The 243,793-nt window shown below is 41.5% G+C and overlaps 4 protein-coding genes across 5 annotated transcripts; 3 read left to right on the top strand and 1 right to left on the bottom strand.

Annotated features, from left to right (window-relative positions):
* The first annotated feature begins 451 nt into the window (after positions 1–451).
* On the top strand, positions 452–125,986 carry XPR1 (xenotropic and polytropic retrovirus receptor 1). Its single transcript, XM_054587694.1, has 15 exons — positions 452–712; positions 17,575–17,626; positions 75,740–75,841; positions 80,620–80,843; positions 83,168–83,317; positions 83,969–84,052; positions 85,302–85,383; positions 92,144–92,334; positions 92,542–92,721; positions 98,079–98,250; positions 99,421–99,615; positions 114,678–114,844; positions 117,421–117,560; positions 122,554–122,775; positions 125,359–125,986. Exons 1-15 carry the CDS (start codon positions 644–646, stop codon positions 125,417–125,419), a joined length of 2,091 nt encoding a protein of 696 aa, XP_054443669.1. The 5' UTR covers positions 452–643; the 3' UTR covers positions 125,420–125,986.
* Positions 125,987–146,388: 20,402 nt separating this feature from the next.
* KIAA1614 (KIAA1614 ortholog) lies at positions 146,389–173,439 on the top strand. Its single transcript, XM_054587544.1, has 11 exons — positions 146,389–146,438; positions 148,075–149,000; positions 149,721–149,784; positions 154,858–155,004; positions 160,557–162,088; positions 163,416–163,425; positions 163,875–164,021; positions 165,689–165,944; positions 169,108–169,235; positions 169,956–170,140; positions 173,097–173,439. Exons 1-11 carry the CDS (start codon positions 146,389–146,391, stop codon positions 173,288–173,290), a joined length of 3,639 nt encoding a protein of 1,212 aa, XP_054443519.1. The 3' UTR covers positions 173,291–173,439.
* Positions 173,440–182,021: 8,582 nt separating this feature from the next.
* STX6 (syntaxin 6) lies at positions 182,022–211,291 on the bottom strand. Of its 2 annotated transcripts, XM_054587692.1 has the most exons (8): positions 211,084–211,291; positions 202,001–202,170; positions 200,205–200,299; positions 197,088–197,150; positions 194,136–194,261; positions 192,833–192,939; positions 191,499–191,593; positions 182,022–187,623 (listed from the first exon to the last, which is right to left on the bottom strand). In XM_054587692.1, the coding sequence occupies exons 1-8, from the start codon at positions 211,116–211,118 to the stop codon at positions 187,547–187,549; spliced, it is 768 nt and encodes a 255-aa protein (XP_054443667.1). In that variant the 5' UTR covers positions 211,119–211,291; the 3' UTR covers positions 182,022–187,546. The 2 variants fall into 2 exon arrangements, with proteins under 2 accessions (XP_054443667.1, XP_054443668.1); XM_054587693.1 differs by lacking the exons at positions 197,088–197,150; positions 200,205–200,299 and adding an exon at positions 198,305–198,324 and having other exon boundaries at positions 194,136–194,180; positions 201,935–202,170.
* A 5,462-nt stretch (positions 211,292–216,753) lies between these two features.
* LOC129081885 (major histocompatibility complex class I-related gene protein) lies at positions 216,754–231,532 on the top strand. The gene is made up of 6 exons (XM_054587543.1): positions 216,754–216,928; positions 223,796–224,056; positions 224,719–224,994; positions 228,386–228,664; positions 229,263–229,370; positions 230,495–231,532. Exons 1-6 carry the CDS (start codon positions 216,874–216,876, stop codon positions 230,533–230,535), a joined length of 1,020 nt encoding a protein of 339 aa, XP_054443518.1. The 5' UTR covers positions 216,754–216,873; the 3' UTR covers positions 230,536–231,532.
* Positions 231,533–243,793: the final 12,261 nt, after the last annotated feature.

Genomic DNA, 243,793 nt, shown 5'->3' with positions numbered 1-243,793 from the left:
TTGAGCTCCTGAAACATGTAAAATCTGGTTCCTTTAAATGCATTTGGCTCTTAACTATTTAGTCCCCTTTACCCAAGTTACTCAATTTGTATTAATTCTGATCCATCCTTAAGGGTTTTATGAAGAATAAATATTAAAATGGAAAATATCTGCACAACTCTTTGCAAATATAAACGTCTTGTGTGGATGATTGTTGCTACAGTATTAATATTAATTCTAATAACAACACTGCAGCTTCCCAGGCAGGCGGTAGAGAGCAGTTTTAAGGCCGAAAGGAACCAGACGGAAGAGGTCCGGGGAGGTGCCTCCAGCAAGACCGGCCCAGAGAAGGCGGGGCCTTAAGGAATGTACCCAAATCCCGCCCCTTTTTCAACCCCTTTCGTTGGCGCGGCGTAGGCGGTTACCATGGCGATGACGTATGGTGGGCGGGGCGAGCGGGGAGGGCGGGGCCATGGAGAGGAGGAGGAAGATGGCGGGAGGGCGGCTCTGAGGAGTCCTCGGCGGCGGCGGAGGAGGAGAGAAACTGAGCACCGCGCCGCGCCGGGGCCCATGTGGGGAGGAGTCGGAATCGCTGTTGCCGCCGCCGCCGCTGCCGCCGCCTGTAACTGCTGGACCCGAGCGGGAGTGAGGGGGAAACGTCAGGATGAAGTTCGCTGAGCACCTCTCCGCGCACATCACTCCCGAGTGGAGGAAGCAATACATCCAGTATGAGGTACCGGCGGCGGCCGGGGTGTGGGAGGACTCGGAGGGGCCCCCGTCTCGCCAGCCCGACCTCTGCGGCCGCCTTCCGCTCTTGCTGCCTCCCCGCGCCGGGGCGGACTTTGACCCGTGCCGCGGGGAGCCACTGCGGCATCCCCGCCGCGCCGGCCCCCTCTGGGGCCCGCTGACCTTCCCCTCCCCCGCAGCCCCGATGCCGCCGGGGTAACGGATAGGAAGGCGGTGGGCCGGGAGGGAGGCTTTGCCCCGCTGGGGCTGGGGCGCGGTGGTGGGAGGGCGATCCGCAGGTGGGGGAGCCCGGGGTGTGAGGACAGCCCAGGTCGCGGCGCTTCCGCGCTACTCCCCTCACCCCGTCACCCCAATCTCTCGTCCCCACCCTGGAGTGAGCACCCCCTGGGCAAGGTTAGCCCTGGTGTCTCTCCCTCCCAGGAACGGTGCTCTTCCGCGATCAGCCCTTCCAGGGGTTGCCGTCATCCCACGGAGCCCCCCGGCTTTCCCCCACTTGCCCGCGGTTGACAAAGGCTTTGGAGCAGGGTTGAAACTTGACTTAAGTGTGTTGTCACAGAGGCAGTGGTTACAGAATGCAAACGTATTGTATAATCAACTATTCTTGTTTGATAATAAGACTGGTCTTTTCACTGATTGCATGAAGTACACAAAGTCATCCCATCTTTGGTTTTGGCTCTTCTGTTGTTTTGGAAGGGAGGGAAGAGGAAGGAGGACAGAGAGAATTATTAAAATTTTCAGGTTTCCCCCCCTAAAATTTTTGTGAACTAGGGAGGAAAGTACTATATTGTAAACAAATGTACTTGAAACCATACCTGTGTATTACTGAAATCGTGCCCCCCGCCCCACAATTTCTGTGCGAACAGTGCCTGGAGGGTATTTAATAGGTGGTGATAAGGAACCTTCCATTAATACAGGGGAAATTACAGGTAATGAATCCGTTTATAGACTCAGAAGGTGAGATACCTGAAGGGCTGTAAGCATCGCAATAGGTTTTCGGTGGCTGGCAAATTCACCTCCTGGATAGAGAAAGGCAGACTTATCTGTAAGCTCCAGGAATTCACATCTGTGGTATGTGCAAGAACAAAGAGTATAAAATCAATACGAACACAAATATGCTAGCTAGATTTTATGAAATAAAATATTTTAGTTCTCTAATTTCTATTTAAGTTCAGTGATGGGATGTTTAGGCAATAGCACATTTATTGATGTAGCAGTTGTACTAATTGAAGAAGACAGAAAGGGATGTAGGTAAGTTAAACAGAACCTTGGAAGATTATAAAATAAATTCAGCTTGTAATAACATGCAGTATTTGATTATTGCCAGAAATGAAAGGCCTAAAGTTATTAATGCTTTTCTTGTCACTTAATTTTCTTACAGTGTTTTGTGGCTCCATTTGTAAGAATGAAATAAGGGACTCGCTTTTCAGCCTGGAGAGTTTTTGATTTATTGTTCCTAATAACATTCGGTCAGTTTTAAAACCTTGGCTAAGGTCCAGACGATGGTTTTTATTGAGAGGAGGGTATTGGTCTTTCATGTTTCTAGTAATTTTCAGCACCACTGCCAGCTCTTCATAGAGGCATAGGACACAGCATGCCGAGGCAACATCTTGCACTTGCTGTATAGTGTGGCTTGCTTGATTGGGGCAGACGTAATAGTGGCTGTGTGCTGTTACTTATTTTCAGTATTACAGCACTTAACTATTTCATGGAATTTTATATTTCATAGAATTTCATGTTTCCTATTAATTTGGCATATCTCAGCTAGAAGTGGAAACATGATTTAGTTTGAAAATGCAATTACCTCTTGATTTGTAATGTCAGCTTTGTGGCTGAAATACCCCCAGTAATTCTGGGGCTCCTCATTTACATACTCCATTTGGATATTAGTCTTAAATGACTACTCCAGGTCAGTCCGGACGGACAAAATTCTTGAGCATGTGTGTGATTGCATTATTTTTCCTGGGCCAGTTATAAATAATTTCATTTACTGTGGATAATTGAAATTTTATTCTGCAGAAGTCCCTACAGTGTGACTCCTGTCCTGGATAAGCTCTTTGTTTGGCAGGCAAAATTAAAAGAAGGGGCACTTTTCTTTGTGAATTGGAGTCATTAAAGACATTAAAAAAAAAATAGGGCTAGGATCTATGTGTTGTATATTGTTTCTTTAGAGCTGGTGCTCTCCTTTCAAAATACTTAAAGGGGCATAAGTAAGAGTATTTAGAGTCCAGAAATGTTGGCATCTTAAAAACTTAGGGGGAAAAAAGAACATCATGAAAAACAGCCTTTGCTAGAGAAAAGAACTTTCTTTTAATGCAATAACGTGTAGTTTCCCATGGATGAAGACAGTGCTCTTGAAACACTCTTAGTAGGACAGACACCTGAATTTGTTATTCAGGCATGGGTGATGAAATTTTGGTGTATTACCCCTGAATTCTAGCCTCGGGCGGTTTCTAGTTCTCTGAACCACTATGCTTTATCTTAGGTTTTTGTGTTATTTCACTATATTAAATTTTACTTGAAATAAGCAGAGCATTACAGAGAAGCTGACAACTTTGTTTTATACCTATAATTATATGTATTATTGTGTGTGTACAGTCATACAATAAGTGCTAGGTCTTGTATATGTTAGCCATGAGACCCTGGGGACAGTCTTTTTGCCTTTCCAGGGCTCTTTCCTCCTCCATAAAGTAAGAATATAGGGCCAGAGCTTTTCAAGGTTCATTGTAGTTGATAGGTTTTGATTGAACTTCTGATTTTTCTTTCTTGGATTGTTAAAATTATTTTTGTTAGTGACCCATCAATATCCTGAAAATTTTTGGAGTTTCTAATTTAAAAATAAATTGCGGAGTTCCTAGACTTGGTCTTCATAGGCAGTATAATAAAGCATAAAAGGATAGGGCAATGTGGAAAACCACATAAAGAAAATCCATTTGACCTATTTCTAAATAGTTTTTATAAAGAATAAACACGAATGAGCATGGACTATTCCTGTTTTCAGTAATCTATTTTTCGTGTAAATCTTGGCATGTAAAACAGAACATTAATAAATCTTTGTAAGGATACTTTAAAAAAATTAGAATTCTTGATTGGATATTTAGAGTTCTGTAATTGATTAATCAAAATTAACTTAGACCAGTTTCAACCAAATAGACTAGTATGACCATGTTAATATTTTACAGAATATTAGCAAAAGAGGCAAATATATGTGGTGCCTTAGGCTGCTGACTTGTGTTTTCTTCCCTAGGGCCCTGTGCTCCTTTGGTTTCTCAGGAACCAGAAAATTTTTTTTTTTTAGTGTACGTATACTATAGTTTTTTAAGACACTAAATTAATGAGGTATCTAAATATTAGGATTTTAGAGTTTAAAGGAAATTCAGAGACTATATCCTTATTTTCTCAGGCAAGGAAACAGGTCCAGAGAGGTTAAGTCACTTGTCCAGGTTCATGTATAGATAGGTAGTCTCTTGAGCACAGATGTTTAAGTATTGGGAGTCAGGTCCCCCTATCCTAAGTGACCCTGATTAAATCACTTTTTCTCTGGGCTTTAGGTTCTTTATCTGCAAGGGGAGCCAACTGGATTTGATGGTTTCTAAGTCACAGCCCTATATTTTCTAAGGACCCATCTGGCTCTGTATTTCTGCATGTTTTTATGGTTTAATTATTTTTTATATATGAAGAGGAAAGAATTTAAAGGACTATTAATAACATCCTTTTAAATTAATAGTGTCCTTTTAAAATTTTTTGATCACACTTTAATCTGTAAATGGAAAGGTGGCCTAAAGAAACTCTTTTGTTTAACTTAAATAAATAAACAGTTACGGCAATGGATTAATATTTTTGTTTCAGGATTTGGGAGAGATTCTGCATAACTGCACATTTCTTATTTTCAAGTATAAGGCAACAGTGCCTTAACATGATTGTGATTTTCATTTATAGAACTCTCCCATGAGAACGCTTGTGTTGCAAGCTTCAATTTCCCAAAGGCACTGTGTTGATTAGTCAGGGTTAACTTGCCTTGCTGGAACTTGTTTGAAATTTCCAGTTTGGCCACCCGATGGGGCACAAACCACGCTTTTTCTTTTAGTCCTTCTGCAAATGAAAGTGAAGTATAGAATATTTAATATAATACTTGTAAATGATTGTGTCAGTAAGATGCCTAGCATTTACAAGTGTTTCTTAAATGAGAAAATGAATGTATAAGACAGGAGGGCATTACTATTCATTATTATCTTTGTATAATGAAATGTTTTAGGGTAAGTATCCTGGAAAGATTATACTTGTCCATCCGTCCTTGCAAGTTGGTTTTGAAACAGCCTTTGGGTGAAGGCCCAGATCATAAGAAGCTAAGAATCTTACCTGTCCTGGGGTGACCACGAAAAATTAGTCCTGGCTTCAGATCTAGTTCTAATCTGGAAAGTGTTTGAGAGAGTGATTAGTTGTGCTGGTTCAGGGGCTCCATAGATCCCCAAAGGAGAATATCCCAAATTCCCATGGAGTAAGAGAAGATAGAATTATTAGTTATAGTCATTTTTGTGCATAAGGCAAGGAAGAAATAAAATTTTACTAATTAATAAGTGGATGATGTGGTGATCTTGTTTAGGAGGCATTCTGAGGGAATTTTTCACTTTATAGTCATAATCAAGTTTCAAAATCAACTGAATCCTGAAGTTTGAACTAGAATGCTGTATCAAAAAAAGTTAAGATTTTTAAAAATAATGAAGCTTTTCAGTTATGTCGTTCTCCCATCCAAGTACTAACCAAGCCCGACCCTGCTTAGCTTCTGAGATCAGATGAGATCGGGTGTGTTCAGGGTGGTATGGATGTAGACCAGTTATGTTGTTCTGTTAAAAGTATGTTATTGATGATAATTTCTTAGATTAAAAATATTTTTGTAGTATTCATAAATGAAAAGTAAAATTATTTTATCATTGTCTCATCTTTTAATAACTTCTGTTTTAAAAATTCTGTGTTTTATAATGTACACAGTTTTAGAAGGATATAATTTATAAATAAATACATATAGGAGGTACAAAAAACATCTCTCTCCTTTTTTTTTTAATAGAGATTTGACATAAAAAAAACGTATGGAAGACTGCTCAAGTTGTATAGCTCAACGAAAGCTGGTTTGTGGGTTGCCTGGTATTTAACTAGCTCTCAGGATTGAAGGAGTATCAGAATTCACTACGGTTCTTGCCTTTTCAGGTCGTCTCCTTGCCTAGTAAATGCTAAAATAAGCCAAATAGACAAAGTTCATGAACATAAATACCTTAAAATTATTCACTAATTCAACCAATAGGAGGTCTGTTGTTTGCTACAGGCTAATAGATTTGTTATCAGATCTAGATCTTTAATTATCTTAAAATTAGAAAGAACAACAGTATTTTTTGTTTTCGTTTGTGTCTTTGGTTTTATATTTCAGTCAACATACTGTTTTCAAAATTAAAAATGGTGGAGAGAAGGGAGATTGCAGATTGAGGTCTTGGAACATTGTTATAAGTTTGGATCACTTGTATAAATGATATGGCAGATTTTTTTCCCCGTAGTTTTCAAACTCTTTATGTTATTTACCTTAAAATCTGATTTATTTATAGGAGGAAATAGTTACCTATTTCTTCTGATCACCAAGCAGGTGGGTATCTATAGGGACTGATCAAAAAATTCTTCAACAGTTGTTTATTTATTAGAGGTCAGAGGACAGTGTAATTAAGCTACTGCAAGCATAACTTAACATTTTTGTTATCTCTGTAAGACGGTTACTACATTGATTAAGAAAACATAGTCATCTCTTATTTATTGAGGATGACCTGCAGTATTTAGAAAGACTGTACAGCAGGAATAAGGAGTTAGAAGTCCATAGACCCAGTTCTGTCCCTGACTATTCATAAATAATTATTGAACAGTGATTTTTTAAAAAGACTATTTATTTACTTTTAGAGAGAGGGAAAGAGGGGGAGAAAAAAGGGGAGAGAAACATTGATGTGCAAGAGAAACGTCTGTTGGTTGCCTCTCGCACGCCCCCATCTGGGGACCTGGCCCGCAACCCAGGCATGTGCCCTGACTGGGAATCAAACTGGTGACCTTTTGGTTTATGAGAGTATGCCCAACCCACTGAAGCAGACCAGTCAGGGCAAACAAGTGAAATTTTTTTTAAGATTGAAGGACTGAAATGTAATCAGACAGGAAAGTGAGAAGTTTTAAGATTATTGTGTGAGTTTATTTAGGCTAAATTGGTAAAGTTGTAATTCACAGAGGACTCCATATGCTTTGTGTGCTTTTTCAACACCTCAGAGCAGTATTTATAAACTTTTTGGTCTTGGGACCACTTGAGACTCTTCATTATTGAAGACTCCAATGTCTACTGATATATGGTGTATTGGAAATTAAAACTGAGCAACGTGTCCTGGCTGGTGTGGCTCAGTGGACTGAGCGCCAGCCTGCAGACCAAAGGGTTGCCAGTTCAATTCTGAGTCAGGGCACATGCCTGGGTTGCAGGCCAAGTCCCCAGTACAGGGTGTGTGAGAGGCAACCACACGTTGATGATAGAGAAACAAAAGAAAATTTAAAAAAAATAAAATAAAACAGAGAAATCTTTAAAATACAAAGCATACAAGCATACCTACTAGCCATCAGAGATATGATATACACTTCATGTAGCCTTTGGAAAACTCCACTGTGTACTCCTGAAAGAATGAGAGTGAAAAAAACTAGTGAAGTTGTACTGTTATTATGAAAATACTAGTCTTGACCTTTTGGGTTCCCTGGAAAAGTTTCTGAGAGTTGCTGCCTTTAGAGTACAAGACTCCTATCAGAAAGTAAGGAGGTGGCCTGAGAAAAAGCTCTCTAGTCTTAGGAAGCATGTAAGAGAACAAGGGAACCCCGTGGGTGAGGATTCTCTGCTATCCCCCCCACCTGCCACTGCAACAGATAGTTGGTTCCCTGGGATTCCATTCTCTTTTCTTTGAATTTCATTAGTGGAAATGTGGCCAGTTTGGGATTAAGGAGAAAGGAGTTAACATTTATTGGACAGTTAACAACCAGGTGTCAGCTGCTTTACAACAGTTTTGCAAGATAAATGATTTATTATCTGCATTTTACTGATGAGCAAAACTAGACCTAGGGTATGACTGCACACCTAGTAAGTGGTAGGGCCAGAATTTGAAATCAAACCTGTCATACTTTGGAATTCTTGCTTTCTTAGGGAATTATAAATAACAACAGTGGTGGTATCAATAGCAGTAATAACAGCTGTTACCTTTTCAGTGCTTACTGTGTTGGGCACTATAGTAAGTCCTTTAAAAACATTTTCTCTTTATAGCAAGATGTTCAGCTGTTAGCTTTGATAGATTGGGAAAACTGAGTCTTAGAGTCATTAAATAATTATGTTGATACTGCTGATTGTGGGTAGCAGAGGTGAGATTGTAAGAGCCCTTGCTCTTAATTCCATACACTTAGGTGTGGTCTGATCTGTTCTCCAGCACCTGCTGAAGTAATGGCTGGATTGAGAAATTCTGGTAAGGTTTGAGGGGTTAGGTGGAGAGCAAGACTCAGGAAAGCTGAAAAGTTATTTAGCCATTCCTCTGTAACGTGATCTGTGTTTGAATGTTAACACAAGTTATGTGTTACCTGTATGTGAAGAGCGCACCCCTATCTCTTATGACACGTTATGAAGCCAGAGTTGGGGCATATACAGTATGACTGGGGAAGATCAGAGTATGTATTTAACTAATTTATTAAAGATTCTTCCTTTTTTATTTTTATGAAAAATAAAACAAGCCCTGGCTGGTGTGGCTCAGTGGATTGAGTGCTGGCCTGTGAACGGAAAGGTCGCCAGTTTGATTCTCGAATAGTCGGGGCACATGCCTGGGTTGCCAGCCAGTTCCCCAGTTTTGGGTGTGCAAGAGGCAGCTGGTCAGTGTATTTCTCACACATTGATGTTGCTCCTCCTGTCTTTCTCCGTCCCTTTCCATTTCTCTAAAATAAATAAATAAAATCTAAAAAATAAAATAATAATGATAGTAACAGCAGTTGATGTTAATTGTTTCTGACCTGCCAGGCAGTTTACATTTAATCCTTACCATTTAAGGTAGTTTTTGTAATTAGTCTTAGATTAAGTACGTTTCCTATGATCACATAGCTAGTGAGTGGTAAAACAGCACAAGTGCGTCTGATTTCAGAGCCCGGATTCTTCATGCAGTGTTACATTGTCAGGATCCTGCAAGGGGCTGGAGTTGTAAAGATAAGTAAGACCCTGCCCTAGGGAAGCTCAAAACTTGTGTGGCCTCCTAATCATAGTATTATGTTACAGAGGGATGGCCAATGGATTTTGCTCTGGAGATCAAAGGTATTATCTCAGACGGTATCACAGAGGTGGTATTTGAACTGAGCACTAAAGATTGAGTAGGGTTTGATCACGTGGTGAAGAGGGGAAAGGGCACTCGGGCTATCTAGGTAGATAGAGTAGCATTGCACAAAGGCATAGATAGGTGGAAGTGTCCAAGCATATTAAGGAAATCTGCTTTAGTGGCTAGATGTTGGAGAGCTGATAGGGTGAATTTGGAAAGGTGGACTGGAAGGGATAAAAAGGTGGAGTCCTCGAATACCTAGCTGCGGAGTTTAAGTGTTTCCTGGGTCTGAACCATCAAGGATTTTAAAGAGGAGAATAGGGGACAGGATCAATGCAAAGTGAGATGTGTGATTTAGATGTTGGAGGATGCATTGGCGAGAAAAGACCAAAGACAGAAAAGCCAAATAATTTAGCCAAAAATAATGAGGTCTTGAATTAATACCTTATTTAATTAATTTAATTTTGCTTTTTTTAAAAGGACTTTATTTATTTATTTTTAGAGAGGAGGGAAGGGAGGGAGAAAGAAAGGGAGAGAAACATCAATGTGTGCTGACGTACAACCCAGGCATGTGCCCTGACTGGGAATCGAACCGACAACCCTTTGGTTCACAGGGCAGCACTCAGTCCACTGAGCCACACCAGCCAGGACAAATTAATTTTAATATATACTTTGGTCACATTTTAACATCTGAAATCAATTTACATCTTAAAATTAGTACTGTCTCATGGGTTAATTGGCAGACTTTTCATTCTTAGAAGCACATAAAATAATGGAGTATATTATATTAGTGGCATCTTAAATATAATGAAATACAATAGTAATAATATATTTACTGAGTGTTTACTGTGTGTCAGACAGAGTAGTTGGTACGTGTCAACACTCAGAATCTGGCAGTGTCTCGCATATATTTAGCAACTCTTTTGTTTTTTTAAACTATGGAAAGTGACTGAAAGGCCATGTGTTCTCCTGAGATGTCATTAAGGGATGAAATAGAGATTCAGAAGAACATGTTTTAAGATAGTGAATGAAGAAAATTAGAAGTTCATATTTGTCCTCTACATAGTGCTAGACCTCTGGAAATGAATTGCTTTGGTGTCAATTTAGAGACGTTTATTATTGTTTCAGTTTTGTATATTTAGTGAATGTGGATTTAGTCCTTTTTTACTTAGTTTTATTTAACAAACTGAAATGTGGTCTGTGATAATGAGATTGAGATATTCTTTACCATTTTTCAAATATTTTTAATAGATAACAAAACTATTGGTAATTGGATTGAGTCACCATTTCTAATGGTAAGAGTTCATACCTGTTTTGATAAACTTTTCTTTTTGGGTAGAGTATGCTTTTGCAATATGAATATTTCATACTATGTTGCTATTAGGTATTTGCTAAAGAGGACTGCAAAATGTTTTCTGTAGAATTTGTTTGGGTAGCATCATAGATTTTTAAAAATTCAGTTCTTGATAGAAATATTAGAATAGAAATTGTAATGACTCCACTCTTGGACAGGGCATTTAGATTTTCTGTGCCACAATTTTCTCATCCTTAAGCTGGGGATAATAATAATGCCTACTTTAGAGGATCATGTGAAATGAAATGAAGTAATTTTTGGAAAGTACTTAGGACAGTAAGTATAACACGTACTAGTATAGATATAGGGTGTGAGTGAGGGAAGAATTCAACATAATGATTTAAAATCAGGGAAACTGGTAGAGAATAGCTCCTTTTGGGGGTGAAAAACTCTTGAAATAAGATCTTAAATATGCTGATTTCATGTGTGAAATGTCTGTAAGTAGAGATAAGTAGCTGGAGTTTTAAAAATTGTATTAAATGTAAGACTTATAATTGAGATAGTAATTAAAGAATTAATTCACTAAGGGAAAGTAGTGACATTGTAAACAGGTCAGTGAGAATGAGGATTAAGGATAGGACTTTGGATATAACAAAAGCAGCCCATTGGTGAATTTTGAACATAAATTGTCTTTTGCTAACTTTATTCTGGGTTTTAAGAAGTTAAAGTCATTGAGGCAACACATGGTGTACTTTTCATTTGAGAAATTTGGCTATTAATGGGAATAGGATAGAACCTTCAGGAATGAGTAGAATAAAGGAAGAGGTTCTTTGAGGATATGGGATCTGTTCAGATTTGAAGGCAGTAGAAAAAGTAGCTTTAATTTTATATAATTTTTTGCTTTAATTGCATTTCCCTCACTTACTGGCTGTGAGAATTTTAAGAAGTTATTTTATTTCTCTGAACTTTAGTCTTCTTGTGTGTAAAATGGAGAAAATATTTGCCTTTCAAGGATATTGTGAGAATTACATATAATAATATATGAAAGTGTTAGCGAGGTCATGACCTATAGAAGGTACTTTTCAATGAATTATAGCTATTATTTTTTTATTTTCATTAAAAGTAAGCCAGAGGAATAAGTCTTATTCATTTATTAAATAGACATTTATTTTAGTGTATTGGTACTCATTCTTTAACAAGACCCTCTTTCAATGTCAGGAAATTTCTTGGAAACCAAATGATGGGAGCTGGACTTTCAGAGTTCATTGCTTGAGAATTTACATTCTGATAAAATGAACTGTATTTTCTAGATTGAGATGCACATTCCCCTAATCCATGTTCCAACAGCTTTGAACCTGGGCTTCATCATACAGATATCATGGTTTAATTGGTAATGTTTTTCTTCCCTAATACACATAAAATAATGGTGTGTCTTACAATTAACCAAATCAAAGATGATAGTATTTTTTTAAGTACAAATATCTTTTCTATTTTGACAAGTAGTAGTATATTTGTGGGAAATGTTATTTAGCCTAGAGAGAATATCTTGTTTATTAAAGTTTTGCAGTATTGAAATTGGAATAGTGAAGTGGTCTGAGACCCATGGATTAGAAACATATTTTACAGGCGCATTGGAAACAGCATCGCAGAACATTTGGATTGCTTTTTGTTTTCTTTCAGATAAATTGACAAACTGCTACTAAGAGAAGTGAGAATTTATGTTGCAATAACTTTACGTTTGGGCAAAATCCAACATGTTTTACCAACCTGTGTAAACTATTATATGTTAAAGAGGGCTGGAAGCCAATAGCACTAATAACCTTTCTTGGGACCAGTAAATGAAAGAGGTTTAAATTTTGTTTAGAAAGAAAAGGTAATGAAAATTGGGAAAAATAAGAAAGGACTTTGCATTTTGATATTTCACGAAACTGTGAATGCTATCAAATAATTCAATAAAATGAATAGTTAACACTTAAACAATTTACTGATATGCTTATTTTGGACATTTAAGTTTTGTGTTACACAGTCTGTGGAATTTACAGAAACATTTTGAACTTGTACTGTGCTAGATGCTGTGGTCTATACAATTTGAAGTGGGATTGCTCTCTGCCTTCAGAGAATTTACAGCTGTTTCCATAATAAATATATGTAAGAATGAGATTTAATTAGGTAGAAGTGAGCATTTGTTATCAGCTTTATCGTATCATCAGAATCAGTTCCTTAGACAAGGAAGATGCTTATTTATTCTTCTGTCAGGCCCGCTTCAGTTCAGAAGTGTGGCTGTATGACTTCTCAAGGGCATTCAGGGTAAGTTAAATTACAGTGTTGGTGGCTTTGACATATGGGAATACAGTTTTGCTTATTATTGCTAGAATAAATTACTTGATACTGTCATAGTTTTCCTTTCCATAATTTTATATCTTTATAGGAATAAAAATTTTAGCTCCTTGATCAAAGTAAGCCAAAGATGTTGGTTATGATCTAGTAGCGTGCACATTCTGTGATATGAAAATGTCTCAATCTAGTCTTCATGTATTATCTATTGCCGTATACTGCATTGCCCCCACACTTAGTGGCTTAAACAATAATAAACTTTTATTTTCTTACACCATTTCTGCGTGTCAAGAGTTTGGAAGCAGCTTAAGTGGGTGGTTCTGGCTCAGGATATTTTGTGAGGTTGCAGTCAAGGGGACGGCCGGGGTTGTAGTCATCTCAGGGCTTGACTGGGGCTGGAGGGTTCAATTGTAGGATGGCTCACTCCAGCAGATTGCAGGTTTGTGCTGGCCTTTTTCAGGCCTCAGTTCCTCACCCCTTGGACCTCTCCATAGCACTGCTTCAGGTTTTTGATGACTGGCTTCCCTCAGAATGTGTTATCCCAAGACAGAGTAAGATGAAATGTTTTTATGACCTAGCCTTGTAAGTAGTACTCTGTTATTACTGCAATATTCCATAGGTTATACAGATCAGCCCTATGTACTTATGGGAAGGGAGTGCACAAGCACGTTGCTACCTGGTAGGCAAATTATAAAAGTTAGGGTTGTTGCCACCTTGCTTATACTTGTATGAAAGAGGTGAACCATAAACATTTCTGGATTATTTTAATATTACTATTAAGGAAATTATAAAGCGTTATTCATTCAATGAACATTATTGGATGTCTGTTCTATGCGCTCTACCAGGCTGTGAAGATATACAGTTGACCCTTAAACAACATGGGTTTGAACTGAGTAGGTCCACTTATACATGGGTTTTTCTTTTTTCTTTCAATCCTCACCCAAAGATATGCTTATTGATTTTAGAGAGGAAAGGAGGGAGAGAGAGACAGACAGACAGACAGATATTGATGTGAGAAACATCGATTGGTTCCTTCCCGTACACGTCCCAACTGGGATCAAACCTGCAAATCTATGTATGTGCCCTGACTGGGAATCAAACCCACAACCTTCTGGTGTACAGAATAACACTGAGCCACCGGCCTGGGCTGGATTTTTTTCAATAAATATTATAAATGTATTAACTCTTCCTTTTGACCATCTACTTTGTGAAGACTTATAAGGACTGAAACATAAATGGCCAGTAGAGGGCCAAATGATGCCACAGCCACTGTATGACATAAGTTTTGTGGTATTTCACATTGTATTAACTAACATTCTTTGAGTATCTTCTATGTTCTGAGCACTATTCTAAGTACTTTTTATGTATCCTCATATAATCATGAATCATAATTAATATAAGCATTTGTGTTTTAAGAGTTTCTAATTTTCACAGTAGACCTGTGAGGTATGTGCAGTCACCATTCCTGTTTTACAGATGAGGGCACCGAAGTACAGAGCAGTTAATCTTCCCAAGCTAATAAATGGTAGAGTTGGTTTTCATGCACATTGTCTGACTCTAGGTCTCAGTCCCTCTACTACGCTGCCTCATGTAGAGAGAGGTAGCAGGGGAATTACATCACATCTGACACAAAGTTGAATAGGTGTTCCAGATGCAGAAGAACAGGTATATTGGCAGTCAGAATTGTATTCATATTACTAGTTGAGATTTTGTCTCTGCAAACATCTCTTTTCCTGTCATGTTAATGTTGGTTGAATAGTACTGGTTTTGTGGTTGTATTTGGATTTAGTTTGTAAGATTTTACTGTTCTCTGAATTGTTACAAGCATGCAGAGTTTTTTTTACTAGTTTACATGTATTTCAATAACATTATAACAAAAATAACAGCACTCAGAGATGCTGATGAGCAGGATTGTTTAAAATCCTTCGGAAATCAAAGAAATCTTTTGTAACGGACAGGAATATGTATTGATTTTATTTATTATACAAATTCAGAGTTTTATTATGAGTATTAGAATTCCTTAAGATAAAACAACAAGAATCTAGGAAACTCTTTGAATTTGTTATTTTGTGTATTTGGATGTATTCCTCCCAACCTAGGCAAGTGATCCGGGTGGCTTGTAGACCGTCTTTAGGTACTGATAGAGACAACCCTTGTAGGCTTCCCACCCTCCTTGTTCCCACTAGGGGGTTATTCTTCCGTCACAGGCATAGAATGGTATCCTATTTATGGAGTTCTCTAGAATCTTTTACTAGAAAAAACATGGAAGGTCTCTTATTCAGGTGAAAACTCAAGTATTAAGAAGTAAAAAGAGTTATCTATGATTTCACTGATGGTGTCTTGATTTAAATGAAATTATGATTCAGTTTTAAAATTAAAATGAGACTCTCATTTTTCTCTTTACAGAGTTTTAATCATTTTTTAAAACTTTGGTAAACTTTCCTTTTGCAAATTTGATTCATTTTCATTACATGTCAGAGATTCTACTTCCTGTGCTTTTGCAATCATCTTTAAAGTAATGTTCTCCAAAGAAGAAACTTGAATTTAAGAATTATTTGTTGAGCTCTTACTGTGTACAAGTTACCCTACTGATCTCTGATGGTTTATTTGGTTCCTTATCACGTCATTTGGAAGCTCTCTGAGCCCTGAAGTTTTTTGCAGTTTTCACTACATGGTCATGATCGATTACATCTTTGGCCATTGGCGATTGAACTCAATGTTCAGCCACTCTCCCTTCTTTAGAGGTCTGGGGTGGGGTGAGAGTTTTAACCCTTTAATCAGGTTGTTCATTCTTCTTGGGACCAACCACCATCCTAAAGCTGTTTGGAGCCTTCCCCGCCACCCCTCCACCATGAGCCATCTCATCAGTATGCAAAGAGTAAATTTCAAGGGTTTTCAGAGCTTTGTGTCAGGACTCTGAAACAAGGAGCAAATATTTTTTGTTATAAAACACTTGTATTACTGTATTGCCTCAAATTCTACATAAATAGTGACTCTTGTTGAATATTTTTGGATTTAAGCATGTGTGAAATTAAAATTTTTATACATAATTTTCCTGCAAAAAATTTTTTAATCCTTACCCAAGGATATGTTTATTGATTTTAGAGAGGAAGGGAGGGAAAGAGAGAGAGAGAGATATCGATGCAAGAAAGAAACATTGATCAGTTGCCTCCCTTATGCTCCTCATCTAGGGATTGAACCTGCAACCTAGGTATGTGCCCTGACTGTGAATCGAACCCCAACCTTTTGGAGTACAGGGACGGCATTCCAACCAACTTAACCACTTGACCAGAGCTCCTACAAATTTTTTTTTTATAAAATATGGGTTAAAATGAACGGAAATGCATTAATTTTAAAATTTCCTTGTTCTTTGGAAATCTTTTTGATTGTATATGGTCAGGTTTGTTCAGTCATGGAACTAATAGGTTGGTCACTAATCTAAAGCAATGATAAATTCTCTTAGGAAGATATAGAATGAGTTACCGTAGAGGTGTATTTCTTGGAGGGGGGGAGGGTGTTGGTTTTTTTGTTTTGATAGGCTTGAATGACTATGGGCTAGTGGGCCTGGGGAAGGGTGATTTTGTTCCCAAGGGGATATTTGGCAGTGTCTGGGGACATTCTTCGTTGTCACAGCTTTGGTGGGGAGGTTGCTACTGATATCTCCTGAGTCTCTAGATGCCAGGGGTGCTGCTAAAAATCCTGTTATGCATAGAACAGCCCCTCACAAGACAGAATTATTTGGCCCCAAATGTCAGTTGTACCGAGGTTAAGGAAAGCTGGTGGCCAGTTTAGGAACCACCAGAAGGTAGAAGCACCAAATTTGAAGCTTTGAAGCTGTGAGACCCTATACAGTCACCTTAGCTGATGTCCAGCTCTTCAGCTGTGGAGACTTATCCACTTAATTAATGCTGCCATTTTGATAGATATGAGAAATGCGTTTCACTCCTGTCCCTAAATCGTTTAAAAAGACCAAAGTGCAACCATCCAAATTACCTTAGTATGGTTGTTAGTTGATTTCCTGGTATGGGGAAAAAAAAAAAACCCAGTAAAACCTTTACTGTTTTTATAGTCCTGGGCTGTTATTGAGGACTTTCTAGCCCTCCACTGAAAAGTGTATCTATCCAAGATGGAAAGAATTCTGGAGACTGTTACACAACAGTGTGAATGTACTTAACACTATAGAACGGCACACTTGAAAATGGTTAAGATGGTAAATTTTATGTTATTCATATAATACAATTTAAAAAATTTGTAACAAGTGTTTCATATTTCCTTATGTGGTGCTCCATTGTATTCCTCTAGCACCATTGTTCTCAGTTTTTATAACTGTTACCTTTTAGTCAGAGAATTTATAATCTCTCAGGTGATTTTTATTTTTTTCAAATGCCCTTTAATACTTAAAGTATACAAATTAGCCCTTGTCTTAAAGATTAGACAATACTGGATTGCTATGAAAATGCAGTATTTTTGTTTTGGCATTTGAAGTATTTCACTAAATTCTTTTTTTAAAATGATATTTGTAGCTAGTTTTTTGTTTGTTTTTTAATTTTATTTATTTATCTTTAGAGAAGGGAAGGAAGGGGAAAATAGAGGGAGAGAAACATCCATGTGTGGTTGCATCTCTTGTGCTCCCTACTGGGGTCCTGGCCTGCAACCCAGGTATGTGTCTTATACTGGGAATTGAACTGGCCACCCTTTGGTTCGCAGGCCAGCATTCAGTCCACTGAGCCACGCCAGCCAGTTCTCACTAAATTCTTAATTTAGGAAATCAGATGTAGTTATTGTGTGGATATTGTAAAAGAAGTAATTGTTTAGCTTCAAATGCTTTTAGTGTAAAGATTACTCAATTCACATAATTCTTTTATTTCTTCCTCATAGGCTTTCAAGGATATGTTATATTCAGCTCAGGACCAGGCACCTTCTGTGGAAGGTAAGATGCATTAACTTCTACATGCAGTCACATAAAACCTCTTTTTAAGGATATTTTAAACTGTACAGTATAAAACCTGTCCAATTATGCAGATTTTTTCATTTTTTAAAATTATATTTTATTGATTATGCTGGTGCAGTTGTCCTGACTTTTCCCCCTGTGCCCCGCTCCTTCCAGCACCCCCCACTCCCTCAGGCTGTCCCCCCACCATAGTTCATGTCCATGGATCATGCATATAAGTTCTTTGGCTACTTCATTTCCTATATTGTACTTTATATCCTCATGGCTATTCTGTATTACATATTTGTGTTTCTCAATCCCTCACCTCTTTTGTTTTCTTTATATACATATATTTTATTGACTTTGCTATTACAGTTGACCCATTTTTTTTCTCCCCTTTATTCCCCTCCACCCTGTACCCCCACTCCCACCAGCATTCCTTCGCCCCCCATCCCCCTGCTCTTAGTTCGTGTCCATGGGTCGTACATATAAGTTCTTTGGCTTTTCTATTTCCTGTACTATTTTTAATGTCCCCCTGCCTATTTTGTACCTACAATTTATGCTTATTCTGTGTACCTTTTCCCCCATCCTCCTCCCTTCCCCTCCCCACTGATAACCCTCCATGTGGTCTCCATTTCTGTGATTCTGTTCGTGTTCTAGTTGTTTGCTTATTTTGTTTTTGGTTGTTTTTTTTTTTAGGTTCACTTGTTGATAGTTGTGAGTTTGTTGTCATTTTACTGTTCATAGTTTTTGATCTTCTTTTTCTTAGATAAGTCCCTTTAACATTTCATTTAATAAGAGCTTGGTGACGATGAACTCCTTTAACTTGACCTTATCTGGGAAGCACTTCATCTGCCTTTCCATTCTAAATGATAGCTTTGCTGGATAGAGTAATCTTGGATGTAGGTCCTTGCCTTTCATGACTTTGAATCCTTCCTTCCAACCCCTTCTTGCCTGCAAGTTTTCTTTTGAGAAATCAACTGATAGTCTTATGGGAACTCCTTTATAGGTAACTTTCTCCTTTTCTTTTGCTGCTTTTAAGATTCTCTCCTTATCTTTAATCTTGGGTAATGTAATTAGGATGTGCCTTGGTGTGTGCTTCCTTGGGTCCAACTTCTTTGGGACTCTCTGAGCTTCCTGGATCCCCAGGAAGACTATTTCCTTCGCCAGATTGGGGAAGTTCTCCTTCAGTATTTTTTTCAAATAAGTTTTCAACTTCTTTCTCTTCCTCTTCTCCTCCTGGCACCCCTGTGATTTGGATGTTGGAACATTTAAAGTTGTCCCAGAGGTTCCTAAGCCTCTCCTCATTTTTTTGAATTGTTGATTCTTCAGTCTGTTCTGGTTTAATGTTTATTTCTTCCTTTTGCTGCAAATTGTTGATTTGAGTCCCGGTTTCCTTCTCTTTACTGTTGGTTCCCTGTATATTTTTCTTCATTTCACTTTGCGTAATGTTCACTTCTTCCTTTACTTTGCAACCATACTCAACCATTTCTGTGAGCATCCTTATTACCATTGTTTTGAACTGTTCATCTGATAGGTTGGCTATCTTTTTGTCACTCAGTTCTATTTTTGGAGCTTTGATCTGTTCTTTCATTGGGGCCATATTTTTTTTTGTCTCAATGCACCTGTTACATTGTAAGGGACAGAGCCTTAGGTACTTGCCAGGGCAGGGCAACCCTCTTGGCCTGTGTTGCGATGCTGTATGAGAGGGAGGGGCCCAATAGGGGCTACTTGCTGCGCTCTCTGCTGGCTTTTAGTCACTTCCCCTACTACCCACAAGCTAATTGGGCCCTTGTGGTTCTGATTGCCGGATAAGTGGGTTTGTATACATTCTAGGACCCTGTGGGTCTCTTCAGCAAACTCTCCTGTGAGGCTGGGAGTTTCTCCTGCTGTCGCAACCCCGACAGGTTTTTATATCCAGAGGTTCTGGGGCTTTACTTCCCCACACTGGAAACCAGGTTGCATGGTCTGTCTCGCTTCCCAGTTGTTTCTCCTGGTTTATCCACAAGCAGATATGGGGCCACCCGATCTGCCAAGCACCGCCTTGCCCCCCTGGTCCTCAGCCACTGCCTAGCCCGCTGGTTCCTCCAGCTGCTGCATTGCTACTTGTTCTCTCTGCCCCGGCTGCCTGTCTCCGCCCCTCCTGTGGGTCTGAACGAATGTTTTTTTAACTCCTTGGTTGTTGGACTTCCGTACAATTTGATTTTCTGGCAGATCACATTATTTTTTTCACTCCCCTCCTCTTAATCCATTACCCTATTTCCCAATTTTGTTTAGCTCTTTATCTGGAATTTTGTTCTCTTCTTTCATTTGGGCCATGTTTATTTGTCTCCTTGTTTTGGCAGCCTCCCTGTGTTTGTTTCTATTTATTAGGTAGAACTGCTGATATAGTAGGTGTCCTGTAGAGTCCAGTGGCACAGCCTTCCCTATCACCCAAGCAGAGTACTCGAGATGTGCCCTTCATGTGGGCTGAGTGCACCCTGCTCTTGTAGTTGAGCCTTGGTTGCTGATCAATGGAGGGATTTAACCCAGCCAGTTAGTTGCAAGGATTGGCTGTGACCACTTACAACCTAAACTCCACCCACCATGAAGGATCAGCTGTGCAGAGGCAGGGTGTTGGTGCTCCAACGTGGTCTGTAGCTGTCCACTGCATGCAGTGGCCCTGGGGTTTCTTGGGTGGTACAGGCCAAAGTCAGCTCCCACCTGTGTTTCGGCCCAGGCCACCCTGCCTGAGCTATAATGCAGTCGGAGATGGTTGCTTCCTGCGCTGGTCTTGGAGATTCCCAGGAGAAGCCAAGCTGTGAATCTAGTCTGGCTACTGCTAGTGCCAGGCCTGGGGCTCACTGAAGCCAGCTGTTGTTTGTTTGAGAGGATTTAGGATGTTGTGCTGTACAGCCAAGACCAGCCATTCATATGGAAAAGCAGCTTGGGTGGGCCTGTAATTGAGTGGGGCGGAGGCTCAGGGCATATCCATGTTAGATCAAACAGTGTTAGCCAGGTTGATGGAGTCTCAGATTTGGCACCAACTTGCCTGTTCTGTGGCTCTGTAGGAGAGGGGTTGGCTCAGAAAAGGGACAATGGCCTTTGCTCGCCCTGATGCCAGATGATTTAGCCTCTCCCAGTATTCCACTGACACCTTTCAAGCTGCCACCCCATTGCTGGAGCTCAGAGGGAATGAGTCTGAGTAGGTGAGTCTATGTATGGGTTAAGAGGAACTGCTTGGGCTCCAGAAGTTTCTTCCACTGACACAATTTCCACTGCTTTTTGCAGCCAGAGGTTGTGGGGACTTATCTTCCTTGCACTGGAACTCTGGGCTTGGGGGTCTGGTGTGGGGCTGGGACTCCTCACTCCAGAGGTATCTCTCCAGAATTTTTATCCACTACAAGTGGGTATGGGACCAGCCCATTCTATGTCTGCACCCCTCCTGCCAGTCTGGATGGATGTGGTTCTTTAATTCTGTATTTTTCAGACTTCCGTTCAACTCGATTTATGACAGTTGTGAGTGATGGTTGTTCTATATTTTAGTTGTAATTTTGATGTATTTGTGTAAAGAGGTGAGCCATGTCTGCCTACACTGCCATCTTCATCAGAAGTCCCTGTTTTCACTTTTATAACATGTATTATGATTACATTATGTTTTGATCAGATTTTTGTTTGTTTAGTTCACATTTCCCTATGATGGGTGTCTGATATGTCCTTAAATCACCTTAGCATTGTGAATGACATTTTGACCCTCTCCGACCACCAAAAATGTATTTTCATGTCTGTCTTTACCCATCAACCATCAGGGAATCCTTAGTCCATAATGAGTCCAGCAACACATCTTTTTCATTCTATTCATGCCATGTCTTTAGACTGAGACTAGTCAACAGAGCATATTTACTGTTGTGTGTGTGCTATAAGTAGTTACATGTATGCAAGCGCACAGTTTGGCAGTCATAAAACGATTGACCTAAGGACAGTGATTCTCTCTCTCTAATTATCTTTATTGATCCTTCTTTTTCTGTTACCTCAGCTTCTGCTCACCAGCTCATTCTTTATAGGTTTAACCTTTGGTAGGCTTGGATACTTGTAAGTTAAAGTAGTAGGGGTTCTTGTGTCAGTAGTAGGAGCTAACTCAACAACTGTTTCTGGAGGGAGTGTTCTCTCCGAGGATAGGTATTCTTTTAAATTTTCACATCACATTTTTTTTTCAGGACAGAAAAATGTCAAAAAGTATATGCCAAGAATATTCTAGATTAATACAGATTAATAATATCTTTATTAAATGCCCAACTGGAATTCTATGAAGTCATTCTAATAAGCTTTTTCAGGCTTATTTTTATGACATAGATACCAAAGTTATTTAGTAAAACTATAGATCTATAATTTAAAATTTTGTTGTCTTTAATGACATAGAAATGTACATCTTTCATTTTTAACCATTTTGAATTGAAAATGTGCTTTTTTTATTGAGATATTGAAACCTCAAAATCCTTACCAGGATATTGACAATTAGATATTAGTTTTATAATGTTACTCAATCTTGGTTTACAATATATTTAATTCTCTAATACTTAACTGAAGATATTTAAGATATATCAAAACATTTATTTCTTTTTTGCATTACATTCTCTTATTTGATGTGTCCTAAAGAGTACCTTCTCAAAATATTTTTAAAATGTAAGAAAAATGAAATTACATGAAAGGTAAACTGATTTCCTCACTCTGTGTAACTTGCTTTCATAGTGATTCTTTTAATTTTATTCTCAAGGTTGGGCTATTTATCTTTCATTTTTTTTTTTTCTTTTTCAGTTTTACAATCTGGTTTGTAACAAAGATATGCTGAGATATGTTGAAAATTATGATGATCTTTCTTCAGCCCTCCATGCTGGATCATGTTGTAATGTTCTTTTTAGCTATGATAGAAAAATGGAATTCTGTGAAAGTGTGCTAAATTGAAAATTATTTAGAGTTACGAACTCATTCTTTATCTCACTGCCCAGAGATGTTAATTTCTTTGGACCCTGTTGTAAAGGGAATGTTGTAGACTGATCATTCAGATGTATGTGCTGCTTTTATAACGAAAATATCTGTACTTGTTTCTTCTTTCTGCTCTCAGATAAACAGTCCAAAACCATGTAGTTTTTAATCTTCTTAAAATGAAATTTTCTCTTTTGAGACACTGGAGAATTGAAGGTATTGGAAAGTGGTTTAAACAAACATTTATTCTATGTAGTATTGAGGTTAGGAAAAGTTATTAAAGGAACTATAATTTGTATCTCATTTGCACTGTGATAGTATATTAATTGACTATCTTTTATATAGTTACACTTAAATAATAATCATTTTTGTTATTCTTTTATTCTCACTATTGAGTTCATAAATCTAGGCTTTTATTTAACAGTTATCTAAAAAAAAATAATGCAACATGAGCGGATTTACCAGCAAGGTCCAAGATAGGACTTTAAACTTAACATTTTTAAAGGAAAAGTAGTTTGACAGGCCTCGATTATTTTTTTTGATTATTGTCTGTCATTCTTTCATCATTGACCTTTTTTTTGTACCTTAAAGTTTAGTAGACTTAAAACCTTTGGTGCTAGTGAGGAATTTTTTTTTTTTTTATCTTAAAACTAAAGTATACCATAAAATTGGTGGTCCTCAAATCTGCTGCACATTTAACTCAATTTACCTATGGGTTTTGTTGTAGTTGGTTGTTTGTTTGACAGCGATTGACACTGATAGTCTCAGACCAGTTGAAATAGGATGTTGGGGTGGAACCAGGCCCTGGGAGTTTTACAGTCTCCCCAGTCGAGGGCCCCTCCCATAAATCTTAAATAATTTTCTTTGGACACTAATTAGGCGGTAGGTTTATAGCCTAAAGTTCTTTGATAATTTAATTATTCTCTTAGTATAGAAGGAGTTTTTTTTATTTGTTTATATAGCATCAGAAGACATTTATTTTTAAAATGTTTATTATATTGGGTTAAATCTAAGTAATAGCTGTACAAATTATTTACCTATGTTCAATGGTTATAACTTAACATCATTATTAGAATTAAAAATATTTTGCTGATTTGTTACTTAAGATGATAATAAAATAAGTAGCTTCCTCATTTTTCACACTACTTTTGTTTAGAGGGAGTGGACTTGTAATTATAGTGAAATAAAGGTGACTTGAAATGGATTCTTGAGGAGTGAGATTGATAAAAGGCATTGTGTATGGAAGTTCTTGTTGGTAAGAAGTTGACTACTCACCCAACTTTTTACGCTAGTGATTTATTATTTTCTTTTAACTTATTAGGACATTTCAAGGGAGTGCCTTTACTCTTTACTGATGAAGTGGGCTTTAAGATTAAATCGACCAAACAAAATAATTTTAATGTATTAAGAAATTAAGGATTATTTACTTAATGTTGCATTTATTACTCAATCATTCATGGTTATTTTGCTTCATTCATTTCTTTGAGAGTGAACTTTATGAATTATTTATCCATTGATTCATGAAGAATAAAGGGTCTTTATTTTTATTTGAAATAAATGTCTTATGATTATAACTAGGGAATGCCTATATTTTGAAATTATATATATATATATATATGAATGTTTAAAGACTTATTCTCCAGCTTTCTTAATCAATTTATATCTAATTTCCTTTGATATATATCACTACCTACTCTGTATAATCTCTCATTTTGGTAACCTTTTACATTTAGAAATATATGACTGAGAAAGTAACGTAAAATTCTACATTAAAGTTATATACTATATTAATTTTTAAATGACATAAATCATTAAACATTTTACTGTTTATTTTGTTATCTTTTTAATGGAAAGACCTGTAAAGCAGCATCCATGACAGCAGAATAAAGGTATCATAAATGACTAGAATTATGGGACGTTTTTGTTTTTAATGTGGGGGCAGACACACTTAGTGGCCTTAGAGTTAATCTTCTTGGAGTAATGTTTTGAGGAATTTTTGGCAAGTGATATTAAAAACCTTTTGACTACATTATTTTTTCACAATTCCTTCTATTAATGAGGTATTTAACAGTTGAGTATTTGGGGCAGATTGAAATTAAAAGCTGTAAATTTTAGGTTTTCCACAGTGAATCGCACCTTAATAATCAGGATTGTTTCAAGGAAAGACAATTTATTTTAGATATGAAAACAAAACTAATAATAGTTTTGCTATTAGTCAAATTTTCAATGATAGAGAACAATGGAAAATATAAGTTGATATACTTTCTACCTTTTTTCCTCATGACATTTTTTTCCGGTTTGATGTCTTGGTTATTTTATGGAATTAATCTACTTAGTTAAATAGTCATACCTTTTTGGGGGGAACTTTCTCCTTCCCAAGATAGTTTTGATACATATTATTTATATACACACAAATTTATATACTGTCTATGTAATGTACACACTTAATGTACACACTATATTGATTGTCCTCTTTTAGCTTTTACTCTGAACTAATTTCAGGTAAAGACTCAAACTTTATTTTGCCATCCTCTTTTTAAAATATATATTTTGTTTAAAAATATTAATGTTTTTCACTCTTGTGATTGAAAAATCTGAGAATATGACAGTTAGCCTAAGTCACAGAATTCAGAGATCATCTGCATTCCTAATTGAAAGGGACTTTAAAAGATCACTTGGACTCTCTCTCATTTTAGATTTGTGTATGCTGAGACCAAGCTAAGTTTTTATGGCTCCCAAGAACACTCAGGATTACTAATGCTGAATGTGACAATAAAAGGAGAATTCCAGAGATAAATCTAGTTTTGAAACATTAAAAAAACTTTTATATTGACTTTACATTTTAATCTAAATGATATCTTTCAGTATAATTTTCAATTGAACATTTCTTTGCATCCCTGTGTTTTTAAAAGATTTATGAAATGTTACTTTGAATAATACTGCACTGTTTGATTTGTTGGGGGAAAGCTAATTGTATCTTTCAATAAATCTTTCTATACTAATTTTTTTATTACTCCAAGTAGTTCCCAGAAGTATTGGGAAAGGTTTATAGAATTAGATAAAATATATTGGGTAACAGTAGTTATAGAGGTAGACTAGAGAGAAAATGAAGATAGAATAGTGAGTTAAAGCTCCAGTAAATTTAATATAGAATATCAATACTTTAAAGATCCTGGAACAAGAAAACAAAATCATGTAAAAATTAAGGAAATCTGAGTAAGTTATGGACTTTCCTCAACAATAATGTGTCAGTGAGTATCAGTTCATTAATTGTGACAAATGCACTCTACTAACATGAGATTTTAATGATAGGGAAAAGTCGGTCAGAGAGTATATGGAAACTCTGAGGCCTGCCTTTGCAACTTTTCTGTAAATCTGAAAACAATTCTCAAATAAAAAGTTTATTAAGAAAATAGATGCCATAAGGTTTTATATAGTTGTCAGATACTAATTATAGTGTGTCATTTAAGGCTGCCATCTACTTGTTGATTTTCTGTCTGGATGACCTATCCATTGATGCCAGTGAGGTGTTAAAATCCCCTAGTATGACTGTATTTCTGTCAGTCTCTTCCTTTAGGTCTATCAAGGTTTGCTTTACATATTTAGCTGCTCCTGTGTTGGATGCATAAATGTTTACTAGGGTTATATCCTCTTGCTGGATTGTTCCCTTTATCATTATATACTGTCCTTCTTCGTCTCTTACTATAACCTTGGCTTTAAAGTCTATTTAGTCATATGTAAGTATTGCTACTCCTGCTTTTTTTCCTGTCCATTTGTAGGAAATATCTTTTTCCATCCCTTTACTTTTAGTTTGTGTGTATCTTTTGTTTTGAGATGGGTTTCTTAAAGACAGAATATATAGGGGTCTTGTTTTCTTATCCATTCAGCTACCCTCTGTCTTTTGATTGGAGCATTTAAGCCATTTACATTTAAAATGATTATTGATAGATATTTATTGACATTTTATTTTTTAACTATATTCCTCTATTTTTTAATTTTTCTTCACCTTTTCCCTTTCTGCTTGCTTTTTCTTTCTTCTTCAAGCAAGCCCTTTAACATTTGTTGTAATACTGGTTTGGTGTTAACAAACTTCTTTAGCTTTTTCTTGTCTGGAAAGTTCTTTACTTCTTCAATTTTAAATGAGAACCTGCTGGTTAAAGTGGCTTTGGCTCTAGGTCCTTGCTTTTCATCACTTTGAATATTTCATGCCAATCCCATCTGGTCTGAAATGTTTCTGTTGAGAAATCAGATGACAGTCTTATGAGAGTTCCCTTTACTAACTGCCTTTCTCTTACCGCTTTTAAGATTCTCTCTTCATCTTTTAGCTTTGCCATTTTAATTATGGTGTGTCTCAGTGTGAGCCTTTTTGGGTCCATCTTGTTTGGGACTCTTTTGTGCTTCCTGGACTTGTGTGTCTTTGCCAGATGCTAATTATAAATTCATCTCTGAATTTTCTTGAGTTCAGAGGATAGAGGAAAGCATGATTAATTTCAATTCATATAAGGTAAATTTATGTCAGCTTCTCAGAAAAAGACCAGTTTTTACTGAACATGAGATTTGAGAAATTCTTTCTTTGGACCTTCATGAAGAATAGTATTTTGTTTGGTGTGGTGAATAGTATTCCCAACAACAATTTTACAGAAAGCTTGATGGTATGTTTCATAAGGCTGTTCGTTACAATCCAAGGGTGTAATGTAAAAATTTATTACCCTGACCTACAAAAGCCCTAAATGATCTGGTCCTATGTCTGTGACTATATCATCTGCCATTTTCTCTTCTTGGTCACTAGGCTGAAGACACATTGCCTTTCTTTCTGTCCCTAAATCAGGTCAAGCTTGCTCTTACAATAGGTCTTTAGCTCTTGCTTGCTGTTGAGAATCATTGGATCTTCTGAATACCCAATCTGTGTAGCTATTTAGTCACTTTATATTACATCACTTTATTTCTTGCATAGCATTTGTCACTTTCTGATTTACTCGGTTAAGACCAATGTAAGTGCTTTATAACCAGAGATTTGTGTTCTTTCTACTGTTTTGTGCAAAATGTCTAAAATAGCTACATACCTTACATATTTATTGAGCACAACAGTGGGTTGGAATAAAAATAAATCCTTTCCTTTGAAATCAAAGTACTGTTTATGAAAATAATGAATACATTAGCCTAGCTTGCTTCTTTGTTTTTATTTTTGGTTTTTAATTTTTAACTTTTCTTAATCTGTAGATGCAACATTTTGCTTGCTTGGTAGATGGCTAAGTATATTGTTTGTTGTTGTTGTCATTAGTTGAGTCTGAGGTGATCATGTAGCATTTCTTTAAAACCAGTGCAGAGGCAGATGCTATAAAATCCTAGTTTAAAGATTTTGTATTTTTGTGCAGTTGTGTTGTCTTTGCAGAAAAATCATGTTTTATAAGCTACTAGGTGAGTGTATATTTTTTGTAAGATACTAAATCACTTTTCATGTTTTTGCATATGTGGTATGCTTCCTTTAAAATATAAATGAAATAGGCAGATTTGAAAAATCATATATAAATTGTTGGAGAATTTTTTCATAATGTCTATATAATGTAATACATTTTTTAGATTATTTGAATTCAGATGGAAAGACCCACTGTTTTCCTTTCACATTTTGCCTCGTGTTATAAAGTATTCCTTTTGATGGAGAGTGTACATAGCTAATGTTAGCCTCATGCAGCTCTCTGATTCTGTTAGCTCAATACAACTCTACCTTTCGGAAATGGAATGAAGACATATAATTAGGGACACAAGTCACTGACCACTGCTACACTAGTCTCTGCTTTTCTGCCATTTCTCCTTTAGTACCCCCACCATCTCCCCAATCTTGTGAACATGTTTTGTTGGATCTTTTTTGCTTAGGTTCCCTCTGCTTATTCAACTTGGCTAGCAGATGTGTTACAGTCTCCCTAAGCTCCTTAGAATTCAGCTCTTAGCAGCATTGAAGATGAAAGTATGCTTGTAAATTATTCATTCTGATGATATGCTTGACTGGACAGAGTCCACTTTAGGCATCTTCCACCTCACCTCTGTCCCAGGTCTGTGCTGTTACAACAGATGTGAGCTCGCTTTTTAGTTTTAGAGGATGAAAGACTAAATTACATTTCTAAAATTCATGAATTACTTTTTGCATGTATAGGGTTACTGTCAAATCCATGCATTTATACATTATATTTCTCATGTTATTTATAATCTTGCTTCTTCTCTCCCTCCAGTTTTCCATTTTGTTACCCTGTATCAGTATTTTTAAAAAATTATTTACATGGCTTTTCTGACCTAGAAATAAAACCATTTGATATTTATAATAGGGAGAACTATTTGCTACATTCTTTGCTAATTTTCTACATTTTTAGCTGAGCAATGGGAGGAGATTATCTTTACCGATTTCCACTTTTCTATTAGTGTTATTTTGTTTAGTCATTTATTGTTGATTTTCAAAAGTCCTTCTGCTTGTAGTGGGTTAATATTGCATGAAAGGACTGTATACCAGGACTAATAGAGTTTAACCCCAAAATTGAGGTGCTGGACTCATTTGTAGCCCCTGCAACCTTGTTTGAGAACGATAAAAAAAATATAGGTGACTAAGAGTGGAAGTTGAGACAGCAGTCAAGCCAACAAGATAATTGTCATTTCTTTAAGAATGATAGAGTTTTTTTAATCCTCTGTTAAGTTGTTTTAGAAAGGTTGAAAAGGCATGATTGATATTCCAAGCCGTGTAATGAAGTTATTTCTGAAGGGTGTGCTTATCTCATGCTTACATTAGAGAAGGATTGCATAGTCATTTGTATGTATAAATTTCAGTTTCTAGATAGCAAATATGATCACCTTCAAAAATAAACTTGTATATTCTTTATGGATGTCACTAATCTCAAACTAGTTTACTAATAGGAAAGATGTGCTTCTGAGTAGTAAATAGCATTACTATTCAAGTTGGCAAATAATGCTCATCCCTAGAACATACGATGGCAATAGAAATAGGTAGTAAAATTATGTGATTAAAAATAACTATCAGCTTTGAGTAGCATATAAGTAAGAAGCTAGAAGAAATGAAATGTTTCAAACACAGGCTTCTAATCCTTTCTTTGTGACACAGTAAATGTTTAAAATATTCTCAGTGTTTAAAATTTTCCTTTGCTTATAAAAATCAATGACATATGAAGGCACTGTATTGATTGTCCCACAGTGCTAGTTTCTTTTTTTCTTGGTAAGTTTGAGGAAAGGTCATGAAATAAAGAAGGGATGATTGTAAAACATTACATCACGAAGCAAAAAAGCTCTGGGAATTGTTGGTATCTTTTCCTGTAGAGTAAAAGATAACATGTGAGATGAATGAATCTAGCATTTTCAGAAAGAATTCCCTAAACTAGCTTTTAGAAAACTTAATGATTGTTAAATCTTAAAGTTGGCAAATTTTAAAGTGAAGGAAGTTCTTTGTGCTCTTTTTGTGTTCTTTAGGCAAGGCCACCTTGGGTATTTAGTGAAAGGAGAACCATAAAAAGTGTGGGTCCGAGAGTCGTTTTCCAGCCTTCTGTACACGTCATTGAATGAAAGAAACACAAATTCTTGCCCTCAGAATAAAAAGATACTCCGGAAATCATTGAGATATTCAAGAACTGCTAATATTGAGACAATGAAGAGGGAATAGGTAGTCAATCCCTTCTTAGTTTCTGTTGCTGCTGTTAACAACTAAGCACAGATTTAGTGACTAGAATATGAGAAATTTATTCCCTCAACAGTTCTGGAGGCTACAGTCTGAAATCAAGGTGTTGGCAGGGACACAAGCCTGGAATTTTGAGAAGATAATGTGCTGTTCCAGCCTTTAGTAGTTGCTCCTTCCTTGGCTTATGGCCACTTTACTCCAATCTCCGCCTTTTTACTTTGCTTTCTCCTCCATCTGTCTGTCCTCCTGTGTGTATCTAAGGACATTTGTCACTGGATTTAAGGCCTTCTAGATCATTCAAGATAATTTCATCTTAGGATCCTTAATTACATTGCATGACCTTTTTCCTAAATAAGATAACATTACAGGTTCCAGGAATTTGACATGGATATCTTTTGGGAGAGTCTATTTTTGGCCTACCATATCGCTAAATGTGAATTGAAAACAAATACATTGTAATGTTCTATCTTCAAATTGTGAACTGGAGCTAGAAGTCTAAGTGAGGTATTGCTTTCACTTTCTACTCTACCCACTTTGAAGGGAGCAGTCTAATGGTGTCAAAGAAAAGTTCAGGTATGATACGCAGAAAGTACAAAACTGGCCAATAGATGGCCATGCTTGAGTATATAGTACAATATATAGGAAAGGACAGTTGATCTGTCTTTAACCAGAGTTCCCTGCAAATTGTTCCAAACCAACCCTCTTAAGAATTTCTTTTATGTTTCCAGTATTCTTCCTGGGGGATAGAAAAAAGCAGGCCCCTTCTTTGCACACAGGTTAAGTGTCCCCTCCCAGAACCCCCCTTGCAGTTTTTAATATGGAAAATGTTAAAGACCTACAAAAATAGCGAGGCTATGTTCACAATCCCACTTACCCGTCACCCAGCTTTACCCTTTATCAGTACAATGCCTAATCTTGATTCTTCCCCCCGGATTATTTTGAAGCAGATTTCAGAAGTTACATCATTTTATCTGTAAGTATTTCTAAAGGAGAGTCTGCTCCATCACACGTAAAAATACTAATAGTAATTTCTCAATATTATTAAATATCTGACAGCCTTCACATTTCCCTACTTATTTTACTATTTCATACTTTTAAAAAAAGATTAGTTTGAATAGGGACCCAAATAACATTCATTATATGATATATTGTGATTGATTAAAAGCCTTTTAGTTGTCCATTGATCTCTACCGGCACCATCCATTATGATAGCCACTAGCCACATGTAGTTATTTAAATTTAAATTAATTGAAATGAAATATTCTGATACTCGGTCACACTGTCTATATATCAAGTGCTTAGTGGCTCCATGAGGTTAGGGGCTACTGTATTGAATAACACAGAACATTTCTTTCATTGAAGACAGTTCTTTTGGTCAGAGCTGATTGATAGATTTCCCTTCCAACTCTCTTTTTCTTGTATTTTTTATTTTCCTTTAAAAATTCTTATTATTTGGTAGAAGAAATTGGCTGGTTTGCTTCTTTTGGTCTTCCAGATTGTGGATTTTACTGACTTGCATGTGTGTGGTTTTCTATAGCTTTACATGGTTTCCATTTTCTATAGTTTCCATATATTTTTAGTGAAAACTAGAGACTTGCTATAATTCAGATTAAATATGATGTACATGCATATTTTTCCAAAGAACGCATTATATGTGCTGATATGTCATTCTTTTAGGAGGGAGAGATGATAGCGGATTGTTCCTCTCTTTGTAATGTTACCAGCTGTTGATGATGATTGCCTAGCTCTAGATTCATGAATTCAATAAGGTTTACAAAATAGTGATATTCTAATGCTCCTGTGTTTTAAAGCCAGAATTCTGTAGAGAGAAAATTCCTTTCATTAAATGTTTGGTTACTCATAGCTATGTAGACTGGTAGGAAAGGTAGGGTAATTCTCCAATTCTTTCCCTTTATTTTCTAGTTTTCAAAGTAATATTGATTCTCTAAAATTTTCCAAAGATGACCAGGAAACTTTTTAAAAGTGTTTTAATTAATTAATATATTTAAATATACTTGGTATGTTTTGGTCCAGTGTAGTTTTTATCCTTACTAAAGATCAGATTTTCATCTTTGCCTTAGTGGTAGCCTCTTCATTTGATTTCTTCATTCCTTTTGATATGACACTTGTACTCTTTGATAGCTCCTTTTTTGCCTGATGTGATAAAATTTCCCAGACTCATCTTAAGTATTTCCAGCCTGGGACCTGGGATCAGCCATTCTGCCAAGGAATCTTGGTTCTTTTAGTGATAACCAATGAGTTTTAATTCCTTTAGAAGTCATATACTGGACATTTCTTTCAAAGTGTCATTATTACTGAGTTACTCATTGTTTTAGGCTTCCTTTTTAAGTGGAAAGAAATACATATATTCACACATGCATGCACATGTACACACTTATAAATATATATGTATGTATATTTTTAGGAGATAAAATACCTCATTCTTTAAAACTTAAGATTGTTCATATACTTTGTATTTGAAAGTTATCCTCTATCTGGAAAGATCAACTGTTTTTTTAGAATTGAATAATACTCTTAGGCATGGTAACCACAGTATAGCTCTTTGATATTAGAGTGTTGAGGGTAGTGAATTCACCAATACTGATTAAAATTTCATTTTCATTGAAGGTTGAGAGGTGAGATATAGTTTATCACCTATGAGACTGAGTGTCGATTTATGGTTCCAGATGAGAAATTGATCAGCTATGTGCTTGTTACAAGAGGTGTTGTCAGTGAGATTGGAAAAGGAAATTGAATTTTTTTGATATGTTACCACATGCAACTAATTGTGTATATATACTTAAAGCACATCTTACTTAAGGTTGAAATAGCTATAATTTGAATCAGGGCATTGCAAATCTAGTGTAATTAAATATATTAAGATTTTCAATTGTTCTACAATTGCTGTATAAGTCCAAATAGTATGTTCTTATTAGGCTATTCACAAAGGAATCTTTTAGGCATATAATGAGAAAATGAAGTAGCTAAATTTGTGCATTCCTTTTACAAAGGATAGAACTGAATAAGGTAATTTATATGTAGGATTTATTATTTTTATAGTTATTTTTACTGTATGGGATCTCTGTCATAGTAAAATAGTGGGAGTTATCTTTTTAAAAGACTACAACCAGTCCTTTACTCTGTTCACTCATAACATGGTAAATAAATTAGGATATTTACAGCAGAGATGAATTTTTAGCAATACAAGACTAACATAACAATACAGTAGGTAGATATCCTCAGAGCAGTTTATCCACAATGATTGTAAAAGAATCCTTATGAATGAAGTTGTAAGAGAATGATTTCTTGAGGAGTTAGATTTGAATTGGGCCTTCAAGGATAACTATATCTGTGGGGGAGGGCCTTCTAAACAGAGAAGCAACAGGACCAAACCAATGGGTTGCAAGTACATAAGACATTTGGGTGATGCAATAGAACATTTTAAATGAAGCAGAGCGTTATTAATGGAGAGTAGTTGACTGTAAAGGTGAGGCCAAATATTTAATGGGCTTTATTTTTTTTTAAAAGTTGGAGGTTATTTGGTAGACCAGGATACCCCAACATTCTCAACAGAGGAGTGCAGGGTTAGGTAGGGTACCAGCTAAGCCTCCAGTTTTGCTATTTTTACGATTCTTATAGTTGAGTCCTCTTCCAATGTTGGGGATCCTCCAGCTGTCTGCCAGCAGCAGTTAGGGTCACATTCTCTCTTCAAGAATATTGGAAAAAGCAGATTCATAATTTTTAATTAGCTCCTGACCAAGAAAATGCACAGAAGCATTTTTTAGATGAAATTGACATAATGTAAAATGAGCCATTTTAAAGTAAACTGAAATTCAGTGGCATTTAGTACATTCACTCTGTTGTGTGACCATCACCTTTATCAAGACACAGCATTCTTAAATGGAATTTACTTAAACTGAAAACAAGGATTACTATAAAGTAATTTCGGCATATGTTTTTGTGCGCTAATTTTTCAGTCAGTCTATATCACTTACAGATATATATTCCTATTTTAATCCTTCCTTTCACTCACATTTAAGATTTATAATTTTGGGAAATCAAAAAAATAACTTTCAGAATAGAATTTTTCTTACTTGTTGTTTTTTGTTTAGTAGTCAGAAAAATAAGCAACAAGGTCAGAAAACCTGAATAAATATATAGATATTTTTGCTCACTTTTCAAAAGAATGAAGTAGTTTCATTCATTTAATTGTAGACTTGTTTAAAAAATTGTAACTGTCCATGGAGGCACTTGGATCTGGGAGACTATAACTTTTTACAGTGCCGGCACAACACTGCCTGAATAGATAGGACTGTGGGATCTGGAGGGCCTTGTTCTCCTCTGCGCTTACTTAGGACTGTGTGTTGTGGACTTGGAAGGGTGAAGCCTGTGCTTCCTGACTTCAGTTTTTCTTTTCTTGTTTTTACCCCTATTCTCAAAAAAACAAAAACTATACCAATTTTTTAAAAGATTATCCCAGTATAAGCAAAGTGTTGATTGTTGTAAACATAAATTTTGGACATTTGTGCAACATATTTCAGAAAGATTTTAACTTTTATTTCTTAGCAGGAAGAGCCTTTTGGGGTCCTGATTTTGCTTGTGGAGATCTTCAGTCTATATAGTAATGTTTTTCTCATGGTTCTTTGTTCTCTCTGTGGAGGTGGTGGCGTGTGTTGATGCTACTAACTTAGCATGACATGGAGGATGGCAGTGGTGTTTCCAGTTAGCTTTTTGTATGTTTTAGAACCCCTAGTGAGAAATTGGAATAAAGCAATTAGGTCAAGTTCATTTAGAAAAGTTAAGGAGACTATTTAAGGCATTATTTTTTAGTTAATATGATACTGTTTTTAGATTAAGAAAAATGCAGTTTAATTCTGAACAATTTCAGAATTATCAGATGAATTTAATCACTAAGCAATAGTTTTGCTGACTTTTTACACATAGTAGCATCTGACTTTCACATCATCGGTGATTTGCAAGCCTGATTCTGAAGACATAGCTTTAATTTCCTGATTTTTGTTTCATTTAACAAACAGTGATCATCTACTATGTGTATTTGAGGTAAGGAAAAGATTTGGAAATAGTGTCGATGATTGCACAACATTGTGAATGTACTTAATACCACTAAACTGTATGCTTAAAAATTGTTAAAATGATACATTTTATGTCATGTAATTTTACCACAATAAAAAACAAGAAACATCTTATTAGTAAACATATTTTTGAATGTTAAACCCAGCCATTTATTCCTGGGATAAATACCACTTGGTCATGACTTTTTAAAATATACACATTGCGGAATGAGATTTACTAAAATTTAGCAGAGTTTTGTGACTGTGTTCATGAGGCTTATTGGTCTGTAGTTGTCTGTTTTTGCAGTACCTTTAATTTTGTAATTTGGTGATTAGCAGTAAAATAATTGATTTAAAGTCCAATATGTTTAAATCAAAATGCATTTAAAAATTATGAAACACTAAAGAAAATTGTGAATACATTTAGAGTTTCATTTATTATAGTTAAAATGTCACAGTGGTATTGGCAAAATGTTAATAATTGATTCCGGGGCTTATACTATTCTCTCTACTTTCTGTTTTATTAATTTTGAAACTTCAATAAATGGCTTATAAAAAAACACCCCAAACTAATGCTAGGCATAATTCATTGAAAGGGAATGTATAGCTGGTGTGTCCTGAAAAACATAATGCATTAGAATTTATTATATTTTTTCCCTCTTTTAAAATTGGTTTCTATGTAATTTTATGTGGTTATAGTCTTTCAAGGAAACACAAATAATTGGTACATTTTGTTGGGTGCTTGGAGCAAAGACCCTTTGAAACTTACAGTGCTCTATGAAATTCTGTCAGCAAGAATGTTAATATCTGAAGTAGGAACGTGTAGATTATATTTGCTAATAATATGCAGAGAGAGAGAAAGAGTTTCCCCTGTGGCCAGAAAAACGCCTGGTGTGCAGAGCACAGTGTTGTTAATAATGGTTGTGTTCATTCCTGGTACTTTTTCATGCACTGGTGGACTGCGAGGATCATGCCTTTAAGTAATGAATTGATGAATACAACCTCTGGTCCCCTGGGTAGAAGTGGTGTGAGGGGAAGCTTCTGTTTTCTTCCCCTTTCACCTTCCTGAGTTCCCTTCTTTCTTTCCTTCTTTTTTTTCCCTCCTGCCTGCTTTTTTTTCCCTCCTGCTCTCCTCCCATCAGTATCTCCCCATCCTTGATTGCTGGTCAGTTTCTCTCCCCTCTGCCTTTAGCCTCTCTTTCTCTGTCTGTCCACTTGTCTACCTGCTATCATTCTGTCTCTCTCTGTTTGTCTTTCTGTCTTTGTGCCTGTGCCTCCCTGACCATCTGTCTCTGTCTCTTCCTGTCTTTGTCTTTTTCTCTTTATTGTTCTCTGTTGATCTTTCTTGCTCTTTCATACCTCCTGTCTGTCCTTCACTACCGTTCTCTCCCTTGCTCATCCTGTTACTTCGTCAGTCTTTGTTAGTAACCTTTCACTCATTCTTTCACAGAATAGAGTCAATTGCTGATGCCTACTGTACTTGAGGTGCCCGGGCTGCACAGAGGTGCCCTGGGGCGCCACAGCAGTACCAGTGGGATAGTTTAGATTTTTCAGGGAAATACAGCATTACTTGGCATCTGTTGGAAACTGCTCAAGCTACTAGTGCAAGGTAGTCCACAAATTCAATGTTAGGTTTCATTACCTTCCTTTTGATGTTAAATATTTGTAAAGATGGATTTTCAGTGTTTTTGAGGTAAAATCCAAGTACTGTGTGAAAATCACTGAAATGAAGGAATAAGGATAGTTATGTCCAATGTGGTTTTGATGTTTGAGAATTTATGCAGTGTTCCACAGGACAGAAATACTTAACTTTGAACTTAACTTTGAACTTAACTACTTAGTGAAACTATTTAGGTATTTCTTTTGGTCTGGAGTCGACATTAAAAATTACTGGAACAAATTGTGGTATGGTTCAGGTAGATTCTGAAGCTGTGTCCCAAAAGTGGGTACAAACTGAGCTAGATTATGTGGCCCTTGATTATAATGGGGGGCTTGATAAAAACATGGGGGGTATTTCAAGTTAGAGGTGAGTATAATTCCTGAATATAGTTCCTGAGTAAGAAAAGCTTACTTCTCTTGTGTGACTCTCCTTTACTACTCACATATTGATAGAACATTTTACTTCTGACACTTCATGTCACCAAATGTGTAGGGTTTTTCCCTCACCAAGCAATTCACCAGCTGGGTGTCCTATAATTCTATTCAGTCCTGACAGTATCTGCTTGGGGTTAGTGTCAGATCCCACAAATTAAGGGTTCAGTACCACAAGGGCCCCCTCTACACTTCAGATACCAGTTGTAAGCCCTAGGTTGTCACCTGTACTTCTTATTGACTGGCTCTAAATCAGGGTTTCCATGACCTCCCCCTTGGGATTGATTATTTAAGTTTCTCACAGAACTCAGGGAAACACTTAATGTTTAACTGTTTATTATAGAAGGACATAATAAAGGATACAGATGAACATCCAAATGGAAGGGATACATAGGCCAAGGTATGTGGGAAGGGGCCCAGAGCTTACGTGCCTTCTCTGGGCGTGTCACTCTCCCAGCAGCCTGGAAGTTCCCTGAACCTTGTACCTTTGGGGTTTTTATGGAGGCTTCATCACATAAGCATAATCGATCATTAACTCAATTCCTAGACCCTCTCTCCTTCCTGGAGGATAGGAGATGGGGCCGAAAGTTTTGAGCTTCTAATCATGGCTTTATTTTTCTTAGATGAGGATCAGCCCTCATCCAGGAACCTACCAAATATTGCTTCATTAGAATAAAAGATCTTCCAATCACCCCAGAAATTCCAAGGGGATGAAATTAGCTAAAACCATCTTTTACTGATAATTTTTTAGCTTTATTTTTATTGTTGACACTATTACTGATGTCCCCATTCTCCTCCCACCCCCGCTTTGTACACCTCCACCCAGCCCACATTCACCTTTCCCTCTGTCCATCACCACGCTATTGTCTGTGTCTATGGGTTATGCATAATGATTTTTGGCTAATCCCTTCAACTTGTAGCTGAACAAATTAGCTAAAATCTTGATTGCTAAAACCACTATCTATTCAGCTTCCCCATCCCCCACCTCCAAGGAGGAAATGGCTTAATATGACCATAATAAAAGTTTAATAAAAAGGAAATTTAAAAATATCCCTCTTGAAAAGTATTTTTGTGTTTTCCAGAAGGTATAGTCTTCTCCTGTCCAACTTACAAATACTCGTTTGATGCTCTTCTCTCTCATTTAAAGTGTACTGATAATTATCAGTACAGTGACAGGCCCCCTACCCCATGTACATAGTTATATGTAACTTTTTACACACAAGGACAGTTGACAGGCAGGCTATGGCTATTTGCATGTGGATATTTTGACAGATGTTTTCTCAAAAATGAAGGAAGTATCACTTCAAGTAAAACAAGTGACGTGTTTTTTTTACCAATAAAAAATAGAGAGCTTTTAAGAAAAAATTAGAATTTTGAAAAGTTACCTACATTTCAAAAATATGTTGAACAGTGCTATTCTTCTCACTAACTTTATTTTTATTTGGAAAGTATAGTTATTTTTCATAAAATATGTTACTTAGATCTGCGTGTTAATGGGTTTTTTGTTTTTAAAGATTTTATTTCTTCTGGGGGGGGGGGAAGGAGGGAGAAAGAGGGAGAGAAACATCAGTGTATGAGAGATACATTAATCGATTGCCTCTCACACACCCCCAACTGGGGACCTGGCCAGCAACCCAGCCATGTGGCCTAACTGGAAATCAAACTGGCATTGTTTCGGTGTGCAGGCCGGCACTCAATCCACACCAGCTAGGGCTCAAGTCTTATTTAAGAAATTCATTTCATAAGGCTATAGCTGCCATAGCTAGTGATTCCTGTGATGGATCTGGGCAAAGTATATAGAAAACCTTCTGGAAAGGGTTCACCGTTCTAGATCCCATTAAGAACATTCATGATTCTTGGGAAGGGGTGAAAATATCAACATGAGCAGGGATTTGGGAGAAGGTTGATTCCAGCCCTCATGGGTGATATTGAGGGCTTTAGGACTTCAGTGGGGGAAGTCACTGCAGACACGGTGGAAATAACAAGAGAACTGGAATTAGAAGTGGAGCCTGAAGAGGTGACTGAATCGCTGCAGTCTCGCAATCAAACTTGAATGGATGAGGAGTTGCTTCTTATTGATGGGCAGAGAAAGTGGTTCTTTGACATGGAACACACTCCTGGTGAAGATGCTGTGAAGATTATTGAAATGACAACAAAGGATTTGGAATATTTCATAAACTTAGTTAATAAACAGTGGCAGGATTTGGGAAGATAGACCACATTTGAAAAATTCTACAGTGGGTAAAATGCTACAAGCTAAATTGTATGATACAGAAAAGTCATTCATGGAAGGAAGAGTCAACTGATGCAGGAAATTGTTGTCTTATTTTAAGGAACTGGAACAGCCACCCCAACCTTCAGCAACCACCATCCTAATTAGTCAGCAGCCATCAACATTGAGGCAAAACCCTCTAACCTCAAAAAGATTACAAATCACTAAAAGCGCAAGTGATGGTTAGCACTTTTTAGCATTAAATTATTTTTTAATTAAGGTATGTTAATTTTTTTAGATGTAGTGCTATTGCACATTTAATAGACTACAATATAGTGTAAACATAACTTTTATATGCACTGATAAACCAAAAAATTTGTGTGACTTGCTTTATTGCAATATATACTTTATTGTGGTATCCTGGAACCAAACCTGCAATACCTCTGAGGCATGCCAGTATATGTTTGTAGATCAAAAATGATTGGAATGAATTGAGTGCTCTCAGGGAAATCTGAATTAATACCTCGTTCAAACTAATTTTTATGGTGATATTAATTGAAAGAGGGGAGCAAAGAACTTTATTTACAGTTGAGGAGAAGGAAATCTAGTGGGAAGTTTGCAGATAGACCTGCAGAGAAATAGGGATTGTGTGAGGGAATCTGAAAGGTAAGGTTGGAGAGGTATGCCAGGGTTTTGGCAGGTGGGTCAAAATGTTTGGATTAGATTTTTAATAAATATTGGTGCATTTTAGAATCTTTCTAACATTTTATTTCTTAGAGAACAATAGAGCCAAAGTATGGTTTATGAAAAGGTAAGTGGTTCTGACAGAAGAAAAGAGAGAATGCTAAGAGACAGGAGAGGAACTGCTTTTTAATATGGTAACAAAGTTTATTAGATTATCTAAACCAAACTAAAGCATATTGTCTTAGCGAATAAACCTGATTAATAAGGAATGGCAAATATAACTTATAGGGACATAGGATATAATTTCCTATGAGCAGGGATTTGGGAGTTTCCATTGTCTTAAAGCAAGAGGGATTCTGACAGCCTCTTATTCTTTTGGAAGCTTTTTTTTTTTTCCTGGTAGAAGTATATTAGAAAAGATTTGCCGAAATAGGCCATGGTAATTATCTGCTGCACAATAAAAGGAAATTGAAAATTGGTGGCATAAAGTAACATTTATAAATTGATAAATTAGAGCAGTCTGAGGTATTATTTTGTATGTAGGACATGAAAATGTGTATTACAATTTAACATTATTAGATCAGTGATTTCCAGAGTATGGTTTCTGGACTAATGCCATCAGTACTACCTAGGCATTTGTTAGAAATGTAAATTTTTGGACTCAACTCAGTCATACCAAATCAGGGAATGGGACTTGGGCCATATGTGTTGTAACAAGCTCTTCAGGGGGTTCTGATGCATGCTAAAGTATAAAAACAGACTTAGAATATTACTGTCCTTTCTTGTACCAGCCAGTGTATAAAATTTTATATATGTTACTCTGTTCAAGAGTTATGTCCTTATAGAGTGCCTTAGTCAGTTAAACTATCCATGTTAGAAATAAAGGTAGTTTAAAAGGTAGAGTTGATAACAGATTAAAATCAGAGCATGTGGTGGTTAAATGTCATTAAAATTTAAAAGGATAGTTCTCCATTCTGTGCTGACACTGGAGAAATCCAGGTTGTAAGAGTGTAGTGTTTTAGATATATTTATCTTTCTGTTTTGTTTTTTTCTTTTTGGTACCATTTGTTAACATTTAGCCAATGAGTCTGGAAGTGTTGAGTTAACAAACTAAGGATAGACTTAGGTAATTGTTAGTAATTGGTCTGGAATGTCACTTGGAATAGTATCAAAATGGGTCTCTGATAGAGGTGAGGAAAGAATTTATGGCTCTCTTAGTTTTGAGCAGGAATTGAATCCATTTTTCCACTGGTTATGGGGGTCATAGTTTGAAAGTCATTGTCCTAATATAGGTAAAATGTGTTTTGCTCAGACACAATATTAGGGTTTAGATTTTGTTACACACATTTAACATTTAAACACACATGTTTAAAGGAGAGAGTTAAATCTTAAACTAGAAGCATTTAAAATGCTACTTTAATTTATATATTCAATTATATATTTTAATTTTATTTAGAACTCTCATCTTAAGAAAATACTAAATGAAACTACAGAAATTAGTTGGGAAATTGGCCTATGGTGTAAAATGATCTGATGCATAATGTAACTTAATTGTGCAAAAATGTCATTTTATTTTGTTTTTAAATGGTAAGTTAATTTATATTTATTAAGCTGAGGTTTGCCTGATCTTTTGAAAAATCCTGCCTAAGAAAGCTAAATGCTTGACCATCAGAACACAGGTCCCAAAATAGAGTTCAGACTGTTTTTCAACCTGACACAGTTGTCTCTCTTGCTTTGCTTTGCTCCTGATATGATGTTTCCATTTTTGGGATGGGAAGAGCTATGATTATTTATAGTCTAGTGTGTTTTGGACAGGTGGTGTGTTTACACAGATGAGTGGAATTCTCAATGTTTCATAAGACCTTTAATTTGAATACATTAATTTCATCATCACTCTTCGTATTTAAAAGACAAATAATTAAGTTGGATGAATGGAAAACATTTCCTTTCTAACACAGAATGTGTCCTTTACATATTATGAATTTTCCATAATTTTAGAATGGTAGTTACTGGTAAACCATATAGTTTTGTCATTGAAAAATTTTAAAGACTCTTTTGGTATCTTCTTAAAGAGCATAGAAATTATAAACATATCTTTCCATTTCCAGTTTCTGCTTTTTATTTAATAGAAGTTTTCTAGAGAGTTGGACCCTGTATAAACCTAAAGTGTAACTGAGCAATAAAAGGAGGTTTGGCTGCCTGTCACCACAAAAGCGAAATTCTTGAGGCAGATGCTGGTACAAGAAGGAAAGAGGTTTTTATTCAGGTGCTCTGTGATCTGGGAGAATGGCAGAATTTTGTCTCAAAGACCATCACCTCTTTCTGCCATGGAAAAAGTCCAGTCATCCTCACTAAGAGCAAGACAAAAGCCAGTGTCCAGAGTTCCTGCTCCATTTTAAACTATAGTCCTTTAGAGCCCACAGGTAGCTGCTAAGCAATCACAGTCCTCATCCAGGTAGCTTAGTTTGTTTCTAGCTGTTGTTCATTTCAGGCTCCCGTCTGGAGCCTGCTCTGCTATGGGCCATGCACCTGCTATGGCTGCGAGGTCATGTACTCCCAGGAGAGGAGGCATGAATGCACTGGCAAGCACATCACCAGGTGGGTGAGAGAGAGATAAGCTTCCTCCCAGAGGCTGTGGGCCACATGGCTGCCCTTCTCAGTGGCCCAAGTAGTGCACTGTTTGAGTGCAGGTCATGAGCCAGAGAAAAAAAGAAATTATTTGTTACCCTGGGACTATATTAGCTTGGGTGTGAGACAGAGCAGGTACTCTCTCAAAATGACCAATTAACTTCACAAAGTTTCACACACTTTGGGTGGGTCCACCTCCGAACCAATCACTTCTTTCTCCAGGCTAGACTGACAGGCCTCTTTGATCCAGAACCTCCTCCTGTACCATTTTTTACTTTCGTGACACATATGCATGCCTTCTCCTGGTCCTACCCCCAACGTGGTATCAGAAGGCGGAGGGGAGGCTTTTTCCTCTCCAGTTATCTTGTTACCTTTTTGCGTGCTCAGTCTCAATCCATTACACATGCTCAGTGTAAGAACTTCCTCCTGCTGCCATCTTGGCCAACTGGGGAGACTCCTCAGCATTCCAGACAGTCTACTGGTAACAAAAGTATTCATAAATTATTGAAGCTTTCCATTTTATATAATTTTTAAATTATGGTAAAGTCAGAAAGTAACTGTTGGCAATATTACATAAGAAAAAGTTGACAACTTAAATGAAATTGTGAGGTTTAGCATATGCACATATTTTCCAGCTCTAAAATTATTGTTATATTAATTATGTAACTCACCTTTTTTTTTTTTTTTTTTACAGTAGGGCCATTTTGCCACAAAAGGCATCAAATGAAATTCTTTCTGTCAACATAAAGGATAGCTGTCTTCTCTAGGGAAGAGGGGTTCACATAAGGACCTGCTCTTACTTCTTCCTTGTAGCCAGCAGGAATTACTTTAATTTTATTCCTTTTTGAGAGCCCTTGCCTCTTGAGTATTTACTCATATCTGCTTAAAGACTGGATGATATAATACAGTACCATTCAGAAAGATATTGAGAGTAAAATAGTCTCTTCCTTTTTTTCTTCCCCTTACCTGTCTTCATCTCTTTCAGTAACCTCCTCTTCTATATCTATTAAGCACTGGTCATCCAAAGCAATCTTCAGGTTTCTCTGTTCTTTATTATATTGAATTGACAACTCATTGTAGAATCATCTAGGTACTTTACCTACTAGGAGAAGTAGTTAGCTTGCCCTCTTGAGACATTTGGCTATTGCATGACCATGATTAGAAACCTCTTTAAACCTGGATATTGTGTGTAACAATAGTGCTCATCAGTCTTTCCTGTTCTTGCAGTTCCTATTTTACCCATCCTTCGACAAACAAAGATGGGGAAAAGAAGAGGGGGTTCTCCTGAATATGTTAACACTTAGTTTAATAAAAAACCAGAATCATATACTATATCCTAGAGGTGAGAATGGGTGGTCCAAAAAAAAAAATGAGTAAGTTATGGTCCAAAAAAAGAAAAAAACTGATATAAATACTATAAGAGAAAAAAGAACCAAGTGTTGTGAGAGTAAGAAGGTGACATTCTACCTGAGGCAAGTTTGGGAAGAGATTGAGGAATACCTGGGAGAGCTGACTTGAGCAGGTTCTTGAAACAGGACTAACCTATCCCTTAGGTACTATAAGCACAGTTCCTAGGGCATGCGTTTCTCTTAGGAGCCCACAAAATCTGCTTCAATTTTGTTTTGTTTTTTAATCAGAAGAGAAATGAATATAAAGTAATAAATATATAATTAACCTGGCTGGATTATAGTCATCTTTCTATTAATGCAATTGTAAAATATAATTTTTAATATTTAAAAAAATGGAGGTAGTAGCTTCCAAGGCAAAAGTGTGTGGGACTCATGAAAGTTATAACATTACTTGCCTTGTTGAACAGTAAGAAAGGGTTTGTGGGGGCTGGGGACTGAGATTGGCAAAATCTAGAGTAAGAAATCGATCATTAAACCACAGATTCACTTTAAGGAACTTAAATAAATATGATTTTTCTTACACAGGCTGCTACAGTTGAAGCTGTGATGACTAGAGAAATAAAGAGTACTTATCTAGAATAAACACCACTTGATATTCTAAACCCCAAATAAATATTCCATTATTGGTCAATGAATTAGTCATTAAGTTGAGAGGTAAGATCTATTTTAACATTTCTCCAGTCATCATCAATTTAATATCAAGCTTTTCAGAAAAAATATAAAATGTACACATCATTGATAACAGAAATGTGGTTAAAATATGATGGTGTGGAAAATACATCTTTGATTCTAAGAAGTGCTGTAGGTTTTTTTTGATCCACAAGTCCATTGCCATTAAACTCACATTTCAACATAAAATAAATCTTCATGGTGAAACAGGGATTTGCCATTTCAGACCTTAATTTTAGTCACTATTATAAACTATAACCTGTAGGTATAGGATAGTTAAAATTATGATTCCTATTTTACAGATGAGAGAAACAGTCAGAAAGGTTGGAGTATCTTTTCCAGGGTCAGATTTAATAAGAAAGAGGCAGGGTCAGGATTTCAACACAAGTAGTCTTGATTCCAGAGTCTTTGTTCCTAACCACTACACTTCCAAGTTGCTAAACTCAGTTTTGGATGTGTTGAGTCTAAGGTGTTTTGGGACAACCTCTGACAAATGTTCAATATGCTTTGTGAGTCTGGAGTTCAGAAAGTAGTGATATGGGTGGCTAGAGATAAAAATTTTGGTCTTCCTCATATAGACAGTAGACTTTATTAGGAAGAACATACCATTAAAGATTAGTATCTTGGAAACCAAGGTGGATGGGTAAGGTGAACTGTAAGTTCACCTCATGAATTGAGCCAGTATTGGAGGAGAGATCTCAAAAGATAAGGACTAAAAATAATTTTAAGTCAAATCACTTTTTAGAATATTCTCTGTTAGGTAATATTTAACCTGAGTTTTCTCCTTGTTGCCTTAGCAGCAACAAGGATGCCATTTGTGTCAATGGGAAAAGATTAACCTCAGAATGTGACCTTGTTTGGAAAGAGGGTCTTTGCAGATATAATTAGTTAAGGATTCTGAGATCCTTGTCTATAATGAGTCAGTGAGGAATAACAGAGGTGCAATTTAGTTCCCTTGAGGGAGAATTGATCTTTAATATGTTTTTATTGTGGCTTTGTTGAATAATGCCTGTTAAAAAGCAAAAACACATTTAAATTCCGAAATACATATTGTCAAACAGAGTGTGTCTGTTCAGTATTTAATAGTCCAAGTCTATTTGAAGACTGTCTGATCAAATAATGTCTTTTTAGATGTTTTTAAACAGATTTGGGTATTACATAATGGCTCTCTCTAGACATTTAACTTGTTTAGGCTTAAGAAAAATTGCTTTCCAACACCAGATTTCATAAGAAAGAAAATATTAGCTAAATAATTAATTCCATGAAATGACATGTATTTCAAACAAAAACAGGCAACATCTGTTAATTCAATTGGGAGGACAAGATTGAGCTTGATCGTTTAATTTTTAAATTAGGTATTGTTCAGAATTTTTATTTGAAGCATCTTTTAAGTACATTTAGTGGCTAATACCATGTCGCATTAGAAGTTGAAGTACTTGATTTGTATATAGTCATTAAATACATTATTGATTGATCAGATGGTGAGAGCTGGTCAGCTGACATTCTTTTAATTTGAACTCCCTGTTAATGATTGCCTCTATCTACAACATAATAATAATATTATACTATCTTAACTCTTAATAACTCTGAGGCACTATAGTTTTTTAAATTGAGCTGTAAATAAGATAGTAAAGAATGAATTATATTCAGAAGTTTTATATGTTCCATTGTATTCTAATTATTTGATATTTTGTAATTCATATTATAATGAGATATTTTGGAGGATTTTGAAGTTCCTCTAGTTTCAGCTCCCAGCCTTTGCATGAAACCCTTTTATATTATTACTGAGATGGACACACAGCCTTATTTTTACACCTCCAGGGACAAGGCGAGCATTGCCTCTCAATGCATACAGCAACCAGTCATGTGTATCTACCGTATTTTAGACACAAGGGATATGATAGGCAATGCACAAAATGGACACTTGTCCTGTCTTCGTGGAGTCTATAACCTAGCAGTGATTTTGAATAAGTAATTAGAAATATGTAGTAAATGTGAGGAAGAAATAGAGTGCTATAGAAGAATATGACAAGGAAATTTAACATAATCTGGGAGGATCGGTCGGAGAATGTTGCCTTAAGTTATTAATGTTTTAGGTGGCACTTGGTGGATGAATTAGTTAGGAAAAAGGATGGGGAAGTTTTTTAAGTTGAAGAATCAACATGAACCAAGGTCTAGAGTTGAAATTATGGCACATTTAAGGAACCTGAAATAATTACAAGAGGGTGTCCTCCTCATCTCTGCAGGAACCTAGCTTGCCCCTTATATATTGAGGACTAAAGGAACCTTTTAAGGATTAAAGCTTTGAAACATCAGCATTAGCAGTAGTAAAGCACTTCCCTTATGTGACTTTATAAGAATCAGACATCAAGAAAATAGGGGCAGGGTGTGAAAAACATAAGAACACTTGTGAGACCCCTGTGGCCTTCTGTAGGAAACTGGGATTGGGGTTGGGGTGGGGAGTGGAGACCAAAAGGATATGAGACATTATGCAAATAAGCACAGCAAACAGTAACATTGGACTTATCAGTGATGCACCTGGAGGCTGGTAAGGCTAGAGAAAATTCAGGTTATTTATTACCTAATACAGAATTTTCTTTGAAAAATGATTTGACTTAAACTGTTTTCTTCCTCTTTCCTTCATTTTCCTCTTTGCTGGGAAATGGCCTCTTGCAGCAGTGATAATATAAACTGATAGTTATTTGATTGCTTGACATTTTAAATTGTACTTTTCACGGTGGCATATGGCAAGGGTGACTTGTTTTGGTGGTTTAGTTCTATGAATATTAACACATGTGTAAATCCATGTAATCACCACCACAATCAAAAGCAGTCCCATCTCCCCAAGAGTCCCCTTGAACTATCCTTTTAGTTTCACTCTCCTCCTACACAGAACCCCGTCAACCACTAATCCATCACAATAGTTTTGTCCTTTTGAGAATGTCATATAAATAGAATAATACTGTATATAACTTTTCTAAAAAGATTTTATTTATTTAGAGAGAGGGGAAGATAGGGAGAAAAAGAAGGAAAGAAAGAGCTCTGTGAGAGAAAAGCATCGATTCAGTTTCCTTTCTCATGCACTCCAACTGGGAATGAGGCCCACAACCCAGGCATGTGCCCTGACTGGGAGTCAAACCAGTGACCATTTGCTTTGCAGCACAAAGCCCAACCAACTGAGCAATGGCCGGCCATGGCTACAGTATATAATGTCTTGATACTGGCTCCTTTCATCAGCATAATTCCTTTGAATTCATACAAGTTGTTGCTTGCTTGGATCAATAATTTATTCCTTCTTATTGCAGAGTACTATTCCATTGTAATGGATACAGTGCAGTTTGTTTGCATTTCCCTGCTAGAGGACTAGAGGAATCTTCGGTTGTTTACAGTTTTTGGTGATAGTGAAAAAGCCTGCTTTAAACATCGTGTACAGGTTTTTGTGTAAATGTAAGTTCTGATTGTCTAGATACTCAGGAGTGGGATTGCTAGGTTACTTGGTAAGTCTGTTTCACTCTATGAGAAACTGCCAAACTGTTTTTCCAGAGCGGCTACACCATTTTGCTTTCCCACCAGCAATGTGAGTTTCAGTTGTTCTGCATCCTCACCAACACTTGATATTGTTAGTATTTTTTTATTTTAGCTACCCTAATACGTTTGTGTAAATGGTATCTTGTTGTAGTTTTATTTTTTAGCATTTTTATTATAATTTACATAACAAAAAATTACTCATTTGAGATACACAATTCAGTGGTTTTTAGTATGTTCAGAGTTGTTCAGCCATCACTACAATCTTAAGTATAGAACATTTTTATCACTGTGGTTTTAAGTTCCACTTTTCTTTAGCAGCTAATGGTATTGAGCATCTTTTCATGTGCTTATTTGTCATCTCTGTTTTGTAGTCTTTTGCCCATTTTGATTTTGGGTTGCCTGTATTCTTACTGTTTTGAAAGTTCCTTATATATTCTGGATATAGGTCCTTTGTTGATTATATTAGTTGATCTATATTCTATGAGTTGAAATATTTTCTCCCACTCTGTAGGTCACCTTTTCATTCACTTAACAGTGTCCTTTGGTGAACTGACTGCTGGTGTGCTGGTACTTCACATTCTGATCTTTTTCCTCAATCTGTATGCTCCTGTTTACTTTTACTTTTTTTTCTAATAAGAGAAAGTTTATTTAGAAAATCACAGAGGTATAAGAAGTAAAAAATGGGCTTAGTAAACAAGTTACAGGAGCAAAAGAAGGGTCCTTGGAACTTTGGAAAGAGGAAAGGAAAGGCGCAAGCGTACTCCCAGGAAGGAGAGCACACTCCTGTTTACTTTTGAGAGGCCACAAATAACCGCTGCATGCGTTCTGTTTATTTTTCACAGATGAATGCAATGGGAGAGACAGATGGTGTGTGCTCACTACATCTTAATCAAAACCAAAACCTTGGTTGCTTGACTTTTTAACAAGACATTTTCAAAACTGTCTCCTTTTCTAAATAAACAAAAAGACCTTCCTAGAACTGAGCTTTTCTTTAATACATTTCCTTGAGTAATCTTTATAAACCCCCCAAAAAGGATCTTTTGGGCGAGGGACATGAGTACAGGAATTATTAAAAGTTTGTTGTTCTGTATATAAACTACCTATCTGTGTAACTGGCTTTAAAATATATCTGTTTTATGCAGCATGGTTGAAATCAGTTTTATGATTTTTTATGGTTCATATTTTAAACTAAAGTAGTAATTGTATTGTTTTTATGACAAGTAGTCTTTTATTCTTAATCGTTAGTAATTAATACATGCTTATTTAATATTTGCAACAACTTCTTCACAACCGACTTAGTATTTCTTATCAAGAGATCTAAATGTTATGTAATTTCATTGTCCACATCCAAAACTTAAAAATCGATATACCAGTTTAAAAAAAGAATGCTAGTAATCTTAGCAATTTAGCCTTATGGTGTTATTGTAGTTGCCTATAAACAGCTTTTATCTCAGTTTTTATCTTTACTGGCTATTAGAATATGCTCTGGCTTTCAGAAGATGTTAAGATTGTGGGGGGAAAAATAGAAATTGATTTTAAGACACTGATGTTGAAAGCTCTTACCCTTTCGTTTGATAATGAATTATTTATTTGTACTTTGCAGCCCATAAAAAGTTCACAGATGAATGCATTATTTCATTTGTAATTTGCTTTGTTAGATTTTAAGGTTCTCAAATATAGGCATTGTTTCTTTAATATTTACTATTTCCCATTCGAGAGATATTCAGTGAGCCCCACACTGTGTGGCTCAGTTGGTTGGAGTGTCCCACGTCCCCTAGACTGAAAGGTCACAGGTCTGATTCTTGGTAAAGGCCAATGCCTGGGCTTTGAGTTGGGGCCCCAGTCAGGGTGCGTGTCAGAGACAACCAATCGGTGTTTCTCTCTCGCATTGACATTGCTCTCCCTCTCTCTCTCCCTTCCTTCCCCTCTCTCTAAAATCAGTAAGTGTATCTTCAGGTGAGGATAAAAAAAGGAAAAGAGACAGTGAGTAAGTTACCAGGACTTTGGACTAGTGAAGTTTTTAAAAATAAGTCAATAAAGAAGACTTTGTTACTAATTAAATGTGAGGTGATACAGAAATACTCTGATTTGTAACTGAACTCTACAAGGCAGGAAGAAAAAATGAGATAATGCAAATGCCTGTAGAGAATAAACAGAGCACATGTACATAGAAAACTAGTTTCTCAGTTGTCATGGCTTTTGAATTCCTGTGGGGCACACCTCCACCAAGATTTATGTGTGTTCCTAACTTTTCAACCAAACTCTTACGTCTCTGTGGCAAAACTTCTCTTATTTAAAGTGATTAGAGTACTTGTTCTTTGAATTTGAAAGAATATAACAAAAACAGGTTTCCACTTAAACATTTGCAAAGAAAAAATCCTTATATTAATTTTAATATTAATGTTTTATGTAAGTTATATCCTTCATAACTTGATATGATAGAGCACAAATTTAGTCAGTCATACCTCAGATTGAATCTCAGTGTTACCATTTACCACCCATATGATCTTGAAAAATCACTGCTGAGTTTTAATTCCATTGTTTGTGAAACATTTTTATGCTACCCAGCCAATAGTGTACTGCTAGAGATGGTTTGTACCAGCTCACAAGAGCTGATTGTTAAGTTTTAAAGCCAAAGTGGGGAAGGATTGAGGGTGGGAGATGGGGGTGGGTAGGGCAGGGAAAAGTGGTGGCAGGAAAATGTATTTGAAGAATAAAAAAAAAAAAAGAAATGTTGTGAGCTGATTATTAGACACAGCCACCATTAAAAATTAAATTACCTTAATTTATAATTAAATAAGTCACATTTAAAGCGAAGACAGGTGCTCAAAAACTCATCACTTCTTAATTATTTTGCTACATTGTGCTAGTATTTATGTCTATTATGTCTGTATGGTGAAATGATGTGCTATTGCATATCTCTTACCAAGTCTGTGTTCAGTGCTGTCTCATTCATTGGTAGCTCGTAATCTATTGTGGTAGTATTTATACACGGAAATTGGTAAATACTACAAACAAGAGCTTGATTTATTGTGTGTTGATTGTATTGGTTTAAGAAAGTGCCAGTAAAGTAGATTAATCTTGAAAGTTCTGTCTTTTGCCTGTTATTGTGAGTAGAACAAAAACATGTAGGAAATATTCTAAACTATTATTTAATTCAGCAAAGAAGTTGCTCGTGTCAGTAATGAATAGATGAGGTTGTAACATACACCTTTGTTGTTTAACTTTTCTCTTTTTTTACATTTTTTAATGTAAGTGAAAATATCAAACAAATATCAAGGTTGGAACTACACCCATTTATCAGTTGCAACCCAAGGTTGACTTCTTGTGACTCTGGCAAAAACAACAAGAACATTATGTGAGAATCAGCTTGGTCTATGAAATTTACAATAAAGAGCATTGTATATTTTATTGTGCTTTTAATATTGATGCCCTGACTGGTGTGGCCCAGTTGCTTGGGTATCGTCCCACAAAGTGAAGGGTCACTGGTTTGATTCTCAGTCAAGGAGCACATGCTTGAATTGTGGGTTCGGTCCCTGACTGTATGTTATGAGGCAGTCGATTGATGTTTCTCTTACACATTGATGTTTCTCTTCCTCTTTCCCTCCCTTCCCCTCTCTTTAAATAAATAAATAAATAAATAAATAAATAAATAAGTTTTTAAAAAATTGTGTCCTATACATTCTTTATATTAGCAAAATTTATAGTAAACACATATATATTTCATCCACACATACATACTGAGAGCTGTTGTTAAACATTTATTAACACATCGCTGTGTCTAGTGCAGAGCAGGTATTCATTAAATACTGCTTTCCCCTATCCTTTTCTCCCCTTTGGCCTTTTCAACAGAATCAAAATATCTGTCATATGTAATGTTATCACAGTTGGTGAAAGAAACTTTTAACACTGGCTTTAACTTCAAGGCTATTATGTCCTCTAGTACTATTACTTTCACCAGTATTAAAAGCTATCTTAAAAAGACAAATGAAGGGATGAGGGAGTATGGTTTTCTTTTGAACTTAATATGCTGGGAGTTTTCAGGCCTAAAAATACCAATACTTGATTATATTTCAAAAAAGGACATTAGATGCTTAAATAATATATTTATTGAATATTGAAAAGCAACTATGAATCATAGCGATTATCAACGTTTTCTTTGACAATAATTTTTCTAGAAATGGGAGCAATTTAAATTTTGGTTTTAATTTTCATTCTTTTTGGTCCATTATCCACCTTCCAGTGTAAATAAGGAAATGATTGTATAAAAAGTATTTCAATATTGGGTCCAGTCATGGGCTGATTTTCTTTTTCAGTCACTACAAAGATATATTATGGATTCTTTGACAACATTATATTTTTCCATTATTAATTATGGTTTTACTTTCCATTTTTAATATGAAATAAAACATTTTCTAAAGCTTCTATTTGACTTTTACACATTCAGGAGATATATTGGGGTCATATAGTCACTGTTCTCATTTCTAATTTACCTTCATCTAGTTTAAATAAAAGAAAAGCAGCTGTGTTTCTGTAGTGCATAGCTGATTGCTTTCCGTCTCCCATAGGAGAGGAATTAATTGCTGAACATGGAGAAGATGAAACACTGAGATACCCTTCTGTGTGGATTTAATGTTACTAATCAGGGAAGAGTAAGCCTTTACACATTTTAATCCCTTTATTTCCAAAAGAATAACATGGACTAATAGTGCTTCCTCTTCACAAACGTTTGAAAATATATAAAGGAATGATTGGATTATTTTGGCATCTTTGTAGAAACTAATTGACCATACATATGCGGGTCTGTTTCCGGGCTTTCTATTGTACAATGTAACTCTTATCTTCATTACCAACCAGTGTGCTTCAAGAATTTTTAAAAAGTGCAACACCCGACTATGTTGTTGGGCACTGGCCTCTTTTCCCTTAGATTGTCAAATTAAAAAAACTGACAACAGTCAACACAACAATAGCTGTCTGTTGTAAATGAATCAAAATTATACTTATTTTTTTCTGTCAGATTAGCAAAAAATACATTTTTTTGGTGTGCTGCGAAATTTTAGTAATTATTTTATGTGTGCCATGAGATGAAAAACGTTGAAAATCACTGCTATAGCTTCATAGTAAATCTTGAAATTGGACAGTAAAGATGTTCATTTTCAAAATTACTTGGCCATTCTAGGTTTTTTGCATTTCTAAGTAAATCCTAAAACCTACTTCTCAAGTTTGGCCAAAAAAATAAAATAAAATAAAGTCTGCTGAGATTTTGATTGGGGTTACATTGAATCTATAGTTTATTTTGGTGAGAATTGACATATTTACAATGTTAAATATTGTAACTCATGCACATGATATATTTCTCCACTTATATAGGTCTTGTTTACTTTGTCTTTGCAACATTTTTCCATGTAGTTTTCCATATTTTTAGGTGCAGATCTTGTACATTTTTTATGTGTGCCATGAGATGAAAAACGTTGAAAATCACTGCTATAGCTTCATAGTAAATCTTGAAATTGGACAGTGTAGATGTTCATTTTCAAAATTATTTGGCCATTCTAGGTTTATTTAGATATTAAATTAAGTATTTATTAATACTTAGAATAAATTTATCCCTAAGTATTTTATATTTTTGATGACAATCATAGATGGTAATCATTTTCAATTTCATTTTCTAATTACTTATTGCTAGTATATAGAAATACAATTGAATTTTGTATACTGTCCTTATCAGAAATCTAGTTAGATTCACTTAATAGCTCTAGCGGTGCTTGTGTAGATTTCTGAGGATATGGTATATACACATTATATTGTCTGTGAATTAAAAGCTTTTTAAATTATTGATCCATATGCTTTATTTTTTATAATTGTTAACCCGCAAGTTATAAGGCATTTCTTATTTATGTATCTTTTGTCTAGTCATTAGTAATTTTCTTAATTGGAGAGCATATGATCAATTTTCTTGCTATTAGTAAATAGAGGAATTCCTTAGTATAGTTTTTCTCAGAAGACCAGCTATTCAAAGTATGAGCTTCACATCAGTACCTAATAAATAATACTTTGAATGAATTTATTAGAAAATAGAAGTTTCTAATTTTTATAGAAAACTGAAGCCATCTCTTTTAAGCTTCTTCTAAGTTGGATCTTTTACCTGCTACTGCTTAAAAGTTTAGGACAGTAATTTTATATTAAGGGATTTACTTTGTGAGGATTAACATTAGTTTTATAAGTTATATAGCAATAAAAGGGAAGTCAAACCTACTGATAGCATTTTAAAATTTTCCATGTTTTCTTCTATAATATTGTTGTCATAGTGCATTACTGTTTTATACAATTCCTGGAAAATTAAATAGAGGTCACTTTCAGAGGTAGAATCATTTCAGTGAACCAATAGTTCAGTTTGCAGTGGCACACCCTCTGTCCTGTGAAATAGAAAGTGCATATGGCAATAATCATTAAAATAAATCTCACCAGCATGTCTATAATTTTAAATGTGTAAGGGATAGTGAACTCATCTTTCATATAGACTATTGAAAATTGTTTCCATCAAGGAGGAAGGAGAAAGGAAGAGTTAATGTCTAAGGGGAATAAATATGTCGCCCATAAGTCTAGGAATATGAGCTTGGATCCTTATAAATACAGAAAGCAATGTAATGATAGCATCATCTATGACACTTAGTAATGGAAAAAGAGAAAGGAGATAGTATGAGTATAAGTGAAAATAAGATTGAAGCTAATTAACATTACTCGCAGACTTATATGCTAACCATGGCTGGCAGAAGATGCAATGGAGTGTGGGAAGGGAAGTTGGTTATAAAAATAGCAGAAGAAATGCAGCAAAATAAAAAAATAGTAGTTAGCAGAGATAACTAAATTTTAAAAAGGAGTATTTATTCTTTTCTTTTTTTGAGAATTGTATGGTTAAATTTGTTGGCTCTCTTTGGCATTTTATTTTAGATATTGAATAATTAAAATTATTTGGATATGAATGTTTACCATAATACAATAGACATTATTGGTTTCTCTCTATTCTTATCTTTATATTTTTGGAGAGCTTTACCAGTAACATCTTACCAAAGTCTTATATGCTTGATGGAATCTAATTTTCAGAGGAAAATCTGAAACTTGTCTGATTTTCATCTTCTTTCTATAGCTAGTCCTATCATTTTTTCTTTGGAGATTTTTAGGAATTTCCCCATTGCTCAACTGTGCACCATGGTTAAAAAACTTGATTGTGAAGAGGTTTGATTGACTTTAATTTTAACTGAGGATTAACTTATTTTGATTTAATACATCGCAGAAGAATAATGCTCTTCCATAGGCTGTACCTATAAAATGTCTTGATTGTGCCCTGGCTGGTGTGGCTCAGTGGATTGAGTGCTGGCCTGCAAACCACAGAGTCACTGGTTCAATTCCCAGTCAGGGCACATGCCTGGGTTGCTGGTCCAGTTAGGGGCATGTAAGAGGCAACCTCACATTGGTCTTTCTCTCCCTCCCTTTCTCTCTCATTTACTGTCTCTCTTAAAAAAAAAAGTAATTAAAAAAAATTTTTTAGATGTCTTGATTGTACAGTACAATAAATCATTTAGTTTTTTTTTAAAAGAAATACAACACAGACCTGGCTTGTTACTTGATCATCATACACACTATTAATGTACTTTTAAGGAGTATTGAGAATATAAAGGTAAGGTTACTGACAATGGTTTTAGATAGGCACAACAAATTCATTGAATTAAAACTTAATTCTCCAATTTGATATTGAAACATTAAGCCTTAGACGTTGATAGAAGTATTTCCATATGGTAAAGAAGTATCAGGTATCTGAAAATTGCTTTTGTTTAAAAAACAAAAGCAGAATATAGATTAGGAGTACATTATATAGAAAGAACATTGTCTTAGCAGCAGTGGAATCCTGCCATTTACTTAGTTGACTTTTGGCAAATTATGTTGAGCCTAACTTTGTTCTATATGAAATGATAAGTGAGTTGTGATAAATCAGGATTGCTGTGTGCAGGACCTAGCATATTGTAGATACTCAACAAATCATAGTTGAATCTCTTCTGAAAAAAAGTAGAGCAATTAGAAAGTAGCTGTTAATGTAATCATCTTTAAAGAGGCAGTGCTGAAAATGTTAGAACTGTCACTTCAACTGAATTACTAAGAAATAAACTGAGAGGAAGACATTTTTTGTAGTAATACATTCATTTCATCACCTAATTATATATCATCTTGTAACATTATCAATTTGAGATATATATATATGTGCAACATACTGCGTTTTTGTGGTGAGAAAGAAGTGTCTTCTATTTTTAGTATAGTCTTAATACAGTGCTAAACATATATTCATATATGTGGTTAACAATGGTTGGAGGTATATTTTAACTTGCACTTTTATTTCCTCCGCTTTTACTACTAGTGTTCCTACAGTCGTCTTAACGGTACTGTTTCCCACCACTGAAACCTGTCTGTCCTGAAACATGAGCCTTTGTATTTTCTACTTCCTTTGTCCTCCCATCTTTGCAAGGCTAGCTTTCTCTTGTCATTCAGGTCTCAACTCAAGTCACGTCTTCAGAGAGGTGTTCTTTGACCACCCGTTCTAAAGTCATTCTCTATGCCCTTGTTACACTACTGTATGACCCAGGTTCACTATCTTCATAGCCATTACAGCAATCTGAAAGTATCTTAATTCATTTATTCTTCTTATAGAATAAGAGTTCCTAAGAGCAGAGACCTGGTGTTTCTTACACTATATAAATGACCCGTATGGAAAAGATAATATTTATTTTGACTATTTGTTTCCTTGCTTATATCCAATTTCTTTGTTGTATTCCTGCTAATTAATAGGTATATATATATATATATTCATTATACTGTCCTCTCTTGTTTTGTATATATTTGAATTTTTTCACAATATAAAGTTTTTTTAAAGGATAAACTGATTTATATTACAGAAAAGTATTTAACAATAACTTTGTAAGAGTGGGTTTTTCTCCTCCCTCAAAAATTTTCAGGTCTCCTTTAAAGTCTTTTGCTTTCTCTTACTCTCCCTTCCACCTCCCCATACCAACGCCCCCGGCCCCCAATAATTTATGCCAAAAGCCCAGTGCATGGTATTGGAGCCTGAACGGGATGAATAGGACACTGGCATGGGTGGGAGTGGTCACTGCAGACGAGTAAATATGTTGAAGGTAATAGGAACCAGGTTTCCAATTTTTAGAGAAGGAAATTGCTGCTATGGAGAAGGATAAGGCTAGAATGAACCCTGCGGTGCTGGGTTGGCATTGTACAAATTACGATGAGCTCATGGTTTTTAACATGTAGAGCTAGACATGGTATGTGGGAGTGCATACATACATGCCTTAGCTCTGTCAGCTGAGAGGGCCTGGGAATGAATGAGCACACAGAGCGTCCAGATGTTAGTTTCTAAATATAATTAGTTCTGCTGCAACACTTGTTTTGAAAACATGAGTTTGTTCCCAGGCAATTAATATATTAGGGAACAGGTGGAACACAATGTGAATTTTGCATTTATTTATATATGGTTTTGCCCTTGAGAAACACTAGATGAACTGAGAATACTACACACACCTGAACCAAGCTGTGTAGAAATGCACAAAATGCGCACATGTTCACACCTCAGACATTTAAACAGCTACCTCATTTTACCCCTTGTGTTATGTGCCATACCCATCCATATCTGGTATACATTTTCTCTGATTTTATGTGTTTCTTGGCCATTTAACAAATATGATACTATTTCTATTAGGTTCCTTTTTTTAATATACCCTCATGAAGGTTTTGTGCTCCTAATTCCCCTCTACACATAGAGCTCTGTAGTTTTTATTGAACAACTTTGCCTAGTACAGTGATTTTTGGGGAACATGTGTGTCTGCCTATAGAACTAACTGAACTTTTCTTCACTAACACACACCAGAATTCCGTGAAGTGCCTGATTCCAGGGCTGGCAGAGGGAGTGGATCTATCATTTAAAAGATGGATCTAAGAGGGAGGAGGGGGGGGGCAGGGAAAGGGAAGGGAAGGGGAAAGTCAAGGAACATATAGCAAGGACTCATGGACAAAACCAAAGGGGAAGAGCTGAGGGAGGGAAGGAGAAAGGGGGCAAGGGAAAGTGGTTGAGGGGAGGCAGCGACAAATGTATTTGAAAAAATAAATTAAAATAAAATTTAAAAAATAAATAAATAAATAAATAAATAAATAAAAGATGGATCTATTTGGTCAAAAAGATGGATCTATTTGATAGTGTAAAAATTTAAAAATTTAGGAAACTGGTGATTCTTAGTACATTTCTCTTTTTTCAGGATTCCTTTAGAATATTAACTCAGTAAAAGTTGCCTGTGTTTTCTCATTGTATATATTCAAAAAAATAATATTTGGTGATCTCTTAAATATAATTTTCAAGTAGTCATAGGAGATAGTGAATTAGAAAAATTGGTATGTATCTGACATAGTTATATCCCCCACCTTTTTTTTTTTTCAGAAAATATAGTCTTGTATATGTTAAAATTTTATTTGGGTTAATTCCTTACATTTTTTTAGTGCTTTTACATTCAACACATTGCAAATCCTGAGCAACTGGTTATTGTAGCAGTTAACAGTTTGAGCTCAAGGCCTAGGCCCTCGTCCTAGTTCTGCCTCTTAGTAGCCTTGTGTCTATGGACAAATTTCCTAACTTCTTAGACTTGTTTCCTCATTTTAAAACTGGGGATAAAAATATTCCCGCTCAGTGGTTGTAAATGTTAAGGGAGGTAATCCATACAATTTGCCTTAGAAAACAGTAAGTATGTAATAATTGCTAGGTATAATTTGATTCTTCCACCTTCTCATAAAGTTGTCAGAGCAGATACTATTTACGTTCATTTAATAAATGGATACTGAAGTCCAGAGAAATTGAAGTGGCTTCTTCAAGCTCTTCATCTATTAAGTGTTTAGAGGTTGGGACTCAGTCACTGTTTTTATTACTTCAAATGCAATATGCTGATTTTATTTAAGAATATTTAAACCAGTAAGAGGTTAGACAAGGAAATTTAAAGATAAATCCTTCAAAAACTTTCTGTGACTAAGGTACCAATTTGGACAATCTGTTAATGCCTTTTAGAAATAATTTCTATCACTTAATTGCTATCATGTTTATAACGCTCCCTTATACAACTGTAAATTTTCTCATACTCTTTGATTTTATCTTAATAATTAGTTATGGACAAAAAATGCAAAGGTGAAAACGTGTATTCTAGCATGGCTTAAAGTAGCAAAATTTTGAAAAAAATAATGTAAATTCCAAACAATATGAAAATTAAATAATCTCAAGAACATCCACATGAGAGACCATTATGAAGCCATGAAAATCATGATGTTAAAGGATATCTAATACTATGGGAAGTACTCCTGACATAATATTATGTAAAAGAACATAAACTACATGCACAGAGATAATGATCCCAATTATATACAGCACATACACATCCATATATGTTCATAGAAAATAAATATGCCAAAACAGTGCTGAGATTGTCCTGATGGGCAAGAGTGCTGATATTTTTTTTATAATGAAGGGTTATTACTCTCATAACAAGAACCTTTTTAAAATTTTTTCATTTAAACTTAGTGATTAGAGGTTTGTCGTAAAACTGAGATTTACTATGAAGTTTCATTTAGTTGGTACTTAGTAAACACTAGAAACTATATATTATGTCCTATTCATAGCTTTCTCAGGGGCTCTGCTTGCTTCATAGAAATTTTGTAGGTCTGTTCCTACAAAAATAAATGGTGAGAATTGATGCTTCTGTATGAAACCCTTACACCCCATAATTCTGTTATAATCTCCTTTTGGCACATGCCACCTGAGTTTAGATTGGAGACATGACTGAGATTACATTTATTTTTTATTTATTTTTTATAGTTTTTTAAATCTATAAATCATGTTTATTTTATTACAGTTGTCTCTATTTTTCACCCTTTACCCCGCCTCCACCCATCCCACCCCCCACTCCCTGCTCCCACAGTCAATTCCCACTCTGTTGTCCGTGTCCATGGGTCATTCATACATGTTCTCTGTCTAGTCCCTTCCCCTTCTTTCCACCATTGTCCTCTTTCTCCATCCCCTCTGGTCACTTACAGTGTGCTCCATGTTTCCATGCCTATGGTTTATTTTGTTCATTAGTTTATTTTGTTGAATAGAGTCCACTTACAGGTGAGATCATATGGTATTTGTCTTTCATCACATGGCTTATTTCTCTTATCTTAATATTCTCCAATTCCATCAATGTTGTCGCAGAAGGCAGGAGTTCCAGCTCTCTCTCTCTTTCTTTTTCTTTCTTTCTTAAATGCAGATTGATTTTATCTATTTTTTAAATGCCAAAGTTAATTATAAAATATTTAAAACCATTATAAAGTCTCAGCAATTAAACCAACATGACACCAGCACAGAAATAATCAAGTAGATCAGTGAAATATAATGAGCATTCTAGAGACAAACATATATATCTGTCTAACAATGTAATATATGATAAAGTTGATATTTCAAATCAATGGGTAAAATAAGGCTTATTCAACAAATAAGGTGCATGGACCACTATTACTTGAAATAAAACAAATATAGAGCCCTGTTTCACACATTATACAAGAAGTATTCAGGTGAGTTAAAAATCAATATGTAGAATCTGAGGAGTTTTAGGAGAAAATACAAACTAATATTTTTCTTACCCTGAAGTAAAATATTCAAACCCAGAAGCTATAAAGTAAAATATTGACAATATGACTATATAAACATTTAAGACTCTACAGTAATATACATATAAAAAAGTTAAAGGACAAGTAATAGAATAGGAAAGTATTTGCAACACATCTATAAAAGGGTTAATGGTTTGTGGTTTTGTTTTTTTTTTAGGGAAAAAATTCTACAAACATTTTATCAAAAAATAGATAAAGAATACCAAAAAGTCATTTAAAGCTTTTTAAAAACAATAGATATAGGCAAGAAATATACAAAAACAGGTTTAGTTTCAACAAATAATAAAGGAACAATTAAAATAACATATCATTGTCACAATCATATTAATATGTATTAAAAATATTGGTAATATCAAGTATTGGCAACTGTGAAAGGAACTGGGTATTCATAGACTCTTTTTCTTCATCTTCTTAAAGCTGTCCCTTTAGCATATCTTGCAAAGCTGGTTTGGTGAAGGTGTATTCTTTTAGCCTTCTTTCGTCGGGAAACTTATTTCGCTTTCCATTTTAATTGAGAGCCTTGCTGGGTAGCGTAGCCTTGGTTGCAGGCCTTTACTTTTCATGACTTGGAATATTTCTTGCCAGTCCCTTCTGGCTTGCAGTGTTTCTGTTGAGAAGCCAGCTGTTATCCGTATTGGGGCTCCCTTATGTGTTACTACCTCTTTCTCCCTTGCTTCCTTTGGGATTCTCTGTCTTTCATATTTGCCATTTTAATGATGATGTATCTTGGGCTTCTTTGGGTTCTTCTTGAATGGAACCCTCTGTGCTTCCTGGACTTGTGTGGCTTTTTCTCTCCTCCAATTAGGGAAGTTTTCTATCATTACCTTTTCAAACAGGTTCTCTATCCCTTCTTCATCCTCTTCTTCTTCTGGTATCCCTAGTATATGGATATTACTTCATTTCAGGTTGTCCTGTATTTCCCTAAATGCCTCTTCATTCTTTTTGAGATTTTCTTTTTCATTTTCTTGCTCTTTCTGGGAGCTTTTTCCTACCTTGTCCTCCAGCTCACTGATTCGGTCCTCAGTTTCATTTAGCCTGCTTTTGTTTCCTTCTACTGTGTTCTTCAATTCGGAAATTGTATTCTTCATTTCCTCTTGTCTCTTATTGATAGTTTCTATGTCCTTTTTCATGCTGATACAGTTTGCAGTAAGTACCTAGTAGTTTCCCTGTAGATTCTGATAATTCTTTCTGAGCTCACTGAGCTCATTGAGCTTCCTTAGAACCATTGTTTTGGACTCAATATCTGGTAGTTTACTTGCCTCTATTTCCTTTAGTTCTCTTTCTGGGGATTCCTCCTTTCCCTTCGAGTGGGTGGTATTTCTTTGTCTTTCCATTATTTATGAGGCTCTTCTTTTTTGCTTCTGCTTCTTAAGTTGATCTGCCTTGATTTCCTGACTTTGTGGTGTGGACTTCTATGGTAGGAGCCTGACCACTGTTTTCACTTTCTGGATCTGCTTCTGATGATGTCAGATGTTGTCTTTGTCTGACCTTAGGCAGTCTGTTCGAGATTTCCAGGAGTCTCCTGTTTGTGGCTGTCTCCTTCAGCTGTTAATCTAGTCACTCTGCACTCAGCAGGCTGCCTTAGACAGCTCGGGGCAGGGCCCAGTCCCTCCTGGGAGCGGGGTTATTGGTCCTCTCACGCTGCAGCCGTATTGGGGAGGAGTCAGCACTGGGGCCCGCCAGCTATTCTCTCCATTCTCTCCCAAAAGCCTCCGTCTCCAGTCTCTCCTCAAGTGTCTCCAGACCCCTCTGCGCCCCCTTTAGCCAGGGAACTACTATCTGTGGCTGCCACTCTGCACTCAGTAGGTGGCTTAGACAGCACAGGGTGGGGTGGAATCCCACTTGGGGGCGGGGCTATGGGTCCTCTGACGTTTGTGCTGCTCAGGAGGAGTGGTCTCTCCCTGAGCAACATGGTTGCTGTCGCGTGGGGGATGAGTCAGCACCAAGATCCCCCTGGCTACTCTCTCAATTCTCCCCGCAAAGCCTCATTTCCCAGTCTCTCCTCAGGTGTATCTAGCTCACTCTGCCTCCGCCTTTGCCGGAGACCAGGGTAGGTGGCTGCAAATAAAAATTTTGCGTTGGCCCTTTTGAAGGCTCTTTGCGTCTCCAGCTGCCTGTCTCTGGCAGAGAGCAATCCTGCCACTTTTCTCAGCTGGCTGTTTTCTGTGTACTTTTTGGGCTCTGGTACTGTAGGCTAGAGATCCCTGCTTTTGGTTTAGGCCCTGCTCTTCTCAGGGGGATCCTACTGGCTGTTTCAGTATCCTTGGGGTGCTTCCGCCCCTGGGCACCCTGCCCACCTTCTCGAGTCTGTACTGCGCTCCTTACCAGTTAGGTTGCGCAAAAGCTCATTCTTCTGTTTCTCAGATTATAAGGCTCCTCTCTCGCTATTTGTTCAGTTGTTTGTTCCAGGTGATTTTTCCACAATTTAGTTGTTTTTCCAGGTTGTTCCTGGGAGGAGGTCAGTGTGACTTCTACTCACCCCTCCGCCATCTTGATTCTCTCCTGAGCTTACATTTATGCAATTCTTTTGTGACTCTCAGAATAAGAACGAACGGAGGAGATTTTGTGTAATGAAATCATAATCAGGTATTTCACTCTGCAGAATTTATGCACACTACCCTTTAATAAACTTAACTAGAAAATATTAAATGTGAGTCTGAAGAGCACAGAAACTTTGCTATAAGAATCAAAGGCTTCTTATTCCACTGAATATATTCTAGCCTCTTAGACATTTCAGATTCCTTCCTTTAGTAACTAGAGCCATTTCTCAGTGTCCTTAAGACTTGAAACTATTGTTGTCTATTATGAGTCTCAGAATCTTGCCCAGATAAAATAACTTTACTTCCTTTATGTGAGTAAAAATTCTATGACTAAGGATTTAAGTAAGTTCAGGGGGAAAAAAATGCTTTTCACTGGCTAACATTAAATAAGTTCAGTCAGGTGCAGTCTGCTTGGACTAATTTGTTCTAGGCACTCTGGAGAAGGGAAGGATTGTTGTTGTGTCCTGTTCTCGTGATGAGAGACTTTAGCATTCTGAAACAGTTGGTCTTAAGTTACTTTAAGTACTTTAAAAAAAAAATAGGTATTCTGGGATCTATAACATTTTACTTTTAGTTTCAGAAGGAACTCTGTATAGTTAGTGAACTTCTGGTTCAGAATGCCAGTGTTAGGGGTGTCTTTGATTTTTTGTGTCTTTATTTTTGTCTTGGGTACTCATTTTGAACAGTGTTTGTCCTTTTCTAAAGGAGAATTCCCACCCTTGGTTCCCATGTGTCTCCCATGCTAGGAGTAGTATATTACTTTATATTTTAATACCTGCTTTCATTAATTTGATGCTTTTTTTTAATGTTAAAAAAGTAGCTTTTTAGCTCCTTTTGAAAGTGTCATTCAGGTACTAATGCATATTTAGAGTTGAACACAGAGGATGTGGAACTGCAGCCCTGTACACACAGCAGATCCTCGCATTGTGAAAAGGAGCAAATTATTGAGGTTGACAAAGCAAAGGTAGAATTAAATACCTCTTATCCTCAAATTAAGCATAATCTTTATCAATAATTATGATCTCTCCTAGCACCTATTGAGTAATAAGGACATGCTAACACCAGGCCTCTGTGAGAAATATGGGAGCCAAGGCTGTACAAAGTGTGGTGACTTTGGCATAAGACACAAGAGAGCTAAAAGATCTTTAGACAAATTGAGTTTATAATAACTAAGTCTCCTGAAGAGAACTGCATTTATACTAAGGAGTTCAGTCATTTGTTTTAAGATCTAAATTTTATAATAAAGTTACTTAAAAGGATAAGGTAATCTTACACTGTTTTAACTCCCCTAAACAGGCACTATAATGATTCACCTGGTGAAAGATAGCCTAAATATAGGTAGAAATTATTCACCCCTGGTATGTAAGTATAGAAAGGATTATCAGTTAGGTTCTTTATTGCAGGCAATTAAAACTTAATGACTAAGTAAAATGAGGATTTATTGAATGATGCTATGGTAATACATAGAACAGAAAGAACAGAATAGCTGGATCAACTGGAAAGCAGAAAACCAGGTCAACTTTGGTGCTCCAAGCAGTAGGGCCCGTGGACTGACTTTCAGAGTATGTCTATCAGATAATCTGTGGTGAAGGACAACTTTATCTGTTGGTTTTTAAATTCAGTATTTTTTCTTTTAAATAATCATTTCGGTTTTGAGCTTATGTTTGTGTTTATATGTAAATACTATTTAATTTTGATAGTTTATTATTTCATTAGCTAGCATATCTCTGCAGATGTCCTTGGGATAGGTAGCCTTTTGCTTCAGTGCTTTGCTTTTCCTGGGATTTGTGTTTGCTCTTAGGTTTTTAGCCTCTGAAAATATCTCTTACTTTCTTTCAGCTGTGCATTTAAAAGGATGGTTTTTAAATTTTATGCAGTATTTTTAGGTGTTCCGTACTGTAAGTTTCCTCAGTGGGTCTAGTCTGCTTTGTTTCCAGAACTGAAAGTCTCAGTCTCTTCACCCTCATCACAAAATAGTGTTTTAAAAGGTACATAAGAACATATTAATTCCTTGCTAATACTTTTACAAGTATTACCATCCCGTTCATCTAATCCCTGCCTCTCTATTCCACCTCAGTTTTAGATTACTTTCACTTGGTATGGTTCAGCAGTATGGAGTATTTTTCTCAAGTCAGCCATGTTCTCAACTCTGGTGTTTTGTTGCTTCTTCCTACCCCACATCCCTCAGTTTCTTCTTTATATCTCAGCTGAAAAGTCGTTTCCTCAGGAAGACTTGCTGACCACTTTAAACTCCATTAGTGCTATTGTCATGCTTCCCCAGCTTCCTGTGCTTTCCTTTTATTAACATATATTGCTCTTCTATTTACTTGTTTAGTATCTGATTTCTCTCAGAGGGCAGAGACCCGTGTTAGCCTTCTTGATCACTGTGCTTCTGTAGTCAGTAACAGAGAACAGAGTGTCTGGCACATAGTAGACATTTAAAAAATATTTGCTGTTGAATATATAACATTTATATTAAGACTTATTATTAGACCTCTCATATGCTCAGCAGCATGGGGAATGGTATATAACAATTAAATCATTCTCTCTATTGGGTTTGCATTATTTTAATTTGTTTGCCTTCAAACCCTGGACATCTTGAATTAGTCTTTTTTATCTTGAAATAATTTTAGGCTTTCAGAAAATTTGCAAGAATAGTATAGAGAGTTCATGTATATTCTTCATCCAGTTTCCCCTAATGTTCCTAGCTTACTTAACTATAGTGCCTCTATCAAAACCAGGGAATTAACATGCTGATACAGTGCTGTTGACTAAACTACAGTCCATGTTAGAATTTTATCAGATTTTCTCCTCATGTCCTTTTCAATACAGGGATCCAATTCGGGATCCAACATTGCATTTAGTTGTTTGTTTAGCCTACTTCAGGCTATGAGAGTTCCTTAGTCATGACTTTGACACTTTGATGAGTTATTTTGTACATTATCTGTTAAGTTTATTTTTGTGACTTTAAAAAAGATTAATAGATTCAGGTTATGCTCTTTTGTCAACACTACCACAGAAGTGTAATGTTCTTCACAGTGCATCATTTTAGGGGGCCCATGATGTTGATAGGTCTTGCTTTATTGGTAATGTTAGTCTTGATTACTTGCTTAAAGTGGTGTCCACCCAGTTTCTGCACTGCAAAGTTATTATTTTTCCCTTTGTACTGATAAATATCTTCCTACTCTTTAAACTTTTGCCCACTGCTTTTAGCATCTTTGCTTAGATCTTGCCTACAATACTGTAATACTGTGGCACCTAATGGTGATTTTTGTTTTTCTCTCATTACTTCTACATTTATTAATTAGACTTCTTCTGTAAGGGAGAACTGTTCTTTCTCCTACATTTATTATTCAATTATTTATCCATATCAACATAGACCTGTGGGTATTTGTTTTATTCTGTGAATTATAACACATTACTATCATTTATTTTATTGCTTTGGCCATTGGAAGCTTCTGCAGGCTGGTTCATTTTGACATGCCCCATTCTTTTGTGAGAACTTCTTTTCTGATATCACAAGATACTCCAGGCTTCTCTTGTATTTTCCCTGCTCCAGCTCTGGAATCAATCTCTTTTCCTAAGAGTCCTGACTCCTTTTATTGGAGAATGATATTTAGAAATTAAGATCTGAGTGCTAGGAGTGCTTATTGTTATTATAGTATCATTGCTCCTGCACTCTGATAACAGGGCCACTAAGAGTGAGTGTGTGTGTGTGTATTAACCTTGCATATACACATAGGTATATTTCTATGTATGTTCACATATATATGTGTATATGTGTATATTAACAACCAATAGTTCATACTAATGATATCTCAGATTCCACTGCAACACTACAAGTTGATTGTAGCCTTTCTCCTTTTCTAGCTCCCCAGGGCCATTTCCTAGTACCATTTCTCCTAGTCTGTGCCTGAAATTACCTGATATTCCTTGTCCCAAGAGATACAGATTATTAACTATTAACTATTTAAGTGTATTAACTATTTATAGTTAATAATTTAATGTGTTAATATAGTGTGTATACTCAGGGTTGGTTGTTCTGGTCCGTAATGTCTCTGAAAAGGGTTATTTAAGAGGGTGTCAGGGAACAAGGAAGGTAATGTGAATATGAATGTTGGAGCTGGAGGAAGACATGGTTTGAGGATACTTGGGGAGAAAAATGTTCAGAACAGCTTATGTTAAGTAAGAAATAAGAAAGTAAGAAAAGGATGGCTGGTTCAGGGAATTGAATATAGTTCAGGGTAGCTATAGAGGTTGAAGCAAAGTTTGTAGTTTTATACAGTTGTGGTTGGAAAAGATGCTTGATATGAGTTCAGCCTTCTTAAATTTATTAAAACTTGTTTTGTGACCTGTATGATCTGTCCTGATGAATGTTCTGTGTGTGACTGAGAAGAATATATATTCTGTCTGTTGCTGTTGGATGGGGTGTTCTGTAAATGTCTGTTAGGTCCATCATGTCTAACTTATAGTTTAAGTCCAGTATTTCCCTGTGTACAATATATTTTGTCTGGATGATCTGTGCATTGTTGAAACTGGATTATTGAAGCCCCCTACGATTATTGTATTGCTTTCTATTTCTTCCTTAGAGGTGGGGTCCAACCCCTTCTCTCCTGGGAGAAGTTGGGAGTTCCCTCTGAGTTGTCTGATGGTTTGCTGGGAATGATGTTTATAGTGAGAGTGTGTTTTCAGCCTTTCCTAACCATTTCATTGTAGGTGATGTGGCATTTTCTCACATAGCCAATGTGAAAGAGTCACTCAGCTAGTTTCTGGGTTTCTTTCAGAGGAAATAGTTCCCTGAGTAGCTCTAGACTCAGTGTGTGTGGGAGGGGGAGCCTCCTATGCCACTGTCTTGGACTGGAACCCACAATTCATGTTTTGTTTTAAGAAAGATACAGCTATAAAATATGCTTTAGTTACTCAGATGGTAAATTTGCCTATGTGTAATTAAGAGCCCAACTTTGATTTTTGGATCAGAAAGTAGTTAATTTTTTAATTGAATTGAGTATGTTCTTTTTTCCTCAAAGAAGTTGAAACTACCACCTGTCGAAATCTTCTATTTAAATATATATAAAATCACTAAGCTTTTGTAAAATTTGCATTTTAGTAGCTGGTTGTTTATGTCTTTAGTTTTGTTTTTTCATATACTTTTCCATTATTCTGTCATCTTACTGTAGGATTCTGGGACATATTTTGATTTTCAGTCAGTCATTGGGAGAGTCTCTTTATCGGTGGGTGCTTTTCTGGTCTAGCTTGAAGAATGGTCCCACAATATATAAAGGAGTAGGGAGGCATACAAAACCCTGGCTTTGAGGGAATTTAAGCTAAGAAATTTTTTTTTTAGTTGATGTGTTGCAATGAAACTAGAATAAAATTTGGGAATATTGTGGAAAATTCTCAACAAAGAGGTAGTTTCTGGATCTTTAAGAATTAATATAAAGTGGAACATACTTTGGTTTATATCTGACTAGAATATTGATGTTATGTTTATTATAAATTCATTCTGTCTTTAGTTACATGCCTGACACTTGAGAGAGAAATGGTTACATTAGCTGTAGTTGTTCGAAAGCTTTATTCCTAAGATTAATAACCAGAGTCCTTATAATACTTATGGTTCATTCTTATACTCATCTTGAAGGAAGGGAGGTAGGGAGGGCGGGCTAAAAATTCAGTTCATTTTGGGTAATCATCAAACATTTTGTATTTGTTTAGTTGATGGTAACTCTAGTCTTAATAATATATATAATGTGTTGCTCTGCAGAAGTGAGAAAGAACTATGACTAGTAATAATTTAGCTAAAGGTAGGTTTAACAAGACAAAGTGGCTTTAAATAATGGATGGTACTTTCCAGTTATATGACATAATTAAATTAAGCTAGTAGAATTAGCATATAGAAGACCTTCAATAAAGGTCATTTAATTTGAAAATATAGTTGTCTGTATACAAATTAGTATTTTGTCATGTTGGCTAAATGAAGAACAGTGCTGAAAAAAAGTCCCTTTTAATGGTTCTTTCAGGGAATTCAGTTCCAGATTTTTCATATATACTAATTCCTGAAGTTGATTTGCCTGAGTAATTGCCAGCAGTCAAGGAATCCCCTTTCAAATGGCCTTTCCCTGATTTTATAAAATAAAATCTTGTCTCTTACTAAGTCTGAATTTTGTTCTGAAGCATACATCTTGGGCCCTCCATCAAAGGAATATAGACAGTCCCCAACTTATGGATCGACTTTACGATAGTGCAAAGTGATACTCACTTAGTGGAAGCCATACTTTGAATTTTGATCTTTCCCCAAGCAAGCAATACGTGGTACGGTGCTCTCTTGTGATGCCGGCAGTGGCAGTGAGAGAGAGGACTTTGCCTAACTGTAAGCTGCTGGATGTGTTCTGAGCATGTTTAAGGCAGGCTAGGCTAAGCTATGATGTTTGATAGGTTAGGTGTATTAAATGTATTAAGAGTATTTTCAACTTAGATATTTTCAACTTATAAAGGTTTATTGGGACCTAACCCCATCATAAGCCAAGGAGCATCTGTTGAGAAAGTAAGTGATTAACAGGGTAACATCCTTTGCAGTCAAATTATTGTATTTTCGTTTGTTTTCAATGAAATTGAAGGAAGACCTAATTGTTAATTTACATATTATTAAAACTAAGTTTTAACAATAGATCCCTACACAATTTTTGGAAAACACTTGGAGAAGTGACATTGCTACAACAAACTTTCATTCTGATCTGCTTTTTCATTTATGCGAACAAGTTTTCTTAGCACTTACATCTGTAAGATGAAAAATGGGAATAGCAGTGCTTGTTAATGGTCTCAGTCTACAATATTCATGATATTCTAGCAAATTATGTAATATTTATCATTTGAGCAATAATATAATATTTATTTTAGTAATAATGTAATATTAGTGGATGTATGAAGTAATTGGGAGAAAAACTATCCATTTAAATACATTTATTTTCAAATTCCCAATAAAATTTTACTTGTTATGTGTAATACTTATCAAAGTTTGTTACATATTTATGTTGTGCTGATGTAGTGTGTTCTGATAATTGTAATGATAGTTCAATGTAAAAGAAACTTTAATATTTAGAGCTTTATATTTAGGAAAGTTTGTGTATTTAAATTTTAATTTATATACATTTAATGGCTAGAAAGGGTAATAGGATCATCAATTAAAATCTTTCAAACCTAAAAATATGTTAGAGTAAATTCTGTAATGTTAGTGGAATGGAAATACAAGTTGAAGTAGAAAATGAAATAATAAAATTTACTTTTTGTACTTGAGAGTGAATGATGGTGGTTATCAAATTACTATGACATTTAAATTCCTGTTAGCTATACTTAAAACAATGTCACTTGATTTTATGTTTATTGATTTTAGAGAGAGAGGGGAAGAGAGAAAGAGACAGAAACATTGATGTGAGAGAGAAACATCAATTGGTTGCCTTCCATACACTCCCTGACCAGGAGTTGAACCAGTGACCTTTGTTACTTGGCGTACTGGGACAGCACTCCAACCAACCGAGCCAGCCTTTCAGGGCAATGTCACTTTAGTTTAAGGTGCAGATAATTACAATGCACCAGAAATTACAATATTTACAACTGTTCAAATCTTTTGTCATAACTTGAAAATATGAAAGATAGTCCTGGGGAAAAAAAATAGGATTTCAAATTATTTATTCCTAATTTGTAAATCACACTTTTCAAAAAGAACCATTTTTTATTTTTGGTAAAACCATAAATAATGCTAAATACTCTTTCTGTATTTGATGACACCTAGTCACATGTTAACTTCTATCAGCTCTCTCTTATGAATAGTTTTTGAGAAGCTAAGAAGTCATGGAAACCATATGTGAAACAATAAAAATGGAAAGAGGTGGCGATGATATTGAAGTTTGCCTCTCAAACTAGTTCCACAGAGTGATGTTCGGGGAAATTTTAATAGAGAGTCTTTATCTCCTCGAAGGACCTAACTCTAAATAAAGTTACACTGGGGATTAGAGATTGAACATATAAATGTGGGGGGGGGGTACACAATTCAGTCCATACACATGTAACACATAGTAGTCACTTTGATATTATTTATTTTATATTAAAAATACAGTGAGTCTCTGTAAAACTTACATTCTTACTGGATGGGGAAAAAACCTCATGTTATTTAGGTTCTCTACACCTGTACTTTCTCACCTATAAAACTAGGGAATTGGGTTGGTTTGTTTCTCTGAACACTGAAATTCTCTGTTCATTCAGTTTAGAATGACTTCTAATATTATTCAGTAGGTAGGATATAGGAGGTCTCTTGTAATAGAAATTGATGTTGTGTTAATCAGCATTCTACCAACTTCTCATAACTGAGGTAAAATACCTAATTATTCCATATACCTCTAAATTCCGATATGGATACTTTTTTCAACTGGCTATGCTAGTTAGGTTTTATTATATATAACTTAAAGATTTTGGTATGCCATGTTTCTCTTTTTGTTTCAGTAAATAATACCCTTTATTTATACAATATAATTTATCCTTCATGAGCAAATTTCATTGTAATGGATTCAAACAATACAATAACATGTAGAGCAAAATACAAGAATCTTTTTCATACCCACTCTATCAAAGGAGATGACCGCAATTGACAGTTTGGAATGCATCATTGCAATCTTATTTCTGTTAATGAACATAAGAGTATTCATATATGCATTTTTTAATAAATTAGATCATGCTGTATATATTCCGTTATTTAAAATTTTTTCCTCAACAGTGTCTTTTGGGATTTTCATACATACTAGGATGTATGTGTAGTATTTTTTTAAGTGGTTACATAGTGTTATACAGTATTACTGTAATTTATTTAACTATTTTCCTCTTGTTGGACATCACTTTGTTTTCTTTACCACTGTTAAAAATAATGGTGTGTGAACATCCTTACATGTACATCCATTTGTGCAGAGGCTCCTTTAGAACAATCCCACGTGAGACTGAACACACTGAACATTTTGATTGCTAATGATTGTCTTCTCAAAGGCTTCACAAATTTACATTTCCACCAACAAGAGTGAGAGTTCATTTACCTTAACCAGTGCCAAAATAATATCAGTATTTTAAAATTGCTTTCAATATGATGGTTGAAAAATTGTATTTCATTAAAGTTGAATTTATCTGATATCTGGGATGTTGAGCATCCTTTCATTTGCTCATTGGCCATTTGTATCTCTGAATTAATTGCTCCAATTTACCCATTTGTCTTAAGAAATATATTTTTCTTACTGATTTGTAAGAATTTTTAAAAATCTATTTTGCATGTGAATCCTTTATTTTAAATGTTGCAGAAAATGTTTTTCCTGTCTGTTCTTCCCTTTTTACTTAGCTTATGGTATCTTGTGGAATGGGGATATTGCATTTTGTGAGAATGCCAGTCATTCCCTTTATGATCTCTGTTTTGTGTGGTGTTTAGGAAGACTTTCCCCATGTTGAGTTATTTAATTTTTTTCTGGTATTTTATAATATTGTTTCTTTACCTCGATTTGGAGTTTATTAAATGTATGGTCAATGGACCCAACTATTTGTTATTTAGTACATTCTTTTCTTCCTGATTTGAGGCAATCTTTATCTTAATCTAAATCTCTGTATATATACAGATTTATTTCTGGACACTCTCTTCTGTTCTTTTAAATGTGTATTTATAATTTCTTTACCAATAGTGTACTTCTAATTACAGTTAGTTACTATGTCTTTTGAAATCTGAGAAGACAAGAACATTTTCATTGATTTAATTTATTTTGTATAGCTATTCTTGCTGTTTTTAATCTGTAGTTTTTTTCCCCTTTTTTCCTCTGTTTGCTATTACTTCTCAGAGTTATAGAAACCTTACTCAGCTTTCTTCTGATGTGTGGCTATTAAGTTATATGTGAACTAGAAAACTAGATATTAGACTGTGGTATTTTAGGCAAAACAGTCTTTATTTTGAGAAAATGAAGACTTCACATGAGATTGATTTATGGGTAGAATGTTCATATTTTAGTACATAACACTTATTTCATATGTTTTAGTTTCTTAGAGGCTTAGATGTTTTCATTTCTAGGTTCTTAGTAATGTTTTAAATAGTTGAAGTTGCTGAATGTGTAATCTGTATAAATATTAATATTGTTAAAGAAGCTATACTTAATTTACTTTGCTGAACAACTTTCATGTTTCTGTCAGTGAACAAATAGATTAGGTTAATGAAAGTTGTCTGTTAACAGGGAAACAAAGTAAATATGACCAAGCCCATTTAGGGTTTTCTTTCCTAACAACGTAATAGAGAATAGAAGAAAAAAAGAAAAAAATAGTAGGTAATTAAGTAGAAGGTATTGTTTTAAATCAGCTATAGCTGGATGCTGTTACAGTAACAGCATCATTATCATGGAGCACCTTTAACTCAAGGTCAGCTTTTTGAAAAGGCTTGACCTGCTTTGTGCTTTGGGGGGCAGGGAAAATCCCAGCAGCCTTGGTTGGGCAGCTATAGCCTTTATTGTACCTAAATTGCTGAATGTACTTGAGTAACTTAAAGTGGCATCCTATCTTTACTGCAAAATCAATAGAATCCTGTATTATCTGTTCAGTTCTAACATAAGAAATAGAGAAATAGATGTCTATAAATAAAAATTAACATTTTACATAGTACTAATTTGTTTACATTTTTATCATCTGAATTAAGAGAATAGAGTCCACTTGCTTTTTAGATCTTCATTTTAAGCTTTTGTGTTTTGTTTTGTTTTTAAATCTCTCTGGTACTATGAATTAGCGTGTGTGCGCACGCGCACTGTGTATTACTCAAGGAAATATTATTTCTCATTCCTGGATAGGTGAATTATTTAAGGGTTTCTGAGATTGCCTTAAGATTTGGGGGATTTGGGGGACATAAAAGCACATATACTTTTTCTAGACATTTCAAGCATAGAATGCCCCAGACACCTAGAAATAGAATGGTTCTGCATTGTGATTAGTACCTGGACTCTAGTCAGACCTCACTTGGGCAAGAAACATATCCTTTTACGTTTGGGGCTTCCTGAAGCTGCATATATTTGTACTTATGGGAGTCAGTAAATTAATGTGCTGTCTCAGAACTCACACAATGAATCTAGGCTGCAGAGACTTACACTGATTGGTACATACAGTCTTTTAAAAATATCTATATATATGGCTTCTCCTGAAAATTTGGAAGATCTGATAACCTGGGCCCCATGTTAGTACATGGCAGCAATTACTAGATGGACATGTGCTCTTCAATTTACCAGAATCTCTGCCACTCCTTACCCTAAAGGTGGCTGTTGCCATTTATCACCACGTTTACATGATCACCCACTTACTCAATTCATTTATGTTTCTACCTGGCATCTGAAGGTTTGTGATACCTAATTTATAACAGTCTTCATCTTTTTTTTCTGTACCTTGTGCAGTTGAAATACAAATGAGTAGATAGCAATTTAATATTGTTAGAACAGTCAACTCATTTCCAGAAACATATTCATGCCTTCATTTTCTCTTGCATCTTCTTTTTTCCTGAAATATTTTATCTGTTCTGCAGCAGAATCCTACTCATTTCAACTGCCAACACCTTGAATCTCCCCTTAATCACCTCTGTCCACGGTAGTGTGTTCTTCTAAAGTCTTAGGACACTTACTTTCTCTGCCACTATAAATTTATTATAGCAGAGGTTTAGAGTCTTGTTCAACTAAAAAAATCATTGTGTTCTATGAAGAAGCCTTTGATTAGTCTTTTCTTAATATGGTTCACAGTTCACTTTTTTCAAAGAAATCCATATATTCTTGTCATTTTGAAGACTAAGAAGAGTAACTTTAAATTTTGTTTTCCTAAATGGCTTTCAGACATTAAATTTAAATATTATTTTTCTTGCTTTCAGTTACAGATGAGGACACAGTAAAGAGGTATTTTGCCAAGTTTGAAGAAAAATTTTTTCAAACCTGTGAAAAAGAACTTGCCAAAATCAACACATTTTATTCAGGTGAGTGGTTTTTTTGGTACAGCATACCAGAGACAATTTCTGCTGCTAAAGGAGGAGAAACTCTAACCTTTGTCATTGTTTAAACATCTGGTCATCGTTTTAAAACTGGGGCTTCTTGTCCTTGTTCTGCGGTACCTAAGGGGTATTTTCTTTAGCTGAACAGTGTTTAAGACGTATATGGGAGTTGCCTGTGTATTCTTGCAATTGCAAGGATTTGGGACCTCATTGTCAAGCGGTACCTTGATAGAGCTTCACTGTAGCCCAGTCCAAAACTTTAAGAGTCAGAAACTTATTTCTCTCAGAGCTGAATTACACAGTTTCAGCTTTTTAATTATGGCAGTTTTATGCCCTTCCACTACCTTGTGAAACTCTCGTATCTATCTCTCTAGAGCACAGTTTGCAGAATGGCATCTACAAGATGCTATTGAAGTTGAGAAGAAAATATTAGAACTTTTATATATTTATGTCTTACTCTTTTAACTTTGTATTATATGTTCACCTTCCTACTTTTTTAACATTTGTTTTTTTAGTCTCACAGAGCTCAGGTTCCTTGACTCCCTTGTTGTATTCCAGTTGATCAGATACCTCCCAGAACTCTTTACCACTTTTAACCACTTTTGTCCCTTGTACTTTTAATCCCTAGCAAGAAACTCCAGCTGTGGACTGATCCAGCCATTTACTTTCTTCATACACTGAGCTGCTTAGGACAGCTGGGAAAAAAATCATAGAGCAGGAAAATTTGAACCACTGTAAATTCGTTGTTGCTTCTTAACTGTGTCCTCAAAGCTGCCTGTTGGTCCTGATCAATGCCCTTTTCCGTGCTCCAAAGTGCCCTTGTAAACCCTACACCATTCTCTTGAGTTCTTTGACCCTACTGTCTTCCTCATCGTGCTCATTAACCTCCTACTTTACAAATAAATTAAAGGCCTTCAACTCCTGTTGGTGTATAATGCTTAGGCAGATCTATGCGTTCCTCTCCACAAATACTTATGGACATTCTTACCCTTATTAATTTTACTCCAGTCTTTGTGGCAAAGATGTCCCTCATGAGCCCGTGGCAGATCTCTACAACTACTGGTTGAATTTCAGTTACTTGAGCCCTTACTCCTGAAATTGTCTCCTCTAAGAATTATGGAGTAAATGCATTGTTAACTTCCCTTTTTACTGGTTTAGTCTCCTTAGCAAGTCACTCCCTTCAAACTAAAAATAAATCAACAAAAAGGGAAGCAAATATCTTAACTCTGTGTCGTCCTCCTCCTCATCTTTCATTGATGGCTGGACTTCTTTGTAGGCAGAGGGAACAGTCTTTGCAAAGGCACAAGGCCATTAAAGGACATGGCATATACACATGTCCTCTTTACTACATTACAAGCACCTAGAAGACAGAGACAACATAGAAATATTTGAAACCATGCAAATGGATAAATTTTTAGTGGGGGGAAAATGTACAGAAGGAATGGCAATTTTCAAGGACAAAGGTAATTTCCATAATTAGGGAGTAGGAGGATAAATAGGAACCAGCAGTGTAGACAGCCATGTACTGTGGACTGAGGAAGAGGGACTAAAAGAGGAAGGCATTCGCATTGGAAAGAGCCATTGGATGTGATCTAAGGCTGTAAATGAAAAACAAATGAGATCAAGTTTATTAGCATTTTCTTTTATTATAATTTTTTGGGAAGGGGTTTCTGAGTCCAACTCTGAAATTTAGATCACAAAGAATAGATAATGCTTCTTAGTTCATAAAAAGAAGTATCTACTCTTAACAATAGATACATAATTTTTATATTTTGAGTTATACACATATATGTAGGTTTTGTGTATGTTTGTATGCATCTATGTATGTATATGTAATATAAATAATTTTTCATAAAACAGTACTTATCCTTACTACTTGTAATTTTTTCTGTTTTTCATATTTAATTATTTCTGTTTGATTTTTAAAATCCTGATTTATGATCTACTAAATTGCTTCCATGATACCATATTGGATTATATATAACCCTCAATTTGAAAAATGGTATCTTAGACTTGGTTACTTTTCAGAAACAATTTTAGACTTTCTACTATTAAAAACTTGGGACCTGTGATATAATGACACCCTTTTTGTATGTGTATTGGCAGGGCTATTAGGACATACATCTTGATGTCACCACAGAGTAGGTACAAATTCATAGTCTTCAGACTGGCTTTTTGCCAGGTCAGGAAGTAACGGGTAATATGAAGACATGATTGACAGAAATAAAATTTGTCGTTTGTCCTAGACAGTATCAGTCTTCTCCATATTTAACTGTTTTTTTATGGCAGATTGTCTTGTAAACGGCAGTCCTCAGACACTGAGGCACATGAGAAACTAAATAATACCAGGGTGAGTTCAGCTTATACACCTACTCGACCCACTTGTATCTCACAAAAATATTTAATATTCAACTAAAATGGTCATTTTTAAATGATATAGTCTTGACTGAAACCGTTTAGTACCTGAAAAAAATGCTATAAAAAACAAACAAAACATAGAATGAATATCACTAATGTGTGGGTATTTACTTTGACACCAATTCTGTTACCTACCAATTACATGTTGGATTTTTGGACCTTATTATTTTTGTGGAAGTTTACCATTTAACCTTCCTAGGCCTGCATATACACTTGCTTGTAAAATGAGCAAATTGATTCCCAGCCTTCTAGGTTTCCACATGTGAAGAGTCAGAAGCTATTTTCACTAGTTCAGAAAACCAGATGTAAGTTATTTTATCGCTCTTTATTTTTTATTTCATATCTTTAGTTAATAAGATATGGGCATTTATTTAGATTTATAGATAGAACCTTTGAATATTTGAAGACCCTGGGACAAGAGGGTAATTTTTAAAAGGAGGCATTCTTTATAGTGATAACGTTGCTAATCCCTGACCTAGAATCGTGAAGGCTGTAGTGTTAGAAACTTTGTTGTGACGTTATGTCCTCCTCCAAGTAATACTAAACACTTCATGTTACCTTTTTCTCTTCTCTTGGACCAGTTTGCTCTCTCTTTTCATTCAAAATACTTAGCTTTTCAGCGGTATCTTTATGTGCCTACATTTTAAAAAACCTTAGAATAAAGATCTGTTGCTTTTAATGTTCCATAATTAAAACCAGCAATCTTTTTTTTTATTGGTTGGAATGTTTTAAATAGATAGCTAAGAGCTTTTTCCTTTGTTTATAAACAACTTCAGGGTTTTGGGTTTTTTGGTCTGTCCTAAATTTTTTGGCTTCAGTTATTACACAAGGAACTCATAGCAGTGCTGGGTGCTTTCCCATTCTTTACCAAAAATGAGGGATGAAAGGAGGGAAGAAAGGAAATTGCAGTAGTGTTATTATTTTTAAGTCAGAAAATTATAGCAGTAGAAACAGATTTATTCCTTGGCTGCTAAATATTTTCGGGCTTCATATAAATGAAAGAGCAATTGGATAATAGTTACTCAGAACTATTCCTATTATAGTTATTCCTATAATCCCATTACACAGTGTCTTGCTATACTTTTTTATTCTTATTGAATTTGAGACACTGTATATTGTTTTGCCACTGAACATGTGTAGTGAAATATAAGAATCTCACTGAAATACTAAATGTTCGCTTTACAAGTCATTATATGGATCTAATACCCACATATTTAAGTTAGGATTTAGTGGTTAGTTTTGTTCTTTGCTTTTATGTGTGTTAAAATGTGGATTAAATATATATTTTATTAATTAGAGTAAAATCCCCATTGTGTTAGAATTTTTTCCTACATGATGAATCTCTTGAATCTTGAGTTTATTACAGCACAGTCAGCTACTTAAGAGCTATTAAAAGATGGGGGGTAGAGGGAAGTGAATTAAAGCAGTCAGCCTGGCTTGCTTTCTGATTAACACATTTGATGAAAATTAAAATTATTTACATATTATCCACAATATATTTTGCTTCCTTCATTTTGTTAAAAAGTGGTTAATAAATTTCAATTAAAATCAAGCCATGTGAAACCAACTTCACTTTCTTTCTCTCCTTCCTTCTTTCTTCCCTTCTTTTCTTTGTCTTGTTTCCCCTTCACCCCCCAGACCCTGGCAACCACTAATCTACTCTCTGTCTCCATGGATTTACCTGTTCTGACATTTCTTATAAATGGAATCATGTACTGTGTGGCATTTTGTGCCTGGCTTGTTTCATTTACCATGATGTCTTCAAGATTCATCCATGTTGTAGCCTAAATCAGTACTTCATTCCTTTTTATGGCTAAATAATATTCCATTGTATATATATACCATATTTTACGTATCCATTCATCAGTTAATGGACATATGGGTTATTTCCATGTTTTAACTGTTACGAATACTAGCTTGTGTATGTGCACAAATTTTTCTGTGAACATATGTTTTCACTTCTCTTGGGTATATACATAGGAGTAGACTCAGTGGATCTTAAGGTAACTGTTTAGCCTTTTAAGAACTGACAAACTGTTTTCTAGATTATAATGTGGCTGTACTGGTTTGTGTTATTACTCTTAGTGGCTTTTCAAATTCTGTGTCTTCATTTGTAAAAAGAAAGGGTACAGCAGAGGTTTTGTAGAAAGGGAAGTGTGGGATAGAATGAAAGGAAGGTATAAAAACATTTTTTCCTGTCCAGTTCTAAGTATTACATGTAACTTTTCCCTAGAAATTTTAGGGAAACAAATGAGAATAATTAGTAAAAATTCAGACAAGTCAGTGAGTACTTTCACCACCATTTTTATCTTGATGACTTGACAATTCTGTTTTATTTCTTACAGAAAAGCTCGCAGAGGCTCAGCGCAGGTTTGCCACCCTTCAGAATGAGCTTCAGTCATCACTGGATGCGCAGAAAGAAAGCACTGGTGTCACTACGCTGCGACAGCGCAGAAAGCCAGTCTTCCACCTGTCTCATGAGGAACGTGTTCAACACAGGAACATTAAAGACCTTAAACTGGCCTTCAGCGAGTTCTACCTCAGTCTTATCCTGCTGCAGAACTATCAGGTATTTAGATTCTTACCCTGGAGACTGGAACCTTTCCATAATTGAGATACTATAATAAGTGGAATTACCTTGAGCTGTACTAATGGGCCAATCCAGAAAGGGAAATCCTTACAATGCCATTATTCTTTAGGTTCTTACTGGGATTTCTGATGTTCTTACTGGCTAAAACCATGTTATCAAAAATGGTCAAATAGTGTAATAAGACTTCTGTTTTTGAGAATCAGCTTTGTAAAACCTTTTTGTACAATACTCAGGAGCAGCCCTTGACACAAGGACCAGTAGTTTGCTTGCTATGTTTAGAGGCATCTCTGGCCATGATGAGTAGAAATCAGAACTAATATGTCTATCCAACCATTGCTGGCTATGTAAGAGCTTCTATATCCTACAAACCTATAGTGAGATTTCCATAAATGCAGTTAGACACTTAACTTTCCTGCAGCTAACACTAATAGTATAAAAGATACTATTTAACTTGCCACTAAGAATCCTTTCAGTTTTGTTAATCACAGGCTGCAACATAACTAGCTGTTCTAATCTTGCAATAAAACCAATTAAATCACAGCAAATGTTTATACAGACTGAACATCTAAGCTATTATATCACTTAGCATTTTAAAAATCCAATCTGAAAAATTGAACTACCATGTCTGCAATAGTTTGGAATTGCAGGACATTTATTCATTAGTAATTCTTTATAGATGTGTTCATATAGTTAAATCTATAAAGAATTTATTGAAAAATATGATTTGTTCAATAATAACCATTTAAATTAAGCAAAAACATGCTTCTAATCTTTAGAGAGACATTATGCACTATTCTTTTTCCATTTTGTTCTTGTGATTATTACTGCTAATCAGTGGTTAGAATCATCACAGGGTTATATAGTGTATAAAAACTAAAGATTATATAACAAAAGTATTATCGGGGTAAATACTGGACTTTTAAAATAAGAAGTCAATATAGTCTCATATCTGCAGTGATCTAAGTTGTTAATCCATGTACTTATTTCTGTCTTTTATAATTCTGCTTTCTTCTTTGGTGGGTTAATACTTTATAATGGAAAGAACCACCCAGTTGGAAAGTAATGTTTGAAGACTAAAAAAATAATTACATAAAATATATATGAAAAGAAATTCCTTTCTTTTGAAATTTATCCATAAGCTTTATAATTTATTTTTGAAAAGAAAAAATAGATCTCTTTCTTATAAAACATTAACATTTTATATTTTATTAATTATGCTTGTGTATTACAGGGAAATACCTTTGTTAATTTTTTTAACTTTTCCAGAAGCTTTTCTTTTGGGTCATTATAAAAAGTTGCTTGGGAAAACAAAAATAATTGTTATAAAAGTTTTGATCTGTCCTCTATTCTTTGAAGCTGTTTATTCCATAAGAATACATTCATTTTGAGAATGAGGAGAAAGGGAAGTTAATGGAAAACAGTCTATAAGTCATGGGGTATGCACCCAAAGGAGAATTTAAGGTGATCCATTAAAGTATGAGCAAAAATTATAAGCAAGAAAGCAAAGCCTATTTTGGAGTGAGCTCTCATTTTTTTACTAATGGGGATATGTGCTCAACAAATTTGGGAGACCTCTGGTTTAAAGAGCCTTGTAAGTCAATGGTTTCCTGCTTTTTTGCATGTTGATCAAACAACAGAATTTGAGAATGTAAAAAAGTAGGATTTTGATATTATAGAAATGAAGGGAAAATATTAGCTTCTCTCCATTATCAGGAAAACTATGTAAGTATGATCACTTCTTTTCTACGACTCTTCTTTGCAATCCCACCCCCAAACTGAGAATGGATGGAGGCAAAATGAAAGTTAAAAGAAATAGATGATCTTTTTTTCATGCTGGTTTTTAGATGCTTGTATAACAGTGGGAGCAAATGCATACCTATACCAGTCCTTCAAAAAGCAGAGAACTTATAAATGTATTCAGTATGTGATCAGTCTGAAATATTTTTTGAAAATATTCTTCTGATCAAAGAATAAACATAAATTAGCTAATTTGAGAGTAATTGTTCATAGGAAAATGGAAACAAATGTTTTGAGTTTAGGACTTCTATTAATTTACTTGAAATAGAAATAATAGGGTTTATATTTAGGGTTTCTTTCTATTACTGGTAGAATACTACCTTGAAATGAATAAATAAAATAAGAAGAGTCTTATCCTTTCAGTAAGTGCTTTTATAAAGCATTGTCGTTTCCTTTGGTACTCAATCTTCAAGTAAGCTCTGTGTGCACATAGTGCTGGTTATTTTTCATCTTCTTTTATGGTGGTGGAAATTATAGTAGTATTTCTCATTTTTTTTTTCCTGTAGAATCTGAATTTTACAGGGTTTCGAAAAATCCTTAAAAAACATGACAAGATCTTGGAAACATCTCGTGGAGCAGATTGGCGAGTAGCTCATGTAGAAGTGGCCCCATTTTATACATGCAAGAAAATCAACCAGCTCATCTCTGAAACTGAGGTATAGTAATCTGACTCATATGCCACATACTTTCAATTCCTTGCATATCTTATTTTTAATGAAATAATTCCCCATTTCTGTTCTCCTTTATAATGGACTCTAACTTTGAATATATACATATACATGGTCTGGCCGAAGTAAGGCCTGCTTCAGTGTGGTTGGTAGGGTTAATAATATGGATGTAATAATTTATAGTTTTAATTTAAACCTTTTACCTAAAATGTCATATGGTATGCCTGAGTATGATATTGTTATGTTACAGGATTACATGCTTATGATTTTGTAATAAAACTTTTTATAATAAAAGGGGGCATTATTTGTTCCAGACCCTGTATTCTTACTCATGATTTTATTCTTTTACTTAATCAGTACTCATTCACCAAGAGGTTATCAAAGTACTATATATATATATATATATGTATATATATATATAGTACTTTGATGCTTATGATTTTGTAATAAAATATAAAAAAGGGGGCATTATTTGTTCCAGACCCTGTATTCTTACTCATGATTTTATTCTTTTACTTAATCAGTACTCATTCACCAAGAGGTTATCAAAGTACTATATATATATATATGGTTCAGAATTGTTTATGCATTACTCGAGTTTACTATAACCTGTGTCAAAATTTAGTAATGTCTTTCTAGGCCGTAGTGACCAATGAACTTGAAGATGGTGACAGACAAAAAGCTATGAAACGTTTACGTGTTCCCCCTTTGGGAGCTGCTCAGGTTAGTATTTGTTTCTAGTTATTTGGTTGGATTTCCCAATTTAATGATCAGTAATCAGTTTAGCTGATAAAATATACTGATTTTATTACTTTAAAAAATGTTTGAAAGTTTTTAAGTAGTTAATACTGTTGTTATTTTGTATTAAAAAATTAGATGCCAGATCTTACTTCATAATGAATTATAATGTCTTCCCAATCCAATACTGCCTCTTCTTATCCTATACTTTTTTATTTTTATTGATACGCTAACTTGATGGTCTCACCAAGTGATTAAGATGAGATGTGTATTTAATGATGGGGGTATCAGATGTGCTGGGCTATCATATAGCTTATACAGAATACAATAGTTAAACCTAAAAGAAGCATTTTTAAATAATATTTGTTATACCAGAAAACATTTAAGTGATCTTCTGTGTCATAAAACAAGTCTCAATAAACTAAAAAGGATTTAAATCATAGAAAGTATGTTCTCTGACCACAGTTGAATGGAAATCAATAACAGAAAGAGCTTTTTTTAATCTCATCCTAATAAAAGGCATTTACAAGAAATCTATAACTAATATCATATTGTACTTAATGATGAAACACTGAATGCTTTCTCCCTAAGAATAAAGAAAGATATTAACTTCTCTTCAGCATTGTACTGGAGATTATAGCCAGTGCAGTCATATAATAAAAAGAAATAAGAGGCATTCAGATTAGAAAGAAAGAAGTAAAATGGGTGGGGGGTTTTTTGCCAATGACATGATGACCTAGGAAATCCAATGAATTAAGAGACTAGGTAGTAGAACTAGCAAGCTTAGCAAAATTGCTGAATACAAGATCAGCATGTAAAAATCAGTTATATTTCTATATACCATCATGAACAATTGGAAGTAAAAATTTTAAAAAGTAATGCAATTTATGATTAAAGCATGAAATATTTAGGGATAAGTATAATAAAAGATGTTCAAGACCTCTAAATAATACTCAAATCTCTCCTATAAGAAAATCAGTGTATATATAATTTGAAGCCTAAAATTATAATCTTGTTTATTTAGTGACTCAGATTTCTGTAAAAGAATTCAAATAACTGGCAACACTATTCTAGTATTATAGAATAATGCTTTGGATTTATATAAATACATACCATAAAATATTTTTGTTTTCATGGTAGAACTTTGAGGCTTATGCTACTGATTTATGACAGCATATTCTAAATGTACTTAACATTTTACCCTGTACCCAAAATTCTGTTTTTCTGTCCATAGCCTGCACCAGCATGGACTACTTTTAGAGTTGGCCTATTTTGTGGAATATTCATTGTATTGAATGTTACCCTTGTGCTTGCCGGTAAGTAAGTAGGTTAAATTTTGAATTAAATTATTTTTACAAATATGCCTATGTCATATTCTGTCCTTCTGTTAAACTTACTACCAAACTACCAAAGCTATTGAAAGAGAAATCTGTTAGGGCTGAGTTTTTGTTCTTATAAATAAGTGAGGGTGGGAGAAGTCATTTGTTTTGGTTTGTTTTTCTCCCCCCCCCCTTTATTTATTTATTTATTTATTTATTTATTTATTTATTTATTTAACTTTTTTTTTCCCCCAAAATACATTTGTCTCTGCCTACCCCCCACCACTTTCCCTTGGTTTGTTTTTCCCTTAGAGTATATTATCCTTTAAAACTGCTAGTTGATGTCTTCTAGTTCTCCATCATTTTCCAGTGTTTATGTACAATTTCTTCACACTTCTTCAGTGCTCAGTTTTCAAGAACCTTAGCTCCTTTGATCACAGATGAGATTAAATAAGATACTACAAATCATGTACTAATTTATTTACTTTACATTTTGGAGACTCTTTCACATCTTTTCCAGATTCTACTTACAATTACTTTGCATGTAGTTTTAAGAAGCTTGGTTATATAATTTCCTATTCTATAGAAGTTAAAAATTAAAAGAGGTAGTAGGAATTGCTAGAAGCAAGTACACTTACAATATCACAAAATGATATAACAGCAAGAGAGGCACAATCTTTCTAAACCTGCCAACAGAAACATGGAGCATTGTCGATCACTCCTCCTCAAAGTTTTTCTTCAATTAGTTTTGCTGGAAGACCACACTCTACTGGTTTTTCTATTATACTTCACTGGAAATTCTTTCCCGGTCTCCAGTGCTAGCTGGGTTTGTTGTTGTTGTTGTTGTTGTTGTTGTTGTTTTGTTTTCTTTGCGACATCTAAATGTTGAGGAACAGTACTGGGCTCAGTCCTCAAATCTCTTTCTCTGTCTACATGTATTTACTACCTAGGCAATCTTATTCAGACCCATGACTATAAATACCATCTATATAATCATGACTCCCAAGTATACATACATACTCTTTCTTCTATTTAATTGGCTACTTGGATGACTAGTAGGCATCTCAAACTTAACATGGACAGTTTTTTTTGTAACCCTCAAGTACCCTTATTCTTTCATATGACATCACCTTTCATCAGTTTCTCAGGCCAGAAACCTTTAGCCACTCTTTTCCCCTATACCTCCTCTCTAGTCCATCAGCAAATCCTGTTGCTCTGTCTTCAAAATATATTCTGAATCTGACCACTTCCACCAGTGCCAGCCTTAACATAGTCCAACAGCCTTCTGAACTTGTCTCCCTGCAACCTCTTGTGGCTCCTTATAGCCACCACTGTCTTTCTTTAAAAATAAGTTACGTTACATCAATTTCCACTTCAAAATCCAGTAATGGCTTCTCTTACGATATTATTGAAACTTCTTACTACAGCGTATAGGACCCTACAGGAGCTCGCCCCATGGGCCTTTCTGGCTTTACATCCTGTCATCCCCCCCACACTCAGTTCTGCTCTGTGTTTAACCATTCTTGTGTTGTTATTACTTGAACACTCCAGGTTCATTCCCATCTACAAGCCCTTGCAATTACCTAAAGGGCTCTTCCCCAATATGTTTACTCTTCCTCCCTCACTTCATTCATATAATCTCAATTGAAATGCCACCTCCTCAGTAAGGCCTTTGTGATGATCCTACCCTAAAATAGCTTGTTCTGTCCCTTTAGCCTACATTAGTTTTCTTCAGAGCACTTGTAATTACATGGCATAGTATTTCATATTTATGTTTCTCAATATCTGTTTTCCCAGTGGAATGTAAGTTCCTTGATGCCTGCCAATTTCTCTCCTGTTCACCATTGTATTTCCAGCATGTAGAACACTGCCTGGGACATAGTAGGAGTTCAAAAAATATTGGTGGAAGTTCGAATGGATGGCAGAGAAAAGACCAAGACACCTCTCTCTCTCTCTCTCTCTCTCTCTCTCTCTCTCTCTCTCTCTCTCTCACACACACACACACACACACACACACACACACAGAAAAGACACATCTCAAAGGTTCTTGCATTTAAAGACTTTTACTTTAAGGGCAAACTATCCTGGTGTACCTTGAGAGCCTTTGTTCTTACCCTTATAATGATAACTGTGATTCATGAATAAAGGATTAAATTCTACTCAGTGAAGCCTGCAAACATACATGACTTAAAACTAGATGTTATTGTATAAATCTTCATTATACTCTGTTTTGGACTTTTAGTACTCATAATAATGCAAACACTGTGTATTTTTCATTTTTGTATTTCAAGTTCCTAATACAGTGTCAGACACATAGAAGGTGTTTAAGAAATAATTTTACTGAACACATTATTCCTCAAAAACATTAAGATTGTCAATTGCACATTATCAAATTTTAACCCAAGTTGTAATGGCTTTTAGAGAGTATATGAACTTTATTAATATGTTTTTATTCGTGTTCTTAGAGCTCTCTTTCAATTACTAAAAATTAACTAATAATGTCTACATAAGCTCAGGATTTAATATTGATATAATTTATAATCATATTTTAATCTAGTTTTATTTCTTCAGATAAATGCAATCCTTGTATAGAATGTATGGAACTATTACAATAAAAATCTAGCCCTAGATGATCAAGCTAGCTGTGGGGAAAGAACACTTACTGGTCATCAAAAGCCTTACCTGTGCTTTAGCACCAACTCTACTGTTTGTTAACTATTTTGGCTTTAAGGATATCACTTAACTGCTCTGTTTCAGAGCAGTTAAGTTCTTCATTTGTTAAGTGAGCTTAATAACTTCAATGTACAGGGTTGTTTCAAAATTCATTCATTCAGCAAGGAAATTTTATATATCTCACAATTATGCTTGACACCCATGAGTCTTACAATAGATAAAGAATCCCTTTCTTATGAAGCTTTTCATTGTGCCAGAGAGAGTAAGACATATATTAAAACAATAATACACAACAAGATAGAAAGTGTTAAATGTTCTAAGCAGGTCAAAGGAACAACAATTACTTTAAAATGATAGCATCAGAAAGCCTTTATGGAAGAAATGACATTTATACTAGACATTGATTGAATGAAAGACATTTCAAGAGAAGGAGACACATGAGCAGAGATTTTAATTTTAGTTGGCCAGGACAGGGGATGGGGCATAGGAAGGAGGGAGTGGGTTATGAAAGAGAGGAGTGGTTTATTTATCTAGGGCAAAGGAGAGTATTACTAGATGAGAAGAATGAAAAGATACAGTAGCTAGAGATCAGTTGATAGATTTTAGCTAAGAAGTGAAAGTAAAGCATGTTTTTGGTTGGGAAGCACTATATCAGTATATAAGGTGTGTCCAAAAGGTATCCAGCTATGCACTATGAAAAATAGAGACATTTATTGAAGAAGATACAAGATACAAGAAACATTGTACACAGGGCAGTCATGCCTCAGTCCCCTTCAAAGTAAGCACTTTGGGGCCTCACACAATTTTCCCAGTTGCCATCAGCTGCCCTGTTCTATTTCCCTGAATCTCATCAATGGTCTGAAATCTCTTTCCTTTCAAAGGTGAGTTCAGTTTTGGGAAAAGCCAGAAACTGCAGGATGCCAAATCTGGTCTGTAGAGGAGCTGAGTCACCTGGGTGATTTGATGTTTTGCCAAAAAACTCTAGGAGATGGGATGCATGAGCAGGCACATTGTCGTGATAAAGCTGTCAATCACCGGTTGCCCATAACTGCGGCCTTCTGAATCATCCAGATAGTTTCTGTAGAGGAATGTTCAAGTTTAAAGCGAAATTTGTTGCAGATTCATTGCTCTACTGGCTCAGTCGTTTTGAATGCAAAAGCCACACAGTACACATGCTTTTAGTCAAGGGCACCTACTGCCATCCAATGACTAGTACAATGAAGTTGTCATTGTTCACACATGCACATTTCAGTCCACTCTCCTTGGCTACCAGGCTACATTGATGTTGCACAAACTGTTCTTCTTACATTAACAATGGCTGGACTTTTTCCGAACAGTCCTTGAATATGGGTGTATGTATTGGGAGTTGTTCTTTCCGTAGGGAAAACCTTAGTCATTCGTATGTGGAATTTTTCTTTTTATTTCCAAGATGAACATAGTACTATTATTATTAAATAAGACATAAGAATAAATAAACTTCATTCTTTTTATGTGAATGAATTGAAAAGAAGTTTTTTAAAATTCAGGGACAAGTTGAGGTTTTATTTTCTTTCATAAATACAGATTAAGTTTTTGTGAGACACTCGGAGTTGTTTTTTAGAGTGTGGTATATGCATTTAGTGTTGTGCATTATGTTTCTCACCTCAGAGCCCTTCTTTGTTTGATCTGTGTGTTTGCATGGGAGAGGCAGGGTAAATATAGTTAAAACCAGCTGTCTATTCTTATTTATCTCCCAGCAGGTGCTTAAAAGATAACAGTGTTGAGAGAGAAACACAGCAGTAGTAATGCATGCACAAGCATGATTCTTTTTTCAAACATTCACATCAAAAAATAGTGTGCAAAAAATAGTTTCTCAAAGGGACATGACCTGATATTTAATAATTTGTCTCAAATTTAAGTACATATTTCATATATTTGCTTTTATGAAAATGAAAAATTACCTGTTTAGGTTTTTTTAATCTTGTTTTAAAGATTCCTAACAACCTTAATTTAACACAGTAATGATATACTTGTTCCTTTGCAGTCTATCTTCACATAACCAGTAGAGTAGCCCTTTGAAATTACTAATCTCGTTATGTCACTTTTGTGCAAAATCTTTAATTGGCTTTATACATAAGAATAAAAGCTTAGGACATCTTGACAAAGATGTCCTACCTGACCTGCCCCTGGCTATATTTTTTACCACTTTATCTCTCATTTATTCCCGACATAGTGACCTTGGCCTTCTTCCTGTTCTGGGAGGATACCACGCTCATATCTATATTAGGGCCCTTTTACTTTCCCTTTATTTGGAGCTCTACCCTTCAGATATTCACATGATTCATTCTCTGTTTTTTAAGGGAATGCAAATGGTCTACAAATACCATATCCTGATAGGTCTTCTTGACCATCCTACTTAAAATAGCACATAACATCATTCTTTATCTTCTTACTCTATATTTTTTTTCTTCAAAAATTTTATCACCATCTGACATTGTACAGAACAGAAGTTTCCTGAGACAGGTATTTTGTCTGTTTTTTATTAGAGTCCCCAGGTCTTAGATTTGTGTCACATATAATAAGCACCTAATAAATGTCAAAGTAATGAAAAAATGAAATTTTGTCAAGTAAAAGGGAAAAACATGATATATACTGAATACCCATAATGGACCAAACACTGTTTTAGTCATTTAATATATGTTGTTCACATTTCATCTTCTTAACAGAATTTTAAGAATAGTTGTTATCCCCACTGACCAACAAGGAAACTGAGACTTTGAAAAATTAAATAATTTGCCCTAGTATCACTGGGATTTGAAATCTGGTTTATTATATTTGACTCCAAAGCAAAGGCTTTCTCTACCCTGTATTTTTAAATTATTAAATGTGCTATACATTATAGAGAATACAAAGTTAAATAATAAATTATTGTTTATATGAAATAAGTGTATAGGGTAGTACAGTATATAATTAAATATCAAATGAATGGTACTCTCGATATATTTTATAGTTATTTGGAAAAATTGAGAAATTGGTAGCCAAATTGAAATGTTTGGCACATAGTAGGCTCTCAATGAAACATATTGGTTCAGTGAATTTATGAACAGATAAGGACCTGTCTCTTAAATAATCAGTAGAATTTGAATTGTTGGAAAGAAAGGGCAAGGCCCTTTTATGCACAGAAGACAACATAAGCAAATGTGAAATGAGCATTTGGTAAAGTGGTAATAAAGCTCATCAGGAGAGAAGAATTAAAATGTTCAGAGGGACTGTGAGATAAGTTTGGGAAAATTGAGTTGGAGATCAGATAGTGGAGAACTTGAATTGGGAGGCTAAAGTGTTTGAATGTAGAGATACTGAACATCTGTATGGGCATATGGGCAACAGAATGTAGTGGCGAAGAGTATGGGCTTTGAAGCAAAACTGAGTTAAAATCCTGGCTCTCCCATGTACTAACTTATTAACCCTGATCAAATTACTTAACCTGTCTGTGCTGTAGTTCCCTCATCAATCAAATGACAATAGTAGTTTTTAACTCACAGAGCCATTGTGAGGATTAGATGAATTACTGAATTGTATCTAAAGATACTAAGAACAACCCTTAGTACATGGTAAGCATTCTGTGAGTATTAACTGTTTTTTATATCACTTTTTAATTTTCACATTGTCATTGTGTGAATTATTTTCTTTAATTTTCACAGCAACTCTGCAAAGTAGGTATTACTATATCCAGTTTAATGATGAACAAAACAAAGCCAAAGAAGTTGTGTCATGCCTGAAAATCCCCAGCCAACAGAACTGATGTTACGATTCTAAACTATTTTACCTTGATTCTCTCTGTAATCTAGAAACTAATGGAAAAATGAACTAACATTCTAATAGTCAAATTTTAGAAAAGTTTTTCTCATGGGATTTTGCAGAGGGAAATGAAAATGGGAAAGAACCTAGAAGCAGGTTTATAGGCTCTTGAGGTAATCTAGATTTAGGTTTTATTTATTTAAAAGCAATTCCTGTGATAGGGCTGTATCTTTGAGAATTGAGAGAAAAGACAATAAAGGAGATATTATGAATATTCTAACTAACCAATTAATTGATATTCTTTCAGCTATATTTAAACTTGAAACAGATAGAAGTATATGGCCCTTGATAAGAATCTATCGGGGTGGCTTTCTTCTGATTGAATTCCTTTTCCTACTGGGCATCAACACGTATGGTTGGAGACAAGCTGGAGTAAATCATGTGCTCATCTTTGAACTTAATCCAAGAAGCAATTTGTCTCATCAGCATCTCTTTGAGGTAATTGAAGCGAGACAGAAAGTCCCACAAATAGAGTTTGCATTAGCTGTACAGCTGGTTTAGTGGGTGCTGAAATCCATCTTCTGCTGTAAGAGGACTGTTGACTTAATAACTAAACACTTCCTTACCTTCCTTTTAATAAAGAGATTCTGAGTAATGGTAAAAATAAAAATGACAATTTTTTTCTCTTTTTCCATCCTTTATCAGATTGCTGGATTCCTTGGAATATTGTGGTGCCTGAGCCTTCTGGCGTGTTTCTTTGCTCCAATTAGTGTCATCCCCACATACGTGTACCCACTTGTTCTTTATGGATTTATGGTTTTCTTTCTTATCAACCCCACCAAAACTTTCTATTATAAATCCCGGTTTTGGCTGCTTAAACTGCTGGTAAGTCCAGAAATTTGTGTTTCATTTTTAGAGTGATGTGTTGGTCATTGGCTTCCTTCAGGGTGAAACCCCGGCTGCTATGCTGTGCAGCTGCGGGTGGCGTGCTTCCCCTTGTAATCCACGTGAGTGGGGCCTAGCTTTACAGACAGAGAACATGATAGACCTGATGTTATAGCCCAGTGTCTTTGCAAAAGCACACATGCGTTTTTTTCCTTTGAAAATGGAGTATGAAGTGTCCAGGTACTGAAATGATTTTGCAAATTAATAATTCATGATTAATTTAGTTACTTCATTATACAGATTATTTAATCAGCTCTGTTAACATGTCAAACTCTGTAAGTTTCCTTTTCTTAACAAATAGCAAAATTTTATTTTTCTTTTAATATAAATAGAATACCATTTTTATTTTATGAAAAGTTGGTTCTCTAAAAGTATTAGGAATATCTTGGCAGATCAAGTTTAATTTGAGAAACTAACTTGGATTCTTTGTTTATAATAAATTTTATTTCTTCTTCCACTTCTTAATGATCTCAGTGCAGTCTCAATATTAACATGTAGAATATAGTATTAGGATATGTAAAAATGGTAGCTGTATTTTTTTTGTGTATGATAGTATAAAGTTAACTCTGGGAAAAGATTTCTGCTTACTCTTAAATTAAACCAGCTCTGTATTGAAAATCAATTTGGAATGCTTTCATATAATTATTTCTTAGATTATAAATTACAGCTAACAGAAGAATGAAGATTAGTGATTAAGTCAGTCAATCTCTATTCAAACTTTCAAAATTCCCACAATTATTGCCTATTTCTTTTTTCTTTAGGGTTAGCAGATTTTTATTGTTGTTCTTAACAATAAACTCCCTATATATAGCATTAACTAAATTTTTAAAAATCTGAAGACATAAAATACGGCCTTCCTATTAAAGAAAACATAATTAGTACTCAACAAATAAAAAGCAACCTATGTGTGAATATAGGTGAGTATTTATAGCATTGAGGAAAAGAAAATGGCCCAAATCTTGATTTCTTTTCCCCCAAAGTTGATTGTTTTTTATTTGTATTTTTTATTTCTTATTTTTTCCACTAGAACTTTTTAAATTACACATTGAAAACCTTCTTTTCCTCCAATTTCATTAAATACAAATAAATAAAAAATAATTTCCTTTAAGAATAGCACCACTAGGCCTAACTTTGGGGTTGAATTCCAAGTATGGAACTTAAATGTACAAGAATATTTTGATAAGTCATAAGTATACCATTGCATTTAATAGGTTTATTCATTATTTTGAAAACATAACTTTTTGAGGATTTTTTAAGATGAATATTTGAGCCATTTATGTGTCTCTTGAAATCTATACTGAAGTCATTTCCAGTTAGTACATTATTATATTAACTTTTTTATTTAAGATTATTTGTCAATTTATTGCTAGATTTTGTGGAGTTTTAAAACTTATTATTTGGTTACAAGGAAATAACTAAGATTATAAACACCTATTGTTTTCGGCCTCAGAGTGAAATCTCTATATAGTTATTTTGAAATAAGGTTTGAAAGACTCAGAAAACTCAGGTGTTAATATGATTTTATCATTGCAATAACAAAGTAACACAGTTGTGTACATTGTATGCTAAGTGAGCATTTCCCCAGTGCATCCTTCTTTGTTTAAATAGTAAGTTGTGATTCTTGCATGACCAGTTAAGCTTTTAGCAAAATGATTCCCTGTTGAGTAGACGTTTATCTATGCATCTGCTGTGTGCTAATAAATGAGCACTTTTTGATGGAATAGGTTGGCAGTGATAATATAAGAAGAAATAATAGAATAATAAAATGTGCCATCAGAAGCAGTAAAATACAGAAGGAAGCACTGTGATTTGTTACCTGTAATAATAATTGTAAACAGGAAAATGTTGTTTATAGATCATTTTAATGATAATTGACCTGTCAACTTACATAAATTCAAATCTCACTGAGAAAACTTATCCTTAAACTTATTTCTAGTAAATTTACAGGAATATTTCCACCCTAGTTATGTTTTTCTTATGTTCTCTTTTTAAAACCTCATCCTGAAGTTAAACTATATTTCCTTTCTTCTTCTTTAATTTTTAGTGGGAAAAGAATGTCACTTGGCCATAATGGTAGACGTTGGGCATCATTTATACCCATAATTAAATTTGAATCAAATTAATACATGCTACTTTCCTCCCCGAAAAAAGCTTAAAACTTTTTTTTAGGAAATGGACCTGTTTTGAAATTGTTTTATGTCAAATCAGTAGTTTTTGGTTTTGTTTTCTTTTTACATTTGTTAAGTCATACATACATCTTCTCTCCAGATGTGTATTTGCCCAAATTGGAAATCCAATTAGGAAGCATAAGGAGTGACTGAGATTTTCTAAAACAAAAATATCTTACTCTTATAGAAGGCTACTTGAAGTTATTAGAGTACTTTGCTACATAATTTGGGAGTCATTTTTTTCAATATTTTCTTTAGTGTATAGTAAAATTTTTACCCATCTCTACTATAAGAATAGATTAGAGATGTGTTCTTATATAATAATACACTATTCTGGACATCCTTTTAATAAACCATGAAGTTGTAGCTGCTGTTAATCCACATCTCATAAATGAAGAAACCTAGATTCAAAGAAGTTAAATGAGGTCACACAATAACATAGAGATGGGGTGTGAGCCCAGGCCATCTGGTTTCATAATCTGTGCTGTTGAACGCTACTGTTTAACAGCTAGACCTGGTAGTTACTTTATTGAAGATGTTTAATTTTGACCGAGTGTATCAAACTAATGAAATATAAAAATCAAATTTGGAAAGAATGTGCTTACTCACAAGCCTCTAAAACGTAGAAATTAAAACTTCATTTCCTTAACCATTTATCTGCATTAACTTAGAAGATGTTAGCATATGTCCTTTGTATTAACTTACTAGTGGCTTTCTTTGTATATATGGATAAAACACCGAATATCCAGAACTGTCTCTAGCTTTCTTAATACTATTACTCACTGGATTGTTATAATTTTAATCAAAATCAGAAAGTAGAAATTGGAGGACCTTAGCCTGAATAAGAAAGAAAGAAGGAAAATTCTCACTCAAAAGGCGGAATTCAGATAAATCTAAGATGAATTTGACTCTGTGTAAATGTTAGGGAATAAAGTAGCATCTATTTATTTTCTACCACCACCTCATCCTTATCTTTGACTGAGCTACTTGCTCCCCCCTTTTTTTTTTTATTTCCACGGTATTTTGTATGTTTATCTATAATAACACTTACTACGCAGTACTCTTCATTATCTCTCTAGGTGTTTATTTGCCCAACCAGACTATGATTTGCCCAATCATCACTTTTAGGTCTTTGAGAGTAGAGACTATATTTTTAATTTATGTCTATATCTCTACAATGCCTGACGTATAGTAAATAGTTAATAAGCCTTTGTTAAATGCATGAATGACTATAATTATATTTTTCCTTCATTAGTTGTATTATACCAACATTTATTACCCCCTTCTTTCTTCTTTTCTTCATCTTCTCTCTTCTGTCCCTTCCTTCCAGTTTCTATTTTCATGCCACTCCCTTCTTTTTTCAGTCCCATCCCTCTCTCTCTCAGTTTCTGATTTAATGCATTTTCCTCTTCTGCTCTTATGGAGGTTTTCTGTGTTACCCAGGTTTTGAGGCTGGGTTTGGCAGATCGTGAGAGTGATAGTAGTATGTCTCATGTTAGTGAGAAATCAAAAGTTTGTCCTAGGCAACCAATTTCACAAAATGACTAAAAGTTTAGTTAGACTTTCTGATCCTTTGGTGTTGTAGTCTAAATTATCCTCTTGTTTTTCTGTCTCTTTGAATCTTTTAAGTCTGTTCTATACCCTTGACTCCCTTAAAATACCATATAAACAGGTACCAGAACCTTTTCATGCATAAATAGCTAACATCTCAAACCCCAACTGCCCCCACCCCCAAAAAAAGTTTGCTGTACCTGGAGCTTATGGTTGCAGACAATATAGCTTGTCGCTCTGGCTTAATGCACAACTTTCTGAAAGAGCAAATGAGTGATCAGGAAACCAAGCTGCGGACTCAAAATATATCAGCACCAGAACATAATGTCTCAAAGTCTGAATTATGTCCTGCAGACACCTGTTCTTACTTCCAAAGTTCCAAGGCAATACCTGTCACAGGTATTTGACACACAGGATTGATTCATAATAAAGCCATTTATCTCCCTGAAATAATAAAGGGAAATATTTAGAGAAAGAATAGGAAAAAAATCCAGCCAAGTCTAAGAGGAAAGAGCCATGGTCTTGGGCTGAACATGTCTACTAAATGAATATAGGTAGATGGCAGGAGAGCTACCGATTTATTTTCTCAAAACTGCTACTTAGAATGTCTTGTTTTAGGAGTCCATTTTCACCTGTACTAGGTAAAAAGGGTCTGACAGGGTGAAGATTAAAGCTGCCTTTATCCTATCTTCACTCAAATCCTCTCAAGGCATTCTGCACAATTTAAGGTTATTTCTAGTGATTACATTAGTATCTAATCATGCCTCTCTCTGCAGTGCCTGGATCTCTTTGCAGTAGTTAACAGGCTTCCACTGAAGAGGTCAGGATGGGTTTGTTGTAGGTCTTTTGTAAAATGGAGATATGAGTAATACCTATCTCATAGAATTGTTATAGTTAGTGGATTATGAGAAATGCATTATGAGAAAAACACACAGCATGGATTAGTGCTCAGTACATTTAACCTGAATTCATTGTTTTAGTAACAGTAGGATAAGGGCTGGTTTTTCTGGCATAATTTCAAGACAAATACAGTTATCACCGTGGCATTAATGAAATGAAAGTGATTTTGGTTAGAGAAGGCATGCTTCAAACAATGAGATGAACCATCCCTTCCCTTACTGTCAATACTGCGTAGGCAAAAGAGAGCCTTGTATTTTGTTCATTTAGCAAAGCTTCCATCCAGCTAAGATGGGAGAACATTTCAGAAATTATCATAACACATGGGTCTCCAGCAAAATTTACCTTAGAGCTTAACGTTAGACATCCTATCAGTACTTCTGCCTTCTGCCACTCTCTGCTTTTGACTTCAGCTCTTCACACTCTCTGCTTTCTATTTTCTAACTGTAGCTATTTCTGCCTTTCCCAACCCTTTCCTTTCTTAGTTATACATTCAACTCATTCCCTTTACTGCTAATTCTCCACCTAGACACTGTTGTCAGGTCCCTGTGTTTGTGATTGATTCATTGGTTTCCATTTTATCAGCTAAAGTAATCATGCTGCATGGTCAGACATGAATTAGAGAAATTTAATATAAATTTTCTTGTTTCTCTGTGTTCCAATTTTTTTTCTTTCTCCCAGTTTCGAGTATTTACAGCCCCCTTCCATAAGGTAGGCTTTGCTGATTTCTGGCTGGCCGATCAGCTGAACAGCCTGTCAGTGATACTGATGGACCTGGAATATATGATCTGCTTCTACAGTTTTGAGCTCAAATGGGATGAAAGTGGGGGCCTGTTGCCAAATAATTCAGCAGGTAGGGTATGAATGTGCATCCACGCTGCTAAACTGCCAATGTACACCAAGAAATATTGGGAATGATAACTGAGCCATTTAAGATCATGGTGAAAACTCATCCAATAATATTACAAACTTAATTAAATGTACTTGGCACTCTTAGAAATCTCATTATCTGATGTAATTTGCCTCTTAAATTACATGTTATGATTTTAGTCATTCATTTGCCAAGAGATTTACAACTTACACTTAAAAGAATTCTAAAACTAAAAAATTCTGGTACATTGGTGGTTATATCAGAAATGCTTTAGTGACAACAATTGCCATCCCAGTATTGCTTCTTAATGATCAAAAATACTGATTATTTAGAGTTAGATCAAGTGCTTTGAGAAAGCTGTTCATCTATTTTTTATCTTACTTGGGAACCTTGTTTTTCTTCTGGTTCTTCTTACCCCACTCCTAGTTTGTTCCAAGAGTTCAAGTTATAAAGAACATTTAAACTTATAAAGAACATTTTGCCTTAATGACAAAGACCAAAGTTAGACAGCTATGTAACATCTGGACTAACAAAAGTTAATGAAACCATTGCCAGTACATTTTCATTGATTGCCAGCAGATAACAATGGTATTGTAGGCTGGTCACACTGTAATACATTACCAGATTTTGAAGAAAGAATTATTTATCAACCCCATTCTTCTCATTTAAAAATACAAACTGCTCTTCATTTAAAAAAGGGGGGAGGTAGTATAGATGCATGAACAGCCTGTAGTAGATATATTATAGTGGTTTGGAGTTCATGAAATTGACTGGAGTCACCAGTGATGTTAATGTGTAGGTTTTCCAGGTGTTTCAAATACAGAGCTAATTTTTTTTCTCTTTAACTAATATACTCATCTTCTAATTTTATTATGGTTTTACCACACTCCAGGGAAATGATTCCAGAAGAGATAGTAAGAAACCTGAGATGGCAGATTTTCTCATTAGGTTCCCCCTATGTATTTTACCTTTTCTCTTGGGCTTATTTACCACTAAAAAGTTTGAGAATAAAATAGTTGCAAAGAAGAAAGTGATTCTGATACCCAGGCGTCTTGATTTTATGGACTTGCTGGTAATTACAATATATGACTAAATAATGTGAACAAGTTATTTTTTTAAATTGTAAATTTTTCCTCTTTGAAATCTTCACAGAGCCAGAAATTTGCCACAAATATTCATATGGTGTGCGGGCCATTGTTCAGTGCATTCCTGCTTGGCTTCGCTTCATCCAGTGCCTGCGTCGATACCGAGACACAAAAAGGGCCTTTCCTCATTTAGTTAATGCTGGGAAATACTCTACAACTTTCTTCATGGTGACGTTTGCGGCCCTTTACAGCACTCACAAAGGTATTCTATGATTGATTCGGAAGAGATTGTTCAGAACCCGGATTTTCACTCCTTATGTCGGTTTCTTACTCTGCATACTTTTCTAGTGAAATTCCAGTCTCCTCAGCCATACTAGTTTGTTCCTGAACATGATTTTAGTCTTATTCCAATATTTACTAACAGGTACCATTAAAAAGAATAAAAGTCTTCTGGCATAGGAGGATTTGTGATAACATTTGAAATCCTGAATTATGTTTAATGGGTTCAGTCTTTGGACACTTCAGGTTTTCATTTGGTTTTTTAGATTTGTTCATTAATGAGGTTGGGAAATGCTAGGTGAAAAAAAGTCCCTGTGGCAATCATGTATATTTTTAATCGCTTTCCTTCACCAAGTTGTAAGGAGTGTTTCCAGCCCATTTAACTGCAAATTGAGTTCTCTGATCTCTCTAGTTTCTTATCTCCATGGCAACCAGTTATTACTTGAGATTGCTCTTATGTTGGGAGGAGAAAAAAGCTTTTAGTTCTGAGCCACATGCAGTCATGGCTTTTGAATTTTTAACCTTTTTCGAAGAACTGTCTATCAAAGATCTTGCTTCCTTTTACTAAAGTGCATTCCTTCTTTGTCTGTGTAAGTCAGTGTCAGCCCACACCTTAGAGCCTGCACTGTATCATCAGTGGGCAGCAAAGAAATGCTACTAAATGAAATTATTACCATTCTTTTTAAATACTTTGGTAAATTTTGGGGGTAATTTTTTTTGGAGACTTTGTATTTTGAGAGCCTTTGTGTTCTAGAACTGCTGCTTATCTATATTACGTCTAATGTAATGGTCATGAAAGATTAGGGAGGTGGATTTTTTTGTAAGGCTTGCGATTTGGTCACCAGAATACTTTATAACATATTTCCATTTTTTGCAGTAGATTCTGTGATTACAGTAATATTGGTAATGCAGTCAATAATCTTACCACTGTGTAGGCACTTTTGTTAGATGATCATTTAACTAAGTACCTCTGTGAAGGAAACACATCATCAAAGCTCTCATAATTTTAATTCTTGATGAGGAATGCTGTTACTTAGTTCAGGCATGCATCATGATTTGGTTATTATTAGAGGGTATTACTAGAGAATTTATAAATCAGGCAGCTGATTTGATACATGGTACCATATGACTCAAGATCCTTTTACTTTTCTCCCATTCTGGATAAAAATAAGTACTGTTTTTTGGTTGGATTTTTAGGGCATATCTTCAACTATACTGATACCTTTTAGTAAGAAGCTAAAAATCTGAATTCTTCGAATCTACAAACACTCCAAATTAAAAAAACCTAAGGGTTGAGCAGTGGTTTGGATAGTATCGTAGTCTTCAGACTTTTTTTGCTCATATACCCCTTGAAAGGATTTTTTAAACTATAATTTTATTATTTTAAACGGTTGTTATTTAAACCGTATTACTTCTTTGACATTTTTAAGTTTACATCTGAAATTTCTCACTTAAGTTTAAATAATAAAAATGTATTTTCCAGTATATTTTAAATGTTCACATTTTAAAACAAAACTGCTAAATGTTTTACTAAATGTTTCCAAGTAATCTAAATATAAAAGTATGATACTGACCATGATTTATTTTTTTAATGAATCAATTCTTTAATAGTTACAAAATTTTACATCTATTTCCCACTGAACTGTACTTTAAATTATTAATTTCCTATTACTAGAAAGTGCTACGAGATTAAATTTTTCTTTCTCTCTTGTAATTATCGTTATGCTGGTTATTATCTGTAGTTGATCAAAATAACAAATATATTACAAATTTTAATAATTATTACACATAAACATCTCTTAATGAGATAAATTTATATAACTTGTTAATATTGTATTTTCCGGTTTTTATATAAGTTAACTCTGAGAAACTTAGTTAACATTGCTATATAAACGAGAGTGGAAATTTTGTTGTTGTAATGTCACTCTGTTTTTTTATTGTATTTTCCGGTTTTTATATAAGTTAACTCTGAGAAACTTAGTTAACATTGCTATATAAATGAGAGTGGAAATTTTGTTGTTGTAATGTCACTCTGTTTTTTGGGACAAATCCTGAATTTTGTGACCAGAAAAATTTCATAGTAGTCTATCATCAGTAATTATTTTTAGTGAATTATCAGGATTTTTTGTTGAAAATAACTGAATAAAGTAAGGAATTGAACATAAACTGAGTGGAAAAGGATGTGTTAACTAGTCACTAGAGTCATTCATTTTCTGTTTCCGGACAGTATACCAAAAAGCTTGAGTAGGATCAATATATTTGATTTTAGAGGCTCCTTGTTTAAACAGACATACTTGAGAAATAATTAGGAAAATCAAAATACTGTTAAGTTCAGTAATGTTTGCCAATTGCAGTGTTTCTTTTTTTTTTTTTGATGAAATGCTTTTATCATATCACATTCTTTAAATGTATTTTTTCTCGGGCAGGGGGAGTCTTGGAACTGCAGTTATACTCATTCAGTTTATAGAGAATATCTGCCATACATCCTAGTTAGAAAACAAGTTGGCCATATCAGAAAAAGTTTTGACTTAAAATAACATATTTAGATACACTCCTGTAAAATACCTCTCACTTCTTAATTCTGATTAAGGAGGATAGGCAAGTGGTTAGGTGGGTACTGAGAGAGAGAGAGAGAGGAGAGAGCACACACAAGCAAGCATCATTCAGTACATATTATTGAGAATATTCTATGAATCAGGCTGTGCTAGGCACTAAAAATAGAGCAAAAAATAAAACATGATTCTTGCCCTTAAGAATTTATACTCTACTAGGGGAAATAGTCAAGTTAAAAAGGATAGCTGCTTACACAACAACGTGACTGTACTTAAAACTTCTGAACTGTATACCCAGAAATGGTTAAGATGGTAAATTTTATGCTTATGTGTTTTTTACCATGATACTAATAATTTCAGAAAAGATATTGAAATAAAGGGTAAAGAGATAAGTGAGGTACCGGAACAGCCTGCATAGAGCAGGAGTCCCTGGAAACAGCAGCCTCCAGGCCTCAGGATGGGGAGGACAGAGGAGGCGTTCCAGAGGTTAAGCTGTCTGTGTAGAATTAAGGAAGATTCCACTTACCCCGTTAGGTGTTTTGCCCAGGGCCATGTAATTTGTGAGTGGTGGAAGTGTTGCTGTTTCCTAGTTCTGTTTATCTTTGGCCTAGGACTGTTTTGTTTTCTCTTCCAAAACCACACACTTTACACTTTAAAGTATAAATAATAATATCCTGTTTACTTCACAATTTGTAAGGATTAAATAAGGTAATATACATGAAATCACCTTATGTACTCGAACTTACTACAAAATTGGAATTTATCATTAAATTAAATATAATTATCTTTGCTATATAGAGTTGGTATATGTGTGTCTTTGTGGAAATTCTTTGGAAGAGAAACCCTTTTGATCACCTTGGGTGGGGCCCTTGTATGGGGCAAGTATCAATTACTAATGTGTTTGGCTTTTTATTCAAGAAACACGTTTACTCACTGAACTTGATTCACATGCCCACGGTAAGTTTTTTTAAAAAGCAAGCATTTTTTAGACAGACCATGGGTTATATAACTGAATCATATCACTAAATTTAAAGAAAAACACTCTTTGTAGTTGCTGCATATTAAATATTTATATCACTAATTTTTTTTTTTTACCAAAATGCCTAGAACAGAGGGGAAAAGATTGAAAAGATAGCTCAGAGTGATGACAGAAAATTTGATATTGAGCGATTATCAAAAATGTTATTTGATTTCTGTTGCTTTCTTGGGCAGTATTCCAAGAGAAAAGACTTCAGAAAACATCAACTTTGAAAATAATCATTGGGTCAAAAGAATAGAATCTGTATGGCTAACGAGGCAGATCTTTTTCTGTTGAGTGTGTATGTGTGTGTGCTATTATTGCAAAGGGTAAGTTTTATTTGGGGTTGGGGAGGGGAGAAGAAGGTGAAATAACTTTGTTCGAACTCAGGGATCTGAGGCTTCAGAGAACTAGCCTACAAGAATTACCATAGTAACAGCATTAATAGAGGGGCATTTTCAAGATTTTTTTTCAAAGGTATATCTTAAGTTATCTGCATAATTTGTAAAAATGGTGACACAAGAGTTAACTGTACTTAGAATCATTTTCTTAAAAGTTAGGGAGATTTAGGCCCATTTTAGAGAGACACTGTATGATAATATTGCAGATAGCCCTCACTTGTTGCAATAAGAAGGAAACATATTTTAAACATTTCAGTATATTTTCTTTTCCATCATTGATTTTAGAAACAAAGGAATGTAGCTAACAGCCAATCTCTGTATTTTAAGAATTCACATCATTACAAGCTTAAGTTTGATGCCAGCTCCTACAGGTTTTTTGTTGGAATTGGGATTAGAAGAGACAGGAAAGTGCTTTAAATGGTTTTTGTGTGTCCTCGTGGTTCCTTAGCTTTGGCAAGGGAAAGCCTGTGGGAGGTGCAATAATAGAAAAAGCCATTGTGTTGTCATTTCTACCACATTGATGGGAAGAAAGCACCTCATTAGATTTTCTGTTTTTCATTTTCAGTTTCTAACATTCTAAAATATTCCTAAATTCTTAGTGTATTTTGCTCTGTGCTGTTCTCTGAATATATAGGAAAAAAACTTCTTTTAAAAATACTTAATATTTTACTTTAAACTTTATTGTTAGTATTTGCTATTAGACTTTTAAAGATTCTTGAGGGGGAAAAAAAAGATTCTCAGCTGACTTAAAAGCTGAATTCGTTTATATTTGCTTGTTGTTTTCCACCCAGATCCTGTCTAGATCTCTTATTTAACATTCTGGAAGGGGCGCTGTACCCCTAATGAGGATTCCTCAGCAGTAGTTCAGTGCCTTCAGTGCAAATAGTCGTCTCATTGTTCTGAGTGAGCACACACAGTCCTGAAGTTCTTCCTCTCGGGGGGTGGCCAGTTTGTTACCCTCTTTTTACCCTGAATAATAGGTTGCTATGCCTGAATTTCCAAATTTTAGTCTTGTTGTACTATAATAGAAACAGTAATTTTTTTTAAAAAAACTCTCCAGGGAAATTTTTGTTCTTTCTTTTTAAAGATGTACACAAAAATTTTTGTTAAGTCATTTGGATAAATGTTTTTATTTTTGGCTTGCTATTAAAAGTAGCTCAAATTTTAACCCTTTTGAAATTTGATACTCTAATTTGTTTATCTTAATGCAGAGAGGAAATAGATTATTGTATCACACAAGAAATGGCTTATTTTAGAATTTATCACTTGTCAATATTAGCTTAAATCTTCTGATGCCATAAAATCAAATGTTTGATATTATTTGCTTCTGATTATTAATTTGACTTTAACAAGTGTTTTTTGAGTAGCTTTTATCTACTTTGCATCGTGCTAATTTAAAATACTGCACTAACAATTCCATTATATTTTACCTTAAATTGCTTTAAAAATATAGCTTCGAATAACATAAATTTTCTTTGAATCTTCCCTCGTGCCCCCTCTATCCCTTACCCCTGGTAACCACTAATATGTTCTCCATTTAATAATTTTGTCATTTCAGTAGTGTTATATAGGTGGTATCATGTCCTATAACTGAGATCTGTTGTGTTTTTTAACTCGGCATAATTCTCTGGAGACTCATCTAGGTTTTTGCATCAATCAGTAGTTCCTTTTTATCGCTGAGTAGTATTTCATGGTACGGTTGCATCATAGCTTAGCCATTCACCGACTGAATGACAGTGGTGCTGTTCCCAGTTTCAAGCTGTTTTGAATATAGCTGCTGTGTACATTCATGTGCAAGGTTTTGGTGAACATAAATTGTCACTTCTCTGTGATAGATGCCCAAGAGTGCAATTGCTGGATAGTATTATTAGCTGCATGTTTAATTTTTTAAGAACTGCCAAACTATTTTCAGAATGGCTGTACCATTTTATATTCTCATCAGCAATGTATGAGTGATCTAGTTTCTTGCCAGCATTTTATGATGTCACTATTTTTTTTAAATCCTCACCCAAGGATAGGTTTATTGATTTGAGAGAGAGGGAAAGTGGGGGGCGGGGGGGACAGAGACAGAGACATTGATGTGAGAGAAACATGGATCAATTGTGTCCTGTACATGCCCTGACTGGGGATGAGACCTGCAACCTAGATATGTGCCCTGACCTAGGATCCAATGAATCTGCACCCTTTTAGTGTATGGGGTGGTGGTCCAACCAGTTGAGCCACCCAGCCAGAGTGATGTCATTATGTTTTATTTAAACCATCATGATGGGTGTGTAGTGATAGTTCATTGTGTTCTTAATTTTGTTGAATCTCTTTTCAAATGTTTACTTGCCATGTCTGTGTCCTCTTCAGTGAAATATATATTTGTGTCTTTTGCCCATTTTCTAATTAGATTATTTGGTTTTTTTATTATTGGGTTTTTAGAGTTCTTTATATATTTTAGTTACTAGTTCTTTGTTGAATAATACTTACAAATATTTTCTCCCAGTCTTTTATTTAAAAAATGATTAATAGCCTTGATTTTTTTTAGTAGTTTTAGATTTACAGAATGATTAAGCAGCTAGTACCTACAGTTTCATGTACCTGCCCCACCCTACTCCTATCTCACCCCATTTTAGCACACAGTTTCCTCTATTATTAACATCTTTCATTAGTCTGGCACATTTGTTACATTTAATAACCAATATTGATAAAATATTAATAGCTTTAGACCATAGTTGACATTAAGATCTACTCTTTGTGTTGTCCAGTTCTATGGGTTTTAACAAATGCATAATGACATGTATCCAGCATTACAGTTTCATACAGAATAGTTTTATTATCCTAGGAATCTCCTGTGCTTTACCTATTTAGTCCTCTCTTTCCTCCCCCCAAGCAACCACTGATCTTTTTACTATCTCTATAGATTTGCCTTTTCCAAAATGTCATGTGGTTGGAACCATAGGGGATGGAACCTTTTCAAACTGCCTTCTTTCACTTAAGAATAGACATTTAAGGTTCTTCCAGTGTTTTTTTGTACATAATAGCTCATTACTTTTTATTGCTGAATTATATTCCATTGTATGGATATACCAGTTTGTTCATCCATTCACCTACTGAAAGATATCTTGGTTGCTTCCAATTTTTGATGATTGTGAATAAATATGCTGTAAATGTCTATGTTCTGATTTTTGTGTGGTCAACTCAATCTAGGGTTGCTATTGTTAGATCTTATGGTAAGACTATGTCTAACTTTTTAAGGTACTACCAGACTATTTATTAGCTACCAGCAATGAATGAGAGTTCCTGTTGCTCCATTTTTTGTATTGTCAATTTTTTGAATTTTAGCCACTTTAATTGGTGCGTACTGGTATCTCATTGCTGTTCTAACTTGCAATTCCTTAATGACATGTGACATTGAGCATCTTTTCATACGGTTATTTGCTCTCTGTTGTACACCTTTGGTAAGTTGTCTGTTCAAATCTCTTGGCAATTTTTATTTCAGTTATTTGTTTTATTATTGTTTTAAGAGTCCTTTGTGTATGTTGGATACAAGTCATTGGATAATATTTGTGACTGTTTTCTCCCAGCCTGCAGCTTTTCTTTTCATCCTCTTAACATGGTCTTTCACAGAGCAAAATTTTTTAATTTTGGTGAAGTCAAGCTTATCAATTTCTCCTTTTAAGGGTCATGCCTTTGGTTTCAAATCTAAGAATGCTTTGCCCAGCCCTAGATCCTGTAGGTTTTGTTGGGGTTTTTTTCCCTAAGAGTTTTATAGTTTTAAATTTGTAATCCGTTTTGAGTTAATTTTTGTGTATGGTATAAGATTGAGGTTCATATTTTTGCCTGTGGATGTCCAGTTGCTCCAGTATCTTTTTTGAAAGGACTGTCTTTCCTCTATTAAAATGCTTTTGTGCCTTTGTCAAAAATCGTATTTGTGTGGGTCTATTTCTGGACTCTTCTGTTCCATAAATCTGTATATCTATACCTCATCAGTTTCACACGATGTTGAGTACTGTAGCTGTATAATAAGTCTTGAAATTGGGTAGATTCATTCCTCTGACTTCATTACTCTTTTTCAAAATCGTTTTGACTATTCTGGTTCTTTTTTCCTTTATATATACATTTAGAATAATATTGTCTATATCTACAAAATGTCTTCCCACAATTTGGTAAGAATTGTGTTAAACCTATATACCAGTCTGGGGAGAATTGACATTTTTACTGTGAGTTTTCCAATCCATGAATGTGTCATCTCTCTACATTTATGATGGGAGACCCCTCCAAAAAAACAGAATTATCTTCTGGAATGCGGGCACCTTGTAGTGTAGTACAGGTTTCTCCCACTAGATAAGTGTTCTAGGAACTCATCTGTATCAGTGTACCAGCTGGCATTGTTGTTAGAGGCTATGTTTGGCTTCAGCCAATTTTTCTTTATTTTCAAGACTCAACACATTTGCCCATTTCATGATGGGTGATTGACAAGTGCACCAGGCCACACCGCACTGAATGTTCAGCAGCTTTTCACCAAAAATGACATGACCCGCATGCCCCACCCTCCTTATTCACCTGACTTCACCCAAGTGACTTTCTTTTGTTTCCCCAAGTGAAAAAAATCCTCAAAGGGGAAATGTTTTGCCAATGTGGAAGAGGTGATGAGGTCAGAACCTGTGTTTGAGCCATGGAAAAATGTTTCAATAGGTGTATTGCATCAGATGGAGAGTACTTTGAAGATGACTAAAGTTTAAACATGTAAGAATGAATATGCAATTTTCTTATAAATAAATTCCGGGGTATTTTGCTCCCCTGCCCCCCATATTTAGATCTCATTATTTTTCATTAACATTTTGTTTTTCAGTGTATAAGTATTGTACATATTTTTGAGTGATTGTATAGTATTGTATTTTAAATGTTGGTATCCATGTGTTCATTGCTAGTATATAGAAATACAATTGATTTTAGCACGTTTATCTTATCTCTTGACCATGCTGAACTCATTCATTCTAGGGGTTTTTATGTTTTGTTTTGTTTTGTTTTGAGGATTATCTACATAGACAATCATGCCATCTACAAATAGGGACAGTTTTATTTCCTTCTTTCCAATCTCTGTGCCTTTTATTTTCTTTCTTTATTGTGCTGGTTCAGACTTACAGTACTGTATTTGAGAACAGGTTCCTGAAAATAAGGAACCTTGCCTTATTTTCAATCTTAGCAGAAAGCATTCAGTTTTTCATTATTAAGGGTAATAAACAAAATTTCTTCAGCTAATGCTGTAGGTTTTTTTGTTAAGGAGGCTTTATCAAGTTGGAGAAGTGATTTCATGAATGAGTGTTAAATTTTCTTCAAATGCTTTTTCTAGATATTTTTGATATGATCCTGTGGCTTTTTCCCTAAGCTTTAGCCCCTTAATATGGTGAGTTATACTATTGATTTTTGAATATTGAGCTAGCCTGGCAGCTCTGAAATAAGCCCCACTTTGTCATGATGTATAATTATTTTTATATATTGCTGAATTCTGTTTGCTTATATCTTGTTAAGGATTTTTGTGTCTGTATTCATGAGGGGCATTGATCTGAAAGGGCTTGTATTATTTTGGTGGTTTCAAAATGGTTTCAACCACTCTCTACATATATATGACTCCCAAATATGTGTCTCAAGCTTATTTTAATTTTCAGTTATTTTCTGGGCATTTTCTACCTTGATGTCTCATGCGTACCTCAAAGTCAACATGTTCAAAACCAAACTCATTTTTTTTTCCCCTCAGCTTTTTTCAGGCTCCATGTTTTACATCTGTTTATGACACTGTTCCACCCAGTTACCCACAGTAAAAATGAGGAGTTACCCTTGACTGTACTCTTCATCTCAATTCCTGCCCATTTTAGTTTCTAAATAGTTCTTAAATTTTACCTGACGTCTCTATACCTTATACTTCCATTCAGTTCTAGTCCTCATTATTTCTCATTGGGCTACTAAAAGAGCCTTCTCGTTAGTACACTACTTCCAGTGTTTACTTCTCAAACTCAGTCTCCCCTATAACATCTAGCACTGCATTATTCAGTAATGTAGCTACTGACCACATGCAGCTACAGAGCATTCGAATGTGCCTAGTCTAAACTGAGGTGTGCTGTAAGTGTGAAGTACAAACTGGATTTTGAATACTTAGTATACAAAAAGGGTAAAAATCTTATTAATAATTTTATATTGAATAAATATTAAAACAGCATTTTAGGTATATTAAATAAAATATACTACTAAAATTAATTTTACCTGTTTTTAATATTTAAAATATGTTTACTAGGAAATGTAATATTACATATGTAACTCTTCCTCCAGCTGTTCTTGCGGCTTGCTCCTTCTTATTACTCAGCTATCAACTCAAGAGACCTTTTCTGCGTGACCATTATCTAAAGTAATTTTTCCAGTTTCCGTCATATCACCATATTCTGTTTTCTTCATAGTATGTTTCACTGTCAGAAATCATCTTATTTGTATATCTATCCCCACTACGTAGAAAATTTCATTAGGGCAGAAAATACCTGCTTTATAGTAGGTGTTCATTTACTGAATGAATGAATGATTGAATGATTTCTACTCTGATGTGGCGCTCTCAGCCTCAGAAACCTGTTTAACTAAAGATTTAGCTTTCAAGATGCAGTTCAAGCAGCACCTCCTGCAGGAAGCCTCTCTGGTTGTGCCCTGGAAGCCTGGTTTATTGACTCCTCCTCTAAGCACAACTCTACAAATGTACTTACACATTGTTTTTATTGTTCTCTCTTCTTTTACACTTAGTCCTTAATGTTCTTCAGTACACCCCTATTCTCTAAAATATACCTGGTTACCCAGTGGACATTCGGCTTTTATTTGTTTAATCAAGAGATGAACAAAATTTTTTTGGAGTTAATCTTAAGTATTTTAACTATATAATATATACAGCTTACAGGAGGCACTCAGTAAATATTTATTGAATGACTATATGAATTCCTGTGTATTAGTTTTTATTATAAAACAATATAGCAATATTAAGGCTTGTTTAAATCATTTATTAAATATCACCACTTAAATAGCAACTATTTTTCCTAGCCCGTTTTCTTTCTTTTCTTTTTAATTATACAAGCAAAACATAAACATGTATATACTACTGTAAAAATAAATTTCAAATGATATAGAAATACATCAAGTTAAAAGTAAGTCCCTTTAATAGTCTTATTTCTCTCAAGAGGGATAACCACTTGTGATTTTTCTACAAAAGTGATTTTATATACAGTGTGAAATAATATGTACAGTTTTAAGTTATATTTGTATATGCCTTAGAAATGTTTCTGATGTTTTTACTTTGTAGTTTGGTGGACTTTTTTGGGGGGCTTTGAAAATGGTGTTCAGTCTACATCATTTGTTTTCTTACTTAATTTCAAAATACAACTAGTAAATTATTATCAGAGTAGAAAGGTTTGGGTTGAAAAATAACTGTTCAGTTTTTCTTCACACATTGCCACTTTTTTCATTTTTAAAATGTCCTCCCTGAAATATGGCTCAGAATAATTTCCATGTATAATTTTTCTGTTTTTTTCTTTGCACTTTTCCTGGCATATTATTTTACTTTATCCTTCCTATGATGGCTCTGGGTACAAAACTCTAAGAACCTTATTTTTATTTGTTTTAGATTCAGTAGATGCCATCATCATAAATATGTCCAGTATGAATTACGTTCCTAACATGGCAGGTGTGTAATAGAAGCTTACGGGTAGAATAAAAATGATTTGATTTTCTGTGATTCTGAACATCATTAAAGTAGGCTACCAGAGTTAGCCAAGAGAGAATTAAATATAATTGCTTGCCTAAAGTGATAATATTTTTCCAGTACATCTACTGAATACCAATGAAGGCAGATGATTTCAGGGGGAAGCACTCCTCATGTGGGAGATGGAAAAGATCAAATAAGGGTAATAATTAAAAAGAGACCAAAAGGTAGCATATGTAGATCAGTTATATGCTGATCATTGTTTGAAGAAGTCCATAAGCTAAAACATTACTTATTCCAAAATATTCTGTTAAAATACTTGTTTTTTTAATAAGTCAGTAAGTCTTTGTGTATGTGCCATGGAAATTTTATATAAGTAATATGACCTTAGAAAGGAGGGAGTCACTTGACCCATTGTACCATTTTAAGAATTATACTTTAAGGATGGGACTTGTATTTAAAATCTAAGAGAAATAAAAGAAAATTAGCACAATTGCTTTTAGTTTTATTTTTAATTCTTTTTCTACTCCCCTCCCCCATCTCTTTTTATACAATAATTTGAACTCAATAATTTCATTAATTAGGAAAGAAAAGTTAGTTTGCAGGAATAAGACTTGATATTACCTGTACTTATATGAGAAAAACTCATTTTGTTACCTCCTGCTGAATGTATCTTTTATTGTATTCTCATTACTTTTCCAGCAAACAATAATGGCTTATTCTTGTGTAAACTTAAGCATTAAATTTATAAAGAGTTGCAAATATAATTTACAGCTAAGTCACTTGTCTTAATCTCTTTGTGTTGATCTTGTTTTGGAAATATGCGAAGAGAGTAAATTTTGTTAAGTTGCTAATTTGCTTTATTCTTTGCAAACCATAGTAGATGAGTTATAGGATATTTTTAATATTTATGATGCTAATAATTGAACTATACTACTACACTAAACTCTGTGTCTGTCTATAGAATGAAATAAAGATATTTCAGAACACATCCAACTAAACCTAGATAATAAGAAATGCTTTGTTAGGCCTTTTAGGTTGATGAGTCATATGGCACGATGTTGTAGCATAAATAGTCAATCCAATTTGCTTTTTTTTTTATCCTCACCTGAGGATATGTTTATTGATTTACGAGAGAAAAAGAGAAAGAGAGATATATTGATGTGAGAGAAAAACGTGGATTGGTTGCTCCCCACCCCTGTTTGTGCCCTGACTGGCAATTGAATGTGCAACCGTTTGGTGTACAGGATGACATTCCAACCAACTGAGGTACCTGGCCAGGGCCAACCCAGTTTGCTTTTGGTGAAAAAGTTTTTGTGGAAGTAATCAAAACTTGAAAATGTATTTATATTTAGGCTTTGCTGCTCATTAGAATCACTTGTGGACTGTTTTTAAAATACTTGTTTCTGTTCCCTACCACTGACTTTCCAGAAGAAGCTGAACAGTGGTGTTCTGGTATATGTTTAACAAACCAGCTCTTAAGTGGGAGTGTGGAGAGGGAGCACTGATTTGTGGTGCCTGCAGATTTCTGTGGTGTAGATACTTCCGCCATAGCCAGTTTTAAGCTATTAAGATGATAACAATTGAATATTAGGAAAAAATGTATAGCATTGTTTAGTGTTTCCATCATACAGATACAATAAACATATATAACCTAAAAGAATAATAATAGCATAATTTAGTCAAATAATTAGGAAGTGATGAATTTTGAGTTTTTATTATCTTTTAATAACTGATTGTAAGTTTATATAATTTAATTTTTAATGACTGTGTAACAACCATCTCACAAAGTTTTTGGAAATTTAACAGTTGGCTTTCATGAGCTAGCACAAAGTGACTTACACAGTACTGGGACTCTAAGATACCTGTTTTTTTTAACCAGCTAATTCTGATGCAAGCAACCTGTCAACCAGTTATTTTTCTAAAATACAGATCTGATCCTAAGGCCCAAGAAGGTGTTCCACAGTCAAACACGAAATGCCTTTTCTACCTCATTTCAACTCACATCCATTCCCTTTGCACCCTCTATATTTCACCCACGCTAGATTTAGATTATTTGCAGCTTTTCAAAAACATCTTGCACTTTCCCACCCTCATGCCTTTTCATTATCTTCCTTCAACCTTGACTGGCTTTGCCTCATCTGCCTGACTTTTGCAGCTCTATTTATTTATCCTTCTAGAAATAACTCAAATGCTACTTCCTCTTATTCCTTACTGTTAGAAGCATTCCAGTTCTTCATGAGCTCATAATACTTTGTTTATAATTCATTTTAAGTTCAAATTTATCAATAACAAATGGTTGTTTCACTTACTAGATTATAAATGATCAAAGGGTACCTTTGAATAATACTATACTTAACACTTTAATACCGGAAAATGATTAATAAACAGTTGTTTATTTTAATATAAAGAATTGTGGCTAATGCATAATATGTCATTTACTTTCTGTACCTTTGGGAAACTAGCCAAAATTTAAACATTTTTTGAATTAGATGTTTCATATCTTTTTTTCCCCTGCTGATTCAGGACCATATTATTAGTTATATGCCTATATCTTGCACCTAGAGAACATGAATAACATCATGATGACTCTCTAGGAGAATTGCATTAGAGAACATATGAAACACTTAAGGTGGGGGAAAAAAGACTAAATTGTCTAAGTATATTTGCAAATTATTTTAATTATTCTGATAAAGCACACGTTATATTCTTAGTAAAAAGCCAAAAGCTACTTTATAGTGTTCCCAACATAAAGTCACATTGGGCTTTTGTATCAATAACCTCTGTAAGAAGCAAAATATCATGATTTCCTTTGTGGTTTGAGAGTAATTTGCTTTTATACATGTTCTTAAGGATAAATTTCTGGTTTTTATCTAGAAAATTATCTGATTGCCATCATAGTAAGTATTGACAAAATCTAAGTGTATGAAGGAATTGTTTTTCTAAAGTAAAAACAGTCCAAGAATTTTTTGAAGCAAATGTAGTACATTCCTTATTAGTTTTATAAATTTTTTTTCATCTTTGACCCTAAGCTGCCACCTGATGGCAAAAACTAAAATGACATCTTTTGTAATACTAAAAACCTGCACTGCAATTATTTGGATTTTTGTGTATTCGGCAAGAGCCTTCAGAACTCCCAAGTGTACATTGGTACAAATGTTATGAATTTGATGATTGGTTTGGACTTTGTTATTTAACCTTTGTAAAACAATGATCCTACTAGCAAGATTTGTTTAAAATCTTACTTCTTCTTTTCCTTTATGGAGCTATATAAGGAATCTGTTCTTTAATTAGTTTTATTTAATGAAAAGTTTTACCTGAATCTAGTAATTTTCCCTTTCCCTTTTCTTTTTTCAGAACGAGATCACTCAGACACCATGGTATTTTTTTACCTGTGGGTTGTCTTTTGTATCATCAGTTCCTGTTACACCCTCATCTGGGATCTGAAGATGGACTGGGGTCTCTTTGATAAGAATGCAGGAGAAAACACCTTCCTCCGGGAAGAGATTGTATACCCCCAAAAAGTATGTACAGTGTTTGTGTTTGTTTAAAAAAAAAAAACAAGAAAACAAACAACACCTCAGGTGCATCACCAGCTAAATCCTGTTACAATATATACCCAATCCTAACCCGATATAATTAGAAAAAATAACTGTTTACTAAAAAAATACTGATTCATTCCATCAGAAAAAACACGTCAGGTGTTTACTACATGCTGGGCATTGTAGAAAATGAAAACAAAATAAAATTCTGGTTCTTGAAGGGTTCTTATATTATAAACAGATAAGTAAACAGATTGCAGAACAGTGTAACAAAGACTAAAATAGAGGAACAAATAGCTGACTATAATTTATGATTTATCTTTAAACTTGCAATTCCTTCCACTCAAATGCCATCTCTCCCCTTTGACTTGCAAACTCTTGTTCCTCCCTTTTTAAAATCAGTTTTAGTGTTACTTTAAGAAGCTTTTCTTTATTTCTCTAAGCATGCTTAGTTATTCATCCTAATCCCATTTTACCCTGTGCAAATTTTATTGTAGCAGTTATCACATTGTATTACAATTATCTGTTTAGGTGTCCATATCCCTGACTGCCCTGCATAGTTCCTGACTTGGTATTTGTGGAGTGAGCATATAAATACTCGACTGACTGATCGGTGCTGTGAAAGCACAGGAGAGGGAGTGCCTGATTGCGTGGTGCATCAGGAAAGCTGGTGCTTTCATTTATTTCAACCAGCTTTTGTTAAAGTGCCACTTCAGTCTGAAAGTACATGGATAATTCCTTAGGAATTATTTTAGGATTTATCTATATATGAATAACACCATGAGAGAATGAATTAAAAAGTCAAAAAACCAAGAGTATCTTTACTCATATATTGAAAGAAATTAAACAATGAACTGGGAATCTTGATAAGTGAATTGTAATTCGAGCTCGCTAACTAACTGTATAATTCTATGTAACCAGACTACAGTGTATTCTCTTCTGTAAGGCAGCCTGTTATACTAGGTTATCTCTTAATCCTTTCCCAGTTCCAAAATTATGTGATTGGGAGAGGTGTATAGATTGAGTCACTGACATTTTATACTGTCAGAATGTCACCAGTACCTCAAAATGGTACTTTTGTGAATGTGTAATATGCAGTTTCTGAGTAGGGAAGGCTGTTTTTAAGTGTGAGGATTGAAGATAAATGACAGAGTGGCTACAAAAGATGGTATGTAGGGTAACTTCAGATAAGCAAATGAAGGCAGAAAAGGGGATATTTGTTGACAGTGATCTTTTTTATGCAAGCTGCAGCAGTAATTTCAATATGCAAATTTAGAATATATGACCATGTTAGACATAACTCCATAAATCTCATTTGAAAAGAAATTCAGTAATGGTAAACACAAATCAGAGAGCAGACATGAACTCAGGCAAAAGTGGTCCTTTGGTGCCCACCAAATATATGTGCCCAATTATTGCTCCTATGGTTCTTGACTTACTGAGAAATAGAATACATTTATATGTTGTTATGCATATTGCTTAGATGAACTGTTTGTATCTTTATGTAAATGTTTAATCCATTCCTCCTTCTAAATAATTATAACTTACTGGGTTCTATGTAATAAAATTAGTGAATAGGATATTTTAATCAGTGTTTTATTATTACATATCTTCATGACCCTAAAAAATAAAATATATGCTTTTCTACATCATAGTTTGCAAATGTTCTAGATAGCCACAACCCTTTCAATTTTGAAAAGGTAAATAGTGGAATAAAAATCATCCCACTTGAAAAGGGAATAAAATTTGTAGAATCCAATGGAGCTTCATGTAAAAATTAAAAACAATGCTCTATGAACCTTAAAATCAGTTCCTAGGGATTAACAGGGCATCATATTGAGCACCACACCCAGTCCCAGGAAGAATTTTTGTTACTTAAAGAGCTAATTATTCAGAAATTAATAATGAGCAAATCCATGAATTATAGTTCTGGTCTATTGGCAGTTTATGTACAGCTTGTATAGCTAACACTGGACTCCTAAATACTGGGTACCAGTACCTGGAAGAATTGGTTAGCTGAGTGCTCTTTTCCCCATGTAAAAATAGAATGTTCCTTAAATTCAACCATGTTTGTGAAACCCAAACTAATTTCATCTACTGATATCAAAAAGCAAGGCAAAACATCCTTCAAATACAGGGTAAAGCAGTTAGCAAATAACACAGTTAATAAATCTGTTGATCTCTTCTAATATTAGCTATTAAGTCATTAGCATATCACATACATATTAGAATGTCATCTCAATCAGATTGAGGATTTCATCTGGCTTTTATTTCTGTGGTCTAGAAGAGAGCCTGCTATACAATATGGGAATGAACTAGGTTTGTTAAATGATTATTGAAATTCAGTTAAAGTTCATAGTGAATAAGTATTATACCCTTTAAAAAAGCAAAACTAAATTTTTGAAATCTTTTTTAAAATACAAAGTAGAATAAAACACTTTTTCTTCTTGAACCTATGCTTATTGGTAAGGTGTATGTAAGCCTTGTTGCTGTGATATATGTGCTTATTTGTGAGAAACATAATGGTAGGTGTCCTCAATTTGCTTATTATTCCCCAGGCCTATTACTACTGTGCCATCATAGAGGATGTGATACTGCGCTTTGCTTGGACTATCCAAATCTCAGTTACCTCCACGACTTTGTTGCCTCATTCAGGGGACATCATTGCTACTGTCTTTGCTCCCCTTGAAGTTTTCCGGTAAGTAAACTACTGAAAAGTTTATCAAAGATGCTTTTTCCCTAAAAGATGTCCAAATTAACATTTATTAAAGCTTACACTTGAAAAGCTTAAATTCTACAACTTTTCTCAATGTCATCAGCCTCAGATCTGGAAGATCCTACAAGACTAAGAGGCTAAGCCTTACAAAGATAAATAATTAATGATGATGACAAGTAAGCTTTTTTAGAATCGGGATTCATCAGAAAGGTCATGAGTAGAATTGGGGAAGTAAAAAGTCTTAGGACAGAAATTAAAATCTTTTGAGAACTGTTTTTTTGTAATTTGTCAGTCTTGATTAGTCTGCCCAACTTTCTCACTAGAAACAAACAAAAAAAAGTGTTGGATAATGTTTTAAATCTTCCTAAAAACATCAGTAATCTGACAAGATAGCCCAAAATCTTGGTGAAAGCCAGTACCCCAAAATACGCAGAGCATAAAAGCCAATTTTTGCGCTAAAGCCAGTTTTGCCATTTGACTTGAGATTCAGTTGTGCTAGCCAGTTCAAATTTGTATGCACCTAATAACGTAGCTTAAAAATATGACATTGCTAAAAAATAGAAATAGATAAATTTACAATTTTAGAGGAAGATTTTAACATACTTTTCTCAGTAATAAATGAGTGGTCAATCAACATGACCTAATTGACATATGCACAGCACTGCATACAACAACTATTAAATACACATTCTTTTGAATGCAGGTAGAACATTTATTAACCATATGCTGGGCCATAAAGGATATTTTATTAAAGGATTGAAAATCACAAAAATATAACTGAAAATTCCCAAATGTTTAGAAATTGAAGAGTACATGTCTAAATAACCCATTGGTCAAAGTTGAAATTGCAGTGGAAATTAAAAAATATTTCGAACAGAATGAAATTGAAAATGAGACAAAAGAAAATATGGATTGTACCTAAAACCATGCTTAGAAGGAAATGTATAGCCTTAGATGTATATATTGGACAAATATATAGGTCAAGAAATTAGAAAAATTTAAAAATAGAAAATCATACCCAAAAGATTAAGGAAGGAAATACAAAGAACAGAAACTAATGGAATAAAAACAAACATGCACTAGAGAAAAATTAACAAAGCCAAAGTTCTTTAAAAAGACTAATAAAATTGATAAAATATCTAAACAGGACAGATCAAGCCAAAAAGGAAAGTAGGCACAAATTACAAATGTAAAAAAAATACTAAAGATTTTTTAAAGAGTAAGATACTACTCTTGTAAAATTGAGTAATTTTATGCCAATGAGTTGAAAAATATAGATGAAATAGACAAATTCCTCAAAAAGCACAGTTTACCAAAGCCAATAAAGAAGAAACAGAAAATCAGATAGCCTTATACCTATTAAGAAAATTAGATCCATGCTAAAATCTTTCCCACAAAGAAAACTATAGGCCCAGGGAGTTCTTCCAAATATATGAGGAGGAAATATTATCAGTTTTATAGGAAACTTCCACAGAAAAGTGACAATAAAAGGAGCTTCCAAGTTCATTTTATTAAGCCAGCATGACTTCGATAGCTAAACCTACAGAGACATTTCAAGAAAGACCAATCTGTCTCATGTACAGAGATGCAGAAATCCTGAATATTAGCTAATGAATCCAGCAATCTATAAAAAGGATAATACATCACAAATGAGATAGGTTTGTTCTAGGAATGTAAGATTAATATTTAAAATCACTTAACATCTAAAAATCAGTCTGTGTAACTCATCACATTAATAGAATAAAGGGGAAAAACCCTCAATATATGTAAAAAATGCTTTTGAAATAAGCCAGTACCTATTTATGGAGAAAATAGGTTTATCTACAAAAAACAAACAAGATCATACTTAATGGTAAAAACCTTGTAAGCTCTCCCTTGAGATCAGAAATGACATCAGTATGGCTGCTGTCAGCATTTAGCATCATACAAGTAAGTATAGGTAGTGCAGTGAGGCGCGGAAGTATAAGGGTTAAAAAGGAAAAAATTAAACTATAATTATTTACCAATGACATGATTGCATATGTAGAAAATTGAAAAGAATATACAAATACACTATTAAAATGACTGTAGCTGTGTCCCTGAATACAGGGTTGATATAAATGTGAATTAGTGTTCTAAAAAAAGTCACAAAACCATACCATTTTGAGTAATATCAGAATATATCAAATACCTAGGAATAAATTTAATGAAAGATATATGTGTGTGGAAATTGACAAGCCAGTTCTGTAATTTATATGGAAATAGTAAGGATCAAAAAAGCCAAGACCATCTTGAAAAAAACAAAGTTAAAGGACTTATACTCTCAAACATCAAGATTTATTACATAGTTACAGTAACTAAGACAATGTCTGGTGTTGGTGAAAGAATAGACAGTGTCCACTGGAACAGAATAGGAAGTCCAGAACATCCACACCTATATTGACACCACTTAATTTATGACCATGGTAGCTAAATAACAGTGGCGAAAAAAAGGCCTTTCAATAATGATATTGAGTCAACTACATCCATATGAGGGGTGGGGGGAAAGAATCTCAACTCCTGCAGCAGACTGTATGCAGAATTAGTTTCACGTGCATTGCAGGGCTAACTATGAAAGGTAGATGAATGAATTTCCTAGAAGATAACAGGGGGTTATAAATTTAGGCTGCTTTGGTGTAAGGTAATGTTATATTTCTTCTGAGTGGTAATTACTCAATGTGATCACTTTATAATAGTCAACAAGCTACATACTTACTTGTGCATGCTTTTATATATGTATGTTATACTTGAACTTAAATGCTTATTTAAAAACAAAGCCTCTCAAAAGAAAAGATTATTTTCAAAAAAATGGCGGTTCAATTGACAGCTGACTTCTCGACAGAAATGATGAAAGTCAGGAGTCATTAAAATGATATTATTGGTATGCTGAAAGAAAATACTGCCTATCTGTAACTCTTTACCCAGTGAAAATATGTTTCACAAATGAAGGTGAAATAAAGATATTTTCAGACCAGGTATATAACATTCCTCTGAATCAGGATGGGTACATTTAGGATGGCCTGATAAAATACGGTAGAACCTAGAATCAAAAATAAACCTGAAAGATAAAGATTGAATCTAGAAACGGTGTATTTGTTGTTGTCAGTGCTCTCTCTTAACCATTTGTCAACCCTTCCTCCTCTCCCCAAGTTCTCCATCACTACCAGGACCTCCCCCACCCACTTGTTTCTCTTTCACGTATGCTGTTTTTAACTCAAAAAAATTAAATTTTTGAGTTAAAAAAATAGCTCAGTTACTCTTACATTCTTGATTATTTTATTTCTTTTTAAATGTCTTTTATTTAATACAGTCAGATTGTCTATCACCCATTTAAAACAAAGGCAAAAAAATTCCTTTGAATCTACTTTCCTCCTCCAACTAGTGCCCATTTTTTTAATCTATAATATCAAACACTTACGTATTGCCTACTGTGAACCTGGACAGATCCACGCCCTTTACATGTGTGAACTTATCAAATCCTCACAACAATCTTATTAATAAGTAGGTACTGTTACTGTCCCATTTTACTGGCGACACTGAAGCATAAGTTAAGTAACTCATCCAAGGTTATTATACCTAGCAAGTGGTGGAGCCATGATTCAAATCCAGACAGTCTCCCAGAATCTGTGCTCCCGGGTCATAAGGCCTCTCGACTTTGCTAAATTAAGTTCTCTACTTATTTTACCTCTTAGCAAAGCACTTTCTCCACTTGGTGTCTCAAAAAATATACTCTTGGGTTGTGTCTCAGTAACTGTTCCCTCACCCCCTTCACTGGTTCTTCTTCCCCTTCCTATATTGTAAATGCTACAGTGCTCTGGGGTTTAATCCTTTGCTCTTATCTCTCCTCCATTTGTATTATTCCTAAACCCAGGGCTTGAAATCTGGTCTCCTGTCTATATTGTCTCCAGCCCTGACTCTCCCTTGAACTGCAGACTCCTGTCCGCCTAGCTACTGAATTCCCCCCCTGCATATCTCATGGCTGTAGCCTCAGAGGAATAACCCAGATCTCTAGTAAATGGTATCACCATTCCCTGAGGCCAAAACCGAGACCATTCACGTCCCAGTAAGTCCTGTCAGCTCCATCTTCATAAACGAATCTCTAGTCTGCCTGCCTCTCATCACCACCTTAGTCTAAGTTGCCATCTCTTTCTGGCACTACTGCAACAGCTTCTAACTGGTCTTCCTTCAGCTCTTCTTGCCTCCCTCTGATCTATTCACAGTGCAGCAAATAGAATTTTTAACACAAATCACATCATTCTTCTGCTCAGAACCCTCCTTGTTTTCCATCACACTTAAAATCTAAACTCTTTACTGTGGCATTAAGGCCCTCTGTGGGTCACGCCCTTTTCTACTTCGCCATCTTCACCTCCTGCCATTTTAACCTCCGTATTGAACTTGAGCCCTGCTGACCACCTTGTGTTGTTCAGCACGCCAAAGGCCTTTCCAACCTGGGGCCTCACGCTTGCTGTTACTTCTGCCTGGGACACTCCCTTCAGGATTACATGACTTGCTTCCTTGCATCACCCAGGCTTCTGCTAGATGCCATCTCTTCAGAGAAGCATGCTGTAACCCCTTGCCCTGCTTTATTTTCTTCATCCTACTTACCATTAGCTGATTATTTATTTTGTCTCTGCCATTAGAAATCATACCCCATCAGGACAGAGGCTTGGTCTGTCTCATTCAGTGCCTTTTCCTGTCATATTGCAGAACCTCAATAAGCTGAAAAAATGAGTACTATGAAACTGCATTCCATGAATACCTTCCCGTTGCCTCCCCCGTTCTTGTTCCTCTACCATCTTGCCATGCCATCTTTTCATAATTTATTTTAATATTCTATCCCTTGGTTCCCTGTTTTTTGCTTCCGTGCTTGGAAATTTGATCTACAGGGAGGTTTACAGGTTATGTAGTATATTCACATTTTATAAGTAAGTTGCCTACTCTATTCCATTTTGCTAAGGCGATTTGTGTGGAACTTCTTCCGCTTGGAGAATGAACATCTCAATAACTGTGGTGAGTTCCGCGCCGTGCGGGACATCTCTGTGGCCCCTCTGAACGCTGATGATCAGACGCTTCTGGAGCAGATGATGGACCAAGATGACGGAGTACGGAACCGCCAGAAGAATCGACCGTGGAAGAACAGCCAGAGCATATCCCTGCGCCGGCCTCACCTTGCTTCTCAGTATGTATGGCTTCCACTTCTGTGAGACGAATTTCCTTCCAGTTTTAATGCCCTGGAGCTAAGAAGCGATCAGGGTGCACCAAATGAAATTGCTGGCAATCATTTTTCACCTGCAGAAAACCACAGTAACAGTAATTTCATATGATCCAACCTGTAGAGTGTCTTAATGAGCACAGAGTAAAATGACATTAATACATTAATTAATACATTGATTAATGCCCATTAATTTCGTGTTAAAAGTAACACTGTGGAAAATTCGTTGGAGAATAATCTATTTGACTCTTCAGTATGTTTTGTATACAAATATTTTTCAAACTATAGGAATCCTAGCTCTGCCATTTGCCATCTATGTAACCTCTGCCAAGGTACTTAATTTCTCCATATTATCCCTCAGCTGTTAATTGGGATTGATATGGTCCCTGCTCATAGGGTGGTTAAGTGGATTAAATTTGTTGTGACATGAGATTTAGACCAGTTTCCTCACAGGAAGAGCTCAGTAAGTACATATAAGCTGTTTTTATTTTTTTACTAAATACCTGTAATAGTATTTTTTATCAGTCATTGACTTTGTATGTTCCTATAAATAACAGTAAAATAGGATATATTGTGGCTACACTTGAAATTTAGAGATAATAGTACATATCACAGTGGATTGGAATGAAAGAGGAGACTTTAAGTCAAGCATGAGCAGCTTTCTAAAGGAAAAGGGAATGTTTGAACAGGCCAGAGGCACGGTAAAGACAGAACGGTGGACGTGAAGGGCAGAAAGAAAAGCCGTGTGACTACAACGATAGTAAGAGAATTTAGCTGAATAGATGAAGTATGGTCCTAAAAGGCTGAAAAGTGGAAGCTTGATCATGTAGGCGATCAAGAGTTTTTCATAGAAGAAGGAAAGTGGAGAGTAGTATTTTTGTAAGATTTAATGGTGCTGCATATATACTTTTCAGTATGTTTAAGTATGGGACAATAAGGACTTGGATTAGAATGCTTACAATAGGACTAAAAGGAATATAAGGAAGTAAAAAATAAGAGGTGATAGTGATAACCTCTTAAATTTCCCAAGTTTCAGATAGAATTTGGAAATTCTCTGAAGAGAAGAAGGTGGAAAAAAGAAAGCAAGGAACTGAGCCTTAGGGAACAAACAGAGGCAAGAGAGGGAAAAAAAATAAATGAAAGGGGCAGGAAAGATATGGTCAGGAGTCAGTAGGAAGAACTTAAAAAACACAAAGCGTGATACTTTTACAGCAAGGAAGCAGAGTTTTGAAAGAAGCAGAAGGAGAGTGTGTGGGAGCTGGTGGGGTCAGCAAGATAAATGCCACAAAGGGCTGAAGACAGTGCTGTAGGCGGTTGTCTCATTGAGCTCCTCAATTTGAAAATCTCATCCGTATCAGTTGCCAGCAGGGGGCAATCTAAACATGCACATGCACTTTTTCTGTTTCCAAAACAAGGAAGCTCTTTGGCAGTAGATAACGTTCAATTTTAGATGTTCTTGGAAAAACACTGGAATACTAAATTGCAACCATAGGGAGATGTTTAGAAGAGTGGAGCAGATTCTGTGCAAGGAGAGAACAGGGAATCTAAAATGAGATCTGGATTTGAGTACTTCGTGACGCATGTGAACTTTAACACATCCTTAACCTTTTTGCTCCTCAACATCCTGCTCTGTCAAGCAGGAATAACACCTACCTCACCAGATACCACTTTCACCACATGGATGGGGCTCATAGGGTGCAGAATATTTAATAATATTATCTAATCCCATTTTTCATTCAGTGAAGGAATCTTTTCCATAGCATCCTGAAGAGATGGTCATCTTATGCTGATGATTGATAATCATCAGTAGTAATTTAAGTTTATAATTACATGAGGCACACGATTTTATTGTTGGATAGTTACCATGGTAGTAGATGGCTTATGTGGGGCTGAGATATGTTTCACTATAACTTCTACCAGTTGATCCTAGTGGGACTCTCTGAGATAACTTAGTCTCTTCCCTCTCTTACATCATACTTTGTCAACTGTTTGAAGATAACTGTCATGCCTCTCCTTAGGTCTTGTCTTTTGCAGGCTAACTAACTCTCCTGGCTTTTCATGTGTACCTCAAATGACATTTCTGCCATCCTCATCATAATTCATTATATTTGTTGAATGCTTTAGTGATGCTTTTTACATCCATTTTCTTACTTGATAGTCATACTATCTCCATGAGGTGAGAGTAGTATTGTGTGTATTATGTATTGTTATTACTGCTTTACAGAGATGAAAATTAGCACTCAAAGAGCTTAAAGAGATACATCATAAAATCAAAGTCAGTACTTAAACTCAGACTCAGATCTTCTTGTTCCAAACACTACTCTCTCTGTTGCATATGACTTGCCATTGTTCTTATTACCTTCCTCTGGATGCAATCTAGTTTCTTAGTGTTTTTCCAGTAACACCTTAAAGTGAATATGAAACTCCAGGAATAGTCCATCTTGTGCCTGTCTGGTAAGATTGGAAATGGACCTGGAACTGTGGATGTGTTTGTATTTGAATAATGGACTAAGTGCTCTTTTTTGCTCTTTTTCCCCTTATTATCACTAGATCCAAGGCTCGTGACACTAAGGTATTGATAGAAGACACAGATGATGAAGCTAACACTTGAATTCTCTGAAGTCTAGATTAACACCCTTGGTTTTCCTACTCTACAATTCTTTCCTCGACCAACGCAACCTCTAGTACCTTTCCAGCCGAAAACAGGAGAAGACACATGACACATTTTCCGAGCTCTTCCAGATCGGATCCTATGGACTCCAAACAAGCTCACTGTGTTTCTTTTCTTTTGGTTTAATTTTCATTTTCTATTTTTAAAACAAATACTTCATTTTGCCAATCAGAGGACATTTTAAGGAACAAAAACAGTATCTTATGGATTGTTTACAATCACAAGGACACAGATACCTATCAGGATGAAGAACAGGCATTGCAAGGACCCTCTGATGGGACGGTACTGAGATACCTTGGCTTCTGCTTGGCCCGGTTTTGACTGGTTGAAACCGGACATGGTTTTTAAATTTTTTGTCAGTTTATGTGGATAATTTTTTCCTTTCCTTCATACCCAGCGCAAAAGCACTGGCTGCACTTGCAGGGAAAGTGCAACTTAGAGCAGTACCTTCATTCATGAAGCTACTTTTTAATTTGATGTAACTTTTCTTATTTGGGGGAGGGTTGCTGGGTGGGTGGGAAATACGATGTATTTGTTACATATAGTTTTCTCATTATTTATGAAACTTAACCATAAAAGAATGATATAACTCCTGTGCAATGAAGGTGATAACAGTGAAAGAAGATGGGGAAACTAATGTTGGACAGCATTTATGAGAGTTTAGTCTACAATACCTCTTTCATGAGACAACTTGCACCCATTTGACCTTTTATTTTCTTTCTTTTTAATTTTAAGCCAAAGTTTTATTACTGATTTTTTAAGTTGCTGCTGCTTTAGAGTTCTGAGCATGTGTCTAATAGCAAAGCACCACACTTTCACACAGCCGGATGACATTTATTTAAGAGGTCTAATACCTTTTTTTTCTTTAAGGGGCAGATGTGGAATACATTTGCCCATATTCCAACCATAACAACTGAAGTTATGCCTAGTTAAGCTTCAGCATGTAGAGCAATTGAAATATAACCTTTACTAATTCTGAATTAGAAGACAAAGCTATTTCAGAGACTCTACACCCTCATCGGATAGCTTTTCTTCTGGGTTTACTTCCCTTAGCCAGAATTTGATCAAATTAAGTCTGTCTTGGGGAAACCATGTTTTTAAGAGCATAGAACAAATTAGCTTTCCTCTTTCACATTACACTGATAAAACAGACGTTGGCAGCCATTTCTCCCTGCAGTTTTAAAGGATAAAAATTAGATTTCATGCCCTCCTATGATAGAAAACCTTCCTTTAAAATGTTCGGGGTCTAAGCTTGGTCATACACAAAAAGGTATATTTCTTAGATATTTCAGACTATCATGGTCTATACACAATGCCCATTTTCACATCTTTGTCTAATTTCTTTCCTGTGTTCCTAACCCTAACTCAAATAAGCCCAAAAGCCATACAGGATTTTACTTTCTTGAATGTGGTTGGCATTAAATTTAGCATTTCATTATCTAACAAAATTAATATAAATACCAAGAAAAGTAAAATATGTTTTAATCTTCCCTTCCCCCCTAGATCTAGATAAAGATTCCAAAGTCAACATCAGTGAATTTGTGAAATTACTTCTGTTGTTTTCAGCTTAATTTTAAAAATTTTTTAAATTTAGTTATTCTTAGAGGGGAAAGGAGGGAGAAATAGAGGAAGAGAAAGATCAGTGCATGGTTGCCTCTTGAATGCTCCCCACTGGGGACCTGACCTGAAACCCAGGCATGTGCCCTAACTGGGAATCGAACCAGCGACCCTCTGGTTCCCAGGCTGGCACTCAATCCATTGAGCCACACCAGCCAGGACTCAGTTTAATTTTAGACAAAAGAACAAAAGAGTGGAAGGGCAGCTGTTACCACTTACTTAGTCTTAAAAACATATGGTTACTGCCCCTTAATACGCCCCTTTCACGTTTAGCTCTTCTCCCGTGCATCACAAGTTTTTACTCTTCCCTGTCATAATTTCAGTAGGTTATATTAAAATTACTCTTTACTACCAAAATTCTGTCAATTAACTGACAAATAGTTCCTATTGAAGGAATTTCTTCCGTCTTTATTCTGAAAAGCTTCCAAAATGTTCCATTTCTGAATTTTTTTTTTTTCTGAAAAATCATACAACTTTCTGGCTTTTAGTGCTTTGCTTTTTGTGTGTGTGTTTTGCCAAGCATGTCCCTTGTCCCAAAACTGAAGAGGAAAAATTTAATTACTGAGGGTTTTTTTTTCCAATTTAAATAAATCAAATCATTTATAATAATCAGTGATAACGTGTTATTGCCCCTTGATAGATTAAAGGTTTGCATTATTTATACTTGAGATTTTTTTCCTTAACAATTGTTTTTGTACTTTAAAACTATGGGGGAAATGTCACTGGTCTGTCAAGAAATAGCAGTTAATTATTACTGAGTTATATAGATAAGTCGGGTGGACCAGTCATTTCTTGTACAAATAAAATTGATGGTACTAATGTGTATCCAGAACAATTTGAATTATCAACTTCATTCTTTATTAGTAAGCCTATATAGTGACACATAAAATCTTATAGTTGACTTCTGGCATATGAACTCAGTGTGTCTTATGGCCAATTTGGTCTTTCTTCAACTGTTAATGATTCTGGGCCCTAATCAGTATTATTTACTCATAGATAATATAATGTTACAATGTACTTATTTTCTGGTGTATTTGTCCTATTAGCATAGTCTATTCAAAAATGATAAGATTTATGTAACTTTCAGCTTACCATGACAGATGCTTAAGTATGTATTTAAACACACACACAGCTTGATATTCCTCCTAAAGCTGTAAAGAGAAAAGAGAGCTTTTCCTCATGAAGAGGAAACAGTTTGGGAGACAGAATATACATTTAAATTTTTTCCTCCAAACAAAAGCAGTGTGCATTTTTCTCTCCTAAATTTTATATGTCCTAGCAGTTGTGAATTCTCTGTCCTACCTAAAATTTTACTGGAGATTCCTGTGCACTGAAACGCTCAATAGGACTCTTAGGAAATGAATATCACAGTCATTTGAAAGGAACAGCAGTCTAACCAAAGGTAAAATTTCATCTGATTTTAGGTTTAGAAATTCTAATTGCATTTTATTTGAGAATTACACAATTTATGATAGTTAAACCTCTCCCCAAAGGAATGTAAAGGAAGGATAAGCAAAAGAATAAAGTTCATTTTTCATTTTATGGTAGGTAGTATAGAAAACATTGATGTGTGTAGAGAAACTAGAAGACAAACAAAATGGTTTATTTTCTGTGCACAAATGTGCACCTGTATTTAAGGCTGCCTATACCATTAAAATAGAATAATTGATGATTTCATATCATATAGAGAGACAATAAAATAAAGATTAATTAGGCTATTAGGTTATTTTTAAAATTGGAAAGAAGTTGAAAGTCCATGTGCAACTTTCTTTTCCAGCATCTACCCTTTTTCTCCTTGAGAAAGTGCTTAACTTCAGATTCAGAAGCAATGATGTGAGAGGAGAATGCCAGTCACCTCAGCAGTAAGAAGGAAAATGGGACTCAGCCCCTAGGATCCATGGCCTCCCAATATTCTCAACATGAGAGTTCTAAGAAACTAACTGAGATTTTACTGGAAGTAAAATCCACCATGATTTGACCGAAGTACATTGATGATAACTAGAGAAAGCAGTTCACCCTTTCTTATCAGGTAAACTAATGCAAATTACGAATCGAAGAAAGTAGTCTGTTACTGAGCATTACAGGCATTAGTTGAAGAGAAATCATATAATTGTGGCGATAGCGGAGAAGAGCAAGAGGATGCTGGACCTTGGAAGCAGATGCAGGGCAGTTAGGAAGGCCTGCGAGCTCCATGGCATAGAGGTGATGCCTTGCTGTCTCCCTTCAGTGGTTATGTTGCTGGTAGAGACCTGCCGTTGTTTCCGTCATCTTTCTCCATTACTTTGCATTATTCAGGAAATAGTTCTTTATGCCAAATGTAATTTTCTAAGAAATTACTAGAAAAAATTTCTTAGTCTAAGGAAAATAATTTAGAAAATAACCCTATCCATGGCATTATCTTATTCCAAAACTTAGAATTCTCTAAAGTTATTGCACTTTATTTGGTAAACATTTCAAATTATTGTTTTCTTTAATAGTACATAAAATTTGTCTTTCTTAAAAAATTAGTACTTCTTACTATATAACATTTAAATTATCTAAATTAAGATAGCTTCTCAGATTTAAAAAATAATCGCATTGAATGTATGGCTTTCTCAACTACAAAATCACCATGCTCTTCCCAAATGTAGTTAAAAAGCCAGTATCATTACATATAAGATCTATAGGCACTAGGTTAAGACAATAAATGTTCTGGTAGAACTTCAGAAAAAGTCAGGTAAAGAGTAAATCAGATTTATCAGTTTAGTTCATTTTCTGTTTATGATGCATCTAGACTTTATTTTTGGCTTGTGATGATTAACTGAAGCAAAGGGAACTAAGATGAGATTTTATAAATTACTTGAACATTTCTGCATATGAGGTATCAGTCTTGATAGTAAATCTTAAAAGCTAACTTTCTGCATTGGATTTCAGTCTATACAATGTCGGAGCACAGTGGTAATGTGGGATAGAGTTGATTATATTAGAGCATAAAAAATTTGTGGTGGTCAGTGCTACAAAACTAATAATTTAGCTAGCATTAAACCACGTTCCACCCACCAAATATGAAAAAGTAAAAGCATCTTATTAGATTTGGGAGAGCTTAATTGAAGCGCGGTAAGTTTGCCTGAGAATGGAGAGGAGCCTGCTGATTGGAATGGCTCATAATGCCTTCCTTGTATAAATAGGCAAAACTCTGATATTGAGTTGCCCCTTACAATAGCCTTCCAGAATGTATTGGCTTGCTTACCATGAAAGAGGAAGGGAGAGGGACGAGATGAGCGTTTCCCCTGAAGAGGGATTATAGTAATTCTCATCTAATAGATGTTTCCTTGTAGCAGACCTTTGGTTTATTTTATTAAATCAAAGCCAACCTTCAGTTTCTTTTATGGTGCCATCTACCTAAGAAGGACAATCAAATAACCAATTGTTTGCCTTGGACTCAGTGTGTCTGCTAATTACAGTCTCATCTATATACCTTCAAACCAGTTACTTGACTGAACTTCCACCGTTATTACCTTAGTTCTTCCTATGCCCTTCCTCCGTACCACCACCAATCAGAAAGAAGACTTACTACTAGATAGACGTGGACTTCTAAGAAAGAGCAAGTTTTCCATCTCACTACCCCTTTATCATCGTCTCTGCAGTCTGTATCCACACTTCTCTGATTGTCCTGTAGCAACACCAGCGTGGTGGGAATAATTGAAAAGATTGTGGGGAATCTCAAAAGAGTGATCGTGACATTGTTATTGTTTTGAACTATAAAGTAAAATTATGAGCCACTCACTTTTTCAAAAAGAGCAGAACTCTTAAGCTTTATTACATTGCGAAGATGAATTTCTTGCTATTTTCCAGATTAGCACAGAAGCTTGTGTCAATGAAGAGTATTTAGGAAGGGAGTAGGGTGTAAAATGTATCTCTTTTTTATCAAACCCTCTCCCTCTACTCATGTTTCCTTTCACCCCCTACCACATTGTGTTGGTCAAATGATACTATTCTATGAAACCCTGAGCTATAGTTGTCCAAAGTAACTATGGAATGTGATTAGTCTTCTGTGGTGCTGCTTTCCCTCTTTTTTTCTCCCTTGCTTTCTTTCTTAATCTCTCCACTCTGGTAGATGGAAAAGGTGACGTCAAAGAATTGATGCTTGCTTGGACTCATGTTGTATCTGTGACTATGCTATTAGCTGTCTCCTTTTTCCTTCTTATATGGGTAGAATTCTTACGAAGTGTGGAGTTCCCTTCTTGATAAGTAGGTTAAATGCACAATGTGGTACTGTTTTATAGTTTCTAGATGGTTGTATAAAGCAAAAAGTTAATGTGGTTATGTGTTTTTAAAAGAAAATAAGTGATTGGTTACAAAACTCTGTCCTTTTTTTCATTATTACAAGCTCTCTCTGTTTTCCAACAGTTTACTGACTCGTCACTGGCAAATGGTTTGTGTGATTGTATTTTTCTCTCTGGGTTTCTTGGATTCCTGGACATGCTTCCTCTTAGGACTAACTTGTAAAAGGGTTTAGGTCAAGTAGACGTCAAGAGTGGAAAAAGTTTTTAACTCTTTTACTAAGTGAAAAAATAATCTTGTGACCTTTTTTCTTAAGGTAATATATGAAGTGTGACTTTAATGGGATTGATTTGACAGGTCGTTCTTTGGTTTTTTTTTTTCACTCACACAAAGAATCTCAAGTATTAGGCGAAATGATATGTTCAGTTGTATTTGGGGGAGCTGGACACCTTTTATCACTACATCCCTATGCCCTGTGTGGGAACATAGAACTGTCTACAGAATTCCTGGCTTCATTATCACTCCTTATGTATATCTATCGAGGAAAAAAAACTAACCCTAAGATGAATATATTCAAAATGCAAAAAGAAAAACATTTTATGGACTAAAGCACAAAAGCCTGTTTATTTTAATACCACAAGGTCTGCTCTTACTGTATATATCTATGTAAGATAAACCAGAATGTGATAATGTGGAGTTTCCATTTTAAATTTAGGATAAGTTGTGAATGTATATGAATCACTAGATACTTAACACCCCTTCCTATAATCTGATAGTAATACATGCTCAGCATGTGTGTGCATGGAGTATTTTACATTTTTTCAAACAAGCATCTCAGACACATGGGTTAACAGTTGTCCCAGTTTATAGGTAAGAAGACAGACCTAGACCAGCTGAGGGTACAATCCCAGATGACTTGCCGGAGGCCATTCTCTGTTCATTTGTCTTAGATGTGTCCAGAATCTTTGGACAGTGTTTAGTGACCTGTATCTTCATATGGACAATTTTGATTAGATCTTTTTTCTAAGTTTATGAGAATAACAATGACCAGTTTTATACATTCTATTTCTTCTAGTTTCCCACCTCTTCCTAAGAAAATAAGTTTTCAAATTTTTAAAAATTAATTTAGTCTGTGCTTATTGAGTTCCTATCATTATAGGTTTATGAATCAGGCAGGGAAATGCAATAAAATTATTTCTAAACAATTTATCTAAAATCACTGCCAAAAAAAGCCAGACTGTCTTGTTATTAGGTATCCACTCCAAGGTAAGCTGAATTTTCTATCTCAAGTTAGAGAGTCCTCTTCACACCTTCTCAGCCAGATAACATTTTAGGATTTTAATTCATCCTTTTAAAAATGAAAGCATTAGATCTATGAAGGTTTATTTCTTCAGAACTTTATACTGCCAAAAAACTGTTCCCATAATTCATCTAATGTTCACTTATTAGGAATGTCTTATCTGAATGGGTGTACTTCTTTTTTAACCACTGGGGACAACTTCCCCCCAGGAAACATTTAAATGATATAATTAAGTAACACATTAGCCTCAAAGTTCAACAAGTGTTTACCTTCATAAAAGGAAGTTTTCCCCCAAGTGTTAATACATTTTTAGATTGACTGCATCGCTGAATGAGAATGAGGATGATAGAGCATTGTCCCTTGTTCCAACTTGTGCAGCCCTGTGGCTCCTTTTCTGCCTAAGTGAATAGCATAACTAATGTCAATATATGATTTTGGCAATAGGTTTACTATGCTATTTTACTTTGTTATAAAGTAGAGTATACCCTGACTGGTGTGGTTCAGTTGGTTGGAACATCATCCCACAAAGCGAAGGATCAAAGGTTCGATTCCTGGTCAGGGCACATGCCTGGGTTGCGGGTTTGGTCCCCAGTCAGGGCACATACGAGAAGCAACCTATTAGCGTTTCTCCTTCTCTCTTTCTCCCTCCCTTCCCCCCTCTCTAAAAATAAATAAATCATTTAAAATAAAGTACAATGTAAGTTTATAGGGTAAGGAAAAAACAAGTAACTCCAGGAAAACAGGCAGGTAACAAAATCCAGGAGAAACATACTAATTTTGATACCCCAATCCTTTGCCACTTTACTAAGTTTAAAAGGTAGTATATATTGTGTGAAGGAAACAGAAATTTGCTTATTTGTGGCTTAAACACTGCCTTCTGACCAAGTGAGTCAGTAAAGTTAAAAATTTCAGTCAATCAGGGCTTTTGTATCCTTTCTGTGAGGAAGTATTAAAGATAGGTCAGAAATATATCAGTTGGCCAAAGATTATTCCTGTCAACTATTGGATTTAGACATTTTTCTGCACTTCCATAGATTCTTTAGAAAACTGTAAGCCCCTCTCTGGCAGCCCTAGTCAAAAGCCTCCCCGGGCAGGGCGTGTGCCCTGCTGCCAGTGACTGTGCCAGTGAAGACATACCCTGGTTTCCTCCCGGAGCAATGCCCCAGTTTGGCTGGTCTGGAACGCTAGTAGTAATACAGTTCAGCGAAGAAGACAGTGTTTTTCCAAATGTGCTTTGTTGTCACCAGGAAGTTTTTGAGCATTTAGCAGTAGGGGCTTAATAAATATTTGTTAAATTGAAAGGTAACTTCTAGATCCCATCAGAAGATGAGCTGCCGAGTAAAGTTAGGAGGTAATTGGCCCTTCTCATTGACTGCTCAGAGGCTGTGCCTCTTAAGAATACTTGATTACTGGCCGGCTGGTCATTCTCCTCATTTTGATCCTGTGTGAAAACATGATTCTGATGCTGCTTTGTCCTGTGGACTTTCTATTCTGACCCACAGGAACAGCCCAGGTTCCTGCAGGGCAGAGCAGTCGCTGCTCACCCCTGTGCCTGCCGCAGGCGAGGCCCATCAGTGTGCGTGGTGAAGTGTTAACTCCACTTACCATGAAGAAAACCGAAGTGTTAAGTGGCTGGCCTTAGATGCTGCAGGAATTACTGAACCAAGGATTAGCCCCTAGTGCTGAATGACTCTATAGCCCACATTCCCTCTCCTTAAAAAGGGGGCAGGGGGTATCTGCTTTGCTGTCAAAACTAGAAAGTAGCTTGTGGATTACTGCTGCTTTCAAAAGCTATGCAGAATGTAATAACTATTTTAAAGAAAATCAGAAAATACCCTCCACCTTCCCATAACACACACAAACGTGCGCGTGCGCGCACTCCCCCACCCCACCCGCTGCCACCACCATTACCCCCACCCCCACCCATAGTTTCTTTATCAAGCTGGGTCCCTCTCATTTCTGCTTTCTGGGAACTTGTCTTCTGCCCCACCAGGGAAGACAGCTCTCAGGGTTTTTTTTAAAACTACATAATGACAACAAATTAGCTCCCTGCTTTTCACAGGAGTCCTCTCTCTTGAGCCCACTACCTCCCTTCCCTTCCTTTCAATTGTTAAAATCGTCACTGGTGGTGACTGGGATGGTATACTAGAGGAAGACATGTACTTGCGATGTATTAAGCATTTGAGATTTAAAGAGGAGATAGTCGCTATAGAGCAGTGAGATTGGGCTTTTGCTCAGTGCCATTGATGCCAATAGAAGGATAATGAACGGCTGAGGATAAGTACTAGGCATTTGAAAGCCGCATGTGGAACTAGAGGGCCTCTGAAGTTGTCTGTTACAAAAAAGTTCTCATCTTCTACAGTGGGAAGGAAGAGAAAATGAGGACCAAGTCCAGGCATTAGTAGATTAGCAGAATTGCAAAGACAGTTAAACACCCAATCAAGGCAGGTCTGTTAGGCAAGGTCAGAGCCCTGACTAGGAAAACCTGACTCATCACATGCAACATCTGGTTGGACCGCGAGCCTACACAAAGATTTTGGCTCCCTAGCCCATTCCATCCATGATGGGAGACATTGAAGAGGCCTGTCTTGTGCAAGAAAACGTGCATCACTCAGGATCCTCCATGACTCCTCTGGGGACATGCTGGGCCTGTTAAGGGAGAACAGGAACTGCACACTAAAGAAGCTGCAAGATAGCAGTCAGTATGTACTGAAAGGAGCTGGAGGAGATCCTGAGGGTGCTTGACAGGGCCAGAACATAAGGTTGAATAGAGCAGAAGTTTTGACTTGAAAGTGCTCCTCAGGACACAGAATTTAACTCCCTACTAAGGACTCCAGGAGCGGGAACAAAGTTGCTACTACTAGCCATGGCACCTAGAAACATGGAAACAATGATGGCGGTGACCCAAGTCATACTTCTCAGCTTGTGCTACTAGAAAAAAAAAGTGGGCAACCAAGAGTCTGAGGGCAGTTGCCTCAATAAAGAGTCACAAACCCTTGCCCAATTTCGAAACCTGAGCCAGTTTTCAGACCCAGAACTATTAAGAAAGATTGCTCAAGTCTGTCGGAGGAAAAGCACAGCAGCATCAGGACAAGTATACACAGTAATGATTCCCCTAGACCTTCCCCAGAGGCACTAAGGTTATTTCCTCAGGTCACCTGGAAAAAGGGAATACACAGATATTTTTGGGACCGTGGACATAGGGCTTGAGTTGTGGTCGATGCCCAAAGACCTGAATCATCTTGGCTTCCATGTCAGATTTGGGTCTTATGGGAGCCACGTAATAAATGTTGTCTCGATCAATGTCCAGTTTACAGAGGTCCACAGTATCCATGGACCCGCCCAATGGTCGGTCATTTGCCCAGTCCTCAAACACAGAACTGGGATGATCTGTTTAGCAGTTGGCCAAACCCCACATTGCATCCTTAGTTTGCAAAATAAGAGCTACATTGGGAAAGGCCAAGTGAAAGTCTCTGAGATTAACCCTGCCCCTAGACCTAAATGGGGAGAGATGGGAATAGAGGTTATTGCCACATTTTCTCTTTCTCCTCCTCCTCTCCATCCCTGTTTGTTTGACTAATCTGGCCCCGGGAGAAACTGCATGGATTAGGAAGAGTCACTGCAGACCATTGCAAGCTGAGTCAAGGAGAACTGCAGTCCCTGGCACAGAGCCCACTGTGGTATCTGCTAGACCAGATCAATACCACCTCAAGTATACAGGATTTAGCCATTGATTTGGGGTAGGCATTCTTTTCCAGTCAAAACAGAAGATCAGAAACAATTCACATTTCCATGGAAATGACAATATATATTAGTAGTTTTGCTCGAAGACTATATTAGGTCCAAAGAGATCTGAATATCCAGAGAACATCACATTGATCATTACATCAATCACATTATATTGATTGAGTCAGATGAGCATGAGGCAGCAAGCACGCTGGAGACCTTTATAAGACACATTCCAGAGGTTTGGAACCTCTCTTTGGCTCAGTTGGCTGCCTTCTCTCTGTCTTCAACATGACCCTTTCTCTGTGGACACATCAAAAGATGATTTTTAAAAGAAGGCATAATAATGCCTCTCATTTAGCCACAAAATGAACACGTGTCAGAAGTTTTATTTGTCATATAATTGAGACAATCAGTAAAATGTTACACGCTGTTCAAAGAGAATCCAAAACATATATAAGGCATCTAAAAGCTAAGAAAAATTTACAAATAAATGCAAAATCAGCAAAACCGATCAGTACTCATGGGGCAATTCCAACAAATACAATTGGCAATTCATTTGAAAAACTCACAGTTAATTTTACAACTTACAGAATTGTGAAGTACTCAGATAATCTGTCCGACCTGCAGCTCGCAAGCCAGGTGTGGCTCAGGATGGCTGTGAATGCGGCCCAACACAAAACTGTGAATTTACCTAAAACATTATGAGATCTTTTTGTGTTTATGTGTCGCAGTGTGGTTAATGTGTGGCCCAAGACAACTCCTCTTCCAGTGTGGCCCAGAGATGCCAAAAGCCTGGACACCCCTGCTGAGATAGCACACCCACTAATCTTTTTGGTCCATATTTAAGTCTTCTGTGTTTTCCCTGCATTTTAATTAATTAACATTTTAATTTAATTAATTAACTCCTCCACATACGCATTTATTTATCAGGTCACATAATTTAAAAACACAATGAAATGCTTTTGTTCTCAACACCCTAGAGAAAAATCCTTTTCAGCTTTAGCCACTTAGCTGACGCCAGCAGCCTGGTTTAGGCCCTTGGGCAGATAGAATCCACCCCAGTTCTCTCTCTGCTTCTAAATGTCCCAACTCTTAGCAAGAGATGTTATTAGCAGTATCAATGTTAGCAAGAGAAAGATCTTTTTATCTTAGATGCTTCATATTAAAGAATTAGGGAGAAAAAAACCCTTTCTGGTGACCTGTAGGGATCTACACACCATGATTTTCACCACTGTTCTCCTCAGGCCAGAGACAAGTCTCCTGGGCTCAGCTCCCAAGGCTACGGCAAAATAGGGCTGGACTTGGGAGAGAGTCAAAGGGGAGAAAAGGGAGTAGGAAACTAGAGAGGCGCTTCTGGGTGAGCAGCGTCTCGGAGGATGATCTTAGCCATGAACCACACAGGATTTTCCAGCTGTGGCTGAGCTCAAGTGCTTGAAAACCCTCAGACACTGGTGTTCCCAGAAGGTTTTCTAAGAAGTTGTATAGAATCCACTTCGGCCTGGGGACTCTGAGATCACTGCTCTCAGCTCAGTAAAGGTGGCGCTTTAGACCCTGTCTCAGCCAGCTGAGACCTCTCCCCAGTCTGCTCTGAAAGGGCCAGTGTGTCACAGCCACTTCACCATTAAACACACCTCTGCACACAACCCTGGACACACCCTAGAGGCTACGTGGAGCAGCATCTCCCCGTGGAACGCCCTAACTCCCCTGGGTCCCATCCACCCCTTCGCTCTCCACCATCATACTTTTAAGCTGGTTTTGGACCCAACCTCTTGAGTCAGTAGCTCCGAACCCTTTCATTATTGGCTGATCCTTTTATTACTTCCATGTACCCTAAGTCTGTAGAGATTTTGTCCAACAAACCAACTGTATTTATTGCATGATAGTCCTTGTCCCCATGACAACTGATGTCAAACTAAGTTGATATAATACCAATCAAAACCCAAAACACTTCTCCTGGTACATGTACAATGCCCATCAGACTTCTTTAAATATTGGAAATAGCTTATGCTCCCCTCCTCATTAGGCATCTGGGGACCCGAGGTTGGGAAACTTGTGTTCTGAGGGCTATCATTGAGGGAGTGCCAGCCAAGTCTTTCTAGTTCTCCCTTTTTACAGATGGGCAAATAGGCTGTTTGAGGGTGATTGGCATAATCAAATTGACGACAAATTGGGGTGGAAACATTTTCTTTTTTTTTTAGGAGTCTCCCCCTCTTGGTCTCAGAGCACTAGACTTTCTAAAATAAAATAAAGCTGGGATGGGCTGCCACTTGCCTCCGAGGGAGCTTTGCTTGCAGCCTGGCCCTTTCTGAGGGGCTTTGGCCTTTGCACTAGAGCAGCTGCCTGCTCCTCCCTGCTGGGGTGAGAAACAGGAAATCCCAGCAGGAATGAACCTGAGAGGCCATCAGGACCAGGTTGTCCTGAAGCATGTTCCAACATGTGCCCCAAAGGATGTTCATTGCTATTCTGAGGGAAATGGCTTCTGCAGTCAACTTTTGAGAAAGGCAGGGTTAAACAAAGGTAAACTGGGTTAGTTTTCTTTTCAGGACCTCCTTGAGCCTTTGAAATGCCTTTGAGCCTAAAGACCTGCCAGGAGGATGAGATGACCTTCATTATCTGCCCACACTTACTGGACCTGAATTCTCTTTCTCATCGGAGACCTACGAATCCCTCATGGGACCCTGAGGCTCTGAGGGATTCAGTGTGGGACCTGTTAGTACAGTCAACCGTTTCCAGGTGAGGAAACTGAGCTCCGCAGAGTGACCAGCACTTGGTCCCACAAGTAGATGGATCCTACCCAGAGCTGAATCCAGGCTGCCAGAGCTTCATCCTGCACTTTTCAAATTTGGGCCTTTCCCTCCGTACCTCACCAGCATGGACCTTAATTTAACCCAGGGGAAAAACTCTCCAATGGATCGCAGGAGTGGAGGGAATTCAGAGAGAGTCCTCTTCTGATGTTCATTTGTGTCCTCAGCAAAACCCCCAGGCTGGTAGGGGGCAGTTGGGAACGGAGAGGCAGGAACACCACAGAACTGAGCATTGCACGGCCTGGGGCTTAGCGAGGCTTCTCTCCGGAAGGGTCTCTGCAGAGCAGCTCATCTGCAGGAGGAGAGGCCTGAGGACAGCTTCCATACAGGCAAAAGCAGGCGCACCTCGGCCCTGAAGCCTGGCCCCCTTGCCTTGGCCTGAGCCAGGCGGAGACATCTAGCCTGTGGCTGCTGGTGAGGGCTCCCAGGTGTGTGTCCCCACTGTGGCTGGGGACAGTGCCTCCAGGAGAAAGAGGTCGAGTCTGCTCTTCACACCGTGTTGAGCAGCATCTCCAGCCAGAAGTGAGGGGTCTGCTGGGCCCCATGCTGATGCCCCCAGCCCCGCCCCACCCTGCTTGCTGGCTGTGTGTTCAAAAGGCTGCAACAGTGAGATAAGCAGGCACTGGACCCACTTTCCAGAGCACTCAGGCACTCACTCCAGAGAACAGGCACAAAAAGGATAGAAAAGATGAAGCTCAGGGCTTTCCAGGGCAAACAGTGCATTCCTAGTAGCCAAGATGTGCTGTTTTTCCCCTCTGCCCAAAGCGGCTTCCAAGACTCTGGGGAGACGCTCCCTGACCCACCACTGAGCCACTCTGCTTGGCCAGGTTAGACCCCCACTGACACTGCCAGGCCTTCTTCCCTCCCTGCCTGACACTGAAAGTGTGGGAGGGGTGCAGCAGGCAGCTGTCCTCCATGCCTGAGGTGGCACTCCCCACCCCCGCCACCCCAGCACCAGCCTTGTTTTCCTTTGAGCGTTTGGGGGGTTGGGGAGGCTCTGACAGGAAGGGAACATTCTTGAGGGGGGCCCATCTGAAAGCCATGGTCTGGCGGGGCCATATGTGGAAAGCTAGCCCCTGCTATAGCTCAGCCAGAAATGTGCCTGCCAGGCCTGAAGCAGGGCTAGGGGCTCGGCCGCTCCCCAGCCTTGTAACTGTGGGCAGATTCCTAGGCCCCCTGGAGTCTTAGCGCCTTCCTCTGCAAAATCTGGCTGGGAGGGTTGCTGGGGGGTATTCAAGGACGAGAGCTGCTGCTCCAATACACACTGGAGTCTGCCTTTCACGAAAAGGACAGTGTGAGGCAGATGGCAGTGTGAACTGCTGTCCCTGGGATGTGGGAGGGGAGCGCTCTGGGAGAGAATGTTCACAACCCAGGGTCCCCGCGCATCAGTCCTGGGTGAAAACCTCTGTAGAGAGTTTCAACAAGTAAAATCCATTTCCACTGTCCTCCTTACCAGTGTCTCACTTCATCGAGCTTATACCCAGACCAGAACTTGACCGTTGACCAAATTAAACGCTTGGGTTTTTCATAGTAAACAATCACATCTACAAAGTATAATGACTTTATATCCCTTTAAAATAATCATACATTATAATTATCCTCCTTTTTAATAATTATACATTTCAGAACTTATAGACCATTGTTAAATGAAAATGGTTGTGCAAAACATACTTGTTCAGTCCCTAATTTTGATAAGACCACCATGGGGTTTCACTATTTGGTAATATGTTGGCTGTTAGATATTGGATTTGAAAGGATATTTTTATTGTGTAATTTTTAATTGAATAATTGGTGTGAGGACTGTTCTAATATGGTTTTTCATAGTCTTTCACATGTCATAAGCAAATAATTAATATAGTCCTAAGCACTTTCTGTTTTTTCTCAAGATCAAAAATTGTCACAAACATGACTTTAGGTCTCAGTCATCCTCCAATACCATTCTCCCTGAATCTGTTCTCATTTTGTAGATGAGAAAATTGACTTAGCCAGGATGACAGTAATTATTGATAGGCAGGTCAAAGTCAGGGGTCCTGGTGATGACGGCCCCCCAGAGCAGCATGGTGGAGTAGGAGTGACAGTATTAAAATAGTCCCCTAATCTCAGGCGTTTCGCAATGACTAGGAATTGGAAAGCTGCAGCTCAGACTAAGGCATGGGAACAGACACCCAGCAGAGCCGAGGTGGATAGAGAGTGAGTGGGCATCAAAGGCAGTGAAGTCTCGAGCCCATATCTCCAGGGAAGGGCCCTTTCCCTGCCAGTGGGCTCCCTGCCTGCCAGCCTGGGGCAGCGGTACAGGCTGACTCTGGCCAGGTAAGAACCCCACTTCTGTTCTCCTTGGGACGTGGTCATTGCAGGCAGGTGTGCCATAGGAGAGTATGGCATACACGTGTTCATATGTGTGCATGTTGGAGTACACAGAGAGGCATAACAGGGAAATACGGCGGCTGCTTCCTGGAGGTGCCCTGTTGTCATGTTGCCTGACTCTGGTGTCCTCTCCCAGCCTGTTTTTGCATGCTACTTTCTCATTATCTTTTCCTCTCCCTGTCCCTTCCATTCCTTCTTCTGATGGCTATTTTATCTCCAAATGTCCAGGCTCACTCAGAATTGAAGGGAAGGCCCATCCTGCCTGCTATTTGTGATCAATGACTAAATGGGGAAGAAGCAAGAGAGGCCAGAGCAAGGAGGCCTGTGCATCAGGTGTAAACAGGAGTCAGTCAGGAAGCCTGGGTGCTCTCCTGGCCCTGCAAGTGACTGACTAATCACAGGTCCTGGGGCAGGACTGGCCATATACTGGCCATACTGAGTGAATGAACCAGATCCTTTGGAAATGGCCTTGATTCTATTAGCAAGCAGTGCCCCCCTCTTCTCCTATTAGACATCCTAACCTACTAGGGATATTTTTGCCCTTCCATTTAACTGCCTGTCATTTAGTCAATAGATTTTATGTGGCTGGACACATGTTAGGGGCTAGGGACAGAGATACAGATCAGGAAGCACTCCGCGAAGTGTCAGATGTTGACAGCTCAGTGCTCTAAGCACTCTGGCAGCAGCGAGCCCAGGACGCGCTAACCCAGGTCAGGAAGACTGTGGAGGGTGATGGAGAAGGCTTCCCTGAGGAGGAGATGTTGCTGTGTGTGTGTGTGTGTGTGTGTGTGTGTGTGCGCGCGCGCGCGCTGAAGCAGGGCATTTCAGGCTGAAGGAAAGCCTTGGCAAAGGCAAGGAGATATGAATCAGGGTTTCTGTCGTGGGAACTGGAAGCAATTCGATATGGCGGGCACGCAGGAGAGGCTGTCAGGGTGTGAGAGCTGAGGCAGGAGGGACCATGTACCATACAAAGGGGTTCAAGTTTTAACCCCAGGACTTGCGCTTCTCGAAACTGGCTGCGCCTCAGAACCACCTGGGCCGTTTATGAGAAAGCAGATTCCTGGACCTTACTCCAGCCTAAGGAATTAGAGTCTCCACAGACGAGACCTCAAAATCAGCCAGCCTTTCACCAGCGTCCCAGGAAAGCCTACACGGGCACGGGACCGACCGCTGCCGTTGGGCCTATGCTAGAAAAAAAATCAGGAGGCCCGAGCGAAGGCCCCGGGGCAGAGAGCAGCGTCCCTACCGAGGGCTCCACAGACCACGTGCCCCATGACCAAGACAGGAGCCACCAGAAAATTCAGGTGTTCAGGTGCACAAGCTCTTCCAGGCAGTCCAGCAGAGGGACGGCAGAGGTGTCCCTCCCATCCCCTTCCCCCACACACCTGGCTCTCACAGCATGGCCTTGAAGGACTCTTTCTCACCTATACCTTCATCCGAAGTGAAACCCAATTTCCACATCCCACGTGGCTCCTTATTCAGGCTGAGTGTTCAAAGCATGTTGAGGAGAGAGAAGAAAGCTTGTGTTTTTATCCAGGCTGAATGGAAGGAGGCTTCTTGGGTTGATGGGTTTCCTTAGTTGTTCAAATGTAGGAAAAGGGCGATGTGATTGCTCCTTACCACGTATTTGTGTTCTTCCTAGATTTCTCTCCAGGAGGAGGTCATGAAATCAAAGAGCCCAATGCATAAGGACATAAGGTAGTTCCCCAGTCCAGCACTTACCACGCTAAAGGCCTGAGGCCCCACTTAGACTACCTCCCAGGGATTCCCACTCCACAGGGTGGAGTGTAAATTCCTCACCTGGCCCCAGAGGTCCTCAGCCAGGCCACACATCCTTGCTCTGCAGACTCGGCCCTCCCGGCCTTTAACTTTTACACTTAGTAACACTGAAACCAGGCAGTTTTACACCTCCATGCCTGTGTTTATGGTAATCTCTCCATCTGAAATGTCTTTTCCCCTCCCCCCACCCTCTGTCTGGCTAATTCCTGCTGACTCTACAAGACGCAGCTCCCTCTGATAGCCCCTCCCACCAAGCAGGAGCCTCAGTCTGTTTCTTTGAACGACCAGCACCACCACCCTGTGCGGCCCTCAGTGGGTGCCTGTATACAGAAAGTTTATGTCCCTGCCCCTCCCCTGCCCAGCTTGACCAGCAGTTTCTCAAGGACAGGCTCTGTGTGATTACATCTTGTCTCCCCAGTGCCTGGCGCACAGTAGGAGCTCAACAGATATTTGCTGAACCAAAGAGAATCCAGAACCAAAGAGAATCCAGACGAACAAAAAGTGCCCTCAAACATGTGACTGTCTTGGTAATTTAGTAGCCTTCTGAGTATTTGCTTATTGATGCTTTTAAACATGTGGTAGTTTAAAGCCTCTATAGCTGTGACACTCTGTTCCCCTATATTAAGTGTGAAATAAATTTAATGAGTAAACTAAAGGTGATTATTTTCATCTCAAAAGGTGGTGATGGGGGGCAGGTTTCTTTTAAACATTAAGCCTTTGCTGGAACTTTCAGAAACTTGCCTTACAGATCATTAACTGCTGGGGGAAGGGCGGGCACAGGAGTCCTGAAGCTACCTCTGAGCGTCTGGGCCCTGAGGTGCCTCTGGGAGGAGGAAGCAAGGCTGAAGACCTTGGAGCAGGGCAGGGTTGGTCCAGATTCTACTCCACTAGCTGTGTGGCCCCAGGGAAACCCCTTAGTCTCTCTGTACCTTAGTTTCCTTATTCCTGAAGTGGGGAGTCCCTATACCCATTTTGGAGGGTTGTTGCAAAGGTCTAACAGACCCATGTGGAGGATCTGAGCTCACAGGAGTTCCCTGATAGTAATAATGGCGTTGTTTTTGTTAGGTTTGACGTGGCACGAGGAGGAGAGGGATGATCTGACCTTGAGCGGCAGGGATAGGAAAGCAGAGAGGACACAGAAGGGAAGGGCCAGACCATCATGGCTGGGCTGTGTATTTTGACTATTACAGCACTTCAGAATTTGCTTTTTTTAAAAAACTAAAGCATTCCATGGTGAATGTGGTTGATGTGAGGGGTCTTGGACTCCAGAAGTCCTGCTGCTGACGACCTCTGTGACCTCAGGTAACTCAGTTTCCCCATCTGTAGAAAGGAGACAATAAACGGCACCCACCTCTTAAGGGCGCCGCCTGAGATGAGGAATGCAACGCGCTTAGCCCAATGCGCCGCGCGGGGCGCCCTCGTGAACGGCTCGTTACTCTGTTGTGACATGGTCAGTGCTAACGAACAGTGTGCCCTGTTGGAGAAACCACTTGTTCTGGGGATATGTGGGGGTGGGGCAGGTGGGGGGCGGGGATTCACCGCAGGAGCCCCGGCCCAGACTCTGGAGACCACCTGTCACGAGGGCTGTGGGCCCTGGGGCCTGTTCTGTAACACCAGGGTGAGCCCTGGGTCATCTCTCAGGTTCCTCCATGAGCCCAAGTCTGTTCTACCAGAGCTCCCCAAACGTCTGCTCTCAGGCCTGGGTGCTTCGGCCCTGTCCAGACCCGCGCTTCTGCAGGCGCCGTCCTCACTCAGGAGGCCGGCCTCACCTGCAAACCCCTGGGCCTCGGCCGGCCCTGCATTTCTCTGGCTGCGCGGTCCTCTCTGGGGCTCTCCCTGGCGTCTAAATGGTGCCAGCAGTGCAGGAGTGCACATAGGAAAGCGGCCCTGCTCGGGAGGGAAGCCTGCTGGCCGCCCAGAAGAGGAGAGAGCCCTTTCCCTTCGCAGAGATTTCCGGAATCTCCTGGGTTTTAACTCTCTTGTGTCCCATCCTTTGTGGAAAAATGGGTTTGGAAATAGGGGAGGCCACACCTCTCCGAGCGGACAGAGAAAGCAAGCCCCAGTTGGTCTGGGCCACCGTTGCAGGTGAAGCCCTTTGCTGCTACTTCCTCCCAGGTCTGGAGAAAGCGAGAGGTGTCTCCAGGAGTCCCCAGAACCCGGAGAACCGGTCCCTACGCCAGGCGGCTGGCAAAGCAGGCACCAGGCTCTCCTCTTGGCAGGTCAGGATGAGGGAACGGACCGCTACTCTGGCTACCCTCTTGCCCCTGCAAGGCAGGAACGAATGACTTTGACCTCGGAGGAAACGGTGCCCCAAGCTGACAGGGACGCCCGTCTGGAAAAACTGTCTAAACAAAGGGCATTCCTTAGCTTCCACCCGGTTAGTCGAGCTTCACCCCCGGACCGGGGTGTAGGGTTACACGCATTCCCGCGACGCTCGGGAAGAACGTGCTGTTTCCTTAGCTCTGGCTCCCCTTGAGCCGCATCCCACTGCTGCGCTGCCCGCCGCTGCCCGGGGTCGGCCGCCGGCCTCGAGGGGTCCGGGCGGCCGAGCGCCCTGCGTCCACGCGCCCCCGCGCAGGGCCCAAGCGTCGTTCCCGAACTCAGCCCGGGCCTCGCCTGTCCACCGCCGCTCTGACGCGTGCGAGGCGCTCGCCCCCTGGCCGCCGCCGCCGCTGGAGAAGCCGCTCCCTGGGCTCGGGTGTCCGGCCGCGAGCGGCCACGGCAGCAGCGGGCGCCGAGGGGGCGAGGCCGGGCGGGGCGGGCCCCGCTGCTCCAGCCCCTTCCGCTCGGCTTCTGTCTGTGCTCCGCGCGCGCTCTCCCGGTCCCGGCCCCGGGAAGCACCCGGCTTGGCTTCTGTCCTCTTCGTGGCACAGCCATGAACTAGCAGCCGATGCCACTGCCTCCTCCGCCAGACCCACTTCCCTCCTCCGACCCGGAGCGAGGCCGCGGCCGGACCCCACCCGGGCCTGGGGCTGCCCGCCGAACCAGGAGCGGAGCCCGGTCCCCGGGCCTGGGGAGGAGAGGGGGCCAGCGGAGGGCTTGCCGGGCCGGGGATGGAGGGGATGGAGGAGGCAGCGGCCGATCCTGCTGGCGGCGGCCCTCAGTGAGTACGGACGAGGCGAGGAGCAAGGCTAGCGGCGGGCCGGTTGGGTGGCGGGGCCGCGGGGCTGGAAGGGTCGGGGGAGGCCCGTGCTCAGTGTCCATCTTCATTTCAGCCTTTCCGAGCTTATGCAAATACAGCCCTTGGGCCATAGAATCAGGCGGCTCCAAGTAGCACCATCCATCTCTCCAGGCGCCCGCAGTGCCCCACTGGAAGGTTCTCGCGCGAAGTTCTCCCTGGCTGGGTTAGCTCTGGAATCGAGGTTCTGAGTTTACCCAGCAGAAAGTTCTTTTAACTTAACTGAAACCGCTCCCATTACATCATTCCCTGTTCTCTGGAGTGAACCTTCGAAGAGAGGAATCAGCGACTGGGCTGCAAAGAGAAAGTTAATACATTCTACATTTACTGGTAGGGTGACCGATCTCGGCCTCCTAAAGTGTTGAAACTTCACTGGCTGAAAGCTGATGGGGCACTTTGCCCTACATGTGTATTTTACTTTACAAACTATGCACATGCCTGAAACATTGTGTCAATTGAATTGTAATAAACAACTATAGAGGGACTTGCCCTTTAAGAGAATTCTATGGTGAATCTTTAGTCAACACATGAACTGAATAATTAACTCCTTCCTAATTTGTAATCTATGTAAATGTGGATTTTCCACACGCGGTTTTCTTCAAGTGGGTCATATCTAAATGTGGTATTGAGGGAGCATTCTCTCAGAGAGCAGGGTAAATATTAAGACACTGGGGCCTGCATGTGTGCACAGAACAACTCGGTGACTGAAATCCCATGCGCACGTTCATTCCCTGTGAGAACACTGACATCAGCCATGCCCCCAGGGAGCCGTCATTGTGGCCAGTCACCGACCCTCTCCAGACAGGATTGTTCCCATCTGCGGAGTAAGGGGGGTGGGGCGAAGTGACCGCGGAGTGCTTTGGGAGAGCCCTGGTTTTGAAACCAGAAGCTTTGCCTTCCAAACTGGCCTCCCCTTAGCGCCTCCGTGACATAATCTTGCTGTACCTCAGTTTCACCTTCTGTAATAATGAGGGAGCAGTGCTGTTCTGGCTGAATCGGGTGAGGATTATTTGGCAGAGTGTACGTTTGAAAGCACTTGCTGGCCTGCCTGGCACAGAGCAGATGCTGGTCGGAGTTAGTGACTGACACGGCCACCCTTGGACACAGCGCCATGCTGCGGTCCTGTGGTTTGGAGGATGGGAGTGTGGGGGGGGGGGGGCATGCGTGGGGCACCTTTCACCTGAGGGTCAGACCCTGAGACCCTGTGTGATATCACATCTTCACTGAGATTGCCTGTCAGGAGAGCAAGAGGCCGGGTATGAGGAAATCTGACCCAGCCTTTCATTCTGGCCCACGTTTGGCATAAGATTAGTTGTTTGACGCTTATGCCCCATGTGTAAAATGGGGGTAGAAAACCACTACTGAGACTTGGAAGAAAAAATTTAATAATCCCTTATTTGTATCATCCAATGATTTGTACTTTTCAAAGTGTGTTCACATTACCTAGCGTGTATCTCCTGCTCTGTCCCCAGGTTACTCTCTTCTGTACAGGGCTCAATAGGTGGGCACTTTGGGGACCCAGGTGCCGGGTCTAAGGAGCACCATCTGTTTTCTCTTCCAGAGAGCCCAAAATAGGGAACAGAACAACCAGCTCCACAGAGGCGACCTCAGCTATGGAGAAAAGTGGCATTGAGCCACCGCCCAACAACAACCTGCCAAGAGCCTGGCCCTGCCCTCAGGGCGACAGAGCACCCGGCCTGATGACTCCCCAGCCTCTCCGGGCATGGGGGATGCGGCTCCAACAACCCTCTGTGCTAGAGTCCAAGGTCAGGGCCTTGAAGGAAAATATGACAGCAGCCAGGCAGGGGACAAGTCCCTGCCTCACTGCCCATGAGCGGCCATCCCCCAAGAAACCCAAATGCCGACGAGTCAAGGTGGGTGGAGCCAGGACTCTGTTGCCAGATGCCGTGGTCCTCCCTGCTCAGAGCCCTACTGAAGGACAGCTGGACAACAGTGTCAGCGAGGAGCAGCCTGCCAGGAATGGGGGCCCTGGACCCCCCAGGCCACCCGCCCCTGGGCTCCGGTGCTGTAATGGGGGGAGCCCATGGGCTCCAGGATCAGTATGGACGCTGCCTGACCATGAGAGGGGTCCACTGCCGGGGCCTGGCTCTTTGCAAGAGAGCCCCACCCACAGAGCCATTCCAGCCCAACCGAGGGGCCCTAGACCTTGTAACAGAATCGCTCACACGCCCAGCCTGAAGACAGAGAGGTCGTACCCCCTTCAGGATGACCTAGCCACAGGGGGAGACCCGGATAGCTTGTCTCTGACCTCCGAGGAGGACTTTGTCCCCAGGCCAGTCCTGCTTGGGGGTCTCTGGAGAGCTGGAGACCTGGGGGCTCTGGGCGCTGGGGGCAGTGCCTTGTCCCTGTCGGAACGGGTAGAGAGGAACCGCCTTCTTCTGCAGGAGATGCTAAATGTTGGGGGGCAGGCCCCCCCTAAGCTGAGAATCCCAGCCCGGACTCCATCCTGGGACAGAGCTGTTCCAGGTGAGACTGACTGTGACGGTCTGGGTGGTGGGGGTAGCAGCTGGGAGTCCGGACGGAAAAGGGGAGACAGGTAGCGTGGAGTGGGTGGCATGGGAAAGGCAGGGGAGCACAGCTTCCTGTCACCAAAATCACCAGGATGCCCTCTTGGCTTTGACATGGCTTCCTTACCACGTCACAGCCAGTCCCATCTGCTGAGCATCCCCCATGGCTTCCCAGGCCAACAGGAGGCCACCTTCTGTGCTTGAGGGTGGTGGCTACCAGACCTTCTTTCCCGTGGCACACAGCCTTTTCCAGACGGGCTCTTTGTGTCCCCTTTCAACGATATGCCCTCGCCCCCCCTGCCCCACCCCCCGTGGACTCCCTTCCCACAAGGTGGTCGAGCATCTCGTCAGGCGGGCTGAACTCAGGCGGTAGCACCACTGGGATGTGCAGATGTTCGGGCCTGAGAAGACATCTGCCCCCTCTTCCTTCCCATACCAAGAGCTCACCCCTCACCCACTCCCAAGAGAACCTGCACGGGCCCCTTAGCCCGTGGCAAGGCCCAGCAGCCACCGTGACAGGCTGCGCCTCTACCTCTCAGGCCAAGGCACAGGCAGGGGGACAGATTATCTGGGAAGTAAGTGGCTTCCAGGGAAAAGTTTCTCCTTGACATTCATTCAGTGGCAGCAGAGAGCCCAGTTGCTGACTCTGCCCTGATCTCTGCTTCTGTTTTGGCCCTAGAGCCACCGTCAGGGGACATGGACTGGGACTCGGGCATCTCCCTGCAGGACTCAGACCAGAACAGGTAAGAGCTCAGAGCACACTGTTTTTCTCCCTCCCTCCTCGCTGTTGTCCTTCCATTTACCAGCATCAGGTAAATGACCTCAAGAAAGCGTGAGGACAGGCAAACCCTGTGTGGCAGACCTGGGGACAGTGTGCCACTGTGATTGTCAACCCTGAGACAGAGTAGGGGCTGCCGGTCACCCCACGCCCCAGGCTGGAGCCCGCCTGCTACTGGAACACAACTACTCACTGGGCACAAGGCACCGTGCAAAGGACAAAGGACCTGCTCTTGTATAGGGGGAGCTGGCTCCCCTGCCTGGCCTCTGACCCTTCATCTTTCAAGTGGGACAAACAGTGTCTGTGGTTGACTTCACAGGACTGTGTGAGTTTAAATGAGATAATGGTGTAGAAACCCTTAGGGAAAGTGCACAAATGCAAAGCATGTACTGCAGCTCTTCCTAAGGCGTGTGCTGGGGCTGGGTAAAGGATGTCACCCCTCCACGCTCACCGTGCTATCCCACCGAGTTGCTCTAGCCCCTCCACCCATGTCGTGGGGAAGCGAGGCACACCAGGTGACCGGGAAATACTCAGGTGTACAGGCGCAAAAGGAAAACTAGAGGAAAGCCCTCTTATTACTCCCAAACCCACCAAGACCAAGACTAGAAAGAAAAAGAAATTTAACTACTCACCAGTGTTAAATCTTACTGTGCTCCCGAAGCACCTCGTGTTCTGAACCCTAGATGCAGAAGGAAGGATGCTAATCCAGAGGCCCTGCCACCCAGCTAGTGCCCTTGGAACTCTCATCCCCTGTGGTTATCACATTCACGCCTCACACATGCAAATCTCATTAGGGGCACAAACTTGATGAATAAAGAGGCACAAGAAAGGCCAGTCATCTGTGGGGAGTAAGGCTGAAATTCAGGAAGAGGAAGCCTTGCTCCCTGGCCGCCAGAGCTGAGCAGGCCACTGTCCCCCTAGTCTGGGGTGTCTTGGGCACCTGCCTGCACATACCGGAGGGCCAGCTCAGGGGGGAGTTTGCTAGCCTTCTCCCAGAAGGCAAGGACAGAGACAATTGGCTGTGCGCTAGTTGGAAGTTGATGCCTTAGGGGAAGCTCAGCATTGGCTCCACTGAGGTCCTTTGAGAAGTGTAAAACAAGACATTTGCAAAGCAGCCATGCTAAGGACGCCCTCTCTTCCTTCTTTGTTGGGAGAAGCTCCTCTTTATTGTCTGGACAGCCGATTCCCTCTCCTACCCAGTGACTGCCTCTCGTGCCCCATTCTGTAGAAATTGATTTTCTGTGAAGCCCTGTCAGAGGTTTTTGAAAATCTAAAGCAAAACTGCCAAGCCCTCTCTAGCTTCAAGATGGTTTGTCACTTCCAAACACGACTTCCCTTACGGACTACTGCAAAGCCGTCTCTTCGGCAGGCGATTTCAGTTTATCCTTGGCTCAGTAAGAAGTGAGAGTAACTTAACAAAATAATGGTGCTAATAATATCAATAAGAGCAATAATCATAATAAATGTTAACATTGACTGAATTTTACCAAGTGCCCAGCGTTGGGCTAACCTGTTTTGAGGGACTCAATCTCACTTAACAACTGAGTCCTCAGCAGGTGGGACAACTGAGGCCGAACCCCTAAGTAACCTGTCAGGGTGGCACAGCAAGGAAGTGGCAGTCCACAGGGAGGACCTAGGCAGGCTGCCCCAGAGCCACCACTCTTGGCTCTGTCCTATCAGCATCCTGCATCCTGGGAGGAAGGCGCCCAAGATAAGGTCCCTGACCTCGTGAAGCGCACGGTCCGGAACAAGGAGCTCCAGGCCTTCCTTTCCTCTTTCCCTCGCTCGGGAAACTGCACACAGTGTGATAACGGGAGAGTTCTACCCTTGCTCATCAAAAGGCTCGATCGTATACAAAAATGGAACGAATGCAAGGCAAAAAAGTTTATACATGTCCTGTACACTATGTATTTCCCCTCTATCTGCGGCATCCTGCAAACTAGGAAATGTCAGGTAGCTTTACATTCCCAATTATTTCCCTAAGTCTTGTTCCTGGGATAAAAGGGTTAAATCCAGACTTGCTGGAGCTTATTGTTTTAATCCAGGATTATGATGGTGGCAAAAAGAGGCCCCTCTGTCCCGTTGATGTCCCTGGACCAAGAAACTGGTTTAGATGGGCAGACCAGAGGGACCAGAGGGGAGGGGGCCACCGGCTGCACTTTATCCTTGGGAAGCAGCTTAGGACACTGGTGGTTGGAGGGGCGAAGGGAAGGGCCAGAAGGCTCACTGTGGATTTCCACTTGTCCCTAACAATCAGGTCCTTGAGAGCCAAACATCTGTGATGTGAACGCTGCAGGGAGAGAACATCAAAGTGCCCCCACCCTACCTTGGGGAACCCCAGACCCCCTGGCCAAAGACTCAGATCCATAGGGTAGCGAGTCCTCTCCCCTACTCAACTCCTGCTGTTTACAGATGGGGAAACTGAGGCCCAGGGAGGAAAAGCCTCAGCCACTTGACCCCTGTGCCCTACCCACTGAGCGAATGAGCCCCAGATGTGCAGGCTTTCCAGCAAGGGGCAAAAGCTGTCTCTTCTTAGGCAGAATTGCCTTTACCTAGCCATGCACCAACTGCCCAAACCCTTCCAGGCAGCTTCCGAGCACTTGCGAGAGTGGGATTGTGGGTTGCAGTCCATGGCGGGAAGGGTCTGGCCCCAGGGCTGTGTGCCCTTGGCAGAGGCCGGGGTCAGGTTAGACAGGAAAGGCTCCCTCAGGCGGAAGAGCCGGAACCTCCTGTGTGCCGGGGCGGGGGGGTGGGGCACCGGGGGTTGGTGGCCCTGGGGCAGGCCCCTCCAGCGTGGCATTAGGAGGTGGACAGTGAGGCTGGGACGGGCTTGCCACCCCACACTTCCGCAACCGCCTGCCCCGGCCTAGGGAGGGCGACCTCCTTCCCTCCCCAGGGCCGGTCAGCACCGGCACCCCGCTGAGGGCAGCCGGACTAGGGGCTGCCTGTCCTGCTGACCTTGGCTGTCATCTGTGAAGGTGACTGCCACTCTCCCCCTTGCTCAGTTTGTTACTGCATGGATGCCTCCGGGCACTGCCAAAGCCCTGCTTTTCTAATCAGTGGAGAAACCAGCTTTGTGTGCCAGGAACCAAAGCAGGGCAGCTGATGAAAAAAAAAAAAAAAATCAACAGCTCCAATTTGAGAGAGAGAAAGGAAATAGCAAAGCTGGAAAATGGCTTGGAAACCTGGGGCAAGGCCGATCTTGGCAGCATCTGGCCAGCTGCCTGGGGCCCTCTGCCTGCCCACCAGGCCTTGTGACAAATGCCCTCCGACAGCCAGGGAAGCACAGCTGTCACCGGAAGGCTCCAAGTGCGCAGGCCAGCAGCCAGAGGCCCGCAGCTGCAGGGGCGGCTCTCCGGGCTGGTAACCTCATTATCGCCGCTGTCGGAGCAGGGGCCCCGGGGAGCAGGGCGGCTCCCGGCAGTGCGTCCGTCCGAGGAGCCGCCTGCGTGGGGAGCTGGGCAAAGGGGAGGCCTGTCCTGCCAAAGGAGTCTCCCTGGGGCAGCAAGCCTGGAGACTTGCTCACATGTCTCTTCAGTCAGCCCTCCTGTCTCCGAGCTGTGCCTTGGCCCTGCCAGGGATCATGGGCACAGATGGTGCCTTTATTCTAGCAGTTCTTTTTTTTTCCCCCCTGGGCCCCAAAGCAGGGCTAGGTACAAATAATAAGAGGAAGGAAGCGAGGGAAGGAGGGAGGGAGGAAGAAGGAATCCCAGACAGCTCAGAGTTTATCTAAGGATGTCCCAAGGAGGCCTCAGAGTTGTGCCACTCACATATTTGTCACCTTCGCCCTATCAGCACGAGGCCCCTTTCTCCAGGTTACATGTAGGGTGGGAAGGAATGGGATAGGCTGAGACCTAGGCCCTGCTGAGCGTCTCACTGCCTGAGCTTGCTTCCTGTGGACCCTCCCTGGTGAGGAGAAGGGCAGCCTCAGGTGATGCTGAAGTCACATCCAAGAGAGTGTCTGACTCTAGCCACAAACAGCCTCAGCCTGCCCTGGAACCCAGGAAGGAAAGGGGACAGAGGATGTGGGAAGGAGGCTGGAGGCAGCAGGCTGGCTGTCATCTGTTCTGCCCTCAACTGATGTTCGACCTTGAGCACTGTGCCAAGCGTGCCTCGCTGCTCCGGAGCACCCTCATCTGTCAAACGGAGAGAACACCTGCCCTCGGCCAGCCTGGCTGGGAGCAGGAGCTCCGTGGAGATAAGCGTCTTATCGGCGGCGGGAGGCTGTGGGATTGCTGTTACTGCTGTGACCCAATGCTGGCTGTATGTCACTGTCTGGGAGAGAGACCGCGCTGAAAAAGGGCTGCTGTCATTTTCTGCAGCTCTGGGCTGGCTGGGGAGGCAGCGCATGTGTAGGTGGGGAGGGCTGGCGAGGGCCATTATTATTATGAAAATCGAGCCATTTGTTGGTTTGGTGTGGATCCAGCTTCATTTCTCTCAGCCCTCAACGGATGCCTGACGGGTCTGGATTGGGACTGAGGCAGGGAAACACCAGGATTTATAAAAATGTCATTCCCCCAAGGAGCAGAAGCTGCGACGGGCAGAGCCCTGAGTCCTTGTGTCTGTGGGGGGAGCTTAAGGAGGTGGCGGGTAGCTTGAGAGGGTACGTGTGGGTGCACAGAGACAGAAGGAGAGAGGGAGGTGATGCGCGTAAAGACCATCTGGCTGGGCACAGGCCCAGCCCAACAGCCCAGGCCCTTCCCTCTCCCTCCCCCTAGATAACTCCGGCTGTCTGCCCAGGAAGGAACAATAGAATAATCTGGAGACTCCGTTACCCTTTTCTAGGTCCTCCTGGGGTCTCTGCCTCTGGTCCCTGAGCAGATGTCCAATGTGGGCCAGCTCTGCAGCCCTGTCCAGAGTAGCTCGGGCCATTCCCCAGGCCCCAGGCCGGGTGTCCTCTGTGGGGCGGGACAAGGAAGGCCACGCATGCCGGATTTTTCTGGCATATCCATGCTAGACACTGTTAAAGCCCTCCTAATCCACGTTGTTTTCTTCTAATCCCTCCCCCGCCCACTCTGGCCTGTGTGCCACCCTGCAGGACCTTTGGACCCAAGCCGGAGCCCGTGCTGAGGAACCCCAGGCATGAGGAAGCCAAGCACCTGCTGCAGCGTGCCCGCATGAAGGCCAGGACCCGGCCCCTCCGTGCCAGCCATGATATCATGCCCACCATTGACCGGGGCCGCCGGTGAGCGGGGCCTGGGCCAGGCAGGCCAGAGGGAGGACAGGAAACCTAGCCAAAATGCCTCTGCTCGCTCTTCCCTTCTGTGTGTGTCTGTGTTCCTCACATCAGGCGCTTGCTTTAATTCATTTGGTTGGTCAACATACCATTACTGAGGGCCTACTGAGTGTCACGTATTGAGGATTTAAAGGTGAATGGAACATAACCCAAGCTCCCTGGGGGGACAGTGGTCACTGTCTCCATGGAGAAAGGCTGACAAACAGATCAGGACAACTCTCTGGACTGTGTAGTGTAGAAGAAGAAAGACGTGCAGGGTAGGAAACCTGTAGCCCTAAGTGGGAAGGACAGAGAAGGCTCGAGAGGAGGTGGCTTCTAAATCAGGGCTTGAAGGAGACGTAGATATTCGCTGGAGGGATGAGAGAGGCAGGGACGAGCATCCCAGGGCAGAAACCATAAGCAGGAGCCAGGCTGGAGCGTGAGGGCATGCTGGGCGCGTGGTGTGAAGGCCGGGGAGCTCCGTGCAGGCTTGTTGTGGGGGCCAGTCACCGAGGCCTCCAGGCCGGCTGAGCAGTTTGCATGTCTCTCCCAACGGCTGGGCGCCACGAGGGTTTTTGAAGCAGGTGAGTGGCATGATCCCATTTGCGTTTCAGTAAAGCCAATATGGCTGCGAGGATGTGTTGGACCTGGGGTTCTGGGGGCAGTGAGGAGGCTGCGGTGGTCCTGGTGCGATGTGAGTGGGGGTAGGGTTTGGAGACAAGGGAACGCTGAGAGCAAGAAATAAGCAGGTTTAGTGAGGCAGCAGAGAAGTGGTTAAGAGACTCTGGAACCAGACCACTGGGTTGAATTCTGGCTCTGCCACTTATTAGCTGTGTGCCTTTGGGCCTCAGTTTCTTCATCTGCAAAGTGGGAATTATATTAGTGTCTGTCTTACAGAGTTGTTGTGAGGGCCATATACATTAATAAATATATGTAAAGTGTTTAGAATAATTCCTGGCACATAGTGAGTACTCTATGTGTGGTACTTCTTAAAATTATTTAGAATAGTCCCTCCTTGTCCACAGGGGACATGTTCCAAGATCCTCAGTGGGTGCCTGAAACCACAGATAGTACTGAAGCCTGGAACCACACATAGTACTGAAGCCTATATATACACTATATTTATCCTATACATACACACCTTTTCACTTAAAGGAAGCACCTTGCGGCCTCTCTTTGTCATATCCGAATTGTCAATATCACTACTCTAGTGCTTTATTACATAAATTAAGGGTCACTTGAACACAAGCACCGAGATTCCACACAGGCAGTCTGATAACCAGGACGGCTACTAAGCAGCTAATTGGCAGAGAGCACATGAAGTATGGAGACACTAGACGAAGGGATGGTTCACGTTCCCGCTGGGGCAGAGTGGGACGGTGCGAGATTTCATCGCGTAATTCAGAATGGCGTGCAATTTAAAACTTATGAATTCCTTATTTCTGGGATTTTCCATTTAATATTTTCAGACCACTTTGATCGCAGGTAACTGAAACCACAGAAAATGAATCCACAGATAAGGGGGACAAGTGTAATGAACTAGATATGGGAAGTTGGAGAGGAGAGGCATGCAGGACAGAGCCCAGGGTCCTGACTTGGTGTCTGCAGGTTTGGCGGGGCCTCAGCCAAGGGGTGAAGGCCAGCTGCAGGGTCAGGCTTTGAAGGAGGTTTGTCCACAGAACACCCCCTGGAGGCACTTCTCAGTTATGGGATCTATATCGGGCATGACCCAGTTTTCATGATGCTGGAGCTGTGGGTGAGCGTGAGTGCATCAGGGATGGGGAGACAGGAAAAGAACAAGTTCAAGGACACTTAGACCAGCACTTCACCTACGTGACTGCCCCCCGAGTGACAGCCCATCACCATGACTGCAGCTGTTCCACATGTATGATGCACTGCAAGGAACCACTTACATGAGTTCACACACCAGAGCTGGTGGGACCGGGGCCTGAGATGAGACTGCCTGCCCATGCCAGCCGGCACCAGGCCCGAGCAGGACCCTCTGTGTGGCTGACGAGGCCTGGGGCTCCCTCGGCATGGTGGGCCTGCTGGGCCTGCTGGTTTTCATCACCATGTGGCATTCGAGGGAGCGAGGATTCTCAGTGGAACTGGACCACATGCTCTTTGATGCAGGATGCTGAGCCCACCCACGAGAGGCTGAGGGCCTTTGCAGCACCACCAAGGTGACTCCAGCATAGCAGAGGGCTGTGGCCTGCCTCTTTGTTCAGTGTCAGTGTGACCCTTAGGCGAGGGGCTCAGGAGACCCCGTACCCTGGCAGAAGGTGCCAAATAGGCCACCCTTTTATTTCCACATTATGTGCCTAGTCTTCCTCTGGCTGGAGAGCACTAGTTACGAATGGGCATGTCTTCTCTGAGGCAACCTAACTATTTTTCTCTGCTCCTATATGGGGCCCAGAGCCTTAGACTTCCACGAAACCCTCCTGTTCCACTTTCTGTAGGCACATAGGTTGGGTGAGTTGAGTAGCCCCAAAATAGGCAAGTCTATCCGCAAAACAAGCTTGACTGTGGAAGTGTACTCTTGGACACTTCCTCTTCCTTGAATTATGTCACAACAACCCCAATCACTAACCTTAAAGTAGGCTCCCCTTTGCCAGGCTGTTCCCTGACTGCTGAAATGCTATAGAAATGCAAGGTGACCCACTTTAGCAGCTGCTGTGTCCAGAAAAGAATTACTTTGACTTGGCAGCGCTTGGTGAATCCTCAGAGAGTCAAGCTGAAAATCAGCGCCAGATGGCTTCCTACAGATGCTTCTAAAGGTTACGCTTGTCAGATCACCCTGGAGAGCCATGCTGAGTTAACACGGAGATGCCACGCAGGCCCTGGGCCTCCGTTAGACACGAGAGACTCCCCACCCCCACCCCTGCCCCCAGCCCAGAGCCATCATCCTTCCAAAAAGCAGTTTGGTGAACAGCGATAGAAGAGTGGGGGCGGGCAGAGCCGTTGCCAGAAGGCCTTCTTGATCCCAGCTCTGGTGGAGGCGGCTGGGGCAAGCCCAGACATACAGACAGGCTTTTCCAGGTGGTGAAAAGGTAGCAGTAGCTGCATTTTTCTGGAACCTAATCATCGTAGATATCGAGCAGCTCCTGGAAGCACACACTCTTGCCATTTTGGGGATAGGTGCCTCTAGATTGTTGGTCCTGGAATCGGAAAAGCCGGCATTCAGGTTGCCTGTCACTACCAGACCCAACAGACAGAGACAGGGATTGAATCTTTATGGGCGCTTTATTCAGATGTCGGCAATCTGAGAAGATGGCGGGTTTGTACCCTAACAGACTGTCTTACATTTCCTTCTAAGCCAGCCTTTTTATAAGAGGGAGGAAGTGTAGGTAAGGGATTTGGAATTCAGGGGGAAAACAAATGTAGGCAGGGGATTTGGAATTCAGGAAAGAGGCTGACCGGATAAAAGCTGCAGTCCGGCAGTTTCCCTTGCACCCTTGCATCTGTTGACTGGTGACTCTATATCTGTGTCCTGGGCGATTTTTTATCTGTGTCCTGTGTCCTGGACAGTGGGATGCCTTTTTCTGGAACACAATGGCTCAGATACCATCTCAGCTGCTTGCAGTCCTCCTGGGGCACAAAGGTGGAACTGTTTGCGGTCTCTTGGAGTAAGGGCGGATTATACCTTCAGCTCCTAGAACAATTAACTTTTATATGCATCCATTTCTGAGCTTATTATTACTTAAAACTAAAATTTTCTGACTCTTGAGTTCCCCCATCAGCCTAATCCCAGGAAGGCAGAACATGTCAGCGAGATGCGGGGCCTGGGAGGTGACACCGTAAGTGCTCTTGTCCCGTGTGAGAGAGAGGCTATGTTAAGACTGTAGAGCTTGTTTGGGCGGCAATGACTGTGTGGCTAGGACAGCACTGTTGTAGAAAGTGGGCACTAGAAAGGGACCTTCCCATCCTTCCCAGGGGGCCATTCAACCCAGGTTCTGACCCCGACAGAGTCCTCTGCAGGACAGATGAGCATTGTGGCATCTGCTGGCTGTGTCTCGTCCTGAGAAGCTTGCCAGGCTGGCGTTTGCTTGCTGCCGAAGTGCCCCGTTTGCTCTGCACCTGTCTCCCGAATCCTTACCGCGCCTTTATGCACTGTCTCCCGCTCCGCAGGTGGAGGCCTCTGGGTTTCAAGGTTTGAAGGTACCTAATGTGGTTAAGCTCTCCTTCAGCTCTCCATTTGGAACAAAAAAAAAATGTCATTTCTACCTTGGCATGAATTCCGGGATGGCTCAGTTTACCATCCTGCACGTAAAAGTTAAGGTCCATGATGGGACTGGTGTAGGCAGGCTCGCTTCTCAGATGAGGAATGTACTGTCTTTAAAGCCAGGCTTTTTCTCTCCTCCCCAGAAAGCGCAGCCCACATCCCGTCGGCAGAGCGGGGCACGGCCCTCCGGGGCCTGCAGAGGGGTCGTTGCGTCCGAGCCGGCCCGCCTCTCCCAGCGGCCCTCGGGCCTGGCAGCCCTGGCGTCCTGCCTGTGCAGCGGGGCAGAGCTCTGCTCTGTGGGCTCCTCTTCTTTCTCAGGGGACGAGGGGATGCTCTCTCTCTGTCTAAAGCCTTCCTTTCCCCAGGAACCTCATGTGGACAGCCCCACCATGTGTGATTGTCCCACAGGCCCTTCCTCAGGTCCTGACAGGCCAAAGCAACCCAGGTGCAGGTGGAATCCTAAGGGAGGGCGAAGTATGGTTCTCACTCAGGCGGCCTCCAACAGGAAATGTGCTGTGAGCCTGGGTCCATTTGCCTAGTGGCCTGAAAACTAGGCAGTCTGGCTCCCGGGAGCCTGGTTGAGATTTGTGTGGTGTTTTCTTGAGCTGAGCAGGATATGACCACCAGGCCCAGGGTCTCCCAGAGCAAAGGCAGATGACGGAATGTGGAGGCTTCTCCTAGCACAGTAATCCTTACCCCAGCTTTTCTGGATGAGTGTGCGTGAGGGGCTGGGGGCAGGCAGGTACAAGGCAGGGGTGTGGGGACAGACAAGATGGCGCATCAGAGCCTCAGTGTCACACTGTCTAAATTTGGTCTACGCAAGATGATCAGGAACCCCAAGCAAGAGCAGGAAACCCCAGCTTCAGACCCCACACAGTGTCTGTGGAAACTTAAAACACACTCTTCCCATTAAACCTTCAGAGCAAATAGCGTCACCACAGTTCGTCACTATCAGATGCCATGATGGCAGGCTCACATCCTTTTCTGCACATGCACATGCACATGCACATGCACACGCACACGCACGAGGACTTTGGTCTCATCTCTCTGTACAAACCTGAGTTTAATAGCGTTGCGTCTGAGCTCAGCCTGAGCAGGCAACAGAGGGAAAGGCACACTAAAGAAGGTCCTGTTGATTTTGTTCAGCGCGGTATCCCAGGATCAGGATGGACTAGAACCTACTCTGGTTTGCCTGCCTCCCGAGGGACCCGGTTTGGGGTAACTTTGGGTTTGTAGTCACCGTGGAATACCCCAGGGTACCCTCCTTCTCACTTCTGTCTCTGTCCTGTCTCCCCATCAGGGATGGCGTGCGAAGCCCGGCCCTGGACCAGAGCGTGCCCTTTGCCTGCAGAGACAACCTCCAGAACGGGAGCACGAGCGACTCCTCCAGCGGGGAGTCCAGCAACGGGCAGTGGCCGAAGCGGGGCCCCTCCCCGTCCCACGTCCGCTTTGAGGATGAGTCCGCCCGCGACGCCGAGTCCCGCTACCTGGACCGGCTGCAGCAGCGCCAGTGCCCGGGGCTGAGCCCCACGCTGCAGATGGCAGACCAGGGCCCCCTGCTCTCCAAGCCCGAACTCGCCGACTACGTCGCCGCCGGGGGCTGCCGGCGCAGGGGTGCCGGGGAGGAGGCTCTGCACACGCTTGTGCGCCACCCGGACCGGAGGCCCTTCCCGGCGCCGCCGCCCCCACGGGGCAGTGAGAGGACGTGCGGAGCCTGGGGCAGCTGCATCGAGGACCAACGTCCGGACCCGGGGAAGGCAGCCCCGGACCCCAGGGTCCTCCAGGAACACGAGGTTGCCTCTGGGCTGGAGGGGGCGATGGCCGAGCCCCTGGGCTCTAGGGGCCTGAGCGCCCCCCTCAGGCTCCTCCCCGCGCAGCAGGGCCTCTGCGCAGAACGGATCCGCGAGACTCACAGCAGAGATCCTGCACGCCCCGAGGAGGGGGACTCCGCCCTGGACAGCACGGACACCTCGGACAGCTGCAGGACCGACAGCGAGGATGCGGGGGCCTCGCAGCCCGGCAGGGCCCGCGGCTCCAGGGCTCGCGGAGGCCACCGGTGGTTCCGGAAGGCTGAGACGGAGGGGGCGCACGGGAGCCTTCGGGCCCCGCACTCCCTGCCTGCGGCGGATCTCCTGGAGGTTTCAGATGAGGTGAAAGAAGTCCCAGGACACACGCCTGAGGCGACTCTGTTCCCCAGAGAAGACCCTATCTCCAAGCCTCCTGTGCAAGGACCAGAGATGGCTTCCCTGGGGCTCCCGGGGCAGCCGCGACCAGAACTGGGAAATGTCTGGGCTCGCCCTGTGGATTCCGGGGCTCTGTGCCCACCATCCTGCGCCGCGGCCTCGTTCACGAAGCAGGCATCCTCGGGGCCAGACAGGCAAGAGCCGGTGACAGAAAGCCACGAGTCTCTGAAAACTGCCTCCCTGCAGCAGAGCCATGAGGAGCCCTCTGCCCCACGCCAGGCCCAGCAACAGCCCGCTTCCCTTTCCCCAGAAGGCTGGGTGCCTACCCCTCCTCCCTCCAGGAGAACCACCTCACCTGGGTCCCACAGGAAAGCACCCCGCAGGCCCGGGGACCAGGGAAAGCCTGTGGACCCCCCAGCGCCCCCTTTGGGAAGTGTAGTTCTCAGGACCTGTGAGCTCCCCACCCCACAGGCCCAGCCCTGCCACCCCCAAGCCAGGCCCCCACTGCTGGCCCTCTCCACCAACAACTGCAAAAGCAGCGAACCTGGGGGGCTGCAGGAGCCCTGGGGGCGCTCCACCCTCAACGGCAGGGCGGAGAAGGGCGCCAGCCGCCAGGAGCCCGGGGCACCCCTGGAGAACAGCGGAGATGGTGAGAGACTGCCCTGGGCCTAGGGCAGCCCTAGAGCCGAGACCCCAGGCCAAGTCTGTGGCCTCACACGCCCTCCTCTTACCATTCATCTCTGTACATTGCAGAGCCATGCACTGTTCCTGGCAGCCCCTTGGGGCCCCCAGATCAATGGCAGGCATCAGGAAGCTGGCAGGGGCTGTGGGCTGGGTACAGGGTTCAACATCAGCCTGGAGGTGGGTTAGCCAACTCCTCCCCAGAGGCAGAGTCAGGAGGTGGCGCTGATGCCTCTGACTTCTGGGAACCCTGAGGGGCATATAGAAGCTCCAAGCTGCATGGTTGCTGGAGGCCTGGGCTGCCAAGGAGTTTTACCTTCCACAAAACAGGGAGAGGCCGAAGCTCCAGGATGTACTGTTCAATTAGAGTAGTAAATGCCCAAGTGCCCCTCCAACATCTTTATTTCACTATTCATTCCATTCTTTCATTCACTCAGTACTGACTGAGCGCCTGTTATATGCTAGGCACCACACGAGACACTGTGGGGAATGAATGCATCAGTGAATTAATTCAGCAGGAATCCTGCCCTTGAGACCTTCTTATAAGAGCGTCGCCTGTTGGTCACTACCTCCACAGACATGCTGTCCGGAGGACACAGTGACCAGCACGCAAAGCTCTCACCAGGGGTGCTGGGGTTGCTCTTTGGCGCACGAGCCCTCCCGGACTCCTGGCCCTGCTGGGCGGGCTGGTGTGTTTCCGCAGGCAAAGGACGTAGGATCTCACCCCTGCGCTTGGGCTGGGTCCTCATATTGCGGGCCAGTCCTGGGCTTCAGCAGCCTGAGTGCTGATCCTCGCTGTTGCAAATTGGGCGAGCAACTCAGCCGCTCACTTTTAGGCAGAGGAAGCAGGCCCACCCCACACGACCTGCTTTAATGAGCCCACAGCTCTGGCAGCCCTGGGGCTGGGCAGGCTCAGGGGGGACCCAGGGCTTGGAGACCGTGGGTAGGAGAGGGCAGACCGACCACAGGCCACGCCGAGCTCGCTGAGGATGTGGGCGCCAGGACTCTGCCAGCCCCGGTGTGCAGCCACCCCCTCCGCTGCACACAGACACGTTTTCCCTCGCTCTCCCTTGCTCACGTGAAGCTTCAGGAAGCAGGCCCCACTCTGAGCTCCCTCTGCTGTGTGAAGGTGTGGTTTCCTTCCCTGGTGGGCTCTAGGCTGGCCGCTGGCTGCCCCTAACCACTTCCTGGGGGGCTTCTATTCTGGGAGCTGCTGACTTTCTGGGCAGCCTGACCATCACCTCTTTGGGGCCTGGAGCAGAGGCCCAGGTGAGGCTCCTCTTCTCATGGGCCAGGAGGACCCGGGCTTGTTATTTAACCTTCTGCCCTCCAGGCTCCTTCACTGTCACCTGAGGGTAATAATAGAACTTGTCTCCTAGGAATCCGTGCAATAATCTCTGGGGAGGGTTTAATTCATTGCCTAGCCCATCACAAATGTGCCAGGAATACAAAGATTCCCCCTGCTCCCAACTATGTCTCTTGATATAAGAGGGGCATGACTTGCCAGAAGCAGCCCCTTCATTTAGCATTTAATTAATCATCTGGGTACCAAGGGCTGTGCCTGGGGTGATGGAGTAAGAGCAGTAAATAAGGTTCTGTCCCCGTTTCAGGGGCTTCACCACATCTCCACCACTCTCGGGCGCATCTCCAGCTTCCTCTGGCTCTCCTGCCTCCGGCTTGGGAATGTCCCCTCCCCTGTGGGGTTGGGTTAGGGACACCGGAGGGGTGCTGTAGTTGTTGCAGGAGGGCTCCAGTACTTTTCTCGCCTCTGCAGGTGTTAGCACCATCAGCTCCATGGGTGTCACCTTCTCCCTGGCCTTAGAGGAGCCAGAGTCCAGCCAGGAACCAGAGGGAAGCCTGCAGGGAACAGAGTTAAATTCCGAAGGCCATGTGTCATCCCGGTGAGTGACAGGAGCAAGAATGAGCCCTGACCATAGGAGGTGAGGGACCGGGGGTGCATAAGAAGATCCCCTCTGGAGTGGCAGCACGACTCACCTCGTTCCCCAGCCCTCGAAGGTTCCCAGGTTTACGCCCAAGGGCCCCTCTCCCTGTCGTTTCCCGCCTACTATACTTGATTATTCATTCACGGAACAGTCATCGAATGGCCTTAGGTCCAGGTGCTGTGCGGGGCCCGGCTGGCCAGCCAGTCCCAGCCCTCAAGGTGCCCCAGGACGGGGCAGTCTGCCTGAGAGGACTTGCCCCTGGCTCTGGGCTTGGAGACAACCAGGTGCCGAGGAACCAGCCCGGCATTCACATTTCCATTCTTTCTATAGCGGGATGTCTCCAGTCCTTGCTCTGGGGCCTCAAAATCTTGGCGAGCCAATCCTCTAACCAGGGCCTTCTCTTCTCTGCTGTGCACTATTCCTGGTGACATGTGACCCAGGGTTTCACATGCCCCTGAAAGCCAAGTCTCCACCTCTACCCCCGTGTGCTCCCAGAACCCTGGACCTGCGCATCCGGTTTCCCCAATGTGTCCACTTGGGTGTCTGAGAGCCCAGCTCAACTCTCTACCAGTCCGGCAAAGCTGCTTCCCCCGGGGGCCGCCCGCCCCACAGGGCTCGCTCCCCGGGTCTGGGTGTCCTCTTGGCTGCTCCTCTTCCTCCTCTCCGACTCCAAACCCCTGGCCGGCCCTCTGCAGCTCCAGATCCACCCAGATGGCATTTCTCCTGGGCTAAGCTGCCTTACTTCTTTCTGCGCAACTCAGAGAGCCCTGCTGCTCTCTGCCGTCCCTCATGCCCCTCCAGGCCCTTCTGCACACGATAGTCAAAGGCATCTTTTGAAAACTTTCATTAAATGATGTCATTTCTCCTACTGAAAACCCTTCGTGGTTTTCCCTTTCACTTGGCATAGAATTCAGACCTCTTACCTTGATTTGTGTGCTCAGTGCCATCTGGCCCCAGCCTGCCTGCCTGACCTCACCTGGTGCCTCTTCCCCGTGCTCCACTGTCTGAGTCCTGACCCCCAACTCCACTCTGTTCTTGCCGCCCCAGCCCTCCCTGCCCTGGAGCCGTGTTGCCAGCTCTTTCTTCTCCTGGGAACTCTTACCTCTGCGCTCGCTCCGGGACTGACTTCTTCTTGCCCTTCAAGTGTCAGCTTAAATATCACCTCCTCAGAGAGGCTTCCCTAGCCACCCTGTCACTCTCTGCTTCCCCCTGCCCTGCAGTCGCTGATGGTTTCTCTCCTTTGTTTCCTAGCCTGCTGTTTATAAGCGCCTGAGAGTAAGGACTTTGTCTATCTGCTACCACTTACCCAGGTCATTTGCCACATGTCCCAGTGCCTAGGAGAGGCCTACAAGTAGTGAATGAGCGAGTGAACGAATGAATGATTGGGTGAACCCACAGCTGAGTGTGACACCAAGGGTCTTTTCTGAGTGGTTCTCCCTAAGAGCTGCCTAAGCAGGGGACCCGCAGAAGTCCACTTGGGCTTTCCCTCTGCAGCCTGGCTGTCTCTTCCTCCACGAGGCACTGTGCTGGCCACCCCCCCGGGGCCCACAGGACCCTAAGGCGCAGTCTGCCCTCGCCTGCCCCAGCCTTCTCTCCCGCCCCTCATGTCCACCCTTGCATTTCAGAGCACTGCCAGGGGTCAGTGCAGGACCTGACCTGCCCTCCGCTGCCCCTCCTGACAGGAACAAGAAAACCAGCAGCAGCATCACCACCCTGGGGCTGAAAAAGTTCTTCTTGGCCCTGGGCCAGGGCTCACGGCCCAGGCTGGGCAAGTCCCGCAGCTACAGCGTGGAGCAGCTGCAGCCCCCTGCGCCTGGCCCGGCGTCACACACCAGCACCCCCAAAGTGAAGAGAGCCCCATCGTTACAATCCCTGCATCTGGTGAGTCCCAAAGGCCCAGCCAAAGGCTGCATGAGGCCAGTGGTGGACCAGCCACCATTGGAATGCAAGGTGGAAGGAGCGATGCTGTGCGGAGGAGGCAGCACAAGGAGGCCAAGAGGGACAGGGGAGGCTCCTGGCCCCCCACAGCTGATCACAGTGGGGGTAGCAGCATCCCCGACTTCCACACCCCCTCGATTTCCCCCTGCCGCCCGCCGCAGCTCTCTGGCCTGGGCTCATACTAGTCTCCTCTCTCCCCGTCCCTTAACTCTGCCACCTCTGCCAAGACCTGGAGTCTACTACCGGGTGGTTCTCAAACCTTCTTCATGGCCACAGTGACTCTTAGTCTAGCACAAATCACTTCACACCTGGACTACCTCCAGACCTTCTGAGTGGCTTCCGGAGTGGTCCTTCTAATGTGCCAACCTGGCCTTGCCCCTCCCTTGCCTGGCTTTGGCCATTGGTCCCTTATCACCCTCAGGATAAAGTTCAGATCAGGTGACATTGTCGAAGGGTTTCTGTGATCTGACTGCTTTCATCTCTCATCACTCCTTCTAACAGTCAATCGTAGTTGTCCTTCACCTTGAAGTTCTGTAATGAAGGCTGCACACTAACTTTGAATCTTCATCGGAAATGTTTCTCCCACCTTCTCTGCCTGCTAATGTCTGCTCCTCTGTGGACACTTCATTCATTTCCTCCTCCAGGAGGCCACTTCCTACCCTGCCCTGGGCTGAGCTGGGGGCAGTGGGCGTGGGGTGGGCGCCCTCTGCTCTGTGTTCCCATCTCATCCTGGGCTTACCTTCTCGGTGGAATTTGCACATAGTATTTTAATTGATTTTTGTCTATCTCGTCTCACTGGAGTGTGACTTTTTTGAAGGAACACCCCTTGATCTTTATATTCCCAATATTTAGTACAATAGTAAGTACAGTAGACATAATGCACAGTGAGTGAGTGAGTGAGTGAGTGAGAGGACCAGGGCAGCCCCCTGAGCTCTCCCTCCCTGCGTGCTGGAGGATAAACCAGCAGCAGCTCACTGACTCGCAGCTAGGTTTCTAAAAACCCTGTACTGTTCCAGGTGTTTCTAGGTGTTATATTTGTTCTTCCAGGCTTGCTCCCCTCCCTGGGCAGAAGGAAGCTGGTGACTGTGATTTGGAGTATCGGAGCCTTTCATTTTCAGGCTGAATGAATCTTCCATTTTGGTCTAGCACCAGGAACACTATGTGGTCAGAGCTCAATAAGGATTTGCTGGATGGCCCTGACCTAGTGGCTCACTTGGTTGGAGCGTCATCCCGTTAACCAAAAGGTCACAGGTTCAATTCCCAGTCAGGGCACATACCTAGATTCCAGGTTCAGTCCCCAGTTGGAGCACATATGGGAGGCAACTGATTGATGTTTCTCCCTCACATCAATGTTTCTCTCTCTCTCAAATCAATAAACATATCCTCGAATGAGGATTTAAAAAAAGAAAAAGTATTTGTTGGATGAATGAATGGAAAACAAAGAAACAGAAGCAAAGTAGCCATACGCTGGGAAGAGGAGCCCAGAGTAACACCTCGCTCCAGGATTCCCTTTCCCCAGAAAGTAACATTTGTCCACTGTGTACCTGAGCCAGGTGCCTGGCATGTTGCTGTCAGAGCCCTGGTCCCTGTGAACCCCTCAAGGGAAGCGACAGCAGTGTTAGTATAGTAGAGGCATTGTTGGCAACGTAAGCCGAGTGGGTGAGAATAGAAAGTAAGCTGGTGGGAAAGGTGGCAATGAGCACAGGGCGGGCTGAACAGTAGAAATAAGTATTCAAGAACGGAAAAAGAAGATGAAAGAAGAATCCATCTTACCCCGAAATATTCGTGACATAACTCTGGGTGAATGACTTCCTGTTAGGCTGTTGTGCCGCCTGGTGTGTGGGGTGAGAGGGTGGGCGGATGCTGCCACAGCTTGTTTTCCACTGTGCCCTCCTGAGTGGGCGGCAGCCCTGTTCTCACACCCGACGGCGCTGGCTGCTCCCACGTCCTCCGCTGGCTGCGGCTTTTTACCTTTGAGCGTCTAAAAGGCTCTCCTCCCTGGGGAACTCCTGCCTGGCCTTCAGGTCTGAGTTAAACATGACTTCGCCCAGGTACCCTTCTCAGACTCTGACACAAACCAGCAACCCCCTCCCCCTGCCCACTTGTTTCTTTATAATAAGTCTTATTTCTCTAGAGCATGGATTCCAAGTGCAACAAATGTCTGTAATATTTGTTTGAAAGCCTGCCTCTCCCTGCTTCTGTAGATCTCTACCGTTCCCACCCCCACCTTCAGGATAGCCTCCCCATTGGGTCAGTTTCTAGAACCAGATCAGATCTTGTAACTCCTCTGATGAACATCACTCAGGGCTCCTGAGCAGGCCATATACAGTCCTCCAGGGCTGGCCCCACGCTCCAGCCCATCTCCTACCACCTCTGCAGCCTAGCCACCCAGGCCACGAGCATGATCCCGAACCTCCCTGGCTTTCTCTCATCTCTCTGTGTCTTTGCATCTGCTATTTATTCTGCCTGGAGCACCCTACCTCTGACTTCACCTGGAGAGTTTGTGCTTCAAGCCTCACTTGAGGGTCAGCTCCTGCCTCGGAGTCTCTTCCTGCTTCCCTGTACATCGTCCGCGCCTTCAGCTGAGTACTTACAACTGCACTTAGGGCTTCTACCTTATCTGCTGCTCCCCCGCACCCCCCAAGGGAACTCCTCCAGGGACCTGTCTTTTCCATCTTTTTATTCACAATGGTTTAAGGTGCACACTTAGATAAAAAATTTTGAATGTAACGAATCATAAAAGGGATACTAAAGATTCACAAAACAATATCTAAGATTTTAACTCTAAAATTGTGTTTCTTATTCTATAATTAATTTGCTTTAACTTTTTTCTTACCAAGAAAATCAGATTTTCTTAAGTGAGATAGTGTTACCATACTAAGTTGTTATTTCAGAAAAAACGAAAAACGAAACGAAAACTTGAAGCTTCAGATCGCCTGTGTAGGTCCAACTACTTGAGTAAATTATGAGGATGCCTGTTGAGCACTTTGAAGTAATGACAAAAACTGCCGAGATACTTTGAGAGAGAGTCCTCAGGTTCATGGTTGGGGTCAAGTCTGTCAACCCCTTGCCAGGTTGACCTGCAATATTGGATCTTTACCACTAGGTGTCACCCTCTCACCAACATCGGAAAGCTGCCTCCTTTCAGAACCTCCATTCTCTGCTGAGTGGCAAGGTGGACAGGTCCAGCCTGTACCTGGTCGGGGAACCCGGGGACCACAGTGAATCCGGCAGGTAAGAGTGAGTGAGTGGGCAAGTGGTTTGGAGGGCAAACTCAGAATGGACAGTGGAGCCATGAGCTGAACTCCTTGCCTCAGCAGCATGGCCCCGAATGGGATCCCATTAGGAGAAAGGGAGGCCACCTCTTGGAGTCTCTGGTGTCACCCAAGTCTTGGAGGCCACACCCCATTGCTCATGCCTATGCGACTGAGCTCTACAGTGTGCGTTGCTGGAAGGGGTGCAGTTGGATGGTTTGATTCCTGCATCTCTCTGCTGCCTGATGACATCTTGAAATCAGAATGTTCAGAGAGCTAAAGAACAAATTAAAGATCCAGAGACAGGGATCCCAAAAGAGGCTCTTGACCTGTGACCCTGCCTGCAGAAGTCCCACCCTCTCTGATGAGACCTTCTAGTTTAGCTGTTCTCCCCTGGAGCTCCATGGAGGGACTTCAGGGTATCCCTTAACTCCTGGAAATTTTATATAAAATTGTGCCTTCCTCAGGTTCTCAGAGACGTCTCTGCACCTAGAAAGATGAAAAACTATTGCTCTTGAGCCGGAGGCCCCCTGTTTCAGCAGCAGGCTCTGAGCAGCTTCAGGCGGCTGGGGAACATGCCAGGCTCATCCCTGGCAAGCTATTTAGCTGGCGCCCCAGCCTTCCTCGTCCTGAAGCCAACAAGGGGCTGCAGCCCAGTGCCGCCCTCTTTGCCCTCACTCTGTCTCCGGTCCCCTTGCAGGTTAGCCAAGCCCCCGCCCCGGCGCGCGCTCAGCGTGGAGGACGTGAGTGCCCCCAGCCTGGCCCGCACAGTGGGCCGCGTGGTGGAGGTGTTCCCGGATGGCACAAGCCAACTGCAGCTACAGCGCTCCCCAGGGGGCACTTTTGGCTTCTGTGTGGCCTCTGGGAACGGGCGCCGGGACTCAGGTATGCTCCTGGCGCTTTCTGGGCTCCACAGCCTGGGGACTTTAGCAAGCCACATGGTGGCTTTTGGCTGTGGTCCGAGGCTTTCTTCTGCTCTTTCACCGAGCCATGGAGCTCTGGGCTCAGAGAGCCTCTTATTGAAACGGCTAGAGTTCTCCCCACAGGAGATCTTTCTGAAGAGGCAAGGTCTGGGGCTGCAGGAGGGAGTAGCTCTTGGCAGGCTTGACCCCATTGTCCCTCTGCTGTCTGCTGACATTCTTGAAATCAGAATCTCAAAGGCCAATTTTTCACTGGGGAGTGAGAGGGAGATTGTTTGTGCTTGCTGGCGCTGAGAGGCGGTCCCTCTGATGTGGCTGAGGTGTTTAAATGGTTCCCTCCTCCAGCTGCAGAGTGTGTCTGGGCACGTGGAATGTGCCTGCCTGTCTGTGTGTCCCAGCCCCTCCCTCGGGGCTGGCTCCTGAGGGTGGTGTTCCCATGCATGCTGGCTCCCAGACCCTGGGCGAGTCAGAGGGGGCATTCAGTGGTGTCAGAAAGAGAATGTGTCTGGGGAGCAGAACTCCAGACGGGGACCTGCATGATCTGCATCATCTGCCAGTGTGAGATCATACACAACCGGGCATGTACTCTGCCCCCATCCTCCTCAGAAGTCCCTTCAGGCCCCCTTGCAGGGAGTGGGTGCCCCTCCCCCATCGCCCGTCGGGGAATTCTGATGGGCAGGGATCTGCGATTGCACAGGGCTCCATGGGCTCTGCCCTGGCCTGCTGCCCAGGCACAGCTCACCTGGGTTGGTGAGAGCTCTTCCTTGTCCTGCGCAGAGGTGTCCTGCCCCTTCGGCTGCAGCTGGCTGTTGGACGTCACAGAGATCCCCGTGCATGCAGAACAGGGCTGGTAGGGTGCCTCCTTGCCTCGGGCCATCCTCCAGCAGCCAGGAACCCCTAGCCTGGGTCTCCGAGGGACGCTGCGCTGGGCTTGGTTCGCGTTCCTCACTGAAATGCCAGGAAGCTGGTGCTAACCTGCTGCCCATCACATCCGACTGTACACCAGCACACGGGTGCAGCAGGCTTGCCTTCTGCTCCTAGTACAACATAGATCATACGTCCCGAACAGAGGCCATGTCCAGCAGACTCAAATGCCTACCAAAGCAGTCTCTCTGTCATATTTTTTCATGACTTTGAGTTGTGAAACCAACTCCAGAGTCTCTCCAAAGTGGCTGGCATGACATCAGTGTCTGGTCTGGCTCTGGCTGCATTCTTTTGGGTTTTCTCATCACTCCCCACCTCACGTCCTGCTGTGCAGCAGCCATTTCTGTGGGCTCCACCCCTCCCCTCCTTACCTCCCTTTTTCCAACATGCGGACGGTCAGACAAGCAGTTCAGACACCAGACGGAAGAGGTGAAAGGCAGGGCGAGGGCTGTGAGAGAAGCTGTGCAGCGGAGAAGGCAGCTGTCCCTCGCTGAGCGGGGAAGGCTCGGGGTGGCTGGGAAGCACCGAGAGGGAGTTCCGCAGCTCCGACCAGGGACAGGGGACGTGTCCGAAGATTGGATTTGCTAAGCTACAAACCTTCGCGTGCCTTGGAGATTTCAATGCACATTCAAACCCAGGTGTCAGAGGATGGACTCTGAACAGCTTGACTGTCAGAAGCTGGGCTGGGGGCACCAGAGACATGGCTCCCCACTGGTCCCAGATGTGTCAAATGGCTTCACATCAGATATTGAGGAACGGGACAAGATGCCCTTTTGAGTGAGTGCCTTCTAAGGAAGCCAATTCTAGGAAAAGGGAATGGGGGAGTAATGCGCATGCACACACACATGCACACGGCATTCAGTGTGGACGGAGCCAGCCAGCCCAGCCGGCTGGGGAGCGGGGGCGGGGGGGCTGTTGAGGCGGCACTAAGCCACCCCTGTGAAATCTGCAGGTGTTGTCAGCCACACAAGGTCTGCCCCTGCTGTCCTCCAGCAACCTGGGCTGGGGCTCTCAGACACCTGTGTTAGCTCATCTTTCCCTGGAAGAGCCTGCAACTCTAATCTCCCGGGGGGAGGCAGCTGAGGGGGGTTGAAAGGCTTTGAGCAGGAGTTGCAGTGAGAGGGCCTCCCCCCACCAGACTCTCCTGCAGTGTGTGGCCAGGGGAGGCCGGGGACACCCGGCCTAATCAGCCCTGAGGCCCCACGTCGGACCCGGGACAGGAGGGGAAGTGGGTTCTCCCCAGACTCAGGCTGCACTTGAGAGACTCGGAATGGATGGTCATACTGGCCGGGCAGGGCCCCTTGGGAGTGGTGGCGGGGAAGAGTGTGCATGAAGAAGGGAAAAGCGAGACACCATGGCTTTAAATATGGGGGTAAGATTTTTCTGTTCCTGGGCTTTTACCCAGAGAACTCCAAACTCCAAACGGGGAACAATATCCAAGGAAGACGGAGGCCAGAGCCTGCCCTAGGCAACACCATGAAGCAAACCAGGGTTGGATGGGACCTCAGCTACTTGAGCGGTGCCTTCCCCCTACCCCCACCCCAGCGACTGGAGGGCAGCAGTGAATCTTGTTTGTGAGGTCCACCCAGCACAGTGCCGGGCATGCCGTCAGTTGGTTTCTTAATTTTTAAACATTATTTTCCTCCCTATTTTACAGTTAAAGCTCATCTCAGGAAAAGCTAAGATTAGCTCATTCACACTGGGGTACATAGGAAAAATTATAGCTGAGAGCACCATTTGCACTGGGGGCATTTAAAATAAGAGGTGGAGATATGAAGTGACACCATGGAGGCGGGCACATAGTCTCTCTGTAGAAAGCCAGTTGCGGTTCTGAGCAGGAGTAATGCGGGTGTGTGTGCATGTGAGCGCAGAAGTGCCCTGTATGAGCACCTGCCCGCGCCCTCCACCCCCAGCCCCACGAACAGCACCCCCAGTCAGCATGCCAGAGAGGCGTGTCTCTAATCCCGCTTGCTAAAGTCTTCTGTTTTCCTCTGCAGGCTTCTACGTGCAGGAGATGGCTGACGCGAGCACGGCCAAGCTGTACTCGGGGCTGCTGGGGGTGGGGGATGAGATCCTCGAGGTGAACGGAGCCAAGGTTGCAGGGCTGGGACTGGCTCACGTTAAGGAGCTCCTGGCCCATGCAGAGAACTTGTCGCTCCGTGTGCTGAGGCAGAGGCCAGTCCCACGATGACCCAGAGGTGTGGGTCCCCATTGTTGCCGCCTTGGAAGCCATGAATAGCTCAGGGGGGGATGACCGGAACGTACTGCACAAAGCTGCTCGGGAGCGTAAGGTGGCATGGAGTGCCTGGGGCTGTGGCCAGGCGCCTGTGATGGACCACCCTAGGGAAAGGGGAGGAGCCTATTTGTTTATTTTGTTTAAGGATATAACTTACGCAAACCAAGGAAAAGAAAAGATGGGTGTCCATACCCCAGGTGGTGTCAGCAGCTTCCTGCCCCGTTGTTGGCAGGGGAAGGAGAGAGTTTCATTAGGTGGTTCTGGTGGGTCCCTGACCGTCACCTCACCTCCAGGTCCACCCTACTCCTTGGCAGGGGTCCCTGTGTCTCCCCCACTCCGGAACCAAAGGAAGTGCTGGGCCACATTGGCCTGGAACCTGCCTTTTTCAGTCTTGTTCCTCCCAGCTCCCATGCCACGCCTTTGCTCTTTTTCCAGAAATGGGTGAAGTGTCCCAGAGAAACAGCCTTGCAGCCATTGACCACTCATTCCAAACCAAACATTGGAGTGTGTGGTCTGGTGTGAGAACATCTGGGAGATGTCATCTAGTCACTGGAACACCAAGAATTTTTTGTGATACATAAGGTTGAAGGGGGAAAAAATGAAACAGAGACAACTTCGGGGAACTGCAGCTATGGCTAGTGAGATGGGCCAGAGCAGCTCCGTCCCTGCGGCCCTGCCCTCCGCCTCCACCCAGATCGAGGCTGCAGCTGCCGGAGCGTGGCCGGGAAGTCCTCTTCCTTCTTCTGTTGAGTTTGGACCCTGGGTGCAGCTAGTGCCAGGCTGTCCCCAGCCACAAGCTCTCTGCCCAGACTCCCTGACAGCTGCTGTGGATAGGCCAACAGGCCAGGGGGATGGGCTGTCCCACCTGGTCGCTTCCCCTCTCTAGGCCCAAACACTGTCTAAAGGGTTGGGACTCTGGGAATGGATGGCCATGTGTCAGTTATAATTTATTAAAAAGCAAAGCTGAAGCTTCTCCTGTCCTGAGTTGTATATATTTTGGTCTGGATGCTCACTTGCCTACTTACCTTCACTAGCCATAGGCAGGGGCCTGCAGTCGGGGTGGGAGAGGGAAGCCAAAGGCGCAGCAGTGGGCTGTGCTGGGCATGCCTGAGGGGAAGGCTGGGGTGGCACCCGGGGTTGGGGTGACAGGGTAGATGTGAAGCCTCCAGAGACGGTCCTTGGGCTGGGAGAGGAGCCCTGGGCACGGTGTGTTTATGAGCAGGAGGTGGAATGAAGCTAATAAACTTAAAAAAAAAAAAAAAAAAAAAGTAGGGCCTTGATTTGGTGCAACTGGAGGGTGAAGTGGGCAGCTCAGGGCTGTTTGAGAACATGGCCGGGTACAGGCTGTGGTTAAAAACAAACACAGCCTTCAGCAGAACCAGATTACAATGAGTGTTAAGCAGCTTTCAGGGAACAAAGTTGCTGAAGGAGGAACTCGGCCTCAGGGAAGGGTAATGAGGGGATGGGACAGCAATCCTGTGGAGGGAGAGTGTTCTCCCATTCTAAGGTATTATCCACAGGAGCCAGCGAAGTCCCCTTTTTACTGCCCCTGGAGGCTAGGGGGAGCGAGTGGGGGGCAGCTCCCAGAGGCCCACAGCATGGCACAGGATGGGGGGCTGGACAGACCTGGGCTGGGAGACGAAGGAATAATGGGAGGGCTGTAGCAGTGAGCAGAGGGGCCAAGGGAACAAATACTTGGGTCTTTAGAGTGTGAAGAGGGCACTGGACACTTCACAGACCAACCTGGGGTCTCCAAAGTGTAGAAATGAACCCATAGCAGGAACCCATAGGCATGGGGAAACTCTGGTGACTCCTGTACCCCAATTCCTAGCCTTGAGATGTTGATTCGGGAAGATGTCTACCTTCCAAAAAGGACTCCTTGCCATTAGCAGGACCCAAATTCATAATCAGAGCCTGGCAGCCATTGTTTACAGAGACCCTTAGTGCACATTGTATAGCCAGAAAGCCACATACTGAGATGCCAAGCCTCCTGCATTGTGTTCTTGCACCCTGAGCCACGCCTTATAAAGGTGTTTCTGGGATCATATTTCAACCAATGGGCTGAGACCTGATCCACCCACTCAGAACCGCACAGCTGTAGCCGTAGTTGCCTCTCTACTGACCAATCAGAGCAGCTCCATAACAACCAATCAGAACACATGATTTTGACCAATCAGAATAGTGCTATTTGAACCACTCAGGCTGTGCAAACTTGGATTCCTCATTTGCATAGAAATGGGCCAATCAGAGACTGGGGCAGGACTTTTCTTTAAAAGACGGCCTCCCGTTTCTCTCAGCAGACCTACTCTTTGGGTCTTGGTGGGGCTACCCGTTTTTCTGGGTTGCAAGCTGTTGGCTGTAGGAAGCTTTTCCTCTTTCCAAGAGGAAACTCCTGTCCACCTTAGGTTGGTAGTAGCCAACTTTTGTTGGCAGAGGTCACAAAAGGTTGAAAAAGTTTTGTGCTGAACAAGCTTCTAAGGGAAAAAGGCGTCTCTGTTCCCTTTGTCAGGTAAAGACATCTTGCCTGCCCAGCCCCAGCGGGGAAGGAAGGGAAATGAGGGCGCCGGGGTTAGGACAGGGCGGGGAAAGTTCTCGAAGGACTTCTGAGCATTCTGCACCTGTTACCTCCCAGGTGCGGGGCAGGACCTTGACCCAACATCTTACTTTGTCCTTAAAGTAGTCCCGCCGGAGAGGTCCTGTTTATTGTTTCCATTTCTGCAGGTGGAGAACCAAGCTCAGCAACAGTAACAGGGCGTTCACACCTAGCCCCTTGGACTCAGGGCCCACTCTCCCAACTACCGCCCCAGCCCCGCCCCCGGTCCCGCTCTGGTTCCAGGAAAGCCTTGTTAGAAGGCGCGGGGGACGTGGGGGTGGGGGAGATGCTCCAGACTTTGCGAAGTAGACCTGCCTCGCTCAGTGTCAATGAGGCAGAGGCCTGATTTCTTTGGGGTAAAGCAATGCCAGGTCCCCCCTGTCTTGTGTGGGTGGGAGGGGACTTTGGCTCCCCCAGATGTCTTTCTGAAGTTCCCCGTTTTTGCTGCCCAGGGTCCAGCCCTGTATCCCCCGTGGGACCATCAGAACCCGCCGTTAGAACTAGGAGCCGGGCCACGTGCCAGGCAGGAGCTGAGGCTGGTGAGAAAGACGGGCCCTCCCTCCGGCGGCGAGAACCTGGGAGAGACGCGCAACCGTTACCACGAGGCCAGGTGGGCGCAGCAGGAGAAGCAGGCACCTGGTGCGCGCCGGGTAAGGAGCCTGGGAGGGGTCTGGGGTCAGCGGTCAGCCGGGGCGGGAGGCTTACGAGGAGGTGCGCCGACACTGGGTTTTGTAAAATGGGTGGGAACTCACAAGACGGGAAAGAGAAAGGACAACGTCCGGGCACAGAAAATGAATGTCGTGGGCAAAGGTGTGGCTGTTTCCTGTGTCTCACCTATGCTCCCCACCCCCATCCTGCGGCAGTTTAATGTGTCCAGACCTCAATTCACGCGAGGCACAGGAAGTGGCACAAATTTTGGTTTCATTCAAGTCAATAGCCTTAGGGTGACAGGGGTGGGGGCAAGTTCAGAAGCCAGGCGGTCCTGAGCAGGCCGCGCCCCCGCGACGCCTGTTTCAGCTTGTCTTCAGGGCCTCCCTCCTCCGCAGGCGCGGCCGGCTCCAGGTGCCGGGCTGCGGCGGGCGGGGGCGGCGAGGCAGGGAATGCCGGGGGCCAGTTACTGTGCGCGGCTCCCGCTCTGCGCCCGCTCCAGTAGCCCGTGTCCTTCACGAGGGGCGACTTGGCTCCGATGCCGGCGGGGCTCTGCGCTGGCCGCGCCAGCCCAGCCACGGGGATGTGCCGGCCTCGCCGGCGTTCAGCCTTGGTCGCGCCCGCCCTCGCCTCCGCGGGGGCGGGGATGGGCCCCGGGTGCCCTGTCCGCCGGCGGCGGCAGTTCAGAGGGGCGCGCGCTCTGGTCGAGCCGCAGCCTGCCCGGAGCCTGAAGTCCTGGGCCTGGGTTCTTGGGGGGTGGGCCAAGGTTTACACACCTCCACCCACTACACGCAAGACCCTTTGCTCGGCAAGGGAGCCTGGGATGAAGACATCCTAACTTGGCCCTCGAGAATCTCAGGGGGCGGGAGGGCCAGGGGGGCACAAAGGGACAGACCCTGGGAACTTAACGGTGACCCAGTCTCGCTAAAAGTCGATGACAAAGGCGGCGGCAGCCGGGAGAGGAGTCCTAGCTGGACAGAGGTGTGGGAGGGGAAGCTGGGGACCCACCCACGTGTCGGGGAGCAGGGATCGGGACCCAGTGCGAGCGGCATCCCGAGGTTTCACGCGTGAAGGAGGAACTGCAGGCGCGGCTTGAATTTGGGAAGTCAAGTTTAACCTGGGAATGGAGGCACGTGTAGTCGCAGCGCTGTCTGCTCCACAGATAGTGCAGAGCTCTGATGGGGGCTCTGAGGGGCCTGACTCTTTGGGGCAGTTCTGTGAGGGGGGGACCACGTCTCTCCGGGTTACAAACGAGGAGCTAGAGACTCAGAGGTTAAGTAGCTTACCCAAGGTCACACAGCAAATCATTAGCAGAGGCAGGACTTGAACCCGCCTTCTAACTCCCAGCCTGAGTCCATCTGCTCTTTTGGGACCCTGTGGGGTTCACTTCACCCAGAGGCCCTTGGGCACCCCCACCCCTTGCTGCTGACCTTTGCCAGGGGCTTTGCTTCATTTTTCCTCAGGGAAATGGGGTTGGCATTCCCACCTGCCTGCAGGGAAAGGGTGCGGGGAGGAAGAAGCGCGAGCAGCTCACTTTCTAGAGTGTTTCTAAACTGTAGGCATAACCCACTTGTGGGTCACGTGAGCTGTCTTGTGTGGGCCAAGAGCAGCATTTAAAAAAACAAAACAAAACAAAACAGTGCCTCCCACAAGCTAAGAGCAGGCAGTGGTTTGGGAAACGCTTCTCTCAGGTGTGTCCTGAGTTGTAATTTGGTGTTGCTAATGGCCCTGCTCTGGAGAGCAGCAAAGAACTAGCCCGGGGGCCTGAGGGGGTGGAGTGGGGGTGGGAGGGGAGCCTGGCCCCTCCATCCTGCCTGTGGGTCTGAGGGGTGTGAGCTGCCTGCTGGGGGCTCCAAAACCTTCCCAGACCTGGTGGCTGGTCAGAGTGTCTGGCCCTGGGAAAGAGGCATCCTTGACCTTACATCCCTGTTGCCAAGGGGAAGCCCCTACCCCTCGGTGGAGTGAAATGTGACTGGACTTCCTGGTTCTCCCAGCTGGCCCCCAGGCAGCAGGATTCCCATGTGAGAATTTATTTATTGTCCAGAGCGTGGGTGGTTGGTTCCCTGATGCGGGCATGCCCCTCCTCCACACATTTAGCACTTCTCCATTTGCTTAGCTTATTCTGTGCCTTTGCTGGAATGCCATTCCCTTTGTCCCCCCATGGACCCCCTGGCAGCCTTCAAAAACACTAGAGGCATCTGCCCTAGGAAGCATTCTCTGACACCTTCGTGCTGACTTTGGCTCCTCCTCCTAATTCCTATAGAATCTGGTACCGAGGGCTCTTTGCTGTGGTTCTTCTAACATAAAATTACTGTTTCATCCTGCACCAAACTTACCTGGTAACAACTAGACCTCCCTGGTCCATCTGCCCAATCCATTTCCCACCCAAATCCCCAGGCTGTTCTGGGCTATTCAAAAGGCCCTGCTGTCATTAGACCCCCCCTCTGCCCCATCCCCTCCCTGCACCAACCTCTGAGCCTCAGCGAAGTTTCCATCTTCCTTACAGAACCAGGGCACCTGCTTAGAAAGTGGCAGCAGCCTGCCTTGGCAAGAAGCTGTGCCCAGCTCTCTCAGGCTGTGGATTTGACCAGGTCGGAGTGCTGGGCCCAGAGGAGCGGGCTGCCAGGATTGGCTCTGATATCTGCCCTCTGAGCCAGACCTTAACAGCTGCCCTGCCAGGCCTGGAGGGTATCCGGGGCTGTCCTACGGATGCCAGGCTGCCTGCCGGGCCCGCCTTTGTCTTCTCCTTCTGCAGTCTGGGCTCAGGCCCCAACTCACAGCATGGAGCTGCCCTTAGGGGCCTGGCCTGGTGCCGGGCACTAGGGGGAGGCCTGTCCTGCCCTTGGGCAGCCCACAGCCCCAGGTGGAGACAGCTACAGCTGTGGAAGGGGACAAACCAGTGTGCCAAGGGCTGCAATGGAAGCCCCACACAGGAGGTCCCACACCACCTGGTGAGCAGAAAGTCTCCCCGGAAGAGCCAGCCCGGGTGCAGCGGCCTCTGTCTAGCTCTGGGGTTATCTCAGAGCAAGGGATTCAGAGGCCTGGGAGCTCACAGCTGCCTGCTTTGTGAGCGGATCTGCCGCTTTGACTCATCTTGGGCAACTCAAACTGTCTCCAGGCTCTTCTGAGTTCATGCAATGAGTTTGACACACTTTTTCTACACGTTTACAGCCTAATAAACAAAAGCCCCAAAATACAGGATTGGGCAAAAGTAGGTTTACAGTTGTACTGTGACATTCTTTTGAGTTAATAAACCCATTGTAATAATCATAACCTGTGTTGTTTTTTTCCCCATACAAACAATTGTAAACCTACTTTTGCACAACCCTGTGTTTTATCATCAAGACTGACCAGCCTGAGATCCCTGACCAGATTTCTTGAGCTCCACTCTGGGCTTATATGGTTTGAGACATGGTTTGTTCCATGGCCAGTGGGCGTTCATGCTATATCTCAGGCACTGCTGGAGCTCAGTGCTTTAATCCGCCCGGGACTTGAACCACAGCTCTTTTGATCCCTCATCCTCTCCTTAGCTTTCCTCCACCATTTATCTGGTTAGAAAGGCAGCTCAGTGAAACATCTGCTTGCCACCACTGAAATCTGAATGATGTTTTTTCTTCTTTTAAGGGGTGCAGTGTAATGGTCCAATCAGACCTGGGTTCCAATTCTACCACTTACTAGTTGTATCCTTTGGCAAATTTCTTAATTGCTCCATGCCGCCATCTTTGGGTACAAAATGGGCCCCAGGGGACTGTGAGAAATAAACCCAGTGTTTTGCTCCCTGTTAGGTCCCCAGTGCCTTGGTCAAAGACCTTCCGGCACATCAGATCTAGTGTTGGCCAAGAGCCAGTGGTGTTTTGTAAGGAGATGCAAAACTTGAGAAATTTGCTCCTGGAGGAGTTGATGGCCCATCCCAAAGGCCGGCCCACCTCCACATGAACCTTTGTGCGAGGAGACAGGAAGCAGAAGCGTTTAGTGGTGTGCACAGAGCAGGCTCGGGGAGGGAAGGGGGAAAATGCCACCGCAGAGGTGAGTTTGGGAGTGCCTGTCCAAATCCAAGGTGGCTTCTGGAGCCCCTCACCCCTGCTCTGAGGTGCACTGGTGGGGACTTTTTGCTTAGGCTCTGCCTGTCCCTGCGCCAAACAGGAGCCGCTGCTAAGGTCCTGGGTGTCAGCACCTTGGTATAGGAGGGGCCCTGCTCCCACACAACTGACACCCTGGAGGTGCCAAGGATCAAGGTTTACTGATTTCACTCGGAGGGTAAACACATTGTGGCCCCGTGGGCGGGTCTCCCCTTCCTGGTTCCATTTTGCCTCTGGTCTTGCCTTTTAACATTTCCCATGTGAGTTTTCTGTAAGTCTTGCAGCCAGTGGTGGGACCTTTTGAATGACAGTTGCACAGCAAAGCCACGAGTGGAGCCAAGGCATTTGTAGATTCAGTTGTGCCCCTTGTGCCCGCCACAGTCCACAGTCCAGTTTCCCCGTGGGGTGCAGGGCAGTGACCTACTTTCCGTAGGGTGTACATATAGCTATTTCCTCCATCTAAATCTCTCCTTCCTCATATATGAACCATAACCCTCAGAACATGCACGCTTTCCTTTAGTGAGGCTCGTTGGTGTGCTCATTGGCCTTTCCCCTTCCGAGGCTGGTTATTACGGCATTAGGGGAAATCAGGCCCAGCTTTCGGGATACACAGAGGTGCCAATTTCTGTGCCAGGCACTGCGGCACAGTAAGCTGCTCTGCCTCTCACCAGCTGCGTGACCTTGAGAAATTACCTATGTCCCAGTTTCCTCATCTTCAGATTTGAGATATTATTAGATGAGGAAGCATCATAGTTTCATAGAGGCATTTTTAAGTATTCTATATGTTAATACAGTCGAAATACTTAGAACAGTGCCTGGCACATCAGTGAAGGTGCCTGATTAACGAGTGAGGATGACCAAGGCCAATGGACTGCAGACCCCTGCCGTTAGGGGAGCTTATGTAGGCAGCCTCCTGGCATTGTCTCACACAGAGCTGAGGGCAGGCACTTCCAGCTACACACTTGAGTGGCCAGTGTTGTCTCCCAGCACTTCACCAGGGCGGGGGGAGGGGGCAGGACTAAAGGACTCACTTCCTTTTGGGTTCTAGTCTCTCCATTCCCCCAGAGTCCTAGTCCCAGATGAAACTCTGCTGTATAATATTATGAGTACATAGTATGGTTATTTGGGGACTTAAGAATCCATATGACCAGCTCAGCCAGAGAAAGCATAGCTCAGCGTTTGGCTCTAGCAGCTACAGGCTTTCCTGCCTCAGGTGTGTGCACATGTCCGTATTTAGCAGTGGGGCACTAGGCAGGTGGAGGCCATGTTTAGATGTAAAAAGAACAAAAACAGAAACCAACCAAGCTTAAAAAAAGAAGAAAGAAAAACAACCCAGGACGAAGCTCATGGTCTCTCCATTTCTCTTTAATACTGAATAGTATTCTTTATACAGTTGTAACATGATTTCAAGAGCAGAAGAAAAAACATTACTGATAGATTTCAGGGTGTAAAAATATCACTTTAAAGGACAGCTAGTTTAAGTTTTATTTCACACAGTATTTAAAAACACTTTTCCAGTTTATAGTGTCATCAAATTTTGTTTAATGCCAGGATCACAACAAACGCTGTGGAATATGCTTTATTTTGCAGGAACGGTTTACTGTGGCCTAAATTCCACAATGCAGTAGCAGTGGTTCTCAAACTGGGGTGGGACTCAGGTTCTCCTGAGCGGCTTGCTAAACTCAGCCTGCTGACCTGACCCCTCTCTGGGATTCCGCAGATCAGGAGGGCCTGGGAAACTGCATTTCTAACAAGTTCCCGGGGGATGCGCTGCTGCGGGGTCCCACAGCACACCCGGAGACCCACTGTGTGGAGGGGCAAGATCTATCTACCTATGATGAGGGCTGTAAACTTGGGGCACCAGGGCTCCAGCAATCTCCTGGGGGTTGGAGACAAGGGGAAGCACCGTCTGGAAATCACTGAGGCATTTCCACTCCCAATCCTTGATCTCCCTTTAGTTTGTACCTTCTAGTTATTTAAAAAGAAACGCTATGAGGTTATTTATTCTTGGAAGAAAAATATGACAGTTCAGTCCTGCTGAGTATTGCCGTGTATTACACATTCGATGTTTAAATTATACTAATTTCTAATAACAAATGAGCCAGTAAAACCATATTTCCACTTAGAAGAAAATGAATCCATAATTGCTTACAGCTTGCTTTCTTTGGCCCTTCCCCGGTTTCGAGGCTGCCCCTCCCGCTGGGCATTCTCCCAGCCTGGGCCAGTTGGGAAGCAATCATGTGGCATTTACCATACAAGCAGGTCCAGTAACTTATTAGGGACACCTGGCTGGCTTCTCCTCACCCCGCACAGATGACAGAGCACACTGTATTTTCCTGAGGATTGGGACACCTGCCTCTCCCAGGACAGACCTTATCTGCAGGGCCGAAATTGCCATCCAGTAGTGGTTCTCAGCTGAACCTACTTCCTGCAGAGCAGGGAAGAACCACCTTGAACCTGGCCCCACCCTGGGGCTGACAGAAAGCTTGGCTGGAATGCTGCCAGGGCGAGGAGAGCTGTGATCAGAGAACAATGAAGCTGGGTGCTCTTATATCTAACACCTAAATAATCAAGTGGTTTCCAGGTTTGAAAACTCATAACCTTAAAAAAATATGGTAAAGCACACTTCCTCACAAGGATCTGGCTGCAGCTGAAAAACCCAGTCCATGAACTGTCCTTTGTGCGAAAGCCAAACAGTAGGGCAGGTGATGGGTGGCCTAAGCGTGGCTCCCGTGCCACAGCCTCGGGGAAGGGCAAAGGTCACGTCAGAAGGAAAACACGAATGCGAGAGCTTACATCAGAGGGAAACAAGTTACTGTTCTTTCTTCCTCACCTCCCCACATATCTGTATCAGTAAAGAAAGAGACTATAATGCAGAGAACTCCCAAATACATGTAGGTGGCAGCAACATGACCAAGGTGCCCCCGTCACTGTCAGAGCTTTAGTGTTTGTCCAACAGCAAAATGCAACAAACAGCTGGGGTGACCGTGACAAATTACAACCAGCCGACCTTAAGTCATGTTAGTGAGGCCCGCTTGTCCCAGAGTGTGAGGGCCCCTGGGCCAGGGTCAGGGTGCAATGCATCAGATGACTCCCGTGTCTGTTGGGGGAGCTGTAACTGTTTCATCTTTAAAACGAGACTGAACTAAGTGATCGAGTTCACTGAGCCTACTGCTGTTAGAGACACAAACCCCAGGAGTCAGCTGGTTTGGAGCTTCAGCCCCAGCTCCAGGAGGGTCACAGGAGGGCTGTTCTCTACTCTCCTGGTTTCTGGACTTGACCCTGGACAGCAGCTTCCCAGGGAGCGCTATCACATAAACACAGTGAGAACGACAGACGGAGGTGGGCCTTGCGAGAACAGGGCCTCCTTATTTCAAGCATAAGCATGTATTTTGTGAAAGCTGGGGGCTGTCCATTACAGAAAGACCCCTCTTGTCATGCCAGCCAGGTGACACAGCTGCCCTCCCCCAGACACAGGGCCCTGGGAGGAGCCTCTGACAACCTCACAGGACCTTCCCACGGAGCACTGTCTTGGAGAACTGCCCTCGGTCAGGGACAGCGCAGAGGGGTTTGGGGGCTCCAAGTCTGCAAACCTTTTGGTTTCACCTTCTCTCTGCTCTTCATGAACAAAGAACACTCTTTAAGGGGGGGGGAAAAATTATTCTTAAAATACCTGGGAGGGAAAGAAACAGCGGTGAGAGGAAGACAGGAGGGAGAATTAAAGGAAGTGCGTTCCATAGTTAGAACTTCGGCTGTCCAAGCAGTCTGAATGTTGTGTTGTTTATAAATCTGTCCTGCCATTTACAAGGCAATGCCACATAGTCCAAAGTCCACAGAGTGGAAAAGCAACTCATTTCTATCATTCAGTTTTTAGATCTTCCAGTGCTATGAATTATCTGGAAAGCTCACGGTCTCACTTTACAGCCAGGAAAATTACCAGAAGAAGAATCCTGGCGCTGCCCCTTTCACATACAGAAGGCACCACACTTAACAGAGACAGATTTCTCTTGGAGTTAGGCTGGATTTCTCTTCACAGCCCTTAATCTCACGAGGTGAGAAGGACGGGAAGTTGCCAAGTCGTTGGCTCCCAAACCCATCAGTCTGTCTAACTCTGGCTAAAAGCAGAGAATAATGGGCAAGTTACCAAGTTTCTCCCCCTTGGGCTCCAGCGTGAAGAGCCTCATGTAACACAACTGCCACGCCGTAGGAGCACACAGGGAGCCCTGCGGTTGTTCAGCTCACACAAAGTCGAGCTCAAACGTTAGACTAAAAACCAAGGGTGTTTTACTTTTTCAGTTGGGTTCCCACCTTGGCAGACTCCATGGTTCACTCCTACTCTATCTCCAAGTCAGTTGGTTAGTGAAATGTTCTTCCAATAAACATAAATTGAGTGTTGTCTGTTACCCATCTCATCCTGCCACTCTTTAGGTGATGGATATGGGGAGAGGTGTGAGGGCTGAAGGGAAAAAAAGGAGCCCACCTCTGCTCCAGGATGTGCGTCCAGCAGCCTGACCCTCACCTGAGTCCCTGGTGTGTTCTCTTGGATTGCCAGTTTGAAGGCCAAGGGGAAGGCCTTCAAATGACCACTTGTTTGTAGTGAGAGCCCAGTCCGGGTCCAACAGGCTCAGGCCCAGCATCAAGCCAGTGGGGCGAGGAATGATGTCTGGGGCAGAGCCAGCTCCAGGAATTCCTGAAGAGGCAGCTGCCAAAGAGTGGCTCCTTCAAGCTGTGGGCTCCAGTGGCCCTATAGGGAGGGTGCGCCTAGTGCTCACATTTTCATAAATGTTCTCTTTCTAAATATTGCTCTGTTCAGCTTCTGCCTGTGAGTCTGGTTTACAATGGCCACTGTGTAGCTAACACCTGAAATCGGTGGGGTCGGCCTGCCAACTCTAAATATCTCCAAATGTTGAGTAATTAAGCCTCAGGGTCACAAAACTTGGTCCCTGAAGTCAGTCAGGGGAGTATCTATTCATTAAGCATCAGGCGTGTTCCCAACAAGCCCTCCTGACGCACATGACAGTTCTGCAGGGCACAGTATGCCTGGTAAGAGCAAGACAACAGCATGGCTTGGAAATGGGGCAGTCGCGTAGTTCGGAACCCAGTTGCTTCATGTAACATGGAGTGTGGGCGAGAGTACTAAGACAAGGTCCACGTTTTAACAAAGTTTTAACAAAGACTTATACGTTTAGATGCAAATCCAAGGACCATCCCTGGTCTAAGTTCACAGACTATTTGAATAAATCTCAACTTTGCGAAACAAATAATCTAGTACCCTACTACCCTACATCTGAAGCCCTTTGTAATAATCACCTTTTTTTGCTAACTTGAGAATATCATAAATCAAATAGTGTTGAGTGTAAACATGGATGTCAATGACCCTTTCAGTTTTATAAATCTACTTTTAGCTTTCATAGGCGTGTGCAGCGCCTCACCTGCCATGATCCTAAACATGAGAAAATACCCTTCTTTAAAAATTGTTACAAACATTTATTAAAAAGTGCAGTCCAAAAGTTAGCTGGGCAAGTACATCATTGTGAATCACAAAAAATAAGGGGAAAAAAGCCCAAAACAAAAACCAAGAAATACAAAACAAAAGTTTTAAAAGTTAGGAATGGACCCCAAAACATAAGTCAAAGCTAGGACTCTACCTGGATGTTGCTGTGCTTTCCACGTGCAAAGGATGACAGTGAAGATGTAGCCGTGGCCGCCAGGCTCTGACACAGCTCAGCTGCTGCTTTGATATTAGGCTATTCATCAGGGGGCGTATAAAAATATGCTATATACATGTGCACGTGGAAGCATTCACTAAGTCACCAGAAGCTTCAACTTGAGTGTTTCAGCAACGAAAACTCAACTGAAGCATCTGTTATTTAAATTTGGATCGGCTCAGTGATTTAAATGGAGATAAAAATCGGGTTGTCATCTTATGGGGGGGCTTGGGGAGGCAAGGAAACCAGTTCATCACCTACCTTCTTTGCCATTACAAGGCAGGAACAGCCTGGTCCAGAACAAACTTTTGCTGCCATTACAGTTTCCGACTACATGTAACTTGTGTGCTACCCATTCCCAACCCCATCCCAACAAGGCAGAGTGCCACAGGGTCTGAATCCATTCAGGTGGGCCGCTCAGCAGCCACAGATTAAGGGTCACCCTAAAAATACAAGTTACACCTCTGGGGCAGGGTAGGGGGAGGCTGTAGGACAGCCACCTGAATTCAGCCAGGCTGTGACCTCCCAGGACCTTGCCCACCCTTTGCTCAGCTGTGCACACTCAGGGTTACGCTCCCCTTCCTGCAAGACACCAGTTAGCGTTCCCAAAGCCCAGTGCTTTTCCTTGTTTTCCATTAGTTACTCACCACAAAAAGATATGCCTGGAAAAGCAATCTGATCCCTGCACTTATCCCTGAAAAAGGAACCATTGCATCTTCTGTCACAAACTGCTTCTGGGCCTTCTGGCCCTGTAATGACCAGCTCTCGGGGCAGCAGAGTGGACCGAGGAGCCCCATTCCTGACAGGGTCCTTCCGGAAGGGACAGTGGCTGCTGTCTGAGCAGGGAGAGGGTCTGAGGAGGAAAAAGCCGCTGAGGAGGGATGGAACGGGCAACAGCGAACACTAGCTGAGTCTGAATTTTTCTGGATTCCTCAGAGACCCCCCATGGGGAATGAGGTCCAGGAGGCAAAGCCGTGGTGAGTTGTCCTCAGGATAGGACAGGTGGCGCCAGGAGTGTGCATTTGTTATGTCCTCTTCCCACCGGTCCCTCCAGCGCTGGGACGGAGGAGCTGCCTCAATGGTGGGTCACAAAGAGAAAGTCAGCGCGGGCCGTGTTTTCAAGAGAGGAAGGTGAGAGCCGGCACAGGGCGGGCTGCGCGTCTTCCTCCTGGGTCCTGGGCCGTCACAGCACTAAGAAGAGGACCAGCACAACCAGCAGGACCACAAAGAGGATGGCTATGGCGCACCACTGGCGCCGATCTGCGGGGCAGGACACGGGGGTTAGCGCTCAGGACTCGACCTTCCCCAAGACACAGTCACATGAAACATGAAACCTAAGGCCACCCCTTGAAGCGGGAAAGGGACAGAACGTGCAAATGATGGGGGCAGAGAGGCTCCTGAACCTGCCCAGGCGCCTGGGCCTCCAGTGCTGCTCTGGCCTGCACTGCACTGCACTGCCATCTGCCCTGTCATAAGAAGGTGCTTCCTGCCTCAGGTCCTTAATTAAAACCTGTGGCTCAGCTTTCTGCCGGCGCTTACTGCGTCCGTGGAAAAGGAGGTGGCCCTGGCCTTACGGATCAAAGCCCATCTGCTTTAATCCCCCACTGAGGTCAAATCATTTCATTCAGCAATAATCCTGTCCTGTTCTCAGAGCACTATTGGAGGATGGAAAGGGGATGAAAGCCACTGCTGGTCACTTCATTAAAGAGCTGAAAAAGCGAGCTCCCAGGCTCCCAAGCATTCATGTTACCATATCTGGTCAGGAAAGAAGACTGCTTAACCGGTTGACTGTGTTTAAGTAACTTGCACAGGTTCTCTCTCAGTGAAGGTGAACGGTCTTCTCTGAAACTTTCTGCCCCACCAACAATTTAGAAAAGGCATAGGAAAGAAGGTGGCTAGAGTCCATCTAAATGGTGGACAGCAAGGAGGCCCTGAGGGACAGAGCAGGCCCCCGGGGGAATCCCAGCTCCAGCCCAAATCCGGACTGACGCCACCCTAACTCCAGCACAGTTGCCTCACCGGGCCGCTGTGAGACGGAGCCAGGCAAGAACACCCTCGCGCCCATTCTGAGGGCACAGGGTGCTGTCCTCCTCAGGACGGTCCCTGAGCTGGGGTGCGCATAGAAAGCAGGTAGCCATGGATGAGCCCTGCCATTTTCCACAGAAGGTCAGACTGATGGAAAAAACTTCCGCTATCCTAGGAAAATGTAGGTTAACTGCTAGAAAGAGGAGTTTCATTGAAATAGAACTATAAACAAATACTGATTCATCAGAAGTTTACTTGAAAGCCTACAGATTTTAGCTCACCGTGGCTACTGAGAATCACATTACCAAAAGGTTATGATCTAGGAAAACAGACCATAAAACTTTCCACAAGGCAACGCAAAGTCCACAAAATGTGAACTTTTAAAAAATTACTTAAATGTCCTGGAGAGCAAAACCTTAAAAGCAGCCAATACAACTTCCACTAAATGATATAAGGAAAGCAAATACCTCTTGGCTCTGCCTCAAGACACACTAGAAACTGACTTCCAAGCTGTGACGAGGGCAAAGACCCACGTCCACAGGGCCCTTTTCTGAAGGAGAACTATTCCAAGGCCGGCAGCGTGGGCCTACCCCTGGTGCTGTGTGTAATCTGTTTAACTCTCACTGCAGTGGTCCAGAAAACTACAGTACCGAACATTCTCTCACCTATGTAAAGATGTTTGCAATAATTCAAAACCACTGTCATTGAAAATAGTCCGTATTCTTCCAGGACAAAACAGTCCAGGTAATTGCTTCCTAACCGCCCCGCCCCCATCTCACACCTGATTCCTGTACTTCTCCCCCGGCCCAGGCACCCTGCCATTTTCAGAACTAGATTTCCAACACTGAACCAGCTCTCCACCTTTTGGCTTTCAGTTAGCCTCTACCAACCCCCTCCCCACCTGCCAGCACTTTCGCTTCTGGGATTGCCTTAAATAGGTGTTTTCCTCATGGAGAACGTCCATGTGCAAGCTAGCACAACCCAGGAATGCTCTTTTAAAGCCATTTTCCTTTGATGTGGTAAGTTGCTTCTAGGCAACATGAACTAGGTAACCCCAGGGAGCAGCTGACTTCTGGGAGAAGGGGTGGGGCCTAACCACAAAGGCTGTTGTGACCAAGTAGAGTCCTAACCAGCTTCCTGCAAGCTCAAGCCCTGTGTCAGGGCGCAGGAGAACAAAGGAACCTCCAGTGGTAGTTTTTTTCCCCTCAAACATTTTCCTCCCCTAAAGAGAAAAGATGAACAATGGAATTTCTGGTGAGGGGAAGTAAACCTTGATACCTACTCAAAAAGGATATACTTTGGGTAGGAGAATGACAAGATAGTGTCTCTCTCGGGTAATTCAAAAAAGTAAGTGTGGGGTTTTGGCTGATCTCTGCCCGCAAAGCCAGTGGCTACTGCAGAGCCGATGCCTTGCATCTCAGGAGACAGGGACCGTGTGCTCAGTTACTGCCTAGTCAAACTTCAGTGTGGCTTTCTGTAAGTAAACTTTCCCAAAAGCTATGGAGGACAGAGACAGATTGCCTTGTCTGCAAACTGAAGCAGACCCCACCAAGCAGGAAGCCCCAAACAATCTTTATTGGGGAGCAAAGATGAAAGTGAAAACCACAGGCAACCTCTCCAAACTGAAGGGCCTTTCAGGCCAAGTACTCTGTTTCCTGGCTCCCTTTCCTAGACAAATATAACTAAAGTTCTTACTGTGCTCCCCAAACCTTTCTTTCTGGAGAAAGTAGAATAAAGCATAAGCAAGTTTCAGTGCTATTTATACACATTGGACAGCTTATCACAATGCAAGTACTTTTCTAAATTATTCATACCCGGAATGCTGGGAAGCAAAGACACAGTGCATCTTTGTTCAATTGCTCTTCCCCAAACAAAACTGGTGCTGAAGTAGCTACTTGACTTTGCGACTAATACATACACTAGTGAGAGGCCTGGTGTTTAAAATTGTAATATAATACTTCGTTAAAGCAGAAGGGTGGGGGTGGAAGAGGAGAGAACAGAGGGAATCAGATGACTTTGCAAACCTTTCTCTCAAAGTGTCAAAGGTGAACTAAGCTGGTGCCCGCTTTAAGCAATGACTAGCCTGCTAGAAGCATGTGTATATTAATCCTAGAAAGAGAGTAGGAAATAGGCCTTGCTAGGAGCTTCCCTTCGTTTTGGATCTAACAGGTCATCATCCCTTAGGGCCATCTTCTGCCTGTCTTATGACTTTTTAAAAACAAACACTAAATGCTAATACATGGGAGACACATTAAACACTTGCACACTAATTATTACTATTTCAGTGAGTCCTTACCGCCACCTTGAGAGGCAGGCATCACCCTACTTTTTAATCAACGAGATACTGAGCCCCAGAGAACTGTTCGTGTAACTGGACTATGAGTTAAACTACTGAAAAGCAAACATACATATGTATATTTAAATCTTTTCTCAAACAGCTAAGCTATTAGACTCTAACATGTACCTGAAGGGGAAACCAACAGAAAAAGGTGTCAAGAAACAGGACGTTCTCATGGGGGAGGGGTGCTAAGGTTCAAGGACACTTCATTTACTTCAAGGCCAATCTCAGTTCCTCCTTTCACCAAGCCACCTCCACCAAGTAAAGAGAAAAAGAAATACTGGATTTTCTTCAATTTAAGAGGTTATTTCTCACATAATAGGGGAGATAGATTGTAGTAATCAAAAAACAGACTTCACTAGAACACGTCGTCTGCTAGAGTGAGTATAATTTGAAAAATATTACTTTATCCCCACCCTGGTGCAAATTTGCTGGAATATTTCACTGTGGATTTAAGTTAGATCTGCAAGGGCACCTTATTGTGAAACGGTAGGGGCTTTTCTTTCAATGAAGTCAGTCTAGGAGAAACAGCAACCGGCTTCTTAATTATTTTAAAGTGCCCTATTTTGGCAAGAAAAATAGGGAAAAAATAAAATAAAAAAAGGATTTTGTACTTGCAAAGAAAGTTGCTCCACCAGGAGAAAAGCTACCAACCACTTGTGGAAAAATGTGTCACAGGAAAGGGATGTGAACAGGTATACCGTCCCAAAACCCCCCCAAGACTGTTCCCAGAATTAAGTGAGAATTCTCATCCCTTAAACACCATACATACCACTGGTCATGTGAGACACTTTCGCAAGTTTCTTCATCACATTGTCCAGCCGAGACTGAGTGCTCTCCAACTCATGGGAGAAATCATCCAACATACTAGAAAGGGAAGCAGATGTAGAAGGCAGCTGGTAAACCTGAAGCCTTGGTGATGCGTTGGTCATGGAATTAAATCAGGATATGGGCCTTGGTTTTAGCAAACACGAGACAGGCAGCACTGGGATTCAAGCCCCCAATCTATATCTGACATCCTTGGCACAGATATGTTTTTGAATTCAGAATTTTTGGAATTTAAAAAAGGTACTACATCTTAATGTGCCATATATTAGCCAACATCCTTAGCAGGGCCTGGGGCAGTCCCCACAGTCAAACATCTGAGTGTTTCTGCAGAGAAAACCATGTGCTGGGGCTAAGTTAGAGCCCTCCAGGCACCAGGAACTTGCCCATCAGCAGCCTGCCCTCTCCTCCGCCACGACTGGTATATGGTGACTTGCATTCATTTATATCAGGTCCAGTCCACCCAGTAAATGGTAGAGACTCTTGAGGGCAGACACACTGACTGTTCTGTTCACTCCTCCACCAGTAAGCGCCCAGTGCCTCCCGGAGCAGGCGCCCAGTCTGAATTTTTAATAATGAATGGATAGCACTGAACACAAAGTGGGTTAGGAGACTTTCTGATATATCCTAGTGGACTGTCTTTTCTTTTTTTCCAGAAAAAAAAATTGTAAAATGGTAAAGGTATTGTGTGGTAGCATTTTAGAATTGCTGGTTTTGGTGTCATACTTCAGAGTTTAAAAGGATTGTGGTTAAGGATAAACAAATAGACCCAGCTATATTCCCCTGTGTGTTTTTACTTTTGATTTTTGATGGGGAAGATTTTTTATTAATCGGAGTTAAATTTTTAAGTTTTTCTCCTAAAGCTGAAATTTAAGATGCAAAGCAAAAAATTTTGTTTGATGTGGTGGGACAGTCATAGGGTGATAAAGGTCACTCACACCCTACCCTCTGCAAGACACAGGTCTCCACAGGGGTTACACAGCCATATCTGCGTCACAGTCCCATCCATACCGACACTTCAAGTACCTGCTCAGAGGGATCTGTATCTGTTTTTGCAGGTGTTGAAAATAATAATAATCATGACTGCCTAAACCCTGTTAAATATTTTAACTGATAATTTGCTTTTCTTGGAGAGGCTAGTCTGTAAAACACAATAAAAATGTAGTTATAAAGAAAATAGTTCTGGGGTTCACCAGTCATGTAACTGTCAGGCTCGCTGGGGTCCCGTACAATGGCTCCTGCCCTCAATTGCACGGCCTGAGAGGGGCGCCTCGGACTCACACTGCCTGCTCCTCCAGCTCCCCTCCGATGCGCTGGGACATGTTCTTCAGCACCCCGATGCTGCCAGAGACCAGCTCCAACTGCTCGTCCTGCTGCTCCACAATCAGCTGGTGCCAGAGAAGCGGGAAAGAAGCAATTAAACTCCATCTCACCTGGTCCCAGGCCCAGCACTCTGGCAGCTGCTAGCTTCTTTGCCAACTTGGGACAATTCACATTCAGAAGCAAAGCCCAGAAATCAAAGGACCAGATCGTTGCCTTCAAGAACACACTGCTCAAAAGGCTGAATTGTGAAGCTCCTGATACCTCCTGCTGATCCAGCTTGTGAGCAGTCAGCCGGTCTTAAAACCACCAAGAGAGACTTACTCTGGTTGGCTGGAGTCCAGCACGGGAGCAGACAATGGCCAAAGGCACCTGCGCAGTGACCGGTGAGCCATGGGCATTGCCAGGAAGAGGAAGCCCTCCACCAGGGTCAAGGTCTCAGTCCACAGCAGACTCAAAGACAGGGAGGCTGGCAAGTCTCTGGGAAAACTGCACACACACACAGTCCTTTCCTCCCTCCTCAAGGACAAGCCAGGGGAGGCCCTGGGGCAGTAAGTTGCCTCAAGGACAACTGCTAAGTGATAAATGTTTAATTGTGTGGTAGCCTCCTCACTTTGTATTTTAAAAAAAGTTTGGTTAATAGCAATTTAGGCAGACAGCTGGTTAAGCAAACATGCTATTGGAAAAAATATATAACCTATATAAAACACATAAAATATAATATTTAAGAACCAACAGCTTCAATGGGTAGATAATCTTCAAATCCTCAGATATATTATTATTAGCTTCCTTTTTTCACTATAATACACATCAAAACACCACCACAAACATAATCTCCCTTTCCTTCTACCCTTCACTTCCACTAAAGCAATCATTTTTATATATAATGAGACCAACAATGATTTTCAATGAAAAAAACCAGGACTCAATTTTTCTGAAAGTGTGCCTTTTTAAAAATGAACAAAAAACAGTATATGGTGGGGGTTGGGGCAGAGGGCCCTTTTGTTTGTCTTTGTTTTTAAGCCAGTAGCCCTGTCTGTTTCAGAGGTACAGCCCATCCTCCTAAGAGGCCTAAATAAGCCCAGCTCTTGGGGAACAATCGCGCGCCTCTGGCTTTGGAAACCCTTCGCATGTGCACTCGTTACACAGGTCCGCGCGGGCGCACTCTGGGCCAGCCTGCCTGTCATCAGCAACAGAGCCCCCGGCTGGCAGGACCGGGAAGGCGCCTGCCTCCGCACCTGTCCGCACAGGCGGTGCCCAGTACCTGTTGCTGAGCCTGCTGCTCCTCGATGAAGTGGGAGTTGGCTAACTGAAGCTCGTGGTCCAGGCGCGCGTATTTATCCGGGGTTCCGGTGCTCCAGCTCTGGCCGCCGCTGTCTCCCAGCAGGGCCTGCAGGAGCGGGATGGGGGAAGGGGAAACGCACGGTTAAGGCCTTGGATATGTGCTCCATTAGAGCGACAGAGTCCTCACAGCGCTCACCATCTACCCCCCGCCCGCCCCCGCCCCCGGGCCGCCTACGGTAGTGGGGTGGGGTGGCGCCTGTGGTCCGACCCAAGGAATGTTAACGAGGGCGGGCTCGCTCTCCCCCTCTCCCTGGGACTCGAAGACAGGTTTCCTCCCATTGAAATGCAGATAAAGGTCGAAGTAAGTCTCAAACACCCATCTGCACACAGCTTACAATCTAAAAGCACTTTTCTCCAGGCCAGCTCTGCCTGGCACCCTCGGAAGTTCACCAGAGACCCACAGGCTCTGGTCTGGCTGATTCCACAGGTCTTATGGTCCAAGAGGTATTTGGGTTTTTTGGCGGGGGAAGAGGGGGAGGGGGTTGTTCTCGAATGACAAGAATCTAAATCATAGTCTCACAAACAGAAGGCGCAGGAACCATCCATGTCTGTTCAATTTAACCCACGAATAAATTCCAGTGCCCGTCCGTTGAACTAAAACGCTACAGGCTTCACAGACTGAGAACTGGGGAGCTGGACCAGGTAGTTATAGCCACAATGGGCGCCTGACTGACCCTAATTCCCTAGGCGGGCACCGGCCCTGAATTCAGTGTTGCCACCAGGGTCCCCACCCCGGATGCCAGGGTCAGCTTCCCCAATAGGAATCCGAGGTTTGTAGTCACGATACATTTGGGAGTGTCTCCTGTACATGCGAGGCCAGTCAGGAGGGTGAGTGCTCGGTCTAGGCAGCTGGCTGGCTGGGTCCCTGCGAGCTCTTCTGACCAGTTGGTCAAAGTAACTGCTCACACCAGCCCTGCACAAAGAACCAGAACCTGCTGGGGGTGCAGATTCTTTTTCCTTCTGGAGTTGCCATATCTTCTCACCACTTTTTATCTCTGAAACTGTTAAAAGCCTGATTACCTGGTTCTCTGTCTGAAAAGTCCTCCAATAGCCCCTCAGGACCGGCGCTAACTTCCTCTAATTAAGAGGCTGGATGGTGCCTGTCTCAGGTATAAAGTCGACGAAGGGGTCTTGTTGATGGCTCTGCCCAGAACTGGTTTTGGGTCAAGATTTAAAACATCTGCTGGTTCTGATACAAAGGCTCTAAGTACCTCTGTGGGGCCCAGGGGTCGTTTTTCAAGGTCAGAAAAAAGGCTATAGTGCATTGGTAGGCTATGAACAGAGAACTGGGCTCCCCGGGGGCCTTGCGTGCACCTAGAGCCAGAGTGTGGGCTACTTTTCCTAGCTTATTGATGCGCTGCACTTACGTGGACACTGGACATGTGCCACGCGGTATTGTGAAGTAGCTTAGATTTCATCAGTCTGAACTCCAAGAATCTGTTCTATGGGAAAGAAGATGGAGACAGGGCCCAGAGAACTGGAAGACCAGTCAGGGCATAGGTGCCAGAGCGAGGCAGCGAGTAGCACAGCACCGGGTACTGGCACGAGGCGGTGGGGGACCCTGCCCACTTGAGCGCTCAAGAGAACCCTGGCCCTGCTGTTCCTTGCCGATTTGTGACTCCAAAACACTTCACTCACCGCCCAAAACACAATCCCAAACCACATGTGGAAAGACAATGTGTAAGTGCACATTTTATTTGTTCATTCTACTATCTAGAGATTAGGAGGAACAAAGGACAGGTGTTGCCTACCTCACTGTCACAAGGCAGGTAGACAGGAGGGAAAAGACCAACAATGACTTGAAAAATGAAACGCAGTGACAGAAAACAGGAAAATTGAGGGAGGTGATATTTGGAGAGCCCCTTTACTTTTTTGAGCTTTTATATTTATTTTCAAAATTAAGTGGGTCAACAAACACATAGGCGTAAAGCAGGAATTTATATTATAAACTACTGATTCCTAATTCCTAGTTAGTTAAAAATAGTAAGCTGATTTCTTCAGTTAGGAGTCTATTAAATGGACTACTGATAACTTTATGTAGTCTGAATAAAATCTAAATCAAATCTGTTTTGTATGAGGCTGTTGTATATTTTCTAAAAAGGATTGTATTTTATCTGTTGGAAAGGAATTTCTATTAAAGTGTCTAATTTTAAAAATCTACCTAAATTCAAGAACTGCCCTCTTGTAGCTCTTATTTTAGATGTGTCAACATCTGTGCTTTGGTTTCTGAAATTTATTAGGTTTCATAATTTATTTGTAATAATAAAAACTGGATTCATCTCCAAAAATACTTAAAATGATGAAAGGTTTAACACACTAAATTCAAACACATTTAAGATACCTCAGATGTCTTTCATTTTATTTTAAATTTCATAAAATTTCAATCATGAAATATCTAGTGAGTTTTATGGGGTAGGCCATTAATAACAGCTAGAAATTTTTTTTAAAAAAACAAAAAACCATGACACAGTCCCTCCTTACTCTCAAGAAGCCTGGAGTCCAGCAGAGAAAAAGACAAGCAACTAAGCAATTACAGACTTTAACAGAGCCTGGCACACAGAATGTGCCCAGCAGGTGGAGAATAAATGGCTGTGTGGTAAGGACCGGAAGAGTAAGCACAGGGCCCTATGAAACCCAGAGGAGAGAAGCAGAGGATGGGAGGGATGGAGGCAGGGCAGGGCAGGGACAGCTGACCGTGGAGCTGGGGCACTGGCGACTGGCCTCTCACCAGACCTGCCAGCCTCCCTCCAGGACCGGCATGCACAGAGCTGCTGCTTGAGCGCAAGTTACCCCGGTGTTAGCATTTTAAAATTCCAGTATCCAGCCGTGTGTTTTCTTTGATTTGATACTGTATATTCAGAGGTTTACTCACCTGTCTGTTTTTCCTTTCAGCTAATGCCTGCACAGATGAAGCTGACATCTGATCCTTCATGTCCTAATGAGGTAAGGAGAAGATCAGAAAACAAACGAACATCCTTAGATGAAACAAAGTCATGATTAACATTTTGTGCACTAGCAAAATGCACATAATTTATTCATTTTTTAAAACAAAAAGACAGCATTCTTTGACTTTTTTCAGTTTCAAAATAAAGAAACTAAAGAGAACAATGTCCCCTTAAAAAGAGGTAACCTGGGTACTAAATTTATAATTTCTTAGAAGATTTTACTTATTTATTTTTAGATAGAGGGGAAGGCAAGGAAAAAGAGAGAAACATCAATGTGAGAGAGAGACATTGATAAGTTGCCTCTCATTCACACCTCAAGCAGGTTCAAACCTATAACCCAGGCATATACCCTGACCGGGAATCAAACCAGTAACCTTTCATTTTGTGGGATGACGCCCAACCAACTGAGCCACACTGGTTAGGGGTGGGTATAAATTTAATTAGGAGGAAAGGAACAGTATTTCCTGGGAACCTACCATAAGCCAGAAACACCATTAAATGCTTATGCACATTTTCACTGAATTTTCACCAAGACCCTGTGAAGCTGCTGTTACCTCTAGTTTACAGTTGAAGAGACTGAGCTCTAGAACAGCTGGAGGTACTTTCTCAAGGTCACGTAGTCAGAAAAGGGCAACCTCGGGGCTCAAACACAAATGCCTGTGCTCAAGGGCCAGCATCTTCGAGTATGATATGTGTGAAAAACCATGTACTTTAGGATGATTACCACTAAACACCTGCAAAAACTTTCAAAGAGTGATGCAACAAACAGGTCACATACTTTATTTGAGTTGGAGCCATGTAAAGTATAGACCATTTCTAATACCAGAGTGAATTTCCAGAGTGGAATCAGAAATAATTTTGTATGGGAAGAAAAATGAATGCATGCATTACATACAGTGACGAAAATAAACATGTTGTTAAATATGAGCATTTTGCTTATCATCTATAACCACAATCCAATATACTTTAAAATGATTTGATCTGAGTACATTATTACTGTAATATATTTTTTCTTAAAGGCTGGCAAAATACTTTATAGCTTTCTGTTGGCCAGTAGACTTTTATAGATGCAAGTACTGAGGTGTTAGGCTTTTAGAAACTTCTTCCGAGATCCATGACAAGTGAACGGTGGACCAGACAGCACCACGGCTTTTGTATTTGCTACTGTGGGGAAGTCCGAGTAATGACTGCGTTGATTCCTCCTCTTCTACAGGACTTCAGTCAGGCTTTACTTACATTAAAACAAGAATAATTAAAACCACTAAAGTACTCAGCTGGATCATATATAGCTGAGTATGGTTTAGATCTCAGCTCCAAAAGCAACATTATGATGTATGGATTTGATTTAGAACCCTTCTTTCAAAGACTACATTTTACACAAAGTTTCTGATATTAGAAAAACAAACTTTGGAGTCTACTCCAATTCTACCAACTAACTTAACATTCAACTTATTAACTTCTGAATTTCAATTTGCAAAATTTACAAGTACAACCTTGCAGAAAGAACAAGTCTAATGAATAAGGTCCGGAAATACATGCTTCGCCCTGGCAGGTGTGGCTTAGTTGGTTGGAGTACCGTCCCATAACCGAGAGGTCATTAGTATGATTCCCAGTCAGGGCATGTGCCTGGGTTGCAGATTTGATCCCCAGTCAAGGTATGTGCAGAATGCAACAAATTGATGTTTCTCTCGCACACCAATGTTCCTCTCTTTCTCTTCCTTCCCTTCTCTCTTGAATAAAATAAACTTTTAAAAAAAAGTTCTTAAAAAAATCTATTCTTCACAGCAAGACAACATTTTAAATGCCAACATCTATGGAAGTGTTCTTCAGAAAATTTATTACAAAAAATAAAATAGCAAACTATATTATAAAATAAATGGGGGAATTGTTTACCTTACTAAAAAAACACATCACTGAACAATGGGGCTTCCTTATTAGAATAGCTTTCTGAACTGGCTAGAAATTAAGGATGTCTAATCCAAATGCTCATTATATAGATGGGGGCACCAGAGGTCCAAAAAGTTTACTTTTTTAATTTAAAGGTTACCCAATTGAAATGTTTATTTATAAACAATTTAGATATATGTATACAGAAAGGCAGCTAATGACTAAAACTAGAAACAAGAATATTTAAAGTTCGGTGATAGCCTACCATTTGAAATAATTTCTAAAGGAAATCACATGGTATAAAGTCTCTGGCAAACATATACCAAGGTTCCTGCCTAAGATGATTCTTAAAAAGCCATATGTTAGCACTGATATGGTCCCAAGTTTTTTTATTCAAGGAAGCTGCTTTCTAGTACATATGTTAAAGACAGCTGGTTGTCTTACATCTAGTTATGCTAATCAAACGGCTTAGCCGTACACTTTCAGAATACAAACATATCTTAATGATACAAGATTTTACTTAAGCGATATTTTTGCTTAGGTTTTTAAACAATAGATTATTTTCTAAATAACCTGAGACTAAATATCTGTCTGCTTGCATTGGTTTTGCTCTCTGAGATGCCCACTTGCTCTGGATGACTCCCGAAAGCCTGTCAAGCAGGCGTACATGGAAATGTCAGTAACATGGGTGGCAAGAGTTCCAGAAGCTGAAATTCAGATGGCGAGAGGCCGCCATCCAAACCCAGAAGAGTCACTCTTCACAATGCAAAGTGATTACAAATCCATCAAGAAGCCAAATGGTTTCTACAATAGCAATTCTTCCTTTGGCCCAGAAACAAAGTACTGTTAAGAAATGAAGAGGAAAAAGATAACTAAACTGGTTTGGAGGAATGGGAGATAGGGACGACTAGAAACAACTGAAGTAAAACTTCCCAAAGCCAGCAGTCGACTCTCGTTTCCGCTCTAAGAAATAGGCCCGATAATACTAAAGGCAGGTTTCTTTTTTTCAACTAGAGAAATTTCATGTCAGAAACTGGCATTTAATTCACATGAAAAGGTGGTTTCAGAGTGGATGTAATAGTTTGCAATTAAGGAAAAGCATTCTGAGAAGTTTAGCTACTTTTACACAAATAGAACGATAAGGTCACATTCCTTACCCTGACAACTTGCCGAGTACTTGTGATGAAGGATTTTCTTATGCTCAATTCGGTTGCGTCGAGATTGAATTTTCTAGGATTTGCTTCCACTATGCGTGGGTCAAAGAGTCAAGGTAAAGCCATGTCCTCATCAAAAGCCTAACAAAGCCCTACCATTTTAAACCGCAGAATTTTTCACAGGAAAGCAATGCGGTCTGGTCTCACGTCCCTGAAGACAGTCACCTTGACACTAATCAGTCTCAAACTGCCTCTGCCCACAGCAGTGGGGGACCCTTGTGTCCCTAGGCAGAGCTGCCTGCCAGGTGAGGAGCCTCGGGCCGAGGGGCTCTTCAGGTGCCTGCCAGCACTTTGTTTCTATTTTTTGACCCCCAGATCACCTTTCGCATGAGAGCTTTTGCAAGCCTTTTTCATTTGCCATTGCAAACCATTCCACTTATGTCAAGAAGCTAACCCTGCTTCTTAATCCAGAGAGATGGTGGCCTCTTCAGCTTCCCCTGGTCTCCTCGCCCCAGCCTGGTCCTGCCTCCCCATGCCAGACACTCCCACACAGCTCTCGGGGCTGTTCCCTCTGTCTGCAATGTACCTCTGTGCTGTAAGCTGCGTAGTGTCTGACCCCCCGGGCCCCCCCCCACCCCTCACTGTAAGTTCCATGAGGGCTGGTACACTGTCTTGCTTATTAATCCAATCTCAGCAACTAACGAAATGTCCAGCATGTGGTACACTCAATAACTGAATATTTTATTAAAACTTTTGTCCTCTTTCTCTCACAATTTCTGTATCTCCCCGAATCTTTTTTTCCTTCCCTCCTATCTCACGGGAATACGTATCTTACTGTAACTGTGCTTTTGATCCCACCCCCTCACACATTTTGTTCCATTCATTTTAGAAAACACACTTGTTTTTTAATAATTTAGAAGGTGCCCTGGCTCATTACAATTAATAGAAATGATGCATTTCACACCTCACCTGTGTATGAACCTGTGCTGACTAGGCAGTGATCCTGACAGGTCTGATTTATTTGATGTTTTATCACATTTAGAAAAATAAACAAAATAAAACATCAGAACATGCAACTGGCAAGTCTTCAATCCAAAGTTCTGATTAAATGGGATTTTTCCAGTAGAAAAGGCAATGTCATTTCAGCTTTTACAGTTCTCTGGTTTATCAGTCAGATTGGTGGACTTATTTCACATCCACAGCATTGCTTAGCATAATACAATAGGTCTGCTTTTACTAAATGCTGTTTCATGAAAAAAGACACCTCTCCAATGGACACTGGCATTGTCACATCACTTCTAGAACAGGAAAATGCCAGTCTACAGAAGGATTTTTTTGATCTCGAATTCCAAATGTGTAACACTCATCTTTACGTACCTTTATGTAGCACCAACTACTAACACTTTTACAGAAACTCACTGTGTCGGGCATTGTTCTAAGCTCTTAACCTGTTAAACTTTCAACAACCCTGTGAACTAGGTCCTAGTGTTATCCTGACTTTCTACTGGAATGAACACTGACGCACAGGGCGCTTGAACACGCAATCCGACTCCAGGCTCCGAGCGCATCACCACTACGCTAGCTGCTCCATGTCATGGGGTTTGCCATGCACCATAGAAGAATTTGGCTACTCTTCCTTAGCTACTGGGCAATTATTTTAAGCGGGTCATGGTCCAAATAAGAACAACATCAGTAGATTGTAAGAGAAAATGCCTGATCTATGTGCCTGAAACAGCCAGATGGAAACTTGTTCCTCTGCCTCTTGCCCCAAATGGCATAGACAGCACCAACAAGGATATTGATGGTTTCATCAAGGTCCTCTAGGTCCCACTCAATGCTCCGGAGGTTGTTTCTCAGCTCGTTGGTGGTCCAGTCGATTTCCTCCCTGGTGGCCGTGGACGGGTCCTGGAGGAGCTCGGTCCATCTCTGAAACAATCCCTGGGCAGTGTTGACGGCTTTCTGCACCTCTCTGTAATCACCCGGGGGAAGGAGAGGAATCACAGATGACAAGTTCCATGAGCAAGCTTGTGCATGGCATAAGTGAACATGTATGGTCACACACCGTCCTCAGCAGCAACCACCATTCCCAAAAGTGTATTAAAATCTTTACAGAAGGCTCTTCATGGGCAAATATCAAAGTTCAAAATTTTAAAGTAACAGTCTAAGTATTATGTTCTCAGCTGAGATCCAGAATAAAATAGCCATTATTTGAGCAGCTGTAATAATCAAGTTTGTCTGAAAAGACAAAAATTTAATTATGCTCCAAACAGACTATGCTAAAAGCGGTATTCGAAGTAATCCAACAAATTAACTAAAGGGCCATTAACATTCCCACATGCTGCCATTTGGTGGGATAGTAATTTACATTAGATGGAAAAGTCCTAATACAGCTTTTCTCTTCGGGTGGCGGGGGGAGGTTAAAAAGAGTGGAGAAAGGGTTCCTCTTTACTCAGCTAATCTTTTAGAGGGTAAGTATTTTTATTTGGGACATCTTTAAAACCCCAATCTCATCAGATAATTTCCCAACATTATTAGCTTTAGATGCCTGCACTTCCCTGGACTCAGCAATGCTGTTGAGCAGATTGGTGTTTCTGGGTTAGAGGCAGGACTAGGTCATAAGTGCTATGGTCTAGTATTCTTTCAGATTAGATATTGTCACAAGGTTTTAAAAACTTTTCCCCCACCATTGGGCCAATATCCACCATTTAAATGTTATACTCTAATGCTACCACATATAAAAGCCAGAAAAAGGAGTCATTTTATAAGCATATGGTCTCTTGTGTACAGAGATAATAACTTCACTGCTCCCAGACTGAGAGATCTGTTTTGATTCTTCTATGATTTCTTACCCAGTTCTTCTGTGTGTTCAATCAGGGTGTTTGTTGTCTGTCACTTTAAAACAGAATTTGCATGCATCCTGTTCCCGCTGACATTTCAAGTACCAGAAGAGAAAGCACTAACAAAAATGAAGAAAAGTGTCTGACAATATTTCGTCTGGAATACTGATGAGAGCAGAAAAGGCTGAGTGTTAAAATAGAGACTCCATATAGCCACTGGGCCCAGGCTGAGTAAGTCACTGAGCTTCATGGTCCACAGTGCGTCTAGCAAGGTATGTTCATATGCAGTTTACATGCTGGGCAAGTCCTCTCCTTGTTCCTCTCATGTCAGCCTTCACACTCAGTGCTAATGAGAAACTCAATTTGATACAAACAGGGGAAGGCCTAAGGCAGTGAGATGTAAATCCACTATCTTTATTCTTTATTAAGGTTTCTGGCTGATGCGGTAGACAAAGAGGTACACATATTCCCATAATGCAAGACACTTGGTTTATTTGTAAGTGTGGAATATCATGTATGATAATGAAGACAGTTAAAGAGGGATCTATAACAATATCTCAAAAGAATATAAAATTCATCAATTCTGTAAAGTAAATATACATTCCTTTTTGAGAACCAGGAACCTCAAACCTAAGAAACCCTGGCTAGGACATACCACATTCTCCACCACCGGTACACAACTATAATGCTGGAATCAGATTTCCTTAAGTAGCAATCTAAACTCTTTTTTGTTTGTTTGTTTGTTTGTTTATTTGTTTTTGAGGACTCCTTTCTACTTTTCAAAATTACTGAAGACTCCAAAGAACTTAAATTGATATAGAAATTCAAACAGACATTTAAAAATATCTATTAATTAAAAATTACAATGAACTTACATGTTAACACATTTTTATAAAAACTACCTTCAAAAAGATTAGCAAGAAGAATGGTACTTTTTAGTATTTTTATTTTTTCAAATATCCTTAATATCTGGTTTAGCAAAAGACAGCTGAATTCTCATGTCTGCTTTTATGTTCAGTCTGTTGACATACATTTTGGTTTGAGTATATAATGAAAATTCAGACTCACATAGATATATAGTTGGGAAAAGAAGGACTATTTTAGTAAGTTTTGCAGATAATTGTAGACCAAAACATGGCATATGGTAGTTCTCAAAGGTTGCAATGTGGAACCTGAAACTATATCAAAGACTTTTTGAACTATCATACATGACAACCTATTGCTCCATCTTGTATATTGAATAGACCTTTTACCCATGTAGGATTTTGTAACATCACATACTGGTCATTTAGAAAGTATTACTTTACTGAGTATCACAGACCTTTCAAATGCTGACTCAATTCATTACACAATATCCAAAATCATATAATATCACCACCAATCTCACCAAAAGAACTTAAGTATTGGGAATTTGTGAGATACCAATAGCTGATAGAAGCTTTCCAAATTCTATTTTAAAGGGAGGGGGCTCTAATTTTAACATCAGCAAAAATACTATCAGGTGTTTTCCATGAAGTGACAGGTTTGCCCCATTCATTTTAAAAATAGTATCTCAAGTATTTCTTAGATAATTTTGAGACTTGAGAACATATGCAAGTCTCGATAACCAGTTTGTAAGTCACTTCAAGTAAAGATGAGATTCTGTGTGGGGGAAAACTAGCTGTTTCAGCTTTTCCTGGACACAGCCAGCTTATTTCACAAGACAGCAAAAGCATTGTATTCATTCTCTCATTTTGTCACACAGAACACAAAAATGTGTACTAAGGCAGGGGGAAAACTTGCAAATTACACATCTGATTAATGACATATCTAGAATACATTTTTAAAACTCTCAAAACTTAACAAGAAAACAAGCTCAATTTTCAAAAGGTCAAAATATTTGAATAGTCACTTCTCCAGAGAAGACAGAGATGACAACTAAGCACATGAAAAGATGTTCAAAATCATTAGTCACCAGGAAAATGCAAATTAAACCCACCAGGAGATACCACTACATACTTATAATAGAATAGCTTAAAAAAGAAAACAAAAACCAACACTGACAATGCCAAGCGCTGACCAGGTGGTAGAGAACCTGGACCTTGTGTGTGTTACTGGTGGGAATGCAAAATGGTACAGTCACTTTAGAAAACAGTTTGGCTATTTCTCAAAATTAAGCGTACATTTACAGTATGACCCAAAAATCCCACCCCTAGGTGGGTAAATAGTAATGTTGCAATTACTCTTATATGTTTTAAAAAAAAAAAAGTTGTCTTTACTGAGTTACCTACAGTTACATGCAATTTTGACCTCAACCTGCTGCTGCTTCCCCAGCTCCCCTGGGATGGCACTACTGCCACCAACGACTGCAGGTCGAAGTCGTGAGTGACTTGAACACATCTTCATTTTCAGTGTATTTGCCACCACAGCCTTCCTATCTATTTTCTTGAAACCCTCACTTCCTTTGGTGTTACGATGTTGTGCTCCTCCAGTTTCTAACAGGTTTCTCTCTGCCCTTCCTCCCTCGGTCCCCACGCTTCTCCTGCAGCCCCCACGCTTCTCCCTCTGCAGTGTTTTTATAGCTTCTAGGGAGGTGATCGTCCACACTCACAGGCTCAGAAGATCCCTTTGAGCTGATGACTCCCCTAACCGCTCACCCAGGATTAACTCTGAAAATTGTAGCTGCCTATAGGATCATTCCATTTGCTTCAAACCAAACAAACCATGTCCTCCCTACAAAAAAGGCACGTATTCAAACAAAAAGATCAAACAGGTTAAAAATCTGCTTCCTTCTCTAACTTCCCCATTTTAGTAAATAGTGCCACTATTTTCCAAGATTCAAAACTTGTCTAGACAAGCATCATCTTTGACTCTTCCTCTTCTCGCCTTGCACAACCTCTACTTTAGCCCAATTACTGGATTTTAGATCTGGAAGGAACTTTCAAGATACCTAGTCTGCACTCATTGAGCAAGCAGGAGAACTGAGGCTCAGCCCTCTTGGCTGCTCGCCGCAAGTTCTTCTGACTCTAAGTACGGGGCACCTTTCACTGTTGAGACCTATTCCATTCCGTCTTTGCCAGGCCCCAGGGAAGTGGATTTTCTCTGTGGACTCAGAAGACCTGGGTTTGAGCCTTGAAAAGTTGTTGTCCATAGGCAAGGGAAGAGCGACTGTTAGTGACAACTGCCTCCCGATTAAGAATTTATGGTAGGAAACAGATTAAATTTAAACCCCTCAGCAGGGTATTCCATGCCTCCTCTTCCCCCAAACTGGCTGACTTTAATATCCAACCTGATTTCTCACTAAAACAAACTCAGTTTCAGTTAGCAGGTGGTCTTTCCTCCCTCCCTTTTCTCAGTCCTGGCTCTAGACTTTTGTGTGCACTTCCCCAGCCCGGGAGAGTCCTTACACCTCTGAAAAAAGACAAGCAGACATTTCCTTTAAAGCCCAGATTGAGACCCTACTTGCGTCACTGAAGTGTCCTTGACCAACATTCCCAATTGGGGTTTTTCCTTTTTTCAAACTCAATGGCATCTCAGCTCTATTCCAAAATGTCACACACAATGCACATTGTCTTTCCTCTACTCCCTTTGCACTCTGCACAGTGTTCTCCAGACTAGACTACAATTTCAGGAGCCAATACTTTTATAACCAATGTTTGCGAAGTTGTTTTTACAATGAAACATCTGATTCTGATTTTTAAAAAGTAGGAAATGAGACCTGACTTACATTCAACTGCACTGGACTAAACTTCCTCTGCAAACAAGGATTAACTTTTCTCACAGTGCCCATCCCAATAAACAGGGTTTTCTAAGCACTGTGAACCAGATGCACAGTGCTTGCCTACAAGGAGCTCATAGTTTAAGAGGTTCTATATACAGATATGAGCTGTTGAGGGGAAAATACAACACAACACACACCGTCTTTGCTCATCTGCCTACTTATGCCATTATTTTAACAGATTCACAGCTGAGATCCTAGAAATAAAACTGTGGTGGGAGAGGACATGGGTAGAGGAACCAGGGTAGAGGAACCAGAAGCAGAGTGGTAGAGACAGCCTAGCGATGGCACCAATAGGACCCGATGACCAAGTGGAGACAGGGACGAAGGAGAGTGTGGAGTCAGGGGTGACGAGGGCTATGTGGAGGATGGACCAGTCAGGCCTTTACGGGCAGGGGGAGAGAGAAGAAAAAGGAGAAAATCCATGTGGAGGCAGGCGTATGGAGTAATTAGTAGAAAAGAGAAAAGCACTCAGGAGAGAGCTGCATTAGCGTGCCCGGTGCAGGACGCGCACAGACACACAGGGAGCCCCTGTGGCACCGGGAACAGGGACCGTCACCCGGAGAGAACACACAGAGGACCCACCAGAGAAGCTGTGCTGACGGGAGAGGGGAGAGGACACAGGCCGGCCAGAGGCAGCGGGCAGGGCCAGGAGGGTCAGGCGTGGAGCGTGAACTACTCCACGGCCTGTAGCCACGGTGAATGTCAGCTCTGGGTGAGGCACCCCACGCCCCTAGTCGTGGGCTTTTCTCCTCTGTGCTCTGGACAAGACTTCAACAGTGTTGAAAATGAGCCACAAACACCCAGGCATTCATCACTGCGTGACAACTTTCTAACTGGTCTCCTTTCCTCACACTAATGTATCTAACACTGCTACCAAATCAACATTCTTAAAACCCTAATTTCATGTTATCTCTCTGCTTTAAAAATCTTCGGTGGCCTTAAGATGAGACACTCTCTGACACTATTCTACCCTGTACGTGAAGTGTGAACAGTATGAGGAGAATGAGGCAGTTCCAATTGGAATCCTGGGTCTACCACTTACTAGCTGTGTAACCCGGGGCAAGTATCGTAACCCCCTGTGCTCCTTCAGCTCCTCTGTCTCTAAAACGTGGCCGATGCCCACATCTTGGAGCTGCTATTATAAGGTGAAAATGCTTACTGAGCACACAACGCCTGGCATAGGAGTTGCATCCTTTAAATGTTAGCCATTACTATTATTACTTCCCCAAATAAACTTCCAACTCTGCCTGGGACGTCTGACTTGCTGCCTCCTAAACAAACACGGCTCATCCATCACAGGGCCTCTGCTGCGGGCACGCCCACCCATGACTAACCGCTGCCGCCGCCACAGAGCGTGCATTCACCACTTAGGCTACATGTCCAAGGTGCTGGGCTGGAAATACAGGAAAACTAAACAGTCCCAGCCTTCAGAGCTCATAATCTAATAAAGAAAGACAGAGGAAGAGGTGCAATAATGTGTCACTGGTGCCAAGGGACGTGCTTCCTGGAGACAGTGCAGATGCTAGCACTGGGTCTTGAAAGCCGAGTGGGGGAATCAGGCGCAGACAGGGCCACGTGGAGTAGGCGCATCTGATGCCGTGGCCATGTCCCTGTGCAGGTCAGGTATGGCTGGACCTCTGCAAGGAGGCAGGCAGAGCAAGAGGAAGGAGGAGGAAGGCTGGATCACGAAGTGTTTGGGCTTATTCTGCAGGCAGCAGGCAGCCACTAAGTGGCATTAAGCGGAGAACCCTTGCTTGGGCTCTGCCCAGTATGGAAGCCGCATGTCACTACCGCATGCTTGAGACGCACTAGTGTGCCTGAGGGACTAGCATTTTCATTTCAATTAACTTAAATGGAGAAACTAATGCAGAATTCAGTTACTGGAAACTTTTTAAGTACGCTTAGAACAATTTGGGTATGTGAATCTACTTTCTCAATTCTAAATTTAATAAACTCTAAAAATAGATAAGTATTTCTGATGGAAATTTAGCATCCAAATTGAGATGTGCTCTAAGTGTAAAATACGCACCAGATTTTGAAGGCTTAGTACAAAAAAAGTAAAATGCCTCATTAATAATCATTATTGATTGATCACACGTTGAAATATTTAGGACCTGTTAGGTTGAAGATGATAGTAAATTCATTTCGCCTGTTTCTTTTTACTTTTTAATGTGGCTACTAGGCGATGAAAAATGGCATATGTGGCTCACATTGTATAATATTCTGGATAGCACTGATCCCATACAGCCAGTGGCACATGAAAGAAGGAGGCTGGGGGCAGGAAGACCAATTAGAAAGTCTTTGATAAAAGTCCAGATGAGACAGACCTAAATTATATAAATTCCACCCATCTTCAAACCTATCCAAGACTTAATACTACCTCTGAAAGCTTTTCCAATCATAACCGTCCCTAATGAGTCATCTTTCTTCAAACTCCTGGGGCACTTATCTTCTGCAGCATTCACTTCAGCACGTAATCATTTAACACCTGTCATTTCTACTTAAGTTTTGAGGTCAGTTTCTCAGCATAGACTATCAGCGTCTTTAATTTTTCCACGCTGTGGTGATGCATTTTCAATACTTTTAATAAACAGAGATTCATGGCTTCTCAAATACTCCATCACATATAAAAACTGGAGACACCCATGTGGCTGACTTTTCCTTTGCACAGCAGAAGATATTGAGAGAGTCATTTCCTTCAGACACATTAGGGACAATAAAATGATGTCAAAATCAACTGAAGACTCCAAGCCAATATACAATAAAGCAGTTAAATCTAATCAGTTAGCAAACACTGGGAGGCTGTATTGGATACTCTCAGGAAAAAATAAAATGTCAAGATGGCAAAGCTTTTTAATATTTTCATAAATTTCATTAAAAATCAAGACAAAGTGTCTGACTCTCTCTGGTCTCCACTGCCAGAGAGAACCTTTGCAATCTAAGCACGAAGAACTTTCGTTCAGGAGGAAAACAAAGCTTCAACATTTAAAAATTAATCCCTAAATCAAACCTTCTAGTAACACATTTTCTAGGTAAAGAGCCACATTTTGCTAAAAACAAACAAAAACCTACAAACTTAACATTTTCTTATCTAAATTAAGGTGAGAAAAACCTTTCTAGGGAACTGTTAAGAAGTGTATAAATGTATTTTACTGTATCATGGATAATAAAGTATTTCACCGAAAGCACCATTTAAATTTTCTAAGAACCCTTAAAAAAACACCCAGGCACCAGGTCACCTTCCACCACTGCAGAAGAAGGAAGCTAGCAGCAACCAGTTGCAAGCAAAGGGACACTGACTCTACGGCTATTAGTACTGATCTTCTGGGAACTTTGTAGTCCTCAGGGTTGTCTGACATTTAAAACATAAAGCTGACAAGTTGTTAACAACATGAGAATCCATCTTTCTTGCATTTGTTTAATGGCTACGAAGCTGATACAATGACAAAGTGCAATTCAAGATTCTATCTCCAAACAATCCAGCTATTAAAGATAGAGTCAGGACAGCCCAAAGGGAAAACAAGTGGGCAAACCTGTCAAATAGCCGGGGTGAAATCAGGGAGTTGAAAAGAAAGCACTCATTTCCTTTAGCGCTGTGGGAAAATCCCGGTGCTAACAGAAAGCTGAGGAAAGTTTTGTTTGGCTGATTTCATTTTGTTTTCCTTCCAACATCATCACTGAGCATGAACGACTGTTTTCCTCCTGTCCCATTACTCAGTAAAAACTCCCCCACTGAACTGAGCTGTCTTCCGGAGCCCTGCTCCCCAGCCTCCCAGGCCCACACCGCCCCCGCCTCCCAGCCCGCAAAGCTGCTGGGACACCTCCGGGCTGGTTGTGGTCCCACCAGTCTGCGGGCCAGCGCTCCGATCTCAATGGACAATGGGAGCTCACCCCCGTCAAAGCCAACTACAAAGCTCAGGAGGGCCATTTCCCTTTTCCTGCCCAGATGCTGTTTTCCCTCCTTCGAAGTAGGGCCCCGTGCTCCACTAGAGCCCCAGTTTGAGCTGGACCCGTCTGTCCCTCCCCACCTGCAGAGCTGCTGAACCCGACCCCCACACAAGTTACTCACCAGCGCACAGGCCAAAGAGGACCCCCGCCCCAGGGGCTTGGTCGGGGGGCACGGATTTCCCAGTCCAGGTAGGTCAGATCTCTGGACGCTTGTTCACGGCCCTGGAGGCTAAGCCGTCCCCACTCTTCCCCTCCCCCTCCAGCAAGCAGAGCAGTGAGGTGCGGGGCAGACAGCGTCACCACCACCACCTCCAGTGGAGCCCTCGGCGACACTCACCCTTTCACCACAAAGAAGGGGTCCTCCATGGACATGGCGTCCCGGCCCCCGGCCGCCTCCCGCTTGCTCAGTGCACAGGGCGCCCGCGCCCTCGGATCCTGCCTCCACCCACCTCCCGCAGCCGCCGGCACCTCGGCCCCGGGTGGCCCAGAGCAGTGGGCGTGTGCGCAGGCCGGGGGCTAGGGACCGCCGCTGGTCCAGCACTCTGTGGGACCGCAGATCGGATCCCTGAGTCCGGTGCCGGCCCCCGCTGCAGCCTCCTCCCCCGGCTCCTCAGGCGGGTCGACCGGCCTGACCCCGCCCCCGGGACCCACGGCCTGGGCCAACCACCAGCGCTGCCTGCTGCACCACTTCCGCACCCGCGCTCACGTGACCAGGGCCTGCTCCGCCCCTCGTGGGCGGGGCCTTAGCGCGCGTCACTGGACCCTGGAGGCCGGGCTCTGAGCGGACTGGGTCTCGACCCGCCTCTCAGTATCCAGGGGGAGGAGTCGCTTGTTTCTTAAGAAGACAGGTAGGTTTTTAGGATTCACGATAGAACCTGAGGTGCACAATCCTGGCACCTTTCCTCTGTGTACTTTTACTTGATTTTGATAACGTGATTTATAAATCTCATCCTCGACGTACAGTAAAGGTGCTCATATACATGATCTGACTATGACAATGTTGCACAACTCCTTTAGGTCTTACTCTGTATCGGGATACACACTAAAAGCTATTTATGCACTATCTCGATATTGTCGAAGACGGTATTATTACTCCCATTTTGTACACGAGAAAAGTCTGAGCGTTTTCAAGATTTCCTGTGATCACACAGCCGGGACAGAGCAGAGTCACGGATTCTGTGCACTTTACACCAGACTGGGGTGTATTTTCTTTTGCTGGGCATTTTGCAAGGAACCGGTAAGATAATATTTTTCATACAATGGTATGCTGTGTCCCTGGAGATAGCACCTTTGAGGGACAAAAAAGGGGCCCGGTATGGCAACCTCTCAGCTATGGTTCAAGAATTCTTCCAGAAAGCATTTTGTTCAGAACAATTAGACAACTCATATGGTAGATGTGCTTTGAGGGTTGTGAGCTTTAATCACTGGTAATCATGAGCAACTACTGTGTTTCAGGCACTGTGCTGTTATCTCAGCTGCTCTTGCAATGAAGTAGTTCCTGTTACTATTCCCATTTTACGAATGAGAAATCTGAGACTCTTGGAGGTTACATGGCTTGCCCAGAGTCACCCATCTTTTTGGAAATGAAAGAGTCCCAGGAGCCAGACAAACCCTGTTTGAACCTGGGTTCTGTTATCCAGTTTCTCATCTATAAAAGATGAGCTCATGGTTCATTGCAAAGTGTTAAATAAAAATGCATGTAAACTCCAAGGTCCCAACTGAGTAAGGCAGTGAAGTCAGGGAACCACTCAGGAAGCTGCTGTGGTCATCAGGCCTGAAAGGATGAGGACGAGAGAGATGAATCTGATAGGTGTTTCCAAGGAAAAGCTAAACTTCTGGATGGATGAGAGATTAAATGGGATTAGCGAGGGGAAGAGTTGGAAGTCACAGACTAAGGGCTTCTCTGAGACTGGAAGGAACAGTGGAGGTCAGATGGGCAGAGAAGCTATTGGGAGAGAAGTATTTATTTAGTTAGGGACATGCTGAGATGGAGAGGTGGAAAGGGATCGTCTTTCATTCATTCAACACACACACACACACACACACACACACACACAACTTGAGGGGCAGATGAGAACAGTGATTAAGAGCTGGAAAAAGATTGCTGGAGTTCAAATCCCAATTCTGCTACTTCCTGTTGCATATTGGGCCAACTGATTAATCTCTCACTGTCCTCATGCTGTGAGATGGACACAGTAAAGAACTTTCTTATAGAGTATCATGAGGGTTAAATGAATTGATGTGTGAAAAGGGCTTGGAACACCGCCTGGCACGTGCTGTGTTCTTACCATGTGCTAGGCACTGAAGACACAGAGAAGAACAGAGTCCTTGGCTTCAAGGAACTCTCAGACCAGTGGGAGAGACAGGTAGTTATACACAGTGAAAGCCGGGCACCAGTTGCCATAGAAACACAGAGTTGCCACTTGATTTGTGTGCGTGTGTGTGTGTGTGTAAGGAGTTGTTTCTAAGCTGTAACTAGAGGCAGCCAGGAGACAGCATGGCAGCTGTGGGGGAGCCACAGCAGAGCATTGCCAGAGTGAAAGGGGATGGTGACAGGAGGGGCTAGGGCTGGAGACTGACGTTAAGAACTGTGAACACTCTCCTGTAGGTCATGGACGTTGACAGAATTGACAGGGTTAGATTCACATTTGAGACAGATCTCTGGTGGCTGGGAGGTCAGTTGGGAGGTCATGGTTCAGAGGAGGGTTGAGGGTGTCCTGAGATAAGCTCATGGCAAATAGGAGGGAGGGTAGGGGCACATTTGGGAAATACTTTAGAGGCAGCATCAGTGGACTTGGTGACTGATTAGTGCAGGGTGTTGGTGGAAGCAGAAGGAGGAAGGCTTTCAGGGTTCTGGGGCTGGAAGTTCCAATAACCAGCAAAGACAACACAGGAGGAGGACTAGATGTAGCATGTGGGGTTTCCCCACTAAACTCCTGGAGGGAGGGGAGACTGTGTTCATGTTATTATCACCTCAAAGCCTAGCATAGACCCTTATTATCTATTCCATGAATTTATTAATTGAACTATGAATGAGGGGGCAGAGACATAGAAGATAGAGGACAGAGGCTTGGAAAATTCCCATAATTAGAGGTTTGGAAAAAATACCAACAATGGAGATAGTGGAGGGCTGAGAAATGAAATGCATGTGGGGGAGGTGCAGGGTGTTCCTTTCTTTAATATGTTGCCCTCCTTCACTGTCTCTAAAACCAGAAGACCTTGGCCTCCACTGCCTCAGGGAATGGGAAGCTATGGTTAAAATACTGGCATCTTTGTGTGTGCTTATTAACCATTTGTGTATCTTCTATGGAGAAATGTCTGTTCAAGTTTTTTGCTCATTTTTTAATTGGGTTGTTTGCTGTTGAATCACCCTAAATCCTTCTTGAAACAACACTGAGTAAGAAAAGTGTTATATAGATGTTAGGCATTATACTTTTCATCATTATCCCAAACTTTTAAAAACTCTCTGATATGCATATGCATGTTCTGGAACACTCCAAGAAATGCTTATTCCTGCTAGCGTTCACTAGTCCAGCCAAAACTGTCTGCATTTCCCAGCCCTAAACACAGTAATATCCACATACATATCCACACACTGGTTACGCTTCCTTCCTTCTCCTTGGTTGTTATCGACACCTGTACCCTTACTCTTTACACGTTGGTTTAAAATAAACAAGAAGGAATTCTAGTCACTTACATATCCAACACTAGAAAGCAATCAAGAATTTATAGAATATCCATGTTATGGTCATTGGAATGTTGTTTAAAAGTGTGTAATGGCATGTATGGAAAATAGCAAGACAAAATTATATATATGATATGATTTCAACTTTGTTCATTTCATATACACATTTTTATGCATAGAAAAATTTTATACATAGTAAAAGGAAAATGTATTTAAAGTTTGGCACTATGAAGTGTTTACTTGGATAATTAGAAATACAAAAAATTTTTTAACAAATTTAAAAGAGAAGTGAGAAAGCCAAGGAACCATATATGCAAAAACACATAAAAAAACTTAGCAGTTTCAAATGTTTTTGAGAGTAAGGCAAGTTAGGAATGGATGAATGAATGGATTTTGCTGAGTATTAAAAGTTAAAATACATTATTAGAATTTAGTGAACTTCTTGACAAAAGAGTGAATTAAAGCCATTGTAGGAGGGGAGGTGTGATCTTTGCCATCTCTATGAATTTATTGATACAGGGAAAAGGTAAACTTTTCCTCTTGTTAAACTACTGAGTAACGGTATAGCAATAACAATTGCTAACATTTGCTTACTGTGTGGCAGACCTTGTGCTAAGTGATTTATATGCATAATTTTCAGAGGTAGCTCCAGAATTTCTACATAGGGCTGGTTTTAAAATGTAACTTAAAAGTTTGGACAGTGAGGCTAGGAAGTTTCAACTTAGGTTACGTGGCAAACCCACTGTCTTTTCTTAAATTAGAGATTTATTTGGGATGGCTCAAGAGGGCTGATGGTGATTATGAGGGCTGATGGCTGATGGTGATGTGTAACTTTAAAGTCCCAATAAGACTCCTACTGATGCTGTAACAAATGACCACAAATTTAGTGGCCTAAACAGTATGAACATATTCTCTTACAGAATAAAGTTATTCTCTTATAGAGAAGTCTGAAAGTGGGTCTCACAGGCTAAAAATTAAAGTGTTGGTAGGGTTCCACTCTTTCTGGAGGCTCTAGGGAAGAGTCTGTTCCCTCTCCCACCACTTCAGGAGGTTCTGCATTCCTTGGCTCATGTTTCCCTTCCAGCAATGACATTACTTCAACCTTGCTTCTGTTGTCACATCTCTTCCCCTGACCCTTTTGCCTCCCTCTTATAAGAACCCTTGTGATTACATTGGATCTATCAGATAATCCAGGATTATCTCAAGATTCTTAATTTATCATGTAAGATAAATCTTACATGATAACAGTCACAGGTTCTAGAGATTAGGATGTGGATATCTTTCAGGTGTGTGCCTGTGGGGGGCATTACCTACCACAGAAGGGAATCAACTTGTGTAGTTCTAATACCTACTTGGTGCATCATAAACAGAAACTCACCTAATACTTCAACAACTTTATGAAATATATGCCAGGACTTGCTATTAAAGTTGAAGAAACCGAGCTTCAGCTCAATTTGGGGGTCTGCCCAAAGTCAAGGAGCTGGGATGCAAACCCTTGTCTCCGAATCAGAGCTCAAACCAACCTGCCTTGAAGCCTTGCCTCCACTTACCTCTCCCCATCATCTCTACTTCCTCCTTCCTGTCTGGGCCTGTCCCCTAGCTCCCCACGTAAGCTTAAACTGCTGTTTCTCAGCTTGTCACTTTCTCCTGATGCCAATGTAGTCACAGCTTAAGCCTGGGAATTGCTAAGCAAGCAAGCCAAGTGGCTGTCCGTCAGAATCTTTTTTTTAAGGTATTTTTCTTGCTCTCCTTTATTCAACAAGCATTTGTTGTTGTTGTTGTTGTTTACTGTGCTGGGTGCAAGAGCAGCAGGGAAGGTCGACCTGCTTAAATGATAAGACAGTCTGATATTTACTATATCAGCCTATGGACTATATGGCATTGTAGGAAGCCAGAACAGGGAGATCCAAGTTCTGGGAACCTTGTGTGAATCTTTCTCATCCACCCAGGGCAAAATCTATGCTCCATAGAAGAAGCAAAGGCTTCTTTTTTGGTGTGTTCCATGAGGGACAAGGAGTGATTAATCTTTGTGTTCCCTGTGACTTGCACATAAATATTTAAAAATTGGAAACAGAGCCATCTTAAACTAATATAATATTGTATGTCAACTGTAATTGAAAAATGATTTAATAATAATAATTATTATTATTTTAAAAGGTTGGGAACAGGGTCAAGAAAGGCACACCAAAAGGACTAAGCAGTGCCTGAAACCAGCAAAGGGTTAAAAACGACCTTGAAAGGTGCTTCCTAGTTCTCTCTCTATTCCACCTAGCAACTGATGACACTGCATACTTCCCCAGTCTTTATTGGGAGAGGGCCCTGAGCGTCGCGCCGTTGCTAAATCTCTGAAGAGCCGGCAGAGTTTAGGTTCTTGAAAGATCCGCAGGGGCCTGTCAGTGCTTGGGTCCAAAGAACCTGAGAGAAAGGCCTGGAGGCGGGCTGATGGTGCTGCTGCTAGCCCTCCTCGTTGTGTTTACGGTGAAGCACAGCGCTGCCCGTGAGTATCCCGCGCCCTCTCAGCTCCGAACCCCGGAGCTGAGGCAGCTGAGGCGGAGCAGCTCGTCTTCCTAAAACTCAGGGTAAATGCCGAAGAAACCCGGCAGAGAAGCGCCTTTATTAAAACCCAGACCTGTAGAAGCGAAGGACTAGCTGCACGGCTAGGGTAGGATTTGGGAGTGGCTCCCCTCCCCTGACGGGGGGCGAGCCCTTCTGGAAAGACCGTTCAGGCAACCGCCTCACTTCCTTCCGCGCTCTGCTCCCCACCTCTGCTGCTCAGACCCTTCTGTTGCGTCTGTTTCTCCTCCTCACCGGCGTAGAGAGTGTCGCGGGGATGCGGTCCCGGTTAAGGTCGCTGTCTGCGTTTCTTCCTTCCCGCAAGCTCTCCCGTAGGAGAAGATCCCAGGGAGATAAAGCCAGGTTCCTGGGTGTGAGGGGTATCACCTGAGCAGAAGGAGTTTTTCCGCGGCCCGGGCCCATGTAACTGGGGACGCAGATGCCTAAGGGTGCCCCAAGCACAAGAGAGGGTCCGCGGGCTGGCGGCGCCGGGCGGCTGCGCGAGCAGCCCGTCCTCCAGTTGGGGGCGGGCCCTCCCTGGCGGGACGGGGCGGGGCGGGGCGGGGCGGGGCGGGGCGGGGCGGGGCGGTGCTTGCCGGTCAGGTCAGGGCTCCGCCTCGGCCGCCAGCAGGTGTGGCGGGAAGGAGCTGTCGAATCACCTGGGCACCGATTACACAAATGGTGGTTGACGGCCTGCCACGTGCCAGGAACTTTTGGGGATATGACCATGCACAAGACAGACATAGGTCCTGGTTCTACAGACATTTAATCCAGAAAGATCCCACCATTTAAGGCAGAAATGGGAAGGGGTGCGGGAGGGGGGAGGATCAGAGACAAATAATGGAAAGAGAAAGGGAGAGAAAGGTGGTATTTCCAGAAGGTAAAAAGCTTGTATTACCTGCATTTGATCCGTAAAGAGCTCTCCAGTAATATGACCTCAATATCCCCTAACCATAATCCTTCATGTGATGGTCTCACCAAGCCTGTGGCAGGTGGAGGGAGCCCAGCGCAGAGAGGCCGACCCAGCTCGCACAGTGCGACAGTCCGAAGTAGGCACAGGGCTTCTCGCCCGCAGTCAGGGCTTCTCGCCAGTGTCACAGCACCTCTGGATGTGGACACCTGGCCCTTTGATCGCAGGTGGAATGTGAAATAAAACCAGTCATCTGTAAAGGGCAGGAAAGGTCACTTTGTGCTGGCTACTCTCCTTTTGACTCCCAGATGTCCTCCTTCCCTGTCCCATCTTGTGCCCTGGAGAATGACTTCTACAGGCTGCATCACTCTGTGGCTCTTGCAGACTGATTTCCACCCGATGGGAGACACTGAAAAGACTGAGATCGGAGACCAAGGAGGAAAAGAGGGTGGGGCGTTTAGTCTTCTTTCTCCTGTTTCTGCAATGTCTCTCCTGGTGGCCATGTCCCTCTGCAATATAGTTTTCCCTGAACATATGGTTCCAGCTCCCACTGCGCTTCAGAAACACAATTGGCTGCTCTTGTCTCTGCAGCTCTAGGGGCAGTAACAGCTTCCCATCACTGCGAGCTTCTGGGCCTCGTTCTCCCTTATTTTCCCCTTAATCTTGCCCATACCTCTGCAAGGAGTCCCTTCTTAAGGTCTCCCCAGGTGACTCATCTGGAGGGAAGGCTGTTTCCTGCCAGGACCGTGAGTGAGAATTCTTGAGCACAGAGGGATGCTGTAGGGAAGGAAGCCAGGATTATTAACAAAGACTTGGTCTACTGGACCTGAGTGCCTCAGGCTGGCCCTGAGTAGGAGCTTCTAGATGTAGAAATTCAGGGAGTGTTTGGGGGCACAACTCCAGGAAATGTCCAGGAAACTCCAATATCACCTGTGGTGTGTTGCTTTCATAGACTCTGTAGTCTGCAGTGGACTACTCCTTCCTGTGTACTCCCCTAGCTCCTGTTCCCAGTTTTTTAATTTCCTATTTATGAAAGTCTTCCCTTCAAGGCTGTCCTTATAGCCAGGGAGAGATCTCTACATTTTTTGCTTCTTTATTTCCCCAGCACTACCTAGTGACCAGTAGGCACTTCATAAATGCCTCCTGAGTGAATTTATGTTCAAAGGTAATGTCCCTAAGAAATTGAAGTTATCTGACTGTGAGCCATAGAGAACCTGGGCAGCAATAATGACTGCAAATTTGTGACTGTGGCTTACTGTAGTTGCAGAATTTGTGTGGAAAAAAAATGTTTCATGCATTACAACTCATCCTATTCTTCATTTCAGCCTGTGTGAAACTGGCCTGGTGATGTGGGTGGCTGCAATTAGCTAGGGGCATACGTAGGATCTCTCTTGCATAGCCACATGAGGTTTGGGTGTTTAATCTTGAAATAACCAAGGTCAGTTTCTTGATAATATTCATAATTCTATGGATGTACAATATCAATCAGCTATATCAATTTGCTTCATGAATGACAGAGTCCTTCACAGATAAAGACTGATGATGGGGAAGCCCCCTAAATCAGCAACAGAGCTCATTTAAAAAATCACAGAGTATTTGTTTAGAAATGACCTTGAGTTCAAAGAGTTAACGTGAGAAAATACGGGCATTTGCTATAGACTTTATTAGACTTTAGACTGTTTCCATGGAGCTGTTACCAAGGTATATGCAGTAGAAATTTCTCCAAGACAACGTTTTACTCCCCTAAGGCCATCTTCTTCTTGGTTGACATGGAATCTATCTAAATCCGAGGAATTCAAGTAATTTGTAGATTTTTTTTCTGACTAGTTGGAATATCTATCTTTACTAAAATCCACTGACCTCAAACATCCTCTTACCCCAGAGGATTGCCAAGAACTGGAGGGAGGGAGACTGGGTTAAAGATCACTTACTTTATGAAACCCAAATTGAGACAAATGACAAAGAGCATTCTTTCTGATGTTCAAATTTATATTTATTATGGAAAACATTTCAAGAATATATGTATCAAGTCACATTTTGTTACAACTTCAATGAATCATTTAAAAAGAATAAAATTCACAAAATTAGAATTCTTTTGGGAAATATGAGGCATATGGTCATCACTGTATATGGAGAGTACCGAGAAAGAAAAAAGAACCCACCAGAGCGCCTTCATTCATTTCTTCTCTAATGCTCTACAAGGTCCTATGGCGGTGTCCTTGCTATTCCTCAAGCACAGCTTCCTTGAGGACTCTGGCTTGCTGTCCTGTCTGGAAGGCTCTCCTCCCTTGACCCACTCTCACTTCATTCACATCTCTGCTTAAAGACCACCTGCTCAGAGAGGACTTTCCCGGTCCTTCTGTCTAAAAGATCAGCTGTCTTCAATATTCTATCTTTTTCTCTGCTTCATTTTTCTTCACAGTTTCCATCACTACCTTCTAGAAGTTAGCCCAGAGGGCTGGGACTTTGATATGTTCATAGCGCTAGGACTGTGCCTACTGAAAATTCAGGAAAGAATAAAACTGATACAGGAGGAGATTGTAGTAACCCCCAAAAGAGTAGCCCCCCGCCCAAAAAAGTCAAACTGTCACATCAGCCTTTTAGGCCCTCAGTAAGTTCCTGTAGTTAAAAGAATTCTTGCTGCCCGTAGAACCATCCACATCAGTGCATGGCTTGTGAAGTGTCCACGGGTCCTCTTAACTAAAAATATCACCATCCGCTACTCCCCCTCATTCCCGTGATGCCTGACATTCCAAAGAGTAGTTCCCAGAAATCACAATCACTCTGACTGGATTAAGGCATCAGGCTACTTGGGAGGGCCAACAAATAATGGGGACTTTGTTGACCTGGTTATCCAATCAGGGCCCAAGGCCACTTGGAGGAAGGTCTAAAGCATGAGCCTCCAGGGACTGGGGGAATCAGTGACAGTGAGTCACCCTTGACACAAGGGGGCGGGAGAGAGCAATGGTGACGAGTGGGGAGCCTGAAACAGTCCGGGCTGGGAAAGTGCCCTGCTTTAGGACCAGCTGGGTGTCTAAGGCAGAGGGGCTTGGGGTCTGAGAGGTCAGAGAGTGAGCCCTGGCTCCGCCACCTATGGATTCTAAGGGTGATCTCGGGCAGTTTTCTTCACCTCTCTGCACCTATTAAAATGGGAATTTTAAAACCCATCATAGAGGGTTGCTGTGAGGAGTAAATGAAACTCCTGTTTATCAAAGGCTTAGCTCGTACCTAACCCATGGTTGTGCTCAGTGAGTAAGTGCAGTTCTCATGGTTATGATTCAGATGCTGCTGCCCTCAGCAGCTCACTAAGGGCCCAACTTCACGGAAGGAGTGTCAGCTCGGAGCATTTCCGGATTACTTCGCGGGAGAGCAGGCTCTCTCTCCTCTGGGCACTCAGCCGGTACCTGGTTCCTGGTTTGCAGCACGTGCGGCTCACTGTCACATGTCGTTGCACTGCATTTACTTAGGTGACACGCTTTAGTTTTCCTGTAGCGCTGTAAGTTCCTGGAGGAAAGAACTGGTGTCCAGTATGTCTTTCTCTTCCTGACATTGCCTCACAATGCTTTGTATGTGGTAGACACCCAGTAAATAAAAACTGCCCTGTGGGTGAATGCCTGAAAATACTTTATCAATTATTTTATAGCCGGCGATTTTCACAGCCTTTTGTAAAAATGGCCTAACTAGCTAATCTACAGCTTAAAGGGAACATAATTTAGGACACTAAGTAACCACTATATCTGGTCTAAGCTGTGTGCTTGTGTTGCTCAAGCTTTCCGGCCGTGTCTGTCAGAGGCCACTGGGACAGGCAGCAGGCGCCCTTTGAGAGGCAGCTTGACTGACCTGCACAGAAGACTGAATTCCAAATTGTAGACTTCAGTTCAATAAGTGAATTGATGCTAACAGTCTCTTCATAGAAAGGAAGAGAGAAACCTAATTTCATAATTATTGGAGCAAGAACAAAGAATCAGAAAATTCTAAGATTGAATCATATGAAATTGCCATGTTAGTAGGTCAAAAATGATCAAATATAGGTCTTTTCAAGTGATTCAACCCCCATAGTATACTAGAAATCTGGTCATCTGGGTAATGTGTCCATGGAATACAAACTATCACACGGTCTAACGGACCATGGGAGAACGGGGACCATAGGCTTTCCTCTTTCTTTTCTGTTCTGAGTTACTGATTTAACATCTGTCCACCAACCTCCCATCACAGCTGAGATCCCATTTTGGAAACCCAGTTAAGGAGCAAGCGTGACTCGTACCTGTGGACACAGCAGATGGGTAACTGGGCCCATGGCAAAGGAAGGGGAGAGGGCTGAGATGTCCTGGAGCGGAGCCAGGCCGCATCTGCAGGAGGGATGGACAGGCAGCTGACTGACAGATGGAGCCCAGCCTTTAGGGGCACAGCAGCCTTTGGAGTCAGGGCTGGCTGGGGGGGAGTGCTCCGAAACCAGGAATTACCTTGAGACTGGGGTTGGCGAGAGGGGCACTGTGCTGGGCTTGGAGACTACTGTCAACAGACCATACTTCTCTCTACCTACCTCTTATAAACTCTAGATAATGCAGATTGTTATGAAGTGATTTTTTTTATAAGAAAGTGAAATTACAAGAATTGTAAATGCTGTGTGTGGTGACGATGCTAGTGATATCATATAGGAAAATTTCTCCCCTTGAGCAGTAATGGGCTTCCTTTGTCCTCTTGACTTGGTCATGCAAATGTCAGGGCTGGTTCCAGGAGTGTCTTTGGAGATGGGCTTTGATGATTGGGAAGGATTTAGATAAATCAGTGACAGAAAGTAACAAGGCAAAAGACTCTGAGATCGGCATTCCCAGACAGTCCTGCAGTCCTGAGCAGCGCAGGGGAAGAAAGCCTGGATCCTGCGCATCTTCTGTCTGCCAGCTCTTTGGATGGCACAGGGGCAGGGGCACTTGGCCTTCTCAGCCTTGGCTCTGCTCACCTCTCACATGTCACCTCTCCTATTGTCTCCTCCCTAGGCCATTGGTTCCCAGCGTGCCTCACTCTCTCCTGCCTCCTGTTGGCACACGTGGTTTCTGCTCTGCTTCCTCCACCCTCCCTCCTGTGACCCCACACAACCTCTTTTCCTGCTCACCTCCTACTTGTCCCTGAGATCTCCCCTAGGACATATCTTTTCTGGAAAGTCTTCCCAAGGGCCCACACCCCACACTCACCCCATCACGATGCGCATCACACTACTTTGAAACCGACTGTTTGTCTTCACCAGACCGTGAGCTTCTTGCCTGAGCCGAGAGAAGGTCAGGATGGAAGTGGCAGGGAGGGTCACACAGCTTTGTTTCATTCTAGCTTACTCTATCTTGACCCTTCGTGATTATCACAGTTCCTATGGTGATATTTGGCTAGAAGAAAAAGAAGTAAAAGCAGGAGAATGGTTAACAGAGGTGGTTGGGTATAATAGGAAAAGAATTGTGCTTTTAGAAAACTCACTTGGGTTCTTGCTCTGACTGACCTGGTGTGTGTATGTTCACCCGCATGTGCACCCGCAGGGGTCGGGGCGGGAGCCCTCATTTATCCATGGGCAGCCCTCGTGGGTTAAGCAGTTCGGTTGGCCTGGGCCCTCTCCCTGCAAACCTGAACAGCACTCCCTACTTCACGTACACACTGAGATTACCTGCAAAATTCCATCCTAAGGTTTCCAAGCCTGAACGCAAAAGGCTCCAAGTCTTGGGCTACAGCAGAGCTCTCAAGTCCTTTCCAGCCTCAATTGCTGGGGTTCTGATCCTCTAAGAAGAGGTAGCAGCTGGGCCTTGGGAGGAATGGTCGCGGCCAAGCACAGCCCTGGTGTGGGGAGCACAGGGACTGCAGCTTAGGGATGTGGAGGTCTGTGGCTCTAAACACCTTCCTTCTCTGCCTCCCTCCCAGGTACTCACTCTCTGAGATACTTCCGCCTGGGCATTTCAGATCCTGGCCAAGGGATCCCTGACTTTATTTCAGTGGGGTATGTGGACTCTTACCCCATCACCACATATGACAGCATCTCTCGGGTGAAGGAGCCCCGGGCCCTGTGGATGGCGGCGCACCTGGCACCCGATCACTGGGAGAGATACACTCAGCTGCTGCGGGGCTGGCAGCGGGCGTTTGCTGTGGAGCTGAAGCGACTGCAGAGTCACTACAATCACTCAGGTGGTGAAGGCAGCAGATTGCTTCCCTCCCTGGTCCCCACCCTGGCTGGCCATAAGGTCCCTGGGCTGACAGCGCCTATGAGCTTTTGCTGAGTTGCCCTCTCTGTCTTTTGGCAAAGTCTGGACAATTTGGTTGATGGGGTTCAGTGCCTGCCATCTGCCCTATGCATCTTCCAAATTGTCTGTTGTCCCCAGGAGCCCTTTGTTCTTTGCTCCCCATGTCCCTATGCCAGTATCATTCAGACTTATGACCTGTATCTTCTCCTTTCCCACCTAAATGTGGCCATTCTGTGTCTCATTTCCCAGTGACCTGGCTTAGTAAGTTGCTCACTTATGCATCATGACTTACAGTTTCACCTTATTCAGGGAATATTTCTAGCTCCTGCATCTCTCTCCCTCCTCCACTGCACTATAAAGTTGATCAGTTAATCGTTCCCAGACAGGAGTTAACACGTTCCTTTCGCACACAGTAGGTACCCTGCAGATATCTCTTTATAGATGGGATTATGTCACAGGAGCCTCCTGGAGACAGTGATGTAAGGCAGGCCTGTGGGGGGCTCTGTCCTGGGGAGGAGGACGCTCGCAGCCACGCCCCCAGTCACATCACTGGGGTGGCGTCTTCCAGAGCCCTGTGTGAACCCCTCTCTGGCCTGTGTGTTCCAGGATTTCACACTTACCAGAGGATGATTGGCTGTGAGTTGCTAGAGGATGGAAACACCACGGGTTTTCTGCAATATGCCTATGATGGAGAGGACTTCATTATCTTCGATAAAGACATGCTCTCCTGGACAGCTGTAGATAATGTGGCCCACATCATCAAGAGGATGTGGGAGGCCAATCAGCATGAGCTACAATATCAGAAGAATTGGCTGGAAGAAGAATGCGTCGCCTGGTTAAAGAGATTCCTGGAGTATGGGAAAGACATCCTACAAAGGACAGGTAAAAAGAAGGGAGGACACCTTGTTCCCACAGCCCCAGAACCCTTGGTTTTATATGTAACTTCCTCTAATCTAGGTGGTAGTCACCCTATTCTGAAATGCATCTTGTTAAGTGAACTATCATGATTCCATAATTCCCCGTGAAAACTTTCCTCAGTTACTTTTATCGGCATCTTGATGAGATTCAGCAATCCCTCTTGAGAGAGTGGAATGCCTCCAGGGACACCTCCTTTTGGGGACATCCAGTGAGACAGATCCTTCCATCTCCCGTCAGTGATAAGTTGGGAAATACTTTGGGCAAAGGAGTGATTCTTACACATTGTTCAGTAAGTAAGGGCTCCCATAATATCAGCATGAGTGAAAATCTGGACTTACAAAGAAGGCACACAGAAGGTCTTCGTTTCCCTAAAGAATTTATGGTAAGATTTCTTTCTGTGAAAAGCTTCTCTTACACATTAATGATAGGACTTAATTGGCCAACTTTTAGTTAGTACAGAACTTGTTACTCATAATCTTATTCAAAACAAATTATGCCTCTATCGCTCTAGAGGAAACACCTAGAACAATGTGCCTTTTCCCACAGGAGCGGTCTTCAGGGCTGGGCCCTCGGGAGGCATCTGGGCCCCATTACGAATACGGACTTTCTTTCTAAGAGCCTTGACAATGGAGGCAGATAATGAGAATTTGAGCTTCAGCTCTCCCACTCACTAGCTGAATAAGCATCTCAATTTTAATGGTTGCCATGAACAGAAACCTACTCAAACTGACCAAAGCACAGCAGAGAAGCTATTTGACAGGCAGCAGTCAGGGCAGTGTGGGGACCCAAGGAGTTAAAACTAAGGTTTGAATGGTTTTCTCCAAGGGGAGGACATGGCAGCCAAGGCAAAGCGCATGTCCGCATAGCTTCACTGTTCTAGAACGGGCTTCTCTCTTCCAGCTCTAGTTGCAAAAAAGCTTTCTTAGTCACAGAAGAACTCTGGTTAGCTTTGTGTGAGATCATGTGCCACCCCTTGCACTGTGGCCATCTGGATAAGCTTCTGAGACTGGCCATGGGTTCCAGAGTCTAACTGAGGGGGATTCAGTAATGAGATTATTTACAGGCGTTCAGTCAGGGCTGAGGAAACTGGAAAGGGACAGCAAAATACCTAGAGACTTGCAGCAGCAGGAGGCCATTGCACCCTCTAGGTCTCAAGGTGAAAGGGGAGGGACTATTGTTACCAGAGCCCAGCAAGGACTGGTACCCTGGAACCTTCTAGCAAGAGCTGTGGCTGTGGAGGACCACGGTCACTGGCAGACTGCAGTGGCTGGGGAACTGATGAAGACCCCCACCACCCTCTCCTCTAGTTCTCCTTTGCTAAGGGTCCTCCTCCCAGGGGCCAGATCCAACAGGTAGCTGGGGGCACGGAAGCCCCGAGGTGCCGTCTGAGGACCACAGCCTCTGGGGGTGCAGAGCAGGGCACTCGGTCTGGGTGGGTTATGTTTGGGCGGCATGGTTGAGATCAGTACCTCTTAAAAGATGCACATGCTCTGTTGGGGTAGACTAATATTCTAATATAGGTAGTGAGTTTGTTAGGAGAAGGGGTTCTTGTTATCGGGAAAAAATAGGGCTAATAGATGCCAGGCCAGCAAGGCAATAACCTTGAGTAAAATAAGTTGGTGGGATATACCTACCTCACAAAAATCGCTGTGAAATAATGTATGTGAAAGCTCTTTGTATACTGTAGATCTCTGTTTATGCAGTAAATGTTAATATTGTTGCCAGACTAAAAAATGCCTGACAGCTCAGGATCTAGCTGAAGTCTATGGCCAACCTGGGGTTGTATGGGACCCTTAATCATGAGGCATTTTAGGCTGAGGCTGGCCCAATCTTAAGAGGGGCTGTGTGAGTCTCCACTCCTCACCTTGAACAGTGGCACAGCCTTTGACTGCAAGCAGAGAACCCCCAGTCCCCTGGCCTGCTGGTGAATCAGCACGAGGAGAAGGCAGACAAAGTTTGTTTGGGCTTTCGGGGCTCATACTCTTTGGAAAAACAGGGAGGACGCCTGTGCACCTGGGGTGTGTCAGAAGAGCGTGGGAAGTCTAGCTTCAGTATACCTGCCCCCCACCTTCAGGCCTCCTCTCTGTCTAATGGGATGTCCTAATAGGGTCTAAACCCTTTGGTCTAAACCCACTGGTAGTCAGGGATCTGTGATCATTTCTTACAGACACTGTCACAAAGCAGAGTCTCTCTTGGTGGTGTTTCATTTTCTTTTTAATGTTGGAAAGCCTTTTTCTCCTGCTAAACTGCATGCCACAGGAAACAGAAAAGGAAGGTATTGTCGAGGTGAGCGCTCCTTCCTGTGTTGTGGTGGCAGGTACACAGGGTAGGGAGGTGAGTCTGAGACAGCAGGAAGCAGCCCCTCCCAGGGTGGTGTTGGGCTCTGTGTGCTCCTGTCTGGATGTGACCTGGTGTCAGCAGAAAGCACTAAGGACAGCACTGTACAGAAAATGAGCAAAGTGGTCAAGAGGAAGCAAGACCACAAATGTATGATTCTTTGTCGTCACTGCTGGGGTCCCTCCGTGATATGAATTTCTGTAGCCCCTTCGAGGGGTAACCATGATGTGATATGCTATATATGTTTGTGTCTGATGACAATCACTGTCTTAGTCTGTTTGGGCTGCTGCAACAGAATACCCACAGGCTGGGTAGCTTATAAACAACAGAAACTTATTTCCCACAGCTCTGGAGGCCGGAAGTTCAGGATCCGGGTACCAGCATGCTTAGATGAGGGCTCTGCTCCAGGTGGCAGTCTGCTGACTTCTTGCTGTGTTCTCACAGGGCAGAAGGAGACTAGGAACTTCTCTGGAGCCTCTCTTTTAAGGGCACTAATCCCATTTTTGAGGGTTCTACCCTCATGACCTAATCACCTCCCAAAGGCCCCACCTCCTAATACCATCATCTTTGGGGGTTAAGATTTCAACAATGAACTGGGGGAGGAACACAAACATTCAGACCACAACAATCACCAACACACCTGCTTAAGTACACAAGGCAATTCAGAACCAAAGCCAGGCTGAGATGGCTGTGATCTCTCTACACTAGCACAGAACTGAGAGAAGGGAGTTCTAAAGACCAAAGTTTTGCTGAATTACTTACCACAAACAGTCACATACAAATTTTGTAGCTCAGTTACATGGCTCAACTGCACATTCATTATTCTTGAGCACGCTGCCCTAGCAGGAAGTACACAATAAGTAAGTTTGTTGTTAATGAACCTGGGTTCCAGGTTATTTTTGGTTTTAGATGTATCCTGCAATGAAGAAAATTAATTGGGAATCCCAGATGCCAATTTCTAATATTGTGTGCTCGATAAGTAAGCTATTTCTATTTAACTTTACCTTTTTCTTCCTAGAGCCCCCACTGGTCAGAGTAAATCGCAAAGAAACTTTTCCAGGGATTACAACTCTTTTCTGCACAGCCCATGGCTTTTACCCCCCCGAGATTTCCATGATCTGGATGAAAAATGGGAAAGAAATGATCCAAGAAATGGATCATGGAGAGATTCTTCCCAGTGGGGACGGGACCTATCAGACGTGGGTATCCCTGGAGCTGGATCCTCAGAGCAGCAGCGACCTTTACTCATGTCACGTGGAGCACTGTGACATCCAAAAGGTTCTTCAGGTGCCTCAGGGTAAGGACAGGCTGTAGCTGTCTGGGCAGTGAGACCAAGGAAGGGGGTTGAGCAGCAAGCACGGGTCATGGCTTGCTTTAGAACGAGTCTTTTAAGTCAGAGGTTCTCTCTCTTTTTGGCCTCAGGGCTTCTTTATGTTATTAAAAATTAGTGAGGATCCCAAAGACCTTTTATTTATATGGGTTATCTCAATTCCTACTTACTGTATTAGAAATAAATGATGTTTAAGTTTACACTCAAGAAAACATGTGCACACATTTTCATTATCTTTCAAACAATGGCACCATCACCTGTGGTGTAGCTTCTAGAAAACCGCACTGTGCACATGTGAGCAATAAAAAAAGGAAAATCATGACTTAGACCTCATGAACTCTCTGAAAGGGTCTTGAAGACCCCTGGGACTTTCAGACCTCACTTTGAGAACTACTGTTTCCCTGTGTAGTCGAAAGATTCTTGCCATGCATGAAGCTGTAGAGTGAGAAGTGAGAGTGAGAAAAATGGTGTTGGGCTTCCCGTGATCAAAGGGTCAAAAGTCCCCGAAAGTTAATATAGAAGGAGAGGAAGACTTGTGGATTTTTCCTCATATGCTTGCTTTCAGAATCAGAAACTACCCCTCTGGTAATAAAAGCTGTCTCTGGGTCTGTTGTCGTCGCCATTGCCCTGGCTGGAGTTGGCCTCCTGGCCTGGAGAAGAAGGCTCCAAAAAGGTAAGAAGAAGGTGAAAGGCATGTGGAAGGGTCTCTGCACCTGCCACGCTATTCTCCATTTAGAAATGAGGTGGGTCCCACATTGTGATCACAGCAGGACCTGGGGCACCTCCCCAGCCGTGTGGGAAACACACACCGTGGCTGATGTTTGCAGGGAGAGTGGTCTGTTTCACAGGTGATGCCTGATATCAACAGAGGAGTACAGCTTCTGTCCAGGTGAACTGTTCTCTTAGAAGTTGGGTCAGAGAAGACAGCATGATCTTGATTTGTCTTTTTCTAAACTATATCTGTATTATTAATCACTATTAACATATTTGTCCTTTGTTTCAAGACATCAGTAAGCTTTTCCATTTTGACAAACACTTTCTGACCAATCGTATGAAAGCTCTTTTTCTTCTAAATTCACCTTTCAACACATGAAACGTTGAAGAGTAGACACCTTTGGAAAATGGGACTCAGGGGAAGGAAAAATGGGAGGGATATAGGCTCTTGATACCTTGGAGAAACCATTCATTCATTACATGCATTAAATACCTACTGTGTTCCAAGCATAGTGCTGGATACTGAAATATAGCAATGCAAAAGACAGACATGATCCCTGCTGTCTTGAAAGGTCATCTCCCCAACCCCGGTTTCAGTAGATGCTCGAGTTGATCACAGCATAATATTGATGATGGGTTTGAACCCAGTGTGGGCCAGGAGTTCAGTGCTGCTTCATAACCACAGACTTAACTCCAATTCAAGTGATAGGGTATAAAGCTAGAAAAAAAAACAACCCCTTTACTAGAAAATCAACTCAGAGAGTTGGTGAGTCATCCTAATGTTTTCTTTATGAAGTACAACACTAATCCCAATCCAACAAATGAGAGCTGCTGAAGCAACAACAACAAAAAAAATTTTTTTACAGTGACATACCAGTCTCAAGAATGATGCACACTGTGTGTTTCTGCTTTTTATCTTGTGGAGTTTGTGAATTTGAGTTAAAATTTATCAAGTACTAAAAGAATCTTGACAAAGCAGGCTAAAAATGTCAATGCCAGCTTCTCAGATTTTGCTGAATATTGCATAATTTTGTGGGCTATAAGGGAAAATGCACATTTCTGACTAAAAAGTCTTTCTTTCAGACAAAAATGGAGTCATCTACCTTCCTGCACCAGATCAATGACTGGGGGTAGCCCTTGTCCAGTTGTCTTTCCTCTGGGAACCATGGTCTCTCCTCTGTCTCCTATGGACTCAAATCCACTGCTCAAAGCTCTTGACCACACCCACAACAGACATGGATATTTCAGGATTGAGCATTCATGGCAGAAAGATAGGAGTCAGAAAGTTTTCTTTGTTCTTTAGCTCCAAAAAGACTGTCAGCTTTCAGGCTCTTTTGATGGACTCTTTTATCACATTTGACTCTAAGTATAGCTTGTCTCATGACACAACACTACCCTACATCCCATCTGTCAACGATGATTTACAAGTAAATTAGAGAATCTCAGAGCTAGAAGGAACCTTCCATTTGAGGGCCAGAAATGTCTTCTCCTCTACCTTTGAGTTGAGCATTCAGCCTCCACTTGAATTCCAGCAATCAAGGGCACCTCACCACATTATAAAGTGGCCTTTTCTTCTTTCATGAGAATGTATTATGCAAGAGCTATGAATTGTGGGTGCCATGACTGTGGCCCTACAGACAGGCCTGGACCAACCTATGAGAGTAGCCAGTGAGTTTCTACAATGGCCTGTGAGTAGCCACATTATTTTACATATTTTCTGGCCTGAGAGAAAGCCGAAGTGTCCTGTTCTTACGGAGACTCTGCCTGGTAGCTTGGAATCTTGGAAATATGCCTGATCGGATCTATGGAAGTAATCACATTCTTTCCGTCTTTTGTGGGCGAGTAAGAACCATAATCATCAGCCCTGACTGGTGTGGCTCAGAGGGTTGAGCATCATCCTGCACACAGAAAGGTCACTGGTCTAACTCCCTCTCAGGGCATATGACCGGGCTGCAGGCCAGGTCCTTGGCTGGGGACGTATGAGAGACAACCGATTGATGTTTCTCTCCCTCTCTTTCTCCCTCCCTTCCCTTTTCTCTAAAAATAAATAAATAAATTCTTTTAAAAAAGAATAATAATTATCAGACATTTTATCACCTTCAGTGGAACTACAAAGACCTAGACCCAAGAGCAATCTTTTAATATAAAAAGAGTTCGATTCCAATTTCTGTCCTTCCTCTGCTGGCTTATTGTAGATGGGCCTGACTCGCCTTTGTGCATAGGCTCATTCTCCATGCTTACTCCCTGCCTGCAGAGAACATACGAAGGCTCCGCTATGAGAATTATCACCCCTTGGATTCGCCTTTTCTACCCCTAAAATCTTCATTATCATTTACCTCTTGTTTGCATGTTGCCTTCAATTCTCAGTAACAAGGTCACATTGTACCAGAGAGGAGATGCTGATGTTCTTCAAGAAGTGAAATATGAGTTCAGACCCCAGGACCCTGGACCCTCCTGGACATAAGATTCCTGGAAGCACTCAGACCATGGGGAGCCCAGAGTACGCTCCTGGGAACTCACCAAAGTTTTCACTGTGGCCACTTCCCTAACACAGTTCCTTCTTGCTTCCCCCCAGTTGGCTTGGCTGAGTAAACAGAGTGCCAAATATGGCCGCTCACAGGGGTCAGTGAGGATAAACATCATATATGCCATCCCATGTATCTTTATTCTAAATCTTGTTTAATTACAACACAACTCTGCTTATTTATTCTATTTCTGGCTTATGAACCAACTGACGATGTGAGCAGGGCCACAGCTAAGCCATATGGGACATTTGTTCCAAATTAGAGAATTGTGCTCTTCCTCTGGGTGGACACTGACCCAGGCTGGGTGACATGGCTTAGTCAGCAAAATATAGAATGAATTTCTACCCTGTTGGCCCCCTCGGTGTACAGGGCACAATGTTACCTGGCAGCCCTGGTCATACCATTAGAAAAGAGATGGAGAGTGGCTGTAGATGAAGATGAATGAATTGATTTGGAAGGGAGGGGTGTTAGTGGAAAAAAACAGGTCAGTTTATTCAAAACAGTAGAACTAGAAGCCCACGTTTGCACATCCAAACAGCTAAAATTATCTGAAAGGTTTTACATAATCCTATCATGGAGTTTATTTATGGCAGTCTATTTTTAAATTTTTGTCATACTACACAGGCTCTTTGCACCATGCCTTGTATGTAGTAGGAATCCAGTAAATACTTCTTGAATGAACCAGTACAGTATTTTAATTAGCTAGTCCTCATGTACTGGTGCAAAAGAACAGTGTCATCTTACAACTGAAATCATAGCTGGGAAATATCTCCCTCAGGACCATAGGACCTTCCATAGACCAGGATGAATACCCAAAGGGCTAGTCTGAATTGTTCAAAGGTTTCTACAGCATTAACGTTATTTAATACTTGATCTTGTCATTGCCTCATCTGTAAAATTAGGAGTACCAGACATTCTAACCACACGCCTCCATCCCCACACATGTATCTGGGATAAAGATGGAATGCAGAGATTCTTACACAAGGCACCGTTTTTCTTAAAGGCTCTCTGAGAAGAGGTGCTAAGAAATGAGTTCTAGGTCATCTTGGGGCCCCAAATTGCTGATACCTATAGATATCTTTTTATTTTTAAGGCCTGTGGGGCTGTTATATAACACAAAATTTCCTTTTTACCATTCATGGAAGTTCTTGAAATACAGATTCCATCCTTTCTTATCAACAACCTAGGGAGGTTGTGAAACTGCTCCTACTGAGGACTGACCATGTATGCTTTTTCCTCTCCCGTTGTTCCCTGAGTTCGGTGTTAGCTGAGCCCCCAGGCAGGAGTGTCTGCATTTGTCCCTTGGCAGGGATTTGGTTTAAGAGAATGTTTAGGACCAGAAGGTTCTGAGCCGAGCTGGTTGGATCAAAGGGACTGGGTGGAAGGCCCAGCTGGCCCGGAGCCTTGGCAAGTGGAGGCTGGGTCTGAGGCAAGTGCTGTGGCAGCAGCCAGACCTCTGAAGAAGCAAAGCGGGGCTAGAGAGTGGGAACAATCAAGAGGAAAAACAGCTTCTGAGGAAACAGCTTCTCAAATGGAAAATAAATTCAGGGAACAGAAGGCTGCAGACCAAAATGGGAAGCCACCAGAGTGGAAAAGGAAGTGAAACCAAGACAGAAATGCGACAGTCAACCTCAAGCTAAAGCACTCCTTGCTTCCTTTTCTTCCCTCTTTGAGGCATTAGCAGTGTGGATCTAAGAGCATCTGTTACCTGGACTGAATAAAAACTGTGTTTTTCTGAGCAATGTGACAATCCCATAAATCAAGAATTCTGGGAACAATTCGAGAAGACACAAACAATGCTGGGGAAATTTGGAGGACTGGGAATAATAAAAAGTAAAACATTTGGAGTCTCATCAGCTGCTGAATACAACCCCTTGACATGTTTTAAAGAGCCTGTAAAGCCTGTACTCTATTACTCACAAAACGGTTACAAATACATGGTCTGTGCATTACACACAACAGGAAGTTGCAAACCAGATGTAACCCCTGAGGCTGAATATTTGGGCTGCCCTCTACCTTACTTTTGAAAGACTGAATTAGTCAGTGATCCCTGAGGATCAGGGAGGGTTGAAGACACAAAGGCAAGCAGCTCTAACCCAATTTAGGCCTTTGCAACTGAAATTAAGATCAAATTTCAAAGATTTGTAAATTTGCCCAGCTTGTTCACTGGAAATCAGTCTACATGATGACATATTTATAGGCCCAATGATGAAATTTTCAATAATTGTTCCCTGCCACAAGGAGTTAGTAGTTTCTCTGTGTGTCACTGTATACACTACATTTTCATTAATGCCACAGATTTCCACTTAGTAAATAAATAAATTAATAAATGTCTACTAATAATCTGCTATGGATATTGATATTCAAATTAGATTCATACGGTCTTCATTAGTTAATGAGCCATTCATAGAATACATGTTTCATAAGACCCGAAACTCCAATGCCAGACACACAGGAGCCACTCAGTCAATACATTTGCTTATTGGCAAAATGAATTTCAGTACCTACTATGAGCCAGTCTATAAAGGCAACAGAGCCTAACAGAGATGTTCTGAAAATTACCAAGTGCAGGAATGACCCAGATGTAGGCTTATAAACAAATCAAGCTCGCATCACAGAAGATGACTTTAAGAAAGATAATCTAGGATGTATTTCCATAAAGTAGACCCTGGGTTTTGCGTTAATAGAAGAATGACAAGTCTGACAGCGACCTTTTGTGATAATGCTGAAAAACACAGGCTGGATGGAACTTAGGAGTGAAGTACAAGGGCCTACATATAAATATTCTATTATTGAAAGGGAGGAGGGAGAGAGGGAAGGGCTGAGAGAGCTGAGCGCTGCCTCCATCCCCGCAGCAACTGGGCTGGGCTTCCAGGACCAACAAGCAGTTGTGACGGCGCCATCTAGGAGCTCAAGGGTCTTCAGCAGGACAGAGTAAGTTCTAATCCTCTATTTCCTCTTGCCTACCCCAACTGGCCCATCCTCAGGGTTAACTCCCTTTCTAAACATGTAAATGCTTTTTGGCTCTGCTGTTCAATGGACACTGGGCCACTCTGTGTTGCTCTTTATCTGTTTCTGCCCACCTTACCTCTCTGGTTAGGCTATACTCCTAAACTCCTTAAAGGACACAGTTTGAATTCCTTCACTTAGTATCAGGGGATCTTAAGTTATTTAACTTCTCAGCCTCAGTTTTATAAAAACAGTTTGTAACTACCTGTCTCCCAGGGTTAGTTAATGTAGAAATTAAATGAGGTGTGTGTATGTGTGTGAAGACACATTGCACAAGGTGTGGCACATGCCACATCTCTCATTCTCTAGGTTCTCTCCAGAGACTTACTCCCTATGTCCCACATAATCATAGTTACCATTTATTGAGTGCTTACTATGAACTGGGCACTTTACATATGTTATCTTTCTTCCTCATAACACTTTGTCAGCAGGTATCATTATCTGCATTTTGCTGAAGTTCAGGTAAGTTATATTTATTGACAAGGTCACAGTTAATAAATGGAGGAGGCTTGATTCAAACCCAAGTCCTTCTCCGTATACAGCTTGTGCTCTTTCCAGTACACCACCCTCCCTGCACACAGTAGGCACTCACTTGACTCTTGATGAAAATTTAAGGTATCACCTACTCAAAACTATGCTCTATAGTGAACCTTAGGAACAAAGGAATAAAAACTTAACAATGAATCAGAAAATCAGTAAAGTCCCTTACACATTCGTGAAAGTCTGAGTCTTTTTGCTCAGCCTTTGATGGTGTGACTTAAATGCTGAATGAGGCCTGGAGGACCAAAGGAAGCATATAGGGAATTGTCGCATTTCATGGAAATGTCAATGAAAGCCATGGATGAGATTCATTACTTGTCGATTCTTCACAGATGGGAATAGCTGATGCCCAAGAGGAAAATGAAAAGCGTGCTACCTTGCAAGCAAGCAGACTTACCCAGGGTACATCCAGTGGCACATAGAATTGTATAGCTGGAGGGTTGTTTAGGAGTCATATAGTTAAATGCTGTCATGAAAAAAATTGAGGCTTGGAGAGAGTAAAATGATTTGCCAAAAGAAACTCTGAAACCAATGATAAACTTCATGTCTTTACAAAAATATGTTCAACATCACTAGTCATTAGGAAATGACAATTAAGACCACAGTGAGATACCACTCTACAACTATGAGAACAGCTAAGACAGAAAGCATTGACAACACTCAACTCATACAAGAGTGTGGAGAAACTGGATCACTTATCTGTCCATTGGTGGTGGGAACAGAAAATGGTATAGGCATTCCGGAAAATAGTCTGGCATTTTATTAAAAACTAGATATATACTCACCCAGCAGTTACACTTCTGGCAGTTTACCTCAGGGAAGTGAAAAATTATGTCTACATTAAAATCTGTACACAATTGGTTATAGCAGCTTTATTTGTAATAGCCCCAAAATGGAAACAACCAAAATATACCTTCATAGATGAATGGTTAAACAATGCTACATCCATGCTATGGAATACTACTCAGCAATAAAAAAGGAATAATCTTTTATATGTGCAACAATTTGAATGAATCTCAAAGGCATTATGCTGAGTGAAAAAAGCTTACCTAAAAAGGTCACATACTGTATAATTCCATTTTTGTAACATTTTCAAAATGATAAAATTGTAGAGATGGAAAACATAAATGGTTGCCAGGGTTAGGGACAGTGCGGGGATGGGCTGAGTGTGGCTCTAACGGGCAGCGTAGGAGAGCTCTTTGTGGTGGTTGTCCTGCAGCTCGATAGCAGTGCGGTCACACAAATCTACACGTGCGATAAAATGGCAAAAAACTGTGCACACATGTTGTATCAGTATCAGATTCTTGATTTTTATATTGTACCATAATTATAAGAGGTACCCATGGAATAGACTTGACAAAGGGTACATGGCACCTCTCTGTACTGTCTTTATGCTTTCCAGTGACCATAATTATTTCAAAATACATTTTTTTAAAAAAATTGAAGGACAATGCAGCAACTCACTTCTGTTATAATAACTTATGATTAGCTGGCTTATATGAAACTCAGTTCATGTAGAAATTGGCCAAATAATAGAAGTGACTGACAGCTGAGCTTGTTAAGATGATCTGTGCCTGCTATTACAGCTCCCCCAAAACTTATCTTTAGAAAAGTCCCATTTAGTTTGCAGTCATTAAATTGTACTTTAAGACCCTTAAGGGGAGCCATTAACAGTTGAGTAATTGGGAAAGGCTGTATTATTAGAATTTGGTCATCTCATGTTATAACATTAACAGTAATTTGTTTGGGACACATTGGGGGCATTTCCATTGGTTTAAAACCCTGCTGAAGAAAAGGTGCAAGATACTTGGTGCCTGAATCTTGTTGCCATTTTCATAATTTGCCTGAAAATTCTCATCACTTGTTGGTGGCACTCAAGGTGATTTGAACTTCAAGCCTCTTTTTGGACAGGATGGAGGCTACCACTTGAGAATGATTATACTCGAACCATTTCAATTGTTGGTTCTTGAGCTGGTTCCTTTGGAGCAGCTATTTTCTAGCTGTTCACAGCAGCACCTTGAGTCTATAGGTAAATCATCCATTTTCTCGGGCTCCTAGTGACCTAGGAGTATGACTAATGCTTCGCATTGTTCCTGTACTTGTCAGCCTAATGAATGAACTTCCATTAACTCTGTATTTCCTCGGGGGTAGTTCCTCATGGAATTTATTCACATACTTAGTTAGGCAAGATGGCCACAATCTCAACTCTGGTTGGCATTTATTTATAAATATAACCTTGGTCAGTTTTGTACATAACAGTGATTCCAAAAGTTCTGCATTCCCTCACACTCCCTGTGTGGTTCTCCCCTCCCCCCATTTGCCTCTCACTTCACAAAGAAAGCGGAGGCTCGGAGGCTCGCAGCAGTTCCTTAGCTCCCCAGCTGCAAAGGGACCTGCAGCCCATCTCCCCTTTACCTCCTTGGCCCCGGTCCCAGCAGGTGTACTCTCCTTTTGCTCTGGGCTGGTCCCTCTTCTTAGGCTTTCAATTCCACCCTTGGCTGACTCCCCCAAGACCTTTCCCCACCACTTAACCCTCTCTCGGCTGTAGCTTCAACTTCCTAGACTCATGTAGGTGTGTATAGAAAAGGGCAGAGATTTCACAGCCAGCCAGACCAGGGTTTGAATCCCACCTGGTCCATTTACTAGCTGTGTGATCTTAAGAACCTTGTTTTTAAATTGTGGTAAAATACACGTAACATAAATTCACCATCTTAACCATTTATAAGTATACAGTTCAGTAGTGTTAAGTACATGCACGTTGGTGTACAACCCACCTCCAGAATGCTTTTCATCTTCTAAAACTGAAACTCTCTACTCATGAGACACCACTCTACTTTCCCTCTCCCAGCCACTGGCAACCACCTTTCTGTTTTCTGTTTCTAGGAGTTTGACTATTTTAGGTGCCTCATGTAAGTAGAGTCCTATGGTATTTGTCTTTGTGACTGGCTTATTTCACTCAGCATAATGCCCTTGAGGTTTATTCATGCTGTAGCATGTCCTGAGCAAGTTTTAAAAACCATCCCCAAACCTGCTTCCTCACCTGTCAGCCCCACACCTCCCTCAGAGTTGTGGAGAGGATCAAGTAAGAGGGGAGCTCAATAATGGTTGGTGTCCTTTCCTCTTATTGCCTGTGGCCCTCTCCTGGATGAAGACTCCTTGCCTTTCAACAACTCTGTCTCAACTTTCAGAAACCCTCCCTCCCAAGCTCCTGGGTTTCTCTCTTCTTTCCTCAATGCCCAGTCAGAGTTAAGAGTAAGCTGTCTGCTAGCTGCCTCCACTCTCCACTTCCCCTCCCACACTCTGCAGGACTTAATCGTACGTCACCACCACCCCAGTTATCCCGTCACTGGGGAGGTTGCGTGGACACTCCCAGCTGTCCCATCCACTTCTCAGTGTAATTTCACTTGTCCTTCCTGCAACACATACCATGAATTAACGTCACCAAATAGGCATCCTTTGTTGAACTCTTTCTTGGCTTCTGCAAAGCCACCATGTACCATTCTGAACTACTTGAAAGGTACTTAGGGATAAGGGGAACAGAGGATGTGTTTTAATGTATTCTTTCTATTCACTCATTCAACAACTATTGTTTGAGCACTCTACGTGCCTGCTACTGTCCTAGGCATTAGGGATACTTCAGTGAACAACACGGAAAAATGTGGTGCCCTCGATGTTTTGAGGGAAGATGCTACTTCATTAAGGGTTGGATGGTGGCTGGGGCTCCCCTACCCACACCACCCATTTCTGTTCATTATTCTCTTCTGCAACTAGTAGAAGAATAAACAGCTCAAACCTCTTTCTCTGGCACTGTGAGCCTTGGCACCCAGCTCTCCCCTTGCCCCTTGCCCAGTATCACAGAGGAGTTACCTTTGCCCTCTGATCCCACCTTTGTTCTTATACACAGACCTATTGTAGGACTGGTCACAATGGATTTCTATACTGCCACCTGCCTGTGTCCCCTGCAAAGAGGTGAGCTGTGTGGAGGCCCCGGAGGGGGCCACCAGTGCCTGGTCCATAGTAGACAATCAGCGGATCTTCATCAGGTGTATGAAGTAGAACAATTTATTTTTTAAGTTAATTAACTAGACTATTATAATGGTTCTTTCTGTCTTCTTATATTTTGTTGGTTTAGAACCTGAATGGCAGAGATTTTAATAAACCCCAGAAACATTTAGGAAACATCTCATCTCCTTCCTATAAATATTCCTCCCCTGCCACTGATTTGGCAAATAAATCTAGGCTACTATGTCTTCCTCATTCCTCTTTTTCTAGTGTGTTGGAACTGGAAGGGACCTTAGATGAACCTCACTGTGTCACAGATTAGGATCCCGAGGACTGTGAAATGCCATGACTTACACAGGGTCACCCGACTGGCTGGGGCAGAACCCCGTGGGAGGATCTAATTCCTTACCCAGTGTTCTCTCCACTGCCCCTGCTCGCTCTCGAACATTCAAAGCCACTGATGTTTATGGGGCACCAGTTAGATATACGACAGTAGGCTAGATTCTACTGGAGAATCAGAGGTTGCAAAAAGGTTCCTATCTCAGATCATTTTTTAATCTAGTAGGAAGAAAGACATGCACGAAGAAAACTGTAGAAAATTAATGCAAAAATAAGATGCATGAAAAATTAATGTGGCAATGAATTCCAACTTGAAAGACTGGCTTTGGAATAAAGGTGGTATCTTAGCGGAGCCCCTGGTCTCACTTGGGAGAGGGGTTATGGGTGTGCAGAGATGGGGGCAGGCGCCGAGTCCTCCCCGGGCCCCAGGGACATTTCCAGCACAGCTGGTGGGGTCGGAGCACAGCTCACCTCTCACTGTGTGTTTACAGTAGAGGCAGGGGACCATGACTGTGCCCAGACTGAACACAGGATTTCTGAGCACAGAAGAAAGAACCAGGCTCAGTATTTCAGGCACGTATTTACAACCTTATCTTTTCTTAATCTAAAATGTTCCTGAACAAGGGCTTTTGAGCCAAGAGTCTTAGTTTGCAATTCTAGTCAATGCAACTTGATTTTGTAAAACAACCTCCAGAAATGCCCAGGATATTAAATGATACAAGGCTGCAGAGAATAGTCAGTAGAATTAATGTGCTAATGAGGCAGTAACATAGCTTTGCTCAGGATTAACACATTCAGGAGCCAACCAATTAGCTGCCCTTTCGAATACCTCCCAGGCATATTTTGTATTCAGAACTGGGTAAAGCTCCTGGCCTACACTTGCAGGGCGTGGGCAGTGGGGAAGGAGTTGAATAAATGAATGGCCTTAAAGCTAGCTGAGTGACAAATCCCAGTTGAGCTACCTTGACCTTACACTCGGTTTTGGTTACATACCTGCATAATCATGTATTTGCTTAGCATCACTCCAGCCCTTCATGGATTCACACAGCCTTCCCCTACTCCAGTGTGGGGCAGAGCAGAAGCGACCTCGCTGAGCTGCATGTATTCAATTTTACCTACTGTTCTCGTGCTAACCTTGGTCCCCAACTAGTGTCCCTTGATCAAGCAGAGTCCTTGCAAAAGTAAAAAGAATGTAAGCATCTCTGAGTCTGAAAGTAACATTTGAATCAGCTGCAAACACCTTTGAAGGAGGGTCCTCTGGAATCATCACACCACATTTTATACCCCCATTCCTCTCTCTTTACTTTGAAGCCTGTCCATGGTCTCCAAAATATCCCTTTTCATTATGAGGTTTTTGTTTTTTAAAAATGTTTCGCAGTCAAGTTTGGGAAAGATAATGTGCTAATATATTTGTATCACTCCTTTATCATCTTTCCTGGAAAGCCATTCCTCAAGGGAAGATAGCTTTTTTTCTCCTCTTTAAATCATTAATTCAACGCCTGAGTGCTGACTCTGTGCATGCTATGTACAGTGCTAGGTTCTGAGCAAGATACACGCAGAGGAAGGTTTGTGGGAACATCAGAATTAATCATATCACGTCTCTGTTTTGTCTACCTGTCAGAAGAAAGTTTGCCAATTATATATTTCCTTTTCTAGAGTATCAGGAGAAAAAGAGATAATGTATGAGCATCCCAAGTGTCCTCCTCTATTATTTATTCTCCCATCCATCCATCCATCCATCCACCCCTCCATCCATCTCAACACTTTGAATCCTTCCAACATTCGAGTATGTTTTTTGGATCAAGTGATATGTTAGGCACTGAGGATATACACACATGAGACCTGATGCCGCCCTCGGGAACTCCGGGTCCAGAGGGATGTGGTTGTATGATCAGACCATGAACCAGGATGTCGTTGTGAGAGTGGAAACATGTACACGATGCGAAAGCAACAAAGCCTACAGTTTCTATCAGCTGAGGTTGATTGTGAATTAATTCGCAGGAAAGATTTCTGTTTTTGATAGCTCCTTTAATACTCACTGGGTATACTTTCAGGGAAATTTAAAAACTGCAAAATCTAGACTCCAATTTGAAATGTGATCACCCTCTGGGGGCACGTTTGGTCCTTCTGGCTTTGCTCCTCTCTATCGTCAGGCTCCCACCTTCTGGAAGACGTGCTGCTGGTCTATCCCCTTTGTTTAGTGCATGCTGTGCTTTTCCCTCCCATCCTCATCCCCACTCATGACAGGAGACATTTCAGGACCCCAGAGAGCCTGGGCTGCCAGAGCAAATTGACATGTGGGAGTGTGAGAGGCGGTTTTCAGAGACAAGGAAGAGGAAGAGGTAAAAATGGCAGGCTCGGAGAGCAGAACAGGAGAAATGGAAACAAGAAAGAGGACAAGGCAGAGAATGAAGAAGGAAAAGGAAGAAAAGGCAACCCCAGCCCTCATCGCAGCTCTCTAGACCTGGTGTTGAGCAATTTCTGTAACAGAGTCAGGTTAAAGAACGGGCTGGCTGCAACAGTCCTTCCAAACATGGGGCTAGGTGAGCAGAATTGCAGGAATACCAGAGGGCCTGACTCATTCACTGAGCTGCCTCTCGAAGGGCGATTTCGCTTCCAAAGGATGAACAGAGGGGAAAGAAAACCTTCCCAGCATCCATCATGTGTTACTCTTGAAAATTATTATTTTGGAGCACGAAGCGGTTTCCTGTCTTTAAAACCTATTATCTATTTCCCTTCCAGGTGGAGCCTGGGCTGCCTGCTAATTTAATCCCCTGGGTTCCCCCTTGGCCTTCCAGCTCTCACAGCGATGCAGGCTTCAGAAAGAGGGCACCTTTGTGTCTGCCTCCCCTGAAGGCCCCATCTACCCTGGCAGCCAAGGAGATGCTATTTTGGGAAACAGCAGCTGAGTGGGAAGGATTGTTAATTGTTTGTCAAACCCTTCCAGTCTAGTTAGATCTCACAGCAAAAAAAAAGAGAGCAAAGCCATACCCTTTCCTTTATTCTATTTTATTCTCCAAACCGTGAGAGGGGACAGGGATAAAGGGCTCCTTTTCCTCCTCAGGCACAGGCACTAAACCAAAGTTTTAAAGAAATGATAATAAACCCAATTTTTCTTACCAATTGGAAACACATAAAAAATAATATTGGCCTCAAAAACAAGCAAAGTACAGTAATTTAAAAAACCATCTATAAGCCTCAAAACAAACCCAAAAATCCCTGTCATAACAGAAAAGAGACATCAGGGGCCCTGTGGTTCATTCAGACCATAGCATTTATTCAACCCCTTGAGGCAAAACTGACTAAGCAGATCCCCCTCCCTGCCAACACCCATTGACACACACCCCTGACACACTAGACAACAATTCTGCCTGCACACACTAATCAGAACATCCATGGTGACATGTGCTCACTCCATCATGGCGTGGACAAATTCAAAAGCAAACAGAAAAAGAGCCAGACTGAAAAAAAAGCCTCCTTGGGATTCTGACCTAGCCACCGCCCCCCTGCACACCCCAACTCCAGCCCCAGCGCCTCTCCTCTCCCCCCCCCCCCCCCCCCCCCGCTGTGACTCTGAAACTTCCCCAGCGTTACTCAGCCGTACCGGGGGAAGAGGGAGGAGAAAAGACTGGGAACCAAAATCTTACAATTCTTAAAAGAACATTTTATAACTACCTGTGGTTTTTCTTTCTTGACTAATTCTCATATGGAAGGATATCTAGTCTACCTTGACTTTTAAAGGACACCATTTTCCCCCGGAAGATGATCTTTTGGTATTTTCAGGGAATACCAGAAGGAACTGTTGCTTATTAGGAATGGAGGTGGTCTCAGAGAACTTTATAAATGATGATGCAGGGAAGATATGAGAATGCTGCCTATATTTAGAGTAATTTTCCTCAAAAGAGCTCAGGCTGCCTTATAAACATAAATCTGCTCATCTACACCCTAGCTTCTGGTTAGACAGCAG

Source organism: Pteronotus mesoamericanus, unplaced genomic scaffold, assembly GCF_021234165.1.
Source record: "Pteronotus mesoamericanus isolate MK-2021 breed Mesoamerican mustached bat unplaced genomic scaffold, CSHL_Meso_final scaffold_1186, whole genome shotgun sequence".
Lineage (NCBI taxonomy): Eukaryota > Metazoa > Chordata > Mammalia > Chiroptera > Mormoopidae > Pteronotus > Pteronotus mesoamericanus.
The sequence above is the reverse complement of the archived record's forward strand: the minus strand, read 5'-3'. Positions and strand labels throughout refer to the sequence as shown.

Excerpts from the sequence above, each read along its gene's own strand:
- XPR1 (XM_054587694.1), top strand. The coding sequence starts at position 644 with ATGAAGTTCGCTGAGCACCTCTCCGCGCACATCACTCCCGAGTGGAGG. Across the intron at positions 92,335-92,541 it reads CTCATCAGCATCTCTTTGAG|ATTGCTGGATTCCTTGGAAT; the intron begins GTAATTGAAGCG and ends ATCCTTTATCAG. Across the intron at positions 99,616-114,677 it reads CCTTTACAGCACTCACAAAG|AACGAGATCACTCAGACACC; the intron begins GTATTCTATGAT and ends TTCTTTTTTCAG.
- KIAA1614 (XM_054587544.1), top strand. The coding sequence starts at position 146,389 with ATGGAGGGGATGGAGGAGGCAGCGGCCGATCCTGCTGGCGGCGGCCCT. Across the intron at positions 165,945-169,107 it reads CGTTACAATCCCTGCATCTG|GTGTCACCCTCTCACCAACA; the intron begins GTGAGTCCCAAA and ends CTTTACCACTAG. Across the intron at positions 169,236-169,955 it reads GACCACAGTGAATCCGGCAG|GTTAGCCAAGCCCCCGCCCC; the intron begins GTAAGAGTGAGT and ends GTCCCCTTGCAG.
- STX6 (XM_054587692.1), bottom strand. The coding sequence starts at position 211,118 with ATGTCCATGGAGGACCCCTTCTTTGTGGTGAAAGG. Across the intron at positions 202,171-211,083 it reads CCCTTCTTTGTGGTGAAAGG|AGAGGTGCAGAAAGCCGTCA; the intron begins GTGAGTGTCGCC and ends GGGTGATTACAG. Across the intron at positions 187,624-191,498 it reads AGTGTCTCACATGACCAGTG|ATCGGCGCCAGTGGTGCGCC; the intron begins GTATGTATGGTG and ends CCTGCCCCGCAG.
- LOC129081885 (XM_054587543.1), top strand. The coding sequence starts at position 216,874 with ATGGTGCTGCTGCTAGCCCTCCTCGTTGTGTTTACGGTGAAGCACAGC. Across the intron at positions 224,057-224,718 it reads GAGTCACTACAATCACTCAG|GATTTCACACTTACCAGAGG; the intron begins GTGGTGAAGGCA and ends TGTGTGTTCCAG. Across the intron at positions 224,995-228,385 it reads AGACATCCTACAAAGGACAG|AGCCCCCACTGGTCAGAGTA; the intron begins GTAAAAAGAAGG and ends TTTTCTTCCTAG.